We start from the raw sequence: 260,540 nt of genomic DNA, 5'->3' as shown, positions 1-260,540 counted from the left end.
TTGTAACAAGTATTATCTCCAGGAAACCTGGCAACAATGTACCTGCCATCGTAACCTTGCGGCTCAAACAGATATAATCCCTAAATTCCCCATGACTGCAGAATTCAACTAATGCCTCACAGTCAAGGAAGCTATGTCATCTTCACAGAATGGCTTGCATACAACAGCCACTAAAAATCCATGAATCAAACAGGTGTGCTGGATGTGTATGCAATAAATGCCATCTCCCATTGTCAAGGCATCTTATTATAATTATATACAATGAGATAAAGTATATCCCTTTTAACTTCCACTTTATTTTGACCCAAGTTCCAACACAGTTACAATACAAGAGTTATCATACAACTGCTTACTTTGCAAACTTATCTGTCTCCTAATTACCAGGTGCTAAATGGATATCTCTGGAAGGTGTGGGACTACTGTGCAATCTTGAAAATTGAAGCACTAAGCTAGTTCAGTAAGGAAAAATATCTAGTTTGCAAAAAAATATTTAGTTTGAAACACTTTTTGCATTGGAAAAAATTTTAAAATTCCCCTAACCTATCACTAATTTTTCAAGAGCAGATAAAAAATACCCGAATTCCACGGTTAAGTTTGAGGCTCATGTAAGGAGTGCACCTTGACAAATACAGACATTACTAAATATTCCGAATCCAATGGCAACAGTACCTTTGGAGCCAAAATTGAAAACATTAAGTAATTTGTAGTTTTCCCAGGTATAAAAACCAGAGTCTTTTATATAGAAGTATTCCCAGCACAAGTTGGAATTGGTCATTGGAACTTGTAACAAGGTGGTCAACTAAAGCTGAAGGTAGGAAGGAGAGTGGGGTAAACCCATCTCACCAGCTAGCAAATTTTCTTGGCCTCAAGACCTTCATGAAGTGATAATAGGCTCTCAAATGCATATCCAAAGTATATACAAATTAAATCCCTTTTAAAATTTATTTGTTCCTAAAGAAATATAAACTATCATCTTTTATGTATGACTCAATCCTAAGGAGGGAGGTTGTCTCTAAACTAAGAAACATGTAAAATCTCCACCTGTGACTAGCTCATTCTTAGTCAAGAGCATGAACAGGTTTGTATAGCGTTTTTACGTTCCACAGAATCAGTGGTTATTCAGCAACAGGCTCTATCTACTGAATGGAAATAGGAATTCAGATTATAACACTACCACTCCAACCACCCTTTTGTTAAAAAGAAGACGGAAGGGAGAGTCACATCATAACAGCGAAAGCTATAAGATGGGTGCTCAATACTAATGTAACCTACCTGGATCTGTGCCCAATCCAACATAAACTCCGCCCAAGCTTCTACCTTACAGAGGGAGGAAGAAAATAGGACCACCAACTGTACCATTCATCCCAACTTACATCCTGGAAGTAGTAGGCTACTTGGGGAAAATACTTTTCTGCCTAAAAGGAGCACAAGTGTCTGCACAACCTGTTGAGCAATCGCTAAGCATCCCAAGGTCTCCAAGAACTTGGATGTCACTTCTCTCATGTGGAAAGAGGTAAAGGTGGTCTGAAGTTTTCAGACACCTGCCTAAATTACCTTTGCAGCTGGAAAGTTACCATACAACTGTTGATCTGACCTGGGGCGTCATAAGCTTGTTTCCATACTCTTAAAAATATTTATTTTTTGACCAGGGGAGTCATAAGCCTGTTTGCATACTCTTGAAAATACTTATTTCTGACAGAAATAATAGAAATACCAAGTCGTTCAGGGTATGGGGCCCTTCAGGGAATGTCCGAGGAAGCAATCTCAAGAGCTCAGCTGCTTAAGAAACTCATAGGGTAAAAAACCGCATGGTACAGAGGTGGACCATGTACGATCAATGTGTACAACCCCAAAAAAAGTTCATTATAACGCGTCCTGACATCGGAGATGGGCATCAGACGCAACTTCTTGTTGGTGAGAAACGGAGATAAAGACCTCTACTCTGGTGTCAGGACGCGTTATAATGTACTTTTCTTGGGGTTGTACACATTGATCGTACATGGTCCACCCCTGTACCATGCGGTTTTTTACCCTACCTACTAGCCTAGGTACCTACCTAAGTCGGAGTACCTATTCTGGGTTTTAGGTAGGTAGTCAAAAGTATTGCGACAACTAGATGGGCATAGGTACTAGGTAGGTATTCCCAGTTGGGTATGTAGCCTAGGTAGTAATAAGCTATACCTAAGCTCCTGGAAGATAGGTAGCCTAATACCCAAATACCTAGCTACTATGCTAATATAGCTACCCTTACTAGGGTAAGTCCCAGTTAGCCCAAGTCTGTGATCCACCGGTAACCGGTCCCTTATTTATTTTCTAACGTTGCTGACGCTTTAAGTTATGGATTCATTAAAAAACATTGCGAACAATTTCCCATACTCACCATCACCCATTCTGCCGTCCTCAAGTAGAATAGAGTCGAAACTTTAATTAGACACTAAAATAACAACACCTCTTCGATCAAGCGTCAACAGCGATGTTGTTTGCTACGGCTAGGAGTGAGGGACCACTGATATATAATAATTTTAGAGTGGCTAACTAGTTATATAGTGTATAATCTTAGGCGGCCATATTGAAACCCACAGTCCGGAGCACCCAACGACAGACTTCAAACCTTCAAACTAACTGTAACTGCTGGAATTAAGTTAGCCGGCATTGACATCATTATTATTGTCTTGTTCATTTGTTTAGTTTTAGGTACAACCCTCCACAGGGACGATTCCCTCTCTGGTGGCACTTTGTACCATAAATAAGTTGCTTCTTATATTATTATTATTATTATTTCTTTTAGTGTTTTCTCATCAGTATCAGAGCTCCTGCAGAATAGGAGGGTCCTATTAAAGATATATAAAATATTACTTTTAGATATCTATTTCGAAATTTGACCTTTCCAAATGCTAGAGAGGTGGGAATTTAAGAGATAACTGTGGCTCCAAAATACATTTCTGTACCTTGAATGTTCCCAAAACAAGAAAACTTAAGATAGTTCGTGTAAGCAAGCATAATAATAAAAGGTAGCTGTATCGGTTAAGATTGAAATTTTCATCTATTTCATTTCTCCAAATTTAAATATTAATTCATCAATGCAAATGCGATTGATAACATCATGAAACTACGCTCAATTTTCTAAACTATTATTGATGGTGTTTACTCGCATTTTTGCTTACTCCAGGAGTAAGCCCACAAATTACTTTGTTGATGTTGTGGGGTGGGGGTCGGGTTTTGTTTGGAAAGTTCTATGGAAGGGCATAAAAGGGTCTGAAAAGTTGTTTTCGCTTTGAGTTTAAGATACAGGAATTTTAGGACAATATTTATGATTCATTCATCAGAATGAAAGTGTAAAAAATAAATAACGTGTATGTTAAAAGTACAGAAAAATTATTTCTAATGTAAAATATAGATATTTGATTTAATTTTCGTGGGCCAAAGATAGATCTCTATGACCTAGAAATTAGCACGTTAAAATTTACGTTAGGTTAAGGATATCTAATGTTTACAACTTCAGCATGATGGGAAAATCTTGCACTCATTTCGAGTAAGCTGGAGGTCGGATCACGTCTTGTTCTTCTTCATTCAAAAATGTCAAATGAGTAAAAGTATAAATGGTATCTAAACGTTTTTAAGTACCCCGACAGCAAGAAGCATACAATACTGGTGCACACTATGAATACGTAAGATCTTCCTCTTCAAACACTGACTTCAGCTGATCCGTAAATATTACAGGCCTCGGATTTTACTGCCATATATCTATTGAGATCACTTGGTTACCTTGTTAGGTATTTAATATAGTATACATCATGAGTTGTCTCGGTTTTTTTTCCATCTGTCCACCCGCCTGTGGTGTTTGCGTATGGTAACACTGCATCCCGGGCATTAGATAATTACGTTCAGCTTACATTCAACTATAATAATAGCATCCTGTTTCGAATATTAATGGTGTAATTCGCGTACAGTAAATTATTAAAACACTTTTCAGTTGCAAATGTACACCCAGATATCCTTTTATTTACCTAAACCTTACACATATCGTAACTATCTAAAGCCCGGGACGCAGTGTTACCATGTGCAAACACCACAGGCGGGTAGACAGATGAAAAGAAAAAAAAAAGTATAGTCATATTATTTACGATAAAACCTTCACGATTTAGACAGGGGAGAAGGTAGAGAATAGCTAATAGTTCTTTGTACGAAATTAATAGCCAACGAAGTAAAGAGTCATTTGTGAACTAGTGGAAGTGAAAACTGTATTTTCATCTAAATGAGCAGGAAATCATGACTAGAATGTCCCACGTATTTATTGTGTCTCTAAGTGAGCTCACAGACGACCAAGAGTAGCGCACCTCTTCCTTGCTTTTGAGGCACCCAAAGTATTTGGAAGAGAGAGAGAGAGGGAGTATCCAAGCTAGTTTAGAATCTGGAATATATATAGTAGATTCACATCAACCGTACATTTGATGTCTAGGCCAGGCCCTTACGACGCTCCTGATTGGCTGTTGATAAGCCAATCACAGGGCTGGAAACTCTCAGTCTCAGAGAGTTCACAACTTCACATAGGCGCGATGTATTTTCCACCTCTCCCGAGCAGGGTGATCAGACGTCCCGTATTTGACGGGATTGTCCCGTATTTATGACATTTGTCCCGTATCGACCCTCCCCGGGACGCCTTTGTCCAGTCCTGTATTTTCAATATGTAGAAGAAGAAAAATACAAAAATATGACAAATGAAAAAAACTTAACAACAATGAGGAAAATCATTTTAAAAGGATTATTGAAAGGTTTTCATCATATGTATTTTATTGTCTGCAATTTACTCAATATATTATGGCAAGTCCCTTTTGTTATTAATATCCTTCAAAGCTGCAAAACATGCTTGATTGCAATATTCTAATGCTTTGACACATGTAATGAACAGCTGTTTGTAATAATATCTACAACGGATGCACTTCAAAACAAAAGAGAAGTCAATAAAGAAGGCTGAGAAGGACTTTGCCTGCGTCACTGCATGCATAACTTCGTTTAAGTTGTGTCTATATTGTTCAACTACCTCTTCAGTTTAAGTGTCCCGTATTTCAATTTTCAAAATCTGGTCACCCTGCAGTCCCGAGGGATACGCCTTTCAAAAGCATCCCTCAGAAGAGGTGGAACATACAAGCTACCTATATGAACACTCGAGAGACAGAGTTTCCAGCCCTGTCATGGCTATCAACCACCAATCAAGAGCGTCGTAAGGGACTGGCCTAGACATCAAATGCACGGCTGATGTGAATCTACTATAGTAACCTTGGGATTGGGCAATATCTAGTGTGACCATTTATTTGAGATGAGAAAGGGCGACACCCTAAATAAATGACCTAGTATATATATATATATATATATATATATATATATATATATATATATATAGGGTATATTGCCGTTTCTAGAAAACTTCAATTTAAGGAGGAACAGGATAGCCAGAAGACGTGGTAATATTCCAGACATTATTATTTTCTTTAAAACAAAGGCACAGCCGAGCTTTCATGAATACATTACTTTTCCCATCATCAGGGTCACTTATCTATAAAATGATACAAAAAAGAGAAACGGTAACAAAACTATACTGATTGACTATATAAAAAAAACATCACAACACTAAAATACACAACACAAAGTAAAAAAGGAACATAAAAACTAGGTTAACTGCAAATCATAAATGAGCAATGACAAATTAAAAGAGATTACGTAAAACGCAGAAATATACTGAGCAAAAAAAAAAAAAAAAAACTTGAATATTCAGAGTAAAAAAAAAAATAATGATACTGTAGTACAAAATACTGGAGAACCGACTGTTCCTGTCATAGTTAAATGACAACTGGGCGAGTTAGAAAACTGCGAATGAAATGGGGAGAAGTGGTCTGGGTAAAAGAGAGAGAGAGAGAGGAGGAGGAGGAAAAAAAAAAAGAAGCAAATTATGCAATGAACAAGGGAACAGAGGTGGTTTGGTTATTGAGTGTTAGAGATTGTTGTGTAGTATGGAGGGACACTAAAAAGGGAAGTGAATGGCTGTTTTTTGTTTGTCCGAGTATTTCAAAATCGATGTACTGTATGTGATGGTGACAGGATATTGGTGATAGGATATGGTATGAAGTCTAATTGCACCATTTAGTTTTTTGCTTAAAGGTAAGCCTGTACGATGCTGACACCCCTATGAGAGTCGATGTGCATCCTAAGTAGGCGTTTGGAACATTACACATAAGTCCCAAAATTATATTTTGGGCAATTTAACTTATAAACAGTGCAGGTACGCATCAACTCCAGAAGGGTGTCATTAAAGTGAAACAGTCTTCCAATTGTAAGAGGGTTATTAAAAATAAATCTGAACTCAACATAAGGGTATAGATGGCTCAAGAGTGACACTAATTTAAGTTTGAGTGGGCCAGAATTATTAGTGAATGGTAGTGAAACATACATTATCTTTTTGGAAACGGTGCAGACTACAGTTTTTGGCTTACAAATATTGTGTAAAAATTCTTTAAGGATTTTATTGAACATGTTCAGGGGATAGCAATTATTCTTAAAATAAGTCTCTAAAACCTATCTTCCAGGTGAAAGTTATTTCAGTTGGTGCAAAGGGAAACGCTCGACGAATGAGAGTTTTACATGAATTAACCTTGAAAGCAACAAGGGGACACTGACTAAAAAAAAAAGCTTAACCAAAGTCCGGTAAAAGTTTTCCTCCTGTAAATGCCAGTCATAAAATATCCTTCAGAGCGAGAGACCAAAATATCTAAAAAGGAAATGTGGCTATTACATTCTTTTTCCATGGTAAAAGTAATATTGGAATGAAAAGTTTACAAAAACAACTGGGCATCATGACGTTCCCCGGTGAAAAGTAAAAATGTATTATCTCCATATCGTCTATAAAATCTGGGTTTAAAATTATATGGGCACTGATTAAAGAACTGTTCTTCTAAATGACACACAGAAATATTAGCGCTGCTTGATCTTTTCAACCCGAGTCCTGACATATGACACTTTTTCTTTATATATATAATATATATATATATATATATATATATATATATATATATATATATATATATAGTATATATATATGATATATATATATATATATATAATATATATATATATCATATATATATATAAGTATAATATAATATATTAATAATATATATATAATATATATATATATATATATATATATATATATATATTATATATATATATATATATATTATATATATATATATATATATACTAATTTGAAAATGAAAGAGTATGATGCAGTCAACATTTACTCAGAGCAAGTGTTACTTTCAATATAGTAAAATATATGCTTTGACAGTATAAAAAAAAAAACTTTTAAAGTATAAAAATGTACATAAACCACTATGCTGCTGCAAAAGCCTTAGATGTGTCGAGAAAACATATCTTTATTTAGATTTTATCTTTGAATAATTAGCATTTTATTAAGATTTGCATATACCATGGGGAACACATGACGGGCAAATTCCATAAAAGGAGACATTAGCAAATGGCACGAAGGTTGATTTTTGGGGGACAGATTCGAAATGGGGGCGAGTGGCATATGTCAGGTCACCCTAGCATTATCAGATCTTTATCCACGTATAGATTTGTCATCCGTTGGACAGTCATGTTAAGTGTGTTATGAAACTTGTTTGACCATCCAACTGTAGATACAGATTATTGATTTTGACTTAATAGATTTTTGGCTTTATGCCAAGTACTCTGGCAACTATGGACATTCAGCGCTGAAACAGAAATTGACAGTATAAGGTTTGAAAGGTCTTACAGTGGGAAAACCTCACAGTTGCACTATGATCCAATTGTTATGAGGGTGTACAGTAAGATGGAAGAGAGAATATAAACGGAGTTACAAAAAAGGAATGAAAGTAGTTGCAGCTAGGGACCAAGGGATGCTGCAAAGGACCTTAAGTAATGTGTATTCTATTTTTTTTTTCTTTTATCTGTCAAGATGTATGCGGCATACGGATTCAAGTTTCTGTTTGAGTCAGCTGTGATGCATCAACTTCTTTCATATCATTAAATGTATTAGTTAGCCTTTATAATAAAATCATTGTAGACTTCTTTAAAAAAAACTGCTTTCCAGCGTCAGATGTTGGCAGTGAACTACCTTAAAGAATAATTGTGACCATTTTCATGAAAAAACCAAGAGGTCAGCTTTTAATCGGTTTGTTATAGGGTTGCAAAGCATCCACACACCCCGCAAGGTCGATCTTGTGGGCTCAGCCTAACAATTGCTAGATTCTAGGCATTTTCGTGCTTTCCTTTCAGGAAATGAAAAGGAGCAAACAATTTACATCGATATTTATCATATCTTAGTTTTATTTACTTCATTGGACGGCCTTTTCTTTTAACTTCAGAACTAACAGAAGCACTCGCTTACTTCAACAGCTATTGGTTATATCAGTTTTTTTTTTTAATCCTATTATGTTTGATCTCATGTTTTCCTCTTAATTTGCCTTGATTTTAATCCCTTCACAGCAAGCTGCTCATTTGCTGGAGTCTAGAAGTACTTCAAGTTTAAAAACATTTGCTTTTTCTTCTTTCAGCTCAATATCTTATCCTGTGGAGAGGAGACAATGTGAATAGTAAACAAAATTGAGGAACACAAAAATTAGATGAAATACACATTTATTTGAATACATTCCATTACAAAACAAAACCACATCAAGATAGTAGAAAGGCATCAGCATTGTACAAAGATTATTTCCAATGTACTACTTGGTCTAAAAGTAACAAAAAGAAAACTTTCAAGTATTGATTGTAATAATTACATTAACAAATAAATTCTTATGATTATATACATTACATAGTCATGTGCCATTTGGTAGATGGAAAGTGGGAATGAGTATACTGTATATTAACATTCGACAGTTGGAAAAAACCCAGCCGCCCATTCTATTATCAGGCATGCCACATCAAGTCAAATTATGCTCTAGTTGCAAAGAAACATCTCCATACATAGTGTGAGAAAATGTACCTGACCAGCCTAAAAAATACATCACAGAGGCAACAGTAATAGACAGCAAACTGTGTATCTTGCATACTGGAGTAGCATTAGTTATTTGTGTATTGTTTGTTTGTATGGTGTTTTTACATTGCATGGAACCAAGTGGTTATTCAGCAACGGGACCAACTGCTTTACGTGACTTCCGAACCACGTCGATTGTGAATTTTATCACCAGAAATACACATCTCTCACTCCTTAACGGAATGGCCAAGAATTGAACCCGCGACCACCGAGGTGAGAAGCAAACGACCACCGAGGTGAGAAGCAAACCCCAAACCAACCACGCCACTGAGGCGCTAGTTAGTTATTTGTGTAGTACCCTGCATACAGGAGCAGAATCAGTTACTTGTGTACACTGTATATAGGAGCAGAAAAGTTATTCGTGTACCTGCACATAGGGGCGGAATCAATTATTCGTGTACACTGCATGTAGGTGCAGATTCAGTTATTCTTGTACCCTGCACATAGGGGCGGAATCATTTGTTCGTGTACACTGAATACAGGTGCAGAATCAGTTTTTGTTGAAGTACTAAACATGGCACATAATTCTCATATCAGAAACCTACATAGACACCTTTAGTGACTATATTTCATACCTGCTAATGTAAACAAGTATAGTGGTTAGGAGATATATATATATATATATATATATATATATATATATATATATATATCTATTTATATATATATATATATATAGAATATATATAGATATAATATATATATATATATATATATAATATATATAAGATATATATATATATATATATATATATATATATATATATATATATATGATATATATATATATATATATATAATATATATATATATATATATATATTATAAAATGGTGTATTCCAAGTCCTAAATGCACATACAGTGGTGTGAAAACATTCCACAATAAACAGTGCAGAGGGTTAGAAAAGAAAACTAATGCCTTCATGCAGATACTAAAGGAATGCCACAACCATAGGCTTTCAGTTCATCAGTTCATACTGTCAATATCTATCATAGTAAATACAAAGCAATTAATGTTATGTTTATGACTAATAATTAAGGAAAGGTTACAGATTAACTGTTTTCATGAATGCTTACAATGCATATAGTATTCAAGTAATGAAATTCTGACTTGGATCACATTTTGAGATATTATATAAAGGAGGAAGTAAGGCCCAGCCTGACTTCTATACTGAATCCAAACATGAATAAAGATATGGAACAAAAGACGCATCCAGAACTTACCATAATCATATGCATAAAACAAAGGTCCAGGATAGATGGATAGATGTAAGGTACTATTTGTTGCTCCAAACACAGACAATGAAGCTGGATATCTATTACAATATTTAAACCTGTGCAAAATGTTCCCAAAATTTAAAACTTATGGATTTCAAGATACATATATTTTTCTTGATAATTAACGTTATTTCATTGATTTCAACCAACGGTTTATACATAAATAAATATATATTTAGTTCCTTAATCATTCTTTAGTTTTGTAGTTCTTAATTTGCTTATAAAGTAATATACAACAAATCCAAAAAAAGCACGATACATGTGTAGTATGTTAAGAAATAAAAGTTTTATATTCTACACTAACGTGACTAATCCATAGTGAATAATGTTTCTAGAACTACATACCAATTTCCTAACTAATACTGTCTCAGAAAAAGGCTTCCTTTGTCTAGTTTATTAAGGCAAGTTCCCACAATCACAACCTAACATAACTCAAAAGCCAATCAACTTCTCATTTCCTTGAACTCGGCTTTTCATCACTTCACGTCTAGATCTTGTAGAGAATGTCTGTCTTTTCCATGTAGGGGATGTTACTGTCATTGCCCATGCACTCTACATGTTGTTTTACCTGAAAGAGAAAAATTTTTTCTTTTTACTCTATAATGCAAGCCATTCCGAGATGTTTGGTTAAATATAGCATAATTCCATACATATACCGTACCTTAATAAAATCTATACAATATACATATATATATATATATATATATGTATAAATAATATATATGTATATAGGTGTGTATGTGCGTTGTGTATGTGTATCTATAATATTATGTGGGTAATATAATAATATATTATATATATATATATATATAGATAATATTATATCATTATATATAATGTGTATGTGTGTGTGCGTGTATGTGTATGTATGTGTGCTGTGTGTATATGTATATAATATTGTATATATGTATGTAGATAATAGTTGATTTATAATATGTAATGTATATATTATAATGTATATAGATATGTATGTATATTAATATATATGTATGTATATATATATGTAGTATATATGTAATTATATATATATATAATATATATCTATATATATATATAATATTATACATATATATAATGTGTATATATATCATGTAGTAGAATTTTTTTTAAATTTTATACAAATATATGTATATATATATTTATTATATATTACTTAATGTTATATATGATATATATAATGTATATATCTATATGATATATATGATAATATACTATATATTATATTATGTATAATATATATATATGTATAGATTGTAGAGTATAATATGTATATGTATATTATATATAAATGTATAATGATATATGTATATTAATATATATTATATATAATTTTATTGTATATATATATGTATTATATATTATATACTATATATATATATAATATAATATATATATATAATATATGTATATATATTAGTAGTATGTAATATATATGTATATAATATTATGCTTTATATACATGTATATATATATAATAGTAGTATATACTATATGGTTGTATATATGTATATATGTATCCCATGTATAATCTATATATGTATATATACATATGTTATATATATATGTATATATATAGTATAATATATGTATATATATATATAATATATATATATAAATATATATATATATATAAATGTATATACATATATGTATATAATATATGATATATATATATATGTATATATATATATATATAGTATATATATATATAATATATATATATAATATATATATGTATATATATATTCATGTATAATATCTATGTATATATATATATGTATATATATATGTATATATATATCTGTATATATATATATATTTAGCGGTATATATAATGTATATTAGATATGTATATATATATCGTATATATATTGTTATATATGGAATATATATGTATATATAGACTGTAGTATATATATATGTATATATATATATGTATATATATATATATATGATATATATTTATGTATATATATGAATATATAATGTATAATATATGTTATTATGTTATATATATATTATATATATATAATATATATCTATATATGTTATATATATTTTATTATGTATATTATATTATGTATATATATATGTATATATATGTATATATATATATAATAATATAATATATATAGGTAATAATATATGTAGAATATATATGTTAATATATAGGTATAATATATATGTCTATATATAATTTATGTTTATATATAATATATATAGTATTAGATAATAGATATATATTATAATATATGTATAGTATATATATATATGTATATAATATTATATATATGTATATATATGTGATATATATATATTATATGTATATTGATAGTATATGATATGTATTACTATATGTATACATATATAATTTATATATATAGATATATTATATATATATGTCTTATAGTATTGTATATATATGATTGTAGATATGATAATCTATATATGTATATATACATGTATATATCTATATATGTCTATATATGTATTAGATAATGTATATCTCTACTGTATATCTAATATATATGTATATATATCTCATAGATATATATGATATCTATATATATCTATATATATCTATTTTATATATATATGTGTATATATATATATATATCTTATATAGCTCTCTATATATATCTATATATATATATCTATATATATTTATAGAATATATGTATTCTAATATTATATACTATATCTCTAATATATCATCTATATATTGCTCTATATATATCATATCTATATTAATATATATATAGATATATCTATGTATTTATTATATTATAATATCTATATCTATATATATATATATATATATATATATATCCTATTGTATAGTGTATAATCTTAGGTATATATCTCTGGATATATTATATATGTATATTATATATAATATGTATATATATTATATATATATAATATAGAAATATATATGTAGTATATATAGATATATGTATAAATATGTCTATATATATATGATATATACATTATATATATATAATGTATATATATATATATATATATGTCTCATATATATGTATATACATATATGTATATATATATATGTTATATATATGTATATATGTTACATATAATATGTAATAATATATAATGTATAATTATATATGTATTATAATATATTAATGATCTATATATATATATGTTATATATAGAGTATATATTATGTAAATATTATATCTATATTATCTATGTTCTTATACTTCACCTATATATATATATATATATATATTATATATATATATGATATATTCTATATGTAATTATATATTTTATGTATAATATATGTCTATATATGTATATATATATATATATATAATATAATTATATATTGTATATTAATTATATGATATATATATGTATATATAATATGTATATATATATATATGTATATATAATATATGTATATATATATATAATATGTATATACATATATATATATCTATAGATATATGTATATATATATATATATATAATTTATTATATATGTATATATAACAATATATATATAATTACATATATATGTATATATATCTATATATATTATATATATATATAATGTATAATATATATATATATATGTATATATAATATATAATGTTATAATACTATATGTGTATATATAGGTATAATATCTATGTATGTATATATATGTATAAATATTGTCTATATAGTTATATATAGATAAATATAATATTATATATATATATTATATAATATATATATATAATATATAATATAATATTATAATATATATATATATATATATTATATATATATAGCTATGTGTGTATATATATGTATATATAATAATATATTACATATATATATATATATATATATAATATTACTATATACAATATATAATATTATAAATAATATAATTATTATATATATAAATATAAGAATATATATATATATATATATATAATATATAATATTATATTATAATAATAAATATACAATATATATATTATATATATATAATATAAATATATATATAATATTACAAATATATAAAATATTATTATATATTATATACTATATAGATATATATATAATTATATATATATTTATATACATTATATATATATAATATATATATATATATTACTATATATATAAATATATATATATATATATATATATATATATATATATATATAAAATATATATATATAGAATTATTATCTATATATATATATTAATCATAAAGATATGATCTATATATTATATATAGTACTATATATATAATATATCTCATATAGATATTATATATATAGATATATACGATCTAATATATTATATATATATTATATAATTATATACAATATATATAATATATATAATCATCGATAATTAATACTTATTTAACTACATAAATATACTATATAAAAATAATATATAATAATAATAACTATATATAATACTAGATATATATATATATCATCTATATATTATATATATATATATTATCTCTATATATATCTATATATATATATATATATATATAAATATATATATATATATATATATATATATCTATATATATATATATATATCTATATATATATATATATATATATATATATATATATATATATATAAGATATAATCTATATATAATATAATATATATCTATATATACTATATATATAAATAAAATAAATATATATATTATATCTATATATATATATATATATATATATATATATATATATATATATATATATAGAGATATATATAATATATATATAAAATATATTATATCTATCTCAATATATAGTATATCATATATATATATATCTCTATATATATTATAATATATATATATATATATATATATATATATATATATATATTATATATATATATAATATAAATATATATATATATATATATATATATATATATATATATATATATATATAGGTGTAGCCAGCAATCTGTTCTTAAGAGCCTTACAAATTTGTTACCCAGATTTCCTAGAAAAATAATTTGAACTAATTCGTAAGCAATTTTCGTCTTTAAAGTATCCTGACATGCAACTGAGAAAGCAATTCACAAAGCAAACAATTTTCTACAGACCCCCCTCAAAACAAGACCAAAGACACCCAACAATAAAATAAAAATTCCTTACTTGGACAGCATTAAGACAGTGACTCAGACTCTCGGAAAATCTAACCCTTTTGCATTTACTTACCCTAACACCTTAGCCAAATCCCTGATTAACGTCCAACAAAAGACATTCCCCAAGGAAACAGAGGTTTATGATATCCCATGCCAGGACTGTGACCAATCTTACATTGGATTCACAGTTAAATCACTTCCCCAGAAATTAATAAAACACAAACGGTCAGTTAGGTACGGACAACAGAACTCGGCTATTTTCAACCATATAAATGAACATAACCATAGAATAAACTGGAATTTGTCACGTATAATTTATAGCAGCAACTGCTGGTACAAGAGTCAAATGATGAAATCGGCCTTAATAAAGGAGAGGCAGGTAATGAACATCTCAAAAGGAGCATGGATTTCAGATGTGATCGACAAGGTTTTCATTCAACCAATGCTTAAGACGACTAAAGGAAGATTATCAGCGGGGGTGACCTAAATTGGCTTACCTGTGGATGGATCTCTTGGTATAAATACCACCTTTTCTGTAAACTTTTCTCATTCATATACCTGAAGAGAGAGACAGCAGTCTCTGAAATATAGTACTTTTCTCTCTATATTTTGGTTTTTTTATGGGCTCCTTTTATTATATATATATATATATATATATATATATATATATATATATATATATATATATATTACATTACATTACATACATACATATATGAATTTTCTGAAAGTAGTATTAGTTCACTGTTTGAAAACTTAGTCTGAAACTTGAACAGTATCCATTTCAAAAATCAAAAGAATAGATTAGTACCTAAAAACTTGATAATATAATGATAATATAACTTATTGTACTTTATTCAGTTATATATAGCAAGTTATCATTAATCTCATTATAAAAGACATGAATAATTGTATAGCGCAATGACTATGTGCCATTGCATTCAGTAAAGTTTTTCCACAAAATAATTAAGCGGACTGTGTTTTGCTGACATTACTATTAGTTGCTAAATAAAGCATGGTTTGAAGACCCAATTTGTAAATTAAAAAAGCTTGGTTCAAAATGCAGCTTACTTTACATACACGTACAAACAAATTTCAAAGGAAGCATAATATGATTCGTCAATCGGAAGTATTTTCGGCTTTTCATCTGATCAAAACATTTTGCAGCGTCAACTATACGTATTCACTTCTTCAGCCACAATTACAACCTTCTTGATTTTTTGCTTCTTCAATGCGTGATCGATGAAGAAGATTTATGAAAGTCCCCTAACCACTGAGAATGAGAATGAGCTACTAGTTTTTAAAAAGTAAAAGACTGACGCAACGAAGCAAATGAGCACATTGTTTACTAACATCAGCAAACAGCCAATACGATTTAAGTTATACTACTTCCTGCTGTCCTTGCAAGTGTTTTGCCGAGGGGTGGTCATTGAAACATTAAATGGTTGTTAACTACAAGAAATAGTAATTAATTATTAGATAAGCCTATAAGGCTGGTTGAATGTATGACAGCATTTAGCCAGAATGTGTGCACATACTTACGCGAGCACATCGTATTTTGTACAATTTGTACGAACAACCACGGTATTACCTAGACCATGCAATCAACATACCTCCTCAACTCAGGGAAAACTGTTATTTTGTAGAATAGCGGCAGTTTTCAGCTATAAAATTCTAAAATAGCGGCGGTTTTTAGCTATAAATTTACTGTACACTCTCTCTAGGTAGAAAAAATTATGGTGAACTATACCCACTTCCTATTCATGCCATAAACCCATTCATTAACATTAACTCCGGTATTGAATTTAAAACTTACCTCGTTGTAGCAGGCACGAACAACCAAGAACAAGTACACCTCCACAGCAAGGGCCATTCCGGTAACCAAGAGGAATATGAAAGCTATAACGGCAACGCCTTCATGGATAAGGAGAACGAATCCCAGCAAAATGAAGAGGCAGGACAAGACAATCTCGATTCCATGAATCACAATGAAGGGAAGGATCAGTGTTGGCTTGTTCTGAAAAGGTGAGGAGGTTACTTCAGTACATGTTGGCATTAAAGGAGGGTGAAAAGATTATTGTATTGAGGTACACATATATGAATCTAGGAGAGAGAGAGAGAGAGAGAGAGAGAGAGAGAGAGAGAGAGAGAGAGAGAGAGAGAGAGAGAGAGAGAGAGAGAGAGAGAATGCCCTCTCGTGTTTATCCATTCTACAGCAGCTTCAATACTGTGCAGTTTCTTGACTACTTTGTATTTGGAAAAATAAATAACTGGCGATGAAATGACAAAAATACGAGATGAATCTGCCACTGGTTTCTTTCAACTTTTAAAGTTCTGAAAAAAAAGCATTAATTCGTGTCAGTCATGACACATTTTGATTTCATTGATGCTACAAAGCAAAATAGGAGCAAAAATAACTTGATGTGGATCTTGGCCATCAATCGTCTGGGAGAGCTTTTGTATCTGTATTCCATGCACTCTCAATTTTACTATATCGGTTATATCATGTTATAGTCAAAGTTACCTTGGTTTCCTTCAACTGAAAATAAAGTCATGGTCTATTTGACTTTATAAAATATCTGTGAAGCTGATGTAAATGCCAAGAGGATTTTTACTTTGTCTACTGAAAATAGCAATCAGCATTTTGAAAGAGTAAGTTCACAGCAATTAGATAGCAAGTTCAAAAAGCAAAATGCTGACCAGGCAACTGTACAATCCTACTGACTGCTTTATCCCAATGCTTGTAAAAAGTACAAGAAACTGGCCACAGCAGAGTGAGCATGAATAACTCATAACACATTTTAAGCATATAACATAGTAGTAATAACTGATGTGGATTATGTTAATTACAATGATGTAAAAAGATAGCTGTGGGGTCAAAAACAACTTAAACTGCCAATGATTTACGACCACATCCATCGGCCAATACAGAGGTGTGGCACAAGATTAGTGATTGATTATGTACAGAATGAATGCAGAGGAAAAGCTGTGTGTTTGTCCGAGATGCAGGTGACGTTTGTAGGAAAACAATGCTCAAAGAAATAGACCACCTGTATTACACAAAGAACACTAATAAACTGAAAGGCAATTCTAGGGAATAACTCCGCACATACTGCAAGGAACATTCCTGCGAGTACGACAGCCACTAGGGATTGTTGGGGGGTCAAATGTATTTAGCCATGTTTAGTACTAGCCCATGGGGGTTAATTACGGTCGACCCCTCAAAAATCATGGTAAATACCCAAATACGATAGGAAACTGTGATTAAAATAGAAATACCCAAGGCAGAGTTATTGCCCAGATCTACCGACTGAAATTGATAAACAACGGGTTGAAGGCCATAAGAAACCAGACTATGCACATGAAGTATAACATAGGTTAAAATGTCACCAGAATTAACCAATGATCTTATCCTATCTCTGTGTATTGATCGATATGTGTGGTCATAAAATGGTAGCAATATTATGCTTGTTTTGGCCCAAAAGCTCCTTATTCAGCAATCTGTTTACAGGACACCTGTGTTTGCCTTTACAACTCCTTCACGCATACCTCAGATGAAAAGGCGAGTGGAGGGCCTATGTAATCCCATAAAAAAACTCTCGATTGGACAGCTGTAAGATTTAGGAGAGAGAGAGAGAGAGAGAGAGAGAGAGAGAGAGAGAGAGAGAGAGAGAGAGAGAGAGAGAGAGAGAGAGAGAGAGAGAGAGAGAGCAGGGCAGAATAGGAAGGAGATTAAAGTACTACCTGGAAATGAAAAGCCCCTATAATCTTATAATTACAGCCTCAGAGCTTGTCTCAAAGACATTCAAAGGTCTGTCACACACGTATCAGTCGTTTTTGTAAAATTGGCAACAGGGCAGATCTTTAAACGCCACAACCAGCACAATAAAGCTGGAGTTCTGTTTGCCTACTTTAAAATGGACTTCCACACTGGTTTAAAAAAATCAGGAACATAGGAAGTACAAATTCTCCCTATATAGAATCTAATATTTTTCCTCAAAACTCTCAGGCATCCCTGAAAATATTTTTTTTATAAAGGCTAGTTTCTCAAAATTTTAAGTTTCTTTTGGATTTCTGATTTCTCATAACTCTTTGGTATTCTAAAGACTTGATGTAACAAAATGGGTATGAATACTTTTATATGCTTCTGTCTACTTCCCATTCAAAGAAAACAGCTGTTAGTTATCATAGAAAATGCATATTAATTCCAGCAATGTTAAAACTCTAACATTAACTTCACTTCAGCATGGCAGATACATGCATTCAAAATCAAGGGTACATGCAGATTAGCTTGTCTGCAATGAAATCTGCTGTGTGTTTCGTGTTTTCACCTCTGCACCTGATTTATTTAATACTTTAATTCCTTGTAAACGCTCATGAGTTTAGGTGCATGTACGTCAAGCTTGAAACTGCTCAAGTAACTTGATTGTTGTTGTTTAAGGAAAAGAATATTTCCCCAGTTAACCGGCTACATTTGCAGTCATCATTGGGAAATTTCTGTTTGTGTATTCTGCATACAGATGCCTGCCGGAATTTCCTTTGGACCATTTATATTTTATTCTTTTACAGACTTGTACAAACTGATCAACATTGTGAAACCTGATTAAAAATATTTAAAATATTTCTTACATACGTTTTCACGTTTCCACAATTTCATCAAGTGAGAGAATCTACAGGAAAGAAAAAGGAAACAGAAGGTGGTGGTGGTGGAAGGAAGCCATTCTCAACAGATAAATCGTGTAAACAAATCAATAATCATTATCATCAACACGACAAAATACAAGGGTCACGAGAGTAATACAGTAAATTAATTGTTCTGAAAACTGAGCAATTCAGTTTACAAAGTACGTATGGTATATGCGGTACAACCAGTGCTTCCAGTCACTCACCTTGTTAACGCCTACTAAAAGGAGAGCACTGATGATGACAAACAGTCCACTGCACACACCGCTGACAGCAATTATAGAAACAGCTGCAAAAAACACAAGTGCTTAAAACTCAAAACGCTACTTAAAATGATGTGTTTGCATCAAAGCGAAGGGCTATAACATCTCAATCACAGTAAAATCCAGAGGTCTAAGACAAATTACTAACTAAATCACTGGATTAAATTATCAAGAGGGTTGTACACGTAATGAAAGGATGAATATTGAATTAACTATAGAATTTATTCCAAACACGATAAATACGACAGGTAGTCCAATGCCCAGATCCGTGTATTTTATGTAATCGACCATAATCTGTGACATCACAGAAATGCATCGGAGTGACAGTTTAATGTTGTAAACATGGGTATAATTGCCCTTGTTACACTTTGAAATGCAATATAAAAAATATCAAGCTATAGCAGTGGTGACTATGATTTTGGACATATGCAATTTTGTAGTTCATGTGAATGTCCATGCTGAAGAAATCGAATAGGCGCAATGTTGCGCCAGATTTTTTTTTTTTTTTTTTTAACTTAATGACTGACTGTACCATCTGCTATCAATCATGAGGGATTTGGTTGTCAAGTTAGAAGCGATAAAGGCTGCTTTAATGCATCCTACTACTCTGTGTATGAAATAAGAACTTAATATAACAAATGATATTTATTAAATAATCAACCAATTCCAAGTATGATTGCATATTTTGAGAAGGCAATTTCAACAGCCATTTATACTAGGTTACAGTCCTGTGGCAAAAGTTTGCTACACCAGCCATTTTTTGCACTTTTGCTACTTTATATCAATTTCAACAAAGGCATCCATAACAAGAACTAAAGTATATACACTAAAGCTAAAAATCCTTAGGATGTTGTGTGTGTGTGTGTGTGTGTGTGTGTGTGTGTGCAGTGGCTTTCAGATCAAGCTAAGGCAAAGACGTCCAAATCACACAGCTAAAACAGAACATCTATTTTCAGTAACTTTTTATCATCCAAATCCACCTTATCCAATTTTTTTTTATTCAGACGCTGTTCATCTTTGATTTTTTATATTCTAGCCCTAGCAGGTCTATTTTTATTGGTCATCCAAACCAGGCCGCTCCAATTTTTGTTTTCCAGACCTCCCCCCCTCCCCCTTGCTCTGATTTCCGGATCTGCACTTAATGCTAAAACATGTGCTACAGTACATGTTAAGTTCAAACCTTACATCTCCATCTACTGAGCAGAACTACAATGCTTGCAGCCCATGAATCCCTTGATGTCTACACTAACTCAGTCTCTTATCTGACCTTCAGCATGTGTGAGTGGAGATTTTCCTTAACTCGGGACACTTCGGAAATTAAACGAGCTTTTGTGTTCCCCTATCACTCGCAATGCACCCAAGTATGCTACAATAAACCATTTTGAAGTCAATATCACAACAACGATATCACTAAGACGCGAACGAGCGGTTACTTTTTAACAGAAATTTTGGTGGTTTACGAAAGCGGGCAAAAACAGAAAAAAATTATATTAATAATAATTTCACCTACTGTGTAAATTATGGTAATTCATCATTGGAGTCTTTGATAATTTCTCAATATATGAGAGGGATATTGCCTACGGAACCACACATTTCCACGGCAATGCCTTTGGTGTAAGGTAGAATGACGTCACACGGCTTTAGTGTCAAGTCAGTGGCCTCAAATGCGCCGACGTGTCCCAAACTTGTCGCTAGAGCAGGACTACCTTGTCAAATCTTGATCGTGAGGCCAAATGCCAAGCACTGAGACCTATGAGGTCATTCAGCGTGGAAATGGAAATTGACAGTAAATGTTTGATAGGCGCAGTTGCACTATTAATCTACTGCTAGGAGAGGGTGGAAAGTAAGATGGAGGAAAAGAAAAGGGTTGCATTAGGGGCCGAAGGGACGCAGCAAAGAACCTTATGCAATGCTTACAGAGCACCACATGAGTAATGAGTTTGGAATGTTGAAACATACCTGCAGTTGCGCAAACATCGACATCAATAGGCTGTTGAATCTCATTTGCAGCTTCCTTGCAAACTTTAGCAAAGTCATCATAGGAAATCTGCACAAATCGAAGCCATGACAGCAATGAGAAAATCGAACTTATCTGCAAAAAGAAGATCAAAGGAGATTCATTAAAATAGAAACACACACATGCACGCAGAACACTGAATTTTAATGTCTTAGATAATTGAAGGTAACATTTAAAAATGAACTGGATACAGTAGAACCTACTGTGTTTCATATTTAATCACATTTGTATGCATGACAGATGTAAAGCTGAATACTTTCTTTCTCAACCTTTGCAAAAAGTAAAAAATATATGAATAAAAAAATAAATACGATATTTGTAGCTGCTACTGTAACTTTTAAGCCTTAAACTGCATTTAATATCTGTAAGTGACAGGATATTCCGGCTTAATACAGGGCCATTTGGTCCCCAATAACTTTTTGTTTTAACATCGGTAAAATACAACTGATACACAAGCTAAAAATTGTCAACTCAACGTATGGTGAAGCACATTAATCTTCAGTTCAAGGTCATTCCAAGTAAAGATAAAGGAGTTGGGGTAAGCAATAATTTCGTCCTTTAAAACAAGGGAGAAGACGCCATTTTACAAAATTTTACGCTAAAGGACTCGTCCACTCTAATCCACAACCTTGATAACTTGAGAAAAGATCACAATAAAATACAACTCTTACCAGACCCAGCCATCCGATGACCAGCGTGCCAACCCTCACGCTGATCCCACAACAGCAGGTTTTTGGTTCCCAGACCTTCATCGTCTTGACCAGAAACATCTCTACCTGAAAAATAGAGTAAGGTGTGAACTCAAGCGTGCGACATCCGTCAGCTTTCTTATTAAAATGGTAACGATAGTGCTTGAGACTAACAGGAAGGAAGGACCTACAGATATGATACTCATTTCTAATCCATACTGGTGAAAACATCGTTGATTCAAAAAGAAGAAAAAAAAGTCAACCTGCGATTTTCTTTAATCATAAAAAAAAAAAATCAAGAAATAAATGGCAGGTCTATAGGTTCGTCAAAAAGATAATTTCCTCAGAAACGAATCATAGAAAGGTAGTTCACGACCATAGATGCCTCATTACAAAAATAACGCAGAAACATGAATAGCTTTGTCTGAAGCAAATTCATGAACTATGTCGTCGGGGTAAGGCCACACTGGACGCGGGAAGCGTCGGGGTGCAGGCACGTCTCGGGCGGGAGAGAAGCGTCAAAACTACAAATGGCCACACCAGAAACGCCACCCCCCCTCCTTCCCTCCCACGCGTCACTCTCAGCAGTTAAAGATATACTTCTTGGCAAAGTAACGTTTGAATAGGAAATTGCCTTTAATAGAAATCGTAAGTGTCAAACTTGACGATAGACTACGTATGACCCAACGGTCTTTTGGTTCTTTGCTTGGCAGTGAATTTTGTGATAAAAGGTTAAAATCCATATATATGTATATATATATATATATATATATATATATATATATATATATATATATATATATATATATATATTTTTACTTTCATTATAGTTATTACTTTAGGGGAAGTGAAAAAAAAATGTGGATTTTAACTTTTTATTATTGCAAAACTAACAGCATATAGGGTTACTTCCTTAAACATACTTAGAAAAACAAAGGAGCGATAATTAATTGCAAATTATATAAGACGTATAATTAATAACTCAGTGAATTACGTTGAACTAAAACAATTTACCGGTATTTAAAACAAAAGTGGTTTAATGGTAAACTTTACATAAAAGAAAGTAACACAAGAAAAAATAAGTGTTGTTTCATTGTTAACATTAATAAAGTACAAAGTACCACGAATATTTCATAAATAAGTGATACTGCTGCACTGAGGAATCGTATAGTCATCAAGTCTATGCAGCTGGACAAGGATTATTTGAGTGGCTGAGTGCATAATAGTTGGCACCTTTAAGTTTTTGGGGGTCGAATGCATGACACCGATAGCACATCTGAGGGGTACTCGTTCTACTCTTCTTCCATTTCTTAAAAAAAAAGTAATATTATGGAATGGATCACAGGGATTCCACAAAGCTCTCTTCCGAAACACCTCCCCAATTAAATGATTCTTATGTAGCCACTACCGCTGAACAGGTAACACTTCGGCAACTGATTGCCAGTTCATCTGCACGTTAGTGACCATGTCAAGTCGGAGGGTCTATTTATATATTGTGGTCCTTTTCTTATATTCACTTTAAATTCAGTGATGAACTCATCCCCTGGGAAAGTACTTAAGACCATATAAGAACTCGGTCTATTTGTTTGACTTTAATGAGACCAACAATGAACGCATTCTTAAAGTACACAAATGAGAGGTGCTGAAATAACTGCTAAGTTAAGCATGCATTACAGATATGGAATAATTAACTCTATATTTTACTGAATAGATAATAAATGTAGTCGCTTAAAACTTAAAAGTTTCTATGCTAATATCAGTTACTTAACAATGATAATATGCTTTAAACAATTTCTTGGTTACAAATGAAAGTTCCTTAATACGGGAACTAACTTCACAACATAGTTATCAATATAATCAATAAAGGGAAGTAACCATTCAAGTTACATTTCCCTCCCTAATCATATAGGAAATGGGGTTGTTTCGGTTGAAGGCGCCGGAACCGCCGCGGTATTTTAAAACATGTTACATCGCTTGGCGGCAACTGCAGAGGGTCGAGCCGTCCCGCTAATCTTATGTGGCCACCCGCATAAGATACCAATGATTCAAACTGCCGCGGGAACCTCTTCCCTGACAAAATCGAGAGAGTAGATAGAGAGAGAGACGAGAGGAGAGAGAGAGATGAGAGAGAGGGAGAGAAGAGAGGAGGAGGAAGGAGAGAGAGAGAGAGAGAGAGAGAGAATCCTTAAGATGAGTTTGGTGGAGATAGCAAGTATCCTGTCACGACTTCCGAAGCAGATTACATATATGTGTACATGTGTATATGGTATGTATGCACAAGAACTATGGACTTATTCTTGAACGCGAGTAGCTTATCTAAAAACTGACAGACTGGGGTCAACTGGCGTGTGTTCGTGGAAAAGGTGTAGTGCGTTAGTATATGAATCCCTTGGACATATCGTTGTGGCACGCAGCAGGGACCTGTCTCAAACTGCTCTGTAACAACATACACACGTCTCTTTCCAACTGTATTTCATTTGTTCCTTGACAATGTTAGTAAAGACAAAAGCGCTTCGATTTCTGCCTATAATTTTCCTGTGGTATTCGCTTATTAAATGAAGTCACACCATGCATCTACTGTGATTTTTTAAACTGTGTGTGTGTGTGTGTGTGTGTGTTTTAACTATCAGAAATACTTTGAAAAACAAAAATGAAAATTAATACTTTTTTCATGCTTTAACCATGATTCTCAGTCTAAAAATAGCGGTAATATTGATAACCAACAGTCTCACGAGGATTTACGATCAATAAACTACCTCCAGTATCTTTTTCTTGTCGCACAGATGTTAAGAGCGCAGAAACGTTGGGTCCATCACTAAAATCACAAATTTTTCATAACCACGAAAACCATTAACCAACACAATTTTGCTGATGTTAAATTGGTATAGCCTGTTATTAGGACTAAAATTAAAATGTACAAAACTAGTATGTTTGTTTGTACGGTGTTTTCACGTTGCATGGAACAAGTGGTTATTCAACAACGGGACTAACGGCTTTACGTGACTTCCGAACCACGTCGAGAGTGAACCAAAACTGTGCACTGAATCAACATGTAATAATCGATTTGAGAGTTCAGCTAATCTCATACAAAAAGTAATCGCTGCAATATAAATGTACCGTATAAAATTTATGTACACTGCATTGAACAAAAGCGAAAGTATCAACATCATACGACACTACTATAAAATTACAATAAACGCCATGTGCAACCATGGACCGGAAAATCGAACATTGTTCATAACCACAATGTAATCCGACAGTCTTGCGACTTCTTCTAGAAAGCCATTATCCCGGATTTTCCGTCATATCAACACCAGATCAGGTCATCACAGTCACAACACCACCGCGTTCTATGTCCTGAAATGACTCCAAGAGCAGAAGTAAAATAATATGGTTGATCGAAGATGACGTCTGACGGGTGATTTCCCGCCGAGATTTCTGTCCACACCGGCAACTTTTGCCAAAGGGGGGTGTTAAGTTCAGCAACGCCGCAGAAGTTGGCAAATAGTTAAAGTTCAAGCAAAACGCCGCAGAAGTTGTCAATAAGTAGTCAGAAACCGCCGCAGAAGTTGCAATTAGTAGTTCGAAACGCCGCAAGGAAGAAGTTGAGAAGTAGTTCAGCAACGCCGCAGAAGGTTTGCGAATAAAGTAGTTTCAGAAACGCCGCAGGAAGTTTGGGGCAGTAGTAAGTTCAGCAAACGCCGCAGGAAGTTGCGTAGTAATCAGCAAGGGCCGCAGAAGTTGCAGTAGTGTCAGCAACGTTCGTAGAAGTTGGCAATAGTAGCAGGCAACGCCGCAGAAGTTGCAGTAAGTTAGTCAGAAACGCCGCAGAAGTTGCAATAGTAGTCAGCAACGCCGCAGAAGTTGCAGTAGTAGTCAGCAACGCCGCAGAAGTTGCAATAGTAGTCAGCAACGCCGCAGAAGTTGCAGTAGTAGTCAGCAACGCCGCAGAAGTTGCAGTAGTAATCAGCAACGCCGCGGAAGTTGCAAGTAGTAGTCAGCAAACGCCGAGAAGTTGCAATAGTATCAGCAAACGCCGCAGAAGTTGCGTAGTAGTCAGCAAACGCCGCAGAAGTTGCAGTAGTAATTCAGCAACCGCCGCAGAGTGCAAGTTAGTATCAGCAACGTCGTAGAAGTTGCAATAGTAGTCAGCAACGCCGCAGAAGTTGCAGTAGTAGTTCAGCAACGCCGGCAGAAGTTGCCCTAGTAGTCCAGCAACCGCCGCAGAGTGCAAGTTAGTAGTCAGCAAACGCCGCAGAAGTTTGCAGTAGTAATCACAACGCCGCAGAAAGTGAGGAGTAGTCCAAAGCAACGTCGAGAAGTTGCAATATGTCAGCACGCCGCAGAATTGCAGTAGTAGTCAGCAACCCGCCGCAGGAAGTGCAAGTAAGTAGTCAGAACGCCGCAAGAAGTTGCAAGTTAGTTAAATCAGCAACGCCGCAGAAGTTGCAAATAGTAGTCAGCAACGTCGTAGAGTTGCATAATTAGTAGCAACCGCCGCAGAAGTTGCAAGTAAAGTAGGTAAGAAACGCAAGCAGAGTTGCAAAATAGTAGTTCAGCACGCCGCCAGAAGTTGCAGTAGAGCACAACGCCGCAGAAGTTGCAATAGTATCAGCAACGCCGCAGAAGTTGCAAAAAAGTAGTAAGTCGCAACGCCGCAGAAAGTTTGCATATTAGTCAGCACGCCGCGAAGTTGCAATGTGAAGTTTGAAATATAGTTCAGAAACGACGCAGAAAGGCAAGTAGTAGTCAGCAACGCCGCAGAAGTTTGCAAATAGTAGTTCAGCACCGCGCAGAAGTTGCAAGTAGTAGTCAGCAACGCCGCAGACAGTTGCAGTAGTAAGGCAGAAACGCCGCAAGCAGAGTGCATAGTAAGTCAGACGCAAAGCCAGAAGTTGCAATAGTAGTCAGCAACGGCCGCAGAAGTTGCAGTCGTAGTCCGCAACGCCGCAGGAAGTTGCAGTAGTAGTCAAGCAACGCCGCAGACGTTGCAGTAGTGAATCAGGCAACGCCGCAGGGAAGTTGCAGTAGTAGTCAGCCAAACGTCGTAGAAGTTGCAATAGTTAGTCAGCAACGCCGCAGAAGTTGCAGTAGTAGTAAGGCAAAAAGACGCAGAAGTTGCAGTTAGTCGTCAGCACCGCCCGCAGAAAGTTTTGCAGTAGTTAGTCAGCAAACGCGCAAGAAGTTTGCAAGTAGTTAAATCAGCAACGCCGCAGGAAGTATGCAGTAGTAGGTCAGCAAACGTCGTAGGGGAAGTTGCAATAAGTAGTCAGGCAAACGCCGCAGGAGTTGCAGTTTTAGTAGTCAGCAACGCCGAGAAGTTGCAGTAGTAGTCAGCAACGCCGCAGAAGTTGCAGTAGTAGTCAGCAACGCCGCGGGAAGTTTGACCGTCAGGGAGTTGCCGTAGTTAGTCCAGGCAACGGTCGAGAAGTTGCAATAGTAGTCAGCAACGCCGCAGAAGTTGCCAGTAGTATCAGAAATACGCCGCAGAAGTGGCAATAGTAGTCAGGCAACGCCGCAGGAAGTTGCACTAGTAGTCAGCAACGCCGGCAGAAGTTGCAATAGGTAGTCAGCAAAACGCCGCAGAGTTTGCAGTAGAGTCAGCAACGCCGCAGGAAGTTGGCAGTAGTAGGTCAGGCAAATACGCCGGCAGAAGTTGCAATAGAGAAGTTGCAATAGTAGCAGAAACGGCCGGCAGGAAGGTGCAGTTATTAGTCAGCAAACGCCGCAGAAGTTGTTGCAAATAGTAGTCAGCAACGCCGCAGAAAGTTGGCAGTAGTAGCAGCAAACGCCGCAGAAGTTGCAGTAGTAGTCAGCAACGCCGCAGAAGTTGCAGTAGTAGTCAGCAACGCCGCAGAAGTTGCAGTAGTAGTCAGCAACGCCGCAGAAGTTGCAGTAGTAGTCAGCAACGCCGCAGAAGTTGCAATAGTAGTTCAGGAAAAACGCCGCAGAAGTTGCAGTTAAGTAGTCAGCAAAACGCCGCAGGAAAGGTGCCAGTAGTAATTCAAGCAAAACGCCGCAGAAGTGGCAGTATAGTCAGGCCCGTCTAGAAGTGCAAATTAGTAGTACAGAACGCGCAGGTAAGTATGGCAGTTAGTAGTCACGAAAGAAACGCCGCAGAAGGGGTTGCAATTAGTGTTCAGGCAACGCCGCAGGGGAAGTTGCAGTAGTAGTTCAGCAACGCCGCAGGAGTTCAATCGTAGTACAGCAACGCCGCAGAAGTTGCAGTAGTAGTCAGCAACGCCGCAGAAGTTGCAGTAGTAGTCAGCAACGCCGCAGAAGTTGCAATAGTAGAAGTTGCATGTAGTCAGGGAAACCGGCCGCCAGGAAGGGTGGCAGTAAGTAGTAGGTCAGAAAACGCCGGGCAAGAAGTTGCCAATAAGTAGTCAGCAACGCCGCAGAAGTTGGCCAGTATAAGGTCGCAACCGCCCGCAGAAGGTTCGCAAGTAGTATCAGCAAACGCCGCAGAAAGTTGCAAATAGTAGTCAGAAAACCGCCGCAGAAGTTCGTAGTAGTCAGCAACGCCGCAGAAGTTGCAATAGTATCAGCCCCGCAGAAGTTGCGTAGTAGTCAGAAACAACCGCAGAAGTTGCATAGTAGCACAACGCCGCAGAGTTCATAGTAGTCAGCAACGCCGCAGAAGTTGCAGTAGTAGTCAGCAACGCCGCAGAAGTTGCAGTAGTAGTCAGCAACGCCGCAGCAGTGTGCATAGTAAAGTCGAACAGAAGTTAAAGCAAGTAGTAAGTCAGCAACCGCAGAAGTTGCATAGTAGTTGCAGTAGTAGTCAGCAGCGCAAGTTCAGTATGTCAGCAAGCCGCAGAATTTGCGTAGAATAAAACGCCGCAGAAGTTGCAGTAGTAGTCAGCAACGCCGCAGAAGTTGCAGTAGTAGTGCCAGCAAACGTCCGCAGCAAGTTGCGGTAGTAGTCAGCAACGCGCGAAAGTTGCAGTAGTAGTCATTCAAACGTCGCACAGTAGAAGTTGCAGTAGTAGTCAGCAACGCCGCAGAAGTTGCAGTAGTAGTCAGCAACGTCGCAGAAGTTGCGGTAGTAGTCAGCAACGCCGCAGAAGTTGCAGTAGTAGTCAGCAACGTCGCAGAAGTTGCGGTAGTAGTCAGCAACGCCGCAGAAGTTGCAGTAGTAGTCAGCAACGCCGCAGAAGTTGCAGTAGTAGTGCAACGTCAGAAGTCAGTAGAAGTCAAGCAACGTCGCAGAAGTTGCAGTAGTAGTCAGCAACGTCGCAGAAGTTGCAGTAGTAGTCAGCAACGCCGCAGAAGTTGCAGTAGTAGTCAGCAACGTCGCAGAAGTTGCGGTAGTAGTCAGCACAACAGTTTCAATGACAGTCCATAACCGGTCAAGAATGCTCGATCAACCCCGTAAGAAAAGCTCTTGCAAGGAGAAAAATATTTTCGTGATTTTCCAAAAAAATTTATCGCAGTTCTTTTTTAATTCGCGAGCATCGACAGCACTTATCAGTTATCAACACTTTCTGCATGGAACATTGAAGTGAACCTTACTGATTCATTTTAGTCAAACTAACCCAACCAATTGAAGGAGGATAGATAACTAGAGAATATACAATTTAGGCCGAGGGCCAAGCACTGGGACCTATGAGGTCATTCAGCGCAGAAAGGAAAAATAGAGAGGTTTGAAAGGTGAAACAGGAGGAAAACCTCGCGGTTGCACTATGAAACAATTGTTATTAGAGGATAGAAGACAATATGAATAGAATTACAGTAAGAAGAATGAAAGGAGTTGCAACTAGGGGCCGAAGGGAGTCTGCAAAGAACCTTAGGTAATGCCTACAGCGGACAGCGTGAGGGGCACTGAAGGGAGAATAAAGTTGATCTTATCCACAAGACGACGGACGAATACAGTTTTGAAATTTTCCTTCTCTGATATTACTTATCCATGACTAATCTCATAATGAGAAATATCGTTCTCACTTCGTTTACCCTATCTCGGAAAATACCGCAGTGATCATGGCTACATTGCAAACGGCTCTAATTAGCAGGGTCTGGATACACCATCGCGTTGCTAACGCTGTCTAACGCAAAGTATATGAATTTTTGGCCAGACAACACGAGCGCTCCTTTCGAAGCGTTGCCGAGTATCAAACTAGCATATATGTAGAATCGACTGGTCCTTCCTACCATATATATGTTTAGTTATTATGCATGCTGTCCAAATAGGCTTATGCCTCATTTTTCCCGCTTCCGTCTCGTCATTCCAATCTGGGAATATTGTCATCCCTATTTCAGTCCACCACGTATCTTTTATTTCTCGGTTGCTATAATCCTTCATTTTGACATTATATTAATACCTGTAGCCTGTCTGCTGTCAACTTCACAAATAAATTCGTTCGTGTCGAACATCTCTCGCACTGTCTGTCGTGGAACTGGCGTAGAGTGGTATCTGGAGTCTGGACCACGGTTCTGTTGTAGAGGAGCCCAAGATCTACATACAAAACCTCTCTTTAAAGACCCCCATACAATGAACGATTGTCGTTATCGACCCCCACACACACTATTCAGACAGTATGAACGATCTCCGCACCTATTTCAGTCTGAACAAGATTTTGTCTAGAGAAGATATGGCATCATCTCTAGAAGAGACGCGCGCGACAGCGTTATAACCGCAAACAAATCCATACATTGAACGATCTGTGTATTAAGTCGCAAGCCAACAACCTGGTCGTGACAGATTCCCGCTGAGATCGTTCAGACACGAAGCTCCGCCCAATTTTGCATACAGAAAAGTCCATACACAATGTATTTGCGAACGATACAGACAACCGTTCAGTGTATGGGGCCCTTGAGTATTCTTTAGACCTTGCTTTAGCCTATCTGGTGCAGTCTCGTGTAGTCAGGCAAGGCGTTACTAGCGGTGCGCTAATCGACGTTAGAAATTCTTGACGGCCATGTAACGCTCTTTTAGTCTAAATTAGTGGTTTTCCATGACAAAGCACGGGAAGATACCCCACTCTATAAAAGACAGCATCAGCAACGCGACGTTTTTAGCGTTCGGGTATCCAGACCTTTAAGTCAACGAATTTTAAGTGAAATTAAATGCTACCTCAAGTATATGACCTTGTACTGCTTCATTTTTTCTTTCAATTCTGATACCAATACACACACACACATTATATATATATATATATATATATATATGAGATAACGAATAGATAGATAAAGCGAGGTCTTCAAGCAAAGCAAAGGCAAGAATATTTCTTTTGCTGTGTTGCCTTGAGCTGATCACCAGCACATTAATTTCAAAATAATCCAAGCACTTTTACTTAATTAAAAATTGGGTTGATAACCTTTTTTTAATTTTCCTTATCACTATGAACAGACTGGTCACTGCAAAAATTATTAATTATTCTTATAATTCATTCTTTTAACCTCATGAGTCTAGTGGTGGCCCTGCCGGAGTGGAGTAAAATAGGCTAACATCCATCTATTAGGATATGAGGCATCTCTGAAAGCTGAGCCGGGACGATGCTCTACAACAATTTCCTTGATTACTGACAAAGACTTGAGCCTGGGCGTTTTCAAAAGATGCGTTGGCAGTGTTGACTTCACTTGGAACTGAAACTGAAGCTTCTGGGAAGAAACCTGAGCCGTGTTCTCTTCGCGCGTCTGAAACACTGCTCTCCCTCTGATACTTCCTTTTCTTCTTTACTCCAGAAATAAAATACTTCGCTTTTTCTTATTACTCGTGGGAGAACTGTAAATATTGTAAGGACCAGACAGTAAGGCAAGCAGCTGGATACTGATAATTTATTATGTTGTTGTTTAAGATTAAGCTGGCTTTATGCCAGCATGGGCTCTTGCTCAAGAGCAGCCCGTAGGTCATATGGATATTTTGCAGGTGGAAAGGTGAGTTTAAGGATGAGGTGAGCCTTTACTTTTGATCTTAATGGAATATGCAAGTGAAATTCTATAATTTATTACAGACGAACTGGGTTGACATAGACGGGTGCGGACGGAAACGTAGTGTCCGTCACGCACGCACAAACAAACAAAAAGGGACAGGTCCCCGGCTGCAAATGTTTCTTCACAGACGAAAATACATGAATAATATTACATGGACGGAACGGATTCCCGACATTATATAGGTCAAAAGAAAGGGCGTAAAGTGCTCTACAGAATGGGTAAACGAACAACGCAGCTTGATGATGAGATGCAATAAAAATATAGAAAAAGCGTTGTCCTTACAATATTTTTAAAACAAGGAAGCCGCCTTCAAATATGACTGATGCTCTCACTCAAACAGCCCATTTTGTAAACACGTATAAAACACTGAGAATTATCATTCGGCCGTGCGCCCGCACTGAGATGTCGCAACCGATGGCAATACGTATACACGCACATTGTTTCACTCCACTTAGATTTCATGCAGTCTTTCACAGGAATGATTCCCTCTCTGGAGAGCTATTGTACGTTTTCAAAATAAGTTGTTTCTCATATTTTATAACTGTCTCTTAGAACTTTCTCGTCAGTATCGTAGCTCCTGCGGAATAGTAGAGTCCAGTTCTTTTTTAAATTCTTTTTTTAAATTCGCTTTCTTCTTATGATCTTCCCTTCAGGCTGTGAGATAACACTCGTCCTACAGCAAATTAACGCGCATTAGTTCTAAAGGAAGAACGGCAGTAGTGGAACAAGCGACTCGGAGGTTAACGGGTATAAAACCCCACTTTGCAAGATGGCGACACTTACTTGCCATAAACAAACCATTTTCCACTTTGCTTCTGATGAAAGCCCAACTAAAAATAGTATTCAGTATGATCTTCTCGTGAGAAAGTGACGAAGAGCACAGGCTTTTCATGAGTAGTACACAATAAATTACCAGTTCCAATACACACACTGTCATGAGGCAACTATCAAAATTTAGACCTACAGCCAGCTTCGAAACGATTTTAGGATCTCTCTCTCTCTCTACCAAAACTATGTCTGACTGAATTCCAGTAAAACTATACTAAACATACAGATTCAGTATTCAAAATGAGAGATCAAAGACCAAACCGTAAAGTCGGACCAATTTACCAACGGAAGGGTCCCTTGTTCACGTAAATTATACTCTTATATCTCTCTCCATAAGTCCAATCGCTTGCTGCTCGCCAAACGGTCCCTTTGGTACAATTTCCGCAAAAATCCACATAAGGTATAACTGAACCTCATGTAACAAACATACAAACCATAAAGTGACGTTAAAGAGATGTAACCCGAGTAATAAACAATCTCCTTGTCAGAGGCAATTCAAGAACATAAATAAAAACAGGATAAAAGGCTACTTGTCTCAAAAGGAACTTCCAACAGAACAGAACGACAAGAATAAAGTAAAATTAAAATAAATAAATAAATATAAAAAAAGAGCAGAAGTATATGCTTGTAACTGGTATTACTGTGACCTACGAGGACACTTATAAAAAATCCTGGCAGGAACAGGAGCCTATAATAATAATAAAAAAAAAAGCTGGGGAAATAACGATTGCTGGTCCTCCCAAAACGAGTACCACTCTCTCGCTGCCGGAGTTCTATGTTGTATGGTGTTATTTTTACGTCGCATAGAACCAGTAATTATTCAGCAACGGGACCAACGGCTTTACGTGACTTCCGAACCACGCCAAGAGTGAACTTTTGTCACCAGAAATACGCCTCTCACACCTCAATGGAATGTCCGAGAATTGAACTCGCGGCCACCGAGGTGGCATGTCAAGACCATACCGATCCGATCACGCCACTTGATACCGATCACGCAACTGAGCCGCTCAAATGTCAAGCGGTGGGACATATGAGATCTTTCAGCGCTGAAACGGAAGCTGAGAGGTGTAACAGGACGAACACTTCGCAGCTCCACTTGTATAAATTGTTAGTATATATAGGGTGGAAGGTAAAATGGAAGAAAGATGAACGGAGGTCCAGTAACAGCAATGATAGGGGTTTCAGCTGCGGGCCAATGAGACGCTGCAAAGAACCCTAAGCCAGCGGTTCTTAACTTGGGGGGGGGGGTGTCGTTTGTGGTTTTTCGGGGGGTCAATCGCAAGGGTTCAGAATATAATTAATCTTCATACATTTGGATCAGCCAGTTGGACTTTTACCAGTTTTACCAGTTTGTTATTTGTAAAGTTTGTTTGTTTGTATGGTGTTTTTACGTTGCATGGAACCAGTGGTTATTCAGCAACGGGACCAAAGGCTTTACGTGACTTCCGAACCACGTCGAGAGGTTGGTTGGTTTTATAAAGTTTAGGTGTAACACCAAGCACTGGGGCAGCAAAGGCCATTCAGAACTTCTACCACCAGAAATACTCATCTCTCACCCCTCCTTGGAATGCCCGAGTATCAAACTCGCTGCCATCGAGGTGGCAGGCCAAGCCTATACCGATCACGCCACTGAAGTGTAAGGTCTTCAAATGGTTGTGTGGAATTTGCAATATTCTGGCGTTTGCAGAGGCTGTGTGGAATTGTTCGAGGCTTTCGCTCTTGGAATTTTCAATAAACTAAGGACTTCTTCCTATCACTTTGTGTTATCTTCACTTTTCACAAGGTGCACCAACATTTATTAATCAAAATCTATTAAAACCTTTAGTCTCGGGGGGTGGGGGGTCATAGGATGGAAAACGTTAAGAGCCAGTGCTCTAAGTACTAATGAATACAATGCACCGCATAAGGTGACTAACACCCTTCAGTAACGGTCACAGTGGACCACACGAAAAGCACTCGTGCCACTTACCCCTACAGAGCTGAGAGGTTATGGAAGATGAGCAGACAATGAGATCTGCCATAACTGATTTCGACAAGAAAAGAAGAAACCGAAGTAGGAAGCCATTTTGCCTCAGGAATGAAAGATCCTGAGAGGCATCGGTCAGCCAAACAAACACGCGAGTTCTATTGATTAATGACAGAACAGTAAACCTGAAGCTTATGGCATTTAAGCTGTTCTCTGATGCCTTGTAAACAATACCGACTTTCCTGGCAACGCTGGATGCTGCGTTTTTAGGTAAAGTATACAAGGGAACGTATGAGTCACGTATTATTCAGATCGTGATCTAATGTCAAATAACATACGTGGAAGTGCGAGTCGTTCTCGGTAATCATTACTTTTCGATATCGATCAAGAGAAATGCTGAAATTAAGTGATTCGCACTTGAATCTTCAGGTAAACAGGTTCGTTAATTTTGTGCGGCATTTATTGCACATATTCAACACACAATCATAACAACATGAGAGAGAGACAGCCAGGATAAAATTAGCTACAAAAAAAACCCTGCAAAACAAATATTTCGCGAATGAATTATCTAAGAATAAGAACCTAACCAATATATATATTATATAATATAATTAATATATATATATATATATATATATATATATATATATATATATATATATATATATATATATATATATAATTATATATAATATATATATAATATATATATACATATATCTATATATATATATATATATATAATATATATATAATATATATATATATATATATATATATATGCAAGATGAAGGGAGACAAAGTAGTGTACCGCAAAGAAACAATCAGAAAGCTGTCGAGAACCGGCTATGGCAAACCCATAATTTGAAGACGTCGGCTATATTACATGATCACTACTTGACGTCACGTTAGACAGCTAAATGAACGAAGTAGGGGGAGGCAGAGTGAGATTACAGGGGTCCCAATGACATTTGCTAGGTCAGCACGAAGGGACAAATATATGAGAGAAAACGTGGGAGCCCTTGATACGTTTTGGATTTTACTCATGATCAAATATAAAACGGCGTTTAATGAGGAAATATATATGTCATTACCGCGAACGAGTAAATAAACATTACCTTGACGTGGTGGTGGTGGTGGTGGTGGGGGGGGGGGGGGGGGGGTGGGGGGGGGGGGGTCTTGGACACCTGGAATTTGTTCCGGGGTTTGAGTCCAAGAGCCTATATATCTCGCATTTCTATACATGTTTGGATTAATTTTGGTGGAATTTTCCCCTTTTGCTAAAATTTATTGGACCTGATAAGTATGAAAAGATATCATAGTTGGGGCATATCCGAGGCTAAATTGTGGGAACTGTGGTAGGACCCATAACTATACCTGATAATGAGAGAGAGAGAGAGAGAGAGAGAGAGAGAGAGAGAGAGAGAGAGAGAGAGAGACTCATAAAAGCCTCAATATAGGACCATCTTTATTCCGTACATGACAGCGACGTGTTCGACCGGATGATATCAAGACGTGGGTCTTGAGATGAAAGCGCGTTGGCTGCAGAATCCTGACGACAATATGACCAGAATATATTCAGTCCACACGATCCTGTAGGAGTGTTAGCTCCCAGAGCGCACTTTGCGTGATAAACTAATAAGGTTAGGCCTACATATACCTTTTACTTTTACCGGTCTACTCCTATACTCGTTCCTTAGCCGCGTACTTAACTTTTTAAATCTTTAATTCTGTAAAGGCTGGAATAGAACAGAACATAGAATTTAGGCCAAAGGCCAAAGCACTGGAACCTATGAGGTCTTTCAGCCCTGAAACTGAGTGAAAAAAGGCTTGAAAGTTGCAACTACAGGAGGAAACCCTCGCAGTTGCAATATGAATTCATTGTTAGGAGAGGGTAGAAAGTTAAGATGTTAAAGAGAATATGAACGGAGGTAAAGTAACAGGAATGAAACGGGGTCGCAACTAGGGGCCGAAGGGACGCTGCAATGACCCTAAGTACTGCCTACAGTGCAACACATGAGGAGAACCACACCTCAACTGGGTTAACGACTGGACTTTTGGCAGTTTTATACGGTTTTGTAATAATTCTATATAGGACCAATGGTGTAGTTCGAGTCGAAAACTGTTTTAGTAGAGCGAAAAACCAGCACCTACTACATTCCCTAGACCTTGGAGGAAACCATGCCTTACCATATGACTTTTCAGGAAATGTGGTAAACGGGTTTCAAGGAGGCAAACTGTAAAATGAGGAAAACATTGACAGGATCTGACTTAAAACATTTCAATTCGTGGTAAGGCTCCAGATGACTTGAATTTTGTATGTTCAGTAACGAAAACTTGTACCGTCAATGTGAAAGTGGCCAAAGGAATACTATCAAATATTCAAGATGCAAGATAGAAACACACGGATTTCATTTTTATACATCTGAACTATAAATGAACTCTATATATATCTACCGGATTTCGATTTTACTATGAGAAACTTTGATACTGTAGGTACGAGTCTTCTAACTATAATAATCCACAGGCTCAAGAGGGTGAGGGTCTTAAAATTAGAAATGAAAGAACATCCATTTTCACTATAACCACGTACTCTGATACACAATCATCTAAGGTCATTTCCACTATGATTTTGCATGATCACGCAAGACTGACACAACTCACATTCGGTACAAGAGGTGAATTTTACTCAGGCATATTCGTGTTTTAGCCAAGTCAAGATTAAGAGGCATGTGCGGTGCCCTGAGAGGAGGTTGGATTTAGTTGCGGGGGTGGGGGGGGGAGGGGGGGGGGGGGGGGGGGAGGGCACTTTCACTGTCACTGGCTCGGATTTGAAACGAAGTCTGCATGCTACTTAGTTCACCCCCTTTATAATGCATTAAATTAAACTAATATATTATATATATTATATATATTTATTATATTAGATAGAGAGAGGAGAGAGAGAGATAGAGAGAGAAGAGAGAGAAGAGGAGGAGAGAGAGAGGAGAGGTAGAGAGAGAGAGAGAGAGAGAGAGAGAGAGGCAGGCTTTAAACGCCACCCGAATTTATATGTAGACGATGAATTCACTCTGTTCTAACCAACAATACTCAATTAACTCTCCCAGCAGCTCTCCTACAAAAGCGTTTTCCACTGAACTCTTAATGAGCAGATTTAGGGAGTGCGGAGCCCTGCGCCGGTGACCTTAGGGGGTTTCTCGTTTATGGGCAAGAAAAGCGGCCATTACTTTCAATATAGTTGCTAATTCATCATTATTTAATTGATATACTTTAATGAATGTTTGACTATTTTTGTTATTTTTATTATTTTATTTGCTGGGGTGGGGCGCCATAGGCCATGGCCTACTCGCCAACCCTAGGCCCACCCCCCTCCTCCCGCCAAATTCTGCCACTGGTTTAAGGCATTACAGTAAAGGCTGACGGAAATGGATGTACACTTGTTTGCGTAGCCGCTTCCCCACCATCATATGACTCTCCATCACATCGCTCTGACTCATGTAAACAAGTTTCATCAGCACTGTAGTTGACGGTTCAGCTACGTCAAACTTCACAAAGCGAGAAGCCATACGTGTTAGTATTTTCAAACACGTCCACCCGCACTCCCCGCCCCCCTCCTCCTCCTCCTCTCCTCTCTCTCTCTCTCTCTCTCTCTCTCTCTCTCTCATCTCTCTCTCTCTCTCTCTCACACACAAGTAGACACACTTACTGTTAAAAGATTCATAAAAGAAAAAACACCCATTAGCCCAGATAACTATTAACTTTTGTAGCAATCGATGATTAACATCTGTTACGGCAGACCTCTCATTTGTTGCTGCGCTAGTATAAATTCAAAGACAAGTTTATTTTTAATTCTTAAAAAAAAAATGAGCGCTTAATTGTATCTACATAATGGCTAACATAAGCGAAATGTGACCCGTCTCACTTGCACATCCGACAGGATGTGGCCGAGAAAATGTTTACCATAATACCACACCCACTCCCATAATCTTACTAGTAATGGCTTCCAAGGGAATAAATATTACTACATGTGCAGACGACGGCTACAGAGATCATGTTGGTAAGGCCTTACCTGCAAGAAAATTTTTACCATGGCCCGGCTGGTGACTAGGAAAATTTGTTCACTCAGCCGGTTGGTGACTCAGCAGATTTGCCAGCGCCGTTGGCTTTAAAATCAATCTCTTGCAAGGCACACGGAATCACTGGTGGAGTGACGCAAGAATTCATAATCCGATGAAGAATTAAATAACTATAAGATCGCACGAGGTAGACGACCAATCGATATACTAAGACGACAACTTGCACGGATCAAGTTAAGGAAAAGAACGTATTGGCAGACCTGAAACTCCAGTTATTGGTGAAAGGCCTGCCTCTAAAAGCAATGTTATTCATTTTGCTGACGGAAGCACCCGACGTCATGCTGTGACCAGGATACATGAATATAAAGGAAAGTGTTATGTTGAAAAAGTTTGGAAACTGAAATAGAATAATTGTTTTTTGTCAAGTTTATTGTGAAGAGAATAATGAGGCTGACGCACAGACGTACAGCCGACAGAGACTGGAAAAGTGTTAACCTTATAATTCCAGAAGCCTGTCACATTGGGGACTCCCCACATCATTTTAAAGTCAATTCAAGTAAGCTGGGGTACGTACGACAAACATGACGGGTATCGATCGCGTTTGCTAGCTTCTTTTTTCTACTAAAACAAAAACAACTACAATAAGAATTTAAACACAAAGATTCTATGAATTTACGAAAATGCCTTAATATCTTCCTCTCGTGTTAATTTTAAAAGTCAAGCTGTTAGCAAATCATACTGTATGGCCTTTATGGCTATTTAATTGTGTATAACAAAATTTGTTTAAACTTTATATTAAGGGACAGTCATTGAGTAACAAACTTGTAGGTGGAGCAAAATAATAATAACCTGTGATCACACATACATAATTAATGCAGGAATTTACGAATATAAATACCTAAAAGTTCCCGCTTAAAAACGGCGAGTCCTTACAACACCAAACTATAGGCCTATTTACTTGTGTGCAGCAAAGGTAGTTAGTCTAAATGTTATAAACCATATTAAAAATTGCCACGTCTAACCCGGGGTCTGCCTCTTACCACACTTACAAAAACTGGCAGAATGAGTCTATTGTGGTGAAAGACCCTGAACTTGACCCTCATAAACAAAAGCCACCTCCCCTTCTTTGAAGACTGAGAACGTCGGCTTCAGTTTCAACAAATCGATGAGCGATTGGTTCTCTTTTGCCGTCTGTTGCCGTCCCTTCGCAAATCAACTTCCGATGCAGCTAATCTGTTGTTAAATCCATTTCCACCTGCTCGGCACATAACCAAAAAACACACAAATTGATATCGGTATGTTCATGCAAGTTTCTTTACTATGCAAATTACGTCGTAGCCTTTCGTCACTTGAGAGGAGTACCTAGACTACACTGAACCATTATGAAAGGAAACCGAAACACGATTATAAAGTGTTCGTGTCATGACATATTGGAATGAATTCGAGGACGGCAGTATCGTTTCTCGTGCGGGACGTAAACTACTATATGGAATGCTCTGCCTTAAGGATGTGCCACTTAAATCAAACTAACTCGATCTGCTTTCATTCTTTTACGTCGTGCATCCTGCACAAATTTACAAATGCAGAGAAAAGGTCGGGTGTGAAATAAATAATTTACTTACTTTCTGGAATTGATACCGTCTACAATACTGCAGTAGCGTTTGTTAAAGATTTCTGGGTTTGCTGGGGAGCGGGGGTAACACTTTCACTGACCAGGAAACTATTCGGACTGTGCGAGTGTCGAGTCTCGAGTGTGCGCGCGGCTGCCTGTGCCAGTCGGCTTACCGTTTCCGCCAAGATGGGGGAACCCAGGGTACGACAGTTACCTCAATGTTAATGTTTACTCTGCAAAATATTATGTAGGCCTACAAGAATCTTATTCTTTTACCAAACCAACATAAAAATTTTCAATCCAATGTTACGTGCACAATCTTACTCTCAAGCAAACCTGAAAAACACGAACTTGGTAATTGCGCACAAGCGATGAATCGCATGTCTGGCAATGAAGCCGCTCTGGGTTAATGACGTCACAACATCTCTCCACACATTCCTCACTCAATGCTTGCACCATAACATTGATTTTATTCGAAATTAAACTACGTAAGTCTTGTACTTTGTGAAATAGTTCATAATTTTCTATTATGCATGAGACGGATTCAAGGTATGGATTCATTAACATTCATTACGAACAATTTCCCATAATCGCCATTACCTGTTCTGCCGTCCACAAGTGGACTAGTGTCAAATTTTCAACTAATACAACACGTCTACTCAAGCGTCAACACTCCAGCTGTTTGCTTCGAGTGACCACTGATAGTTAATAATTTTAGAGTGGCTAACTATTAATTGGTGTATAATCTTGTGCGGCCATATTGAGACCCATAGTCCGGAGCACTCAGCTACAAACTTACTGCTGCAATAATTCAGCCAGCATTTTAATCATAATATATATATATATATATATATATATATATATATATATATATATATATATATGTGTGTGTGTGTGTGTGTGTGTGTGTGTGTGTGTGTGTGTTAAAGATATATAAGATATTACTTTTTAGTATTAATGTCGATGTTGCACCATTCCAAGTACTAGAAAGGCGAGAATCTAAGAGGTAACTGTGGCTCCAAAATACATTTCTGTACCTTGAATGTTGCCAAAACAAGAAAACTTAAAATAGTTCGTGTAAGCAAGCATAATAATAAAAGGTAGCTTTATCGGTTAAGATTGAAAATTTCGTCTATTTCATTTCTCCAAATTCATATGTTATATTTTCATCAATGCGAATGCGAAAGATAACATCATAAAACTATGCTCAATTTTCTTAACTCTTATTGATGGTGTTTACTCGAATTTTCGCTTACTCTGGGAGTTAGCCCACAAATTACTTGTTGTTGTTGTTGTTGTTGTGGGGGCCGGGTTTTGTTTGGATCGTTCTATGGAACGGCCTAAATGGTGTTCCGCTTTGAGTTTAAGATAAAGGAATTTTACGACAGAATATTTATGGTTCATTCATCAGAATAAAAATGTAAAAATAAATAATGTGTATTTATTTTGTTTTTCGTTCGTGAAACAAAGATCTCTATGACCTAGAAATTAGCACGTTTTAACTTACGTTAGGTTAGGAATATAATGTTTGTAATTAAGCATGATTCATCTTCCACGCGTCCCGAGTAAAAGCTGAAGGTCGGATCACGTCTTGTTTTTCTTCGTTCAAAATTGTCAAATAAGTAAAAGTATAATTGGTATCTAAAAGTTATTAAATACCCCAACAGCAAGAAGCATACTACTGGTGCACACCATGAATACGTATAAGTAAGCTGGTCAGAATAAGTATTCGCGTGGGATATTCTGACATTTGTTGAACGAGATCAATTTTTCTAGTGTCTCCATGATAATGACTATACTGGATGAATTCACCAGCACCTCAGTAATAAGATCTTCCTCTTCAAACACTGACGTCAGATGATCCGTAAATATTACAGGCTCTCGGATTTTACTGCCTTATATCTATTGAGATCGCTTGGTTACCTTGTTAGGTGTTTAATATAGTAGTTGTGTCACGCATAATATACTATACTCTGTTTTTTTCCATCTGTCCATCCGCCTGTGGTGGTCACGCATGGTAACACTGCATCCCGGGCTTTAAATTGTTACGCTATGTGTAAGTTTTAGGAAAATAAAAGGATATTTGGGTGTACATTTGCAACTGAAAAGTGATTTGATAATTTAATGTATGCGAATTACACCATTAATATTCTAAACAGGATATTATTTAAAGCACGGGACGCAGTGTTACCATGCGCGACCACCACAGGCGGATGGACAGATGGAAAAAAACAGAGTATAGTCATATTATTTATGACAAAATCTTCGTGATTTAGGCAAGGGAGAAGGTAGCATATTTTCCAAGAGGGGGCAAATTATACATACATACACACACATATATAATATGCAGTGGAACTGCGATGCCAATAATTTAAGTGAAGCAAGATGCGATAAAAAAAAAAAATACAGTTACATTGACTTTTTTTTTCAATAGTTCCATATACTGTTCAGCAGAATTCAAATATTTCTGGAAAGAACAACGCAGTTATATACTGTATACAAGTATTATACAATATACTACATTTAATTTACTTAAACTGAAAGACTAGATTGTAAAATGGAAGGAAAACAAAGTGATGTAGTTAAATGTAAAAATATATATATATATATATATATATATATATATATATATATATAGTATATATTACATATATATATATATATATATATATATATATATAATATATATATATATATATATATATTTTATTTATATAGATATATATATATATTATATATATATATATATATATATATTACATTTAACTACATCACTTTGTTTTCCTTCCATTTTACAATCTAGTCTTTCAGTTTAAGTAAATTAAATGTAGTATATTGTATAATTATATACAGTATATAACTGCGTTGTTCTTTCCAGAACCACTTTTTTTTTTTTTTTATCTCTTTGGGTTCATCAGGAAGAGGTGCCATAATAGATGTTTGTGACGCCAGTTTAATAGACACACACAGGTGCGCTGCGCATGGTCGTTTGTGAGCTCGCTTAGAAGGACAATATATGCATGGGACAATTTCGTCAAATGATATCATGCTAGGTTTAGACTTAAATGCAGTTTTCACATTATACTAATGCACAAATGACTCTTTACTCCGTTGGCCACTAATTTCGTACAAAGAACCTACACACCAGTAGGCTCATGAAATATATATATATATATATATATATATATATATATATATATATATATATTTCATGAGCCTACTGGTGTGTAGGTTCTTTGTACGAAATTAGTGGCCAACGGAGTAATGAGTCATTTGTGCATTAGTAGAAGTGAAAACTGCATTTAAGTCTAAACCTAGCATGATATCATTTGACGAAATTGTCCCATGCATATATTGTCCTTCTAAGCGAGCTCACAAACGACCATGCGCAGCGCACCTGTGTGTGTCTATTAAAACTGGCGTCACATCATCTATTATGGCACCTCTTCCTGATGAACCCAAAGAGATAAAAAAAAAAAAAGTGTGTAGCCAATGCATTTTAGAATCTAATTAGTGTAATGATGGAAATCATTCATTTAGCATTTATGACAGTACTCATGGAAATTGGTGGACTGGAAAAGCGAATTGGTTTTCATCTTATCAAGATGTTAAGTTAGCCACTCGAAGTTGAGATTGTCTATGATCGAGTGTACGTACCTAAGTACGTAACTGTAACCAAGTGCACAGTTGTATAAGCTCAAATTGCTCCGTTCGAGACGAGTAAGGCAACGCTGAGGGGAAACGAATGCATCTCCCCTTATATTCATTTCAAATTATGTATTTCTCCCTTGTAAAAGGTATGTACTTGTCGTAGTTTAAATTGCATATGTTGCCATAACACTTGGTAGTGTTCCTTTATACTTTTACTTTGATATAACTGCCAATTACCAAGAATTGTATTGGTACTGTTGACCTGATCTCGGTCATTTGTGGGTTCGGGATATGAAGGAAAAACAGGAGAGAGATAAGTTTACGTGCATGCAATGGAGGCCATGCAAAAATAATAATCGATGAAACGTTTAATACAGGTGTATTCTTCTTAGCTACGCAGGTGGCCTTTAACTAATTATTACGATAACTATGCTAGTGCACAACTGGACGGCAGGTTAGACTGTTATTGACACTCATGGCGATACACGTCTTTGTGTGGCTGGCGGCCGACGGGAATGCAGGGCAACGGGCACTCGTCTCGACCTGGCCTTTACTGTATGGCACCCGCTAACGAACTGATCTGACCGGTAGTGCGGCCTGTTTCAAATGCCCCCTACACACAGCATCATTATCCAAGAAGCTGATTGGTTATCCTGGCTCCTAAGACACAAGGGCCAATCAAGAAGGGATATAGAGGTGAGTGGCTCTCTGAACTGCTCAAGCCACGCCAACTTGTAACGTCTTTGGCGGTTGACTTGTTTTGTTACACATACACACCGTATCACTTATAACGGTTTCACGGGACTTCTGAATATCACGGAAAAGGCATATTCAAAACTGTATTGAATCAGCTCTCTGTTACGCAAGTTGCACCATGTTGAGTTTGCATGTTGTCGCAATTGTACCATCAACTGTAGGCTAATATGTGAATTAGTCTTTCATATGTTTATAAAAATGTCAGTTCTAGAGTAAATTCCACCTATGTTATGCATATAAGGTCAGGCTAACTGCGATGTGTAACAGATAAGTTAGGCATGAGTAGCATAGCCTAAAGGCCTAACGACTGCATGCTCTTTGGCACAAGATTGCCGTCCTAAATGAACTGTTTGTATTACAGGGAACCAGTATAGGGGTCCAGTGTAAGAACCAGTATAGGGGTCTGATGTAAGAATCGGTGTTGGTTCTTACTGTTATTGAAGGATTACAGCCAGGAATAAGCTGCTTTTACAATGTATCCACCTACTGTTAAGAAGAAATATTAAAAACCCAGCGGGAGCCAGCCTTTTCCTCAACCCTTATTACAACAATGAAGATTCGACCGTCTTTGACGTCAAGCACCTGTTCCACTTAAGGATAATTCAAGAATTATAATAGCCTAGGCCTATGAGGTACCTTTATATTAGTCCGAGTAAATTGTCCTAAAATGTATGGTAGCCCCTGAATGTTTAAGTTAGGACAATTGACACATCAGTACTGCATACATAATATTATGCAGTATAGGAGATACATGAGTAATAACAAGAACATTATCATTAAATATTCATACATTACATTAGAATCTAGTAACCTTGTGGTTGGGGTAATGCAATATCGGATATTTATCGACGTATACGTTTGACATCTGCTGGGCAGTGATGTTATGTAACTGTTGTTTAACCATCCACCTGTACCTAAATAGAGATCATTGTTGTACTCAAAATTATTTTAGGCGGTCTTTTTTTCCAAATTTCTAGAGAATGAAGAGTAATAGTTCTTATCGCTGTGTGCGAGGATGAGCCTTTAAGGATTGTTTTGAGTCAGATGTGATGCATCAATTTCCTTCATATTGTTAAATTTATTACAGTTCAGATTCAGAATAAATTAATTGTAAAATACCATTCTTATTAAATCTTCACCCTCCTGTTTGTAGAGTTTTCCTCTTAAGCCCCTTCCAGACGAGGGGCAAAGACGACGGGCACTCTGATTTGCCCGTAATTCTTTCACTTTTCTACAGTGTTACCAGGTCAAACATTCCAAGGGAGGCAGTGGTCACAGGCAAGCGAACCTATGACTTGGACCACACTCGTGATCGCCATCCACTCACAAAATTGGTAACAGTGTCTGCCGCCATGCATTTGCCCTTCGTGTGGAAGGGGCTTTAGAGGTTATGCTGTCTGTCTGTCGTCAGTCCCACAAAGTCTGTGGTCGCGGAAATTCGCGACAAGTTGAATCACTGTGCACTTCCCCAGCTCTCACTGCAGCAGGTAGCCCATTAGTGTTGTTAGATAATATAATAATTAAGTTGGCTTTTAACTGCATCTACACGGCCAACGAAGGTCGATCGTTTGGGCTCAGCCTAACAATTGCAAGATTCTTCCCATTTTCGTGCTCTCCTTTAACGAAATGAAAAGGAGCAAATAATCTTCATCAATATTTATCATATCTGTGAGTTTTACTTATTTGATGTGACGGTCTTGTCTTTCAACTCCAGTACTAATAGAAAAGGGAATAGTATCAGGCATGGAACTATAAACATGGAAAGGACATGCGCGAAATCGCCGTGTGCAGTTCCATGCCGCCATTGCAAAGGGTGGAGAGAGAGTGCTGCAAACACGAGCATGCGCACTGGTCCGGTCTATTTTTAGCAACAGGGGCCAGTTACCGATCGCTGCTATAAAAGTTAGAAAAATAATAATGTCAAGTTAAGTGGCTTTGTTGGAACAATCGTATTCCGATTGTTCCTTCATGTTGACTGTCTACCTGTTAATCGTTAACCTGTTCTGTGTGTGTGTGTGTCCTGTGAATTGACGTCTGTCGGACGGTGCCTGACTTGAGTCAGTCAGCAGCACAACTTCGAGGAGTTAGTTTGGAGCAGCTGCAGGTATCGCTTACCTAGCAAGTGTAAATTCAATCACAAGCAAAAGGAAGACCGACTAAAGCAAATGTTGTCTTTGTCAGGGAGACAAGAAAAATGAAGATCTAATCTTGAACATGATTGGCACGTAATGATTTCAGCCCATGTGCCATTGTCCCAGGAGATTGAGCAGTGTCGAATTCGTCATGATAATGAAGCATGCATTTGTTGTGAAAATGTGACGCCTGCATCAGATCTAAGACAAGTAATGACCCTGAATCTCAACAGGAGACTACATGAGTGCGCTCACACAATTAATGATAGTAAATTATTAGCAGAAGTTCAGAACTAGGTGCAGGTGATGCAGTTGCACAAGAGCTGATATACCATCTTGCGTGTCTCACTGTTCATTATACAACAGGAAGAGTCCCATCTTAAGAATCTTGAGAAAGAACAGAAGTCTCAGTGAAGAACCAGATGTATATCCACTGGTTCTATCAGAGCTGGTTAACCATATCATTGAAACCAGCTTGAGTTCGGATGGTCCTGCCATATTTCCTCTTATAAACATATCTCAATGACTTCCTTAACCACAAAAATATAGGTAAAGACACCTAGATCACCTTTCTGTCAACAGTAAAGAAAAAGGTATGTGACATTTAGTGTCGGCGACATGCCATGTCGCGGCCATTTTGTTTTTGGCCTGTCATTTTTCCCCTCAAGAGTGCTAGAATTGCATCCGGCTGATTGCTGTTGAGGACATGTCAGCGCACTAAATCAACACTAAAACCTCCATACCACAGAACCCGGTTCGACCCCACATCCTCTGAGCAATGTTAGTCTAGAGTTTAGACTAACATTGCTCAGTTGAAAAATTATAATGCTATTATCTACCTTAAAACAAATTTGCGAAGAGAGAGAGAGAGAGAGAGAGGAGTGGGGAGTGAATGAAAAGATAGACAGGAAAAGTTTTTGTTTGTTTGTATGATGTTTTTATGTTGCATGGAACCAGTGGTTATTCAGCAACGGGACCAACGGCTTTACGTGACTTCCGAATCACGCCAAGAGTGAACTTCTATCACCAGATTTACATATGTCTGACCCCTCATTGGAATGCTAGAAAATCGAACTCGAGGCCACCGAGGTGGCAGGTAAAGACCATACCAACCACGCCACTGAGGCGCTCAGACGGGGAAGTGAGGATTAAAGAATGAGGAAGGGTGGGTGACAGGAAGAAAAAGTACCTACAACAAGAGAGCTTATCCGAATGAAGCTATAAATCTTGACTGGCTCAAGTTTGGTTATGTCCTAAAATTCAAGAGTAAAGTGCCTTTAATATCTGTGATTGGACATGGATTTTTTAAAAATAAAAAATTAGGGTAGAGTGCGAGAAACTGTTTCAAAGTACCATAGAAATCAATGGATTGGTTTTGAAAGATATTGGCAAAAAAACGATGCCTTAGACTTCCTGACATATAATAGTAGTGTCTTTCTGCAAATACGCGAAGTTAACCTCACCTTCATTGGAATCAGAACTTGCATAAGTATCGGTAAAACTGAAGACTACTATAGTAGATTCACATCAACCGTGCATTTGACGTCTAGGCCAGTTCCCTTACGACGCTCCTGATTGGCTGTTGATAAGCCAATCACAGGGCTGGTAACTCTCTTTCGAGAGTTCACATAGGCAGGATATATGTTCCATCTCGTAAGGGACTGGCTTAGACATCAAATGCACGGTTGATGTGAATCTACTATAGCTACCGCGCCCTCCTGGTTCGGTGACTACAGAGTTTCCGTACTAAATGGGCGCCGTTTTTAGTACCATAACCTTCAAGTGGAAGAGGTCAACATGTTGGTCTAATGTGTTGGTAGGATAGTCTGATCGGGTCTGAGTTTTGTGGGCGGATCTTACTCGTTTATGTCCGTGTATGAACACTCAGCAGTCTTAAACCGTCATACATGTTCAAATCTCAGGGAGGCAACATCTATGGCATCATCTTTGGTGACATACTGGGTGTGTGTGTGTGTGTAGATAAATGGATAACTATATATGCTGTATGTATAGGGATAATGTATATATACAGCATAAATAATATATATACACATAGGTGTGTAGATATATGTCTGATGCTTGGAGGGTGGATGATCAACATACCAATTTGCAGCCCTCTAGCCTCAGTTGTTTTTTAGATCAGAGGGCGGACGGACACAGGGCTGCCAGATTGGGCTACAAATCACAAATTGGGCTACTTTTTACACCATTGGGCGACCAGATTTCACAGTCTGCTACTCGCGACTTTTTGGGCTACTTTTGATTTGTCTTGGGCTATTTGATTTGATTTGGGATACTTCCATTCATTTTGTATAATAATAATAATAATAATAATAATAATAATAATAATAATAATAATAATAATAATAATCTACTGCTGACACTACCCCCATTTTCTGAATTACCTCTAGAATTAGCTGATGATCACTCTACGATAGCAGATATTGAGAGTCAGTGGCGAAATTTGTTGAACCTAGACTGGAGTAGTAATTTCAATGGGAATGTCCCAACATCAGGAACTGAGTTTTGGACAAAGGCAATTGGTGGTGTAACCAACGCAGGAGGTGAATGACTTTTAAAGGATATATCAGAATTTGCATTAAAAGTCTACAACCTTCCTAGTAAGTGATGCTCTAGTTGAAAGGGTTTTCTCTAGAGTTTGCAAGAGGTAAAACCAAGTTGAGAAATCGAATGGCTTAGAGCTTTTAACCTCAATATTGAGAATAAAGACCAGTCTGGAATTGCATGGCAAATGCTGTTCAACATTTGAACCCTAAAGACCCATGCTGAAATATGACCCTTCAATCTATAAAAATGAGAACGATGATGATAATGTGGAAAGCCTACTAAATAACTTGGTATTCTAGTTAAATTTGGAAGAGAGTAGTATGGGCTTTAATTTTTTTTTTTTTTTTACAAGGAAGAAGTTTACTTTTATTGCGAAAAAGAAGTGTCCTAATTTTTCAAGAAATAGTTATTGATTTTGAAAGGATGAAATGTACTTTTAGTTTTGAAAAGAAACAATTTAAGTTTGTTTAAAAAGGAAATAAGATATTTTTGGAAAAAAAAATGTCTTCAGTTTTGAAAAGAGAAGTTGACTTCAGTTTTGAAACAGAAACGTGTACCACATAGCCAGGATTAACCACTAAAATGTAAGTAATAACTTTATTATGCTATAAATGTGTGCGCATACAATACACATAATATAGATATGATAAATAGTAAAATTTTGTATTACTAATTGCTACAAATATATATAAATATTAATATGATATAAAGTATATAATAATATTATATATATGTATATTATATATATATATATATATATATATATATATATTACTACTTTCAAAACGCAAATATCCCCTCTTAAACTATATATGAAATGTTATGCATAGAGTTTTGCAATATTTTTTTCAGATTCCTTAGCTAGGATGTCTTAAAATGTGTGTTCAGATTTCGCATAACATAATGTAAAAGTATGTAACGTAGAATGTAAAGAAAGAGAGAGATTATCTTTGTCTGTTCGAAGCTAGAGTTGTTTCAGTATCTTTTCATCGCCTCTAGATTACAGGAACTCGAGTCTCCGTGTTGTTTTTAAAAAACATGTCAATCATCTTGCTCGCTCGAGTCGTGTCTTTGTTGAGCAGAATGGTTTCATACGCGTACATCTTTGCCGAAACCACGTGTAGATTTCACGATTTTTTCTGTAAAGTTGTGTCATGTTAGAAGCTTCTAGAAGCATTGCATCATCTTTCTCATTGCCCAAAACGTTTTGTGCCATCTCCACTGTCCAGTCTCCAAGAGCAAAAGATATCAATATAGACTTGGGATTCCTGGCGTGTAGATCTCGCTCTCTCTCTCGCTCGGCACTTTTGATTTCAAAGTAACGTAACGATTTAATACTTACTGAATGGTCACTTGTAACTCGTAAATTTCAGATTTGATATTTCTTAGAGTTATTTAGTGCTTTTTGTGGAATCTGAACAAACATTTTGTGTGTAACGGCGCCTGTTTTTGTGAAACTGTGAAACAAGCTGCAGCAAGGTAAAGTGGATTATATTTTATTATGATGGTTTAGAGAACTAATAACTAATAGTTACAATGGTTTGGTGAAATTTACATATTTATACATTGCAAATTTTTGTGCTTTGTGTTTGTTTCATTTGAAGTGCATTTATCCGTTTTCTTATTGAAGTGTTTATTTTTGGTGCATTCATCCATTTTCTAATTGAAGTGTGTGCTTTTACTTTATGTTCTGTGTGATTAATGCTTTTTGCAATTTTGGTATTTTCCACATTTTTCTGTGTTTTCATTTGCATTCACAATTTACTTAACTTGGTTATTTTCATTACTTAATCGTTGCACATTTAATTGAATTTAACACTTGTGAATTAATTTGCATTTACTTAGAATTCTTTTCAAGTTTTATTGTTGTTTAGCACTTGTGAATTAATTTCAAATTTTAATTTTGCCCAACACTTTTGAATTTTGATTGACTTAATTTTCTTGAATTTTGTGATAAATTAATTTTGATTTAATTTTACTTAATTAATTCAAGAATTAATTAAACTTTACTTTGTTTTCAAGTAACAGTAATTTTCCCTGATATTGTGAATTTCACCAATAAATTTTGAGTTTAATAATAAATTTTTGTATTAAAATTTTTATAAGTGTTTTTATTACACCAGTATATTAGTGATTATCTTAAGTGATTTATTTAGGTAGAAACATAGAGTGGTAATTGATCTGTTTTCCTTCAATTTACTTGAAGTGACTTAGAACCAGGGAAGTACTTAGACTTTTGAAATCAGGGAAATACTTAGACTTTTAAAGTTGTTGATGGAGTGATGCCCTTTAATTAATTTAATTACTTACAAGATTACCTCACACCTGTTTTGATGAACTTAGTCTGATTTTCTGCAATACTGATAAGTTGTTTAAGGGATAACTGTTGCCTTTAGAGTATTCAGTCGTTTAGTACCTGTGATGAGGGTTCAGGTGTCTGCCTGTCGTGGGGTAACAATTAATGAATGGTAAGTGTAGTAACCAGATACTTGGCACTTCGTCACAATATATATGATAATTTGGGCTACTTTTATCTGAAATTCGCGACTTTTTAAGAGTTACTTTTAGCCAATAGCATCTGGCAACCCTGGACGGACAGACAAACCCATCCCAATGGTTTTGTTTATGTAACCTTGTAACCGCCTGTTAGCAAGCAGTCCGTCCTGTGATCGCCGGGCGGGTTCTCCTCGGTTACATGGCGCAACGAGGAAAGTCCGTTAAGAAAAGTATTGTAACCCTCGTTGCGCCATGTAACCGAGATGTATATGATACTTTTCTTAACTGTCTTTCCTCGTTGCACCATTTAACCGAGGAGAACATATATATATTATATATATATATATATATATATATATATATATCATATATATATACATTATATATATATATATATATATATATATATATATATATATATATATATATATATATATATATAAAGGTAAAGGTTTAAGCCATGAAGGAAAGTGAAACACTACAGCTACTCCAGTGTTTCACTTTCCTTCGTGGCTTATACCTTTATTTATGCATTTATCACATCCCAATCTTTCGTGATTAAGTTATACTACATACATACATACATATATATATATATATATATATATATATATATATATATATATATATATATATGATACTTATCGTAACTGCTTAACAGGTGGTTGCAAAATTCATCGTGACTATTTCTGCAAAAAAAGAAAATCAGCCCCCAGATCTTTAAAACTACTGAGGTTAGAGGGCTGCAAATTGGTGCGTTGATCATCCACCCTCCAAGCATCAGACATACCAAGTTGCAGCCCTCTAGCTTCAGTAGTTTTTTTAAGGCTAAATTTAGCCATAATCGTGCGTCTGGCATGGCAACGAGACAGCATCATACCCAAGGTATATAAACCTTTATTATAAGCTGTACAGAAAACCTGATTGCGCCGAAGAAACTGGCGCATTTGTTACTTGTTTGTTATATGTTTTATGTCCTTAACTAATCTCTCTCTCTCTCTCTCTCTCTCTCTTTTACTAGGAAAGTCAGTGCAGGAAAGTATCATATTGCCAATGTCCTTGGCATTGCAACCTACATTTGGCCAAGAGAAACAGCCTGTGAAATCTGATCTACAGCTTTTATCCAGTTCGACAACAGCAAGTGCAATTGAATAACTGGGTAAGCCCCATAGTTTGGGGGCGGGTTTAGTGCCATCAGTGGACCTCATGCGGTGCAATGTAGGCATTACTTAAGGTTCTTCGCAGCGTGCCTTCTGCCCCTAGCTGCAACTACTTTCATTTCTTTTACTGTATCACCGTTCATATTCTCTTTCTTCCATCTTACTGTCCACCCTCTCCTAACAATTGATTCATAGTGCCACTGCGAGGTTTCCTCCTGTTGCACCTTTCACTGTCAATTTTCATTTCCGCGCTAAATGACCACATAGGTCCCAGTGCTTGGCCGTTGGCCTAAATTTTATATTCAACTCAACTCAATAACTGGGTAAGGGTCTCTTACACAGCAGCAGTTGGGAAGACACTGCTCATTCTTTTTAAAATATATGGTGACAACGCTTCGGGGGCGTCATTTAGGGGGATTGGGTGCTCCTTGTCCCCCTCAGGACACTGATCCCCGTCACCCAGACTTGGTTTGGCCTCCTAGCCTTTGAAATAATAATCATATCAATAGTAATATTCACTTCACTGAAGTCAATACAGATCTTATTTAGCTATAAATTGTTCCAAAAGATGCACAAACTTCCAGAAATTTCTCCGGGGGCGGGGATGGGTGGCCCTGTAACGAGCCCTCTACCCCCAGCTGATAGGCATCCCAGCATACCTTAAATTCTAATCCTTTGGCGGCGGCCCCCCCCCCCCCCCTCACAGAAAAATCTGAAATGACGCCACTGCAATGCTTTCGGGATAAATTATGAGCAGACAAATAATTCCGTAGAAATAAGTAAATAATTGTCTACACACACGCACACATATAATATATGTATTCATAATTTATATATTTTCGTATATGTTAACTGAAGGGGAATTTTTAGTTGATAGTAATTTCAGTCGGCTCCCGGGCGCGAACCTAGGACTCCAGAAATCAGGGCGTACAGTGAAGCTTCTTTTAACCACACAGCTACCACGATTTCTGGGTTCCTATGTTCGCTACATCGTAAAAGCTAGCCCATAATGGTCTTTGTGACATACACACCATCCTTTCTCTTATTTTTAGTTATGCACTGTATTTAGCATCATAAATAAGAAATAAATACACAATAAATAAACATGCTTTATTATAATGAATAAGGCATAAATACACAATAAATGAATTCTGATTGCTTGAATGTATTTTTATCATATAATATACCAAATATATGCACAGCACTTCGCATAATAAATAAGAAATAAATAAATAATACATAATACCTAAATATGATTTGGTATAATAAATAAGAAATAACTACACAATAAATAAGTGATTATTTGTTGGTATTAATATCGCATAATATACCAAAGATATACACAATATTTGATATAGTAGATAATACACCATAAATACCACAATAAATGTAAATACACATAGGGCATATGGGAATGGCGCGGCATGTGCGAGTTTGCTTGAGTTACCCATAACGTGCGCCCGTTCTCGCTCATCAGGTGAATGGTGTTATGCGGCCGGGGAGCTCCCGACCCCAAGAAGTCACATGGCCTCACATCTGTGAATGCCATAATTTGAAGATACATCGAGACAGCAGCTCAACGAAGGATTGCTTTTCCGAAGACAGTGCGAAGAGGATGGAAAACACTTTGCATTCGGGTTCATCTGCTGTGAATGATCTGTGGTTTGGGTTCCTCGGGCAGTGTTTCCTCATGCTCGTTGAAGGGCCAGAATGACTCGCAAATCTGTCGAAGTATTCATATGCAGCTGATGCTGGGAGATGTTTTGTACTAGGTGTGCATTCGTCTGAAATCTGGTAAGGCAAAAGGCGCTCAAAAGTGATTACTTATTTGTGCAGAAAACCAAATTTTCGTCGACGAATGTTGAGCTTATCTTGTAGTACCCATTTGCTGTGTGTACACCGGGCAAGGAGATTTTTATCATGCCTTTATTCTTCTTCTTTTGAAAGCGCCATCTTTTGTTAATTTCAAGTTAATTGATTCAAATATGTCTGTCATTTGGGCTCCAAGAGGAAAAAAATATTTATTTTACTTTGTTTGGTTTTATTTCATAGAGGGTATATATACCTTGAGTTGCGGTCCCTATACCAATACTACGTAGTTCGGTGGTCTTCCACCAGGGCGGCGTTGCAAAGCCTTGCGACCATATTTAAAGGTCTGCCAACCCACAAATTGAACAGGGGTTAGCGCGAATGTGATTGCTTTTTTTATTGTTAATGTTTAATGAGTAAGTGTTTAGCACATTTTTATAGTTTAGTGAGTAAATGTTTATTGAATGTTTATGAGTAAATGGTTAGTGAATGTTTAGTTAGTCTTTAGGGTTTTAATGAATGTTTTGTGAATGTTAATGTGTAAGTAATACTGTTTTGTGAATGTTTAGTGTGTAGGTAATCAATGAATGTTTAGTGAGTGGTTAGTGAATGTTAGAGTAAGGTATTCAGTGAATGTTTAATGGGTGTTTAGAGTTTAGTGAAAATGTTTTGTGAATGTTAATGTTTAACAAATGTTTAGTGCGTAAGCATTTAGTGAGTGTTTAGTAAGCTATTCAGTGAATGTTTAGTAAATGTCTTATGATTGTTAGTGTAGTGAATGTTTAGTGTGTAAGTGTTTATTTCATGTTTAGTGAGTGATGAGTGGATGTTCATTCACTGTTTATTGAGTGTTTAGGGGTTTAATGAGCATTTAGCATTTAGTGAGTATTTAGTGTTTAGGGTTTAGTGTATAGTGAATGCTTTGCGAATGTTTAGTGTATCGTGAGTACTTAATGGATATTTAGTCTATAGTCAGTGCTTAGTGAATGCTTAGTGACTGTTTAGTGTTTAATGAATGTTTAGGATTAAGTGAGTGTTTAGTAAATGTTTACTGAATGTTTAAGGCATAGTGAGTATATAGTGAGTGCTTAGTGTTTTATGAGTGTTTAGTGTATTGTAAGTGCTTAGTGATTGTTGACTATCCAGTGAATGTTTAGTGGTATTGAGTGTGAGTGTATGTTAAGTGTAAGTGTTTAGTGAGTGTATAGTAACTGTGTGTATAGTGAGTGTGAGTGCATTGTGAATGTTAGTGTTTAGTGATTTTACATTACTGTTTAGTTAGTGCTTAGTGACTGTATGCTAAGAAAGTTCTGTAATTTACAGGAACCATTTATGCTAGATACTGCTTAGATCCAACAGCAGATGCTTAGGCCTTGACCACAATGCTTGGAGTGCTTAGGCCAACCTGTTTTTGTAAGGCAATTTTTCCCTTTGAAATTGGGTCCAATAATAATAATAATAATAATAATACCAACAACAATAATATACTAGCATACCAGTAGTAAAAATAATAGTAGTAATAAAAATAATAAAGTAATAAAGTATAGTACCATGAGCTGGACCGGAACCTTTCAATATGGCCGCTCGAGGTCACACATTAGGCAGGAGGATCGCCACTCCAGTGATATACACTATATTTTATGTACATCCCTCCACAGGGATGATTCCCTCTCTGGCAGGCCCTTGTACATTTTCTAAATAAGTTGCATGCACTTGTTTCTTAAATTTTATTATAATTATCGTAGTATCGAACCTTCTGCAGAATAGGAGTCTGTAGTTCAGTCTCGTTTCTATATCAGGTACCAAAGCTAACCATGCTTTCTTCTTCCTATTCATAGGCTCATCATTTGACCTGCTCAGTGCTCTTTCATGTTTCTGCAGATAATTTTTTTATGCACAACTTGTGGCAGGAAAGGTCTGCACCAAACACGGAGTGTTCGTCTTGTAAATCGCAGGTTCGGGTGTATATGTCTTACCCCACCCCCCTTTTTATTAAACTACACAAATCAGAAACCCTTACCTGTCGTCAATGGTGCCCTCTGTCTGCAACCATGTCGTTAGGCTATTAAGATCTCGTAAGTATAAAAATATACTATTTATTACCCAAAGCAGTTGAATATAAAATAGAACAAAATGATTAACAAGTCATAATGACAGAAAACCCAAATCTGCCCATAAAGAAACCAGTAAGTTAACATTCTACCCTCCTGACTAAGAATTTACTCCCAGACCCAAAATGTCAATAAGTTCATTTAACATAGTCAGGTTAGAGAATCCCGTCTCTAAATTAGCCATGGAATAGGACCCATCTGTAATAAAGATAATAATGGATAACAGATTCACTTCACACATCACTCTTTTCAAAGTATTCATGTAAAGAGAGTATTTCACACTTCTCTCTCTTTTCAAAGGTAATGGTTTTCTAAGTATTACAAAATATGCGTCATACCTTTTACGATGGGGCTTTCTCTCCCGACACTCGGCATGTACCACCTGACCTCTTTGTGTTCACCGAAATGAATGTGGCTTTCGCAAGTGCCTTGGACTATTAGGCCTGTAACATCCGTACAAACGAATGTACATGCTTGACGACAGGGCGAGTGATCTCTCGGTTAGAACGCTTGCGTACTCAAATTCCTTCGCTCAAGTAAGCTGCCCTTACAGCTCAGCTTGTCTACAAGCAAGACACGATATGTGATTTCACTTAACATTACACACTTGTAAGATATGTCATCCTGTAAAAGTACAGTTGCCGCCAAGAACTTCTTTGCTCGCTCAAATTCTGAGATTCAATACTTTTCATGTGCACCCTGGCGTTTGGCACAGGTACATTACATACAGCACATTTGTAAAATGTTCATCAGTGCCATTGAACGACTTCAAACGTTTTGCGACGTGGTCATTTCGAATGTCTGCAGCATCCCTGATGCGTTGTCTCACATTCAATGCGCTGACGGTGGCATCCTCTGTTGCTCTTTGGCAAATAATGCACTTGTCCACTGCGAATTTGTTGGCTCAGCCCAGTAGCAATTTCACCCCACTGGTTCCCGCCTCCATCGTTATTGCAATCATGAAGTTCCCTGAAACAGACAGTAAGAAATTGTAAAGAGTATGAATGATGAGTCCTAGATCTTAGATTCATGGAGCATGTATGTAGGTTCTATGCTAATAGTCATAACCCCAGTACCACATTCGACACAGCATTAAGGCAGCTTCCCCTACATCTAGCATGCATGCAACCAATAGCCTCATTCTATGTTTTAATCTGTTTAATGACGTTATAATCTTAAATAAAAAATACTTATGTTGACAGAGTGTGAGACAAGTTGGTGTTGTGGTGGTGAAGGAAAACCCAGAAAGGATCAGAAGGTGCTTCTGCTCCTTCCTGGGTTTTCCTTCACCACCACAACACCAAAAATTACTTACATGCACCATGCACTGATAACTAAATGCTCATTTTCTCTATTGTTGAAAGTGATAAAAGATGGGGAGAGATTGTGACTCTTGTCATTTTCTTTGGAGGGCTACATTCTTCTGTTTTCTTAATGACAGGAAGTTGCATGCTGCCCTCTATTGTGGTGAGGCCTACATTAAATGAGGAAAGGAGACATTGTCAACAGCTCACATAATCAGCATAAAGCTTTGAGCTAAAAAATGTGTACATACTGACCAACACTCTCCACCTACATACTGTGTATAGCAACAAATATGGATTATCAATTTTGACGTTTTATGATCTGATGTTATACAACATAATGAAACATGGAAGGGTTAAAGATGCATGTTTATAGGCTTGGATACATCTAACCTAAATTATTCATGCAGTATTCCTCTCAAAATATGACAATAGCCAACTGTAGGCCAGATTTCCTTGGACGTGATGAGATTTTCACTTTACACCAGATTTCGTGACCTTTTGACCTCTGGTGACCTCAGCTGCACGTTAATTTGCATAATTTACATACAGAATTATAGACGACTTAAATACAAACATTTTGAGGTATAGTTTGTTGTTCTGTGATTTATACATACAGAGATATAGCTATTTAAGTTTCCACTACCCCTTAATATTCGTCCAGACGAGCGAGAAATGGGCGTGGCTTATTACGTCATTTTCTCGGTTACTGCCGGGGTAGGAAAATTCTACCCAGACTTCAAAGATATGAAGAGAAATTTAGGGGACATCTCATGCACACGGGGACCCCCTCAGCCAATGGGTTTCTAGCCATGCACGTCCGCACGTAGGGGCAAGGAGATTGCAGCCCCCCCGCCCCACCACCGCCCAAAATCCTGGAAAAACCAGGGCTGAGATCTACTGTCAGATGAACGGCTCTCCGGGTTATGTCAGGTCAGCGTATGTCATGATAAAATCGGGTTGAACAAAACAACAGATTTCATGGAATGGTTGAAAAGTCTGGTTCTGGCCACATGAAGTTACAGATCCTTTTCATATGAACAGTGACTCTCTTGAAAAAAAATTTATTATATTAAACGACATCACTTTGTTTTCCTTCCATTCTACAGTATATTAATTCATTTTAAGAAAATATATGGTGCCCTTATATTGTATAATACTGTTTGTATGCAGTATATAACTGAATGCTATACTTTCAAGAAATGTTTAATTTCAATCGACCAGTGTAAAGGAACTGTTGAAAACAAAGGTCACTGTACCTTTCTTTATTTTTTCTTTATAGCATCTTCCTTCACTTAAATTAAGGCATCGCAATCCCACTGCACACACGCACACACACACACATGAAACAGGTTCTTTTCGGAACGAGTTTCTCAGTATCTGAAAATTACACCAACTGTAAAACACGGAGTCTTGAAACAAGCTACCAAGATTTTTTGTTTCCCACGAAATTCTGTCCGTTTGTCTGGCTATAATTCTTTCTGTGTGGATCTTTAAATGAATATTTGTTATTAAAAGTAAATATCTTCAATCTTTTCGATATGTTTGGACACAACTGACAAAACCTCCGTTCACGAACGCTTGTGCTACGCAAGGTCTGGGTCCGTGCCTACACCGTCAATACGTCCGAAGGAACGATGCCTCGCGGGCCCGGTTCTCTTGCCGAAAAGCCCTCCCAGGCGGCCCTAATGACGTTCCAGGAGCTGTGACGCAATGACCTAGACAGACCTGGGTAAAAGGGAAAGTGAATGAGGTCTCACAGCCCTCTGCTTATTCTCGCTCAGAGGGTCCGGATCGCGGACATACTAGTGAGATCGTCTTGCGAACGGATATTCTTCGCTCCACTGTGTTTACCACAAGCTGTTCAAGTTTGTTAGTGAAAGATATTGAAGTAAACCAGTGCCTGAGGAGTTTCTGAAGTTTTGAAAGAGGAAAGTTTCATTACAGGTGAGTTACTGAAGCATCGTAGCCTCAGCTTAAAAGTAAACGCTCAGATATTTTTGTACAGAGACGAGTTATCTATTATGAAAGTGCCATTGCGCGTGGATAGATACACGACTAATGAAGGCATCAGCAGGTAACTTTTTATTCGGGTTCAAGGAAAGTGAGCACAATTATGCAAGGGATCATTTCCACCACGAGTCCGTAAGGTTCTTCCACCTTTCGTATTTTCATTTATTTTCTTTGGAACTACCTATTGGATCATTGGGGTCTACATCACCTGATCTATCGCCATCTGAGTTTCACCGGTAAAAGAACCTCGCGTAGAAACGACGTGGAGAAGCAAAGTTTAGAAATTCTGTTTGTCAAATACGCCCATTCAAGTCTACGAAATATTAGCTAAGAAAAATAGTCAGTGCTGACAGAAAGACAACTGATAACTTATATCTATTCATTTATGCTCTCTTAACCGTATATCAATTTAATTACATTTTGTTCACCTAATGTATTTTTTATATTTATGCCCGTAAGATTTCACTTTCTACTTTATCAGGGGTTGTGTTATCTCTCTCTCTCTCTCTCTTGATTTTTTTTAAATTTACTGGCATTTCCAAGAAAAAATTACTTCCATGCGTCATCACACCATTTATCTGGGGCCATACATTATCAATAAATGAAGCAACGTACGAACATCATCTTATCTTAAAAGACGTAAAATTCATTCCACATTTCGATTCACGGAAGAAACTCGTTCCGGTGCAGGGAATAGTTTCTCGGAAGCCGTTCCTTGCTTACTGAGCAATTTCGGTTCGACTTCGCAGCAGACTACGGAACATTCCTTGAGAAATGTATAAATAGAATCTTACCGAGTAAAAATTTGACTTAGAAAATATTTGAAGAAGTTAATCTGAACATCTGCGCATCGCAGACACTCTCATGTTGCAGCTGTGATGATGATTAGCTTGTGCTAAAAACTTAGCCAATCAAAACATTTGGTTACAAAACGTACGAAGATCCTCGGCAAGGATTCGTTTCAGCGCCAGGGTGGGGTCAGAGCATTTCCGACCCTTAGGGCTCGATTTCTGAAATTTCCTGCAGCAGACACGCCGCATAATGCTTTCTATAATGTAAATAGGTAAACGTACGTATGTGCATCGCGCTTATAGCCAAAGAGTGTGCCACTCGGCAGAGTCACACTACGTAAGTAGGTGAAAGGCAGAGACACACAGGAATTTGGCATTATGGCAGATTTATTCCGACGTTTCGCAATAAATTATTGCATCCTTAAGTAATTCTACAATAGATCTAAATAGAATAATCTTTAAAAACTTATAAAAAATTATAAAATTAAAAATAATAGTTATCTATTAGTCAAATTAACAGGAATCCATAATTAAAACGTACAAGAAGTTATGTTAAAACACAAGTTACATAAAAAAACGGAATAGAATTGAACATTAATCTAAACTTAAGCAAGGATTATTGACAAGGTTTTCTTTGAGAGAAAATAAATAAATAAATAAATAAATTACTATAAAGGAAGAGAGAAGCTAACCTGCCAGAGCGAGCAAAGTCTAGCGTAAAACTGAAAGCAGAAACGAAGAGAAAACAATGATAGGGTTTAAGAAGAACAACAAAGTCAAGATAAAAAAAAAGTTGAAGAGCTGAGGACTGGTTATTTAAAACAGGAACAAGATGTTTTATTTTCAGCGTCTCTAAAATAAATAGGTCTTTAGAGTTGTTGACCTGTCCAATTGTAGAGAAATCTTTGTATTCAATGCAAATCATTCTTTACAATGTCAAACTAGCATCGAATACAAAGATTTCTCTATAATTGGACAGGTCAACCACTCTAAACACCTATTTAATTTAGAGACGCTGAAAATAAAACAACTTGTTCCTGTTTTAAATAACCAGTCCTCAGCTCTTCAACTTTTTTTTTTTATCTTGACTTTGTTGTTGTTCTCAAGCCTGTTATTGTTTGCTTTTTCGTTTTTGCTTTCAGTTTTACTCTAGACAGGTTACTCCTCTCTTCCTTCAGTTATTTATTTATCTATTTATTTGTTATCTCTCAAATAAAACTTTGTCAATAAACCCTGCTTAAGTGTAGTGTTAATATTCAATTTTATTCACTTTTTAAAATTTTTTTTTTAACGTAACTAGTGTTTTAAAGTAACTTATTGTGTGTTTTCAGTATGGTTTCCTGTTAAGTTGACTTATAGGTCACTGTTATTTTTAATTTTATCATTTTTTAAAAGTATTTAAAAATTTATTTATTTATATATATTGTAGAATTCTTCGAGGATGTAATAATGTATTTCGAAACGTCGGAGTAAATCTGTCATAATGTCAAAGTCCTGTGTGTTCATGCCTGCCTTCATTAGTAAATATATATAATATATATATAAATATATATATATATATATATGTATATATATATATATATATATTTATATATATATATATATATATATATGAATATATATATATATATATATATATATATATATATACACACACACATATATATATATATATATATATATATATATTATATATATATATATATATATATATATATATATGCTTATAAGAATACATAAATACCTACAAGCAATGCCAATTATTGGGAAAATCTGACGTAAAACCGAATAAATGAATCATCCTAGTTCAGTGGTTTTCAACCTGTAGCCACGGGCAGTACCTACTGAGGGGACCACACCACATCTTCAAAATAGTATTAAAAAAAAAAGTATAGCACGCTTAGCCGACGCATTTGATCAGCGTAACTAACTTGATCTGAAGCTTGAAGGTAAAGACACAACGGTGATTCACTTTGTTGATGCATTGCGTGCTTTTGTCGCAGGAATGGACTGGGGAAGTTAACTCAGGTTATTTTGCTCTGTTTGAGGCGTTTTCTGAAGTTGCTGAAGGAAAAGAAGAAGAAATAGAGTCTTTCCTCCTAAATGAAATGATCAGTCGCCTTCAAAAGTTGTGCCAGGAATTTTCCAGGTTCTTTCCTAAACTGGACTGAATATAGAGTTTAGGCCAAAAGCCAGGCACTAGGATCTAAGAGGCCATTCAGCGCTGAAACAGAAATTGACAGTAAACTATCTGAAAGGTGTAACAGGAGGAAAACCTCGCAGTTGCACTATGGATCAATTATTAGGAGAGGGTGGAAAGTAACATGAAGAAAGGGAAACAATGCACCGCATGAGGTATACTGATGGCACTAACTCCCTACGGGGATCCTGATCTGGAAGTAGTAGATCTGTCACTTGTGAGAAACCCATTTCATGGAGAACCAGATGTTATTCTGACTCTGAACAAGATGGATTTCTGGAAATGAAATTGGATTCAGGTCTGAAGGAATGCTTTGAAGAACATTCTAAACAGGAATTCTGGTCACAAGCAACTAAAAACCCTTCTTCCTTTCGCTTCAACTTACTCGCGTGAGTCAGGCTTTTCTAACTTATTACATTACAGATAAAAACAAAAAAAAAGAAATTGCTTGGAGGTGGAGCATGGTAGGAGATGTGCGTTGTCTACAACTGTCCCACAATTGATACTCTTGTAGTTAATAAAAAAAAAGACAAGCACAAGAATCACATTAGCTGCAAAACTGATGTAGTATTTGACATGGCACAGCAGAATGTTATTGTTTGTATTGATATTACGGCTGTAAAAGTGTAATTCGATTTTGATTATAATGCACAAGATCTATTTACTGTAAATACATTCCAGTGCTTCATTTCATAAGTGAAAAGTGTCATATGAGTTTTGATTACAAAGTGCATTATTTATTTACCGTAAATGCTGTACAGCGCTCTTTCATAGATGAAAATGTAAATGCTTATTAATAATTCCACTATCACCATTACACAGTTCTGATGGGCAGTGGACCACGAGTAATTAGGGTTGCCATAAAATGTGGCATGGGTACCAAAAGTTGAAAACCACTGTCATCTTGTCCATGTAATAAAAAAAGTGACCTCCTCCATGCAATAAAAAAAAAAACTTTTGTGTAACTGACTTACCTTATAGTAAATCTGTCGAGTCATAAAATCCTAGAAAAATGTTAGAAGCGGTTATGATGTCATTATTTTCATAATGATAGTTACTCCGTTAACCAAAATAATGAAGGGATAATAATGATATAGCTTGCAATTCTACAAATCATTGTAGGTTGTTGAAATCATTATTGAAAGGTTTATTTTATTTCATTTATCTATTTATTTTTTACTTTTTCGTGATTCTGTTGTTTGTAGGAACGAAATGGCTTGCCAAGTGTGGGAACCGAAGGCGTTCCTGTGTGGCTGCGGTCACCGCACGGCTTCTCTGTTCATCGGATGGATGGGTACCGTGAGTAGATACCCTAATTTGGTGTGCGGCGTGTTTACGTATATATATATATATATATATATATATATATATATATATATATAACTATACACACATGTATAAATATATATGTAAATATATATATACACATATATATATATATATAAATTTACATATATATATATGTATATATATATATATACATATGATATATGTGTGTATGTTATGCGTATATAAATATATACGCATTATGTATATGTATATATATATATATATACATACATAATGCGTATATATTTATATACGCATAACATACACACATATATCATATGTAGATAATATTACATCATATATAATGTGTGTATAAATATATTTACAATATATATTTATTACATGTGTGTTTATTAGTTTTATATAATATATATTAGAATATATAGATATAATATATCTATATATATATATATATTTGACATATATACACGTATAATGTGTGTACATCATAAATTTCATAATAGTATATGTAGATGAGTAAATTAATGAAGATCAAGTGGAAATTGCAATATTAGATCTTTTCGTTATGAAATTTACCAATATCATTAAAAAGCAAAATTGCTTTCCCAAACATTCACGAAACACTTGATCAATGAAGAAAAATATTTCCTAATCTTTAGATTTGAATTGAATATCGTTTTCATTTGACATCAACAGGTCTTCTCAACATTGCACGTAGCCCACGTGCTGGTATATACCCAAATGTTCTACGCTGACTTCGATAGATATTGCAAGGAGCAACGTGCTGTCGATACGGAAGCCTGTGCAACCGGGTGTGAGTTCATTGATTGTTACATTCTGTTTGCTTGCTCATGCAAGGAGGCGGTGACGTAAAAGAGTTCCGTATTTATATTTCAAGGCTTAAGCTTATGTATCCTCGGTGGGTTTCCTGCAGTAGAGGTTTTGACATCAATTGGTATAAATTAGTCTACTCTAAGCAATCATTTTTTTTCTGGCTTGATTTCATTCTCTGCGTCTCCTAATCTTCACTAGGACATAACCATTTATTTAGGAGTTCATTGTCAGTTTCCATGACAATCTGACTGGAGGCTGAAGTGATGCGGCTCCATTGTGAAGAAAAAGCAACGGTCATTTGAAACCTTATTGAAAAAACATGGCGATTTTCTCTGTCCATTTCCTGGTCATTTTAATCATCAGAATGTTGTTTTGTAGATTTCCGTAAAGATTTCTATGGCGTTATGCGTGTTTCTGGCGTCCCCCTCCCCTCGTCTGAAAATTCGGGGTCCGTCGGAAAACCAAAACTCATACATTCTAAATTGTGAGTCCTGCCTCAACACTGCCAAGGTTTCACGATCATCTTGTAATATCCTGATTATGTAACATGAATCATTTTTAAAGCTTGGCAGTTCCTCAACAAAGACTCACTTGGTAATATCTTATCATAATGAAAAAAATAAATTGAAGTCTGGATATTCTTTGAAATTTGCCGAGACTAAAACTATAAACTTCCAAGTTTCTTCTTCTTTTTCCAGTGATATCTGGCATCGTCATCACGGGCGTCGTATCTGTCCTGACGGCCATCGGAAGCGTCATGTTGATCTTCGGCGTCAAAAGGGTGAGAGCAAGGCCTATACATTTGTATAGGCCTTGGGTGAGAGATAAAGACTGCGGTTTCCTTCTACACTTCTGTACTGAGGTTGCCAATAACTCATGTTATGTTAACTACCGTTTCCAAAGTGTCTGTTAATGTTTTCTTCTTTTATTTTTCAGAAAGAACCCGTTTTTGTCCTCGTGTACATCGTGATCAAGGTTTTCTCTTTAGTCTTGTACGGAACGTTCACAGTCTGCCTCATGCTTTATCTTTTCTTCACCGCATACGCCTATTGGAATTACCTCATTGGAGTGGTTGGCTTCTTTGGAATATTTCTGGAGGTGTATTCTTTCCTCTGCGTACGAGTTTATTACAGACAGGTAAAAACATCGCGAGTTTTAGTGGCAAGGCATTTAATCCCTGGCTGATCGCTAGTCTATGTGGTACTAGGTCTTATTTAAATAGAGCCGTTAACGTTCTCGTGGGCTTCAAAGCAGGCGAAATCTATCGATAACATTTGCTAATTCTGTGGTAATAGTGTTGCTACACTTTTTAATATTTCAACACTTACCAGACGTAAAAAAATAAACCATTGCGTCTAATAATGAACAACCTTTTGTTTCAGCTGAAATACCCCATCAGCTACCAGAGGACGGAAGATTACAGAAGAGACCCCCTGAAGGTCACCATTTTAAAGCCAGTCGACAAAATTCAGGTGGAAGTTTGAGGACATTTTGTGCCATCTATATAGTACTACCCAGTTCACTCATTTCTTTTAGCACTCCGACTTCTTTGAAATCCACGGGAACTCCCTCCAACGCCAACTGGTTCCCGCCATCATGGGACTGCATTATATTCAGTCCTGTGGTGTACTTCATTAATCTCCAGGAGGTCGTTTACCTATTGCCATTGATATTCAGTTCAACTGCTTCTTGCCCTGGTGCTCTAGAGTACTACTCCCTCGACATACTTTCATCGCCATTTGCAGTTACGGCTAGTATTTGGAATTCATCCAGCCACCGAAGTCTTTCGGTGTCATGTGATAGAAAGTTTTTCTCTCTCTCTCTCTCTCTCTCAAGCAAATCTTGTAATGTGGATGATGTTGCGCAATTCAGAGATACTAGTGTGACAAGTTATACTTTCTACAGCGTTAAAGCTCTGCAGTAGAAGAATCCATGATTTGTTCAAGTTTACTCTGGATGAGGTTCGATTTAAGCTGCGTTTCTTACGTCCGTATTAAATTTGAGCGTAGATAAAATTAACTACTTTTGTTAGTGAAATAAAAAAAATTACCCGACACCTACAGTGAGAATTGTTAAGTATATACTCGAAATCGATATTTATCCTTAAACCTTAAAAAAATAGAGAAAACAAATTTGTATACTTGTAATAATTGATCATTAGATAAACTAGTCAAATAAACAACTCAGCTTATTCGTTTTGCAACATGAAGACTGCAGCTCAGAGATGCCGAAGCCAAATTTATGCAAAGATTAGCTGGAACCAGTTCTACCAGTCAGCCCCATCATCAAAATAAACTTGACTGTTGATCTTAAAAACATTTGCCTTTTTTGTCGTCTCTCTTGCACTGCTTGATATATTATTATTGAATATCCGTATTCTCGGCTTCATTTCTCTGTACTACTACTGCTACTACTACTACTACTACTACTACTACTACTACTACTACTACTACTACTAACTACTACTTACTACTACTACGACTATTTTATTATTATTATTATTTTTTTTTTATTTTTTTTTTGCTCTATCACAGACCTCCAATTCGACTGGGTGGTATTTATAGTGTGGGGTTCCGGGTTACATCCTGCCTCCTTAGGAGTCCATCACTTTTCTTACTATGTGCGCCGTTTCTAGGATCACACTCTTCTGCATGAGTCCCGGAGCTACTTCAGCTTCTAGTTTTTCTAGATTCCTTTTCAGGGATCTTGGGATCGTGCCTAGTGCTCCTATGATTATGGGTACAATTTCCACTGGCATATCCCATATCCTTCTTATTTCTATTTTCAGATCTTGATACTTATCCATTTTTTCCCTCTCTCTTCAACTCTGGTGTCCCATGGTATTGCGACATCAATGAGTGATACTTTCTTCTTGACTTTGTCAATCAACGTCACGTCTGGTCTATTTGCACGTATCACCCTATCTGTTCTGATACCATAGTCCCAGAGGATCTTTGCCTGATCATTTTCTATCACTCCCTCAGGTTGGTGCTCGTACCACTTATTACTGCAAGGTAGCTGATGTTTCTTGCACAGGCTCCAGTGGAGGGCTTTTGCTACTGAATCATGCCTCTTTTTGTACTGGTTCTGTGCAAGTGCTGGGCATTCGCTCGCTATGTGGTTTATGGTTTCATTTTTCGTATTGCACTTTCTACAAAATTTAATGGGAGAGATGTTATTTCCGTCTATCGTTCTTTGAACATATGTGGTTCTTAGGGCCTGATCTTGTGCCGCTGTTATCATTCCTTGAGCTCTCCCCTCTGTAGCCATTTCCATGTGCCATCGCTGGCTAGTTCTTTAGTCTGTCTCATGTATTGTCCGTGCATTGGTTTGTTGTGCCATTCCTCTGTTCTGTTTGTCATTCTCCTGTCTCTGCATATTTCTGGGTCTACGTCTACTTTTATTAGTCTTTCTTCCCATGCACTCTTTAGCCACTCGTCTTCACTGGTTTTCAGATATTGCCCCAGTGCTCTGTTCTCGATGTTAACGCAGTCCTCTATACTTAGTAGCCCTCTCCCTCCTTCCTTTCGTGTTATGTAAAGTCTGTCCTTATTTGCTCTTGGGTGTAGTGCTTTGTGTATTGTCATATGTTTCCTGGTTTTCTGATCTATGCTACGGAGTTCTGCCTTCGTCCATTCCACTATTCCTGCGCTGTATCTGATTACTGGCACTGCCCATGTGTTTATGGCTTTTATCATATTTCTGGCGTTGAGTTTTGACTTGAGTATCGCCTTGAGTCTCTGCATATATTCTTTCCTGATCGTGTCCTTCATCTCTTAGTGTTTTATATCCCCTCCTTCCATTATTCACAGGTATTTGTATCCAGTCTCATCTATGTGTTTGATGTTGTTCCCATCTGGTAGCTTTATCCCTTCAGTTCTCGTTACCTTGCCTTTTTGTATGTTGACTAAAGCGCATTTTTCTATTCCAAACTCCATCCTGATGTCCCCAGATACAATCCTTACAGTCTGGATTAGGTTATCTATTTCCTTGATGCTCTTACCATACAGCTTGATGTCGTCCATGAACATCATATGGTTGATACTGTTGCCTCTTTTCTTGAGTTGGTACCCGGCATCCATCTTGTAGTACTTTTGTCATGGGAATCATGGCTACTATACGAAGAGTAGTGGGGACAGTGAGTCACCCTGGAAGATCCCTCTCCTGATATTAACCTCTGCTAGTCTTATTCCAGAGCTTGTAAGTATTGTATTCCAGTTGTGCATTGTATTTTTGAGGAAGCTGATGGCGTTTTCCTCTGCCCCATATATTTTCAGGCATTCTATTAGCCATGTGTGTGGTATCATGTCGAAGGCCTTCTTATAGTCTATCCATGCCATGCTTAGGTTGGTTTTCCTTCTCCTATTAATTATTATTATTATTATTATTATTATTATTATTTTTATTATTATTATTGCTGTCCGGATATCAAAAATATTTTGGGATGTTTATTATATCTTAAATATAATAATGAATTTTTATTGATCCCAACCTTTAGCTTGCCTGTTCTTGCAAGAATAGAATAGAATAGAATATGGGACCTATGAGGTCATTCAGCACTGCGTAGGAAATTGATGGTAAAAAGGTTTGAAAGGTGCAACAGAAGGGCACACTAGCAGTTGCACTATGAATGAAACGAATCAATTGTTGGGAGAGGGTGGAAAGTAAAATGGCAGACAGTAAGAGAATATGAACGGAGGTGCAGTAAAAGGAGTGAAAGGGGATGCAGCTAAGGGCCGAAGGGACGCTGCAAATAACGTTAAATAATGCCTATAGTGCACCACGTAAGATGCACTATAGGCCTACCTATTCTTTTTATTTCGAATGTAAAAAAATCTCAACCTTCAGAATTCCTGAAAAACGTCCTTTTTCGTATATATCTATTTTTGTTTCCTTTTGAAAAGGAATTTAAAAAACCAGTGAAGTCCCACAAACATTGAGCACCACAGTGGGACAATACATACAATAAATGATTTAGAGTATGTAAATATTTATTCTGTATGTTGGAAATGTTATCATATATGAGGATTTATTGTATGGGTTCATGGTAACTACATACGTTGACCACTGGAAGCCTTGAGTCACGGTCTAGGGCTAGGACGTCCCTTGAGTATGAGTGGGGAACATATGAAAAATTCGTCACTTTCAGTAAGGTTTCTTCTTCCTCTGCTCGAATTCAAGTTTGTGTTGAAAAGTATGCGTGTTCTGTGTGAGAAACTACACACTGCATCCGTATCACGTCTAAACAAAGCATTTTCTTTGTCTACGGCAAATCTTTCAACACAAACGACAACGTCATACAAGACATTCTTCAATTATGGGAAAGAAACGAGCAAGAATGACGCACCGTCAAGGCAGTTCCAGGCGTTTGATCTTCGGGCGAGCTGCACTGACTCCCGAGAAATCCTTCGCTATGTTCACGATATCGTGGATACGTTGACGTCCAGCGAAGAGTAGCGAGCCTTCCCAGTGACGTCATAAAGGACTAGCTTACCCGTCATCAAGTTAACACTGTCAGGTAAAGGGAAAGGATGCTAACTCCAGATAAATTGTTAATGATTGTGAAATTTTTATTCTTTTGATATCTGAAGATGATTGAAATTGTCAGTTTCCAGCTTTCTCTGCATTTAAAAATAATTATCTATTTTCCAGTAGTTGGCCATTTTCCTCACATTGCCTATTTTACGCCAGAGAGAGAGAGAGAGAGAGAGAGAGAGAGAGAGAGAGAGAGAGAGAGAGAGAGAGAGAGAGAATGTATGAAGTTATGTACCAAGATCTGTATTTTATTTGGTTTTATTTTAATAGGAAAATGTACTATCCTTATTGGTTAGTCATTTTCATTATTTTGTCACTTACGGAAACAAACGTTTGACTTTTGCAGACGAGTTTCATAAGGAAGTTGTTTTATCAATCTAGCCACAAGGAGGACAAGCCAACCCAACTTGGTGCCAGTCCCAAGCCCGGGTAAATGGAGAGGTTTAAGGCCCCCATACACTGAACGATTGTCGTTATCGACCCACACACATACAGTATTCATATATACAGTATGAACGATCTCCGCACCGATTTCAGTCTGAACAAAGATTTTGTCTCGAGAAGACATGGCATCATCTCTAGATGAGACGCGCGCGATAGCGTTATATCGGCAGACAAACCAGTGTTGCCACACGTACGATAATTATCGTACAAGTACGATAAAAACGGCTTTGGTACGATGCACGATGGCATTTTCCATTATCGTACGGTTTGTGCGATAATTCCAAGGTGTTGATAAGTAATTAATTACAAATATAAATGGTCGGTGAACTCCTTCATGAAACAGGCTAATTTCTATAAAAAAAGAAAGAATTATTTCGGAGTCCGTACATGGCTTGCCGCCGCTTGTCTCCAATTGTAACGTGGTTCAAAGGCTATTGGAACAGTGGAGGCACTGAAGCTATTTTTCTCGGAGAAGTGGCTCGCTGAGAAACTATTAGCAACATAGTTGATTATCAACTCCCTTCATGATCCTTTCATGAAGTTATATTTCATGTTCCTTGACTGGGTTCTTCCAAAGTTTACTGAGTTCAACAAATTTTTCCCTACAGATAAAGCAGTAATAACAGTTCTCCATGATAAAGTGTCCATGCTATTCAGAGACCTCCTTCTCTCATTTATGGACAGGACCAAATGTACCTAGGAGTTAAAGTTATGTAGGGATTAAAAAACCCTCCATACAGGAAAAGAAAGCTCAACAGCAGTAGTTTTATCAGAGGTGTAGAAGTTTTCTTGTAGTGGCATGCACACAAATAAAGAAGAGGTATAATTTCAATGATGGTGTCCTGTCAAAGTTAAACTCTCTGTCCAAAAAATGCTCTCTCATCAGAATTCAGAGAAAGAATCCCCTCCTTATTCCCTCTTGCATCTGAGCTTCCTCTGACTGTACCCCCAGATGACAACTCACTACTTCAAAAGCTGGATGATCAATGGAAAATGTTTCCCATATTGCAACATGAACTTAAACATGTCGTTAATAAGTCACCTGATAAGTTCTGGGGAGAAGTGTCCCAAAAAGAGTCTTGTTTTTCAGACGTAGCCAATTTTGCTCTAACTGCTCTTTGCTTGCCGCACTCTAATGCTGAATGCGAACGAGTGTTTAGTAAAGTTAAACTCTTTAAAACTAAACAAAGAAACAATGAAAACAAGGACAGTTAATGGGGCTCTTCTCTCTGCTAGTTGCACGTTTATCATGTTCAGCTGGTGAGTCTCCACCTATAACAATATCATCTAGATATGGATAAGCAAAATCATAAAAAGCTAACAATTGGGAAATGAACTTCTGAAATATTGCAGGAGCAGAATGGATACCAAATGGTAAGCGTAAATATCTATATAGACCCAAATGTGTGTTAATTACAAAATATTTACGGTCTTCTGGAGCAACTTCCATTTGCAAATAAGCCTTCTTGAGATCAAGTCTGGTATAATACTTATATCCAGACACACTGGAAATTAATTATGACATATTAGGTAATGGGAATTTAGATTCATGAAGAATTTCATTTATTCTACGAAAATCCCCACAAACCCTAAGGGATCCATTCTGCTTCTTGACAGTAACAATTGGTGATGCATAATCTGAGAATTCTACTCTTTCTATAATCTTATTTTTTTCAAGCTCTTGCAGCGCACTCTCAGTCTCACTGCGTAACGTCAGTGGCACCGTGCGGACCTTCTGAAAAACAGGAACATGACCAACTTTAGGATACAATCGGGCTTGACAGTTCTTAATTGGTTTCAAACTATCTGCATTATATTAAATTCCTACCTATCAAGTTATTTGGGAGTCTGACCCAACAATTATGAATTAACGTCTGAATGAAAGAAAAGCGGAAATGAAACAGATGTGGCTTATCTAGACTTTGCAAAAGTTTTTGACAAGTTAGACCATAATGTATTAGCGAAGAAAATTAGAAAACATAATATAGTGGATAAAGTAGGAAGATGGTTAAAAGAATTTTTACACAACAGAAAACAGATAGTTATTGCAAACGATGAGAAATCGGATGAAGCTAAGGTAATTTCCGGTGTGCCACAAGGTACGGCGTTAGCTGCATTACTGTTGTTATTATGATTGCAGACATAGACAGTAATGTTAAGGACTCGGTAGTGAGTAGTTTCGCCGATGACACAAGACTAAGTAGAGACATTACTTATGATGAAGATAGGAACGCGCTACAAAGAGACCTTAACAAAGTATATGATTCGGCAGAGGTAAATAGGATGGTATTTAACTGAAAAATTTTAATCAATAACTATGGCGACAGAGAAGGAAAGCTATATGCACATATGGGGACCTAATAATGAGACCATCACAAATAAGGAAGCAGTTAAAGACCTTGGTGTGATGATGAATAGGAACATGTTATGCAACGATCAAATAGCAATTCTATTGGCAAAATGTAAAGCAAAAATGGGAATATTGTTACGGCACTTCAAAACAAGTTTTATAAAGCTGAACACATGATTATGCTTTATAAAACATATGTTCGTAGTCCACTTGAATATTGCAATATGATATGGTACCCACACTATCAAAAGGATATTGCACAAATAGAGAGTGTACAAAGGTCCTTTACAGCTAGAATAGAAGAAGTTAAGGACCTTGACTACTGGGAAAGACTACAATCCTTAAAATTATATAGTCTAGAGAGGAGAAGAGAACGCTACATGATAATTCAGGCATGGAAACAGATAGAAGGAATAGCTGAAAACATCATGGAGCTAAAAATATCAGAAAGAGCAAGCAGAGGTAGATTAATAGTGCCCAAAACTATACCAGGAAAAATAAGGAAAGCACACAGGACATTAATCCACTACGCACCAGCATCGATAATGCAGCGTCTATTCAATGCGTTGCCAGCTCATCTGAGGAATATAACAGGAGTGAGCGTAGATGTGTTTAAGAATAAGCTCGACAAATATCTAAACTGCATCCAGACCATCCAAGATTTGGAAGATGCAAAATATACCGGAAGATGTACTAGCAACTCTCTGGTAGACATTAGAGGTGCCTCATACTGAGGGACCTGGGGCAACCCGAACAAGATGTAAGTCTGTAAGGTCTCTTTCAACTTATATCGAATGCAAAGCCTTAAACCTAAATGAAGGAACAAATGAAGAATTCCAGACCTTAGGGGCAAGATGAGAGAGAGAGAGAGAGAGAGAGAGAGAGAGAGAGAGAGAGAGAGAGAGAGAGAATTCATGAATTCATTTGACAAAATGGTAAACAAAGGAAAATTCCCGAATTTATTGCCATAGATGAGGTAAAAAAAAACTGGACGAGAGAGAGAGAGAGAGAGAGAGAGAGAGAGAGAGAGAGAGAGAGAGAGAGAGAGAGAGCAGACAAAAAAAGAAACGGACTGTATTTGTGTGTGCATACTTGTAGCAAACGTTCAATTGAACTAAATAATTAATTGAAGAATCATTTGAGTAGGGGAACTTTTGGTAACAATTATAAATTGCTTGTGAAAATGATTTCTGAAAAATTAACCATCACAAACACAAGTCGCTAATGAAACTCTGTGTGTGTGTGTGTTTGGTGATCTCTTCATTCTGTATATCCCATTACCTTCTGTTCTTGAATTTCAAGTCAATGGACCCTGTGGTGGTGGGCTTATTCTATATGAATGAGGTTTCATCTTTAGAATAATAATAATACTACTTTGAGATTACAAGCGGTCCCCTAGAAAGGCTAAAAAGGTTAAAATAGAACGGACGATAAACTAGCTCACGAAATCAGGAAACAGAAAACTTCTTAATGGTATCAGACATCCGGTGTCTACATATCCTAAGAAACAAGTGGTCAGCGTTACGCACGAGTTCTATGTCAGTGAATTATTATTACCCAATAATTCAAGTTACTCATTGGCATAATGATTATTGACGGACGTGCGAATTGTTAGGGGCAGTTGGGACGGGCAACCAGAGGTCCTATTCTTGCTCAGGGACGGAAAAATAAGAAAAAGGCAGAAAGGAAAGGGGGTTCTATAAACCGTATTCATATGGAACAAGCCCACCAAAGGGGCCACTGACTTGAAATTGAAGCTTCCAAAGAATATTATGGTGTTCATTAGAAAGTAGTAACAGAAGGTAACAGATAAACAGTCAGAAGAGACTAGTAATCGGAAAAAAAATAAATGGACAAATAATTAAATAAATAAACAGATACTGGTAAAATGTAATGAGATTATAAAATACACACTGTTAACAGTCATTTCACGTTGGTCTATTCTTACTCAGCTGTGGCATCAGAATTTTCCTTTAAAGAGAAAAAGGCCAAGTTCCTGAATACGCTATTTCGAAAGAAGAAGAAGAAAAACACTACCTGGTGACGGTTTGTGATCGGGAAAAAACATCATCATTAACAACCGAAGCCATTTTCTCTCTCTCTCTCTCTCTCTCTTAGTACTGTTGTAACATCACGTACATTACGCCCACACACACGTGCGCACGCGCGGTAAGCTTGCTTAATGGCTGTCATAATTTCCATGAGTGGGTTTCAATAGTGGGTTTGAGTGCGCATTCCTGCTGCAATATACTTTTGATTCATTGGTGTCCTTGGCGTTCCTCGTGCGTAGACAGCATTCCTAAAAGGTGACCTGACTTTGGGGCATTATATCATATATATATATATATATATATATATATATATATATATATATATATATATATATATATATATATATATATATATATATATAGATAGATAGATAGATAGATAGATAGATAGATAGATAGATAGATAGACAGAATGAATAATATTAATATAAACCTCAATTAAAGCATTATACACTAAGCATGGTTATACAAACATTAGATTCTCTATTTTTCTGTTTTTCTACGCAAAAATACGGTCTCTCTCTCTCTCTCTCTCTCTCTCTCTCTCTCTCTCTCTCTCTTCTCAAAAATATTGAATGCAAAGCCTTGACCTAAATGGGAGAACAAATGAAGAATTCCAGACCTTCGGGGAAAGAAAGAAAGAAAGGGAGAGAGAGAGAGAGAGATTTCAGCAATTTATAAAACCAAGAGACAAGACATAATTAAAGTTCAGAATCTTTCTTGCTATATTTCGATAAACCAAAATATCTGTCGTGGAATATAGAAAATCAACGAAAAATCGAGAGTGAGAGAGAGGAGAGTATATGAACTGGATACTTCAGACATGGATTTCAGTTTGAAGAAAATGTTATTAGGACGTTGTTGTCCAGATGTTGGAAATCCGGAAGAATAGCTGGCGAGATTTCTCTCCTGACTGATAATGATGGAACTGAAGAGCCTAAGGAAAAGGAACTGAACGAGAGAATTGCGGCCTTGCAAGAAGCCATCCAGTGCCAGAGAGAGCAGCGCGTGCACTTGGACAGGACAATAATTCTTCAGCTACAAGAGAGGCTCGACTACCGAGAAGAGACGCAGAAGGCGGGCGGAAGGGAAGAATGCGTTGGTGAAATGCAGATGATTCAGGAGATGTTGCAACAGCAAGCCTTGCAAGAGAGGGCTCACTGGCTCGAAGCTGGAACGATAAAGAGAAGAGGGAGAAACGGCAGCTGAAAGACAAGATGGTCAAGATGGCCGAAGAAAAGCAGCATGTGAAGAAGAACGTGAAGGAAATTGGTGAGAGGAACGATGCCCTTTGTGAGAGGATAAGGGAACTGTGTGGGCAGTGGTCAGACGCAAAGTGCCTGCTTGAGGGGCTGGAGAAACTGCTACGACAGAAGGAGAAAGACGTGCAGCTATAGATGGCAGAAGCGGCGCGGATAGCGAGGCTCAGCCAGGAACAAAAAGACTGAAGCGAAAAGTGGGAATCCGACAGGAAAGACTTGGAGGTGAGGTTGGAGCGCCTGCAGAAGGCTTTGGAGGACCTGTTGGAAGGAAAAGCGTGGACTCCAGTGTAAAGTTGAAACAGCGAAACTCAAGAGGAAGGAGCTGGCATGCCTTCTAGAGGAAGGAAATGGTGGCCTGGAGTCTCTGAAGAAGAAGGCCGGTGTCCAGGGCGAATGGAACGACCAGATGGATGATGAGGTTGGATGGCTGCGAGGAACGAAGGAGAAAATGGTGTGTGATTTGAAGAGGCTCCAGGAGAAATGAAGAAGAATGGAGGAGAGAAAGTGAAAAGTGCAGAAGTTTGTGTGGATGTTGAAGAAATGGCGTGATGAAGACTGCACTGGCCTCATTCAGACGGATAAGATGATGATATTTTGAGGAAGATGTTTATTTTGTAATAAGTTTGTTTTGTTAATCGTTGAAGGAAATTGAAGTAGAACGGAAATAAATATGTGAAGATGTTTTCTTAGAGTTTGATTGATTCGTGGATGGAAAAGAAAAGGGGGGGAATATAGAAACAGTGAAGAAAATAAGAGGATTTGTGTAGGTGCCGGGAGAAGAAAGAGGATTAGGAGAAGCCCCAAGAAAATTGAGAGGATTCAGTAGGATTAGTGGAGGTGCAAGGAGAAGAAAGAGAGGATTGAGTAGGATTGGTGGAGTGCAAGGAAAAGAACTTGAAGATTCAGAGAATCCCCAGGAGAATTGAAAGGATGCAGTGGCATATTCTGGTTCTAAGGTACAAAATAGGTAGTACACTGTGCAGGGAGTGGCGGGCAAGGCCCGCCGCGGTTCCCGGGACGGGCGGGCAGGCGTCCGCCGCGGGTCCCGGGACGGGCGGGCAGGCGTCCGCCGCGGGTCCCGGGACGGGTGCGGGAGGGCAGGCGTACGCCGAGGGTCCCGGGACGGGCGGGCAGGCGTCCGCCGAGGGTCCCGGGACGGGCGGGCAGGCGTCACAGGCAGTTTGGGTCCCGGGGACCGCTCAGGGCATGTTCCCGGGACGGGCTCGGCTGCCGCTTGCCCGCCCGTCGCGGGACGGGTGGGCAGGCAAGTCCGCCGCGGGTCCCGGGACGGGCGGGCAGGCGTCCGCCGAGCGTCCGGGACGCGCGCCGGCAGGGCGTCCGCGCGGGTTCCGGGACTGGGCTGGGCAGGCGTCAGCCCGAGCGGTCCGGGACCGGGCCGGGAGGGCGTCCGACGAGCGGTCCCGGGACGGTGCTGGGCGGGCAGGCGTGTCTCCGACGAAGGCGTCCCGGGGACCAGGCCGGGCAGGCGTCCGCGACGCGGGGCAGGCGTCCGCCGGGGCGGGTCCCGGGACGGGGCGGGCAGGGTCAGCCGAGCGTCCCGGGACGGGCGGGCAGGCTCCGGCCGAGGCGTCCCGGGACGGGCGTGGCCAGGGATCGTCGCCCGAGGCTCCGGTCGGGACAGGCCGGGCAGCTCCCGCCGAGCCGTCCCGGGAGGCAGGCGGTGCCAGGCTTCCGCCCGGGAGGCTCCCGGGACGGGGTGGGGCAAGGCGTCTGCCGCGGGTCCCCCGGACGGGCGGGCCAGCGTCCGCTGCTGGTCCCGGGACGGGCGGGCGGGAGGCGTCCGCCGAGCGTCCCGAACGGGCGGGCAGGCGTCCGCCCAGCGTCCCGGGACGGGCGGGGGAAGGCCTCCGCCCAGCGTCCCGGGACGGGCGGGCAGGCCTCCCAGCGTCCCGGGCGGGCGGCAGGCTCCGCCCAGCGTCCCCGGGCGACGGGTGGGCAGGCGTCTGCCGAGGGTCCCGGGCGGGCGGGCAGGCGTCCGCCGAGGGTCCCGGGGACAGGCGGCAGGCGTCCGCCGAGGGTCCCGTGGGACGGGCCGGGGCAAGTGTCCGCCGAGGCTCCCGGGACGGGCGGGCAGGCGTCCGCCGAGGGTCCCAGGACGGGCGGGCAGGCGTCCGCAGAGGGTCCCGGGATGGGCGGGCAGGCGTCCGCCGCGGATGCCTGCCCGCCCGTCCCGGGACCCGTGGCGGACGAGTGCCCGCCCGTCCCGGGACCGTGGCGGACGCCGGCCCGCCATTCCGGGACGGGCGGGCAGGCGTCCGCCGAGCGTCCCGGGACGGGCGGGCAGGCGATGCCGAGCGTCCCAGGATGGACGGGCAGGAATCCGCCGAGCGTCCCGGGACGGGCGGGCAGACGTCCGCCGAGATGTCCCAGGACGGGCGGGCAGGCGTCCACCGCGTGTCCCGGGACGGGCGGGCAGGCGTCCACCGAGTGTCCCAGGACAGGCGGGCAAGCGTCTGCCGAGCGTCCCGGGACGGGCGGGAAGGCGTCCGCCGAGCGTACCAGGACAGGCGGGAAGGCTTCCGCCGAGCGTCCCTATACAGGCAGGCAGGCATCCGCAAAGCGTCCCTGGACGGGCGGGCAGGCCAGCCCGCCAGCCCGTCCCGGGACCCTCGGCGGACGCCTGCCCACCCGTCCAGGGCCTGCGGCTTGCTGGCCTGCCCGCCTATCTAGGGACCTGCGGCGGGCTGGTCTGCCCGCCCGTCCAGGGACCTGCTTGCCTGCCCGCCTGTCAAGGGACTCGCACGCGGACGCCTGCCCGCCCGTTCTGGGACACTCGGCGGACGCCTGCCCGCCCATCCCGGGACCCTCTGCGGACGCCTGCCCGCCCGTCGCGGGACCCTCGCGGACGCCTTGCCCGCCCGTCCCGGGACCCTCGGCGGACGCCTGCCCGCCCGTCCGGGACTCTGGAGGACGCCTGCCCGCCCCTCCCGTCCAGGGACCCGTTGCGGACGCCATGCCGCCCATCCGGGACCCGCGGGCGGGCAGGCATCCGCCGAGCGTCCCGGGACAGGCGGGCAGGCGATGCCGAGCGTCCCGGGACGGGCGGGCAGGCATCCGCCGAGCGTCCCAGGACGGGCGGGCAGGCGTCCACCGCGGGTCCCGGTACGGGACGCTCGGCTGACGCCTGCCCGCCCGTCCCGGGAAGGGTGGGCAGGCGTCCGCCGAGCGTCCCGGACGGGCGGGCAGGCGTCCTCCGAGCGTCCCGGGACTGGGTCGGGCAGGCGTCCGCCGAGACGAGCTCCGGGACGGGTGGGCAGGCGTCCGCCGCGGGTCCCGGGACGGGCGGGCAGGCGTCCGCTGCTGGTCCCGGGACGGGCGGGCAGGCCTCCGCCCAGCGTCCCGGGACGGGCGGGCAGGCCATCCGCCCAGCGTCCCGGGAGGGCGGGCGGGAAGGCGTCTGCCGAGGGTCCCGGGCGGGCGGGCAGGCCGTCCGCCGAGGGTCCCGGGACAGGCGGGCAGGCGTCCGCCGAGGGTCCCGGGACGGGCGGGCAGGGCAGGTGTTCGCCGAGGCTCCCGGGACGGGCGGGCAGGCGTCCGCCGAGGGTCCCGGACGGGCGGGCAGGCGTCCGCAGAGGGTCCCGGGACGGGCGGGCATGGCGTCCGCAGAGGGTCCCGGGATGGCCTGCCCGCCCGTCCCGGGACCCGTGGCGGATGCCTGCCCGCCCGTCCCGGGACCCGTGGCGGACGCCGGCCCGCCCATTCCGGGACGGGCGGGCAGGCGTCCGCCGAGCGTCCCGGGACGGGCGGGCAGGCGATGCCGAGCGTCCCAGGACGGGGGGGGCGGCAGGCATACGCCGATCGTCCCGGGACGGGCGGGCAGCGTCCGCCGAGCGTCCCAGGACGGGCGGGCAGGCGTCCACCGCGTGTCCCAGGACGGGCGGGCAGGCGTCCACCGAGCGTCCCGGGATGGGCGGGCAGGCGTCCGCGAGAGTCCCGGACGGGCGGGCAGGCGTCCGTTGAGCGTCCCTGGACGGGCGGGCAGGCATCCGCCGAGCTTCCCGGGACGGGCTGGCAGGCGTCTGCCGAGCGTCCCGGGACGGGCGGGCAGGCGTCCGCCGCGGGTCCCGGGACGGGCGGGCAGGCGTCCGCCAAGTATCCCAGGACGGGCGGGCAGGCGTCCGCCGAGCGTCCCGGGACGGGCGGGAAGGCGTCCGCCGAGCGTACCGGGACAGGCGGGAAGGCTTCCGCCGAGCGTCCCTGGACAGGCAGGCAGGCATCCGCCAAGCGTCCCTGGACGGGCGGGCAGGCCAGCCCGCCAGCCTGTCCCAGGACCCTCGGCGGATCGCCTGCCCGCCCGTCCAGGGGCCTGCGGCTTGCTGGCCTGCCCGCCTATCTAGGGACCTGCGGCGGGCTGGTCTGCCCGCCCGTCCAGGGACCTGCGGCGGGCTTGCCTGCCCGCCTGTCAAGGGACTCGCGGCGGACGCCCTGCCCGCCCGTTTGGGGACACTCGGCGGACGCTGCCCGCCCACGGGAACCCTCTCGCGGACGGGCCTGGCCCGGGCCCGTCCCTACCCTCCGCGGACGCTGCCAGCCCGTCCCGGACGCTGGGCAGAGGCCTGGCCGCCCGTCCCGGGACGCTCGCGCGGACGCCTGCACGCCCGTCCCGGGACGCCTCGGCGGACGCCTAGCCCGCCCTGTCCGGGACGCTCGGCGGATGCCTGTCGCCCGTCCCGGGACCCGCGGCGGACGCCTGCCCGCCGTCCCGCGGACGCTCGCGCGGACGCCTGCCCGCCCCGTCCCGGGACCCGTGGCCGGGGGACCCGCCTGCCCGCCCAGGTCCCGGGACGCTCGGCGGCACCCGCCATCCCGCCCGTCCCGGGGTACCCGCGCGCGGACGCTGGCGGATGCCCTTGGTCGGCCCATACCGGGACCCGCCCGGCCCGGGACAACCCTGCCCGCCCATACCATGGACGCTCGGGCGGACCGCCTGCCCGGCCCGGCCCGGGGACCCGCGGCGGACGCCTGCCCGCCAGTCACGGGCCGGGCGGGCAGGTGTCCGCCGAGGCTCCCGGGAAACGGGGCGGGCGGCGTTTCCGCCGAGCGTTCCCGGAACGGGCGGGCAGGCGTCCGGCAGAGGGTCCCGGGTGGGCGGGCAGGCGTCCGCCGAGGGCGTCCCGGGACGGGCGGGCAGGCGTCCGCCGCGAGTGGGCCGGATGGGCGGGCCAGGCGTCCCGCCGGGGTGCCTGCCCGCCCGTCCCGGGGACCCGGTGGCGGACGCCTGCCCGCCGTCCCGGGGAACCCGTTGGCGGACGCCTGCCCGCCTGCCCGGGACCCGTGGCGGACCGCCTGGCCTGCCCATTCCGGCAGCGATTTTGGCCGAGCGTTCCCGGGACGGGCGGGCAGGCAATTCCACCAGCTCCAGGAGGGCGGGGCGGCGCCAACGGGTCCCGGGACCTCGGCTGACGCCTGCCCGCCCGTCCCGGGACCTCCCTCGGCGGGAACGGCCTGCCCGCCCGTACCCGCCCGGGACGCTCAAGCGGCACGGCCGCGCCCGCCCGGTCCCGGGCACCCTCGGCGGACAGCCTGCCCGCCCGTCCCGGGACGCTGGGCGGAAGCCTGCCTTGCCCGTCCTCCCGGGACGCTGGGCGTCCGTGCTGTCCCGGGACGGGCGGCAGGCGTCCGCCTAGCGTCCCGGGACGGGCGGGCAGGCGTCCGCCCAGCGTCCCGGGACGGGCGGGCAGGCCTCCGCCCAGCGTCCCGGGACGGGCGGGCAGGCCTCCGCCCAGCGTCGGGACGGGCGGGGGGGCAGGCGTCTGCCGAGGGTCCCGGGCGGGTGGGCAGGCGTCCCGCCGAGGGTCCCGGGACAGGCGGGCAGGCGTCCGCCGAGGGTCCCGGGACGGGCGGGCAGGTGTCCGCCGAGGCTCCCGGGACGGGCGGGCAGGCGGTCGTCCGCAGAGAGTCCCGGGAGGGAGGGCTGGGCAGGATGCGTCCGCCGCGGATGCCTGCCCGCCCGTCCCGGGACCCGTGGCGGACGCTGCCCGCCCGTCCAGGGACCCGTGGCGGACGCCGGCCCGCCCATTCCGGGACGGACTAAGGGCGGGCAGGCGTCCGCCGAGCGTCCCGGGACGGGCGGGAACAGGCCGAATGCCGAGCGTCCCAGGACGGGCAGGCAGGCATCCGCCGGAGCGTCCCGGGACGGGGGCAGGGACGGAATGGTCGCCGGGCCTGGGCGTCCCAGGACGGGCGGGCAGGCGTCCACCGCGTGTCCCAGGACGGGCGGGCAGGCGTCCACCGAGCGTCCCGGGACGGTGGGCGGGCAGGCGTCCGCCGAGCGTCCCGGGACGGGCGGGCAGGCGTCCGTTGAGCGTCCCTGGACGGGCGGGCAGGCGTCCGCCTAGCTTCCCTGGACGGGCAGGCAGGCATCTGCCGAGCGTCCCGGGACGGGCGGGCAGGCGTCCGCCCCGCGGGTCCCGGGACAGGCGGGCAGGCGTCCGCCAAGTATCCCAGGACAGGCGGGCAGGCGTCCGCCGAGCGTCCCGGGACGGGCGGGAAGGCGTCCGCCGAGCGTACCGGGACAGGCGGGAAGGCTTCTGCCGAGCGTCCCTGGACAAGCAGGCAGGCATCCGCCAAGCGTCCCTGGACGGGCGGGCAGGCCAGCCCGCCAGCCCGTCCCGGGGACCCTCGGCGGACGCCTGCCCGCCCGTCCAGGGGCCTGCGGCTTGCTGGCCTGCCCGCCTATCTAGGGACCTGCGGCGGGCTGGTCTGCCCGCCCGTCCAGGGACCTGCGGCGGGCTTGCCTGCCGCCTGTCAAGGGACTCGCGGCGGACGCCTGCCCGCCCGTTCGGACCACTCGGCGGACGCCTGCCCGCCCATCCCGGGACCCTCTGCGGACGCCTGCCCGCCCGTCCCCGCGGGACCCTGGACGGACGCCTGCCCGCCCGTCCCGGGACCCTCGGACGCCCCCTGCCCGGCCCTCCCGGACCCTCGGAGGACGCCTGCCCACCCATCCCCGGACCCTCGGCGGAGGCCTGCCCGCCCGTCCCGGGACCCTCGGCGGACGCCTGCCCGCCCGTCCCGGGACGCTGGGCGGAGGCCTGCCCGCCCGTCCCGGGACGCTGGGCAGAGGCCTGCCCGCCCGTCCCGGACGCTGGGCAGAGGCCTGCCCGCCCGTCCCGGGACGCTGGGCGGACGCCTGCCCGCCCGTCCCGGGACCCTCGGGCGGACGCCTGCCCGCCCGCCCGGGACGGGCTGGGCGGAGCCTGCCCGCCCGTCCCGGACGGCTGGGCAGAGCCTGCCCGCCCGTCCCGGGACGTGGGGCAGAGGCCTCCCGCGGCCCGTCCCGGGACGCTGGGCGGACCCTGCCGCCCGTCCCGCCCGGACGCCTCGGCGGACGCCTGCCCGCCCGTCCCGGGACGCTCGGCGGAGCCTGTCCCGTCCGTCCCGGGACCCGCGGCGGACGCCTGCCCGCCGTCCCGGGACGCTCGGCGGACGCCTGCCCGCCCGTCCCGGGAACCCGCGGCGGACAGCCTGCCCGCCAGTCCCGGGACGCTCGGCGGACGCCTGCCCGCCCGTCCCGGGACCCGCGGCGGACGCCTGCCCGCCCGTCCCAGGACGCTCGACGGACGCCTGCCCGGCACGTCCAAGGACCCAGCGGCGGAACGCCTGCCCGCCCGTCCCGGGACCGCTCGGGGCTGACGGCCTGCCCGCTCCCGTCCCGGGACCCTCGGCGGACTGCCTTCCCGCCCGTCCCCGGGACGCTCTGGCCGGGACGCCTGCCCGGCCCGGGTTTCCCGGGATCGGCGGACCGCCAGCCCGCCCGTCCCGGGGACCCACGGTCGGACGCCAGCCCACCCGTCCGGCCCGGGACCCACGGCAGGGACGCCTGCCCAGCCCGTCCCGGGACCCTTCCGGAGGACGCCCTGCCCCGGCCCAGTCACCGGGACCCTCGGCGGAACGCCTGGCCCACCCCGTCCGCCCGGGACCTCTGGGCGGACGCCTGCCCAAGCCACCCGTCCAGGACCCTCGGCGTACGCCTGCCCGCCCGTCCAGGGACCTGCGGCTTGCTGGCCTGCCCGCCTATCTAGGGACCTGCGGCGGGCTGGTCTGCCCGCCCGTCCAGGGACCTGCGGCGGGCTGGCCTGCCCGCCTGTCAAGGGACCTGCGGCGGACGCCTGCCTGCCCGTCCCGGGACGGGCACACAGTCGTCCGCCGAGCGTCCCGTGACGGTCGGGTAGACGTCTGCCGCGGGTCCCTGGACTTGCGGGTAGGCGTCCGCCGCGGGTCCCGGGAGAGGTGGGTGATGTCCGCTACAGGTTCCTTTTGGGCGAGCGATTACCGCAACCGGTCTTGGGACGGGCAGGCGATGTACGCTACAGGTCCCAGGATAGATGGGGGATGTCTGCCTCTTGCCACGGGTCCCAGGACGGGCGGGCAATATCTGCCACAGGTTTTCGGATGGGTGGACCAAGCCCACCTCTGATCCCGGGATGGGTGAGTGATGTCTGCCATGGCTCCCAGGACAGATGGGTGATGTCCGCAGCGTGTCCCTGGACGGGCGGGTAGGGGCTTTGCGTGTTCCGGGACAGGCGGGCGATGTCTGCCTTGTTTCCCGGGACAGGCAGGCCAGGGGCCTGCCATGCATCCCGGGACAGGCTGGCGATGTCTGCTACGTGACCGGCGAGCAATGTTTGCCATGTGTACCGGGATTGTTTGGCAGGGCTAGCCACGGGTCCCGGGATGGACGGGGGATGTTTGCCTTGGGTCCCGGGTCGTGCGGGCATGGCCTGCCACAGGTCCCGGGACGGGCGGATGATATACGCCACGGGTTCCGTGATGGGCGGGCGATTACTGCAACGGTTGATGTCTACCTCTTGTCCGGGGAAGGGCAGGCCGGAGCCCATCTTGGGTCCCAGGTGTAGCGGGCGATGTCCGCCACATGTCCCGCGACTGGCGATCCCCAACCTACTCTTCCTGGGACGGACATTCAAGGTGTGCCACGGGTCCCGGGACAGGCGGGCGATATCTGCCACGGGTTTTCAGACAGGTGGACCCGGCCCACGTCTGGTCCTGGGATGGGTGAGCGATGTCCGCCATGGCTCCCAGGACGGGTGGGCGATGTCCACCACGGGCCCCAGGACTGGTGGGGGAGGCCTGCCACGGGTCCCGGGATGGGCGGGCGAGGTCCGTCACGTGTCTCGGGAATGGTGGGCGAGGGCCGCCACGGGTCCCGCCAGGACAGGAGGGCGACGTCTGCCATGCGTCCTGGGACAGGCGGGCGAGGCCCGCTACGCATCCCGGGAAAAGTTGGCGAGGCTTACCACAGGTGCTGGGATGTTCGGGCAAGGCCCGATACGGCTTCTGGGATGGTTGGGTGAGGTCTGCTACTGGTGCCTTATGGGCGGGTGAGGCCTGGCACAGGTGCCTTGACGGGCGGGCGTGGCCTGTCACAGGTGCTGGGACGAGCGGGTGAGGCTTGCCATGGGTCTGAATGGCCGGGCGAGCCCTGCCATGGGTTCCAGGACAGGAGGGCGAGGCCTGTGATAGGTCCCCGGACGGGCGGGTGAGGCCCGCCACTGGTGCCTGGGTTGCCTGGTGAGGCCTGCCATGGGTGCCGGGACTGGCGGGCGAGACCCGCCATGGGTGCTAGGACAGGTGGGTGAGGCCCGCCACAGTTGCCAGGACAGTTGTGGTGCGAGGCCCGTCGCAGGTTCTGGGATGAATGGGCAAAGTTATTCACAGGTCCCAGGACGAGTGGGTGAGGCGACCAGGTCAGGCCAACAGGTGTTGGGCCCCCAGCCGGGAGGCGACCAGGTCAGAACGCCATGGGTGGGACCTTGGTGGGGGAGGAGACTGGGTGGGGCCTCCACTGGGAAGCGAACAGGTTGGGCCGCCTGGGATGGGGCCCCCGCCGGTGAGGCGACCAGGTCGAGCCGCCAGTGGATGGGCCCTTGGCGGGGAGGAGTCTTGGTCTGGCCGTCAGGGGTGGGGCCTCCAGTGGGGAAGCAAATCAGTTGGGCTGCCAGGAGTGGGCCCCCCAGTGGGGAGGCGACTGGTTATTGCCGCCAGGGTTGAGGACCCTTGTGGGGAGGACACCGGTTTGGTCCCCTGGGGTGGGGCCACTGGTGGGGCGGAGAAAACGGGTCGGGTGCCGGCGTATAGGCCCCGGACAGGAGGAAAAAAAAAAAATAGTAGTTTTTCAGACCTAGCCAAATTTGCTCTAACTGCTCTTTGCTTGCCGCACTCTAATGCTGAATGCGAACGAGTGTTCAGTAAAATTAACCTCTTTAAAACTAAACAAGAAACAGACTGATAACAAGGACAGTTAATGGGGCTTTACTCTCTGCTAGTTGCATCAAAGGTTCAGGAGGGTCATGTGTTCATTTTACTCCTGCAAATGATATGTTTTCCAGAATAAATAATCATGCTCAGATATTCCAGAACGTCAGAGAACATGAATTTGATTAGGAAGAAGATTCTTAAAGATATAGTACTTTACAATTATTATTGTTATTAATTCCTTTATCATGGGATAGGTATCAGTACCAGTCATGTTTAATTATATATATTTATTTTAAATTACTACTCAGTGATGCTATTTTGATTTTCGATGTTTTGGGGTGCTTAAAGATATGCACATATCTTCGTGTTAATTCGTTATCAGTTTAGTTTACATTATGGAAAGAAGTGACGTTCTAAGCTGTATACTTTTTTTACTTTTTTTTACCAGTGTTAATACAATATAATAATAATTTGTCCATAACAATTGTTGATAACATTAACTAATTATTCATAATTCCAGTTTTTTCGTTTTTGTAGAGAGAAATGTTTCATTTGTATTTTTTTCTTAATTATATATGTAAATTGCAAGATATTAATGACTACAAAGAAATCATACATAAATTCATTATTTTGTCAAATTTTAAAAATGTGTTAAATGTCAGAAACAGTGTGAGATGATAATTACGATAAAATCTACAATTTTGTACGATATTTTTTACTGAAAACCCATAATTTTGAGGAGCCAGTACGATCATTCCAATCCGAGAGTGTGGCAGCACTGAGACAAACCCATACATTGAACGATCTGTGTATGACAGACATAAGTCGCAAGCTAGCAACCTAGTCGTGACAGATTCCCGCTGAGATCGTTCAGACACGACGCTCCGCTCACTTTTGAATTCAGACAAGCCCATACACAGTGTTTTTGCGAACGATACAGACAGTCGTTCAGACAATCGTTCAGTGTATGGGGGCCTTTAGTGAAGGAAGGGTATCCAACTGTTAAAACCCAGTGCCAGAACCATGTTTAGTCTAATCCGGACTCGGAGAGAATGCCAGGGCGTAGTACCCCGATTAAACGACGTGCAGGGGCCTCGCCTGACCCCTTTTATAAATAGGCAAGGGATACCCAGTGTGGACGAGTGCTGCTAAAGAAGTGGTCCAAATGATTAGAATTGGGACACTGATGTCGATAGTATGACAGGAAAGAGTAGAGAGGTGGCAGAGATGATGAATATGAGGAGAGTTGATATCTTGTGTGTGCAAGAAACAAAGTGGAAAGGGAATAAGGCAAAGGAAATAGGAGAAGGATGTGAGCTCATGTAGTACAGTGGGGCAGAAGAGAATGGTAGAAGTGGAGTAGGCATCATTGTAAACAATGAACTGAAGGAAAAAGTGGTAGAAGTTAAGAGAAGTAGTAGTCGGATAATGAAGATTAAATTAATGTTATCAGAAGAAGTCCTTAATGTGATAAGTGCTTATGCCCCACAAGTTGGATATGATGATGAAGAGAAGTCAATGTTCTGGCAGGAGTTGAGGGATTTCAAGAATCCATGGAGGACTAGGAATGGGGGAGAGGAACGAAGAAGGCGAAAGCATTATAGACTTTGCAGTGGCATTTGGTATGGCGCTAATTAATACATTCTTCCTGAAGAAAGTTTATGTGACATAGAAGTGGAGGAAGAGAGCGTCACATTGATTTTCTGCTCTGTAGGATTGTAAAGTGATATATGGAGAGAATGTTAGACAACAACATACGCTGGTGGTTACGGACTTTTCAATCCGAAAAGGGACAAAGGGAAAGAGGAAAAGTAACCCTAAGATCAAATGGTGGGACGATTATGTGACGATTGTAAATGATATGTATAGAGAAGCAACAACACATGCAGGTAAGAAGCTCAGTGGGAACAACAGAGAAATTTGAGGTGAAAGTTGGACTCCACCAAGGTTCTGCCATGAGTCCCTATACTTTTGATATGGTAATGGATGTGATAATGGCTGGAGTGAAAGATCAGGTGCCTTGGAGTGTACTCTTGCAGATGACATAGTGTTATAGTTCAACAGATCTAAACTGATAGATTGTTTTCGTCTTTGGGTAAAAACCCTGTTGCCACATTTACCAGTATCCAGTTTTAAATACCGTTTTTAGCATGTTTTGCTGGACTTAAGCGTTCACATTTTTGTGATTATAATTTTATTTGTAAATAAAATGAGAAATCGCATTTGTAAACGTGACAAATGTTTCAAAAACGTTGCCACTTTTCCTGTTACCTTTGACAGGAGATATGCAGGTGGGCCAAGCCTATATTAAACCGTGAAGTTTAAAGGAATTATCTCTTAAACTACCCTTTGTATAAGCCCCACCGGCCGGTCTAGTCGAGAACTCTAGCACCAAAAAGAATGACTTCTTGCTTTAACAATAGTCAGTAGGAAAATTAATTTATTCCTACAGAAAGCCCGCTGTGAAACGGGCAAATGCAGTTAAGCATTCCGAAAACTTGCAAACAGGCGATGCTGCAAAGGATAGCTGTTATTAAAGTAAGACCATCTGACGACGAAGATTCTTCGTAATGTACATTTTGTATAGAATCATATTATTACAATTTTTGCGATAATTATTGTAAATAATTTTTTTCTCCCAATGATGATTTTATGTGCAACAACCTTATAAAAAGTAAAAATTGTTACACGCATTAGACCGTGAGTGAAAAAGGAAATGAAATTCAAGTAAATCATAACTTGATGAATTAGAATGAGGGGGAAACCTAAAATGAAGAGCAATGAAATCCAAAATATTACAAACTTGTTTAGGAAATGGATAGTATGGCAGACGGAAAATTCAAATAATAAAAAAGAATAAATAGAAGTAATCTACTGGCAAGATTATAAGAAAATGTCATAAGACACATACTGAATGGCAATTGCCGATTTTTATTACTTTTAATGAAAAACATCATCATATAACATATGTAATATGATAAGCAAAATATAAGGGTATAAGTCATAACAAATATAAAAATAAATAGTCTCAAAAGTAATAACCAAATAGAATAGGGATCGAGTTTACGGATTAGGATTTATACGGTCAGTTTCATTAGGTTCTGTCCCAAATATTGCCTCGTTGGGAGATGGCTGAGGACTTAAGAAGGGGACGATTTAAAGGTTAAGAGAGAACTGGCATCAGGGTTTTTCTCAAGGAAGTAAACAATCTTTCAGTTTAGATCTGTCGGATTCTTGGAGGAATAATGATTAGGAGACGCCCCGCATGGGCCAGACCGTTCAGTCAAGTGAAGCCAGTTTACCGCGTTGCAGCCACGCCCAGGAATGCCAAAAGAGACCAAATCATAAGGATTATTAACACCTCAGTGGCGTGGTTGGTTTGGTGTTTGCTTCTCACCTCGGTGGTCGCGGGTTCGATTCTCGGCCATTCCACTGAGGAGTGAGAGATGTGTATTTCTGGTGATAGAAATTCACTCTCGACGTGGTTCGGAAGTCACGTAAAGCCGTTGGTCCCGTTGCTGAATAACCACTGGTTCCATGCAACGTAAAAACACCATACAAACAAACCATAAGGATTAATAGAAACGCTTCAGTCATTTTTCACATCTCTTATTTTCATAATGCGTCTTTTCATGGCATAAATGGAGGCGAAAAGTAATAAACATTTTATCATTCTTTTAAAGAACATAGTTAATTATTTCATCTCATGATACCTTACTTTATTACTCAGAGATGCGATACAAACTTTTTCATGATCTTATATACATACAGCCTATTACTGGCCCAAATTGAAAGCTATTCTCTTTATGTCTGCTAATTCCTAAGTCTTTAATGTTTGTTATCGCCTACTATTAGGAATTATTGACCGCTAAAATGAGTTAGCTTAGTATATATCTGGCGACTCTTTCTTGCGACCTGCGATTGTAGTTTAGCAGTAATCTGCTTACCAGCATAATTATATCTATCTAGCTTGCAAATATTTTTCAGTTATTACTTTAATAAATGAGTGCAAGTGGATTGTCCAGTGGTTGTGTATCATACATGTGATAATCGAACTCTGGAAATATTGTTTTGCCTCTGTAAACTGCCAATACTGAACCAACTAAGAAGTTAACTCTCCCCGTTGCTTTCTTGCAGGACAACATTTCCTTCATATTTTTTTTACATGCATTGCATATTTCAATAACATCATTTGATGGATACACCAATTTTCCTTTGGTTTTTAAATTGATGCGGTGTGAATAAAATTAGCGTCTGTTAATGTTAATGTTAATGTTAATGCATCAGTGCAGACCTCACATTGTCAAGAGTTTTTTTTAACTTCAAAAACTAACAAAGGCTGCAATATAAGCTTCTATTTTATTTGAACATTGTGACAAGTGTAATGGTTTGGAATATAATCATAATCATTTCCTTGTCATCTGAATATGCTTCTTGAACTACTAAAATTCGATGTCTTGAAACAAAAGCATTTACATTTCTTACTGCAACCTGCTCTTTTGTTTGTTTGTTGTTTTTACGTTGCATGGAACCAGTGGTTATTCAGCAACGGGACCAACGGCTTTACATGACTTCCGAACCACGTCGAGAGTGAACTTCTATCACCAGAAATACACATCTCTCACTCCTCAGTGGAATGGCCGAGAATCGAACCCGCGACCATCGAGGTGGGAAGCAAACACCATACCAACCACGCCACTGAGGCGCTCACCCTGCTCTTTCATGTTGCTTGAAGCAGTTAATATGGGCACCGACTCTGATGGCAAGCAGTTGCCACGAATGATATCCATTAAGTCATTATGTACAAGTAGCCTCTCGTAAGTAGCAGAGAATTGCCTCGCTGTTGGATTATCATTATGGCTTCCCATACTTCTTACTTGACCAAAGAATAGTTCAATATGATCCTGACTAAATTTGTAGGTCATCAAAAATGGTAAAGGTTCACCATCTGATGCAATACAGGTTTTGTACAGAATCTGAAGACTTCGTATGCAATAGAGAAAGCCAATGAAACCAGTTTTTCGATTTTATTTTAAGATGTCTTTACCATCCTGAAGTCTCAAAGATCTGATATATGTTTCTGCTTTTATTAGAAAATCTTTAATATCACTTGCATTATTCTTCTGAATTGGGCTTTTAAATCCTTTGGCATTTAGATTTCGAGAATTTGATATGTCAAATAAGGTGTTGAATACTAATATAATGAATTCAATTGTAGCTTCACTTCCCTCAAATCCACTTATTTTTTCATCAAGGCATTATAGTTTCAGTAAACGTATTAACTGCCTGGGGATAAAATGGAGTACGAAATTATGTGTAGCGTAAGCAGAAGAGTACGCACACGAGAAAACTAAAAGAGCGAATTAAAATAACAGCGTATCAAAAATAAAAAGTGTGACACCTTAGTTATCGCAAGGTCGCGTACCTACGGTCGACCCAGGATTCAGTTGCCAGTCCCAATATGGCGGCCAGCGACCTGAGTGGCTTCACTTATCCCGCAGCAAGGCGTCTCCTACCATTATTCCTCCAAGGTCGGACTATAGTAACCACCAGTAAGGACAAGATATTGGAGTTGTGGAAAGTGCGTTGGAGGACACAGGCCTAAAGACAAAGAGAGCAAAAACTGAATATAAGTGGATGAATCGACATGACTCCATAGGATTTCGTTCAAAATTCACTAACTGACAACCTAGCATGCTCCATATTTATGTATTATTTCAATACAATAAGGCCATAATATGTTTCATAAGAGTGAAATCTGTCATATATTTCAAAACTGTAAGAAAATGTCACGTGTAGCCAAATTTCAGAGAAACTCTTACGAAGCATTTTCAAAACCTTCGTTCACTCATCGCTGAAGCATTTGACCAAAGCAAAGTCGTCATCAAACATCAGTTCAAATGTTAAATATAAAAACGGGGGAAAAAATTATGACATTAATAATGCTTCCAAAGCAAGCATAAAATTTGAAATAGTCCTATTTGATTGCTTTTACGCCTTAACGCTGAAAAAAATGTAAATATGTATATACAAAAGTAGAATGCTCCCACCGATATTTACGTGTGAAGGGAGCATGTGTGACGTTACTGACGTATCATCATTAGTCACAGTGTCGGTGCAACAACAACCACCTGGTATAACATAGGTAGGTCTACAGTGAGTAGCGACCATGAAATTATCTTGAAAAATTTTACTTTTATATGTGTTAGAGGAAATTTGGATTTCCTTTGTTATATTTCTTACATATTTCAAAAATGATGGCATACTAGCAAATATTCGCCTGTGCAATTATTCTTTTGTCAAAGCCAAGATATTATTCCTAGGCCTAGGTGTTAGATTTCTTTTATTTACACTTTAACATTCACATCTCTCTATTAAAAATTTCAGGATAGAAAGCAAATGAGGTTATCTACACATTCTTGCACTTAAGTTACCTTATGAAAGAATTGATTATACAACAAAAGCGAACAGAAGGACATTTAAGAAAATAATATTTTAAACCAGTTGAAAAACAAGTGTTACACACTCCTTGATATTAATACTTATGATATTTCGATTAATAGCCGTCTTCTACATATAACCAAAATCATCATGATCTTTTATTCCTCAAAGAACAGGTAATCTCTACAAATGAAAACATCAGTAGCAGATTACATCTCAGAAGGCTTAGATTATTTTTTTAGACCTATAAATCATTTTGCAACATGCAGACAGCCTAACACAGCCTGAAACTTCAACATTCAAAGAAAACTGGTTATAATTCATATTCCTATTGTATTCCTCAAAGAACAGGTGATCTCTACAAATATATTTATCAGTCACAGATTACGTCTCAGAAGGCTTAGATTATTTTTTTTAGGCCTATAAAACATTTTGCAACATACAGGCAGCTTAAACAGCCGAAAACTTCAACATTCAAAGAACACTTGTTTTTATTCATATTCCTACTTTGAAATTGTTGTTATGACTGTTGAACTTATTAAGCCTACTGTCATAATGCTACAGACATGGTTATGTTGGCCAGTCCGAGGAGCATGTTAAGTGTACTTTCATTGATGGCACCGCAAACCTTATAACACAGCACTTTGAACTGAGCAACGTAAAAAAAAAGAATAAATTCAAATCACACAGATTACGAATTATATCAATGCGTAAAAGGGATCATATATATTCAACCATAAGGATAATAGGGCTAGCTGTGAATTTGCAAACTTTTCGACATGTATGACATTACAAATAATAATAATAATAAAAAGTTTAGTACTACTTGGCAACGTCACGTTAAGTCTGAGAATCTGGACGATACAAAAAGAATCATGTCGCATGAGATTTCAGCACCACTGTACCTTGGAATCGTGCATCACTGATTGTGGAGGGATGGAGGAGGAAGTGAACCACAGAATAGAATCAGCTTGGTGCAATTGGAGGAAAACATCAGATGTGCTTTGTGACAAAAGATTTAATGTAATACTGAAGGGAAAAATGTACAAGAGCATTGTCAGACCTGCGTTGATGCACAGTTGTGAAACATAGCCCATGAAGAAAGCAAAAGAGAGAAGAACGGAAGTGGCAGAAATGAGAATGTTAACGTTGGATGTGCGGGGTGACAAGGAGAGACAGGATAAGGAATGACCTCACAAAAGGTAAAAGTTACAGAAATATCAAAGAAGCTGCAACAGAGACGATTGCAATGGTTTGGGCATGTTATGAGAGGAGAGGAGGATTCTGTATGTAAAAGAACCATGGACATGAAAGTACCCGGAACAAGGAGGAGAGGTAGACAAAAAAATAAGATGGAGAGACGCAGAAGATGGAGAGGACTAATAACAAACAGCGACCCCATATAGAGATGGGGAAAAGCTGAAGATAAAGAAGATTGAAGTTGTTTTATCGTATTGCCTTATTAAAAGACCCACATTTTAGGTCAGTGCTCCAGAATAAAATCAGGTCAGGTCTTTGGATTTATTCGTTCACAAGAGGGGCCCAAATTCCTCGCAGGGAGCTCTTAAAAAAAAATAAATAAATAAAAAAACAACTTCATTTAGACCTAACTACAAAAATTTCAGGATTTTATCGGACTCTGCCTCCGAATAAAGATTTATATTTTGCAGACAGCGTGTTAGAAAAGCATCCATACCTTTCTAAACTTTTAGCACTGTAAAATTTCAAGTATCCTTGAAGACAACTTCGTGAAGATAAGTCTATTTTCACTATTTCTTAAAATTGGTAAGTAAAAAAAGCTTGATTTTTCTCATAATATATTATATAAGCAATAAAAAATATAAGATTAGTTCTTGCATAGTGATGCGTACAAATGCCGACAACGGGTAAGAAATTCAATAACTTTTCGTCTAATTACAAAATCATAAATAAATCCGTTTTTATTTACACGAGATCTGGGCAGGTTCTGACAACGTCAATTCAGCGCCTAGACTTGGCTTGCAGATTAGGTCTGTGTTCATTTCTAACATTCGTCACATTTCTGTTTCTAGTCCTGTTTTCTACCGAAATTTCTTACTCAAATCAGAAAAGATCGGGTTTTCTGGTTATTTTATTTTCCACTATTGATATATGAATATATTTGTACACACGCAGACACAAACTTGTGTATGTATATATACACATATATAATATATATATATATATATATATATATATATATATATATATCATATATGCTTAAAAAATCACAGTAGATGCGCGTGATTTGATTAAATAAGCGAATACCACAGGAAAATGATAGGCAGAAAGCCAACCGCTTTTGTCGTTATTAAGACATTGTCAAGAAAAGACGAAAGCGCTTGGGATTTCTGCCTATCATTTTCTTGTGCGGTATTTGCTTAGACTATACTATAGATATAATAATTATATATATATATGAATACTATATAATAAGTGTATATGTATCAATTCAAGATACAAAAGTCCTTGTTTAATATCTAAATTCACTTTACCTCCCAAATGATATATCATATATGTACCGAATTTAGGGTTTAATTTTTAAGTTGATAACAATTTCGTCCCCCCATGGGATCGAACAACCACCGTCCAGGTGGACGGGGACGAAATCAGGACAGCCAGTGACGCTATCCAATCAGCCAACAGAGACGCTATAAGTTCATATCGATTCTGACCTTACAAATCACCCTCGATCTGGATGCTTTCGTAATTAGAATCGATATGAAACCCCGTCTACCATGTTGGCCAATTCGAGCGTTTGACAGAACGTAGCCTTTTGTTATGAATAATATCACATAGAAACGTGATCCTTTATATATCAATTCAAGCTACAAATGTCCTTTAATATCTAAATTCACTTTACCTCCCAAATGATATATTTTTCAGATATGTACCGAAGGGGAATTTTTATATGTATATATATATACATACATATATATATATATATATATATATATATATATATATATATATATGTGTGTGTGTGTGTGTGTGTGTGTGAACAAGAAAATAAACGTCTTTATGAATATGTAAACCCTTTTCCAACAAGTACTACTTAGGCAAAATCCAATACATTTTTGTCACTCGGAAATGCATCTTACAGCCTTTACTATACAAAACACAAGACAAGGAGATGGCACTACCACTTATGTAGGCATTAATTCTTAATACATTTGCAGCCGCTCATTAAAACCTGAAACGATCTTGAAACAGAATGAATAAAAACTGGTGGCCACATAAATTCTTGTGTATAAATAAAGACCGTTCTTTGAATTAAATTAGCTTACCAATACAGAGATTTTTTCTAGGATATCTCTGGTAATCAAATTTGACAATATCAGAATCGAAGAGGCCGTTAGCTTAAAACAACATTGATTTTTATAACGGATTTTGACCCGACTGGAATCTAGCAAAACTGTCAGTATGGAAAACCAAAGCTCAAAAACAAACACCTTTGAGGACGGAGTAAAACGCACACCATGCTTCGTTTCCTCACAGAAAAGTGCGTGGGTGGGCTTCGTTGCTGTGTTGGTTGCAGGTGCAGATTGGTGTCCTGGTTCGTGAGCTGGTTCACTGACCTTTAGACCTATTTGTTTAAATAACATCCTATTGACAATTTACTGCCACTAACAGTCAATGGAGAAAAATGGGCAGTCATTGTTCCATTGCTTCGTAGAGCTCTCATAACGCATTGTCTTGCAAATAAATTCAATTTTTTTCAAATAAACGCTATTAAACACGAGTTCTCTCTCAGCTTTTGCATTTTAAGTTCTTCTGTTGTCAATTATTTGCTTCTTCATTTTATTCTCCAATATTATTTGGCTTGTGATTATGGAAACCAATCTTTGACCGATTTGAAATACAAATTATATAATACATATATATATATTATATATATATTATATAGATATATATATATATATATATATATGTATAAATTACATCTAAAATCTTAAATTACCTGTCTTATGACGTCTCACAACTTATTGAAATATTGCTATCTATAACGTCATTAGGGACAACCTTGGGTTCAAGATGAGCATTCAGAATCAGTCTAATATGAAAGATTAACATAAATGAGTCCCGTCAATTTACATGAACTAAATATTAAGCTAATCTGCCTACTGGTCTGCCTGATAATCTCCTTAATGTAAAGCTTCTCCGCAACGATTTTACAAAAATACATTTTCCCGTTGGTAAAGCTCAGATCTTCGTGTTTCTCCAATTCTTGAACCGTTACAGCTGCTATTGGTAAGTCAACTCGCCATGCGCCAGGCCTGGGCGTGTCTGCTCCTTGAAGCAGCCAATCAGCAGATAAGAGGGTCGTTCACTCATGCCGTAGGAAATTCCATCCTCGTCATGAAACTCTGTGTAGGCCTGGATTTTGGATCGCTTTGTCTGGAAAGAAGGAAGGCAACAAAGCTGATTACTCTAAGGAATATGGCATGGTGGTATATGCCTATTGTCTAAATTTAGGTTTTGATCTGTAAGAAGTACTAGTTATGGAGGTATATTCACAAATTAAACTGTAATTACGAAGTCAATGCTTGTTTGCTTATGAAGATTGAAGATACTCACCATCAGTCTATTTCAGAAAGTAATATGTGGCGGAGTAATTACCGATGGTTTTTCGATAAACGTTGACCAAATATTTTTGAAATCTTAAAAATCTTGAATAAAAATATCGAGTAGAAATTTCGTAATCTTAGAGATTATTCTTACCATTTCACTTGAATATTAACTGTCGTTCATTAAAAACTCAGTGAACCATGAAGTGTTTAACTATAGCTTTGCTTGGTTGCCGGTAATAAAGTCAAAGGAAAAAAAAAAAGTTACATCAATTTCAGCGTTTTACGAAAGCGCGGATCCCTATGTTATAAGCGCGTTGCGTTTTTCACGAAAGCGCGTATTTTTTTACATCAAAAGAGTGGCTGAAATTTGTCCACCCTGTGGTAGGGGTGTAAGAACACTACCACCGTAGCTGCAGCGTGTCGTAAAAGGCGGCTAAAAGGACAGCTGCTGCCTTGCAGTCTTACTTTTTAGTAAAAGCCTAGGCCAACTGCCAATAACTGTGGAAACTGTTGCCTTGCAGGTGGACTTTTTAGTCAAAGGCGAGGCCCACCGCCAATAACTGTGGTTGATGACAGCAAGGGCATGCGGTCGTAAAACCCCTTTGCCAAAGAATAAACCATGCCTGATGTAATGAAAGGCGCATCAGGCAACCGACCCCTTAGTGTGGGGATAACGGTGGGAAAGAAGAAAGTGTCTGAAAATTGTATTATAAGGGCGTTCGCCAGATTTTGCTGTCTCCCCCCCCCCCCCCCCCCCCCCGCTAATTAGTGTGCTACCAGCGCTTGAAAAATCTTTCAAGATCCTGAAAAATCGACTCAAAGTTCGAAATAAAATTGTGAAAATCTCCGAAATCTTGAAAATTTTGTATATAAAGTGCTGAAACAGACAATCTAGGGGGAAATGAAAGCAGGTTTCGGCCAGAAAGCTGCTTGGTGTTTTTGCCACAACTTTCGTGTCAGTTATTCGAGAGGTTTCGTTTGGAAGAAGACAGTGTCCTTACTATGTTGCACAACATGGAGCCAAAGGAATCAACAAGTACTGAAAGACAGATGAAGTCCATCATTAAACTTGCCCTGAACTTTCCTTCTTTAGTGTCTGAGCATCAGCTTGACGACTTACAGCAGGGGTTTTCAACCTTTTTCTCCCCATGTACCCTTGCCGGTATTTGTAATGTCAGTAATGTACCCCTTCACTGTATAAAGTAGAAAACAGAACCAACTCAGAAAAACATTCTTTTGTGTATATTTGCAAGTACTGTACAAAAGGGAAGTAAGTACATAACTCTCCTGACATAACCAATAATATTGTAAACATAATGAATTCCATGAAAAAATAAAGACAAGTTTTAATAATTGTTTACCTCTGGCTATGCAGCAAATGTTCAAGGTCATAGTACTGAGCTGCAAAACCAGTGTACATTATTGTTGCAACAGCTGCAACGGAGTTAATGAAATAGTTGAAATTGTTTTCATTATTTATTCTAGTTGGCCGAGGAGCAGTTTTTGCTAAAGCACATTGGGGGTCGTGTACCCCCTGACAGCCCTTTGGGGTACGTGTACCCCAGGTTGAAAACCCCTGACTTACAGGAGACAGTGCATCCCATGCTATCGCAGGAAGTACCTGAATTTTAGCATCATTTAAGGAATATATTAGATGACAATGGTCAGTCCAAGTTTAGTTTATTGTCAGACTTCATGTGTGGCCTCCTTGTATTGTCAGACTCTTCAGTCTGTGTTGAAAGAATATTTACCCAATTAAATCTGGTGAAGACGAACGCCTCTCTTTTGATAGCATGTTTTGTCGCGCTTTTCGAACATGGTTTCAATTCTGAGTCCGCGCTTTCGTAATAGTCCCATTAAATTTATGGTGGCCGGTAAAAAAAAATTACAGGGGAAATATTCACAATATTTCTTGGAGTCATTATCTGTATATTTGCAGTCTTTTGTGTATGTTTATACTAAAAACACGCCGCAAAGGTGGATACTTAACGGGTTAGAAAAAAAAAAAAAATCCCCAACGGGCTTTTACTAAACACGCCGCAAAGGTGGATGCGTATCGGGATCAAACCCTTAAGGGGTCACTCACTGTCTGGGAAAGATTAGGGTGACTTTTTTTCTGTGATTTTTTTCCCCGTGACATTTTTACCTCGATTCACTTGGTAAATGGTTAATAATGATTATTTAAGAACTACACCCAATGACTTCGTATCTAAGTTCTATAAAGAGCATTATCTTTAGTTTAGCAAGAAGTACGTACAGTTTTTTTTTTCATAAAATTGGATGAGGAAAAATTGAAGGCAACATAATTAAAACTTCAGAAGAAATTATGTTTTGTCCAGCTCATATATACCTAAGATACTATACAATTGCAAGGGTCTTATTCAAAATAGCATCTAATTCTCTGTAAAGTCGCATAAAATGTCCACTGTTAGGAAAACATAATTCAAACAAGTTGCAGGCTTGTTCACTCTGGTGATTTTGTGGAGTTCCGTCAAACCCACTGTCAGCTGACGCCTGCTATATAGTACTATTTTCTTTATTTGGTAAGTGAGAGAATCTAAACCGAACTCTTTTCTTTCGTAATCATATCACAGATAAAAAGATTATACAGGGGACTACTCAAAACATAAGGCAAGAACCTCACAAGTAAGCCTTACTTCCAAATAAGACGCTCGAATGACGAATAACAGGTACACCAAGATACACACGCCAATAGGTCCGATCACCAACAGCACGATGAAGTCGGCCACGTTGTCCGTTACTAGGGTCACCAGCTGGATAATGGTGGCCAGGATCAGACTCACAATGGCCATCACGTGCACAATCATGAAGGGTATCAGCAGGCACGGTCTACCCTAGAGAATATAAATGGAAGGTTTTGAGCATTGCGTTATGAAATAACTATGCTGACAAAAATAACGCATCTTTGTAACATTTCAATGCTTCCTATTCCACAAATTATCTTAGCAGCTTCCTTTGATTTCCATTCTGCGTTCGCACCTCATTTCCATGAAAGAAAGTTGGATCCCCCTGTCCATTCATACCTCCCCAGCTGCATTCACCACAACATAGTAGACTCACTTTTTTTCTTCCGCATAGAAGTTTTAGTAGATACAGAAAAACCACTCCTTACCTTTCTCACTCCATGAATGAGCATGCTTGATACTACGATCAGAATCACGTTTGTCGCCATACGGACGGATACGAAAACGGACTTCGTCATTTCTGCAGATGGGAAGGAAAGTGCTGGTGTAATGACGCGGTCTAGACCGTGTACAGACCTGATACATTTGATTTGAATTACAATGACGGTTGGTTACACAACTAACGCTGCTAACCTATAGCATCACTCATTATTGTGAACGTGAATGAATACTCACGATTTCTAGCTGCTATTTTTTGACACATTTCCTCGTCCATAACCATCTGGTCCCGTTCTCTACAGCCCTCATGATAGTCAGCAATGAAGATGTTTCTAGGAAGGCCTAGCACGGCTGAGCCTATGTCAACGAGGCAACAGAGCTGAAAAGATATACAGATCGAGTGCTATTTCCATCAATGTTTATGCCTCGCTTTGGTTTCTGTTTTTATAATAATAATAATAATAATAATAATAATAATAATAATAATAATAATAATGAAACCATCGAAATGATCCTTGAACGTGTCTACAGACAGAGACCCATCCACCGACCCAGAGAATATCCCCGAGCACGCCCTTCGCTCTCTGCTGAAAATATGCACCAAGAAGGCTCCCTTCATTCAGAGCCGTATATACGGCTCTGCCTTCATTAACCACCATGGCCATATGCACTTACAAATCGATGGTGTAGCGATGGGATCCCCCCTCGGGGTCTTGTTTGCGAACTTTTATATGGGCATAGTGGAGGAGCGTGTCTTTAGGAGCATTAGGAAGCCATATATATACGTAAGATATATAGATGACACCTTCATCCAAGCAGGAACGATGGAGGAGATCGAGGAAATACGTCAAGCCTTCCATACCCACAGCCGTTTACGATTTACTATCGAACATAGCCATGATGGCCGTCTTCCCTTTCTGGACGTCCTGGTTGAACAGAAGGAGGGTGCGTTCGCTACTAGGGTCTACACGAAGCCCACGAACCTGGGAATGTCTGAACGGCGAGAGTGAATGCCCTGAACGCTATAAGGACACCACCATCAGCGCCTACGTCAGGAGAGCTCTTTCCCATTGTTCAACATGGGCAGACACCCATAAGGAGATGGAACGTGCAGCCCAGGTCCTAGTAAACAACGGACACACCAACCGCAGCATCCAGAACGTCTTCAGGAAGAGCACAGAGAAATGGTACCTGCAGGAACCCCGCCCAGACCCCAAGCAGAAAATTAATTTTTTCTACAAGGGAACCTTCCATCGGCGATATAAAGAAGACGAGCGAGCCCTACGGGAAATAATCAAGAATCATGTTTCCCCGACCGACAACAACAAGCAGATAAACTTGATCATATTTTATAGAAGTAAAAAAACATGCAGTCTTATTATGAAGAATAACCCCGCACCGTCGCAGGATCCCTTGAAGAGGACGAACGTCATCTACAGATACACGTGCCCAATCCGAGGATGCCTCGGAAGTTACATCGGGATGACGTCAATGCGCCTCTCCAAGAGGATCTCCTGTCACGCGCAGGAAGGAACAATATTTAATCATGCAAGGACTGCACATAATAAAAGACTCCGTCGCAGCGACATCGTCGGTAACTTCGAGGTTATCGACCAAGAACCCAATCTACGTCGTTTGCGAATCTTAGAAGCGCTGCACATCGGGAGGGAGAAGCCCAGTTTGAACGTCACACAGGAGACCTTCCTCCTCCCCACGCCGTCAGGAGAGCAGCAGACAACGCCTTACAACGACCATCGCACCAGAGGGCTCCTGAGGATGATAGAAGCGTTAGCTCTCATCCTGAGGACGTCCCTAGTAACCCTGATGGTGATCGAAGCTCAAGCTCTCGCCCTGAGGACGATCTGGTAGCACGCCCTTCGAGGAGGCCTCCACCATCACCAACAAGGATGAGGCTCCGCCCACGAAGAGGACAGCCAACCAGCAACCGGCCCCTTGATGACATCACTCGTGACGTCACAGGTATTGCCCAATGAAAAGTGGGGCACACATCTTTTCAAACTACCCGAATGCAATAAATAGCGTGAATCCATCCGACACAAACAATTGCACTCAGCGATCCCGTCCCGAAGATGGCCACACGAGGTGGCCGAAACATGTAAACGCCTTTAGAAAACCAAAAAAAAAAAAGAAAAAACAAGGAATACTGGATAGACCCCCCCTGACGACTACGGCCTGTTCCCTACCTACGAAACACCTGTAAATCTATTGACGACTCCAGCCTGTCCCTGATAACCAGTTTGCCTTTGATAACACCAGCCAGAAATTCCGTTGACGACCTACAGCACGATGAATATTGGACAGCTGCTTTATAGTACAAGCGTGCCAGAAAAACAAATCATAAGGAGAATTGAAAGAATATTGTATAAAATCAATTCTGTGAATTATGCCATTATTTTAATAAAATAATAATAATAATAATAATAATAATAATAATATCAAACACATAGATGAGAAGGGATACAAATACCTGGGAATTGAATGGATAGAAAGAATATTATATTAAAATCAATTCTGTGAATTCTGCCATTATTATAATAAAATAATAATAAAAATAATAATAATAATAATATCAAACACATAGATGAGACGAGATACAAAATACCTGGGAATGAGGTGGAAGGAGGGGATATAAAACACCAAGAGATGAAGGACACGATCAGGAATGAATATATGCAGAGACTCAAGGCGATACTCAAGTCAAAACTCAACGATGGAAATATGATAAAAGCCAAACACATGGGCAGCGCCAGTAATCAGATACAGCGCAGGAATAGTGAAATGGACGAAGGCAGAACTCCGCAGCATAGACCAGAAAACTAGGATGCATATGACAATACACAAAGCACTACACTCAAGAGAAATACGGACAGACTATACATAACACGAAAGGAAGGAGGGAGAGGACTACTAAGTATTAGAGGACTGCGTCAACATCGAGAACAGAGCACTGGGGCAATATCTGAAAACCAGTGAAGACGAGTGGCTCAAGAGTGCATGGGAAGAAAGACTGATAAAATTAGACGAAGACCCAGAAATATACGGAGACAGGAGAATGACAAGCAGAACAGAGGAATGGCACAACAAACCAATGCATGGACAATATATGAGACAGACTAAAGAACTAACCAGCGATGACACATGGCAATGGCTACAGAGGGGAGAGCTCAAGAAGGAAACTGAAGGAATGATAACAGCGGCACAAGATCAGGCCCTAAGAACCAGATATGTTCAAAGAACGATAGATGGAAATAACATCTCTCCCATATGTAGGAAGTGCAATACGAAAAATGAAACCATAAACCACATAGCAAGCGAATGTCCGGCACTTGCACAGAACCAGTACTTTTAAAAGAGGCATGATTCAGTAGCAAAAGCCCTCCACTGGAGCCTGTGCAAGGAACACCAGCTACCTTTCAGTAATAACTGGTACGAGCACCAACCTGAAGGAGTGATAGAAAACGACCAGGCAAAGATCCTCTGGGACTATGGTATCAGAACAGACAGGGTGATACGTGCAAATAGACCAGACGTGACGATGATTGACAAAAGCAAGAAGAAAGTATCAGCGCCTCAGCGGCGTGGTTGGTATGGTATTAGCGTCCCACCTCGGTGATCGCGGGTTCGATTCTCAGCCATTCCATTGAGGAGTGAGAGATGTATGTGTATTTCTGGTGATAGAAGTTCACTCTCGACGTGGTTCGGAAGTCACGTAAAGCCGTTGGTCCCGTTGCTGAATAACCACTGGTTCCATGCAACGCAAAAGCACCATACAAACAAACAAACAAAAAAGAAAGTATCACTCATTGATGTCGCAATACCATGGGACACCAGAGTTGAAGAGAAAAAAAAGGAAAAAATGGATAAATATCAAGACCTGAAAATAGAAATAAGAAGGATATGGCATATGCCAGTGGAAATTGCACCCATAATCATAGGAACACTAGGCGCGATCCCAAGATCCTTGAAAAGGAAACTGGAAAAACTAGAGGTTGAAGTAGCTCCAGGACTCATGCAGAAGTGTGTAATCCTAGAAACGGCGTACATAGTAAGCAAAGTGATGGACTCCTGAGGAGGCAGGATGCAACCCGGAACCCCACACTATAAATACCACCCAGTCGAATTGGAGGACTGTGATAGAGCACAAAAAAAAAAAAAAAAAAATAATAATAATAATGCTTTTAGTTGCCAATTAAACAATTTGCAGTTCATAGGAGCACAAAATACGCTTTCAAAGGAACTCCCTGAAATCTTAAAATCGCAAATCAAGATGAAGAGAACAGGGAAAACTTACAAGCTTAATCTTTGTTAAAAGTGTGACGCAGTCAATTTTAGAGTTAGTGGTTAAAAACAACCAAGGAATTGCATGACTAAATATAAAAGGTTGTCTGGATACCAACCAATATGTCAATAGCAGCAGGCGCCTTAATACAGAGAAAATCTCAACTACTCATGTCAGTCAAGAATTACGAAATGATTTATCTAAAATTCTCATCAACACGACAGAGTAGATCACTTTAAGACATAGGAATATCGAATTTCGTTAAGTACAATTTTAGCTTTAATTTGATAAGCCCATTAAGAAAGAACCCAAACCTTGAAACATCCCTAATGTTTACCATATCATCGTCGGGAGAGAATAAATCCAAAGTTATTTGAGTATGAATCCAGAGCTAGCAAAAATAGCAACATCAGTCTAGCATTTTGTTTTTCATAGTTAATCTAGAAGTCCCAGCATGAATCTGAAACAGCCTAGTCTTAGAAATCATATTTGAATCTCAGTAATATAAACATACGAAGCCTAATATAACTCTTTAAAAGATTTATGAGGGACGCAGAACTCTTACCAAGACGAAAGAGGCGATTAGGATGCTTCCCTGCCTCACGCCGCAGCAACAGAACATTTGAGGTTCCCACATCTTCTGCTAAAGTTGAAAGAAGAACGTTTGTTGTTATCAGTCACTCGTCCGGCGGGAAGGTTCTAGGAGAGAAGTGCGGTTTTCTTGTAAACGCTGAGCTCATCAACTTTATGATTGTTGCAGGCTGGCTCATTCATAGGTTAAAAGTTATTACCTGTCGAAATTAAAGTTGGTGATAAGGTAGATAAAAAAACGTCCACATACAAAGAGGCGGTGAGCAATAAAAGGTAAGTAAAAGTAAGCCTTGTTTTCGGTTAGGACGACCAACAATGTACAACATGATCAAGTAAATAAAGATACGGGGGAACGAGTGAACCACCGTAAACTTTGATACAATCGAAAGGCTGGCAAGTGACGGTAATTGAAAATTCAAAGAATGAAAGATGGGAAAAACTTGCCTATTATATCACGAATAACTGTGATTTGATAGGCCTATGCATGATAAGTAACTCAGCCTGCCGGCAATCAAAAAAGACTTCTTGGCGGAAGAAGAATATGATTATTGAAAAAGTGGTAGGTGCTGCATTCAGTGGCTTAATGGAAAATACTGATTTGACTAAGACAAATGAAAGTTCGCATGAAATTAGTAGGCTGAGGTCAAAACATGACCATTTCCTTGAGGAGAAACGTTGGCATATTGTTAAGAATACACTTGAGATCCTATAGGGAATTGGCAAAATTTATGACAAGCAATAATGGTTAACGTCATATTCGCACGGAGAGACCTGGTTGCCAGAAAGTCTTCATTGGGTTAGTCAGAACAGCTAGTTACAGTGATTACAAATCAGTGGTAGGAGGGGTAAATTGTCAATTGTTCATTAGAAATATAATTATTATTATCTCATCAACGGAAAAGTCTCTGCCAATGTAAGGGGAGTCGAAGAGGAGATAAAAGCAAAGGAAATCAGTGAAGAGCTATAGTAGATTCACATCAACTGCGCATTTGATGTCTAGGCCAGTCCCTTACGACGCTCCTGATTGGCTGTTGATAAGCCAATGACAGGGCTGGAAACTCTCAGTCTCTCGATAGAGTTCACATAGGCAGGATGTATGTTCCACCTCTCCTGAGGGATATTTTTGAAAGACGTTTTCCTCAGAAGTGGAACACGTATCCTGCCTATGTAAACTCTCGAGAGAGACAGAGTTTCCAGCCCTGTGACTGGCTTATCAATAGCCAATCAGGAGCATCGTAAGAGACTAGCCTAGACATCGGATGCACGGTTGATGTGAATCTACTAGAGTGATAAGTAAGTTAACAAAGGTGACAAAAAAATCCATACCTTAGTTACATTAGCAGAATTATTTGTAGATTAAAATAGGACAATATACATGGGGGGGAACTTGAAAAAATGTGTGAAAGTTATATATCGTACCCGTGAAAACACAGGGGTTCGTTTTTCCAAAACTAGACCCTCTCTTCTATAAATGTCATTAGATATATAGGTATATAAGAGATGAAATACTTGAAAATGTTATTTTAGTTGTATTAAGAAGAAAAATTGTGTATGCGGTCTATGCCCTTCTACCCGATTAGATGTCATTCAAAGTACTGTCTTTGGTTAACAGAATTTTACTCAAAATCATTTACAAATTTGGTGGCCTATATCATATTTCTAGTATCACTTGTATTTGCTACTACTAAAGAATGATGTTAATGTTTGATAAAAAAAATTAGAAAAAAAAATTCCAAAAACACAAAAGTTTACTTATAACTTTGTAAGTACAGTTCCATGAAAAGGATAGCCACAGAAAATACTTTCAGAGATTTTTTTTTTGGGGGGGGGGCGGGGGGGTCGTCCGCCCCGAGATGACCCCACCCCCAAACCTCGCTACAGGCCTGGAACATTAAGCATGTACTCGCAACAGCTTTTTTTTTTTTTTTTTTGTGTGGGGGGGGGGCGGGGGTGGCCTGTGTAATGAAGTCCAAGAAGAAAAAGTCACAATTTTAGTTATAGTAGATTCACATCAACCGTGCATCTGATGTGCAGGCCAGTCCCTTACGATGCTCCCGACTGGCTTTGATTAACCAATCACAGGGCTGGAAACTCTGTCTCTCTCTCGAGAGTTCACACAGGCAGGATGTATGTCTTTCAAAAGTATCCCTCAGGAGAGGTGGAACATACATCCTGCCTAAGTGAACTTTCGAGAGAGACAGAGTCTCCAGCCCTGTGATTGGCTTATCAACAGCCAATCAGGAGCGTCGTGAGGGACTGGCCTAAACATCAAATGCACGGTTGATGTGAATCTACTATAGGAAAATAAGTCAGAGTAATTTACAGTCGTTTGTTTATGCTTTTACGGTAATCCCCACAGGGGCGTTCCTAGACATTTTGGAGCCCGGGGGGTACAGTCCCATTTGGAGCCCCTCTTAGTGGGGTGGGAGGCGAGAATAGCGAGCGAAAGCAGTGGGTGGGGGTTCGGGGGTTAGATTTTTAGAATATGAGCAATTGTAGGATTATTTTAAAGGCGCTTGGAAATACGAATTTCAGACATTTTATTTCTTTAAACTAGGCGTACATTGAATAATTGAAGATCCACTTAATCCAGTTGAAACGTGACGATAAATGGTAAAAATGAGGATAACAGTAATGTACTCTGATGGCGATATGACGTGGAGGAAGTTGAATGAATCAATATTGCTGGAAGGGACTCCATTATGGGAAGGCAGGTAGAACAGAGTGAATGGAGTGAATCATTTAAATGTGTATTATCTGGGCAAATGGGGCCATTATGGGGGCCCTCAGAGGATAATTAGGACCCCTATAAGCAGTAATCAATTGCCTTAGATCGGTCCTGCCCTTACCCCAATCAACGTTACCCACCCTCCTCCGATCCGTATGAGAAGGTCTATAATGGGCTCTACGATTCTGTGGGGACCCGCGGAGAGCCCTATTTCTTTTACATGACATTTTTGTTACATTTTTGCTCACAAAATTGGAAAAGTGGGCCCTTTAGTGGGCCCCAAACTTTCGGGTCCGAATATAAATGGTGACCATTTTGGGGTCACTATATTTATTAGCTTGTCCTGTCAAAGCAGCAATGGTTAAATTTCGCACTTTGGGATCTGGGGGGGAGATTTCAAACAGCACCCCCCCCCCCGCCCCTCTCCCCCTCAGGAACGCCACTGAATCCCCAACGGCCTTGTACTAAACCCTTGGGGTCACTACCTAGAGGAGGTTAATGTAACTTTTCTGTTAATTTGTTGTTGACTTTTTTTACCGGATTCGTTACTGTATTTTCCGGGTAATTTTTTACTTCCAATATGTTTCTTGAACCTATTTCTTATGCAAAATATGTATGGATACTTTTTTGTTTACTTTTCTTTAAAAAAAAATTGATCAGTGCACTTTTTCTTGAAAAAAATTATCAAATGATATTTGCGAGTTTTTTCAGCTTATGAAGGATAGGCAAATGTTTTTCGTCTGTTTTTCATATTCGTTTTTTCTTAGATTGTTATTCATCAAATCAAATACGTTCATTGCAGCAAATAAAATTTTATGTTAAAGCGATCTATATTTATTCTACACGGAGAGAGAGAGAGAAAAATGGGGGAGGTATAGTTGAATATCGATTTGCCTGAGAGTATAGTATACAAAAGTGACAATCAATCGAGCGTGATTCAGGGTCAGTACTTTTATGTTTTCGTGGGACTATCTACCTTCCCTTCCCTTCCTCGAGGCCAGAGTAAAACAGAACGGAGATACAGAGAAAATATATAAGAAGTAAATTAAGTTTGCATTAAATTTGTTGTAGGAAGATTGATTCTCATCACCGAGCATTATAACAGACAAACCCCCGAAGAAGCAGTAATTTTGTTTGTATTTTCTCCACCATCGTTGAGCAAGTACGAAGGAAAGCAAACTTGACCACAATACGTTTAAATATAGAACGCTATATATATTTATTGGTGTGTATGTGCGTGCGTCCGGTTTAACTTTCGAATATCAATACACAGCAGTCATGCATGACCTTATTTGTAATTGATTAGTTGGGGTCCTTGTGGGTGTAAGTATGCGCGCGTTTTACAAATATAGGTTAAAATATTAATTGGCATAATTAATTTCGTGTGATTAAGTGTGGTAGGTCAGTTCCTGTGGCCTTTTAATCTGTGGGCAGAACTAAATGGTGATATCGTTCGTTTGTTTGGCTCGGACTTCGACACTGGACTAGAAGACCGCACAATACAGCAAAAAGGTATCACTGGTTCTGTGAAAACTCCTAAATACCAGGGTTACTCAAATGATCACAAAAGTATTACGAATACAGTTGTTGCTGAAATAAAAGTTGATATGCAGATGTAAAGAGTCAGACAGCAACACACCGAAATGAAGGGCAGAGGAAATAGGGCAAACCATTGATTTACAATAACGAATTTCCTGTCCTCGGTTTGCTTGGTATTTTTCTCTCCGAAAACACTGATGCACTTGCATAAATGTATGCATAGGATTATAATGAACTTTTCTAATGATTCATATCCATTGGAGTCACAAATCCTCTTCTCCCTCGGTTCACAACATTGCTTGTTTGAGAATGGATCGAAGGAAGTTTCTGTTTGTACACCTGGAAGACGATAGCCACCAGAAAAAATCCCTCAAATCCGTTGTAGGTTCGTTTGCCCGATTATCTGCTTCCTTTTCTGTCAACCATTGAAAAAAACTGATACCTCCGCAAACAGTTGCGACAACTTCGCGAAAACTTAGGTACGATCAACAAACAATCCAGAAAGAAACTGAGTATTTTCTGTGAAAGTAAAAACGTGCTTCGACCGTCTGGCAGCGAAACTTTACCTGCCAAGGGGATTGGCTGGCAGGTATATGACGTCATCCGTGACGGAATGGTATGGGTGCTGAGGAATGCAGAGGCGGAGAAGTCTCTCCTGTCCGTTAATGAGATGGCGCCAACAAGATTGCTTGTCCCCTGAAGGAGATCATTACCGTGCTGTGATTTGAAACAACAAGTGCTTTATACATATTTAAGCACAGGAATAAAATGCACATTTCACTAATCATTGCCAACATTGAATTTAATTGGCTGTAAGCAATCGCATATTTATTAAGAAGCAAATATGGAGCCGTGCGTGCATGCAGCATACAGACGCTTATTTAGAAGTGGACATCGTAGAGAAAATGCTTTTCTGCGGAGGTAGTGAAGATCTGGGCGAAGCGCGTTTGTTACGCAAAAGTTTGTTTGGTTTGAGAAGTCAAGCAACTTTGGGTCTGGTCAGTTTTAGGACAGGAGATTAATGAGAAGCCACTGACTGTTGGCAAATAGGCTCAAGGGACATGCATGTTTCTGAAACGCCGGAGTGAGTTATAGTACATTCTAGTGTGCCTCCCAAAACCCAATCCCCAATGCACAGCTTTAAAGAGGAAATAGACGAGTGGTTAAGTGGTTAAAAAAAAAAAAGTAGACAAATATCCTCGACAGGAAACATGGTTTATTAAAATATCATTATTAATATATATATATATATATATACTATATATATATATATATATATGTGTGTGTGTGTGTGTGTGTGTGTGTGTGTGTGTGTGTGTGTAAGGTGCTGGTTCAAGAGTCACCATTAAAAAACAAACCACACTGCCGCATACATCATGTAACTGGTGAGTCACGTATACAAGAGAGGTTCCAGTAGGGGGTAGTGCCGTCAGTGGACCTCATGTTGTGCACTGTAGGCATTACTTAATGGTTCTTTGCAGCGTGCCTTCGACCCCTAGCTACAACCACTTTCGTTCCTTTTGCCGTACCTCCTTTCATATTCTCTTCCCTCCCATTTTACTTTCCAGCCTCGCCTAACAACTAGTTCATAGTGCAACTGCTTTGAGATTTTCCTCCTGTTACACCTTTCAAACCTTTTACTGTCATTTTCCATTTCAACTCTGAATGACCTCACAGGTTCCAGCGCTTGGCCTTTGGCCTAAAATCTATATTCAGTTCAACTGAACAAAAGAGAGCCACTTCGGCTCCGTGATACAGAACTTCCACATGAAGCACATTTAGTCACCAACTGGCCGTACACCATTCTCTCCACATGACCAGATCACTTCAAAAAGACTGATATGTCGTTTCACTTGAAATGGAATGGAATATAGATTTTAGTCCAAACGCCAAGCACTGGGACCTATGGGTCATTCACCGCTGAAGGGGGCACCAGAGTCACACAGGTTTGAAAGGTGTCACAGGAGGGAAACCTCGCATTGCACACTGGGTCAATTGTTAGGAGAGGGTGGAAAGTAAGACGGCAGAAAGAGAAATTGAACAGAGGTACAGTAAAAGGAACGAAAGGGGATGCAGCTAGGGACCGAAGGGACGCTGCGAAGAACCTTAAGTAATCCCCAGGATTAACAGAGTACAGGGTTAGAAACCGTCCCATCGTTACTGCGCATATATGTGACGTCATTGGTAGGTGGCCATAAAAGAAAACAAATAATTTAAGGGTCACTATGGGAATTGTTTGCCCACACCCATTTTATCTCTTTCACGACCTTGTGTGAGAGAGGTCCCCGTTAATCGCCAGATCGTTTCCTAGGTCTTCACTCTGGTGGGGGTCAAATATGGACTGATGACTTTTTTTTTTTTTTTTTTTTTTTTTTTTATCTACTTAAACCTCAGTCATATCAGCCACGTGACGTCATGCGCGAGATTGAGGATCCTATTTTGGTCAGAAGTGGTCTAACCCTGTACTCTATTAATCCTGGTAATCTCTACAGTGCACTGCGTGAGTTGCACTAAACAAACCCCCACCCCCCCGACACGGAGTCGTTTCATTGCAGCCATTTTAGTCGCTCTTTCAGCCCACCATTCCCGTTTTTTACCGCTGCGCAAACGACTGAAATAGACAGTTAGACAAGAAGTAAAGTAAGCGAAAGAAAATAGCTTGTTTAGTCGAAGAAAGGAACGGAAAGGAATTTTTATATATCTGTTCATTGATTTGTCTATTTAATTTTTTACAGTCTATTTGGTATTGATGCAGAAAACCTGTTCGTTGATTTTAAGCTATGGTAGGCGTGAGAAGCATTTTTCATATAAAAAGTCCATAGTGGCTTTATTTGTTTATGAATGTATTTTTTTTGTCTCGTCAAATGATATGAGCTGTTAGGAAAATGGCGAATCTCTGGTTTGTCTACATTTAAGAGGCTGCTTCGTCATTTCTAAAGTTCTGCGAAGTGTGATCGTCCTCAGTGATTGTAGAAAAGGTAGTCTGTGACAAATATCAAATGATCTGTAGAAGGTTTCATTTCGTAGACGTAATAGAGAATACATAACCTATGAAATGTAACCTTTAAGATATAAGATTTTAATTCAGTTTATGAAAGAATCAGCTGAATTCAGCTTTGATTTTATAGAATATATCCGAAAGTATATAGAGTACGTTGTATAGAATATGGGCTATGATCTATATCATATTAAACAAAATCTGAAGAATGTTGCCTGTTGATTTGATAGCTCAGTAAAATATAACTCGCATCGTAACTTGGCTGTTTAGATGTAATCCCCTTCTCTCTCTCTCTCTCTCTCTCTCTCTCTCTCTCTCTCTCTCTCTCTCTCTCTCCTTCTTTCTTTTTGAGAGTGGCAACTCCACCAACTGCCGACAACTGTTTTTGTTTTGAAATCATTGTTATTTCCATTCTGTCGCAACCATCGAACCTCATTATGGAAAACCTGAATTAACATATTTCTCATATTACTCTGTTACAAAAGTCAGACCATAAAACAATGAAACTTGAATTTATCCTAAACTTTCATAAAATAACAAATAGATTGAAAAAAGATTCCCAATTCCGAATATCAAATACCAAGCAATGGAATTGTCGATAGCAAATTATTCCGGTAATACGAAATCACAATTATTCGTTCAACAATAAACTTTAAGCCTAATGAACCAAACAAAAACTTCTCTCAGTTTTCTTCTGAAGATTGAAAAAGAAACCCACAAAATTACTGTGTACAACGGGTTTACTTAAAAGTATTTACATTTTATTTTACTCAACACTCGAGTACTTTCAGGTCCTATCTGTGGCCCTTTTTCAAGAGATGAGTAGGTTGTCAGCCTGGGTCAGAAGACTGCTGGGCCTTGACTCAGGCTGACAACCTATGCATCTCTTGAAATAGGGCCTGAAAGTACTCGAGTGTTGAGTAAAATAAAATGTAAATACTTATAAGTAAACGCGTTATACAGCACAGTATTTTGTGGGTTTCTTTTTCAATCTTTAAGCCTAATGTTAGGATTATTTTTTTTATCGTAAATATATGAAAAGCATTCGAGATCTTTACATGCTTGTAATGAGTAAGCCACAGCCACGGTCATAGAACAGGTCAGCCAGCGCGCAGCTTTGGGCGTGATTCACCAATAATACTGTGACGTCACACTCCTTGGTCTCACACACTTTGTTATCCAAAACAATGCTTTGGTTTGCTATCCATAAGGTAAACAACAGGAACTGCTGAGTACCCGTATATCATTTTATTCATCATTCATTCTATCAGTGATCATGCCTATACTCTCTTTTTTTTCCATCTGTCCATCAGCCTGTGGTGTTTGTGTATGGTAACACTGCGTTCCGGGCTTTAAATCACATCCTATTTCGAATATTACCGGTGTAATTCGCATACAGTAAATTATCAAAACACTTTTCAGTTGCAAATGTACACCAAGATATCCTTTTATTTACCTAAAAGTTACATATAGCGTAACTATTTAATGCCCGGGACGCAGTGTTACCATGCGCGACCACCACAGGCGGATGGACAGATGGAAAAAAACAAGAGTATAGTAACTGCGCGGTATTCCCCGTGGGGGTGTTAGTTCGTCAGTGGACCTAATGTGGTGCACTGTAGGCATTACTTAAGGTTCTTCGCAGCATACCTTCGGCCCCTAGCTGCAACCCTTTCCGTTCCCTTTACTGTACCTACGTTCGTATTAACTTTGTTCCATCTTACTTTCCACCCTCTCCTAACAATTATTTCATAGTGCAAGTGTAAGGTTTTCCTCGTGTTATACCTTTCAAACCTTTTACTATCAGTTTCCATTTCCGCGCTGAATGACCTCATAGGTCCCAGTGCTTGGCCGGTATTTGGCTGTTCTATTACACGTGAAAAAAACGAAAACCTCGAATATAGAATACCGTCGTTTTCCCAAAGCAAAGCTAGACATAGACCAGTGGATACATCTCCGTATTGACTCTTAAAAATAGGAAGTGTTTCAAAAACCTCCAAGGCAGAAAGTGAAGTCTTTGTGTTCTCGGATGTTCCCCCAGTTAATCATATTAGCTTGAAACCATTTTATTGACTGGGCGATTTTCCCTGAACACTGGAGAGTGTATATCAGATGCTTAGTAAAACCGGCTACTAGAGGAATTGGGGGATGTCTCGTCAAAAACTTTTATGTGAAATATCCTCAGTTAGGAAACAAGAACAAATGATACTTGGATAGACTGTGTTTTAGGAGAGGGGGGTTGTTGGAGTTGCATTCACCCTATTCATTTTTTTGTTCTTTTTCGCAGTTAGTACTAATGCGGGAGGTCTGTAATGCAGCGCGCAAGAAAGCTCCCATGGAGGCAACATTTTTTTTTTTAAAGCTTTGCTTTGAATTTAGACAAATCTTGTACTGAAATTCCTGACGATTTATTGCCTTTTTTTTATTTTCATTGATTTATTATTTAAGATATCAGTATATTCTCGAATGAGATTACCTAAAACATTTGAGCAACCGTCCGCGAGGAACTAAGAAAAGAAATGAAAGTTATAACTTGGTCAAATATTTTCAAAAGGCAGAATGTTTTATATACATTCTTTTGACAATTGAAATATCACCTTTCCAAAAATATTCTTTTCTTTAAAGAAATAAGTTCTAATGTACAGTAGTTAGTGGTTCTTCCTTGACCATGATACAGATTATCTTCATTCAGAGTTCCAGAAAAAAAATAATTAATAAATAGTTTTTTTTTTCATTAAGATCGATATAGGTCTAACACACCATCAAAAATGTCTCCTACAGATTATATATATATATATATATATATATATATATATATATATTATATATATATATATATATGTGTGTGGTGTGTGTGTGTGTGTGTGTGTGTGTGTGTGTATTATATATATATATATATATATATATATATATATATATATATATAATATATATATATATATATATATATAATCTGCAGGAGAGATTTTTGGCGGTGTGTTAGACCTACTCTTAATGGTTCTCACCACCACGGACCCTCTGTGGACCCACCCTTTTTACCACCAACCTCCCTCAGATGACGTAGGTGTACAGAAGAGGTTTAAAATTAGGTACGCTGTCTGGCTGACCTGGACCGTGGCCACAGCATTTTAGGGAAATACGTCATTGAATCACGCCGTCTCAAGTGGAGTCGATACTGGAACGCCGAACGCAAATAAATTGTCAGCGTCTAAATATTAATTGTTGCAGATTGCCATTGTCCCGATGACAGCAGAAGAAAGTTGCTTATTTTGATAATGACGTCACAGATTCGTCATTAATCGTTCATGTGCGAACGGTAGCGTGTTGCCAGATGTAAAACAAGGCTTTGACGTCCAACACATTTCTGAGTCCCGTAGTTGTGTTATACGTGCTCGCGGAGTCTGGCTAACTGTGCGTCCGTTCGTGTCTTCACGTGTAAAATGAAAAGTAAGTTATGAAGACTTGTGTATCAATCCCGATCTGTAGTCTTGGGAGAAAAATATTATTTTATTAGGACATATTGGGGATTTGGCTTTTGACAGCCCAGACTTTCGCCATACCGAATGATGGTCTTACGTACTATTTCGAGATAAAAATTCTAATTCGAAAGACAAAAAGAGAAAAATGGTTTTCTATGCCATGCTACGAAGTGTCGAGTTAAGAATGTTAGCATTATAAATGATGTGTGGTTAGCAACATAGACTAATTAGGTTAGGGAAAACGGAAGGAAAAGCTTGTGGGAAGGGAAACAATGAAAAAAAATCCAAATGCGCTGCAGTCTTCCACCTGCAAAGGGTGGATCGACCTAACTCGTGTCACATTCGCCTATATTTTCCGTGTTTCCTTCCGCGGGCTACTGGGCCTCGTAGGACTCAAGGTCCAGAAAATAGCTCTTATTTGGACCTTGGTAGGGACATAGGTTTGATCGGCTTATAGGCCTACGCCTTAAGAAAGGTTCAAGTTCAACCAGCTAATCGTTAGGATGAGAACTAGGCTCCATTTGGTGCATTAATCACATTGACAATCACAAAAGCTGAGAAAAATGACCATTATGCAAACGAACAATGAACCTACGAAGCAAAAAGTTGTTTAGACGGTTTACGTTTTAATAAAAACATGGTGAGACTTTTCGGCCTAGCCAATTTATAGTCAGTGCACCGAAGGAGAGCTACAGAGATCAATAAGATCACGTTGAGGTTGGTGAAGAACTGCTAACAGTGTTGCCAACGTCAAAGGGACCTTTTGCACAATGCATCAGAATGGATACTTATTTCTTGAATCAGAAATGCATAAAAGTTTGCTCAGTGGGGAATTTCATGACGAACTGACGCATTGCAGTAGTCCTAGAAATGTGCAAAAAAAAAAAAAAAAAAAAAAAAAAAATAAAAAATGAAATTGTGAATAAGAATGACGGAACTATTGAACTTATGGGTTTTACTGAAATGAGTCGAGTGGAATTTTATTTTAGTGAAACCTTAACACTGTGTGTGTGGTTTCTTTTTTTTTATTTTGTTTTATTTATCCATTCATTTTTGCTACATCATGTAAAAATAACTGTAAGTCACTTGAGAGGTCATTATACGCAGCACACTGGGCTGTGATCGAGATGACCTACACAACCCTTGAATGATACATAAACTGGAACAAAACCTGAAATCTTTAGACCGATCTCGGAGAACAATATTCCATGAACTAAAATTGGAATGAGAAGCGGACGAATTTTGAAAATATTCTGCAATCAAAACCTGACAGAAAGCAAACACACAAACAACATTCTTATAACAAGAAAGTCGTAGAAGTAATGCGTGTGACGAGTCATATCCTGCATCGTCACAAATTACTTCCAATTATTTTCACGAGTTGGTCCTTCATCGATTAGGCTTGCATTTCTCAGACTGGACGAACTTCATAGTCATGGCAACCAAACAAAAACATAGCCCTGAAATTGGCAGGACCTTTCAAATAATCGAAAATGACTCACTATCCCAAAGAGAATCAAGGACCACGAAGATGGCAATATCGATGGATGGAACATTAGACAACGACAGCTATAAATATTTTCGTGGTCAATGCAAAATGTCGCCAGCGGCTCGGTGGGAGTTGTGGCGCCTCCCTCGCATGTCTGTGGTGCGTGCTGGGAAGACGGGGTCCGGGGAGGGTGAGAGAGAGGGGGGAGCATTTGACTAAGGTCAAGAATGAAGACTGTTGGTCTGGCACTGCCATATTGATTAAAAATCATTTGGCACAGAACTAAGGGATTCTGTCATGTGTAGATTTTAACAAATAAAACGGGGGTATAGCTTTAAATGTGACATTTAGGCTATGAAGCCAAGCACTGGGGCACCTTAGACCATTAAATTTTGTCGCTCGAGACAGTGAACAGTGGGAGTTGGCTTGGTTGGAAAGGAAGATAAAGAAATCCAAATAATAAATTCGGTAAAGTACCTACAGGGCCCGCAAGGTGGAAAACCTCATAGTACCACTAATCCGAGTAGGGAGATAGTGCAATGTAGGCATTACTTAAGGTTCTATGCAGCGTCTCTTCGGCCCCTAGCTGCAACTGCTTTCATTCCTTAAACTGTAGCGCCGTTCATATTCTTTCTTCAATCTTACTGTCCACCATCTCTCTCCTAACAATTGTTTAATAGTGCAGCTGCTGCGAGGTTTTCCTCCTGTTACGCCTTTGGAGCCTTCAACTGTCAATTTCCATTTCAGCGCTCAATGGCCTTAGTTGCTCCAGTGCTCGGCATAATGCCAAAAATCTATATAAATCAAATCAAACCAAATCATTGTATACCACTAAGAAGTAAAGTTGGAGATGCTTGGCAGCAAGATTGAAGAAAGGGAGCCGAAATGGAGCTATAGGCCCAAAGGGACGCTGCAGACACCCTTTAGTAATGCTTTCAGTGCATTACGAAGGGCGTTGACACCAATAAACAACCCGGCCCCCAACCGCCCCCCATTGGGTTATTTTCCTTCCGTGTTGATAATTGAGCTTCAGAATGTAATTGAGCGAGCACCATCTTACTCACCTTTGACTTTCTATACTTCCTTGACCGTTCTCTCTCTCTCTCTCTCTCTCTCTCTCTCTCTCTCTCTCTCTCTCTCTCTCTCTCTCTCTCTTACGTAAGTAAGTCTGCATGTCCGTTAAACATAGCATACCTGGAATTGTCGCAAGGTGTGGATTATTGTGCTAATACTTGATAACCAGATTTTAAGTTCCCTTTGTTGCCCCTCGACCAAAAAAAAAATGCACGATTTCCGGAGATTCGTTCAACTCCTAACTTAGCTACATAAGCTAGAAATACAAAAATAGAATATAGGAGATGTTAAAATTTGAAAATTACAATTATACACTTTTTAACCGTAAATGATTTACCTGTGATGCTCTGAAACTTTACTGCATTTTGGAGCCCTGTCCATCCACCTGGAGCGGTTACTCCAGAATTATTTTTGAAGGTCTATAGGAAATTCGCGATAGAAGTTCACTCTCGACGTGGTTCGTATAGGTCACGTAAAGCCGTTGGTCCCGTTGCTGAATAACCACTGGTTCCATGCAACGTAAAAACCCCATACAAGCAAACAATATAGGAAATTCGTTGACGATTCCGTGAATATCCAGAGAATTTTCCACACCTTGATCTTGATCCTGTGTCCCGTTAATCGGGAGAGACCCAAATGAGAAAGAGATGGGGAATATCTGATTTTAATTTTACCGGTATTTAATGGTTTTGCTAAATCGTTGAATTTAAAATCTTCCCCATTACGAAAGAGAGAGAGACTAAAGGCCGTATTTGTATATATGTCTGCATAATCTGTTTTGACGAGTCAAGTAAGATGGTCAACACAACTGCACTGGTAACATTGGAGTGATGTTGACCTGTTTACAATATTCACGGTAGAGTTCTTGATTAAAAGTTTGGCAAACTTTGTACACAAATAGAGAGAATGCGAGAAAGATATAATAAAGAATAAGGACATATACATGTGTATATATGCTGCCCTATGGTAGGGGTGTAAGAGTACTGCTATTTGGAAGGGTTCTTTAATGTATTAAGTTTAACTGGAATAATTTGTTTCCAGAACCATGTGTCTTCCCCCCTCCCCCGTCATTGTTCCGCAACCACCGCCTTTTCAATTCTTGAAACCAGCCATCAGCTCCCTTTGTCTATTGCAAGATTATTATCAACTTACGGCCGAGGCTCTTCATTTATTATTCATAGTCATTTTGAATATTATTTTGAAAGCTATGTAAATATCCAATAATAAGGTTTATTTAAATGTATAATTATCCATTGTCCTACTGGTTTGCATACCAGTCAACACTTATTCCAGTGTGTAATTGATCCATGTAAATCTCCTTACTAACTCCAGATGTCTTATGGTGTGTTGACAGTTTGATCTAATTCCATCACTTACTTCGCTAGACTGGCTTGCATTCCAGCCCTCAGTTACTCCATTGCTCATTGTGTAAATAAAAAAATCTAAAGTACCTCAATTACATCTAGCTTTTCAATGACGACCTAGTATATTGTTTAAATATAATACGCTGTGCAAGCACTATCTGTTACTACATTTCATTAGGGATTTGGCTGTATTTAAGTGTCCATCAGTCCACACAGTCATTTAACCAATTCTTTTAAAATCATTTTTTATCCAAATCTGTAAGCATATATATATTATACACACACACATACTATATATATATATATATATATATATATATATATATATATATATATATATTATAATAACAACGGGAGCGTCGCCCCCACTATTTTCATATTTGGTATGCGTTTAGCCAAGAGCGGAAGACGAACTGGTAACACTTTGCCCCTCCTCGCTCTCTCTCTCTCTCTCTCTCTCTCTCTCTCTCTCTCTCTCTCCCAACCTACACTCAATTATTTAAGGTCACCAAATCAGAGTCGGAGCTACAAAAATATACGTTTATTCAAAGTAAAGTACTACTTGAATAATTCAGGTTCTTACAGGATAATTAATGGAATGATAATTCATAGTTCAAGTCTCACAGACAACCCCCCGGTATTTTATAGTCTTAATCAGTAATTAGTCACACCAATTATCTCTTCTCCAAAACACAGTCCCCTCACTAGGACACTTAGTCCTCTCACTAGGACACTTAGCCCCCTCACTAGATCCACCTGTTTAAAAGACAGGAGAACACACTCGTAAGCACACACAATTGTAAAGACAAAGTCAAAAGATTAAATGAAATAGAACATCTTTACAAAATATCAAAGTAAGAGACAAGCCATAACTTTGGCTAAAGCATATTGACACTTACCCATTACAGCTTGGAATATCACTTAAACAAAAATACATTATAGAGCCATCCAGGCTCTTTCTCCCCAAGGCAGCCGTCTCCTCCGTTCTGCCTAAAACTTGCTGTTATGAATGGACATAGCTCGTACACGTACACACGAATTCACACTCTTCAGTAACTGGTCGCAGCCAGTTTTCAAAGGCACCTTGAACAATAGCCTCTCGAACTCACATACCTACAGAACGAACGTTGACCTGCTAAGTAAGCATCTTAATGTCACACCATCCCAGAAAAGAGATATCAGCTTTCTTAAGCTGTCGCTCGGACTCTGTCTCCATGGCAAGTTAAATATGATGAGTCTCCACATCCCTCCTTTTAACATATATATTAAGTAAAGGATTAAGTAAAGGACGTCGAGTCGAAAGAACTTGCAGAAACACCGTTGTTTATTTTTCCTTCGTGGCTTATACCTTTATTTATGGATTTATCACGTTCCAAACTTTCGTGATTCAGTTATAGTATATAGGCATGTGCGTATGTGTATGTGTACGAAAATGTAAAAATATACTTGAGTTGGAGAGGAGAGGTTTTCAGTGATTCCGAATCTTCCAGGAAGTCGTATTTATAGTGAAATGGCATCTTTGACGTAGATATTTGCATAATTCACAGAAATATCGTTTATCGAAGTTGCTTTTCCTAATTTGCTGGGTCCCTACTTTGCTTCTGATATTGGTTAATTGTTTGAGATTCAGGAACAAGGACTTCTGAATTTTGAATTTTTATAGGCGTGCTAAAGGCTAAAATGTCACATAATCATCTTTCCTGGCATTTTATGAGCTTTTCACCAAGAGGCCGATGTCGGTGGCAAAGTGTGAAATCAATCCTGTTGGCGTGCCACCTCGGTAGCCGCGAGTTCGATTCTCGGCCATTCCATTGAGGAGTGAGAGATGTGCATTTCTGGTGATAGAAGTTCACTCTTGATGTGGTTCGAAAGTCGCGTAAAGCCGTTGGTCCTGTTGCTGAATAACCACTGGTTCTATGTAGCGTAAAAATAACACACAAACAAACAATCCTGCTTTTGCTTTTGAGAACTTTCGTTAATGTCACAAGCCGGACCAATATTGGTTCTTTCCCGCGCAGATTATTGACCAGAAACTCCAAATTTGTGTAACCACCTATGAATCTTTCTTCGGTCTTGAAGACTTGACGCCTCTGACCCCACGATCGAGAAACCGAAGGAGATTGTTCTCAGAAGTCCTTCCTAATAATGCAGTTGATGATCGCCAAGAGTTATATCATCTTGGTTAAATATAGAATTTAGGCCAAAGACCAAGCACTGGGACCTATATGGTCATTCAGCGCTGAAACGGAAATTGACAGTAAAAAGTTTGAGAGGTATAAACAGGAGGAAAACTTCGCAGTTGCACTGTGAATCAATTGTTAGGAGAGGGTGGAAATTAAGATGGAAGAAAGCGAACATGAAAGGTGGTACAGTAAAAGGAACGGAAGGGGTTGCAGCTAGGGGCCGAAGGCACGCTGCAAAGACCCAGTAGTGCACCTCGTGAGGTGCACTGGCAGCACTAGCCCCCTACAGGGATCTCATCTTGGTGACCAAAGAACAACTCCTTAGGAGAAATTATTCTGGAAAACTAGTGCCATCAAAAGGGTAAAAGTAAGTCTGTGGGATCATCGCTAATTCCTGAGCATTAATGAGTGCCTCATTCTTGGACAAGCCACCTTTCTGACAGCAATGCCATATTCAGATTCAAGGCCTTCAACATTTTGGATGAAATTTGGCACCTTAGGTACCCATACATAGCGTGGATTTTAAATGTGATGTCATGCTGAGTCGAGTTTCCTTGGCAAACTACATATAATAAAACTAATGTTGTGACGTGATAGAAGCTAAAATTTGATTGATTTACGCGTAAGGAAAATCTGGAATGAAAATCATTCGCATGCTGAAAGCACTGAAGCACATAGAAAACAAAAAGAAGTGAATGAAGCGCATATATCTTTCTTATAAAGGAAATGCTAAAGTATAGCAGATAGAACTCTTGTAACACGAGGGACTTCATAAGAGATGTCGTTGATATAGTGTACTGAAAATTCCACATGAAGAGGTAATGTTGAGAATCCGATGATTTTTTGCATTTTCTAATACCATAGGGTATAACAGTAAAAAAACTGCCGGATGACACACTGTCACCTTTAGGGAAAATTATCTATGCACTAAAAAGTTTGAGGTATTTATGAGACAAAAAAAATCTGTACAAGTTTTACTTCTGAGTGACATTTTTATCTATCTCCTCTTTCGAACAAGTAAATAGTTTTATTAATTGTTATTTGGAAAAATACATTGCCATAATTGAGAAGAAAATTACTAATATTAAAAAAAAAGACGTGAAAAATCAAAGATGTATAAATAGTTATCGTTATTACAACGCGCAAACTGTGATAGATCGTTACTGCATTTAGCTAGCCATCATTTCAAATGTTTCTTAGAATAGCCTTTTCTTAATTTTTTTCTTATTCATTTTTACTTCTATCTTTCATCAGTTCAGCGAATCGGTTCAAACACTCAACTGAACTTTTACATTGACAAAACAATGCACTACATCCTAGAGATGCCTTCACACAACTGCAATTTGCACTTCCACATGTATTCCCTTCGATAGCACAAGAACATTTAATAAGCTGCAGAAAATATTCTGGAGCACATGATACTCCTTTGGATGTGGTAACTGCCACTAGAAAAGTATGATTAGGGTCAAATTCCCAACCATAGTCAGTCGCGTCCATAAAGGGTGGATTGGCTTTATCAGCACATTTCCATCGGGCAGCCTGTAGGTGACACCGGTAAACATGGTATCTAGATGCGGCTGCTGTTGGAGGCAGTGTCTTTAACTTGGGAGCTCCTATAATTTTATTGGCAGAATGTTTTTTTCTGTCATACCGCATACCTAATGTCAAACATAGTGTCAGAGGCTTTTGACGGTATGCCGTAGCAGCGTGATCTAACAATTCCTTTGTTGGGCCAAGTTATTACCCACATTATTAAGATGGCTTTTGTAGCAGTCTTTATCTGGTATATTCTCTTTGCATTCATTTACAATGGTGGAAGCAATAGTTTTTACAGCTGTTTGAACATCATCATTCTCTTCTTCTTTTGACGGTTTTATGGGATGACTTGCAGATGATCTATGAATAATAATACTAGCTAACTGTAAGCAGGCAACACTATGTACTCATTTTCTAAAATATCCATAATGGTGTTCATAAACTGACGACACGTAAGCTTTCCACCATGGGCAATATAAACTTGATGAAGATTAACTGAATTTCATATCTGGGAATAGTCTTTTTTCATTTCAGTTATGCAAGCATGTAGTGGGAGTATTATCCATGCCAGTCATATATGAAGAAGAGCTCTCTGTTTTACAGTACTTTGGTTTAACAAACGTTTGGTAGCATTTTCGGTGGTATCGTCCATTTGCAGCATGAAGATCTGCTGTTGCTCCACTTGGTCAAGTTCTGCTTCAGAGCCCCACTGATCATTACGCAATTTACAAACTTTTAATATAGCTTCTTTAAAAGATTTCTGTATGTATGAGCGGCATACTGATGGCTTGTCACACTTTTCAGGATGGCGTGGATCAGGTGTAATTGGACAGTCATTTCCACAAAATATACAGTTCTTTAAGTATGATTATTGCCATGTAGCTTTTCTTTTATTTCTCTTAGGGGAAGTTGGGGTAATGGGTGATTGCTTCTCATGTTTCTTTAAGTATCGGGTGATATACAGATAAGAGATATAAGTTGATATACAGTCTTTGTGAGATTACACTGTTGTACCTGGATCCAAGCTGTGATACAATTCATCACCTCTTTCTTTTTACTTGCTTTGATCATTCTATTTGTTGATGTTTCCTTAATATGAGTTGAAGTGCCTTTACAAAAGGGATGATCTTTAAAAATACAATCGTTCACCATAGAAAAGAATTGTATTTTTCTCTGAAAGTTGTTGCTCATGAAAAATTGAATGGCGATAATTCACTAGCTGATATACTAAAGTTAAAAAAGAGAAAGGTGTACAAATGTAGCCTATATCAGCGATATATTTAACAGTATGCTGATATTTAAACTAAAGGACAAACAACTGATAATTCATAAAAGCCTGATAAATCAACCTTTATCTAAAGTTCTTAAAAGTAATCCTTATACTGCAAGTGTCTTCATAAATTTCACCTTATCTTAAAATCTGAAAAATGAAATTATAGTCTGTAGTTCTATGAATTACTGAATTCAAAATTATAATTTCTAACGCATATCAGACATTCCGAGTGTTATGAGCTATCTGGAAAACACATTTCATAAGAAAAAAATTACATGATATTAGAGCCAATCTAAAAATTGTGCCAAAAACGATTATTTTATTATCGGTCGTTTAAAAAATTTCCCCAATGGTGACAAGGTGTCACCCGGCATTTACTAACTCCAGAGCCTAATGATATCGAAACCCACCAATACCCTTTCAAGTGAAATTTCGCCCTCTTTTCAGTTGACTAATACACCACCCGTCGCAAACTACTGGAGGGATTGACAAAGATTCAAATAGGTCTAGAATTAAACCCCGTAGGGGTTTAATTCTAGACCTCATGCGGTGACTTACAGGCAGTACTTGAGGTCCTTTACAGCGTGCCTTCAACTCCTATAAATTATAGCTGCCACATCTCTCGTTCTTTTTAGTGTACCCCCTTACATAAGGTGCGTTTTCAAACCTTTTTACTGTCAATTTCCGCATAGGTCCCAATGCTTGGCCTTTGGACTAAATTCTATATTCAGTGCAGTCCAAAAGGTGCGTGCATATGAGCATACGATGTATTCAAGGAAAAGGAAAAACTAAATCCTTTCAAGTCGACGTGTATTCATAGATTTCTGTGTAGAGCCACTGCCATCTTGAATTGACTCAATTCAAGATGGCAGTGGTAGAGCTCTCTCTGTTCGTTAGTTCACCGATCAGGCAGTGAACGAATAATCCCTTTCTTTTTCAGCCTGGTACCCAAGGGGATGCTGCTGCTGCTTCAGCCTGAGGGTTGGGACGCTTATTCTCGGATCTCTTTCGCTGGTAAGTGTTGTTGTTATTATTATTATTGTTGTTATTATTAGTTGGGAAAAACTCTCTATCGTGAGAGTATACATAATATTCTAAGAGGTCCACAATAATAAAAATGTTGCGAGTTCGTGTATAATTTAAAAAACCCTTTACAAAGCTTTCGAACCCTTCCCTGGGTTCATCTTAAGAAAATTTTTTTTTTTTTTTTTTTTGACTGAAGATGAACCCAGGGTAGGGTTCGAAAGCTTTGTAAAGGGTTTTTAAATTATACACGAACTCGCAACATTTTTATTATTGCGGACCTCTTAGAGCATTATTATTATTATTATTCTTATTATTATTATTATTATTAATTTTATTTATTATTTTATTATTATTATTATTATTATTATTATATTAAATACTGGCTCTGCGCAAGTGCCGGACATTCGCTTGCTATGTGGTTTATGGTCTCGTTTTTCATATTGCACTTCCATGCATATGGTGAGATGTTATTTCCATCTTTTCGTTCTTTGAACATATCTGGTGTTTAGGGTCTGATCTTGTGCCGCTTCAGTTCTCCCCTCTGTAGCCATTTCCATGTTCCATCGCTGGCCAGTTCTTTAGTCTGCCTCATTATTATTATTATTATTATTATTATTATTATTATTATTATTATTATTATTATTATTATTATTATTATTATTATTGTACGCTGGAAACAGACCTTCTTTCAAACAAGTTTTATTGAAAATAATGGCAGAATTCACAGAATTGATTTTGTACAATATTCTTTCAATTCTCCTTATGATTTTTTCTTTCTGGCACGCTGGTATTATAAAGCAGCTGTCCAATGTTCATCGTGCTGTAGGTCGTCAACGGAAATTTCGGGCGGGCTGGTGTTATCAAAAGCAAAACTGGTTATCAGGGACAGGCTGGGGTCGTCAACAGGTATCAGGTGGGTTTCGTAGATCGGGAACAGGCCGTAGTCGTCAGGGGTCTATCCGGTATTTCTTGTTATTTCTTCTTTTCGGGTGGTTTTTTCAAGGCGTCTACATGTTTCGGCCACCTCGTTTGGCCATCTTCGGGACGGGATCGCTGAGTGCAATGGTCTGTGTCAGATGTATTCACGCTATTTATTGCATTCGGTTGGCTTGAAGAAACGGGTACCTCACTTTTCATTGGGCAATACCTGTGACGTCACGAGCGATGTCATCAGGGGGCCCGTTGCTGTTGCTGTCCTCTTCGTGGGCGGAGCCTCATCCTTATTGGTGATGGTGGAGGTCCCCTCGAAGGGCGTGCTACCAGGGTCGTCCTCAGGGCGAGAGCTTGAGCTGCGATCACCCTCAGGGTTACTAGGGACGTCCTCAGGAGGAGAAGCTAATGCTTCTATCATCCTCAGGATCCCTCTGGTGCGATGGTCGTTGTGGGGCGGTGTCTGCTGCTCTCCTGACGGCGGTGGGGAGGAGGAAGGTCTCCTGTGTGATGTTAAACTGGGCTTCTCCCTCCCGATGTGCAGCGCTTCTAAGATTCGCAAAACGACGTAGATCGGGTGCCTGGTCGATAACCTCGAAGTTACCGACGATGTCGCTGCGTCGGATTCTTTTATTATGGGCAGTCCTTGCATGATTAAATACCGCTCCTTCCTGCGCGTGACAGGAGATCCTCTTGGAGAGGCGCATTGACGTCATCCCGATGTAAGTTCCGAGGCATCCTCGGATTGGGCACGTGTATCTGTAAATGACGTTCGTCCTCTTCAAGGGATCCTGCAACGGTGCGGGGTTATTTTTCATAATAAGACTGCATGTTTTTTACTTGTATAAAATATGATCAAGTTGATCTGCTTGTTGGTGTCGGTCGGAGAAACGTGATTCCTGATTATTTCCCGTAGGGCGCTCGCTCGTCTTCTTATTTTACCGCCGATGGAAGGTGCCCTTGTAGAAAAAATTAATTTTCTGCTGGGGGTCTGGGCGGGGTTCCTGTAGGTACCATTCTTCCATGCTCTTCCTGAAGACGTTCTGGATGCTTCGGTTGGTGTGGTCCGTTGTTTACTAGGACCTGGGCTGCACGTTCCATCTCCTTATGGGTGTCTGCCCATGTTGAACAATGGTAATGTGAAAACTCATAAACATGGAAACCCTTTAAGACCTATCATTAGCCAAATACCAGCACCCACATACCACCTTGCTAAAACAACTAAATACTATTCTCACCCCCCTACATCCCCAGCACACATAGTTTGAAGTCGTCTGCGGAGTTTCTGCAAACCTTAAGATCCGCGCCCCCTGGAGGCAGTATTGCATCGATGGATGTAGAGTCGCTGTTTACTAACGTTCCTGTAGATGAAACCATCGAAATGATCCTTGAACGTGTCTACAGAGACCCATCCACCGACCCGCTGAATATCCCCGAACACGCCCTTCGCTCTCTGCTGGAAATAAAATGCACCAAGAAGGCTCCCTTCATTAACCACCATGGCCATATGTACTTACAAATCGATGGTGTAGCGATGGGATCCCCCCTCGGGGTCCTGTTTGCGAACTTTTCTACATGGCATGGTGGAGGAGCGTGTCTTTAGGAGCATTAGGAAGCCATCTATATACGTAAGATATATAGATGACACTTTCATCCAAGCAGGAACGAGGGAGGAGATCGAGGAAATACGTCAAGCCTTCCACACCAACAGCCGTTTACGATTTACCATCGATATAGCCGTGATGGCCGTCTTCCCTTCCTGGACGTCCTGGTTGAACAGAAGGAGGGTGCGTTCGCTACAACGGGTTTACACGAAGCCCACGAACCTGGGAATGTGTCTGAACGGCGAGAGTGAATGCCCTGAACGCTATAAGGACACCACCATCAGCGCCTACGTCAGGAGAGCTCTTTACCCATTGTTCAACATGGGCAGACACCCATAAGGAGATGGAACGTGCAGCCCAGGTCCTAGTAAACAACGGACACACCACCGAAAGCATCCAGAACGTCTTCAGGAAGAGCATGGAAGAATGGTACCTACAGGAACCCCGCCCAGACCCCCAGCAGAAAATTAATTTTTTCTACAAGGGCACCTTCCATCGGCGGTATAAAGAAGACGAGCGAGCCCTACGGGAAATAATCAGGAATCACGTTTCTCCGACCGACACCAACAAGCAGATCAACTTGATCATATTTTATACAAGTAAAAAAACATGCAGTCTTATTATGAAAAATAACCGCACCGTTGCAGGATCCCTTGAAGAGGACGAACGTCATTTACAGATACACGTGCCCATCCGAGGATGCCTCGGAACTTACATCGGGATGACGTCAATGCGCCTCTCCAAGAGGATCTCCTGTCACGCGCAGGAAGGAGCGGTATTTAATCATGCAAGGACTGCCCATAATAAAAGAATCCGACGCAGCGACATCGTCGGTAACTTCGAGGTTATCGACCAGGCACCCGATCTACGTCGTTTGCGAATCTTAGAAGCGCTGCACATCGGGAGGGAGAAGCCCAGTTTAACATCACACAGGAGACCTTCCTCCTCCCCACCGCCGTCAGGAGAGCAGCAGACCGCCCCACAACGACCATCGCACCAGAGGGATCCTGAGGATGATAGAAGCATTAGCTCTCATCCTGAGGACGTCCCTAGTAACCCTGAGGGTGATCGCAGCTCAAGCTCTCGCCCTGAGGACGACCTGGTAGCACGCCCTTCGAGGGGACCTCCACCATCACCAATAAGGATGAGGCTCCGCCCACGAAGAGGACAGCCAACCAGCAACGGGGCGGGGCCCCCTGATGACATCGCTCGTGACGTCACAGGTATTGCCCAATGAAAAGTGAGGTACCCGTTTCTTCAAGCCAACCGAATGCAATAAATAGCGTGAATACATCTGACACAGACCATTGCACTCAGCGATCCCGTCCCGAAGATGGCCAAACGAGGTGGCCGAAACATGTAGACGCCTTGAAAACAGAAAAGAAGAAATAACAAGAAATACCGGATAGACCCCTGACGACTACGGCCTGTTCCCGATCTACGAAACCCACCTGTATACCTGTTGACGACCCCAGCCTGTCCCTGATAACCAGTTTTGCTTTTGATAACACCAGCCCGCCCGAAATTTCCGTTGACGACCTACAGCACGATGAACATTGGACAGCTGCTTTATAATACCAGCGTGCCAGAAAGAAAAATCATAAGGAGAATTGAAAGAATATTGTACAAAATCAATTCTGTGAATTCTGCCATTATTTTCAATAAAATATTATTATTATTATTATTATTATTATTATTATTTCCTTGACCTTCACTAACACTAAGTAGAGGTTGCTATTCCCAATGAAGATAGTTACGAGGTGTCCCTTCAACCTCTAATCGCTAGATAATCTCCAGAGCTTCAGTGTACCATTTCATCTTAACCATTGTCGATAATACTTATAGTGGTGATATATTTTTCTTGAGATTCAGGCATGAAAACTAGTAATCTAAAGTCATTTTCTGTGAATACGATAGCCACATAAAATTAAATTTTGATGTCACGATTCCCTGTAGAGCGACACTAATTTCCAATTTGAAATAGAAATATGTTGTCTACTTTAAATGAAAAGAATTGGTCGTCTACTTTATATTTCAATTTAAAATAATGTGTCGTCTACTTAATATTTTAAATCGAAATAATTGGTTTCGACTTAATAATTTAAATCAGAAGAAGTTGTCGTCTACTCAATATTTCAATATTAATTCACAGTCCACATTTTCTCTCTAGAACATCTTCATAATGTCAAAGGAAAGTAATGGAAGATAAGAAAGGAATAAAAGAAGGAAAGATGAAAAGTAAGACAACGAGAGTGGGAAGAAGTAAACAAATGAACCGATGAAACATTTGAAAATCTTATAATAACAAAAGTGAACTGATGTTCTCGAGTTGCTGCTTCAATCTGACGTAATATTGAGTGCAACGTTTTCCGATAGTACGACCCAATTTGGCTGAAAAGCTAAACCAGTTTTGTATCAAGGTGAAGCATACCTTTCGAGTTCCTTCTCTAGATTCAACGCTCCAAAATGAGCGACTTTTGTGGCAATCCTGATCTCTGGTAAGTGCTCATTAATCTCATGTGTCACCCCGCAGTTTGGGTCCGTCTTGGTCCTCTTGTCGAGCCTGAGGTTTGTGGCAAGGTCCTACGAAGACTTCAGAGCCGCCTGCATCCACGTGTCTCAGGAGCGCCAAGTGAACCTCGATCCCGACTCCTGCGCCATCCTCGGTAAGTCGTTCCCCGGACTTTGTCTCAGGACTCAAGGTTCTTTGCAGCGTCCCTTCGGCCCCGAGCTGCAACCCCCTTTGCTCCTTTTACTCGACCTCCTTTCATATTCTCTGTCTTCCCGCTTGCTATCCGCCCTACCCTAACAATTATGCTCAGCTGCGAGGTTTTCCTCTTGTTGCGCCTTTCAAACCTGCCAACTCGCAATTTCCTTTCCAGCGCCGAATGATTTCATAGGTCCCAGTGCTTGGCCTTTGGCCTAAACTCTATATTCCATAACTTGGCCCACTTACAACGTCCGTCATCTTCTTTAGTTTTAACTTTATAGTTTGCACAATACGTTGGGCCATTCATTTTACCAACTTTATGACGACCTATACTCGGTTTTTTTTCCATCTGTCCACTCGCCTGTGGTGGTTGTGTATGGTAACACTGCGTCCCGGGCTTTAGATAGTTACATTCAACAATAATAACAATATCCTATTTCAAAAGTAGTGAACGGTGTAATTAAGCATACAGTAAATTATTAAAACCACTTTTTCAGTTGCAAATGTACACCCAGATTTCCTTTTATTTATTTACCTAAAACTTACACAGCGAAACTATCTAAAGCCCGGGACGCAGTATTACCATACGCAAACACCACAGGCGGGTGGACAGATGGAAAAAACAGAGTATAGTTTATATAAGCTCCTTTCAGCTATTTATCGCCGGCTTTATCTACGGTAGTTCATTTTACCAGCACATAAGGCGTTTTTGTGCCCAGTTTGTTCATTTCACCAATGTGCAAAGTGTCATATCAAATCAATTCACGTTCCTTAGGCAGGTAAAGGCTACCAAAACTGAATCTCTCTCTCTTTCAAAGAAATTGCTCCTTATACCATCAACGACCAGTAGCCTAGTTCTTTCATGTTGAGCCTAATGACAGTGGTTCCCAAACTGGGGGAAATTTCCCCCTGGGGAGGGAAATTTGAAGCTACCGGTGGTGGGGGGGGGGGGGGGGGGAATAATTACACTACCTACAAACTAAAAAAATCTCAGATGGATTTTCTCATGTCCTTTTATTTGTTACTAACCGCTCTCTATGGCTATGCGGTTAGTTGTTACTAACTGCTCTCTATGGCTACGCGTTAGTTGTTACTAACCGCTCTCTATGGCTACGCGGTTAGTTGTTACTAACCGCTCTCTATCCACTTTACTCTGTAACTATATGTTTATCAGTATATTTGTACACTTGAAAAATAAATTAGTAAATAGTCACAGTGTGTTTTAACTACTCTTTCCCAAATACACATGAAGGGGGAAATCTGGATAGTTGAACTGGGTGCAGGGGGAAATGACAGAAAAAAGTTTGGGAACCACTGCACATCTACAGAAGTCCAACATCTAGAGCTCGCCAATGAACAGAGCTTCTAACACTGCATTCCGTGCTTAGTACAGCTCCCCTTGTTAATGGTCACGCCATCCTTTCTTACCAACGTTTCGCTCTCTCTCTCTATTCCAGTAAGAATTACGATTGCGTTCGATGGCATCATGGCTGCAGTCAGCACACTCTTCAGCATTCTGTTGGTGGCAGGCGTTAACGCGGTAGGCTATACCTGAGTATTATTATTATTATTATTATTATTATTATTATTATTATTATTATTATTATTATTATTATTATTAAATTATTATGTAAGGTCCTATGTGAAAAAAAAAACAACAGACTCAAGACTAAAGAAATCTATTCATACAATTATTGCTAGTCTAAGGAGGGACAAGGGGTATACTTTCTTAAATTGATCATTCATATATATATATATATATATATATATATATATATATATATATAGATATATATATATATAGATATAGATAGATAGATAGATAGATAGATAGATAGATAGATATTATTATTATATGCTGCTACTTTAATAACGAATATATCTTCTCCTTGACTGTATAAAATGTTATATACAAGAGTTTTGCAACATTCTCAGATTCCTTATTTACCTTAGAGTTATAGGATGTCGTAAAATATATGTTCAGATTTCGCATAACATAATTTAAAAGTATATAACGTAGAATGTAAAGAAAGAGAGAGATTAACTTTGTCCGTTCGAAGCTAGAATTGTTTCCTTAATATGTCATCGGCTTGAGATTAAGAGATCTCGAGATCTCCATTGTGGTTGGATACATGTCAATCTTAATCAAACTTACATACATGTCTTTGTTGAGCTAATACGTTCATGACTGGTTTCATACGCGTACTTCTTTGTCGATAACCACATGCAGATTTCACAATTTTTCTGTAGTTACGTCATATTAGAAGCTTCTAGAAGGATTGCATTATCTTTCGTGTGTCCAAAATGTTTTGAGCCCGTCAGTTTCTTGAGTTGCCCATACAAGGAGAGAGCAAAAGCGTTCATTTTAGACTTTGAATTCCTGGTGTTAGATCCTCCTCTCTCCCTTCTCCTCTCTCTCTCTCTCTCTCTATCTCTCTCTCTCTTCTCTCTCTCTCTCTCTCTTCTCTCACACCACTTTTGAGTTCATATTAACGTAACGTAATTGGTCACTCGTAACTTTCAGATTTGATATTTCTTAGAGTTGTTTAGTATTATTTAGTGCTTTTTGTGGAATCTGAACAAACATTGCACAAGTGTGTAACTGCGCCTTTTTGTTTTTGAAATATTGTGAATTGTGTGGTGAAATTGTGAAACAAGCTGCAGCAGGAAGAAAATTGGTACCAAGGTAAAGTGTTGTATTTTTATTAGTTGCAACTAATAGTTACAGTGGTTTGAAGAACGATTTCAATTTTTACACATTGCAAATTTTTGTTTTGTGATTGCTTCATTTGAAGTGATTTTTTAGCATTATCCATTTTCTTATTGAAGTGTTTATTTTTTGTACATTATCCATTTTCTTATTGAAGTGAGTGTTCTTATTTTATATTCTGTGTGATTGGTGCTTTTTTACAATTTTGGTATTTTACACCTTTTTCTGTGTTGTCATTTGCATTCACAATTTAATTAACTTAGTTGTTTTCATTAATTAAACGTTGCACATTTCATTTCATTTAATACTTGTGAATTAATCTACATTTACTTAGAATTCTTTTCAAGTTTCATTGTTGTTTAGCACTTGTGAATTAATTTCCAAATTTTAATTATTGTTTAACACTTTTGAATTGTGATTGAATTAATTAATTTTTCTTGAATGTATTATATATTAATTTGATTTAATTTTACTTGATTAATTCAAGAATTAATTAAACTTTACTTTGTTTTCAAGTGACAGCAATTTTCCTTGATATTGTGAATTTCACTTATAATTTTGAATTTGATAATAAATTTTTGTATTTTAAAATTTTATGTGTTTTCTTTTTCACCAGTATAATTATGATTGGTTTAGGTAGAAACATAGAGTGGTAATTGAGCTGTTTTCCTTCAATTTACTTGAAGTGATTTAGAACCAGGGAAGTCCTTAGACTTCTGAAATCAAGGAAATACTGAGACTTTTAAAGTTGTTGATGAAGTGATGCCCTTTTAATTAATTTAATTACATAAGATTACCTCACACCTGTTTTGATGAACTTAGTCTGATTTCTCCAATACTGGTAAGTTGTTTAAGGGATCACTGTTGCCTTTAGTACCCGTGGTGAAGGTTCAGGTGTCTGGCTGTTGTGAGGTAACAATTAATGAATGGTAAGTGTAGTAGTAACCAGATACTTGCCACTTCGTCACAATATATATAGATATATAATGAACTAGATCAATTTAAGAAAGTATGCCCCTTCCTTGTTTGGATGATCAGTCCGAACGAAGGCCCTAATTTTTTTCTTTTTCCTTTATGCAGAGGAAGGAGCGATGGATGCTTCCCTACCTCGCTCTTCAAGTCAAGGGCTATTGTCTGACGGTCCTGGTGTTCGTGCTGCTCCTGATCATCGCCATCTACACGGGATCAGCCATTGGGGCTCTGGTGACCATTCTCGTGTGCGTGCCGGTGATGCTCATCCTTTCCTACTTCATCATGGTCGTCTACGCTTGCTACAGAGAGGTGAGTCACGGTCACACTGTTGCCAATTGGTATGTGTTTACCCGCCAAACTCGGGACAAGACTTACACAAACCCGAGGAAATAAGTGAATTTAGCGTATCTATTGGTAATATATATTTATATATATATATATATTATATATATTACATGAAATATTAGAATAACTGTATCATTATTGCATTACTATGACAGCTTGCATTCATGGAAACAGCTACTAAAGGCATCGGCCTATGTGGAAAACTCCGCTAAATTGGCAACGATGGTCACGGTGTGGGAGACTCAGAAAGAGAAATCCATTGTAGTCATTGCCTAACGTTCTTTGCAGCAGCGTGCCTTCTACCCCTATAGCTGCAACCCTTTTCATTCCTTTCACTGTACCTCTGTTCATATTCTCTTTATTCCATCATGCTTTCCACCCTCCCCTAACAACTGGTTCATAGTGCAACTGCTTTGAGGTTTTCCTCCCGTTACACCTTTCAAACCTTCTGACTGTCAATTTCCGTTTCAGCGCTGATTGACCTCATGGGTCCCAGCGGTTGGGCATTGGCCTGGATTATAAGTTCTCTTATATTCAAACAGCTGGTTTTTAAGTTTACTCTTGATTATTCTCAAATTTATTCCAGAAATAGATCTAGAAAGTATACCTACCTTTAGTGTACCAGTTCATCTTTGCAATTTCACCTACAATGACTTGCTTCCTAAAAGTGCATGACGAGTAACTTCTATTACATTAAACTGCGGTTTTATATTGTGAATAACATTAAACTACATATACTCTAGTACCACTTTTAGTAAAGTAGATGAAAGTATGTTTTGTTTTCGTAGCATTTGCGGACTTGATCATCAAAAATTTCACCGGCAAGAATAGCAGCACCAATCAGCCAATATCACATTCGTATTGGCCCGCAAACCAACACCATGGCAGGAGAAGAGTCTACACTCTACAGTGAACGTAACTCTCGCCACCAACCTTTGGAAATGAATCATCCCTCTCCCATTAACTGGATATTCTTTTCTCGACTTTTCAGATCGAAAGGCAAAACAGCAACTTCAATGAGCTGTGCGAATCCCAATGCGTAGAGGACTAATTAGACCTCTACCCCAGCACCAAGTTTCAAATGTGAATGGGTTAATCGAAGTCGTCTTCAGTTAAGAAAGACGCCGCAAACTACCACAACTGGAATCACGAAAGGCTTGTGATATCTGAGTATTTGTGTGCTTGTGACGACAGCTGTAGTGGGATTTACAAATTGAGCATGGAGTGACAGTGTTAGTTAGTATAATTGTTTGAAAAATATCTTGTATATATATATATATATATATATATATATATATATACCTATATATATATATACATATATATATATATATATATATATATATATATATATATATATATATATATATATATATACATTATGAGAGAGAGAGAGAGAGAGAGAGAGAGAGAGAGAGAGAGAATGGCTACAAGCTTGCCCAGCATTTCCACTTTGCTATTCGACAGCCAGCGTTTTGGAATTATATATATGTATAGATATATATATATATATATATATATAATATATATTTAGGATATATAATTATATATATCTATATATATATATGTATATATATATATATATATAGTATATATATATATATGTGTGTGTGTGTGTGTGTGTGTGTGTATGTGTGCGCGCGAGCGTGCTTTGATTGCAAGTGTCAGCGTACACTGGTATATTAAATCCTTTGTTTATAAGATAGACAAAAATGTCTGTGTGTATGTGTATGCTTTGATTGCAAGTGTCAGCGTACACTGGCATAGATTAGTGTATATTAAATGCCTCTGTATATGAGATAGACAATAACGTATGAATATTAAGTAACATGTTTCTTAATCTAAAAGAGATCATTTGCCCTTTGAAGTTTTGGAAGAGTGAAGAAAAAGCAAATAAATCAAGTTGTATATTGACTCCATTTAAATGGGAAATGATCTTGGGACAACATCTCATTTATAAGACTTTTCAGCAATACTTATCACGAAGAAAAGCGTTCATATTTCATAGTAACACTACCTGTTTTAAGAACACTTGAAGTTAGAAGTGAAAGCAGTCATATATATATATATATATATATCTATATATATATATATATATAATATATATATATTATTATATAAGCTATAACTGAATCTTGAAAATCTGGTATGTGACGAATATTATATAAATAAAGGTAGAAGCCATGCACGAAGGAAAGTGAAATGATTGAGTGCCGAGATATTATTCGACTCGACGTCCTTTACTTAGTAGACAGTATGCTAAGTAAAGGACGGTGAGTCAAGAGGTCTCGCAGCACTTCATCGTTCACATATACACATATTTGTAATGATGCCACCCCTTTTTTAAAGCCTTTCAAAACAGACTTGAGGTCCAGTTTCCAAGTAACGACTAGAAAATCCTCGTTTTCTATTTCGCACTTTTAGCGCAAACTCAAGGGTCTAGATCCAATGACCACATCTTATAATGCCAACATTTTATTTCAAAGTCTGATTCATACAACACCATTTGATATAAGTAGAGATCGTGACGAAGACTACAGAGCAGCTGTTGTGACATGCGCGTCGTTTTTAAACTTAAATCTGGAATTTTCCCGTATTCGTATTCTATTTCTGGTGCCGGAACTAGATCCTGAGAACACATTTTTTCACAGGTTTTTCTTACCGACTTCAGATATACAATATATCTTTAGAGTAATATATATATATATATATATATATATATATGTATATATAATCCTTCGTACTCATTTTTACCAGAGAGATTATGTTATTTTCTTTTGTCTTATTAGTAAATTTTTGCAGGTTACATACACGCAAGTTTACCTTTAAATATATTTGTCTAATTACTTTTATACACTAAATGTACTTATCCATTTAAACTTAAACTGATTTGAACCGTTGAGTGATTGGTTTGTATCAAACTGACGTTACAAGATGAGCAACGATGCCCAGTCCTGTACTGCTTCGCGCATGCAGCTTTTTTTTTTATTGCATTGCGCAGGCGCAGTTTTCACTGTTGGTTTTTTGCTATGTTACTTGTTAGGGAATGATTCTTCGTTTCGTGAATGGGGTAATTGCTGAGAATATTTTTTTATTCTGAATGCTAAAATGGCGACATTACAAGTTAATATGTTGTAAATAGGTTAGATTTCAGTAACATCTGCGGTCAAAAAGAGTGACAGTCTAGGCCTAGGGTCTCCATTGTGGTCATTATCGATCCCTGTGCGTCGATGGGGCTATTTCAAAAGGGTCAGTAAATGCCTAGGGGTCAAAAAGGCGTCGATAAAAACGAGGCCAAACGTGGATTTTTTGGTGTCAAATCTAACATTTATATAAAAATTAAAAAATCAACGTGATACAATAAGTTTAAATCATAACTTCCGATTGCATGGCTGGTAAGCGGAGTGCGATTAAAAGTTATATTTCGGGAATTGTGTCTAATACCACTTAATTGATTTACGAATTTCTTTCTCATTATAAATATAAGGATTCACATAAATCTGTCCAGAACCAGAACAGAAATAGCAATTGATGAAGGACTAACAAATCGTTCAGTGAAACGAAACGAGAAAGTAATGAAGGGAAATAGCTAGGCAATTCATATCTTTGAATAAAAGAAATAAGAATAGTGCTAATATTTATTTGTTTAGTTAAGTATTCATTTATTTTACATGCCTCAAGGGCCGAAGATTCCATGTTGCCTCTCTCTCTCTCTGGAGTACTTCAGTGGTAGCACGGCACGCCTACCTCGCGTCACGACTGGATGACCCAAGTTCTAATAGCCTGGAGTCTTTTCTGTCAAGCAATTAATCTGTGAATTGTATGCCTAGCCGTTAGTCGAATGTTGTGGTTCTGTGCTCGGGTAGAGAGAGAGGGAGAGAGACATCAAACAGTGGACGTGATATTGCTTATAGCAACGTTAAAATGTTTGCCAATAGATGGCGTATGGATTAGTTATCTGGTGCCTTATTCAAATTATTCTCTCTCTCTACTAGCTTTGCCATATCTAACCCGGGCAAAAGCTACAAGCATGGGATAAATGAATAATACATTTTTTGTTAATCGTATTGAAGTGCAATTACTTTTTATTCATTTCACAATGTCTAATTTGATAGTTAAAGTCTTTGTGTGCAAAGCACTATGAAGAATTGATGAAGCTTTTCTACATTTATGTCGCACACTGGATTTAAGACGTCTTCATGCCTTTTCAAAATAAATGACGGAAAAATAGTGTTGTTTCACTTGCCACCATTTACTGTCTTTTCCTGGTTGTCTCCCAAAAGTCCTCCTTGTTCTTCTGTAGGTTTCCGCCGTTATCTTGACCTTCCTCCAATAATCCTCGTACTGCTTACAATAAACCATATAAGCTACTCACTTGATTGTCAGTGATTCGTCTATTTGTGTTCCCTTTAGGCTCTTGGGGGCACGTAAAAAAAAAAAAAATTATAAAAAGCATAAATGTTAAGAAACCCTCTACTGTGGGAGATACATATATTTTCCTTCCAAACGATTAATATGAATTCATTACGAGAAATAAGCAATCTTAAAGGTAACCCTTATAGTCCAGTAGTGTATCTTGTAATGCTATAGACACAAAATTATACACGGAAATATTTTATTGATCTGAAACTTCCCATCATCAGGTTCAAGAATATCTTTTCTACAGATGGTTACTGGAAAACTTAACCTCAGTAGTTACAACAAAAATGAACGAATTGTATATTCATCGAAGATATCAGCAAGCACCAACTATATAACTCAAAATTTGCAAACGTCATAACAGCCTTGAAACTCCTAACGGTCCCCAAGTTTAATCTTTGCGTTCATTGAGTCCAGTTCTAGACCGTGGTTCAGTGAAGACCACCGGTGGTCTTGGGTATACTCGACGCTCTGACGGCCAGCTGGAGAGAAACGTAGAAGACAAGTGATTCTTATTCTATCTAGCAAAAGGTGAGTTTGCCTGTTTGGGAAGAATGCTTACCACAACTGGTTTGATTTCCAAGTCCTGGGCAGCAAGGTATATGCTGAAGATGGCCGCCCACTGCTATATCAGAACGGTTTCAACTTAGTGGGACTAACATCTAGGGAATATTTACGGGCGCCTGGAGTCTACACTGAAGCCTTCGTAATATGACTATATTCTGTTTTTTTCCATCTGTCCACCCGCCTGTGGTGTATGCGTATGGTAACACTGCGTCCCAGGCTTTAGATAGTTACGCTGTGTAAGTTTTAGATAAATAAAAGGATATCTGGGTGTACATTTGCAACTGAAAAGTGTTTTAATAATTTACTGTATACGAATTACACCGTTGATATTCGAAATAGGATAATATCATAATTGTTGAATGTAAGCTGACTGTAACTATTTAAAGCTCGGGACGCAGTGTTACCATACAAACACCACAGGCCGGTGGACAGATGAAAAAAAAACAGAGTATAGCTCCTTCCTTCCCCCTTAATTGCTTTTTTTTAAATTTTCTTCGGCCCTGAACTATACAGGGGAATTAGTTAGCCTATTCTATTGGCCTTTGAATTAAATACAAGGCGTGATCCGACCTCCAGCTTACTCGATGCGCATTCGAAAATCTGCTGTAAAATGGAGCGTTATTTCACCAACGAATATTAGAATAAATACACTATATTTTATAAGAAATAATTGTCCTGTACTGTTTAACGTTTACATTATTTATGTTTTACATTTTCATTCTAATAAATAAATCATAAAAATCCTACTTTAAAATTCTTGTATCTTTAGCTCAATGCAAAACTCCTTTTTCAGACCTTTTCAGGCTTTTCCATAGGGCATTCCTATCCCCCAAAAAGAACAACAACAATTTTGTAAATTCCTTTCTGCAATGGACAATTCAGTCTTGCTTGCTTGGTAAATCTATAATGGCTCACAGATCCTATAAGTCAAATTAAGCTTTATTTTTAAAATACATGGAAATACTTTAACATCACACGATTTTATTTGGAAAAAAATCGAGTCTTAATTGCTTAAAAAACGACAAAAAATAGGTTTAAGAATTAAAATCTAAATTTAAAGAGGTCTGGATTTAAATAAACCCAATATATTAATATTTATATATACAGTTGTGTACTTCATAATTTTATATACCCTACTTAAAAGTCATATGTATGTATCCCCCAAGTTTTAATGCATCTCGGTTGAAAAAAATGATTGGTAAGCATTGTAAAGTGTTTCTCACATAATACAAATTATAAGCTGAAATTATCAGCGTAAATTACATAATGTTGCGACTAATGTTGTAATGTGGTCATAGAAAGTTTCACCGTAAATGACGTCTTGTTCTCGTCGTTGAATTCAAACTTCGCATCGTCTGGCGTCCGCTGGCGCTGATCTATCTGTCCTGCTTCCAAACAGCCTCGTGAAAGACAGAAGTGGAGATATCTTAGAACTTCCTTTTCACGTTAGTTTGTCGCTTCTTCTATCCAGGCAATGTAGTCCGAGAGCGCTGTATAAACAGCGGGAGTGTTAGGCCTACCGCAGCCAACGCTCCACGAAGCCAGTCCAAAAGCCTTATTGCCAGTAACCAAGGGACCGCCATCGTCTCCCAAGCAACCATCTCCCTGTTCTGACCCAGCGCAGATGGTTTCTTTTCCTGGAGAATAGTAGTGGTCTTTAAGGGCATCCAGGCAGTCTGCCTCGTTCCACCTGGGAACAGTTACTTTATGAAGGACGTTAACTGGGTCTCCGTCCTCTGTGTTCGATCCCCAACCAACCAGCGTAAATTCCTGTGGCAAAGGATCAGTCTTCTCAGCTAGTGTGACTGGCTGAACGTAATCGTCAAACTGCAGAGCCTTCACTAGCTTAAGTAATGCAATGTCGTTGTTCATAGTGTTTGCGTTGTAATGCGGATGCTTCGTTATGCTTGCAACTTTCCCGTATTGCTCGAAACCCTCGTCTCTGCTTCTATCATGTTCACCTGCTACGACCTGATGGGATACAAGATAGAACTGAAGCTTTTCACGGTGGCCAACTTTACTTTTTCATTTCTAAAAGGAAAGTCAAAACTTCTTGTTTTCGGAACATGTATCCAGTGATTATCTTTTCACATCAACAGACATTTCAGTCTGTTTTACAGGCCTACAAAGAGTCCGAGTGTCAAAAGTAATTTACAAAAGTTATAATCCTAATAGCAAAAACTAGCCATTCATAGCATTATAACTAACTATCCATTTCAATAGCAAGGATTTGAAATATCTGACAGGCTTCATAATTATGTATTCTTTTGAACCGTATGAATGTTAGTTAAACCAGGCATGTCAATGAAGAGATTCAAGACCTGTGTATTTCATAGGGAATAGTTTCTCCTAAAAAGTCTTAAAACCAGAAATGTTTTACGGGTAAAGATTCGACACAAATATCGTCTATATTTTTCCAGGATCCTCAGGTGATACTACTATTGATAAAAAAAAAAAACAATTCTCGTTGAATAGAGTAAATCTAATCCTCTTGCAAGGTCTACCATTTGGTATGATCATGGGAAAGATATCTCATGAACGCGGGCAAGAGGCTCTTGTTCAAATGCTGTTTGACTAAGGATATCTCTGATCTGTTTCTAACGTTTCTGAGTAAATCTGAAGCAAGGAGTTATTAATGCCAGGTATGAGATCTGTAAAATTTCAGAAATTTTTAATTCTATCATGAGTGCAGGTGTTGAAAGATGACAGCGAACTTTCTGTTCCCTTGTATCTTTTAACTGCTGCAAGCCAAGAAACTTTGAATCAAGTAAAGTTTTAATCAGGTGATATTGCTTTCAGCCATCTGTGACATTTCATATCCAAAAACATTTCTTCACTGGGAACTAGGCAAGCAATTCAGGTGAATATGAGGCGATTTATCGATAAAGGCGAACACTTACTTGAATGTCACTGGCTTCAAAGGTATGGACGCAGTGAGCAGCAGTGATGGCCCAGTGATTCTTGTAAACGGCGCCTCCGCAGAAGTGTATCCTCGTGCCAAATCTGACGTCAATTAGACTAATCACGTAAGGAAATTCTCCTGGGAGGGCCTCCACACCTCCGATAATGCTTGCATTTTGATACATCATGGCGGGCCCTGTTAAAAGAGGGACGAAGAAACAAAAAAAAATACGTCTTTCATCTCAGGTACTCTACGCTGAAATGACTGACTTTTGATATTCGTTTATCAGTAAGAAATTGTCAGAGGTATTCTTGCAGTAAGAGACTTACATTTTAGGATATCATACATTTTAAAGTGTATAAAGAATATTTTTGAATTTATGCTTGGGGCTCAATTTCAAATGGAAAAATTATTCTTATGTATTAGAACACAAGAATAATACCGTAGACCTTATAGAATTCTCTTGCTTCGAATTCTGTCATTTTTATCAAGGTGTAGCTAGTACAGTAAATTCAAAATGAGCTGCCAGAATTCTATAAAACCTGTCTGGCCACCTTTCCCCACATTTATTTATCAAATAGGGACCCAGAGCACTTAACTACCTTAGAGTCCTTACTCATTAAAAGGTTGGTTCCTTCATTGAACAGTAACACTACGGCTTCACCTTTGTATCTGGCATAGCTGTCGTCCTTGTTTGGAACGCCAAAGTTTACCATTACTTCTCTGTCTCTTACGGTCTTACCCTGGATGGTTGGTGTTTTTAGTTCTCTCTCTCTTGGTTCTTTTGCCTTGTTTTAAAATCTTTAACTTTTAACTTTCAAGTTACTTTAATGATGCAATATTTTTAGTATTTATTGTGAATTCCTTTTATAATGTAATTGTTTTTATTTCCACAGACTGATGATGCACCGTGTTTTTTGTGAGCGAAACGTCTCTTAAATAAACTATGATGTCTACTAAGATGTATCACGAAACCCTCTGAAATACTGTGATATTGCTGACTGGAGATTCTATTTATCAGATAGTCAATGGATTATATGATGCAGCTCCTAAGTTTTTGGAATTCTCGTCCTCCTCCTGGTTTTCCTGCCCATCATAACCTCTTATTTTACTGTCCTATAGCTGGAAGAGGCCATCAAGTTGCTCCTCCCGGCGTCCTTAAAAAATTCGGAGGCGTCCACGAATGGTCTTCGTGAGCTGATAGCTCGACCTACGATAACGTATTGTATAAAGACGGCTGACATAATCTTCGTTCCACTTACGTCACACAGGCACACAAATAAAGCCGGGCCTTATCATTGACAGAAATAATAAGGATTACCTTGTCAGGTGAAGGAATTGTCTAAATAAATAACAGGAGGTACGAAAGTGCCGGGCTTATCTAGACCATTACATGTTTGATTACACAAGATGGATCTTGATTCATATAAAGAAATTGTTTTTTTATATGGAAATTTATTGCCTTTTTCCCCATAAGACTGTTTGTACGATAATTGATCAATTGCTGTAAAACTGTTACCAATATCCAGAGGAAAGAAATGAGGAGTATTTAAATGAGAGAAGAAAACGCGTGAATATGAAATACAGAAGCTATAAGAAATCATTCTAATTTGGGTTTAACTAAGGCATAGCTAAAATGATGATCGGAATATATGCATATATATATATATATAATATATATATATATATATATATATATATATATATATATCTATATATATATATATATATATATAGTATATATATATACTTTAAACAATTATTATTTATCATTTTTTTCCCTCAATGAGACTACTAGTAACTGTTACTCTGCCGAACATTAAATTTAACATGATTGTTTGTACCCGCTTCTTTGATGTTTTGTGCACCCATTTCATGGGGGTTCTCGGGCATTCCACTGAGGGGTGAGAGATGTGTATTTCTGGTGGTAGAAGTTCACTCTCGACGTGGTTCGGAAGTCACGTAAAGCCGTTGGTCCCGTTGCTGAATAACCACCGGTTCCATGCAACGTAAAAACACCAAACAAACATTCCCTAGGGGTACCTCGGCGACCCCATGACCTGTCTATGACCCGCATAATGAGCATTCCGGCCCCCGATTTGGGAACTCTGCCTTAACCTATAATAAGCCATTGAGGCATAGCTTTTTTTTTTCTTGACAAACAGAAAAGACGTAAAAGTATAAGTTTCATGATAAAAGGAGAGCAAATGAGAGCAGTTTTTATATCATAACTTGCTGATGATTAGTCTCGTCACATCAGTTGCGGTTCATTTTACGTAAACGACGAGTTATGCATATAGCAGTTAGTCGACCGTGGTGGCGGCAGCCTATATATATATATATATATATATATATATATATATATATATATATATATATAATATATATATATAGTCTATTAGCTCAATAATAGCTCTGAAGCTTCTATCAAACTACTCGTGAATATTTTAATATCTCTGTATATATATATATATATATATATATATATATATATATAATATATCATATATACATAATATATATATATATATCCATAATATATCTAGAACATATAAAACTAGTCACAGGCAGTTCAACAAAAACTTCAGAGATTTAAACGAGCATACCCGTTGAGACACTTACCCACAAGGCCGAGCAGAACCAAGACGACGAGTAAAATCATCGTTGCTTTCCCTTCTGTTGACAGATGATAACTGAGTACTGGCTGTGGGTGAGGGCTGCCTTAAAAGTTCATTTAGGATTAAGATGGCTTAGGTTTTTCCTTTGAGAAAGAAGAGCTGGTGGCTGGTTATTACTTTATTCCACTATACGAGGTTGTATTGTAGTCTCCTCCGTTTCTTCAGTGTCGTCTGAATCTACTCATTTAAGATGAAACTTTGGCATGAATTTGGCGAACGAAGATAACATTCAGTTTGAATCGCAGGGAAATAAATGTCTGAGGACTGATACGTTTTTCAATAAAATAGAGGTAACAGTATTATTTGTATCATTCTGGTGTATTTTCACTTCTGTACAGTGGCAAATTCCATATGAGTGTTTCTTTAAACGTTTGTATAGGGGCAAATTCCATATGAAAGTCTGTTTAAACGAAACAGAACAATGAATAAGTAAAATTCCTAAGAAGTAACAAATAGATTTGAGCGTGAAATATCACTGAAAGTGAAAATAATTACTCAACCAGTAAAAGTCAACAATTAGTTTAGCCTTGCAATGAAGACAAATCTTCCTGCTACTTAACGTCAGATAGATTGATTGCAAGAGTCTTTCCTTAACATTTCTTGAATATCATATTAAATTTTTTAAGGAAGTAAAAAAATGATGGTACAAGCCCTGCGCGTGCGCCCACGCACACTTGCCTACATATCTTCAAACAAATTCCACGATTAGGACTTCGACCTGCCCGATCTCGCAAGATTAGAGAAAGTTGAAAGTAATGTGGGATTATCTATCTCTTTATATCTAGTGTCTCTGTAACAAAACAGCGGGATCCCAAATAATTCTCAGTTATCCCTACAAACAAACAAGGCAATAAATGCACCACATTAGCATTACGAAATATCACAACATAAATTCGAATAATCTCTTTTATTATTCTGATGATAAGTATTGATTCGCTGTAAGCTATTTCAAATAGCTGGAAATTATTCCATATACCTTGATGAAGGCCACTGTGAAGAAATTCCTCTAGAATAGTTACTTTTGATGTCAGTTTTAGATATCAACTTTTAAGTAGATTTTAAGGCATTTTTGTCCCATTTATAAGGCCACTTGCACTAAAGCAAGTACATTAAACTAATACAATATGCACTTATAAAATTGCACAACAGATGGCTCTGCATCTGTTAAGCAGGTATAAACTTAACAATAGATGGCTGTTTCCGGATGTCTTCTTGTCTAGCAGTCCTTCCTTTACTTCTGCTTCCTTGACGTGGAAAAGGAAACAAATTATCCTCGTAACATCCTAACGAAATCTAAGGGTGTTAATAGTAATTATCGTTGTTACCGCTCATACTCAGAGTCTCAGAGTCGGTCTTTGTTTTAATACGTCATTAGTGATCACATTGGTATGGAGCTAATGTGTTTAGCTACCTGCTCTCCATCACCAGTCGACATTCCGATCAGAACTTGCTGGTAGTTGAACCGTAGTTCATCGCCATGAGACGACGACCCTTTCAAGAGTGTGTTAGTCTTGAGATTTTGGTGTTCAGTGACTTGTTTGCTGTGATGATATTCACATCTCCAAGTGTCTTGATAAATATTACCTTCACCTCCCATTCAACTAAGACAGTTATGTTAGAAGAACCGAGGACTTTTGATGGAGTTTTAGGGTGTTTGTTTTTTCATATTTTTTGATAGTGTTAACCTTTGGGATTGTTAGAGACACAGTGGCATTGTTAGATACCTATTGGCTTTCAGTTTTTTAGTAACTGGTTTGATTGTTCATATATTGGTTTCTTGTTTTTGATTGAGAGTATTCACTTTCAGAGAAATGTAAGCTTTCTATAACTTGTTTGGACAGTTAGATTCCTCCACTACTTTCTTCTACATCTGGAATCTTAACAGTCTTTACCGCCACCAGAGCCCTGGAACGCCGCGCTCAGATTCCATGCATTTAATTCTTGCGTTGTAATGAAATCAGTTGACATAATTAAAATAATAGTTGTGAATATTCTCATTCATCTTAACTAATGTTCCATTTTATTATCAATGGCCAATTATTTTCGGTATTTAGTTTTTGGAAGTTGTCATTTTACGGTTGAATTCCTATAAAGTAATTAATAGCCATGCACGCTCGCTGCGTGCACTCACATGAAGGGCGGCATGCGCGCTTTAGATATATCCTTTTAGTTCATAGTATCTAGATTTACGGGAGTCTTGTTGAGTTTGGTAAGTATATAGATATATATATATATATATATTCTATATATATAAGCCATCTGCTTAGAATTTTGATGTGGCTGAACACGTTAAAGTTGCCTGTCCAGAGGTTCATCTTTGCTGCATCTGGTGAAGTTGGCTGAATGATGAACCGGTTAAAAATGTGTAATTTTCAAAGCTTTAGATTGTGATTCTTGTACAATTAGTTATTCACCTGGAGGGTGTAAATCTTTTACCAAATGGTCACGCAGGCTATGAAAAATTATTTTACTGAGGCTGATGTATATTTAGTTGTGAAAACATTTTGACAATGATGAAGGCGACTGTGGTACTCTGGTTTTACCCTTTCTCAATGTGGCTTTGAGATAGTACGAGAATACTTACTAGATTTTATTTACGACCCACTGATGATGATGAAGCCTTCTGAGTACCTGGAGACTACATGCATGGTAGAAAGTTCAAGTACCTGGAAACTACTTGCATGGTAGAAAGTTACAAGTACCTGGAGACTACTTGCATGGTAGAAAGTTACAGGTACCTGGAGACTACATGCATAGTAGAAAGTTCAAGTACCTGGAGACTACTTTCATGGTAGAAAGTTACAAGTACCTGGAGACTACTTTCATGGTAGAAAGTTACAAGTACCTGGAGACTGCTTGCATGGTAGAAAGTTACAAGTACCTGGAGACTACTTTCATGGTAGAAAGTTACAAGTACCTGGAGACTACTTTCATGGTAGAAAGTTACAAGTACCTGGAGACTACTTGCATGTAGAAAGTTACAGTACCCTGGAGACTACTTGCATGGTAGAAAGTTACAAGTACCTGGAGACTACTTGCATCGTAGAAAGTTCAAGTTACTGGAGACTGACTTTGAAATGGTAGAAAGTTACAAGTACCTGGAGACTACTTGCATGGTAGAAAGTTCAAGTACCTGGAGACTGCTTGAATGGTAGAAAGTTACAAGTACCTGGAGACTACTTGCATGGTAGAAAGTTACAAGTACCTGGAGACTACTTGCATGGTAGAAATACAAGTACCTGGAGACTACTTTGCATGGTTAAAAGTTACAACTACCTGGAAGACTAACTTTTGCATGGTTAAGCAAACGTTACAAGTACCTGGAGACTACTTGCATGGATAGAAAGTTTACAATAACCTGGGACTATCCTGGTAAAAGTTACAAGTACCTGAGAACTTACTTGATGGTAAAAGTTACAAGTACCCTAGGAGACTACTTGCATGTAGAAAGTTTAACAAGTACCATGGAGACTACTTGTACATGGTAGAAAGTTACAAGTACCTGGAGACTACTTTGCATGGTAGAAAGTTTGACAAAGTACCTGGAGACTACTTGCATGGTAGCAAAGTTACAAGTACCTGGATGGACGACTTGCCTTGAATAGTTAAAAGTTACAAGTACCTGGTAGACTAACTTTGCATGGGTAGAAAAGGTTTACAAGTAACCTGGGGATACTGCTTGCAATGGGTAGAAAAGTTACAAGTACCTGGAGGACTAACTTGCCATGGTAAGAAAGTTACAAGTACCTGGAGAACTACTTTCAATTGTAGAAAGTTACAAGTACCTGGAGAACTACTTGCATGGTTAGAAAGTTACAAGTACCTGGAGACTGCTTGAATGGTAGAAGTTAACAAGTTACCTGGAAGACTACTTCCATGGTAAGGAAGTTACAATACCTGGAGACTTGCTTTGAATGGGTAGGAAAAGTTACGAAGTACCTGGAGACTGCTTGCAATGGTTAGAAAGTTTTACAAGTACCTGGAGGGACTACTTGCATGGTAGAAAGTTACAAGTCCCTGGAGGACCTACTTTGGCATGTGGTAGGAAAGTTCAAGTACCTGGAGACTGCTTGAAATGGTAGACAAAGTTTACAAGTACCCTGGAGACTACTTGCATGGTAGAAAGTTTACAAGTAGCCTGGAGACTGCTTGAACTGGTAGAAAGTTACCAAGTTACCTGGAAGAATACTGGCATGGTAGACAGTTCAAGCTGGAGGACTACTTTGCAAATGGTTTAGCAGTTCAAGTACCTGGAGAACTGCTTTGAATGGTTAGAAAAGTTACAAGTCCCTGGAGGACTACTTGCAAATGTTTCGAAGTTCAAGTACCTGGAGACTCGCTTGAATGGTAGAAAGTTCAATTACTTTGGAAAAAAAAAAAAGAACTGCTTGAATGCGGAAAAAAGTTCAAAATACTGGAAAAAGCACTGCTTAAAAGAATGGTTAGAAAGTTTCAAGTATCCTGGAGACGTGCTGAATGTAAGGAAAAGTTCAAGTACCTGGAGACTGCTTTTTGAATGTAGAAAGTTCAATACAACCCTGGAGACTGCTTGAATGGTAGAAGTTCAAGTACCTGTAGACTGCTTGAATGGTAGAAAAGTTCAAGTACCTGGAGACTGCTTGAATGGTAGAAAGTTACAAGTCCCCAGGAAAAGACCCTGGAAGACTGCTTAATGGTAGAAAGTTCAAGTACCCTGAGACTGCTGAAGGGTAGAGGTAGTTTTAACAGTTCCCTGGATACTGCTTGAATGGTTAGAAAGTTCAAGTACCTGGGGGGGAGACTGCTTGAATGGTAAAAGTTCAAGTCCCTGGAGACTGCTTGAATGGTAAAGAAAGTTCCCAGTACTGTTAGACCTGCCCTTGAATGGTAGAAAGTTCAGTCCCTGGAAGACGCTTGAATGGTAAAAGTTTCAAGTACCTGGAGACTGCTTGAAATGGTAAAAGTTACAAGGTACCGGAGACTGCTTAGAATGGTAGAAAGTTAACCAGTCTTGGAAGACTGCTTTAATGGGTAGAACCCGTTCAAGGTAAACCATGGAGACTGCCTGGAATTGGTAAAGTTCAAGTACCTGGACTGCTTGAATGGTAGAAAGTTTCAAGTACCTGGGCTGCTTGAATGGTAGAAAGTTTACAAGTCCCTGGAGACTGCCCTTTGAATTGTTTAAGGAAATTTACAAGTCCCTGAGACTGCTTGATGGTAGAAAGTTAACCCAAGCTGGAGAACTTGCTATTGAATTGGTAAAAGTTTACAGTCCCTGGGAGACTGCTTGAATGGTAGAAAGTTACAAGTCCCTGGAGACTTGCTTGAAATTGGTAGAAATTTCAACTTCTTGGAGGAGGAAAGAAGGTGAAAAATAATGGAAGAAAGAGAGACTGCTTGAATGGTAAAGGAAAGTCCCCAAGACCTTGGTGGGGAAAGACTGCTTGAATGGTAGAAAGTTCAAGTCCCTTGAATGAAATCCCACTGCTTGAATGGTAGAAAGTTTAACCCAGTCTGGAGGACTGCTTGAATGGTGAGAAAGTTACAAGTCCCTGGAGACTGCTGATTAATGGTAAGAAAGTTTAACCCCAGTCCCTTGTAAAAAGCTGCTTGAAATGGTAAGAAAGTCCAGGTCCCCTGGGAGACTGTTGAATGGTAAGAAAGTTCCAAGTACTGAACCTGCTTGAATGGTAAATTTAAAGTTTTCAAGTACCGGTGAGATCTGGCTTAATGGTAAAAGTTTTAACAAGTCCCTGGAGACTGCTTGAAATTGGTAGGAAAGTAAACAGTCCCTGGAGACTGCTTTAATAGAACTTGGTAGTTTCGTCCTGGAGACTGCTTGAATGGTAGAAAGTTCAAGTACCTTGAGCTGATGAAAATGTTTAAGGAGTTTCAAGTACCTGAGACTGCTTGAATCTGGTATAAAGTTACAAGTCCCTGGATACTGCTTGAATGGGTAGAAAGTTCAAGTCCTGGAGACTGCTTGAATGGTAGGAAAGTTCAAGTACCTGGAGCGCTTGAATGGTAGAAAGTTACAAAGTTACCCTGGAGAACTGCCCTTGAATGGTAGGAAAAGTATACAAGTCCCCTTGGAGAACTGGCTTGAATGTAAAAGTTCAAGTACCTGGTCGACTGCCTTGAATGGTAGAAAAGTTACAAGTCCCTGGAGACTGCTTGAATCTTAGAAAGTTACAGTCCCTGGATACTGCTTTGAAAATGTTAGGAAAGTTCAAGTACCCTGGAGACTGCTTGAAATGGTCGAAAGTTACAAAGTTCCCTGGAGAACTGCTTGAATCCTAGGAAAGTTACAAGTCCCTGGAGACTGTTTGAATGGTAAGAAAGTTCCAAGTTACCCTGGAGACTGCTTCAATGGTAGAAAGTTACAAGTCCCTGGTAGACTGCTTGAATGGTTTAGAAAGTTTACAGGTCCCTGGAGACTGCTTTAAATGGTAAAAGTTTCAAGTTACCTGGAGACCTTTGCTTGAACGGTAAAAGGTTTTTTACAAGTCTTCCCTGGAGGACTGCTTGAATGGTAGAAATGTTACAAGTCCCTGGAGACTGCTTGAATGGTAGAAACGTTGCAAGTACCCTGGAGACTTGCTTGAATGGTAGAAAGGTTACAAGTCCCTGGCAGAAACTGCTTGAATTGGAGAAAGGTTCCAAGTCCCTGAGGAACTGCCTTAGAATTGGTAAAATTTACAAGGTCCCTGGAGACGCTTGAATGGTTAGAAAGTTCAAGTCCCTGGAACTGCTTGAATGGTAAGAAAGTTACAAGTCCCGGGAGGACTGCCTTGAATGGTAGAAAGTTTACAAGTCCCTGGGAGGACTCTTTTGGAATGGTAGAAAAGTTCAAGTCCCTGGAGAACCCTGCTTGAATGGGTAGAAATTTTAACCCGTTCCTGGAGGACCTGCTGAATTGGTAGAAATTTAAACACCCGTCCCTGAGAAATTTGGGCTTGATGCGGTAAAGAAAGTCCCAAGGTCCCGGGAAAGACTGCTTGAATGGTAGAAAGTTCAAGTACCAGGAGACGCTTGAATGGTAGAAGTTCAAGTCCCTGGGACTGCTTGAATGGTAAAGTCAAAGTCTGGAGACTGCTTGAATGGTAGAAAGTTCACTGTACCGGTAGCCGCTTGAATGGTAGAAAGTTTCAAGTCACCTGTAGACTTGCTTGAATGGTATAAAGTTCAAGTCCCTGAGACTTGCTTGAATGGTATAAAGTTCAAGTACCTGGAGACTGCTTGAATGGTAGAAAGTTACAAGTCCCTGGAGGGACTGCTTGAATGTAGAAAAATCAAGGTACCTGGAAGCTGGCTTAATGGTAGATAAGTTACAAGTCCCCTGGAGACTGTCGTTGAATGGTAGTAAAGTTACAAGTACCTGGAACTGCTTAATGGTAGAACTAGGTTCAATCCCCTGGAAGACTTTGCTTGAATGGTTAGAAAGTTCCAAGTCCCTGGAGGACTGCTTGAATGGTAGAAAATTTCAGTACCTTGGAGAACTGCTTGAATGGTAGAAAGTGTTACAAAGTTTCCCCGGAGACTGCTTGAATGGTAGAAAAAATAAAGTACCCTGGAGACTGCTTTGAAATGGTAGAAAGTTACAAGTCCCTGGAGGAACTGCTTGAATGGTATGAAAGTTACAAACGTCACCTTGGAGCTGCTTGAATGGTAGATAGTTCAAGTAGCCGTGAGAAACTGCTTGAACTGTAGAAATTTCAAAGTCCCTGGAGACTGCTTGAATGGTAGAAAGTTCAAGTCCCTGGAGACTGCTTGAATGGTAGAAAAGTTCAAGTCCCTGGAGACTGCTTGAATGGTAGTAAAGTTACAACGTACCCTGGAGACTGCTTGAAAAATGGTAGAAAGTTACAAGTCTCCCTGGAGACTGCTTGAAATGGTAGGAAATTCAAGTAACGCGGACTGCTTGAATGGTTAGAAAAGTTCAAGTCCCTGGAGACTGCTTGAATTGGTTGAAAGTTCAAGTTACCTGGAGACTGCTTTGATTGTTAGACAGTTTCCAAGTACCTTGGATGACTGCTTGAATGGTAGAAAGTTTACAACGTCCCCTGGAGACCTGCTTGAACTGGGGTAAAAAATCAAGTACCTGGAAGACTGCTTGAATGGTAAGAAAGTTACAAGTCCCTGGAGACTGATGCTTGAATGGATAAGAAAGTTACAAGTTCCCTGGATCACTGCTTGAATGGTAGAAAGTTCAAGTACCGTGAGACTGCTTGACTGGTAGAAAGTTACAAGTCCCTGGAGACTGCTTGAATGGTAGAAAGTTACAAGTCCCTGGAGACTGCTTGAATGGTAGAAAGTTACAAGTCCCTGGAGACTGCTTGAATGGTAGAAAGTTACAAGTCCCTGGAGACTGCTTGAATGGTAGAAAGTTACAAGTCCCTGGAGACTGCTTGAATGGTAGAAAGTTCAAGTACCTGGAGACTGCTTGAATGGTAGAAAGTTCAAGTCCCTGGAGACTGCTTGAATGGTAGAAAGTTCAAGTACCTGGAGACTGCTTGAATGGTAGAAAGTTCGAGTACCTGGGACTGTTTGAATGGTAGAACTCAAGTATCTGGCGACTGCTTGAATGGAGCAAGTTACAGTCCCTGTAGACTCTTGAATGGTAGAAAGTTCAAGTACCTGGAGACTGCTTGATGGTAGAATTCAAGTACCTGGAGACTGCTTGAATGGTAGAAAGTTCAAGTACCTGGAGACTGCTTGAATGGTAGAAAGTTACAAGTCCCTGGAGACTGCTTGAATGGTAGAAAGTTCAAGTACCTGGAGACTGCTTGAATGGTAAAATTTCCACGGTCCACTGTGGAGCTGCTTGAATGGTAGAAAGGTTACAATTCCCTGGAACTGCTTGAAATGGTTAGAGAAGTTCAAAGTACCTTGGAGAATGCTTGAATGGTAGAAATTCAGGTCCTGGAGACCTGCTTGAATGGTAGCAAAGTTCAAGTCCCTGGTGACTGCCTTAAATGGTAGAAAGTTACAAGTCCCTGTAGCCTGCTTATGGTAGAAAGTTCAAGGTACCTTGATAAAACTGGCTTGAATGGTCGAAAGTTTACAAAAGTCCTGGAGACTGCCCCCTTGAATGGTAGAAAGTTAGCAAGTCCCTGTATAAACTGCTTGACTTCGTTAGAAAGTTCAAGGTACCTGGAAAGACTTTGCTTGAATGTAGAAAGGTTACAAGTCCCTGGAGACTAACCCTTGAATGGTAGGAAATTTTCAAGTCCCTGGAACTGCTTGAGATGTAGAAGTTCAAGTCCCTTGGAACTGGCTTGAATGGTGGAAAGGTTACAAGTACCCCTGGAGACTGGGGGCTTTGGGAAATTGGTATAAAGTTCAAGGGATACTCTTGGAGACGCTTGAATGGTAAAGAAAGTTACAAGTCCCTGGAACTTGCTTGAATGGTAAAGTTACAAGTCCCTGGAGACTTGCTTGAATGGGTGAGAAAGGTTCAAGTAAACCTGGCTTACTGCTTGAATGGTAGAAAGTTAACAAGTCCCTGGAGACTGGCTTTGAATGGATAGAAAGTTACAAGTCCCTGGAGACTGCTTTTGAATGGTTTAGTAAGTTCAAGGTACTGGAAAGACCTTGCTTGAATGGTAGAAAGTTACATCCCCTGAGACTGCCTTGAATTGTAGGAAAGGTACAAGTCCTGGAGACGGTTTTGAATGGTAGAAAGTTTCTAAGTACCTGGTAGTAATGCTTGATGGTAGAAAGTTACCAGTCCTTGGAGAACTGCTTGAAGTGGTAAAAGTTACAAGTCCCTGGAGAACTGCTTGAATGGTAGAAAGTTCAAAGTACCTTGAGACTGCTTTAATGGTAGAAAGTTACCCAAGGGTCCCCTGGAAGACTGCTTGAATGGTAAGAAAGTTACAAGTCCCTGGGAGACTGCCTTGAATGGTAGAAGTTACAATCCCTGGAGGGACCTGCTTGAATTGTAGAAAGTTACAAGTCCCTGGAGAGTTCTGCTTGAAATGGTTAGAAAGTTCAAGTCCCCTGGAAGAACTGCTTGATGTTGAAAGTTTACAAGGTCCCTGGAGATGCTTGAAATGTTGAGAGAAGTTCAAGTCCCTGGAGACCTGGCTTGAATTGGTAGAAAGTTCAAGTACTGGAGAGACTGCCCCTTGAATGGTAGAAAGGTTACAAGTCCTGGAACCTGCTTGAATGGTAGAAAGTTCAAGTCCCTGGTAGACTGCTTGTGAAATGGTTTTAGAAAGTTCAAGTACCTGGAGACGCCCTTAATGGTAAAGTTTCAAGTCCCTGGAGACTGCTTGAATGTAGAACGGTTCAAACGTTTCCCTGGAAGACTGGCCCTTGAATGTTAGGGAAAGTTCAGTTCCCTGGAGACTCTTTGAATGGTAGAAATGTTTTTACAAGTCCCATGGAGACTGCTTGAATGGGTCGAAAGTCAAAGTCCCTTGGAGCCTGCTTGAATGGTAGAAAGTTCCCCAAGTACGGCTGGAAGACTGCTTGAATGGTAGAAGGTTACAAGTCCCTGGAAAGACTTGCTTAATGGTAGAAAAGTTAAGTCCCTGGGAGACTGCTTGAATTGTTAGAAAGTTCAAGGTACCTGGAGACTGCTTGAAATGGGTATAAAGTTCTAAGTCCACTGGAGACTGCCTTGAATGTGAGAAATTTCAGTACTGAGCTGCTTTGAATGGTAGAAAGGATTCAAAAGTACCTTGGAGCTGCTTGAATGGAAAAAGTTCAAGGACCCTGGAGGAACTGCTTGAATTGTTGAAAGTTCAAAGGTCCCTGGAGGACTTAACTTGAAATGGGTAGAAAGTTCAAGTACCTGGAGACTGCCTTGAATGGTAGAAAGTTCCAAGTTAGGCCTGGAGACTGCTTGAATGGTAAAAGTTCAAGTACCTTTGGAGAACTGGCTTGAATGGTAAAGTTACAAGTCCCTGGGAGACTGCTTGAATGGGTAGAAAGTTACAAGGCCCTGAAGACTGCCCTTGAATTGAGAAAGGTTCAAGGTACCTGGAGACTGCTTGAATGGTAGAAAAGTTACAAGTCCCTTGAGACTGGCCTTGAATGGTTAGAACCGTTCCAAGTCCCTGGTTGACTTGGCTTGAATGGGTAAAATTAAAGTTCAAGTACCCTGGAGAACTGCTTGAATGGTAGAAAGTTCAAAAGGTTACTGGAAGACTTGCCCCTTGAATGGTAGGAAAAGTTACAAAGTCCCTGGACCTTTGTTTGAATGGTAGAAAGTTTACAAGCCCTGGAGACTGCCTGAATGTAGAAATGTTCAAGTCCCTGGAGACTTCTTGAATGGTAGAAAGTTCAAAGTACCTGGAGCTGCTTGAATGGTAGAAGTTCAAAGTAACCTGCGAGACTGCCTTGAATTGGGTAGAAAGTTACAAGTCCTGGAGACTGCTTGAATGGTAGAAAGTTCATAGTTCCCTGGAGACTGCCTTGTAATGTGAAAGTTCAAGTACCTGGCAACTGCTTGAATGGTTAGGAAAAGTTAACAAAGTCCCCCTTGGAGACGATGCTTGAATGAGTAGAAAGTTACAAGTCCCTGGAGGACTGCTTGAATTGCGTTAGAAAGTTCAAGTCCTCTGCGAGGACGCCTTGAACGGTTAGAAAGTTCAAGTACCTGAGACTGCTTGAATGTAGGAAAAGTTACCAAGTCCCTGGAGGACTGCTTTGAATGGTAGAAAGTTACAAGTCCCTGGAGACTGCTTGAATGTAGAAAGTTCAAGTCCCTGGAGACTATTGAATCGGATAGAAAGTTCAAGTCCCTGCGAGACTACTTGAATGGTAGAAAGTTTTCAAGTCCCAGGAGACTGCTTGAATGTAGAAAGTTCAAGTCCCTGGAGGGACTGCTTGAATTGGTTAGAGAATTACAAGTTCCTGGATACTACTTGAATGGGTAGAAAGTTCAAGTCCCTGGAGACGCGTGAATTGGTAGAAAGTTCAAGTCCTGGAGACTGTTGAATGCGTTAGAAAGTTACAAGTCCCTGGAAGACTGCTTGTAATGGTAGAAATTTACAAGTCCCGGAGACTTGCTTGAATGGTAGAAAGTTTTCAAGTACCTGGAGACTGCTTGGAATGGTAAAAGTTCAAGTACCTGGAGACTGCTTGAATGGTAGAAAAGCTTCAAGTTACCTGGAGACTGCTGAATGGTAGAAAGTTCAAGTACCTGGAGACTTCTTTGAATGGTAGAAAGTTACAAAGTCCCTGGAGAACTACTTGAATGGTAGAAAGTTCAAAGTACCTGGGAGACTGCTTGAATTGGTAGAAAAGTTACAAAGTCCCCTGGAGACTGCTTGAATGGTAGAAAGTTACAAGTCCCTGGAGACTGCTTGAATGGTAGAAAGTTCAAGTACCTGGAGACTGCTTGAATGGTAGAAAGTTCAAGTCCCTGGAGACTGCTTGAATGGTAGAAAGTTTAAAGTCCCTGGAGACTCTTAGAATGGGGCTAGAAAGTACGAGTCCCTGGAGACTGCTTGAATGGTTAGAAAGTTACAAGTCCCCTGGAGACTGCTTGAATGGTAGAAGTTTACTATCCCTGGAGACTGCTTGAATGGTAGAAAAGTTTACAAGTCCCTGAAGACTGCTTGAATGGTAGAAAGTTACAAGTCCCTGGAGACTGCTGAATGGTAGAAAGTCAAGTACTGGAGACTCTTGAAATGGTAGAAAGTTACAAGTCCCTGGAGACTGCTTGAATGGTAGAAAGTTCAAGTACCTGGAGACTGCTTGAATGGTAGAAAGTTACAAGTCCCTGGAGACTGCTTGAATGGTAGAAAGTTACAAGTCCCTGGAGACTGCTTGAATGGTAGAAAGTTCAAGTACCTGGAGACTGCTTGATGGTAGAAAGTTCAAGTACCTGGAGACTACTTGCCATGGTTAGAGTTACAAGTCCCTGGAGACTAACTTGCATGGTTAGAAAGTTACAAGTACAGTTGTGAGACTACTTGCATGGTAGAAGTTACAAGTACCTGGAGACTACTTGCATGGTAGAAGTTACAAGTACCTGGAGACTACTTGCATTGGTAGAAAGTTTACAAGTAGCCTGGAGACTTACTTGCATGTGGTAGAAATTACAATCCCTGGAGACTGCTTGAATGGTAGAAGTTACAGTCCCTGGAGACTGCTTGAATGTAGAAAGTTTAAGTCCCTGAGACTGCTTTGAATGTAGGAAAGTTACAAGTCCCTGGAGACTGCTTGAATGGTAGAAAGTTACAAGTCCCTGGAGACTGCTTGAATGGTAGAAAGTTCAAGTACCTGGAGACTGCTTGAATGGTAGAAAGTTACAAGTCCCTGGAGACTGCTTGAATGGTAGAGTTCAAGTACCGGGACTGGCTTGAATTGTAGAAAGTTACAAGGCCCTGGAGAACTGCTGAAATGGTAGAAAGTGACAGTCCCTGGACACTGCTTGAATGGTAGAAAAGTTCAAGTACCGGAGACTGCTTGAATGGGTAGAAAGTTTCAAGTACCTGGGACCTGCTGAATGGTAGAAAGTTCAAGTACCTGTAGACTGCTTGAATGTAGAAGTTCAAGTACCTGGAGACTGCTTGAATGGTAGAAAGTTACAAGTCCCTGGAGACTGCTTGAATGGTAGAAAGTTCAAGTACCTGGAGACTGCTTGAATGGTAGAAAGTTACAAGTCCCTGGAGACTGCTTGAATGGTAGAAAGTTACAAGTCCCTGGAGACTGCTTGAATGGTAAGAAAGTTCAGTACCTGGAGAACTGTTGAATGTAGCAAGTTACAAGTCCCTGGAGACTGCTTGATGGTAGAAATTTACAAAGTCCCTGGAGACTTGCTTGAGGTAGACAAGTTCAAGTACCTGGAGACTGCTTGAATGGTAGAAATGTTACACGTCCCTGGAGACTGCTTGAAATGTTAGAAGTTACAAGTCCCTGTAACTGCCCTTGAATGGTAGAAAGTTCAAGTACCTGGAGACTGCTTGAATGGTAGAAAGTTCAAGTACCTGGAGACTGCTTGAATGGTAGAAAGTTCAAGTACCTGGAGACTGCTTGAATGGTAGAAAGTTCAAGTACCTGGAAAGACCCTGGCTTGTTTAATGGTAGAAAGTTACAAGTCCCTGGAGAGGCTGCTTGAATGGTAGAAAGTTAAACAAGTCCCTGGAGACTGCTTTGGAATGGTTAAGGTAGGAGTTCAAATACTGGAAAGAACCGCGTTTGAATGGTAGAAAGTTAACCCAAAGTCAATGGAAGACCTACTTAAAGAATGGTTAATGAAAGTGGTCAAATTGTCCCTGGAGACGCTTGAATGGTAGAAAGTTCAAGTACCGGAGACTGCTTGAATGGTTAGAAACGTTACAAAGTACCTGGAGGACTGCTTCGAATGGTAGAAAGGTTACACGTCCCTGGAAAGACTTGCTTGAATGGTGAAAGTTTCAAATTACCTGGAGACTGCTTGAATGCGTAGGATAGAAAGTTACAAGTCCCTGGAGACCCTATTGAATGGTAGGAAAGTTCAAGTCCCTGGAGACGTTGGAATGGTAGGAAAGTTCAAGTCCCTGGAGGAACTGGCTTGAATCCTTTAGGAAAGTTACAAGTCCTGGAGGACGCTTGGAATGGTAGAAAGTTTCAAGTACCTGGAGGGAAACTGCTTGAATGGTATGAAAGGTTACAAGTCCCTTGGAGGAGGCTTGAATGGCTTTGAAATTTACACGGTCCTGGAGGAAATGCTTGCATGGTTTAGAAAGTTCCCAAGGTACGGCGACTGCTTGAATGGTAGAAAGGTTACAAGTCCCGGAAAGACTTCTGAATGGTAGAAGAAAGCTACAAGTCCCTGTGAGACTGCTTGAATGGTAGAAAGTTCAAGTACCTGGAGGACTGCTTGAATGGTTAGAAAGTTACAAGTCCTGGAGACCCTGCTTTGGAATGGGTAGAAAGTTACAAGTCCCTGGAGATGTTTGAATGGTAGAAAGGTTCCAAGTACCTGGGAGGGAACTGCTTGAATGGTTAGAAAAGTTACAAGTCCCTGGAGGACTGCTTGAATGTGTATGAAAGTTACAAGTCCCTTGGAGGAACTGCTGAATGGTAAGAAAGTCCAAAGTATCTTGGAGACTGTTGAATGGTAGAAAGTTACAGTCCCGGAGACTGCTTGAATGGTAAGAAAGTTAACAAGTTCCTGGAGACCGCCCTTGAATGGGTAGAAATTACAAGTCCTGGGAGACTGCTTGAATGGGTTAAGAAAGTTACAAGTCCTGAGAATGCTTGAAATGACCTAGGAAGTTCAAGTCCCTGGCGACTGCTTGAATGGTTAGAAAGTTACAAGTCCCTGGAGACCTGTTGAATGGTAGGAAAGGTTCAAGTCCCTGGAAGATGCTTGAATGGGTTAGAAAGTTCAAGTTAACCTGGGAGACTGCTTGAAATTGGTAGAAAGTTACAAAGTCCTGGAGAAGACTGCTTGAACTGGTAGAAAAGTTCAAGGTCCCTGGAGACTGCTTGGAAATGGTAGAAAGCTCAAGTTACCTGGAGGGAACTGCTTGAATGGGGTAGAAAGTTCAAAGTCCCTGGCGGACTTGCTGGAATGGTAGAAAAGGTTCAAATGTCCCTGGAGACTGCCTTGAATGGTAGGGAAAGTTCAAGTACCTGGAGACTGGCTTGAATGGTAGGAACATTACAATCCCTGGAGACTGCGTTGAATGGTTAAGAAAGTTTCAAGTCCACTGGAGAATCTTGAATGGTTAGAAAGTTCAAGGTTACCTGGAAAGAATTTGCTGAATGGTACCAAGGTTACAAGTCCCTGGAGACTGCTTGAATGGTAGGAAAGTTCAAGTCCTTGGAGACGCTTGAATCTAGAAAGTTTCAAGGTACCTGGAAAGATTGCTTGAAATGTTAAAAGTCCCAAGTCCCATGGAAGACTGCTTGAATTGGTAGAAAGTTCAAGTACATGGAGACGCCTTGAATGGTAGGGAAAGTTCAAGTACACTCGGAGATGCTTGAATGGTAGAAAGTTCAGAACCTGGAGGACTGCTTGATGGTAGAAAGGACAAAGTCCCTTGGAGCCTCTTGAATGGTAGAAAGGTTCAAGTACCTGTGGAGACTGCTTGAATGGTTAAGAAAGTTCAAGTACCTTGGAGGACTGCATTGAATGGCTAGAAAAGTTACCAAATGGTTACCCTAGGAGGACTGCTTGAATGGTAGAAAGTTTTTACAAGTCCCGGAGACTGCCTTGAATGAGAAAGGTTACCAAAGTCATTGGAGAACTGCTGAATGGTAGAAAGTTCCAAGTAACCTGGAGGAACCCCTGCTTGAATGGTAGAAAGTTACAAGTCCCTTGAGATTGCCTTGATATGGTAGGAAAGTTTCAAGTCCCTGGTGGGACTTGGCTGAATGGAGGGAATTAGAAAAGTTCCCAAGTTACCTGGAGACTGATTGAATGGTTAGAAAGTCTCAAGTTACCTGGAAGACTACCTGAATGGTAGAAAGGTTTACAAGTCCCTGGAGACTTGTTTCAATGGTAGAAAGTTACAAGTACCATGCGGAGACCCTGCTTGAATGGTACCTAGAAAGTTACAAGTCCCTGGAGACTTGCCTTGGAAGGAAGAAGGTTCAAGTACTGGAGATTGCTTGAATGGTTAGAAAAGTTTACAGTCCCTGGAAGGACTACCTGAATGGTAGACATCAATTACCTTGGAGACGCTTGAATGGTAAGAAAGTTAACAAAAGTACTGGGAGACTTACTTGCAATGGTAGAAAGTTACAGGTACCTGGAGGACTACCTTGCCAATGGTTAGAAAGTTCAAAACGTTACCTGGAGAAACTGCTTGAATGCCGAGAAAGTTCAAGGTACCTGAGAGACTGCGAATGGTTGAAAAGTTCAAGGTACCCTGGAGACTCCTTGGAATGGTTAAGAAGTCAAGTACCCTGGGAGGGACTGCTGAATGGCTCGAAGTTTACAAGGTACCTGGAGAGTGCTTGAAAGGTAGAAAGTTCAAGTTACCTGGAGACTGCTTGAATTCTTAGGCACAAAAGTTCAAGGCACCTGGAGAAATCTGCTTGAAAAACTGGTAGAAACTGGCAAGTACCTTGGAGACCTGCTGAATGGTTAGAAAGTTCCAAGTACCTGGAGACTGCTTGAATGGTAGGAAAGTTCAATTACCTGGAGACTGCTTGAATGGTAGAAAGGTTTTCAAAGTACCTGGAGACTACTTGAATTGGTCCAAAGTTCAAGTTACCTGGAAAGACTTGCCTTGAAGGTAGAAAGTTAAAGTCACTGGAGGACATACTTGAATGGTAGAAAGTTACAAGTAAACCTGGAGACTGCTGAATGGTAGGAAAGGTTCAAGTACCTTGGAACACTGAATGGTTTAGAAAGGTTACAAAGTAACCTTGGAGACTACTTGCAATGGTAAGGAAAGTTTCAAGTACCTGGAGACTACTTGGCAATGGTAGAAAAGTTACAAGTACCTTTGGCAAGAATACTTGCCATGGTAGGAAAGTTACAATACCTTGGGACATGGCTTGAATGGTAGAAAGTTACAAAAGTCCCTGGAGGACTGCTTTGATGTAGAAAGGTTACAAGTACTTGGAGGACTACTTGCATGGTAGAAAGTTACAAAAGTACCTGGAGACTACTTGGCATGGTAGAAAAGTTCAAGTACCTGGAGGACTACTTGCATGGTAGGAAAAGTTACAAAGTACTGGAGGGACTGCCTTGAATGGTAGAAATTACAAGTCCCTTGGAGAACTGCTTGCATGGTAGAAACAAAGTTTACAAGTACCTGGAGAACTACTTGCTGGTAGAAAGTTACAAAAGTACCTGGAGACTACTTGACAATGGTTAGAAAGTTACAAGTACCCTGGAGACTACTTGCATGGTAGAAAGTTACAAGTACCTGGAGATACTTGCATTGGAGAAAGTTACAAATAATTGGAGACTACTTGCATGGTTGGAAAAAAGTTACAAGTACCTGGAGACTACTTGCATGGTTAGAAAGTTCAGTACCTGGAGACTACTTGCATGTAGAAAGTTACAAAGTACCTGGAGGGACTACTTGCATGGTAGTAAAGTTAACAAAGTACCTGGAGACTACTTGCATGGCTAGAAAAGTTACAAGTACCTGGAGGGGAACTACTTGCATGGTAGGAAAGTTCAAGTACCTGGAGACTACTTGCATGGTAGAAAGTTCAAAAGTACCTGGAAGATACTTGCCAGGGTAGGAAAGTTACAAGTACCTTGGACAACTTGCAAGGTAGAAAGTTACAAGTACCTGGAGACTACTTGCATGGTAGAAAGTTCAAGTACCTGGAGACTACTTGCATGGTAGAAAGTTACAAGTACCTGGAGACTACTTGCATGGTAGAAAGTTACAAGTACCTGGAGACTACTTGCATGGTAGAAAGTTACAAGTACCTGGAGACTACTTGCGTGGTAGAAAGTTACAAGTACCTGGAGACTACTTGCGTGGTAGAAAGTTACAAGTACCTGGAGACTACTTGCGTGGTAGAAAGTTACAAGTACCTGGAGACTACTTGCATGGTAGAAAGTTACAAGTACCTGGAGACTACTTGCATGGTAGAAAGTTACAAGTACCTGGAGACTACTTGCATGGTAGAAAGTTACAAGTACCTGGAGACTACTTGCATGGTAGAAAGTTACAAGTACCTGGAGACTACTTGCATTGTAGAAAGTTACAAGTATACCTGGAGACTACTTGCATGGTAGAAAGTTACAAGTACCTGGAGACTACTTGCATGGTAGAAAGTTACAAGTACCTGGAGACTACTTGCATGGTAGAAAGTTACAAGTACCTGGAGACTACTTGCATGGTAGAAAGTTACAAGTACCTGGAGACTACTTGCATGGTAGAAAGTTACAAGTACCTGGAGACTACTTGCATGGTAGAAAGTTACAAGTACCTGGAGACTGCTTGAATGGTAGAAAGTTACAAGTCCCTGGAGACTGCTTGCATGGTAGAAAGTTACAAGTACCTGGAGACTACTTGCATGGTAGAAAGTTACAAATACTGGAGACTACTTGCATGGTTGAAAGTTACAAGTACCTGGAGACTACTTGCATGGTAGAAAGTTCAAGTACCTGGAGACTACTTGCATGGTAGAAAGTTACAAGTACCTGGAGACTACTTGTATGGTAGAAAGTTGTGTACAGACTTTAAATAACATTCAAGTATCAAGAGGAGCGCCACCCTAGTTGCAGTTATGACTGTTTTGTTATGCTTGCTGCAAAGGCATAGGTTGAAGTTAAAGCTTTTGGCAGATGACATCCAATTTGAGCTCTGAAAACATCTTAAGATGCCAATAAATTACCCATATTCTTTAACATTTAAATATTAAATGAAACTTAACATTTAAATATTTAATAAATACTTGCCATTTAAATACTTGACATTTAAATAATTAAGGAGAACTAAATCAAAACTAAATTTATGATATTAGGGAAGGAAAAATAACTAAAAGCCTCGGTGATTAAAGTGAATATTCTCATTTTATTTCTGATTAAATCAGTGTTTAAGGTACACTGCTGTTTGCTATTGTAATTTGCCTTTTAGTGCTTAAATCAGTAGGACCAGATAAGAAGCCTACTGTAAGTCGCGGGGAGTAAGCTAGAGACCTACTAGACTTGTGGTAAACAGAGGAAAGAAAACGGGGCGGGGTGGGGGGAACTAAGTAGGAACTACAAATGTTAAATTAAATGAGAACTTGAAAGACAAAAAATGGTCTAGAAACTAGAAAAAAATTTTATTGAAAAAAAATTGAGGAGCAACAGTTCTACTATTAGTTTTTGTCAACTTTATGGAAAAGCAACACAAACACATGGTATTAGCAAGCGAATGTGGCCCAAATAGAAACAAAGACAAAAACAATATATTAATATTCAGTGCCTGGTATAGTATTGACGATGTGGAAAATATGCAACACACAGAAGGAAAAAAAATTAAGCAGATAAGATAACTGGGTGTAACGATCACAGCGCCTCAGCGGCGTGATTGGTATGGTATTAGCGTCCCACTTCGGTGGTCGCGGGTTCGTTTTTCGGCCATTCCATTGAGGAGTGAGAGATGTGTATTTCTGGTGATAGAAGTTCACTCTCGACGTGGTTCGGAAGTCACGTAAAGCCGTTGGTCCCGTCGCTGAATAACCACCGCTTCCATGAAACGTAAAAGCACCATACAAAAAAGAAAAATGTAACGATCACTGACATGACAGACTGCTTCACAGAACAGATAAAAAGGATCCAAATTAATCGAAGCAGATGCCATATATGGCTAATGCAGTCATTGGTAAAAGCTGTAACAGGGTGAAGTAGGAAAACTCTATTGGAAAGGATTAGCAATGCCATCCTTATCTATGCTATGGAAGTCGTGAAACTCTACAAGAAAATCATTAACTACAAAAAGTAGACAAGTACATAGAACAATTCTGAAAGCACCAAGTTACACAGCAAGCTGTGTTTTAAGATCCGAAATAGGGGCTTCTTCCTGCCACTCGAGATATGAAGAATAAAAGATTTTATCTGAAACAAACTTGAGAGTGGTGGAAATAGGCTCCTGTAAGAGATAACCATGAATCAATACAAAAACAAGAAAACCCCTTGGATTATGTAAGTAAAAGAGTATACGAAAGAATTAAACAGTTTTAAGTAAAATTGAATCGCTTGAAGGCAAGCGGCTAAAGTAAATAAATAACTGGGACAGGGAAGGATGGCAGAGAGAAATGAAAGACAGAGCATTAATAATCTACAGAAAATATAAACACATAAAAATAGAAATCTGGTATGCTGACCAGTGGGCCTAGACTAGGCACATAAGAATGAAATGGATAGGAATAGGCTAAAAGGGGAAGATACAAAATGTTTGCGCTGAGAAAAAAAAAAAAACTTAGACCTAACTTACTCTTATTGCACATCATATAATGAGATTAGAAATATAGTTTTGTGCAGCATCCTTATCCGGAAAATAGAGGAATTAATAGCTAATATACTTTTATTACAGATCTGCTGAAGGAGGAAACTGAAAATAGGAACGAATTTAATTATAAAAGAATTATGGAATTAGAGAAAAAAACTACAAGAAGAATACAACGAGCAAGGGAGCCGTTTCAAAGCTAAATCCCTCCGACTACTACTACTACTATTTAAAATGAAGTTTGTCACTGCTGTTGCATTATTCCTTCTATTGGAAGGACTAATAGGTCTGGCAAGTTTAGATGAAACATGTGAAATTGGAGCTTCAAGAACGGAAAAGTAAGTACGCCACAGGCTATTCTTGAGTACGATGTTTCTGAAGTGTCATCCGGGTCTAGTGCAAAGGAAGACTGCCAACCAGGCGATGTCGGTACTCAGTAGGGCAACGCCTTCCATCATTAGCATTGTTAGGAGACGCTGAATTGTTAGCATTGTTAGGAGGAGAGGCTGAATTGACTTGGAATGGCCACAAGCAGTCACCAAGACCTAGCCAATGAAGACCTCCATGTACAGTATGCAGCAAAAATCGTGTGACTTTTTTATTTTTGTACTGGACAAGCGTTGTCTCAGTTGCCACTTAGTATTAAATCTCGTATTTTTATAAACGTGTATATATGAGGAAAAGTTGGTCACTTGTTAGATAGAATCTTATAATTGAAATATATTGGAACCTGAAAACCAAAAATATTTCACGCTACAATATTTCTGAACGAAAACTAAATACGTTACTGTAGCATGAAAACTTCAGATCACCGTGACTTCCAGAGTCGTGTGGAATCGTCAGTCTGGACACTGTGAAAGAGGACATCGCGATGGAGAGCAAGGGAAAAGTTGAGCAGAGCCATAGTCTAATGATAAAAATGGGTTGGCATTTGGGATATGAATTCGAAGTTATTACTTTTAGCTTTTGTGGCTTTGTGTATAAAGCAAATGTTAGTCGAGATCATGATTTCGATACTTGCAATAAATTATGGCTTAGGCTTAGGTTATAGCTAGTGCTACATAAGTTTAGTCTCCCGAGGGGTTTCTTCAGTTTGAAGAAAAGTAAATAATAAATAACTGAATAAATAAGCGAGGTGAAGAGTAATCTTCGCTATTAGAAACACAACTAATTTATATTATTTTACTTTTTACTTTAGGAATGGAAGACTATAATCAGGTCGGATATTATCAGCTACAACTGTCGAGTGCAGATTCTACAGAATGACAACTGCAACGTTATATAAACAATAATGGCTAAGGCCAATGCTATTGGCTTTATAAACATACTGGGCTATATTCCAGACCGCAACAAGTTGCATCAAATCTTTGTAACTTATGAAGGGTGTCTATAAGACCATAAAGCAGGATTTGTGAAATTCTTCCACAGTCTTGGTGTGGTATACTTCCCGTCATTATTTTCTTCATAGGCCTATAGGCTTAATGAGAATGATATAATCGAGAAGCGCGAAGTGCACTTGGCCTACGGGTAAGGCAAGCTAAGCCATTGGCGGGCCACTATGCACCCTTCACCAGTGGGTCTAATGAAATCTTAGGTAGATCTCAAGAAATGTAACTTAGTAAAGGCATTAATAAACCAAGCAGCAAATAATGAATATGATTGATGAAATAATAACGGTACTTAGTAAAGGCATTAATAAACCAAGTAGCAAAACAATGAATATGATTGATAATAAAAACGGTATAGGTTAAGTAAATGGTATACCAATATAATTATTTTTAAAAAATACGTATAATTCTTTGAAATACATAGGTCCCTGTGAAAAATAATATACAAATTCCAGCAAAACAAATAGAGTAAACACAACCTCGTCTTTTAAAACACGTCATACATATATAGCTACACATACATACATACATACAGAGAGAGAAAGAGAGAGAGAGAGAGAGGGTTAATTAATATTTAGTATGTGAGCCTAGGTTGTCTATTACCGAATTAAGCCGTCTAGGAATACTGTCAACCAGTCTACTGCAAATATTTTCTTTTCCCCACGCATTGACTCCCACACTGACAAGCAATGGCTTATGATGGCTTGTTTACTGTTCAGAACGGAGCCATCCCATTCCTTTGTCATAATGGCCCATAAATTTTCAATGGGATTGAGATCCGGAGATTTTGCAGGCCAGTCGATCCGAATAACTTCTGGATGCTGCTGTAACCACTTCTTACTGGCATGCTATTATGAACAGAGGAGTTGTCCATTGCCAAGAATATGGGCAACGGTTATCCGGAATCAGTAGCATCCTAACAGATGGAATCAGCACCTCGTCAAGAATGTCAACCATATGCCTGCCATTTAATCGCTCATGGATTGGCACTAAAGCACCTGAGTCCGCAAGACGACCATCCAACCCAAAGGCCAGCGGTTATCCTCCCACTTCGTCGATTTGGTTCTACATATTTATCCTCAAATCTGAAAAGAAACAATGACAGTGGGCTTACTTTTAAATATAAAAGAAACTGTTTTAACTGCAGTTCTTCCTCTCATCAATAGATCTTATGGATTAGAAAAAAAGAACTGGCGCTTTTATTAAGCCATACTTTCAGTAATATTGCTATAACACCGAACTTTTAACTTTTAAGACTTGAAGTGCATTGTTAAGAAAACACTATAAGGTTATTCTATAAAACATATTATATTATATATAAAACTAATATATTATATATATATATATATATATATATATATATAATATTATATTATATATATGTATATATATATATATATATATAGATATATATATATATATATATATATATATAATATATATATATATATATATATATATATATATACAGTTCTTTAATATGCATTTAACCAAAACTTATTTAAATATTAGAAACAGCTACGTCAGTTGATTTCTGCCAGACTTAGTTTTACAGTGAAATAATTAAAAGAAATCTTTGGTTGTAGGCCTAATAGTATATATTATGAATTCGGAAAAGAGGCATAAGGAAAGTTGTCATAGCATAGTAACCTTAAACGACTTTTAAGTCAGTGCAATGTGTATTCAAACATTCACGAGACTCGAAGGAAAGCTAGCACGAACTTCCTCTGCGACTGGTTTCCCGCCAAGCAACACTTCGAAGCGCAGGCGGTCGAAGCGGAGCGGGATTTATAGACCTTTAAACTGCTTCCTCAGTAATGACAATTCCCAACTCCCACCCTAGGTCATTTCCAGTCATTATTTCTCCCTGATTACATCGTAACTTCCATTAAAGATATTTGTCAGCAGGTTTAAAAAACCAGTGTAAGAGGAATTACTATTCATTAAAGCTTTAGCATGTATACAGACTAGGCCTATAATACAAAGTATATCACACCTAGGCTACCACGTAAAAATATAAGGCAAAATAAGTAAATGTTCATTACCTGGTTTTTCCTGGACGCCAGCAGTGCAGTCTTCCTGTTGGTCGTTTGCAAAAAGTCTTCTCGTCACAAAATATAACAGTTTCCCAAAACTGCTCGCTCTTGGACAGATATTCGAGCGCAAACCCGAGACGATGGTCCATATGCGTCTGTGTAAGTAGAGGCTTGAGCGCAGGTTTCCTACATAGAAGACCAGCTTCTCGAAACCGACGTCTTACAGTGTCAACTGATGTTTGTATATTTGTTTCTCGTTTCACTGAAAATGGTGACGAAAACGGGTGTTTGTTGGTTATAAAGTTAATTAACACTCCGTCTTCTTCTGCGGTTGTGCAGCGGGGTCTCCCAGATCTAGGGTGGCTTTTCAATCCTTCTCCGTCGTTGTATCGTTTTAGCCATCTATACACAGTTGTCTTGTTGATATTAAGACGATTAGCTATGTCTTTTTTTTGAAAAATCTGGCGAGATGCAGCTCAACTATAGCTCTCCTTGTTGGGGGTGACGTTTCCGGTCGCTGTCGGGTTGCTCCAACCATGTTTGGCAAATGACCACAGTTGACGTCATGTTAGGCCACGCCCACAACTACATCTCCGTTACGTTCATTACATTAAATAAATTACTATGATGGCTAACATGTAAAATTCGTTTAATATTTACGTCTTTTCATATTTACCATGATTAAAAACTAAGGTGTTAATGTTTTTTCTAATGACCTAGCTATATTTTGATAAAAAATATATAACATTATACTATAAAACCATGCTAAATGAACTGTATCTTTTTATGAGCGAAGTTCCAAAATGTTTCGCCGTTGCAATTCAGTGTCATTAGAAATGTGAAGAAGGTAAGAGTTGCCAGTTAGTCACTTTTTGAACGAAAATCACTGAAATCGGGTCACTCGAGTTTTGCTGCATACTGTACCATAGGGTAAACGACTGAGTGGCGTCATAGCGGCCACCTCCCCTGGAACGTAGCCACCTTCCGAAAAAGTACTTGAATCCTCTGCCATGACTGCCCCTGATTAGCTATCAGTCAAGAGGAATGGCCCATCCAAGCGCCTCAGTGGCGTGATCGATATGGCCTTGGCCTGCCACCACGGTGGCCACGAGTTGGATTCTCGGGCATTCCACTGAGGTGTGAGAGATGTGTATTTCTGGTGATAGAAGTTCACTCTCAACGTGGTTCAGAAGTCACGTAAAGCCGTTGGTCCCGTTGCTGAATAACCACTGGTTCCATGCAACGTAAAACCACCTTACAAACCAAACCGAAACCCATCCAGGCAACACTCCAAGACCTTTACTCTCCACTTAAAGAGTTTTCTCCTCAAGTACAAAATAAAGCTATAATTTCTGATCAAACAGAGGTTACTAATGAAGGTCTAGCCATGCGCAATGCTAACTTACCACAATGACGCTCTTGAAATTTTTACTTAAAACTCCTTAAATGTAGTAGTACACTTCAATAAAGACCTTAAATGTAGACGATTGATGCTATCATTATGTTTGTCGAGTTGCTTGAGTAAACAAACCTCCCATTTCCTGTGCTAAATCGCAAAACATTTGTATTAATAGATGCTGGTACAGTTTCCTTACAACAGTGGTAAATGACGATACTGTTAGAGATGTGGCCGGGAAGTTTTCGGGGGTGCCGGTGCGCTAGATACCTAGGTAGTACCTATTTTTGTATGATTAAAAGTGAAGATTTTGAATACTTAGAATGTGAATTTATGAATTTCCATAATGGATTTTATAAATTCCATTTGCCACAGCATTCCATGGCCATAAGAAATTAGAAGGTTCAGATTTGAATAGACCATGAAATTGTATAGGGAAGTTAGATTTAGACCCTTATAAATTAACCCTCTTGTGATTTGATAACACATAGCGTGTCAATAAATTTTTTCATCAAGTGCACAGATGACGCTTTTCAGGAAAAATTCACGAAAAAAAATGCATTAATTATAGAAAATGTAGTTGACACAATTGGGTCAAGAGACGATGAATCCTGAAGAAAACGCAAACCCGACGCTGATAGCTTACTTAGCTATGATACAAAACGTTAACATAAGTAGGTTGGAGAATCTGAAAATTGCATATATGTATAAGTATATATGAAACTTAATTTTATCATATAAATACCATACAGGCAGTCCCAGGCTTACGACGGGGTTTCCGTTCTTGAGAAGCATTGTAAGCCGAAAATTGTCGTAAGCTGGAAAATCATAAAAAATCCTAAGAAAACCTGACTTTAATGGTTTTGGCTGTATTAAAAACTATTAAACTGCATTTTAAAGGATTTAAAAAAAAAATTGAATATTAATTATTTTGCATTTTTGGAGCCATATTTCTTCCGTCAGACCAGTGTCGTAAGCGGTGTAACCCTGGAACATGCGCTGTAAACCTGGAAATAATTTCTGAGGAATATAATTGAAAAGTCGTAACTTTGGAACGTCGTAAGCCGAACCTGTTGTAAGCCGGGGACTGCCTGTATTAAGTAAAGGTCACAGTATGTAGGCCATTAATTTTAGGGTTTTTATTAACTATAGTTTGCTTGTGATTATTTAACTCTGTTTTTATTTCAGTAGGGAGCAATTAATTTTTATTACTTGAGCTCATTTGCCTTCTACATATTATTCAGTTGTTACTAAGAGCTTACAAGCATGCTAAATGAAACATGAGTAGTTAAGAGTATTCATTCAGGTTCATTCAAATGTACTGATAAAATAAGTAATTGTGGAGTGAAGTACTTGTGAGAAAAAAAATTGTCCTTAATATGCAGTGACAAGGAGACATAGAAGAGGTATATTTTTGGGAAATGGGATGTTAGTAAAAATGAAACATTTTTTACCCTTACTTGTATAGTACTGTTTTGAAAATATTTTGGAACAAAGTTAGGTCCCTGACTCCATTAGAATAACCAAGTCAGAAGAGTATGCATTGCTGTTCAGTATCATCATAGATTTTGTCAGAGATATTCTGTAGGGTTTTATAATTTCTGTGGAAGAATCATTACACATATTAGCTTTTGAAATTCCTATGGCTGGTATAAAAATAGCCTTTTGTGTATACTATTTAGTTTGTGATTCTGTAACAGTGTACAATATTTTCAAAGAAACAAGTAATTTGAAGACTTGTAGCAGGGAGTTGAGTTGAAAAGTAGTTTTGTATGCACAATAATTGGAGGGTGTATTTTGTTCAACAGATTTTTAGAATTCCATATTTTGCCTACTGTGACTATTTCCTTTAAACAGATTTTTAGAATTATTTCACTTACTGTGAATATTTATTTTGCAGGTATCTTTTGTATACAGTGAATCCAGGAGAAGGGTTTAATCTGCGAAGGGATGTTTATTTAAGAGTAGCAAATTTAGTACGCAAGTTGAATGAAGTTGACAACTGGGTTTTGGTAAGTTTAAATGTAATGTATACATAATTTTAATTTTGAGTATATCTCTGTGAAGAGAAAGTCATGTAACTTTGGTTTTCACTTCACACATCTGGGTTTGACTTCACACATCTGGGTGTCACTTTACACACATCTGGATATGATTAGTTTTATCATTGCTGTTTTGATATTTGGTGGCGTTTCACAGTATACTACAAATATTTAAAGTTAGTGCAGTAACTATCATTTGTTAAAACACGAACCCCAGTCTGCAGTAGCAGTTACATTTAGACCCATCCCAGAAGAAGCATGCATCAGAGTCCTAGTGAAAGTTGGTCATTCTCAACTTGTTTGATATATAATTAACTTATGCTGTCTCCTTCACTATTTCTTGCCATTATCTTCAACATTTTCATTTTGAGTCTGGAATAATCATGATTTATAATGGACTGAGTCTTGCAGTGTTCAGGATTATATGCCAGCTGTGACCTCTGATATTAGTCTTTTGCTCTGTAGAAAAATATGGTTGGAAGAGATTAAATAAGGTGCAGCCTGTGGTTTTGTCTGAGGTTGGAGGACAGAGGGGCTGGACTGTGATAGATCTGCTCACTTTTTCCAGGACAGATTGGTGAATTGTCCTTTGTTACTTCAGCCACGACCTGTGAGACAAGTGATTTTAATAAAGCTGTGGGGATCATTGCAAAACAGTAGAGACCCAGTCCTCGATTGTACTAGAACTCGAAATAATCTCATTTCAATGCAAAATTTTGAGTAAATATTACATAGGAGCTCAAACAAAAATCCAGAATCAGACTCTATGAATCAGGTGATTTTTGCAAACAAAAGTGGCTCGGTCAGTCGCTGCTAGTAGGTATTGTTCCCATGCCCATTTAGTGAGGAAAAAGGTAAGAACCACAATCAAACTGAAGACAACTATTGGAAATTATGAATTGAAGTGTCAATAGCTGTGTCAATAGTTAGCTACAGTCACAACTATCAACACCGTAAACAAAACGTTTGTAATAATTGTAAAAACTGTAGGTTATTCAAGTGAATCACTAGTGATACAACTTTTGATACTGTAAACAAAACTACTGTAATTACAGCAATTACCGTCGATAATTACCATAATTAGACGTTAGGATGAGTGGGCTCTCACTTTGTTACAGATATACGATCTCTATCCGTAATTCTAAAAACTGAAAAGGTCTATAAGCCTAAACATTAATATTTTCTGAAGAAAATTATATTTGAAAAAGTTAAACATATATTACAGTAATAAGCATTGTCATTCTATGTCATTTGCATTTGATGTTGTTTGCATTCTCAAAATCTTGCCTGATTGGGTACTATCAATAAATAGAAAATAATTGCCAACATTTCCTTCATTTATTGATAAAACTTGACATTCACTGTTGGTTGAAGTTTAGGCTTTCCCCTAAGTGTAACTGTCTAGTACTGTATTTTCTGTATGTAGGGACTCATTCATGCAGGTTATCAAGTATCCAAGGGCCAGTTGAATGTGGGTAATTGAACACTAGAAAATGACTTCACCGCAGCATTTTTTGGTTCAGTGAGTGCCATAGTTAAACCTTGATTTGAGTTGCTTTAAATCATCAGGTTCATTATTCTGTAAACTGCCATATATTAAACATGATTATTAGAGATGTTAAGTAATCATTGGCTGGGATGATTACATTAATCTGGTCATATTAATTGCAGCTTTTGTTGGACCAGGATGCATACTCAGAAGGGTGGAAAATGGGGCTTCTCTTAGGAAGTGTCAGAAGATTGCTGCTACCATAGATTTGCTGTTGTAAAACAATGTTTATGTTTACGAAAAAATTCTGTTGTTTAGAAAATACTTTTATCTTGAGGAGAGGAGCCACTCTCCACCCTTCTGAGTACATATCCAGGTCCAACAAAAGCTGCAATTAATATGGCCAGATTAAACGTAACCATCCCAGCCAATGATTACTTAACATCTCTAATAATCAACTCAACTGGCCCTTGGATACTTGATAACCTACATAAGCTTCAGGTACTATTGACCTTAAGAAGTAGTGTGAGTTATATAAAAAATTAAAACTTTTTCATCTTTAGGTACTTCCACCTTGGGGAAATTTTTATCATTGGAAAAATACCAGGCACAACAAATACTTCCCTTGGAGCAGTTTTTTTGACTTGAGTAGCCTCAACCGTTGGATTCCTGCCATGGAATTAGAGGAGTATCTGAAAGGCAAGTGACCTCTTAGTTAACTGAATCTGTGAACTACAATATTAACATATAGTAATTGTTCATATGCAGAACAAACCTTCAGTCTTAACAATAGGTGCCAGCTGGAAACTGGTTAAAAACAATCAAAAGGTTGTAATGCAAGGAATCTGTGGCATCTTGCAACTCGGGCATAGCCGAGGCGAAGCATGGTCACCGACTATGCATGAACCCTGTGACGCATTCACTTTTTCTTTAACCACCTTGGAGAGTGGATGTTTGCTTTTGTACTCCTTCCCAAGCCAGATTTTATACATAGCCTGTGATTCCTTTGTGCTTTTTTAGGTTTTTGAGTGTTAGTGGGTGCTTGAGTGTTACCATGGATCCCCCCAAGAAGTTGTGGCCCCATCAACACATGTGTCTGGTCCTTCCATGATTCCCATGTTCAGTTTTTAGCTTCCTCCTTCAGTGACTCCCATACCACTTGCAGTAGTTGTTGTGCTAATTTCTGTAATATTACCAACCTATGACCGGAATGTCATTCCTGCTCTTACTCAGTGGAAGAATTTCTACAAGAAGAGGGAGCATTGTAGGATATCTACTCGTCCTCGTCCTTCTTGAGAAGGATTCATGCTTCCTTGAGAGGACCATTCTGCTCCCCTCCTTACAGATTTCTTCCCTCTGCTTCATCTTGTTGACACTCTCTCCTTCCTTTTCTTCCATCTATTCATCTTTGGAAGCATCAGGAGTTGTTCAGGGTGATACTGTGTTAAATGCTGCCCCCTCTCTTTTGGGAGGAAATCTCCCTCCCTGGAGAGAAGAGGCAGCACCATCTTGTTCCTTTATTTCAGTTACTGATTCGCACAAGAAGGTGGCCGTGTGGGCTTCCCTAGTTCTGTGGGGCCTCCCCTCCTTGGAAGACCTGTTGTCCCATTTCATGTCTGCTCACCTTGCATCTTGATTCCCCCAGCAGTCCCCCTTCCTCCTGACTTCCATTACTTTGGGTTTCGTGTGCTGCTGCCTAGAGGAACGCCATCGATAACTATGCCTCATTCTAGGCCACCCTTTATCTTGCCATCAGTGAGGCCATCGACTCGGGCTGCCAGTCCACATGCTGTGACATCATTCTCAGCAGCCTCTCTGTCTGTGATGTCAGCTTTGGTGATGTTATTCCTCCCTCCTGTTGCTGTGATATCACATCCAGCATCGCCCATGACAGCTTCCCAGACAGTTGCAACCCACTGGAAGCTTTCTTTCAGGCTATGGTTGACAGACTGGACTGTTTTTTGGAAGAGGCATAAAGGAGTGTCTAGCAAGAAGTTTTGCAGATAAACATATCTTCCTATGCTTCTCCTTTATCTCCCTCACTCTCAAGTTAGACGTTGGAGGATTCAGGACTTCGTCGCTTCACCTTCTGGGATTGAGGGAGATGTATCATTGTCTTCCCGACAAGGACAAGTCTCTCCTCTTCACAAATGTGAACATGTGCCAGCAAGTGATGATCTTCCCTCTGCTCAGGCATCTTGCCATTTCTTTGTAACCTCAGCCAGTTAGTTCTTCATAAGGATGACAAGGCTCCAATTAAGAAGTCGAAGGTGGTCTCCTCTCAGGTTGCTGATCCAGGGCCTTCTAGACATTTTCCTCTTCCAGAGACTTCAGTTTCACCTGTTCATCATCCCCACAGATGATGAACATGAAGTTCTTGGTGGTCTCTCATCTTGGTAGTGCTTCCTCATCCCTGCTTGATGGAAGAGATCACCTTTCTCCTGTGACCAAGAAGCCTTGGCATTTATCTTCTCGTTCCCTCGGGAGGTCCTACATTTGTTGTTCACCTTCCAGAATCGGGGGTCATGACCCTTCTAGACAAAGAGGCGATCTTCTTCTCCCAGACCTTCAGACGTGCGTCATTCAACATCATTATTGAAGGTGAATTCAAGATCTTTTTTTCCATTGTTCGATGACGTATGTCTCCAGTGGCCACAGGTCAGGATGAGAATTGTTCTCGTATGCCTTCTTTGCGTTGTCGATCTCTGATGCTGGATCCAGAGGAGGGGGAGAGTCAGGAGTTTCTTCTTTTTCGGAGGTTATTGATCTCATTTGTGAGTTCGATAATCTTTCAGGTAAGATTCAGACTCTTGTATGACCCCTACGGGCATAAAGGCCTTGTTTGGCCCGAGGAGGGATGCAAAAACTTAGTTTGAGCTGCCATATTCTGCCTTTGAGCTATCATATTCTGCCATGTTCTTGGCATGCTCAATCGATTTTACATCGTATTAATTCTTTGGTCTGAGGACAAGAGAATTCTGTGTTTGGATAGGTCATGCAAGCTTCTTCCTCCTCTCGTTTGGCATAAAAAGTACTATACAACCAACATTGTTCAATTAATGTCTCGACAATTTAATTCAGATGTGATCCGTCTGAAGCCTGGCTTGTCTCTAGATCAGGTTAGGGCTGAGGTCCCTTTGTTGACTTTTCAAGAGGCTTTTACTTTGAAGTCTACTGCTGCTTCTGCCTTTCAAATTGTATCGTGGCTGGACTTATGGTCGTCGGCGGTGGCCACGATAATGTCATATCATTCTGAAAAAGGTTCTGTCAGGTTACCTTCCTTCGTCAGGTTGCTTCAGTCTGGCATGAAGGCCATCTCTTACCTGGGATATCTCGATGCCAGTTTGTGGGCTAACCTGCTCCTGATTGGAAAGTATGCAGCACTATCTCAGAATGGAGACCACTTAGTCCCAGCTTCTCTTTCCAAGGACACGGAAGATGCAATAGACAGACAGCATGCTGACACCAACAGTCGGCTAGTCCAGCAGACAGTCGCAATGTCAGAGGCTCATTCTCATCATCGTCCCCCAAGGCAGAGTAGGCAGTCACCCCCAAGGAAGTCTTTGAAACTGCCGACATCGGTTAAGACCTCTCGGCTACCATCTCCTTTGAAGAGGAAGCCACAACAGCGTCCCTTTTAGCCTCCCTCTTCCAAGCCAGGAAGGGCCAGGTCAGGTTGTCAATAGAGAGGGTGCCACTCTCTGCCCATTGCCATGGGTAGGAAGGATGCCTGGCAGGCCATTGGGCCAAATGGCAATTCCACGGAGCAGAGAAGTGGGTAGTGGATGTCCTTTGGGTGGGGTATATACTACCTTTCAACCCCTCTCCCTCTCTCAGATCATCCTCTTCACAACCTGACATATGCTTGAGGTTCACCAAAGCATCTAGCTCTTTAGGAGGAAGTGTTGAAGATGTTGGTCAAGGGAGCAGTGGAAAAAGTGCATTATCCTTCCATGGGGTTCTACAGTCGAATCTTCCAGGTTCCAAAGGCTAGGGGTGATTGGCAACCAGTGATAGATATGACCACACTGAACCAATTTATCAAGAAGATAAGGTTCAGAATGGAGACAACCCGGACAGTTTTGTCAGCCGTGAGGTAGAACGACTTCATGCTGTCAATAGACTTGAAGGATGCTTACTTCCAGATTCCAATTCACCCTTTGTCCAGGAAATTCCTTTCCTTCAGCCTTGGGGAGCAGGTGTTCCAGTTCAAGGTCTTCGCTTCGGCCTTACTACAGCTCCTCAATTGTTCACAAGGGTATTTACTCTAGTGTTGATGTGGGCCCATGCTCAAGGGATTTGCCTGTTGAGGTACCTCAGTGATCAGCTGATCTTGGCAAGTTCCAGGAAGAAACTGGTTCGGGACAGGGACCGTATTCTTCGGTGTTGTCAGACCCCAGGTATTGTGGTGTACCTGGAAAAGTCTGATCTATTTCCCAGCCAGAGGATTCTTTACTTGGGGATGATGATAAATACAGCATCATCAAGGGTTTATCTGTCGGACCAGAGGTTGCAGAAATTCAGGACTGTCGCACTCTCCTTCCTTTTTGCTATTCCTGGGTTAGAAGAAAGACTGAATGCATCATAGGGTTTGCTCCACCTAGTCTAAGGCTAAGTTGCCAGATGCTACAGATTCCTTGCATTACGATCTTTTGATTGTAATGCTGGTTTCCAACTGGCACTAGAAGATTTATCCTGTTGTTAAGACCTCAGGTTTGTTAGCCATGGAAAATACAAATTTATTAAAAATTTGTCATGTTAATGTATATGCCCCCTTTGCCATTCTGTACTGGTGCTGAAAATTACTCACCAATGCCGAAAATCCAGTTACCAGCGGTGCTAGACAAGCGCTGTAAAACCGGATCACCGTTAACTGATGCTGCTGCTGGCAAGTGGGGTCTGCCTGTATATGGGAATTGCAGGAATGCCCAAGTTTCTTTGCACACACACTGCCAGGCTGTCCCATGAGATCATAAAGGCTGGTTATTTTTTTCTTTTAGGATTGATGACAAAATTGAAAATTTAGACATTGATTTTCATGGAGATTAGTCTTAATTTTGTGAGATTTCCACGCCAGGACCTTGTATTAATTTTAGTCATATGAAGCAGTAAGTATAGGAGTTGGTATTCAACTTTTTGTTTTCAATTGAGAGGGGTAAAAATGAAAAGATTGGAGAATGGAACTTATAGATTAAAATTGATGTGTGTGATGTCCCTTCTTCTTAGATACATTATTCTTAGATAAAATATTTTAGTAATATAGCAGTTAAGTTTTCCTCCTTAAACCAAATTTCTTAATGTTTATTTTATAACTATTGTAGGTCACATGCATTTTTGTAGTTACTCATTATATGTATAGAAATTCATATTTTGCAGCTCAAGGTGGAACAGTGGATACAACATTCATCTTACAACATTATGCTGAAGGCTGGTCTGGAAATTGGGAGGAAAAGTATGATGAAAGGCCTTGTAATGAACAAGTTCCATTCATGTAAGTTCTTAAGTAGTATATCTGACACAGTTTTGTTCATTTCTGGCTGAATTTAAGTACAGTGGTACCTCGACATACGAAAGGCTCAACTTACGAAAAACTCGAGATACGAAAGCAAATACGAAAAATTTTACAGCTCTACATACGAAAAGTTTTCAAGATACGAAAGGTTGTTGCTGTAAAGTCCCGAAATTCGCCCGGACCACCAAGAACAATTTTAAAACTCCCGCGCCACCAACTGAGTAAACTCGCCACCATCCTCCCTCTCTCCCATTGGTTTCTGATGCTAGTCACCCCATAAGGTCCTGCTCTCCTATTGGTCAGCATCTACCCCTTGTGCTTTAAGTATTCTATTGGTAAAAGGATGCTGTAAATTGAAAAACTTATTCATACAATACATTTAATAAAAAAAAACATTAGGTAAAGATAGAATAAAGAATAGAAATGAATGGTTATTGTGCTGTTTGGTAGTTTCAGTAGTTGAAGAGAGATAATGAAAATTTATGGCTTACTGTGTAAAGTGATTGCTTGGCGATCGTTCAATACTCGTAAGTGCTGGATGTAAACAGAAGTTTGGAAGCTTTTTTTGTTTGTTTATTATAGTTAATGGTTACTTAATAATTATTTGAAATGAGTACATGCAATACATTTAATAAAAAAATTGTGAATTACATATCATAAAATATAAAATAAATCAGACTGCCAACAAATACATATTTTTTAGAATTCTTCTTCTGTTTTATTATTACGTTACGTATACGTATGTTTCATTATAGCTGTCAGTAACTCGGTATCTCCATTAGGTAAAGATAGAATAAAGAATAGAAATGAATGGTTATTATACTGTTTGGTTGTTTCATTAGTTGAAGAGAGATACTAATGAAAATTTATGGCTTACTGTGTGCTAGGAAAAATGATTACTTGGCGTTCGTTTGATACTCGTAAGACGGGTAAGAGCTGAATGTAAACAATAGATTGGAAGGTTTTTTTTTGTTTGTTTGTTTGTGTATTATAGTTAATGATTAATTAATAATTATTTGAAATGAGTACATACTGATTATTTATACATTTTATTGGCATGTTCTAAGCTTTTAGCTTCTTAGGTTTAGATGTCAGAATCATAGACTAGGCTACAGTAGCAACCGCTAACATAGGCTAGGCTTATTGCTAAGGGACATATGCTAAAGTCCTAATATATGCAGTAAAAATGGGGTTGAACATTACATGCAGTTGAATATTACTCAAGTATGTACAGTACTTTGCCTTTTTGGAGTCATATTTCTTCCGTCGGATCGGCGTTGTAACCCTAGAACATGTGTTTTAGGCCTGGAAATATAATTTACTGGGGTGTTTTTGGAGGGCTTGGAACGGATTAGCCATTTTACATGTAAAATGTGGTCCAAGATACGAAAACTTCATGATACGAAGGCCGCCTCGGAACGGATTAATTTCGTATCTCGAGGTACTACTGTATAACTTTTAGTTTTAATTGTAAGTACAGTAAGTAATATATATAGTTTGTTGTGGTATTTTGCTTTTTATCAGAGGATTTTACTTCTAAAATGTCACTGGGTAATTACCTTCCTTTCCCATGGCTTTTGGCTTCATGGTTCTATTTTGTGTACAGTATACGTAGAATTGAGTAGAGTACAATCTTTATTAAAAACGTAATAAAAAAAGTTTGGTAAATTTTTTTGTTGCAAACCCATTACTTCAGAGTAGCCTAACCCTATAAGTTGCATTTCTTCTGTATTGTTGAGGATGACCTCACCACCAGGTATGGATTATGGACTTTGGTTCACTGATCATCCTAGTAGTAACCTTGGAATTTTTAGTTATATTTTTGCTTTTTTTTTTCCAAATGTTGAGTCCCTTTGAATTAATTGTACTCTTGATGCTTCAAGCTAGCATTTTTCCTGTTAGATATTTTCTTCATGCTACAACATGAGAATGTGTATCCCTGGCAAACAGTGTAAAAGATTAATGGCATATTTGCTAGTGCAAAGATTGTATTTCCTGGTATCAGCTTTAGTACATTGGTCCCTCCGTATTTGTGGGAGATGCATGCCAGACACACACACACACACAATAGCTAGAACCCACAAATAGTTAGAACCCCTATAAAGGTGCTTAAAACGGCCTATTTTGTCAGAACTTGAGAAAAACCCTCTAAACATTTTTATACGTACCTGGTTTTTTGAATAGTTTTATCAGAAAAAGTGCATTTTATGATGAAATTGATACAAGAAAAAGGAATTTTTCTATATTTCTCATATAAAAATACCACGAATAGGCAAATTTCCTGCGAATAATTGGGGGGGATATGTTCCAGAGAGAACTTCACGAATCTGGATAATGCAAATACGGGGGCCCCACTGTTATACTCTGTATGCTAGGAGTTTTATCTTGGCTACAACTAAAATGTGTAATAGTTTGTCTATTACAGTTGTGGAAACTTCTGATCTCCAAATCTCCTCTCTGCTGACATCTCATTCAGGTGTATCAGTGTTTATTCCCTCTTGTATGCATTAAACTTTCCTATACGCCTTGATGTGGGACCATCACGACGTGGTGAGAGGGCTCTTGAACCCCAGGAATTTGTTCCCAGGTTTTAGTCCAGTCTCATATATTAGTTTATATATATTTATTTGGATGACTAATTTTGTGGAATTTTCCACTATTTGTAAAATTTATTGGACCTGACAAATAGGAAATGATACAATAACTGGGACTGGGTTTATATCCAAAGCTAAATAGTGGGACCTGTGGTAGGATCATCAACCACCTGATAATGTTTGGACCTGAGAGATATTAGATTAATAGCTCAAGGGCAGAACTATTCTTCAGGGCTGGACCACAGATTCCAGGGGGATCTGGTTCTGGAGCTAGGACTCTTGGCATTTTTTCCAGTTTGTCCATAACATGATGAGGGTGGGGATGATTGTATTCTTGTAATACTTTTCAGTCCTAGCAAGCAGGTCTGGCTTACACTTGCACCACTTAAATCATGTTGTTCCATCCCCTGTGGGGTAGGGGAGGGATGTGGACATTTGGGAGTCTGTTCTCACTTGTGCCATTGGTGGAAGAATAACCTTCATGAAAGTTATCTCAATATTTTTGGGTTTAATATTTTTTTATTCAATTATTTATGACTAGTGACTGTAAAGATGCTAGTACCCCTGTGCCCTTTGATGATGATTTGCACGGATGACCACCTATGACAAGGCCTTGACACAAATGACAAATCTTGGCATGAACTTGATTATGAATATGGAATTCTACAGTGATGGTACTACCTCTCAGGGTGGTCATCACAAATTGAAAACTTGCCAGTGTGGGAACAGTGAATAATTTGAAAGTATTACATGTAAAGCAATGCCTTTGGAATGTGACTACGAAACACTCACACTTTTGTTTGCTAGTTATGGTAAAATTATAGTTAAGAATGAACTTTGATGAAAATGAAGGAAAATGGGAAGCATTGGTAACTTTTTAAAAACGTGAAGCTTCACTCAAAGCCTGCAGCAATATTATTACTATAATAATGTCAAAATTTGTAAATAGACTGTCAAAGGAGTACTGTCTGACAAGACCTCTAAAAACATGGATGTTTATAGACCATCTCAATGGGTACAAGTGGCTCAGCCAAATTTGGAGGACAATGAAACTTTTGAAAGAACTCCCAAACATCCAATGTGGTTGGTAGTATCTGTTAGATAGGGAAATTTTAATTATTACAAATTTAGTGGAGAGTACATACAAAAAAAGGTTGGGTATATTGATATGGGTAACATCTCGAGGTTTGGTAAAGGCAGTGTCCTTGCACATGACAAATCAAAGACCCAGTCATTAATGCTGACGCTGAAGAAGTTCGAGAAAGATGACACTTATTATAAAAGAAGTTCGACCACACATGAATTTCAGTTTTGAGAAAGGAGTAGTATTTGATAGACTTTTGTGAATTGATGGAAAGTGAAATATTAGAAATTAGTCCAACTTCTGTATGGAAGGCAAGAAAAATTCCACAGCCAAATAAGGTTCATTTTAACTTTGAGGAGTCTGATGTATCATCTTATGTCAATTTTGGAAATGAAAGGTCAAAGTCAAATCATTTTTATCAAAACATCTGCAGTGCTATAACTGTTTTCAATTTGGTCATCCATCCAGATTCTGTAAAAACGATAAAATTTGTAATAGTTGCTGAGCCCCTGAATATGGTCCTTGTTCAAAACAACCAAAGTGTATTAATTGTGAACAGGATCATGCCCCATCCAATAAAAAGTGCAGCCAATATAAATATGAAGAGGCAGCTGTATGTAAAGCTAACGCTGAACATAAAAGAATTAGTTATGCTAAAAAATTAACTTGGTCAGACAAGACCTATGCTATGGCTCTGAATTCCGTAGCCCCTATAAAAACTCAGGCCAGTAATGTAACACCTTTACCTGCTGTAAAAGCAAAAACTCCTGAGAATAAGACCCAGTCATCTGATCTAGGTGCTTGGCCTCCTAGGGGTTGAAGCACCTATCTATAAGGAAGATGTGACTACTTGCACAGTAGAATAATCTCCAATTGATGAAACCTTCCCTCTGTCTCTCCCATCTCTGCAACAAGAAACCTTTAACAAAGGAATGGAACAAGAACAAACTAAAGGTCCAAAAGAGTAAGAATGCCTTCTTCCTCTCCTCAGTCTGCTCAAAGTATGGAGGTTTCCAAATCCCATAAAAAATGTAACGAGAGTGAAGCCAACAGTGAGGGTGCTTCTGCCTCAGAAACAACCGAGGAATAAACTTCCTTGGGTAAAAAAATAGTAGTTGAAGTCCAGTCTATTCCATATCAAAAAGCTAATAAAAAACATAGTGGAGCTAATCATAAGCTATGTATATATCAAGACAATCTAAAGAATCTCTTGTTTAGAAAAAAAAAATAATCTCTTATAAAATCTCATAAGGAAAATAAATAAAAAAAATATTGTAGATTACAGTAGAATTTCCCTTGGCAGATACTAGCAGCAAAGATGCTATCTGGACTTTTTACAATGGAACTGTAAGGGACTAAGGACTTTTTCAGAAATCCTAAAAGAATTACTGCGTGAGCATAATCCAGGGGTTGTATGTCTCCAAGAAACTGAATTAGGGGCTGCAGTATACAATCCAGGTCTAAACTATTGAGATCTATAAGATGAGCCTCTCTGACAGGGGCCGTGCCCTTGGAGGTGTTGCAATAATTATCACTAAAACTTTGCAACATTTTGTTCCCCTGAACACACTTAAAGTAATTGCTATCTGGGCTACTTTTGACCGTGAAATTGCAATCTGCTCTCTTTACCTTTCCCAAGATTTAGGTCCACTCTTGGGGACATTCAAGGTTTAATAGACTTCCTCCTTTTTAACTAATTGGTGATTTTAATTCTCGGAATCCACTTTGGTAATTTTTTGAAAGAGGGTAGAATCACTGATGACATTGTTAATAATAATGGTGTTGCATTTTTTAATGATGGTACTACAACATACATTAATAATAATGACCTTACACTTTTTAATGATGGTACTATAATATAATAGCTATTCAGGTGATTCATCTGCTATAGACTTAAGAATGTGCTCTTCTTCTCTCTATCTGGATTTTAACTAGTCTGTAAATGAATTTCTATGTGACAGTGATCACTTTCCCATTCATGTGAAGTTTATGAGAAATGTCCCCTCGAATTACACTAATAAATGGGAGGAAAAGTAATCGGATAAGGTAAAATTTCAAGGTGTTAACCTATCCCGTGAATTTGAGTCTTGAGTCCCATGTAAAAGCTTATGAGTACTTTACCTCTGAAATATTGAGTAGTGCTGATAACTCAATACCCAAGACCAAAGGGAAACCACATAGACCGGCTGTTCCATGGTAGGATAAAACCTTTGGTAATTTGAGGAAAATTACCAGGATATGTTACAGGGATTAGAAATCCAGTCATTCTACAACAGCAGAATCTATGTACCAACGAGTAATTGCAAAACAGAAGATGTCAATAAAGTAGAGAAGAAATCTTGTGTTTTTTTTATATAAATGGCTTAAATTCCAAGACCCTACAAGGTTAATTAGGAAAAAGATAAGAAAGCGAAGTGGCAAATACGTTCCATCGCCAACGCCTTATCTGAAAATCAATGGAGACCTTGTCATGGAGCCAGATCAAGTTGCTGAGGAACTGGTTGAGCATTACTCTGAAATATAGAGTTCTAGGAGCTTATTCAAGTGTGTTCCAGAATATCAAGTATTTAAGCATTTCCCTTAATTTAAATTCTGGAATTTGTGAATGTTACAATGCCAAGTTGACTTTAAGGGATGCTTTTATCATCTGAATCCACATCCCCCAAGAATGATAACATTCTTTATAGCATGATTAAAAGTCTTCCAGATTCAGTTAAATCTTACCTCCTTAAAATTTTCAACAAAATATGGGAAACTGGTAACCATTCTTTCCCCTTCTTGGAAGATGGCAGTTGTACATTTTTTCCCGTAAGTGCACAGATGATGTGCCGGGAGTGTCAAATGTAAGTTATTTTCGGGAAAAATTTGACATAAGTAGGTTGGAAAATCTGAAAATTGCACTCTGTAAGAAATTAGCATTTTTTAATCAATTATAGCTCAATAGCAAACACACTTATAGCAAAATTATTGCGTTCACGTGAAAGATCAGACATTTCTACATAATTTAGGTCAAAAGGTCCCCAAACCTAATAAATATTTTTCATGATTATTTCCAAAAAATATCTACAATTTATCTTTAAAATGGCACGTTCATCACGTCGTTTTTATGATTTCTAAGCCTCGTAAAGATGTTCTGATTGCTTTAGGAAATAATTTAATCATTTGCTGACATAATAAAACTAACCAGAAGTGTATATCAGTTATAGTTTGGATGTACCAAATTTTACCAAAAAACTTCTTGCGCATGCTGTTTTCGACCTGGGGGAAAAGTCATGTACCTTACTCCCTCATATTTTCAGCCTGTGTGCAAGAGGATTTAGAAACCATTGAAAGATCCACATCTTCCTACGACCACCTTGACGTGGTTAGGGGGCTCTCGAACATTTGGAACTTTACTAGGTTCAAACCTAAGAGTCCCATATAACATATTTTTTGGATTAATATTTGTGTATTTTTCCACTTTTGTCATAATTTACCAAAACTAATATATAAGAAAATCTAACATAGCTTGGAATGAAGTTAATCCAAAGCTAAATAATGAGAACTGTGGTAGATCCATTATGTAGCAGACAATGTTCGGACCTGATTTTTGAAGGTGGAACTAATCTGTGGAGTTGGACCACAGATTCCAGAGGGGTCTTGTTCTAGGAATGGGACTTGCAGCATTGTCTGGTTTGCTCATAATATTGTTAGAATGGGGATGACTATATTATAATACCTTCAGTCTCGGCAAGCAGGTTTTGCTTACACTTGGGCCTTACTAATCATGTTATGTCATTCGCTTTTGGGGTAGAGTTGGGACGCAGACATTTGGGAGTCGGTTCCCACTTGTGCCATCAGCGGAAGATTGAACTTCATAAAAAGCCAATGATATCTTTTCAAGGGTTACAGATTTTTATTCTCTCTCTCTCTCTCTCTCTCTCTCTCTCTCTCTCTATCTCTCTTCTCTCTCTCTTCTCTCTCTCTTCTCTCTTCTCTCTCTCCAATCTTTATGGAAAGTAGACCTAAAGATTTAAGTACCCTTGGGGCCCCAAGAAGACTATTGACATGTCACTCTGGAATCTCCTTGGTACTGCTTCAAACAATGATAATGCTACAAAGGGACACCCTGTTCGAATTAAAACATAAATCCAGATCTCCCATTAGGGTGCATAGAAATTCAAAAATAAAAAATAAAAAACCAATTGGTAGACTCGAGTATCATAACTATGGAATCATAATATAATAAACAATAATTCTGAATTAGAGACAAGTAATCCTCCCACCAATACAGAATAACATAGTAATTCTATTAGAGAAGCAACATACATAAAACGAGGACTGAAAAGAAACAAAAATTACCAACAGAATCCCACACTGGTGCATTATGGTGTCCTCTTTGGACCAGATAAGTATTCAAGATTTCTAGTCCTCAAAACTGAAAACACAATTCCAACAGTCATACTAGAAAACAAATTCCTCAACATAATCCAACACAAGACATTGAAAGTAGACACATCAAAGATAATGAATAGTAAATCAAAGTAACAAACAAAAAGCAGTCCACTGCCTTTGTAGATATATGAAATAAATATATGATGATTACAAGCCACGATGTGGGGGCATTTCATGTTACACAAATGGAGCAGGATACTAATGGGAACAGATTTGAAAGGATTATTAAGTAAAGCTGTGATTCTCCTTAACCTAATATATTAACATCAATTTTAAAGTACGCAACTTACCGTATATACTCGAGTAACGTGCGATCTCGCATATCATGCGACCCCCAAATTTTCACCAATAAACAGTGGTTTTGTCATGTATCTCATGTATCATGCGAGTTCCTTTTCCGAGAGCGTCAGTTCATAAGGTTGGTGGTTTAGCATGCTAATGGCCGAGTCATTCAGATGTGTGCTGCTGCTAGTCAAGTTACGGTAATTTTCTTACTAATCTCGAGAATTGAATATAAAATCTCAAGATTAAAAAAGAATCCTAAGATAATAAAATAATTGTAAAAATAACACACCTTGGAGTCCTAAATCATTCTCTCTCTCTCTCTCTCTCACACAGGAATAAATACTGTAATTTGAGTCTTTCACCAACGGGTATCAGTAAATGTGTAGACATTGTGTGCGTGTTTAAAAAATAAAAAAAATGTGCAGTACACACACATTCCGATGTTTCGGTTTTTGGAATTTTTCAGATTTCGGAAATGCGAGGTCAGATGCATAATCAAACAAACATCACTACTGCAGCAAAAACATTTTTTCCCTTTATGTTTTTCATTATTGTTATTTATTAATTACAGTTTATTTAAATAAATATTAATATAATACTGTTAAATGAATGTGAGATAACTAAGATCACTTATAACAAAATAGTGGGACAATTAATACCATATGTTCACTAATAGCTATTATTTTCAAAACAAACATTCCGTAAAACGCAAAAAATATATGTACATGACAATCAAAATATAATAATGTTTTGCAGTTCAACTTGTGAATTTTAACAATAAGTATGACTATATAATATATTTCACCATATCGATTTTGAAGTTGAAGAGTCGTAAAATTTTGAGGATGGTCCGGGAAAAGGATTTGTACTTCGTGATTACGTATCGCTACAACACCATTTGGTATTTTCATACCACTATATTGACGACGCATCGCTACGACACACTGGTATTTTTCATACCACTATACATTAAAGTTAAAATGATCATATTATATTATTGTTTTCACGAAGAAATAATTATATAAAGAAAATTATTGAGTAATTTTTGCCGTCAGCAGTCGGAAAATCACGAACATGGTAACGTTCAAAACTAGAGCCATCCACGGCATATGTCTATAAATAGAACAGAAGCAGAGGGCAGTCATTGGATAACAGATCACCATGGCTACCAACCAACCAATCAGGTGTTAGTTATACTACTCAGTGAATTTCTTAGAATGATCGTTTACACACGCGAAGCTAACGGTGATGTGTGTGTTTTGCATACAATACGTAGTTTTAGTTTTTATTAGTGTAAGTATTTTACTGATTACATGAAGAATAGAATGATTCCTTCTCATTACTTTGAATGCAAAATGGTTTGAAGATTCTTCCGCAAAAAGAAAAGAAAAAAAATTCTTTAGAAGATGATACCTATTTACTAACGCGGTTGACATAGCTTCAAAAAAAATTCAGCTCTTTAATCTCTGGAAAAATGTTAATCTTTCTGTCCGCTGGTCACACTCTTTATATCCCCGGCGACTAACAACAACAAAATTTGATTGTTTGTTTTATCTTCCAAGATGTAGGTATTTATTACCTGTAGGTACAGCACATTTTTTAACAGTATGCCCACACACACACACACCGTTGCGCTTGTCCTAATACCTATTGGTTTCAGAGACCCAAGTTAACACTTACAGTATAGTTGAGAGGGGAGAGAGAGAGTTCATCCTAGATGGCCTTGGTTCATCTCTCTATCTCTCGAGGAATGTCAAGATTTGTTCCCTGCTCTTTGTAAATTTAGTCCATGCGACTGACAGCAACAAAATTCACATTTTTCTTTCTTCCAGATATGAATTACCCGTACTGCACATTTTTAACAAGCATGAACACACTGCATTATACTCTCTCTCTCTCTCTCTCTCTCCTATAATACGCCAAACAATAGTATTTACAAAATGAGCCGAGCTCTCTGGCTGGGCTGTTTTGGTCCTCCCACGTGTTTGATCGCATATCTGCCAAATTTATAACAACAACAGAAGTAAAACCATTTCTCCCATTACAGATATCAAATATTATCTTTTCCGTTACGCAGAATTCTAAATAAATTACGTAGGTTCACGATTGATAAAGGTTTTTTTATGCAATAACAAGAAACGGAGTCAGATTTTCTATCACCATGGCATCTCATCTTGGTGCTGTTGCGAATATTTCAACCAGTTCCGCGTGCGTTTAAATCCATACTGACTGTACAGTCTGGAGGCAGTTCTCCCTTCTACACATATCTTGATTTCTTAATATTGTAGGTATAGAATAAATTGGTGAGCAAGGAAATATGAAATAAAGCATAACAGAGTAAGTTTGACGAGCGAGAAAATAAACAATCGTATACAAACAGATTCTTTCTCTCTCTCTGAGACAAAATAATAGAAAGGAAACAATGACTGAATATTGCTTGAATGCAAAGTTTTGACTTTGACGCCGACTACAAGTTATTCCTGGTCATCTCACAGCCATGGATAGACATCAACTTCACAGCCGAGAAAGGGCAATCATATACAAAAATAATTAGGTATGGAAAATGCGAAATGCGGGCCTATGTTGTCCCATAAAAAAAGCTCTCGCTTGGACAGCTGAGAGAGAGAGAGAGAGAGAGAGAGAGAGAGAGAGACCTTACAGACCTTACATCTTGTTCGGGTTGCCCCAGGTCCCTCAGTGTGAGGCACCTCTAATGTCTACCAGAGAGTTGCTAGTACATCTTCCGGTATATTTTGCATCTTCCAATCTTGGATGGTCTGGGATGCAGTTTAGATATTTGTCGAGCTTATTCTTAAACACATCTACGCTCACTCCTGATATATTCCTCAGATGAGCTGGCAACGCATTGAATAGACGCTGCATTATCGATGCTGGTGCGTAGTGGATTAATGTCCTGTGTGCTTTCCTTATTTTTCCTGGTATAGTTTTGGGCACTATTAATCTACCTCTGCTTGCTCTTTCTGATATTTTTAGTTCCATGATATTTTCTGCTATTCCTTCTATCTGTTTCCATGCCTGAATTATCATGTAGCGTTCTCTTCTCCTTTCTAGACTATAATTTTAAGGATTGTAGTCTTTCCCAGTAGTCAAGGTCTTTAACTTCTTCTATTCTAGCTGTAAAGGACCTTTGTACACTCTCTATTTGTGCAATATCCTTTTGATAGTGTGGGTACCATATCATATTGCAATATTCAAGTGGACTACGAACATATGTTTTATAAAGCATAATCATGTGTTCAGCTTTTCTTGTTTTGAAGTGCCGTAACAACATTCCCATTTTTGCTTTACATTTTGCCAACAGAATTGCTATTTGATCATTGCATAACATGTTCCTATTCATCATCACACCAAGGTCTTTAACTGCTTCCTTATTTGTGATTGTCTCATTATTAGGTCCCCTATATGCATATAGCTTTCTTTCTCTGACTCCATAATTTATTGATTCAAATTTATCAGAGTTAAATACCATCCTATTTACCTCTGCCAATCATATACTTTGTTAAGGTCTCTTTGTAGAGCGTTCCTATCTTCATCACAAGTAATTTCTCTACTTATTCTTGTGTCATCTGCGAAACTACTCACTACCGAATCCTTAACATTACTGTCTATGTCTTCAATCATAATAACAAACAGTATTGCAGCTAACACCGTACCTTGCGGCACACCGGATATTATCTTAGCTTCATCCGATTTCTCGTCGTTTGCAATAACTATCTGTTTTCTGTTTGTGTAAAAATTCTTTTTAACCATCTTCCTACTTATCCACGATATTGTGTTTTCTAATTTTCTTCGATAATATTATGGTCTACTTTGTCAAAAGCTTTTGCAAAGTCTAAATAAACCACATCTGTTTCATTCCTCTTTTCATATTTTTGAATATGTTCTCACGGTGGACTAACAGTTGGGTTTGTGTACTTTTTCCGGGTACGAAACCATGTTGTCCTTTATTAAACAAATTATTTTTTATTAAATGTTTCATAATATTTTTCTTCATTACCCTTTCATACACTTTCATAATATGTGATGTTAGACTCACAGGCCTATAATTACTTGCCTCTAGTCTTGATCCACTTTGAAAGTAGGGGTAATATATGCTAATTTGTTGCTCATCATAAATCTTGCCTGTATCTACACTTTGTCTTAATAATATTGCAAGTGGCTTTGCGATAAAATGAACTACTTTCTTTAACAAAATAGCAGGCACTCCATCAGGCCCTGCAGCAGCTCCATTTTTAATTTCATTAATAGCCTGCACAATATCAGCTTCATTAATATCTATGTCAGCTAAATATTCACTATTTTCATCCCTTACTTCTATATCATTATCTTCATTATCTATTCTAGGGGTGAATTCTCTCTTATATTGTTCTGCCAATATGTTGCAAATTTCCTTTTTTTCATTCGTTAATCTCCCTTCAATTCTTAGAGGGCCTATTTCTATTCTTCTTTTATTCATCTTCTTCGCATATGAGTATAATAGTTTGGGATTTTGCTTGATATTTAATAGGGTTTTTTCTTCCAAGTCCCGTTTTTCATTTTCTTTTGATGTATAATCTTTTGTTCTGCATTTTTCTATCTTACTTTTTAGTTCTATAACTTTCCATGCATTTTTTCTTTTGCAAGACCTTTTTTCCACTTTCTGATTTTCTGGAACAAGATCCTTCAGTCTCTTGGTATGCATGACTGATGTTTTACTTTTCTTCTTCGGTATATATTTATCCACTATTTTCTCTAATATTTTATATAATATCTCCGTATTTACCTTTATGTCATCACTTACGAAAATGTTATCCCAATCTTTGTTTAATTCTTCATTTATTTCTGACCATTTTATATTTCTACTGTAGAAGTTGTATTTTCCATATCCTTCCCACTTTTTCATTTCTTGCTTATCTCTGTTTTCACTTGCTTTGGAATGGACTGTTAATTCTATGACATTATGGTCTGAAATACTCGCATTATAAACTATTATTTCTTTAACATAATTCATCTCGTTCACAAATACTAGGTCTAAAGTATTTTCCTTTCTTGTGGCAGGTGATTTATTTGTTGAATGTTGTATTCTAGTAGCATATCTAATAGCTTTTCGAATTGCCTCTTATCTTCTGCACTACTATTACTCTCTTTTTTATATGTATAAGTACATCCACAATCTCCTATTCGTTCTTTCCAGTCTACGAAAGGAAAGTTGAAGTCTCCAGATAGGAGAATAGTCCAGTCCTTGTGATTTCTACATATATCAGCCAATTTTTCTATTATTAAGTCAAACTCTTTAGTATTAGGAGGTCTATATATTACTATGTTCATTAATTTTTCAGATTCAAATTCTACCGCTATTAGTTCACATTCTGAGTTACTATATTTCTCATATATTTTTCCTTGTTTTTTGTCTTTCCCATATATTGAGGTTCCCCCTTGATTCCTATTTTTTCTATCTGATCTATAACTTTGGAACCCTTTTATTTGATCATCATTCCCAGTCTCTTGGGAATACCAGGTTTCACTTATATTCATTATATCAATCTTCTTTTCAATTTGGGTTAGTTCTTCTAAGTACTACTCTATTTTTCTTTTTGAGTTACTCGTAACTAAACCCTGCGCATTCATCACTATGATGGTTTGCGTGTTTTCTCCTTCATTTAATATTGGTAGTAATAAGGATTTTCCCATGTCTCTTTCCTGTTCTGGTATGTTGTTCTTTTTTTCATTTCCAGAAATTCTGACATTAAAAAATCCAACTTTTCCATAATATTTGTTCTTCCTTCATCATAATTATTTATTTTGTGTCTGAATCTGCAATTTTCTCCATATCTGCAATATCCTCTTGCATAATAAAAACAGTTATTATCTCTTGAGTAGAATCTTGGAGCTGATGCATTGAAATTTTTTGCTGACACCTCTGCATATCTCGTTGATGGCTTGCTTTTTTCTTTTACCTGATATTCTTCATTCCTCTCTTTATTTGTTTCTTTCTTATTTTGGATTTTATTGCTTGATTGAGAGAGAGAGAGAGAGAGAGAGAGAGAGAGAGAGAGAGAGAGAGCGAGAGCATGGCCGAATAGGGAGATTAAAGTACCTGGGAATGAAAACCCCATATAATCTTATTATTATAGCCTCGGGGTTTGTCTCAAGGACATTCAAAGGTCTGTCAAACACGGGCAGTTGTTGTTTAGCATAAGGGCATATCTTTAAAAGCCACGCCAGAGAGCTCGCCACGGTGACAAGACTATACGTGAAATGATCAAAGATCTGGAAGATGACGAATATGACTGCGTTCATGGCGAAGAATTCAAGGCAGTATTTGATGATACGGACACGGAGAGCGACTTGGGAGGATTTTAATTTATTAATTTTATGCATTTTTTTTTACTTTAATAAATTTTCACTTAACTGCGTATCCTAAAATAAAAATAATAGTTCAAGTAACAAATGTTTCTTTTACCGAGTAAAACAAAAATTAAAAATTCCTTCGGTATTGTGCCTTAACAACTGATTTGGAAATTATAGATGGTTAGTCTAGAACCGTTAAACATGCTGTATAAACCAAAATAATGCAAATGGCCCACGATCGCTCTTTTGTATTTTAAAATACAATAGTAATATGAGAATGCATACAATATTATTGGATATAGTGAAGTACAAGTAAAGCATAACTTTTTAAAAGATCTACTGTTTTCCTCCGATAGTAACTATCGCAATCTGCCGATTTGGGAAAGCATAGACGGTACGCTAATTTTATACCGCGTGTATGATGCGACCCCTTTAAAATTAGCTTCAAAATTAGGTTTCAAAAGTCGCATAATATGCGAGTATATACGGTATCTATTTTATCCTCCAATACCTAATAAGCCTAACTTGATATTACCCCAACCACCCAAGAACCTAAACTTGTTTCTCCTCTTATCAGCAGCTCCTCCTGCAGAGAACCTCTGGTTGTTCTTTCCTAGTTCCTGAATCGATATTTCCAGCTACTCTTGGATGCGTAGCCTGGAATCGTTGATCTCCCTCAACGCAGCTGTCTGCTTGCTCAAGTACTGAATTTCTTGAAGTTGATCCTCGATGACAGCCTGTTGTTGCTTGAGGTTCACCTCTGTTCCCAATTGTGCTCCAGTAAAGTCTTCCCCAACTCCGCAGCCACAAACTGTTGGCCATCGGCCTACCCAACATACTACCACTTTGCCATTGGGCTCGGAAAAAAATAAAACTCAACCAACTGGCAAAACTGTCTCTCAGCTTCCACCTTTGAGTACAGGTGAAAGGGAGCCTCAGCTCATACTCATTCCCATCTACTAAACCAATGAAAAAAGACAAAAATTAATATTAAGTAATCCTTCACCCACAAGCACAACATGAAATAAAAAACTATAATTTAAAAATTGCCTAACCTAATCAACCTAACAACAACAACAACAAAATAATATATATTATAGAAAGAATCTTACTAATTCACACAAACCAACTTTTTTTTTTGCTACCACAATGAAACTGAATTATGTAAAAGGTGCAGTCATTCTACCCAACAACAAATGAACAAGAACTTCTTTCAAAACAACTACGAACTATGAGACTCCTTAAATTGAGATATAATAATATTCATGATTTAGAAATATAGAGCGGACCCTCGGTTTTCGTATGCCATGGTTTTTGTACGATTCGATTTTCATAGACTTTTTCCGACTAAATTTTGTCTTGGGTTTTGTACGTTTCCTCTGATTTCGTACATTTGGAAACACTCCTTCCAGGGCCCACCATGTGACTAAGCCTGTACTGAGCACCCAAACAAAGCATAGAGTTTTCTCTTGTGACCCATTGTGCTTTAGTGTTCATTGTTTTTACTTATCTGTGATTTTTTATTAGTGCAATTGCTAAATAAGCCATCATGGGGCCAAAGAAAATTCTAAGTGCCAGCCCTTCTGTAAAAATGGCGAGGAACACTATAGAATTTAAGATAGAACTCTTAGCAAAGTGTAGGAGGGTGTTGCATGCCATTCACAGTAAGAAAATGCCTACAAGTGCTGCTGTTTGTGAATTTTAAGGCCAGCAGTGGCTGGTTTGAAAAATTCAGAAAGAGAACAGGCATATGTAATGTGCATACTTCAGTGATTAAGGATATGTTTGCAAAGTGGAGTGATGTAAAAGATTTTGTGGAGAATTATCATCCCAACAAAGATGTTAATCTGGGTCTCCAACATCTTTAATGACAATGCCGTGTTCCACTTCAGGCAAATTGAGATGTTGGAAACATATTTCTCTGGACAGTTTAATTGTGTGACATGGGTCTGTTACATGGGTCCAGTGACTCGCAAGCTGGTCCAAGTGCTAGTAAAAACCAAAGAGAGGAAGTAACCCCAGATAGTTCCAAGTAAAAAACAAAGAGAAGTAACCCCAGATAAGTCGTTGATACCTGAAATCCTTCTTGAGGGGGGGATTCCCCTTCCAAACAACCACCTCTCCTTCTCCTCTTCTCTCAGTCTTCCATGTGCTAAAAAGTGCCTTTGATAAAGGTAAGAGTGATGTTAAATGTTCATTATTCGTGTCATTATTCATTTATATTTATTTCTCATTGTTTTCTGTATGTAAAACTGTTTATCCCCTATAAAATATATTTTTTAAATATTTTGGAGTTCTGGAACACATTGATTGCATTTACATTATCCCTTTTGGTTTTCGTACGTTTTTGACTTATGGGAGGTTCTGGAACAGATTATGTGCAAAAACTGAGGTTCCACTGTACTCTGTTCCAAGTAGGAAAGACTAGAATAAAAATATCAACATTGCCAAAATAAAATTTACAGGCCAAGACCTCCCATTTAAAATAAAAGTTCTTGGGCAACATAGAGAAATTCATCCATTTATTCTTTAGCCACTACAATGTACACAGTGTTCAAGGTATAGACACAGATACAAAGAATGTCATAATAAGGCAATATGTGCAGTCTGCGCGTAAGATTACCATACCACTAATTGGGACTGTAACTACCCAAAATGTTTCAATTGTGGGCTAGCCCATCACGCTAAATGTAAAGAGTACTCCTTTTACCAATATAACTCAGAGCGTTGGTTGTTAATAAATAGAAAAGGAATGACAGTCAAGGAAGTGCACTTTACAACCACAAGATGAAGGATGTTTGGTGTTGTTAGTTATTGGTGCAGTTTCTTTGATCAAAGCATTTGATCTTTTAGCTTTAGAAATTATGATTTTCTAATTCTATTGGTCCTTTTCTGTAGTGATAAGGAATGTTGGTTTGAGGGGTTATCTGGTTTTCTGGGCTCGGCCGTGTCGCTCCATGAAATAGGTTCCTTCAGCACTAATTCTTAGAATTAGTGCTGAAGGAACCTATTTCACTGGGCGACACGGCTTCCTCGCCCAGAAATAGATTTTTCCTACGTCAAAATCCCTTAATTATTGTTAGAGGAATATTTGGGTCTTGTGGATAATTGGTGTGTGATAGTTATATTTTGGTTTAATGGTATGATTTTCATTAGTACGTATTATGTATTAGTTTGTATTGACCATTGGGAATTGTTAAGAGCTATTATTTGATTCTTTGCTGTCCAAATGTTGATTTTAGGATTGGGACTGAGGTTATTTGTGCATTTCTGCTTGTGATGATGTTAATATGTACAATGTCTTTTTTTAAAACCTTCTGATGTAGTTGGGGTTTCTTTGAATATATTGTAATTTTCAATATTCAATTTTTTTCCCTTGGGTGGGGGTTCGTTCCAGTATTCTTTCCTTTTTGTCAGTTCATTGATTATTATTATTTGATTCCTCTTGTGTTGGAAATTCTTTTTCATGGCTATCTAAATCTTCAATGTTAGTAGTGGTATGAGTGGATATGATATTATGCTTAATTTGGGTTTTAGTATTATTGGCAATATAATTAGTTTATGTTTATAGTATTGTATGTTATTATGCTGATTGATGATTTGATTTGCAATTACATTTGAGAGAGTGGATTTTGGATGAATTATTGACTCCTCTTGATTCCTCTTACTTCTGTAGGGTGGAAGTTGTATTATGTCTTCTGAGAATTGGCCATACTCAGTTGACCCACAGGTTCCTTTTAGATAGCCTGGTGGCTCAGTTTTTCAGGGTTTTCTGCGTAAGATTTAAAGAAAGAAAGAATGGCACAGAGTTTCACTAAAAAGTAGGTATTCCCACAAATACCAAACAATGGACAGGGTCCTATCAGGTGGTGCTGAAAAGGGCCAGTTGATTCCACAGGACTATACCTCTTACCTAAGGAGTGTCTCCCCTATACAAAAGACAAAGGTTTGTATTCTTGTAGGAACAAATTGCATTTTCCAAACATACAACCCCTATACAAAAAACAAAGGTTTGTACTCTTGTAGGAACAAATTACATGTTTTCGAGTATACAAACCTGAAGTTTTTATTTTTTTTATTTTACCAGTAATCTTTCCTGTGCTTTTTCCCTGTAAATGAAGGGAATGTGAGGGGTGCAGACATTTCAGTAGCTAGTTATTCCTAACCTATTTGCTATAACTTGTTAACATTCCCCAGTGATGGAACCAACATTTGAGTGGAAGATAGTCTGATATATGAAATTTCTGGTTTGTATACTTTGGAAAAATTGATTTTTCTGTAAGAAATTTCTACATTTTACTACCATCTGCTTTAAACTACTACATGGAAATCTGTTGGTTGTTTAAAAATTTAAGTACGTATGAAGTGTAATTTTTTAATTTATTTTTTTTTTTTATTACAGCCACAGTGATGAAAATGGTCAGTGGGATGGACATCTCTGGGGAACTCAAATTACCACCAAAAACTTCTCCTGCATTTCAATCCAGGGACATGCTTCAACACTTGTGCCACTTATAAGAAAAACTGATGTTAGGTACTGAGAATCTTATTTCAGATACTACGTATAGGATTGTAAAGATTCGGTACTTCTGCTTTTAATTTTGTTTTACTACAAGGTGTGGTGTTCATTGTCTCTGTTCTTTACCTCTTTTAGGAAGTATTGCATTTGATATAAGATAACTAGAAGAATGCACTTAACCCATCTTCAGCTCTTTTAAGTTTTGGTTTTCTTTACACCACATTTTGACAGGAACTTACTTTGTTTCTTTACATTCCTTTCACCCTTTCATTGCCTTTGTGCTAAAGTTATTAGTCAGATTGAGTTGAAGTTGTGGTTTTATGAATTAATGAAGCCTTAAAAAAAATTTACATACAAAACTATACTAATTGTAGTAGAATTACCTCCCTCCTGACAGCTTGGGTCCTTCACAGCTGGATCACCTAAAACACGGAGTGATTTAGTGAACTGCCAGTAACATCAAGAATGATCTTGTATACATTCATGTTCCACCCCACTGGGCCCATCTGTTCTTTTTTCTCCTTTCATTCTTCTATGTGTTCTTAGGTGAACTTGTGATATTGCTCCTTGCAAGAAATCTACATTCTATGGGAACCAAACTTTTAATAAAGGTGTTCTAGGACTGCTTTGTTTGTTATGAAATGGATTGTAGACAGTTGTGATTCATTAAAAAAATTGAAATATTTATGTCTGGTATAAGTAGCTTAACTTACTTGTACTCTTTATCTTTTTAATGTAATTCTTTTACTTTCACTGTTCTTTACAGATCTGTATTGGTAGGAAGAGCTGAAACAGTATTACATGACGAATTTGGTGGAAAGTGGTTCTGGTCTGCCCGTCGAAGCATGAGATTTGCTCATCATTTAGTAGCTGAGGCTAACAGATTCCGAAATGAATTTTTGGACTCTGGTGATGCAAGGGATCAAACGGATAACAGAAGACTGGAGAGATACTAAGGTAGTTGAAAAATGTATAAGATTTTTTGTACAGGCAGTCCCTGGCTTACGACGTTCCGAGGTTACAACGCTTTTCAATTATATTTATCAGAAATTATTAATGCAAAATAATCAATATTTGAAGGTTTTTTATGAAAAATGTAGTGAGAATGCAGTTTACATAGTTTTTATGCACCCAAAGCATTAAAAGTAAGGTTTTCTTAGGATTTTTGACGATGTTCCGCCTTACAGCGATTTTTGGCTTACAACGCGTTGCAAGAACTGAACCTGCATGTATTAAAAAGTTGCTGTTTTCTTTTTATTTGATTTTTTTGGGAGGTAAGATATTGTTAGTAATTTTCCTGTTAGGTATTAGACACTTGTTTTGTTAAGCATTTTGAATGGACTGATGGTTCTTTATATCTGAAAACTCATTATCAGTTGAGAGCCCTCTTTCAAAGGTGTTGAAGTTTACATTTCTTGATTTGTTGCCATTCAACGCTGTGTTCATTTAGTGCTTATCAAAGAACATTTTTGTTTGTAGCTCATTTCATGCAGTATATGTTACGTCAAACCACTGTATTCGCGTTTGGATATTCACGGATTTCTCTGAACCATATCTACCCATTATTCATGGAAAATTAACCTATTTGTGGGTTTTTCCAACAGTAAATATTCACTAATTAGTGTATTTTGATGTTATTTTCATGACTAAATATATTTTTATGATACAAAAATGATTTACTAATTTTCATTTAATAACATTGATTACTAATACTGTATTAGTAAGTTTAATAAGATTAAAAAATATCACATAAAAATAATTTCTCTCTCTCTCTCTCTCTCAATTTCTGTGTCTAAAAAATCTAGGTCAGCAACCGCTTCAGTTGCCTAGTAACAGTATCAATTTTGGTGGGCACCAATGGATAAATAAGAGTAATTTATGCACAAAATTTGCTTCTAACATTTATTTTCGTCTACAAGAATCATTGTCTAAGATGATATCTCCAAACAAGAGATTAGGAATAATATATCTCACACTACTGAAATAGTGTTTAACTCAAAGACGATTAACAGCAAAATTATTATTATGTATAGTATTATTATAAAGGATTAGTTTATCCAGACCTCTGAGCCTAATAAAGGCTCTTCTCGGGCTGGTTCATGGCAAAATTGACTGAAACAATTCTTTAGTTATTCACCCTCAAGTTCAAAATCCAAAGGAGGCTGTTTATTTTGATCTGTGTAATTCTACTATAACAAAATTTTTTGTCTTTAATCAGAGATGCCATAAATAAAAACCCATTTGAATTATCCTTTTAGTTTAGAAAATAAAAAAATATTACAAGTCTAGTGGATGATGAAAAATGCAGCACACTGATGACAATTGACTAGGGAGCAAACCAGAAAACACTGCAGGAAATGTTATTTTTTGGTTTAGACTTGGATTATTGAAACCTTTATAAAAATGCTATAAACTGCCTATTTTGTTAGTTAAAACTCAGGAAAAACCAACTAATTATGTTAATACCTGTTTTTAATATTTTTATCCAAAAAGTGAATTTTATGACAAAATTTATAAAAAATAAAAAAATAGGAATTTGTGGATATCTCTCATAGAAAAATATAGCAAATATACGAATTTCCTGTGAATAATGGGGTTGATATGTTCCGAAGAGAAATCCACAAATATGCAAGTCTGGGAATGCTGAGAACGCGAGTATGGGGGGTCCACTGTATATCTACCAATTTTGAAAGTTTTCAAATACCAAATGTATACCTTAAGTAACATCCTACTTCAAATAAACCTTAAATCACTATCCTACAGTGGAACTTCTGCATAGGAAAGTCCCTACTTACAAAAAATCCAGGTTACGAAAGCAAAGACGAAGATTTTTTTGCTTCTGTGTACGAAAATAATTCAGGTTGCGAAAGGATAAAGTCCGAGATTCGGCCGGGCCGCCAAGAACAATTATAAAACTTGCGTGCCGCCAACTGAGTAGACTCGCCACCATCCTCCCGCTCTCCCATTGGTTCCTGATGCTAGTCACTGCTGTAAGATCCTGCTCTCCTATTGGTCAGCATCTGTCCCATCATCACCTCTACGTAAAGGCGTCCTTCGACCATTTCGTCGCATCAGCGTTATCGTATGCACATGGAATTCGTTCGTTCACATAGATTTAGTTTGTTAACGTAAATTCGAGTTAGTGATTTCGCTTTCTTCATACTAAGTTACTTTATCGTGTTGTGTGTGAACTTAATTAACTTACGTTATTAGCCATGGGTCCCAAGAATGTTGCTGAAGTTCACAGAAAGAAGAGAATGCTTTCTATGGAAACGAAGATGGAGATAATTAAGAAGTATGAGGCTAGCATGCAGTTGAGTGTGATCATTAAGGAATACGGCCAAAATCCCTCTATGATAGGCACCAACCTTAAGCAGAAGGAAGCCATCAAAGCAGTTACACCTTCCAAGGGCCTGACTATTTTGTCCAACAGGAGGAGCCACGTGCATGATGAGACGAAGAGGCTGCTTCTTGTATGGATTAAAGACAAAGAAATCGCTGGCGATACGATAACTGAGACAGCAATCAGCCACAAGGCCAGCGCTATTTTTGGTGATCTGATTGCCCAGGCCGAAGATGATGGAGGAGAAGGGACATCGACGACAACCTCAGACTTCAGGGCTTCTATGGTGGTTTGATAAATTCCGTAAACGAACTGGCATCCATTCGGTGGTGCGGCATGGGGAGGCGGCCAGCTCGGACACGAAAGCGGCCAGCTTGGACACGAAAGCGGCCGAAGCCTTCATTAAGACGTTCGACGAGATGACGATCAAGGAAGGCTACAGTTCTCAGCAAGTCTTCAACTGTGACGAGACTGGCCTTTTTTGGAAAAAAATGCCTCGTCAGACGTACATCACGTAGGAAGAGAAGAAGCTACCTGGGCATAAGCCTATGAAAGACAGGCTTACGCTTGCACTTTGTTCTAACGCCAGTGGGGAATGTAAGGTGAAGTCCCTACTTGTCTATCATTCCGAGACTCCTCGAGCCTTCAAGGCCCACAAAGTGCTAAAGGAGAAGCTTCCAGTGATGTGGAGGGCTAATGCGAAAGCCTGGGTAACGAGACTTTTGTTCACCGAGTGGGTAAATCTGTGTTTCAGCCCAACAGTGAAGAAATTCTTGGAAGAGAAGCGCCTCCCTCTGAAATGTCTGCTGCTGTTGGACAATGCCCCTGCTCACCCTCCTGGCCTCGAGGAAGATATCCTAGCGGAGTATTCTTTTATCAAGGTTCTTTATCTTCCGCCTAACACCACCCCTCTCCTCCAGCCCATGGACCTGCAAGTGATATCGAACTTCAAGAAGCTGTATACAAAACTTCTTTTCAAGACATGTTTCGACATCACCCATACCACAAACCTCACCTTGCATGAATTTTGGAAGGAGCATTTCGATATCATGATATGCCTCCGACTCATCGATCAAGCTTGGCAGGAGGTTTCAAGGCGAACCTTTAATTCTTCGTGGAGGAAACTCTGGTCTGATGCCGTATCCGCCCGAGACTTCAAGGGATTCGACGTGGGCGAAGCTAATGCAGATTCAGAAACAGTTGACGATCCTGAAACTGTTTTGCAACCAGATCTTGACGAGATCGTTGCACTCAGCAAGTCCATGAGGCTGGTCGTCAACGAGGAAGACATCAATGACCTTCTCGAGTAGCACCATAACGTTGTTCAAGAAGAGTTCTCTAGCAGCAGCAGCAAGGAGGAGGAGGAAGACCCTATGACAACGGCAGAAATTATGGATGTTCTAGCTGCTTTTCATAAAGTGCAATCATCTGCAGAAAAGAGACACCCCAAAAAGGCTTACAGAGGTCGTATGCTTGCGCAGTACGATGACATTAGCCTGAGTAGTTTCAGGAACATTTTGAAAAGCAGCCAGAAGCAACCTTCCTTGGATAGTTATTTTTTAAAGAGGCCTTTAGTTGTAAGCAAACAGGAAGGTCCAAGTGATACAAAAAAACAGAAAATTGAAAGTGGTGAAGAAATTGAAATTTTGTAAAAAAAAAAAAAAAAAAAAAAAAAAACGTAAAGTAAAGAAGTGAAAAAACATGTAAAAATCAGAAGAAAATTTTTTTTTTTTATATAAGTTTTTTGTAAAGTATCGGCTCGGGCTAAGAGTCCAACGTATACCATGTCACTCCCAGCATCGTTTCTGCCCAAGTCACTCACCCTTCACATCCAGTTTCCTCCATGACATCATCCTAGATGGTTGCCAATCCATCGATGTTTTTGCAGGCTATGGTAGACTTTTTTTAGGAGAGGTACCGTGGTACCTCTAAGAGGAAATGTTATATATCACCATTTTCTTCACTGTCTCTGCCCTCCTCCCCGCTCCTCGCTCTCGAGCTAGACACTGGAGGATTGAGGACTTTGTTGCTTCACCTTCTTGGAGCATGAGAGATGTGTTGTCCCCTCCCCACACAGACGTGTTTCTTCTTCATGTACGTGGACTTGATTCTCTCTCTCGTGTTCATGCACCTGTGGAGGATGATTTTCCCCCTTCTCCTCAGAAGCCTCTTGCTGGTTCTAAGTCTCCTCAACTCATTTGAGTTCACCATAACAATGACAAGGCTCCTCTGATTAAGAAGTCGAAGGTGATGGTCCCTCAGGTTGGTAATCCAGTTGCTTCTCTCGAGACACTGGTTCCTCATGGGTGTCTTCACATTTGTTCCCTGCAGTGGAGACTGAAGGAGTTTTGGTCCCTGGCTCCACGTCCCTCTGTCGGCAGAGGTAAGAAACGACCTTCTGTGGTGGTTGGACGACTAGAACCTGACAATGGGTGTTCCTCCTCATTCAACCACTCTGAATCTGCTCCTGTTCTTGGACACCGCCTTCAAAAGTTGGGGCAATCATCCCGAAGAGCTGGTCTCAGGGGCTTGGAGGGCACAGGACAAACAAACCCACATCAATGTGTTAAGAGTTGAAGGAAGCTTTCCTGGGTCTTCAGGAGTTTTGAGAAACAGTGGTGGGGCACTCTGTCATTCTGATGTCTGATGACACCACTATGGTAGCGTATGTGAACAACAAGGGGGCTTGGTGTCTCACTAATTTCACTCGTTGACAGTTGAGTTACACTTGTGGGCGACTGACAGCTCGGTGGAGCTCATGGCCAGGTATATTCCAGGCAAGAGGAATGTGGTGGCCGACAAGCTAAGTCGTCAAGAGTCATTCAAAGTGCAGGGTGGTTTCTGCACCAGAACATAGCGGACAGGCTATTTCTCTTGTGGGGAAGACCCAACAGGTCTATTGTTCAGTGGTCCCAGGTCAGTTCACTCTGGCGGAGGAGGCTCCTCAGCATCCTTGGGATGATCTAGAGGTGTTCGCCTTATCTCGTTCTGCCTGATCAGTCATGTCCTGAACAGAGCAATGGGTTCCAAGAATCTCAGGATGACCCTGGTAGCTCCTATGTGGCCCCAAGCAGAGTGGTTCCCAGACCTATTGTCTCTTCTGTGAGCAGTTCCAAGAGAAATTTCCCCTTGGCACTACCTTCTCTCTCAACCTCATGTAGATAGGTACCAACAGTCGTTAGTCCCTATCTCTTCATGGCTGGAGACTGTCCAGTATCTCTTTAGAGCAAGAGGCTTATCTCACAGAGCAGCGACTCAGATGTCCGGCCACCTCAGGAGAACTTTGACTGGTATAGTCTGACTGTAGACTGCTTGGTTAGAATTGCTCTAGTGCTCCTTGTGATAAGACATTGCTTGGTAGCCTTCATACATGTAACTTGAGCAAACTTAAGTTCTGGACAAACAATCTGACTAACAAAATGTAAAGTTATGGCTTTATCTTTTTAATCTTTAAATGGTTTTTTACCATAAAATAATTAAGGTAGTGCCTAAAGTGAAAGTTGAGTGAAAGTTTTTTTAATAAAATCTATTTTTAAAACCAGAAGTTGGGTAGTTTTTGTGCCTGTATGGTACTATAATATTTTTTTGTTTGGTCCATTGAGTAAATTAATACCTGAAGAAGTTTATGCACTTTAATGTAATTACAGTTCAATTCTTGAAACAAAAAATCATAAATAGTATGGAGGAGTTATGGAGTTCTATTTGACAACGTCTGTGTGTGTGAGTGAGAGAGAGAGAGAGAGAGAGAGAGAGAGAGAGAGAGAGAGAGAGAGAGAGAGAGAGAGAGGGTGTAATTGCTGTATGGATAGTTAATGACTGAATTGGTTTTTGGTGGGTTCTGGGCTGTCTGCTGGTGCTGTTGATTGTTAGAGTTCTGTGTTTTTGGTGTTTTTGAGTCGGTCTTTGGTGAGAGCTGGTGTTGATAAGTAGTTGAGACAGCAGTTTATTGGAGGAATTGAAAGTCAGCTAAGTTGTGTTTTGTTTGTTGTTTAGTAGTTGTTTTGTCAGTTGATATTGTTGCTTAAGAGTTGTTGTGCTGTGAGGTCTTTGTTGAGTTGTATGTTAGTTCCTGTTATTATATGTGAGTTGTTGTAGTTGAGGGTTGTTGTTGGTGTTGTTAGTGGGTGTGTATGTTGCCTTTTTTGTGTTGTTGTTTTTTTTTTGTTGGTAATTGTTTGTGCATTGGTCTTTTGTTGTGTTGTTGAGTTTTTGTTGTTATGTGTGAAGTTTTGGTTGTGTTCCTTGGTTGTTTGCTATGTTGTTAGGTTGTGGTTGTGTTTCTTGTTTGTTGTTGAGTTGTGGGTTGTGGTCTTTGGGTGTTGTTGTTGGTTTGTGGTTGTGTTCCTGTTTTGTTGTTGTATTCCTTTTTTGTTGTTGTGTTATTTTGGTTGTGGGTTGTGGTCTGGGTTGTGGTTGGTATCTCTGCGACCTCGACGGCAGACAGCACAGCAAAGCCCGGAGTATCTGGAGTGTTGGTAAGTACATGTGTTTTTGTTTTTTGTTTTGTTTTGTATAGTGTTGGTAGGTACGTGTGTTTTGCTTTTTTGTTTTGTTTTTGTATAGGTGTAGGTCAATTGTCCTGCTGTATTTGTTGTGTTAAGAAGAAAGTGTGACTGAGGGTGGGTTTGGCAGGTGGATCGTTTAGGTTAATGTGGGGAAGGTTTTGCCCTTGTTTTTTTTCTAGCTTGTGATCCTGCCACAATAGGATAATGGAAAACTACTGTATAATGATGAATATTCTATTATCAATGTGGTTTTGTAAATAATTCCAAAAGGTTTTTAAAGAATGCTGATATATGGATTTTTGCAAAGTAAAACTTTATTACTTTTCAGCCCAAACGGGGTGCTGCCCAAGGAGGTCCATACTTGTCTGTGCATTTACGCAGAAGAGACTTTATTTATGCAAGAGGGGATGAGGTGCCTTCCTTGACAAAGGCAGCTAAACAGTTGGTGAAGATATTAAAGTCTTATGATCTCAACAAAGTGTTTATTGCTACTGATGCTTCACTTGATGGTGGGACTTCGTAAAGTTTTAAGTGTTTCGGATAGTGATACATAGCTTTGTTGAAAATATATTATTAGATTTCCTGTACTATTTCTGTCACTTGATTTGCAATTGCATTTTAAAGTTGTGACATTTTCATTCCATCAAGCTTTCTGCTAACTTACACATTTCTCATGGTGCTGTATTTACAGTATTAATTGCATGTAGTAACAAGGGTCCTTTTTTATCAGAAATTGAGGAACTTAAGCTCAAGTTGAACGAATATGAAGTTTACTACTATTCTCCAAGCCCTGAGTTTTTGAATCTCTGGGGAGATGGTGGAGTTGCAATTGTAGATCAAATTATCTGCTCATATGCAAGGTAAGATGTATTGCTTTCTGTATTTTTACTTTGAAATGTGCTTATTGTACATTAAAGTAAGGTGGTATTTAGGTAAGTACATGTTTACTTTTGAATTATTATTTTAGAATTTTGTACCTTGATATATCTGATAATTTTGGTAATAAGATACTCATGACTAATGTGTGTGTATTCTAAGAAAGCAAAATTTAGTATTCCATTCGTATAAGCCTTTCTCTGTATGCCGTGAGTACCCTCTTCACAACCCCACCACCTTGGATGTGTTATGAGGCTTCATCTTGATGGCATTCTCAACTTGGAGAATGACTAGCTGTGAAATAGCTAGTTATAAAAATTTTTAAAATTTTGTATTGTAGATTCCTCTTTATTTTCCTTTACATATTAGCTGATATTGCAGTCATGGAGGACTTCTTTTACACTCTTTAAGTGTAGTACTGGATCCACCATTTTGACGTATTTCCTAATTTCTGGGCTCAGCTCGTGTCGGCCTATGAAAGGATCCTTAATATCATTCTTTCTAGGCAAAATTAATCTAAATCTTACCAGAGAAAAACAAAATTAAGAAAATGTCAGTAAAACTGACTCGCTCACTCTATAAAAGAAGTGTCGGTATGAGAATAGGGGCGAGTGGGATCACTACCACGAGTCATTCACCATTTAGACCTTCCAATCCAAAATCCCCACTAGAGAGAGCTGATACTAACGGGTGATGCGGCCGCTACTACTACTACTAAGGACGCCACGGACAGCAGCGCCCCTAGCGGTCATCCTTAATATTTAGCAGTACGCGTTGGACGCATTTTTTCACGTGTGCTAATCTCTTGGATTTATCTCCTCTTCTTTACCATGGAACGTGCTGCCATCGCATCGGCTAAGTTAAGTGCCTCATAAGTAGTATTTTACTGTATTTTAGTCTTCCAGGGACCAGTATTTTCCTTCTAATAGGTCATATACGGTTTCCCGGTCGGCTCGTGGCGGCGCCATGCTGCCTCATGTCTAGAATTCCCGGTCTTCCATACTGGGACTTCTTGTACTTATGGGCTTACTATATCACGTTCATCGTCTTTTTAGCTAGGTTAGCCCGTTTACCATTCTCTTAGTTTGGTATTTAGGGCTATTCTGTATTCTGGCCAAGCATCCCGGCTCTTGCTCTTCATCGGCTATCGCTGGCTCCGAGTAGTCTTCTGTTCCTCGGAACAGTTTGCCTCCTCCTGGGCTTCTTTTTCTTTTACTAAAAGTGTCTTTTCCACCTGTTATGATGTATTTTAGTTCTTTTTAGGGTGTTAGGCTAGCCTAGGTGCATGTCCCATGTATTGGTACAGCCTGGTTCACGTGGCCCTCCCACGGTTGTGTTGCTATCGCGGCTTAGGCCACTGGCGGTCACGTGTTCCATCGCACCTACCCTTCCCCTTCCCTCCCTACAGGTATAGGGAGGGGTCTGGGGGACCCCTTGGTTGCTATGACAACCTCAGTAGCCTTCCTCCCTCCTTCTCTGAGGAGGCCAGGGGTTCTCCCCAGCTGGGGTTTAGGGCGACCACTTGTTTCGGGTACCGGGTCTCCGAGCGGGTAGTTGTTGAGACGGGGAGGAGTAGGCCACCCCCCCCCCCTCTCTCTCTCCCGCCGCGTTACGCCGGGGACCCCCCTCCCAGTTGTTCAGTCCCACCCTTCCCCACTATAACGAACGGAGCCTTCCGCCGCAGCCGGGGCACCTTTGGTTATAGTTCGTCTGGCTCCGCTAGCGGGCGGGGTGGTCACTTCTCGTGGTCTATTGCTTGCCTACTATATCCTTCCCTTTTTTCCCCCGCTACCGGAGGAAAGCTTGCTTCTTACCCGGGCACTCTTCTAGTAGACGGGGGAGGAAAGTTCGATGATTATTTTGTTATTTTTAAGGATATACCCTAATTTTTACGATGAATTTTAGTATTATAGACTGTGTGTATACCATCTCCGTCGTTCTCCGTCGTGGTTTAATACCTCCACCCCACCACACCTGGTTGGATTTTTTCTCTTGTCTCCGGCGTAGCCGGGGACAAACGCCAACCTTCTTGTTACCACACGTATTATGGCGGGGCTCTGGTTTAATCTAACTTTACCGCTCCGGCATGCAGCGGAGCAATTGTTAGGCTGTAAGTGTTCTCCTGATGCTTATGTATCTTTCCACTTACAGGCTACCAACTGTCAGGTCCTAGGGTGCAATGCGACCTTGTACGACCCATGCGCCCACGATGAGTGCAGGACTCACGCCCCATGTGCCACGAATCACAACGCCATGATCGTCTGGCACCCGGAAGCCTGCTCCATCTGTTACGACCTTGTCAGTCAGCTGGTGGGGGGGTAAGTCGATTGTAGACTTCTTTATCGTATTACTAAACAACACTTAGTTATAAGCTTGTTAACCCCGTCCCCGGCACTAGAAGCTTCATTTCGCCTTCTCTTTCAGGCTGCCGGTGTGAGGGAAGTCGCCCTAGCAACCCTGAAGGCTTGGGTGGGCGGCTTCGGCAAGAACGCCGCCAAGGACCAGCCATACATCCTGGACAAGAAGCTGGCCATTCAGATCTTCCCCGCGGCAAGTCAACAGGATATGTTGACCCCCATCTCTGCAGCCCCTCTCATCGCTTCTATCCAGCAAGAGGTGCAGCAGTCGTTAGGGGCCGTGGCCACGCAGGAGACGGTCCAGATGTCGCAACCCTGGACCTTAATATTGAGCCTATGGCGGTAGGTGCAGAGGATTTGTTAGTTGAGGTAGGTGTGTCGGGTGTCCAAGGTCTTTCCTTGGGCGCTCCTGGATCTTCTCCTGTCCCTTCTTCTACTGCCTCTTTCCAAGGATTTTCGGGATCTGAGATCCCTGCCCGCTCTCCCGCTCTCTCTGTACCCCCAAAGGTGAAGGGACAGAGAGAACCGAAGACCATCGTTAAAAGTCGTCGTCGTCTTCTTCAGCTAAGAAGTCTTCGACTTCCTATGCTGACGCGGTGAAGGCTAAGCCGAGCTCCTCACACTCCAAGAGCTCTAGAAGCAAGGCTTCTAAGGAGAAGGCTCGCGCTCCTGCTGAGCCAATGCCTTCTCCGGCCTCCACCGCATCCACTCCGGCAACGCCGGTTGGAGTAGCGGGACCGAGCACCTTTGATCCACTGCCTTCTCAGCAGTGGTGATGCAACAGGTAGGAGAGATGGTCGGCTCACAGGTCTCCGCCCTCGGAACCAAGTTCGAACAGATTTCGCGCAACTGTCGAACACTTTGAGTCAGTCGGGCAAGTCCATCCAAGATCTCTCTAACAGAGTTAGAGAGAATGAGGACCGAGTAGCTGGGCTTGCTCAGGTTCCTTACCCAGTCTCCCCAGTAGCAAGTGCTGGTATTCCCCAGCTACCTCCTTATGAGTTCGCTACCAGCCTTCTCCATGGATAACCCATGGAGAGTAGCCGCTTACGCTCCATTCAAGGACGGTATGATCTCTGTCCCGGAGTGTGGAACTCGAAGGATTGAGGACTTCGAGTTTTATCCTCCGGGATTGACGCAGCCTTTCATTGGGTATGCTAGGCTGACCGCAGCGGCACTCACTAGGGAAGACAAGATCACCAGAGAGCATGTGCTTTATAGTAGAGAGCACGCTCAGCGGGAATGGGTTCACTGCCTTGAGGACTGGGAGTGTACCAACACCAAGCTCCAGTGGCTTTCAAGAGTCCTTTTACTATTTTTGCGACGGAGGAGGAGGCTTCTCTTCCGTTCGCTACCAAAATAGTGGAAGCGACTCTTCAGGCAGTCCTCAAGGATTGAGCCCATGCCACAACTGAGGGAAGCGGGGTCTACTTCTCCGCTCTTCCCAGCTTTCGGGGAATTGTGGGAGAACTTGCCTTCCACTTTCACGCTTGGTAAACTCAAACCGGACTGTGCAATGGACCAGTTTGGTGAAAAGCTTCCAAGGCTGCCTGATACCTTGATTCAGGCAGAGTTCGACGCTCGAACTAGGTTTGGGAGATCCCTCAATTCTCTAATCATTACTGAGATGGCTGCTTTATCGTATGGCACAGAACCTTTATTTAAGATTCTGGCCAAGTCTCAGCTTCAAACGGTTCAGACGGATGCTTTCGACTTCTTCCTAGCTAGGAGGAACTGTCGAAAGCACGTTCTGCAGGAATGCACTATTAGGCACGAACCTAATAGGCTCCTGGCTTCCAGCATGTGGGGGGCGGACCTCTTCCCAGAGTCCGCGGTGAATGAGGTACACCATGAGGCTGCTAGGCTCAACCAGAGCCTCAGAGCTAGATGGGGTATCTCCTCCTTAAGAAGGAGGAAACAAGAATCCGCCCCCGCTGCTGGTAAGAAACCAAAGAAGGCTGGTAGAAGATTCCAGCCTTACCAGAAACGTCAGCAGCAGCAGCAATTCGTTCAGGCCGTCCCAGTTACCCAACAGGGACAGCCTGCAACTTCAAAACAGACCCAACCCATCCTCCTTGTGCTCCTCAGTCGCCAACCCTCGACCTCTTACGCACTCTCGCCGGCCTTCAACCCTGTTTATGAAAGTCAGGCTTACCCTCCCTTTTCGGGGCAGGCGAGAGGTAGCGCAGAGCGCGAGGCCACTTTCGCCAGCGTGGCTCAGGTAGAGCGACAAGGGGTAGGCAGTTCAGAGAAGGGCGTGGAGGTCAACCCGCCCAACAACAATGAGGCTCCCCAGGTAGGAGGGAGGTTGTTCCTCTTCCGTCACAGGTTGGGGTTCAGCAATTGGGCACAGAGCATAGTGTCCAAGGGATTGGGTTGGAGTTGGATCAAAGATCCCCCTCCAATCAGATCATTTTATCAGGAACCGTCAAAGGAATTGACAGATTATGCGAGCGAACTCCTTCAGAAAGGAGCTATTGCGAGAGTCAAGCATTTAAAATTTCAAGGTCGCTTATTCAGCGTGCTAAAGAAAGGCTCAACAAAAAGAAGGGTAATCTTAGACTTGTCAAGGCTAAACTCTTTTCATCCGTTGCGACAAGTTCAAAATGCTTACCATTTCGCAAGTAAGGACCTTACTTCCTCGTGGAGCCGTCACATGCTCCATCGATCTTACAGACGCATACTATCATATCCCTATAGCCAGGCACTTCTGCCCATTCCTAGGGTTCAAACTAGGAAATCAGAAATTCTCATTCAAAGTGATGCCCTTCGGTCTGAATGTAGCCCCCAGGGTATTCACAAAAATAGCAGAAGTGGTGGTTCAACAATTGAGAACTCAGGGGATAATGGTAGCAGCATACCTCGACGATTGGTTGATCTGGGCACCAACAGTCGAGGAATGTCTCAAAGCCACGGAAAAGGTAGTTCAATTTCTGGAACATCTGGGGTTCCAGATAAACAAAACGAAATCCAGACTTACTCCAGAGTCTCGTTTTCAGTGGCTAGGAATCCAATGGGATTTGTCTTCCCACAATCTGTCAATTCCAGTGGTCAAACGCAAAGAAATAGCCAAAGCTGTGAAACAATTTCTCAAATGCAAACAAACATCAAGGAGAAGCCAAGAAAGAATCCTAGGTTCTCTTCAGTTTGCCTCCTTGACAGACATCCTCCTAAAAGCAAGGCTGAAGGATATAAACCGAGTTTGGCGATCGAGAGCAAACGCCAAATCTCGAGACAAGTTGTCAGTAATTCCACAGATCCTTCGCAATCAACTCCGTCCATGGACAAAAGTGAAGAACCTGGCCAAACTGGTACCCCTCCAATATCCCCTTCCGGTATTAACCATTCACACGGATGCCTCCCTGTCCGGTTGGGGGGATATTCTCAATTCAAACAAGTTCAGGGGACTTGGTCAGCTCAGTTCCGCCAGCTCCACATAAACGTTTTGGAAGCAATGGCAGTATTTCTTACCCTGAAGAGACTTCTTCCCCCGAAAAAGTCTCATCTAAGACTAGTTTTGGACAGTGCAGTGGTAGTTCATTGCATCAACAGAGGAGGGTCCAAATCCAAACATGTGAACCATGTCATGATAGCCATCTTTGCCCTAGCAGACAAACACAAATGGCATCTGTCCGCCACTCACCTGGCGGGGGTAAGAAATGTGATAGCAGACGCTTTGTCCCGGTCGGTCCCTCTGGAATCAGAATGGTCCCTAGACGACAGGTCATTCCAGTGGATATGCCGGAGAGTCCCAGGTCTCCAAGTAGATCTCTTCGCTTCACAAGCAAACCACAAGCTCCCTTGCTATGTGGCCCCCAACCTGGACCCTCTGGCTTATGCCACGGACGCCCTGTCGCTAGATTGGAGTCAGTGGAGAAAAATTTATGTTTTTCCTCCAGTGAATCTTCTATTGAAAGTCTTGAGCAAGCTGAGGACTTTCAAGGGACTGGTAGCGCTGGTTGCACCAGACTGGCCCAAGAGCAACTGGTATCCTCTGCTTCTGGAATTGGGTCTCCGACCTCAACGGATTCCCAATCCCAGGCTGTCACAGGCAGTACAAATGAGGACTGTGTTTGCTTCCTCAGGAATTCTTCAGACCCTAACTTTATGGACTTCATGAAGTTTGCGGCTAACAAGGATGCTAACATTGATCCACAAAACATCCTCTTCCTAGAGTCAGATAAGAGAGAGTCAACTATTAGACAATATGACTCAGCTGTTAAAAAATTAGCATCCTTCCTGAAAGAATCAAACACTACAACCATGACAGTTAACTTAGCTATATCCTTTTTCAGATCCTTGTTTGAAAAAGGTTAGCAGCTAGCACTATTACTACGCATAAATCGGCTTTGAAGAAGATCTTTCAGTTGGGTTTCCAGATAGATCTGACTGAATCTTACTTTACGTCTATCCCTAAAGTCTGTGCTAGACTTAGACCTTCTCAAAGGCCTACTGCAGTCTCATGGTTCTTAAATGACGTCCTCAAACTAGCATCAGATACTGACAACTCGTCGTGCACATTCATAATGCTCCTCAGAAAGACGTTATTCTTATTAAGCCTAGCCTCAGGAGCTAGAATTTCAGAACTGTCGGCTCTATCCAGAGATGCGGGTCATGTAGAATTCCTCCCCTCAGGAGAAGTCCTGCTTGCTCCGGATCGTAGCTTTTTAGCTATGAGGATCCTCTTGCAAGGTAGGCTCCTTGGAAAGTCATCCCACTTCCGCAAGACCCTTCTTTCTGCCCAGTATCAACTTTAAGAGCCTTTCTATCTCGCACATCCTCAAGATCCTCAGGTTCTCTCTTCATGAGAGAAAAAGGTGGTACTTTATCAGTAAAAGGTATTAGACAACAGATCCTTTACTTCATTAAACAAGCCAATCCTGATTCATTCCCAAAAGCACATGACATCAGGGGAGTAGCCACCTCAATTAACTACTTTCAACATATGAACTTCGAGGATCTTAAAAAGTATACTGGATGGAAATCTCCGACAGTCTTTAAACGTCACTATCTAAAGTCCTTGGAATCTTTAAAATTTTCTGCAGTAGCAGCGGGAGACATTGTTTCTCCTGATACTGTATAGTAGTCATAGTATAGATCCAGATCTCCTTCCTACCTACCTCGTCTAACATGCCTCACCCTATCGCCATGCTACTCAGATACTCTAGCCTTAGCCGCTGAGATCATATTAGTGGTTTGTCCCTTATTTTTTTGCTAGGGACATCCACACTTTGTACTTATAAGGTACTTCAGTGTCCATACCCTTATTTTTATGCTAGGGTAGGACACAATGTGTTTGTATATTATGTAAATACTTTGCTTAAGTGAATCTGTTTTGTTAACTTACATTACATTATTGTATACTACTATGTTTATTATAAGTTAGTTTTAAGTACTTTTGTTGTTGGCTCTCTTTTTTATGCCATTGTTTAGCATAAGTTAGCTTTAAGTACTTAATTTGTATTCTGTATACCTGATTCACTTATTATTATATATCTCTTTTTACTACTGTTTTTCATTTGTCCCTTTTTCCCATCTTGCCTGTTTCTCTGGTACTCTTTCATAGGCCGACACGAGCTGAGCCCAGAAAAGGGATTTTGACGTAGGAAAAATCTATTTCTGGGTGATTGGCTCGAGTCGCCCTATGAAACCCACCCTGTCTTGCTTTTCCCCCCCTGCAGGGCAAGATGTTCATAGCTTAAGGATGACCGCTAGGGGCGCTGCTGTCCGTGGCGTCCTTAGTAGTAGTAGTAGCGGCCGCATCACCCGTTAGTATCAGCTCTCTCTAGTGGGGATTTTGGATTGGAAGGTCTAAATGGTGAATGACTCGTGGTGGTGATCCCACTCGCCCCTATTCTCATACCGACACTTCTTTTTTAGAGTGAGCGAGTCAGTTTTACTGACATTTTCTTAATTTTGTTTTTCTCTGGTAAGATTTAGATTAATTTTGCCTAGAAAGAATGATATTAAGGATCCTTTCATAGGGCGACACGAGCCAATCACCCAGAAATAGATTTTTCCTACGTCAAAATCCCTTTTTTGTTTGATCGAAACATCATTGCTCCCACAAAGTTTCCAAGATCAGCCTACTGCCAGTCAGACAAGAAAGTAGTCTCGACCACACACTTGCTCTTTGAACCTTTGCATATGAATCGACTAATAACCTCAGTTTTTGTGTTCTGCAGTATTGACAATAGCTCTGCATTATCCCTCGGGTAGTTTTTTTATGGTTTTCATGTACTTGTTATGTTCTTGGCTACTGATATGTATAGTGGTATACCTCGTTTGTCAAACGTTTATGTCGAACATTACGTTTTTCAAACTTAATTTTCGGGAAAATTTTGTATCGTTGAACAAATGCTCGTACTATGAACTGACCGATTATCTTGTTTATATTTGTATTCAATGGCCTACTGCGTCCTTAAGAAAAAAAACAAATTCAAGCGTCTTTCTATTTACAATATACGTACATATAGTTAATGATAACCATATTCAACAAAATAAATAAAAAATAAAGCATTTCAATATAAAATTTAGCATAAAAGATGTACAAAATTGTACGTCACCGCAGTGACACCACGCACACCTGACTTGACACCAAACAAGGGAGCAATGATATGTTGAGGAGAGAAGAAGAGTTAAAATATCACTGTATGTATGTAGAAGCAATAACAATTCACATGAAAAAAAAGGGAATTTAACAATTTAACTGATAAAATATGAAAATCAAATATGTACAGTACAGAAACAGTCTTTGAACCAGTGTTCAGTGCACTGAGTGAGATGGTATAGTTTAACCAGACTTAACAAAATAGTAAATGAAAGAACAAATCTATTCACAATAAAATTTAGCATGAATGATTAACAAAATCATTTGTCATTGCAGTGAGATAAAGGGAGGGAGTGTTTATATTTTTGAGTAATAATGAATGAATAATTTTAAGTTATGCATCGTGATATTGTTAAGAAGAGAAGAGACAGCAAAATTCTTACTATAATATGTACATAAAAGCAGTACCAATTCACAACAAAATACTTATTTCACAATAAATTTAACACAATGATAAAACATGAAAATCAAATACAATACAGAAAAAGTGTCTTGAGCCAGTGTTCGGTGTGCCAAGTGAGACGATAGAGAGGAGTGGAGAGGGAAGACGGTGGTCTGCTTCCCACTGACTTATCACCTGGGCTGGGTTTCTTTCACTTACACTCTGTTTGCCCAAATTACTTTTTGTCAGGGTAAAATATGTATCCACAGTGGGCCCCATATTCTTGGCCTCACGGATTTTTTAATTTCTCTCTGGACCATATCTACCCATTTTTCACCTATTTGCAGTATTTTTCTGTAAGAAATATCCAGAAATTCCTGTTTTTTTATCAATTTCATTATAAAACAATTTTGTGATAAAACTATTAAAAAAACAGGTTTAAACATTTATAGTGGGTTTTTCTTGAGTTTTACTTAACAAAATAGGCCATTTTCAGCTTTTTTATAGGGGTTCCAACTACATATTTGTGGATTCTAAATATTCGCAGGGGGGAGGGGTTCTGGTACGCATCCCCCACTGTAGTGACAATTGCTTTTTACGATTTTTTTACCATTGTAAAAGTAACTCTACTCCATAATAAACACACTGGTGCCACGTTTAGCTTCTGCATGCCTTCGATTGTTTGTTTAAAAGACTTGTGAAGAGTTAATCTCTCTCCTTTTCTTGCATTTTTTACTTATTACTTATTTGTTTACAAAACAATTATGTTTATTTTAAATTCTGCCATTTCCTAACAGTCAGTTGATGTATTGGGCATATGTAAATGTAAAAAAAGTCAACTATGCTGATTAGTCTCTCTCTCTCACAGACATAATTGAACACACACACTATCGATTCGTTTGATTATACTTGTAAAATGTGAATAATATTGATTTTTATCAACCTTTGCCTACTGTGACTGTTGCAATTTCCTCAAAGGGTTTCTGTCTCTCCATCCTCCAGCCGGCCATGCACCATTTTCACCAAGCAGTTCGTAAATTGTGCACGGAAACAGAATTTTTCTAAAATTGTACTTCATTTAACATACTGTTTTATTTAGACTATTAATTTAACTTTTGAACACATTAATGATAGCAGAACTTTTTGGGTTGTCTGGAACGATTATCCTAATTCCTTTTATTTCTTAAGGGGATATTTTTCATATTTTGGACAAATCTTATTTTGAACAGCCTCATGGAACGAATTAAGTTCAAAGTGTGAGGTACCACTATACTTATTAGTTTGTTTTACTTTTATTCCCTTTAATGTATATTCCAAGACTTAACCATTCAGAATCCATCTGGGGAAATTCCGTTGGAACTGGAACCTTATAGCCCTCTTTATCATTGTTGTAAGGCATCGACTTGCCCTGATACTGACAGGTATAGAGGTTTGTGTTGTCCCTACTATAACCTGTCAGTTGATCTAAAATACCTGTGACTGCCATTGCACCACATACTACCTCATCACTTTTACAACTGGGAAGATTCAGGTTTCATCAGCACATTGTTCACCTCTCACAAGATTTAATTGAGATATTAAGACAGGCTGTAAATGTGCTGAACCTTCTTGTGATACATTTTTTTTATGTTTTAGGCACTGCAGCCAAGCCTCATTAATCATATATTAGTTAATACAGGGAGACCTGAAAGGTTAATTTCATTTTTCCCCAAGTTTGCATCCAAGTTGTCACAGAAATATGTTGACCTCTCTTCAGAGCGCTCCTCTTGTCAAAGACTTGGAGTAGCTCTTCCCATTTGATTGGAATTGGCACTGAATATAATTTGTTCTTAAGGGTTTACAAACCATTTTATCATTATTTTTTGTTGCCCCTGTAACACTCCTAGGCATAAAGATGGCGTTGTTCTCTCTTTACCTACCAAAGGGAAGGTAAACAAAAAAAGAGGATATAGGCTGATGAAACAGGGACAACTCCTCTTTTCTCTTACTTTTTCTCAACTGTCAAGCAAGCTAGTGACTTTTATCAATGTATATGAATGTTAAGGAGGCATAGAAATAACCAATTTTAATATGAAAATTCGTGTCATTTTCTCTTTGATACTGGAGATACAAATTCCTTGCTTATTAGAAGTTTATATCTTTATATTTTATTTTCAGGTTTTTTATTGGATCCTATGAGTCTACCTTCTCTTTTCGAATTCAAGAAGAAAGAGAAATTTTAGGTTTTCCAGTTGAAACAACTTTCAACAGATTATGTGGGAAAAAGAAGAAATGTGAACAGCCAGCAAAATGGAAAATTGTATATTAAGGAACATAGGAGCATAAGTATTATCAAAAACAGTATTAAATTACTACGTTTTTGCAGTTTATGCAATTATATTTTTGTTTAAATAAGATTCATGATAAACTTATCAGAATAGCATATTTGTATTAAATACAAACTTTTGCCTTAGAACTTATGATATTGGGCCAGAGGGAAGGGTAGATAAGAATTTACTTAAATATGGGTACTTTAAAAGCAATATAAATATAAACTGAAGTCTTGTAATCTGAAAGTTATTGAAAGCTTTCAGTAATAGTTAGAATTATGGCTAGAGCAATGAAACTCAAATGGTAAAACTTTATTATTACACCCACTCTTAATTTATTAATCATCCCATTCAGCACTTTTCCCATTTACAACAATAGTAAAAGATATTATCCACATTCTTTTACATGAGTGCAGTGCATGTTGGGCAGCAATGAATGCCAGGATCAGGGACTTTTATCTCGCCCAGATTTCTCCCAAAGCTGTATGATTTGTCAATCAATTATGCTAGCATGTTGACATGAAAAAACATTTTTGTAAGTGAAGTAAGCAAGGACACTCACTGAAGCCAAAGACTTGAGGTTGTTTTCAGATGCACACTACTTGATATACCTTTTTTTTTTAATACGCGTTTTAACATAATTTGGATCAGAATACACAAAAACTACAAGAAACATGCAATTTAAAATTTTTTTAAAATCTAGATTCAACTCAAAACATGGAATTGTTGAAAATTACTATGTTATGAAACCTACAGGAGGTTAAGTTTACCCTATTATTAATTCAGTCACCCCTCTACTTAACGAACATTCAGAGATACGAACAGACAGGGTCACAAGTTATTAATTCAGTCACCACTCAACTTAACGAACATTCAGAAATACGAACAGACAGGGTCACAAGTTAAAATTGTGTTTGGAGCACTCTCCTTAGCCACCCAGAAGTTCAAATTTTGCTCTGCACTCCTATTCTGTCTAGTACAAATTCTTGCCGTACAAGGGGAAAATAATAAGCTGTTCTCTTACAATCCCGCGAATGCCTGTAAATAGTAATACTCATAATAGTCCTACTTATTTGCTTCAAAATTTAATTCATTCTTAAATGAATCCCTGTTTGTTTATAATTTTCCCCACTTGTACTGACCCTTCCCTTAAAACCTCTTCCACTGTTCCATCGACCAATCAAGACATACTGAATGGGGATTAGTTGCCTCACATATGTTCCCTCTGCATCTACTACGTGTTGGATGAGGATCCGTATTCGGTGATGTTGGGAAGTGAAAACAAGGAACAAGGAAATCCATCAGCACCCAGACAAGCGCCTTAGTGGCATGATCGGTATGGTCTTGGCCTACTACCTCGGTGGGCGCGAGTTCAATTCTCGGGCATTCCACTGAGGGGTTAGAGGTGTGTATTTCTGGTGATAGACGTTCACTCTCGACATGGTTCGGAAGTCACGTAAAGCTTTTGGTCCAGTTGCTGAATAACCATTGGTTGCATGCAATGTTAAAATACCATACATTTCCTTTGCTTCTTGAGAGATCCAGAAGATACATTTGCAGAAGGGTTGAGTGGATCATTATATCCTAGCACTCGTTCACAAATGCCAGAAATCCACACAAAAACACATAAAGTAAGTACAGGCAAACCAAATTGTTTTAGTGAGGAGAGAGAATAAAATGTCCTCACTCAAAGGTGGTAAAAGAGTAACTGGTGAGATCATGAGTTGCTGCTGGGGATATGGGTGGTCCCACTCATCTCATGACTAAGGACAGATGCCACTAGTCCCTTGCATTTACAATTTTATTAAATTTTTACTGGTTTCCAGCTGACCCTAGAAGATTTATCTTAATGTAAAGTCCTCATGTTTGTTTTTTTTTATGAAAAATACATATTTGATAAATTTGCCATTTTTGTCAATATTTTGATGGTGGCTTGGCTTTTTCTTATGAACTTCAAAAGTCAGACGCTGCTCTTGTGAAATTCTTTCAAAGTTCATAACTTTCAATGCATGGTAAAATACTCAATTTTGAATATTGGATAAATCTAAATTTTAGATTCTTTTTACCTTTCTAAAATCCAAAGTAATTCTTTATAATAGTGCACAAATTCATGACTCCTGAGTTAACTTGGCAGTGTCAACACAACATATTTCAAAGCAATATCTTGCTAAGTTTTATAAATTTTTCAACAAAAATTATGCACTAACTTCTGAACAAATAGATATGAACAGTGATCCGGAATGTACCTTGTTAGGTTGGGTAGTGACAGTAATATTTTGCCTGAAGTTTATCCTAAAATTTATTAAATTATAGGCCAAATTAACTATAAAACCAGAAGTAATAAGCCTAGCAATTCATTCATATTTTTAAACTAAATTTTCTTGTAATAAGTAATTTCTAAAGATATTAACATATATTTTAAGTACAGTACTATTATAAAAGTTAAATAAGTTAATAATTTATAATATAGTAGTAATCATATAGTAGTATAAATGTATGTAGTGTATGTACATGTATTATGAAAATATACTAGTCCTTTATGATAAATGCTCAGATAGCCTTAATATTTCTCTGATTCCAATTAGAAAATTAATAAAATCTATTAAATGCTATATAGTAAGGGTCAGTTGTAATGGCCTGTCCACACTAGCAGGTAGCTGTTTATATTTTCTAACTTCTGAAGCAGTGTTACCAGGCAATCTCATTGTTCTGGCTCCATACTCAGTCGATCAGTATAGTGGAACAGGTTATGGGAGCAGTGTTTGTCCGTTGAGCAGTGCCTGCTTGTGTGGACAGGGCCTAATATAGACAAAACTTCACTGAGTGAGTTTCATTTATCTACCCATAACCCTAACCATTTTTTATGTCTTCACTGACTAGAGACTTCCAGCTGTAATTTGAATAATTATTTATAATTAAAGTACCTATAATAATGACGTTTGAAAGGGCCGTACAATTTGTTACAGTAAGAAATAGTACAATCTTACAAGCAAGCATGATAAAAATGGGAAAAATACCATGTGTACAGGTGACTTTTTTTTTTTTTTTTTTAAACAATTATCTGTATTTTTTACTGAGCGTGTAGTTACCATTGATCTCTATCTTGCTACCTCTCTTCAGTGAGGTCTCGTTATGATTGATTGTGTAAAAAAAATATATATATTTTATAGTATAAAAATCTAGTTTTTTAATGAAAAATCATAAGGCATTTTCTAACGAACTGTTGATGTGAAGACTTTAACTGTAGGTCTCTCAGTATTTTCAGAATAAATTGCTTAATACAAGGCAGAATTATGTGCTTGTGGCAGCCTTTAAAGCTAATCTCATGGTGAAACAGTTAATGAAAAATCATATGGATATGGCATTTTATGCCCCCTCATTTTGGGACCACCTTGACGTGGTGAGGGGGCTCTCGAACCTCAGGAATCTCTTCCCAGGTTCGAACCCAAGAGTCCCATATGACATTATATATTTTCGAGTAAACTTATGTGGACTTTTCCATTTTTTGCCAAAATTTTTAAAAGCAAATAAATGAGAAAACATATCATGGCTTAACGTGGAGTTAAATCCGAAGCTAAATAGTGAGAACTGTGGTAGATCCATCACTACTTACCCGACAATGTTCGGACCTGTTTTTCAGGCGGAACTATTCTGTGGAGCTGGACCACGGATTCCAGGGGGGGCCTGGTTCTAGGAATAGAACTCTCGGCATTCTATCCAGTTTGCCCATAATGTGATTAGGATGGGGATAATTGTATTAACATAATACTCTTAGTCCTAGCAAGCGGGTTCTGCTTACACTTGGGCCATACTAATCATGTTATGCCATCCCCTTTTGGGGTAGGGTAGGGATGCGGACATTTGGGAGTCCTTTCTCACTTGTGCCTTTGGCAGAAGATTTAACTTCGCGAAGGGCCAATGATATCTTTTCAAGAATTTTTTATAATATATTATATATATATATATATATATATATATATAATATATGATAGATATTTTTTTTTTTTTTTTTTTTTTTTTTTTTTTTTTGTAAAAACTCAAAATTTATGAACTGTGAAATAAATGATTTGAGTACCCCTGGGCCCCATGATGGAAAAACTACGCACAGTTGATGACCATTGGCACGTCACTCCCGAATTTCCTAGGTACTGCCACAAGTAGTGAAAGTACTATAAAAGATACAAAGGAACACCCTGTTCCAAGTAAAGCAGCAGAGCCAGAAAACCAAATAGAGTGCATAAATAAAAAAGAAACAAACAAAAATAAATTGGTAAACTCCAATATCGTAACAATGGAACCATATATGATGAACAATAATTCTGAATTAGAGACAAATAATCCTCCCAGCAATACAGAAAAATATAAAAATCATAATAGACAAGCAACATACATAAAACAAGGACCAAAAAGAAACAAAAATTACCGACTTAATCCCACATTGGTACATTTTGATGACCTCTTTGGACCAGATAATTGGTCAAGATTTCTAGTCCTCAAAGCTGACAACAAAATCTCAGCAGCGATGCTAGAAAACAAATTACTTAACATATATCCAACACAAGACTATGGAATGCAGACACATCAAGGACAATGAATGGCTTATCCAAGTAACCAATAAAAAGCAGTCCACTGCCTTTTTAAGTATAACAGAAATAAATAATATAAAGGTAATAATTACAAGCCACGAAACATTGAATTATGTACAGGGTACAGTCATCCTACCCAATAGCGAGCAGGAGCTTCCTTCAAAACAACTATTGCTAGACTCCCTAAAATTGAGATATAACAATATCCACGATTTAGAAATATACTCTATTTCAAGTAGGAAAGATAAAAGTAAAAATAACAACATTGCCAAAATAAAATTTACAGGCCAAGACTTACCATTTAAAATAAAAATTCTTGGACAAAATAGAGAAGTTCGTCCTTTTGTTCCTAAACCATTACAATGTACACAGTGCTCAAGGTATGGACACACATACAAAAGATGCCGTAATAAAGCTATATGTGCAGTCTGTGCATCAGATGACCATACCACTAATTTTGGAACTGTAATCAATCAAAATGTATTAATTGTGGACTAGCCCATCACGCAAAATCTAAGGAGTGTTTCATTTTTTTACCATATAACACAGAACTTCAGTTGTTAATAAATAGGACAGGAATGTCAGTCATGGAAGCCAGACTTGAGCTAAAAGTAAGAGGCGTTAACAATCCATCCAAAACCCCACCTTTTCAAATGTGACTAAAAATCAAGACATCAAACAGCACAATGACAAACAAGATAGTATAAACAGGGAAACTGGATTTCATACCAATAATACTGAAACACAAAATAAAGTGATATTACAACAACCAATACCACCACTAACATAGATGATTCAGTTATCCATGGAAAAGAACTTCCAATAGAAGAAGAATTAAATAATGATGATAATCGAACTGGCAAAAAGAAAAGAATTCTAGAAAGAACCCCACCTAAGGGAAAAAAGGTAAATATTGAAAATTACAATCAATCCAGAGAGACTCCAACTACACCAGGAGAAACATTTTAAAAAAGATATTAAACTAACCTCATCACAAGTGGAAATACACAATTACCCTCAATCTCAATCAAACAGCCAACATCTGGACAGTAAAGATCACTCTTTACAAGTTCCATCAAATAATACTAATGAAAATCATACCATTAAACCAAACCAAAATATAACTATCACCCCCAACCATCCACAAGACCGAAATATCCCATTAACAACAACAAAACAAATAACCCCTCAAACCAACAGTCCTTATCACTACAGAAAAGGAACAATAGAATTACAAAACCAGAAATTTCTAAAGCTAGACCAAAAACTTCTGAACCAATAATTAACATTACCAAACATGCTTCATCTTTGTTTTGTTGTAATGAATGCTTTGTAAGTACATATAACCAATAACTACCAAGACAGAGGACACAGTACGAAATTGTATTGACAATTTTACCAAATTAAGGAGGTGCCCTTTAACACACCAACATGAGAACGAATTATGTTCTGAATCCTTAAAATACAAAAAGGAAATTATAAAATCAAAAATAGACTTATTAATATTCAACTATGAAAACAAACAACTGCAGAATCTAATAACCAACATACAAATACAACGATTAAAAAACCACAAATTAAATTCAAATGCATATAAACTACGAGATAAAGTAAAATCAGCAATCAATTTACAGAATTTAACACCAATTCCTCCCAATAATGGAATATAAAATCATTCAATGGAATATAAATGGTCTCTTAACCCGACTACGTCTGGGTGAATTACAAAGAATCATACGAGACCACAACCCAATGTGCATATGTCTACAACATATAGGAAGTAACCCTACAAATATCCAACACTATAAAATTGCCTGTTATTCACCAACTTGACGGTGGAAAATTAGGCACAGCCATATACGTTCATAATAGCATTACATATGAACCTGTTGACATACCATCTATGCCATATCAAATAACATCAATTAAACTGTATATGCCTGATAAAAGTAAAATTACTATTTGTAATTTTATATAACCAACCAAATTTCAATGCAAATTTCAGTGATTTTTCTGAACTTATTAGCAAAGTATACAGGAACCACTACTTATAGTAGGAGATTTTAATGCACATAATCCATTATGGGATATTAATAACCCCACTGACACATCCGGAATCAACATAGAGAATACTATAATGAAACACAATCTGTATTGTCTCAATGAAAGTGAAGTTCCAACATATTTTTCAAATACACACCTAACCTTTTCTTCAATGACATTTCATTATGTTCAAATGATGTAGCGGAGAAATTTGAATGGAACGTCCTAGACGATTCATACACAATGACCATTTCCCAATCATTCTGAACTACTTAAGTAATGTCAAAATATTGCCACCTACAAGATATAATATCCAAAAAGCTAACTGGGATAAATATTTCTATACACACGAAACATACCACCATTCCACATAATGAAGATCACAATACTACATGTGAATCCTTCTCAAACTTCATAATAAATGCTGCAGATAAAAGTATTCCAAAAACCAAAACACATTCCACAAAATCCCCTGTCCCATGGTGGAATCCAACATTAACAACATTGAATTAAGTAAAATATATATTGAGTCGCAATCTAAACAGACTCAAAACTCGCCTTAAATCACTCAACAAAATGCCTATAGATAAAACATATTAAACAAAATAGTTATAACAACATAACAATTAACCACATTAAACCACTATATAACAAATATACAGCCAAATTTAGAAAAACGGTAATAGCTGAAAAAATCGCATCATGGAAGGAATATGTCTCAAACATATCTTCAAACACATCCACAAGGGATGTCTGGCAAAAGATAAGGAAAATCAATGGAAAACATATAAGACCTCCAAGAAGTGCAATACATTTAAATGGAAAAATATACATGATACTTATGAAATATCAAACATAATTGGGAAACATTTTGGAAAACATCAGTGCTTACTCCAGCCTAGATACACATTTTCAAAGTATCAGAAAACAAAAAGAAAAATATAATACTCAATTTTGAAACTCTTGAAGACCTGGAATATAACTATATTTTTAACATGGATGAACTAGATAATGCCATCAACTCTTGTCATCCCTCTGCACCAGGATATGATAAAATATCATTTGAAACGATAGAAAAATTAGCTCCATATAGCTAAATCATATTTATTAAATTTTACAATAGTATCTGGCTAAAACGTGTCTTTCCTGATAAATGGAAACATGCCATAATTATTCCAATAAACAAACCAGGAAAGGATGCAAGTAATCCATCCAATTTATAGACCGATATCTCTAACAAGTTGCCTATGCAAAATCTTAGAAAAAATGGTTAATGCACGATTAACGTATGTAATAACCAAAGAATCCATTTTAACACCAACACAATCTGGTTCAATAGCTGGCAGATCAACCCTAGATCCCTTAACACATTTAGAAGATCATATCAAAAAAGGCTTTGAACAAAAGAAATTAACAGTAGCTATATTTTTTGATATAGAAAAAAGATACGATACAACATGGAAACATAACATCATGCAAAAACTCCACTCCAAGGGGACTAAGAGGCCACTTACCAATATTTATTAAGAACTTCTTAACAAACAGAACTTTTCAAGTAAGAGTAGAAAATTCCTACTCAGTAACCTATAAACTGGAAGAAGGAATCCCTCAAGGTAGTGTCTTGAGCTGTACATTGTTTGCTTTAGCAATCAATGACATTACTATAAATTACCAAGTGGTGTAAAAAAACAGTTTATATGTTGATGACTTTGTCATTTACTATACGATAGTAATCTGAGACATGCTCAGAGAGTTCTCAGTACTGCCATTTCAAATATATGTAGTTGGGCAAATTCAGTTGGATTTAAATTTTCAACTGATAAAACAAAAGCAATCGTCTTCTACAAAGACAAAAGGTGGATGAAGAACCAAACAATCAAACTGCATCTTTATAGCACTGAAATACAATTTTGTACAAAAATCAAGTATCTAGGAGTAATATTTGATCAACATTTAAATGGAAAGAGCACATCAAATACATTAAAGCCAAGGGCATCAAAGCCCTTGCCATATTAAAAAAGTTATCACCACTAATTGGGGAGCAAAGCGAGACATTTTATTAATGATATATAAGGCAACAGTCTTATCCATAATAGATTACTGCTGTCCAATATATTCATCCGCCTCAGAATCTGCATTAAAATCTCTCGATGCAGTGCACCATGAAGGCGTGCGATTGTGCACAGGATCTTTCGATCGTCCCCAACAAACTCACTTTTGGTGGAGGCAGGTATTTTGCCCTTAAAACATCACCGTAATTTAATAACAATACAAAGAGGTCTTTCAATGCAAGCGGGATCGTCTCCTGCAACTTACTGCTTCCAAAACTGTAATCAAGTAACAGCAGTTAATAGTACTAGCTCTTTCCCAAAAAGAGCTAGATACATAATGAACATACATAATATGAATCCAATTTTTCACCCACCAATGGAATTGCCACCACCATGGATTTTAAATAGAGTAAAGATATGTACCTCCCTGTCTTACCTACTCAAAAAACAAATGACAAGTACGGAAATGTACCGCCAACATGCTTTGGAGCACATTAGAAGAAAAGGCGACAAATTTATGATATATACAGACGGCTCCAAAAATAATGTTGGAGTAGGAGCATCTGCATATTCGAAAAATATGTTAAGTAAAAAAAGCCTACCTTCAATATCATCAATATTTACTGCTGAAGTCACAGCCATACAGATGGCTCTAGATATGATATCTGAGGCAAAGCAAGTGTCTCTGTAATTTTCAGTGACTCACGTAGCGCTATAGATGCAATAGGACAGTAATAATCAGGAAACCAAATAGTACAGGAAATTCAAAAGAAATAAAAATTCATCAACTCCTCCAATCAGGAATATCAATGGAAATATGTTGGATCCCAGCACACGTGGGAATAAAAGGAAATGAATATGCAGACTCTGCTGCCAAATTAGCCTGCACTATCCCTCCAACAATTTCATATGCCCCAGTGTCAGACTGGGTAAAATCAGTTAAAACATTAATTTACCAGGATTGGAAAGAAGAATGGGCCTCGGTGCCAACAACAAACAAACTTAAAAATATAAAAACTGAAGTCTATGCATGGAGGACATCCTCACAGGAGGAAAGAGCAAAAGAGGTGATCCTAGCAAGGCTACGTATAGGACACACAAGATTCTCACATGGTCACTTGATGTCAACACCACATGCTGACCCAGTGAAATGTAACAGATGTCAAACACCCATGACAGTACAGCATTTGCTTGTTGAGTGCCCAAATTGGACCCAGCAAAGATCTATTTATCTGCGGAGTTCAGAAATGAAAAATATTCTTGCGGAAAGCAGGGATTTTTCAATTAATAAAATCATAAATTTTTTAAATAAGACGGGTTTCTCAAATAAAGTCTAATTTTTTTTTTTTTTTTTTTTTTTTTTTTTTTTTTTTTTTTTTTTTTTTTTTTTTTTTTTTTTTTTTTTTTTTTTTTTTTTTTTTTTTTTTCTCAGGATTGATCCCTGAGAACCAGCCCGAGAAGAGTCTACTTGAGACTCAGAGGTCTGGAAAAACTAACACCTATTAATAATAATAATAATGGCATTTTATGATGAATTGTTGATGTGAGGACTATGACTCTAGGTCTCACAGTATTTTCAGAGTAAAATTCTGAATACAAGGCAGAATTGTGTACTTGTGGCAGCCTAAAAAGCTAATCTCCTGGTAGATCAGTCTCAGTGCCAGCTGAATCTTGCACGGTTACGAGCTTAGTCACTTACGAATGTCGTTACCTCAGATATGCTTTTTACAGAATTTTTATGACAACTCTGGAGCATTATGTATGAGTAGATTGTGTTAGGTCTTTTTATATTAGATTTAAGTTATGTGAAATCATCACATATACATCTCTGTTGAATTGTCCTGTTTAGACTTTCCACCTTTTTCTAAGCTGTTGCTGCAACAGCTGTCAATGACATTTTGTCTTTGATACTGACAATCCACTGAAAAATGGTGCTATGTATAAACTTTCAGATTCCTCTCCTCACTCTTATATATGGATTGTTCATAAATAATGATGAGTGTTGATGTTTATGTAAGTAAAAAAATGTAACATTAGTCAGTTCTCATAAGTGTTGATATTTTGTAGCAATGGTGATTAACTTATAAGTTGTGCAGAGTAAGAAATAAAATCCCCTATCATTAAGGTAAAAGCTTTTTTCTGGTTCTACTTAATTTTTATAAAAAAAAATACTTAGATGCTTTCATAATAATTCCTTCAGAGACTGTATGTCTTAATTCCAAAAGTTCTTTATATGAACAGGCCATTGGTTATATTAGCAGGTTGTTGTTAATGTACGTTTGAGCTTTGTATGTTTCAGTTTTTTCATGACATCTTATAAAGTACATGAAGACCACAATGTTTTTCTACCATTTGCTTCTAACAATACAGAGATGGTAGACATACTTAGATGTGCACCCTTTGAGTTACCTATACTCATCACCTGTTAATAGGATATATATAATTTATTATTGATACTAATTGGTTCCTAATTTTGAGTACAGATGTTTCAGCTGTTGTTTCATCTGGGAACTGAACCTAGTAAATTTCAGCATTAAAGCTATCTACAAATCCAACTGTTGGTAAGATGGAGAAAAGCACTGCAATAACAATAGCAGCTCCTTCATCACAGGAGCAAATGGATCGCTAAAATACATGCTCATAAGACTACTATTACTCAAGCTCTCTCTCAATCTTAATCATTGAGAAGGCAGGAAAGGAAATTTGCAACCAGTGGAATAATGAATCAATTAGAACACTGCCCCCCCCTCAATGCAAGTACAGAATTGGCTTCACTTGACCTTTGGGGTTGTTGGTTAAAAGTTTTGCCCAGTCAACTGATGGCTGTAGCAGACTTCCAAAACACCCTCTGCCTCCGAGACCTCACTGGTAACACCACTACTATTACTTTTTGTACATGAACTTCCCTGCCAGATATATACTTAGCTTAGGTCTCTGACGTCACGACAGAAAATTCAAAACTCGCGGCACACGCTACAGGTAGGTCAGGTGATCTACCTTACCCGCCGCTGGGAGGCGGGTGTAAGGACCAGTCCCCCTTTCTTGTCAGATTATTTTCTGTCGCCGGCTGGACAACACCTGTTGTTCAGTCCTTACGATAGTTAAAATTCGTTCTCGTTGCCGACGATTTGGATTTTGGTGAAGTACCCTTTGTTTGTTGGCTTGGCATACGCTTTTGGACTGTTTTTGGGATTTTTCTTTTGGATTTCTCTTACATATCTATAATCATGGATGATTCTGAAGTTAAGAAACCTAGTTTTTTTAGGGTTTGTTCAGAGAAGGAATGTAAAGTTAGGCTTCCTAAAGCTGCATTAGATCCTCACTCGTGGTTATTTGTACGTCTTGTAGAGGGAATGAATTCTCTTTTGATTTAACCCTTGCAAAGAGTGTGAGAATTTGGATGAGGATGGTTGGAAGGCTCTTTCTTCTTATGTGAGAAAGTTAGAGAAGGATAGGGTGCGCAAGGCTTCTTCAAAGAGTTCTAGTAGATCGAGGGTGAGTGAAGTTGACGCTGAGAATCCTGTAGTAGAAGTAGTTCCTTCTCCAGTTTCAGCCCCTGCGCCCAGCTTTGAACCCGAAGATTCGTTTTCGGAAGTTGCTTCTGGGAGAGCCTCGATCAGGAGTAAGGAGAGCCTCGCTCGCTCTCGACAAGGTAAGAGTGATGATAGTGCAAGTGATCAGTGCAGTGCCCCTAGTGCAGTGGAGGGTGCGTCTGACTGGCTCACTAACGCTTCCAGGCCTAGACCTCTTCCAGACTCCCAGACCCAGTGGAGGAGGAAAGTCGAAAGCCGCAGGAAGGTTAGGGAGAACCCCCACCGGTCAGGCGTCCCCTCGGCAGTTCCTGTTGCTCGTTCCCAGGCTGCCTTGGATCGAACCAAGAAGGAGTTATTGCGCCAGTGCTTCTCGTCATCTTCGTCGCCTTCTCCTCAGCGTAGATGGAGCGCCTCGGAGTCGTCTCGCCCTCTCAAGAGGCCCTGGAAGGATCCTTGCGCCCTTCCTTCCAGCCCCGAATCCTTCGCGGAAGAGCCAGAAATGGAACGCAAGAGAACCAAGATTCTGTCCGGTTACGCTTCTCCTGTTCGCTCTCGGACTTCGTCCCCTGTAGAGGAGTTTAAGGGATCTCCTGCGCGTATCCTGGCGGGTCTGCAGGCGCAGATTGCGGCTTTAGCGGAGTCTATTGCCGGGACTTCTCATCGTCGGAAGGACGCCTCACTTCCGGTGAAGAAGTCTAAGAACGTTCCTTCGGCTAAATCTCCTTTGGCTAGAAAAGCTTTTGAGCCTGTTAGTAGGAGGTCAGAAGTGCAGGCTGGAGCTCGGGATCTTTCTCCGAGTAGGCTCTCCTCTCTTCCCAGCGAGAGTTGTGAGCATGTAAGGCGTAAGGAGCCAGACAGGCTCTCTCCTCAGGATTTCCGCTCCTCTTCAGTTAGGCGTCAAGAGCTTGACAGACGTCAAGAGCCTCGTTTTCGTCAGGAGCGAAGGAAGAGTTCTTCGCCTGGTGGCCACTCTCCTTTTGACGGACGCTCGGAGCCTAGTAGGCGTCAAGAGCCTAGTAGGCGCCAAGAGCCTAGTAGGCGCCAAGAGCCTGGTAGGCGGCAACGGAAGTTTTCTCCTCCGTTAGATCACTCCCGATTGGATAGGCGCTCAGAGCCTTGTAAGCGCCGCGCTTCTGACAGGGATTCATCTGTGGATGTTTTCTCTCCCCGTGGCAGGCGTCAAGAGCCTGGCAGGGGTTTTGAGCTCAATAGGCATCAAGAGCCTGGCAGGCGTATTGAGGATGGCAGGCGCCAAGAGCCTAGCAGGCGCAGAGAGCCTGATAGGCGCTCTCCCTTATCCAGACGCTCTTCTGTGGAGTTAGAATCTGTTTCCGACAGACGGGCCTCCACTTGTAGGCGCTCTCCTAGTAGGCGCTCCCCAAGTAGGCGCTCTCCTAGCAGGCGCTCCCCAAGTAGGCTCTCTCCTGGGAGGCGCTCTCAAAGTAGGCGCTCTCCTAGTAGGCGCTCTCCAACTAGGCGCTCTCCTAGTAGGCTCTCTCCTGGGAGGCGCTCTCAAAGTAGGCGCTCTCCTGGTAGGCGCTCTCCTGGTAAGCGCTCCCCGTGTAAGCGCTCTCCCAGTGGTTTTTCTTCCAGTAGGCGCTCGCCTAGTAGGCGCTCTCCGAACAGGCGCTCTCCAAGGATTAGCTCTCCTCCGGGCAGTAGAGCTTCTAGACGTCATTCTTCGGAAGAATTGTGGTGATTCGGAGGAAGATTTGCCCAAGGATGCTTCGGTTTCTTCGTATAAGAGACTTACAGACCTCCTCTTGCAAGATTTTGGGGGGGGAGTCTCTTTCGGCCGTTGCTCCTCCGTCTCCTCCGTCCTTATTTTCAACGACCAATACGGCTAAGAAGTCTTCAGTCGTTAAGATGAAGCCTACAGTGTCTATGAAGAAGGCTCTGAAGAACTTTGACGACTGGTTGCTTTCAAAAGAAGAGAAAGGCAAGACAGTTTTTTCTTTTCCCCCGTCCAAGCTGACGGGTAAGATGGGGTTCTGGTACGAGTCAGGAGAGCCCTTGGGTCTAACTCTTCCCTCTTCTGCAGACTCGGACTTCTCTTCGTTGGTTGATTCCGCACGTCGCTCGGCGCTGAATTCTGCGAAGACGACGTGGGGTATGAGCGAGTTGGATCACCTTCTGAAGGGAATGTTCCGAGTCTTAGAAGTTTTTAACTTTCTTGACTGGACCCTTGGAGTGTTGGCTAAGAGGACTCAAGAGCAAGACACTCTTTCGCCTGAAGACCTCCACGCAGTTCTGTCTTGCATGGACAAGGCAGTGAGAGACGGTTCCGGGGAAATTGCTTCACTTTTGGTGCAGGAGTGGTAAAGAAGAGGGCCGTTTTCTGCTCTTTTCTTACCAAGGCGGTTTCTCACGCACAGAGAGCTTCCTTGCTGTATTCACAGCTTTCCCCGCAACTCTTCCCCAAGAAGACTATTAATGATATCTCCAGCTCGTTATCAGCAAAAGCGACGCAGGATATGCTAGCTCGCTCGGCTAGAATTCCGAAACCTTCGTTTCAGCAGAAGACGAAGAAGAGGCTCAAAGTAGGCAAGAACCCTTGAGGAGGACCTTCGTCTCGCTCTTCTTCCTCCAGAGGTTCGAGACCACCTAGAAGAGGAAGGACCTTCTCCCGGTCTATTAGGGCCAAGAAGTAGTTCGTGTGTCCTCCAGACAACTGTGGGTGCCAGACTTCTGAAACTTTGCAGATGTATGGGGCACGAAAGGGGCGGACAACTGGTCCCTCGCGATCATCAAGAGGGGATACCTCATTCCCTTTATCTCGAGACCACCCTTGACCACCACTCCAAGGGCACTGGTGGCCAAATACAAAGACCCACTAATGAATCAAGCCCTCGCTCTAGCGGTAGAGCTGATGTTAGAGAAAGAGGCAATAGAGATGGTTCAGGACCCTCTTTCAGCGGGGTTCTACAACCGTCTGTTCCTAGTTCCCAAGAACTCAGGAGGATGGAGACCGGTTCTGGACGTGAGCGCCCTGAATGTCTTTGTGAAGAAGAGGAAGTTCGCTATGGAGACGACGTCATCAGTCTTAGCAGCTCTTCGTCCCGGGGACTGGATGGTGTCGCTGGACCTTCAGGACGCTTACTTCCATGTACCGATCCATCCTTCTTCTCGCAAATTTCTCAGATTCATGTGGGGAGGGAACGTTTTTCAGTTCAGGGCCCTATGCTTCGGCCTTTCCACGGCCCCCCAAGTATTCACAGGACTGATGAAGAACGTTGCCCAGTGGCTTCATCTCGAGGGAGTGAGGATTTCCCTCTACTTGGACGATTGGCTTATCAGGGCCAAATCCAAGGAGAAATGTCTGGAGGACTTACGAGTGACGTTGGATCTAGCAGCTTCTCTGGGTTTGCTAGTGAATTTCGAGAAGTCACAGCTAATCCCCAGTCAAGAGCGTATCTATCTGGGGATTCTGATGGCTTCTCAGGTTTTTCGGGCGTATCCGTCCCCAGAGAGGATAACCCGAGGTTTGGAGAAGGTAGCAATCTTTCTAGAGAAAGATGTATGCACAGCGAGGGAGTGGATGAGTCTGTTGGGGACACTCTCCTCGCTGGAGCAATTCGTTTCTCTAGGAAGGTTGCACCTCAGACCCCTACAGTTCTTCCTGACGAGGAACTGGGATCGGAAATCTCAAGGTCTGGACTTTGCGTTCAAGATTTCGCAAGAGATAAAGGAGGATCTACGTTGGTGGCTAGACCCTCTATTGTTCAAGGAAGGCCTTTCCTTGCAGGTTCGGAACCCCAACCTAGTGTTGTATGCAGACGCTTCGGACAAAGGTTGGGGAGCTACTCTCGGGTCGAGAGAAGTGTCAGGCACCTGGATGGGGGATCAGGTGTCCTGGCACATCAACAAGAAGGAGCTAACAGCGATTTGGTTAGCTCTCAAGACCTTCGAACCCCTCGTAAAAGGGAAATATGTTCAGATCAACTCCGACAACACTACAGCCCTGGCTTACATTCGGAAACAGGGGGGGACTCACTCTTTCTCCCTGTACGAGACAGCGAGATCGCTCCTCTTGTGGTCAGAGGAAAGGAACATAAGGCTTCTCACCAGGTTCGTACAGGGAGAAAGAAATGTCAGAGCGGATCTGCTAAGCAGAAGGAATCAAGTCCTTCCCTCAGAGTGGACTCTGCACGCGGACGTATGCCAGGAGCTGTGGAGGACGTGGGGCAGGCCCCATCTCGATCTATTTGCGACCTCCAGGAATGCGCGGATAGATCTATACTGCTCCCCTATTGCAGACCCAAGAGCAGTGGCAATAGATGCATTCCTGATGGATTGGAGGAATCTGGATCTTTACGCGTTCCCGCCTTTCAAGATTATAGGGGAAACGTTAAGGAAATTCGCAGCGTCAGAGGGAGCAAGGATGACGTTGATAGCTCCGTTCTGGCCCACCCACGACTGGTTCACAGAGGTACTGGAATGGCTGGTGGATGTCCCAAGATCCCTACCTCTAAGAGTCGATCTGCTCAAACAGCCCCACTTCGACAGGTTTCACAAAAACCTCCCCGCTCTCAGTCTGACTGGATTCAGACTATCAAGAGTCTCGTCAGAGCTAAGGGCTTTTCGGCAAAGTCTGCAAGGGCTATTGCCAATGCACGTAGACCTTCCACATCTAGAGTCTACCAGTCGAAGTGGGATGTTTTTGTTTTTCGACGCTGGTGCAGGACTCATAAAGTTTCCTCCTCCAGTACCTCTGTGACTCAGATTGCAGATTTCCTTATCTTCCTGAGGGAAAAAAGCGGGTTGGTTGTCTCCACCATCAAGGGATACAGGAGCATGCTTTCCTCAGTTTTTCGTCATAGAGGATTAAACATATCTGAGGACAAGGACCTCCATGATTTAATCAGATCGTTTGAAACGGTTAAAAGAACCTCCTCCTTAGTGCCTAGCTGGAATCTAGATGTTGTGCTGCTCTTCCTGAGGTCCTCAAGGTTCGAACCTCCCCATGCTGCTTCGTTCAGAGACCTTTCGATGAAGACTCTTTTTCTCTGTGCGTTAGCGTCAGCGAAGAGGGTCAGCGAGCTGCAGGCTCTAGAAGGTGAGGTAGGTTTCCAACCAAAGGAGGCTCGCGGTTTTGCTCTTTTCTTCCGACTTTCCTAGCCAAGAATGAAAACCCTTCTTCGCCGTGGCCCAGGAGCTTTGAAATCAAAAGCTTATCCTCCTTAGTTGGGACAGAAGAGGAGAGATCTCTTTGCCCGGTGAGAAGCCTGAAATATTATCTTCAGAGGAAGAAAAGACTTGCTGCTAATGAGAGCAATCTCTGGTGCTCTGTAAGGGACCCCAGTAGGCCCTTATCTAAATATGCACTCTCATTCTTTATCAGGAATATTATTAGAGAAGCACACACTTCTTGCAATCAGCAACAGTTTAACCTTCTGAAAGTCAAGGCGCACGAAGTACGGGCCATCGCGACGTCTTTGGCTTTCAAGAAGAATTTGTCATTACAAAACCTTATGAAGGCCACTTTTTGGAGGTGTGAATCAGTCTTCTCTAATCACTACCTAAGGGACGTATCGATTACGTATGATAAGTGTTTTGGGCTAGGCCCTTATGTATCGGCGGATTCAGTGCTGGGGCAGGGAGCTGAAACACATCCTTTTTAATCCTTTTTCCCTGTTAGTTTTAAGTTTGAGTTTTTTGGTTGTACGAAGGAGGTTGCAGGAGGCAGCTCCTTCTTTCGTATACTAATGTTAGTATTTGGTTAGGTGATCGGTTGTGCTTGAGGCTCCTTGCAATTGGTAGTGATAGGCTCTGGCATGTAAGCGGGTTGATCCCCATTGACCAGATCCTGCTTGGATTCTGCCAAGTAAGTGGACTCAGTTCCCATTGGTAGACCCAAAGAGTTCTTCAGCCATAGGTCACGCCCTCGCTGAGACTCTTTAGGCAACGCAGACTAATAGACAGTAACTATCAAGTCTTCTGCCTAAATCAGGTAAGAACCAGAGGTTTATATTATGTATTCCTTTAACATGTGTTGTCCCCACTTTCTAAGTAAGTATGTGTCTCTTTCCCTCCACCAAGGGTGTCAATCAGCTAAGTATATATCTGGCAGGGAAGTTCATGTACAAAAATGATATTGTTAGTATACAATAAAGTTTTGTACATACTTACCTGGCAGATATATACTTAGCTTAGGTCTCTGACGTCACGACAGAAAATTCAAAACTCGCGGCACACGCTACAGGTAGGTCAGGTGATCTACCTTACCCGCCGCTGGGAGGCGGGTGTAAGAACCAGTCCCCCTTTCTTGTCAGGTTATTTTCTTCCACCTGTCTCCTGAGGGGAGGCTGGGCGGGCCATCAATCGTATATATCTGCCAGGTAAGTATGTACAAAACTTTATTGTATACTAACAATATCATACTGATGATACATATACAACACCCATAAAAGGAGGAGAGATTGAACAATTTTGGTAATTGAATGATTGAACTTTGCTTAGTGTTTCTAACTTTATGAATACATATATGGCCTGGAACCTCGTGTCATTAGGTACATCCTGGAGTCTACAGGATGTAATGAGAGTGGGAGCTTGTCTCCAAAAGAAGTTGGTAACTGACCCTTACATCCTTGAACACCCATGCTTTCTGAAGACAAGCCATAGGCAGTGAATAGTTATAAGTGGGGAATATCTTCACTTCCCTCCACTTTCCATTGTCAGGGTACTTTGCCATAAGTTAGCTACCTTTCTTAGGATTAGAGGGCTACTGCACTTTTTTCGAGGGAGTCTACTTTCTACGGAGGGGAGAGTAGACAATTTTGGAAGTCATACTTAGCATCTCTGTTATCTGAGTCTATGGTGTGGAGAAGACACTAGCTGTTGATTCCATTTACTAGTAGATTGCTGCCTTGAATTCAAACTTCCACTGCCCAAGTTGAAATTTGCTTCCCAGTTGCTATTGAAAGCGCACTGATTGTTTTCATAAAACTGGAGCCACAAGGTTCTTGATGGATGTAATTAGGCAAGAGGATATTGGAGAGATATTTCATTACTGCATCCTGCTTCTTTGCCTTCTAACTAGCCAGAAGATCAATTACTATATTTACTAATTTACTAATATAAATTGATTCGTGGCTGAACGACACCACCAACCTCCTAGCTTTTGTTGTGTGCTGTAACATTGTAACAGCTTGACTATTTGTCAGAATTTCATTCATGATTGCAAAAGCCACTCCTATCAGTAAGACATTGCCAGGAACTCTTGGAGAAAGTGCTCTGTTGTGTCAGTATTTGTTGAAGTGAGAGAAGCATGAAGCTGCTTGCAAGGAATCAAATAGAAACCCGAGTCTTTGGTTTGGCAGTAAAAATGAATTGTGGGTTGGTTGGTTGGTTTTATAAATTTTAGGTGTAACACCAAGCACTGGGGCAGCAAAGGCCATTCAGCGCTTACTGTATAACTATGATACTATAAGACGTGTTATATCATATAAAGCAGGTTTATTTCTTTGAGGTAATTTACTATGTTTTGAAGCGGGGCATTTTCTCCCAATAGTTCTTCAAGTGGTATGTTATATATGTTGTTGGATCTTCGTTTTCTTTCGAATTTATTACATTCAATTAGCAGATGACGGACTGTGCCCAGAGTACGACAATGGTCACAGTAAGGGGCCTGTCTTTCCTCGCCTTGCAACATCAAGTATTTGTGTGTTAAGTATGTGTGTCCTATTCTTAATCTTGTTAATATGACATCTTCCCTTCTTAGACATTGTTGTCTATTCCAAGGTTTTACAGATGGTTTAATATGCTTTAATTTATGATTCAATTCTAGCCATTCTTTTTCCCATTTTGATTGACAGTATTCATTTATTGTTGTTTTAATGTCATTGTAAGGTATTTGTATTTTTTTGATAGACTCCTTTTTTACTGCCTTTTTGGCTTCTTTATCCACCTCTTCATTACCCTTTATGCCCACATGGGAAGGGACCCAACAGTTTTATATTTATAGATTTCCGTTTTACTATTATATCTATCCACTCCCTTATTTCTTCAATTACGGGATGAGAAACTGTGTATTGTCTTAGCGCTTCTAAAGCACTGTAAGAATCTGTGTATATTACAAAGGTATCGTTTGCCTTCCCCACCATAAAGGTGTGTTTTATAGCCTCTAATATAGCATTTATCTCTGCAGTGAATATCGAGCATATTTTGGGAATTTTTTCCCTTATTTTTATATTTTTTGTTACTACAGCATAGCCTACACCCTCCTTCGACTTGGAACCATCTGTATAAACACTTATGTCCCGTTTACGTTTTTCCTGGTGTGACAGAAATTCACTCTTTAATTGTGCATCGGTTACCTTTTTATTAAATGTTTTTTCACAGATTTCTATTTTAGCATGTCTCCACGGAGGTATTTTCGGAGTGGTTATTTTTGATATGCTACTTGTTCTTAATTTTAGATGTTCTATATCAGGTTTTAATCTATTTTCCAATGGTTTAGAGGCTCTTGGTTTATTGTCATAATTATTTGTTATGTTCTTCATATATTTGGTGTTTGGATTATCATTAAGGTTATTTATTTTAGCTATATATTTTAATCCAATTTCTTCTCTTCGTACTTTCAGGGGATCTATTCCTGCTTCTACATATAGACTTTCCACGGGGGAAGTTCTGTAGGCTCCAGTGCATAGTCTAATACCCATGTTATGTATGACATCCAGTTTTGTTAATAGGGTTTTAGAAGCACTACCATATACTTACTAGATTCTTTTCCCTCAGTCATAAGTTCTATAGTTGCAATAATTTCCAAAATGGGGTTTCATGGAAGATCACATACCCAGCTGGCAGGGTCATCTGCAGATTCGACCCATAACTTTGCAGCTGATACTTCTTATGCTTCTCTGGTCTCTTGAATGTGAATATTTACCACCCCAGCTGAGGATCTCCAAGGAGGCCTAATCTTGCAGAACCTTGGTTACCTTAGTTTATGCACAATGAGCACCACTCAGTTCTTGGTAAGTCGAAGCTTGGCCTTTTGTTTGGTCTCAAGGACATCTTGAGTACAGTTTCTCTCTTTGAGTCACAGGAGTGAAGTAATTCTCTGCCAGACATTGGTGAATAATAATGAGGAAGAAAAGGTGAGAATTTCTTAGCCAGAGTTTATGTGCATCCCTGAGGAGAACTGGCCAGCTGGCTTGGGCAGTGTCATGGGCAAATAATATCCAGTCTGAAGAGGACTTGGTTCTCCCTCGTGAAATAATGGTCCCGACCACTAGCAAACAAATTCTCACGGAGATAGCAAACTGTTATAATCTGTAATATCTTTTCATTTTGAGGGCTACCGTTGGGTTTTCTTTAAGTGGTTTGTTAGGCCAGTCAATTGTAAGTCTCGGGTTGTTTAGGTCTGAGTCTTGGTCATGCTATTTTCTTCAAGGCTTATAAAGCAGATGGCACTGCTGCTAATTTTCCTATACAAAGAAGAGATTAACTGCTATTCATTGTCGCTGGCACTATCTTGGCTGTGGGTACAGATTTTACTGCTGACACAGTCTTGACTGAAATGGAAACCATAATATCTTGTGCAGTTTGATGACATGCTTACTAAAGGCTTTCAAGTCTTCAAGAAGTTCTTCATGAAGAGTGGTATAAATGCTGCAAGACTGTCATAATAATGTTGCTAGAAAACTGCAGTTAAAAAAAAAATAGTAATCCTTATGAACTTTTAATGGCTACAGCAAACTGAATGTACTGCGAAGGAGACACTGTGGCTCCTCAAAACCAACAGCCCAGGTAGTCAGGATGCCCAGCTCTGTCATTCATCAGTGCCACCTTGCTCAACCCTCATGGTTGTGCAAAGTAGCATAATGTTCTGGACAAGAACTCATTACATTGGCCATCAAAGTAGACAAGAGTAAGCTGATAGCTACCCCACCCCCCCAAAAAAGTAGTATTCATCATGTGAAAGGTGGTGGTTTGTACACTGTATGGAGACAATTTTTTCATGTTCCATATATTTCAATGTGAGTTGGCTCCTCCTTTTGATTGGTACTTGGCATGGTTGCTCAAGCTCAATGAGCCATTAAATGTAGAATAGTGTGTCAGAGAGCAGCCAATGAGAATACTTGCCTGATACTACTAAATTTCATTTACAACTAGAAGTAACTCGAGAAGTATAATGATAAAAACTCTTAAAGGATAAATTAAACTTTAACCAAATCTGCACTTTATTAAGAGGAAAGACAGCTTCTAAAAGTATGCAAGCTTTGAAAAGTTTGAAGACTTCTTGGCAAATGTTGTAAATTGATGAGAGAACATCTACAGCTTGAAGAAGAGTGAATGGATCTGGGAAGAGTTAAAGTAATTTTCATTTTATGCTACAAGGAATGGTGTAGGTTTTCTTATAAAAATAACTCGATTTTGTGTAGCCACAAGAAAAGAAAAATTCTACAGTACTTCACTCTTTCTAGTTCACTCCTGCACAACATATTTGCTCACTATAAGTACATAACAAAAAATTTTTAATTGTAATTTCTACATGAATGCACCATATTCCAACAAATTTAATGGTAAAATTTCTAGAATCTTTAGGTTGAAGCAAAACTGCTTCAACTGATAATTTGAATACTTACTAACTTAAACCTAATATATGATTAACAAAATACTATCTAAATTCAAAAACATCATATTACATCTAATCCTTAGTAAACAGCTACTCAGATACACAACAAAAGAACAATTCTTTTCCTTGACAGGTACCTCTCTGGGTAGGACCTCTGGTGGCATTAGTGGTAGTTAAAGAGTGGTGTTGAGATGTAGACATTGTGTAAATTGTTATGCTGTAGAAAATAATTTTTTTTATGTTACCAAACCCAATAATTTAAATCTGCCTGCACAACTATTGTGGTTAGAAGGCCTCATGTTTAGAGTATGGAAATTTAAACTTTTTCAAGTAAGTGGCCTTTGCTAGGAACTGGCTATGCTTTTGTCTGTCAGCTTGTGCACATATCAAAACCAAAAATTTTAAGATGTGCAACACACTCTTGGAAAGGTTTTCTTAGCTATGTACACTGTAGATTATTTTGTCAGCCTTAGAGCTAGCCTTGGAACTAAGTTTTATACATTGGTCTTGGTAGCTCTCTTTGGTTTTAGCAGATGAGAGCTCTTATCCTGTGAGCTTTGTTTGTGGACATGCCAAAAATTGCATCACTGCAGTCTCTACACCACGAGTGGAAACTTTCTGGTATTCACTGATGTTGAAGTTTTTCCTAGCTGCTCAAGAGCACAGATAATATGATAAGATTCAATTATCTCCTTGATTCTAGGGAGGTGTGCTGGGCATGCCTTGGGTTAGTATATGTGAGTATCCAGCAGGGATCACTGAAATCTTATCAAATCTTCGGTTATGAAACTCGAGAACTGAAGAACAGTATCAAGTTAAAAATCTTTACATAAAATTCCCAACATCATCATCTCTTGCAATCAAGATCCAAAGAAGGATCAAAGCACTTGGCAGCTAACATGCCAGTGTCATGCTAAGACGTCAAATTCACAAGTGATTCAATCTTTTTCATAAAAACTACCAGGAGGATCTGCGTTAAGACGAGCTGAACGTTTGCATTTTAGTAATACTCTTGTTCTTTTGGTGGCCAAAAGTAAAATATACTTTGCAATAAAACATGCACCAGAAAATTGTTGTCAATTTCAAACAAAATTCATACTTGGTGCCTAAAAGTAGGAAAATTGGTAATACTTTATAGCAACAGTAATTAATAAAACATCATCCTGAGACGTCCCACTACCAGATTTTAAGGTTAGGCATTTTTTTGTAATGGAATTCAATAGACAATTGTAAATCTCATAATACAGCTGAAATATTCCTTCAGATTAGGCAACGGCTGCTAGAACCAAAGTGCCAAAAGATTAGTCATGCATGCCAAAAGACAAAGGCACTTCTCTAAGAGAGCATGTAAAAATGACTGGAGCCTAAAACTTTCAGCAGTTATGAAAAGCAGAGTGCATTACCCACAGATTATGGCCTAACGTGAAAACTATAGTAACATTCACTTGGAGAGATGGGAAGTGAAAAAGGCAACTTACAACAACATTGTCACCTCATGTATGAAACAAGTTAAGTGTCCTGTTGTGGCCAGGAAAATAAACAGCCAAAGAATGGCCAGTGTAGAGCACCAATATTCTCAAAGGAAGATCCATGGGAACCATGACGATGAACCCTATACCACTGGCCACAAATAAAAAGTGGATGCGACAGGTGTTACTGTACACAGGCTAGTGAAGAGTAACTGTCAATAATCCCAGGACAGTAGTGATATTGAGCAGTAAACCAATATACATGAGGCAAGTGAAGCCTTGATGCTGGGGTCACACCATATTTACCATAATGTACAGCACACCATCTTTCTGTACATATAGTACCACATCACTTACTACAGGTAAAGAAGGAAAACGTGGAATTATGTCATCAACTATGAGCCCTGGAACACTACATACTGCTTTTTGCCAAAGATACAAGTGTGTATTGCTGGTTTACAGCATGTGTAACCTACTGCAGGGCAGTGCATTGGGTTCAGCAATGAATGGCAGTGCTGGGTACACTGCATGCCACTTACTAAGTACGCTACAATAAGCGTCAATGCTCAATGCTGTGCCTCATCTATTACAGGAGAAATACACGAGCGTGACAACTCGTACTGTCAAAGCAAGACTGATTGGTATAGTAGTGTGCATATTAACAAGAGAAAGGGTATTGTATATGCATACTGCCTGTTCACACTAGCGGGCATGCAAGTCAGGCACTTCCAGCCGTTTATATTTTCTCTTGCTTCTGAGGCAGTGTTACCAGACAATCGCATCGTTCTAGGTCCATACTCGGTCGGTCATTATAGTAGAACAGGTTATGGGAACAGTGCGTGTGTCCATTGGTCAGTGCCCGCCAGTGTGGACAGGGCCTTACAACTTACAAGAGAGACGGGTATCTGCAACCTGTGAAAAAGGGATTACCACATCACACCACATCACTTACAGGCTTGAAAAGTATGAACCAGTGTGTCTAGAAGCATGGTGTGCAATGCTACTTCACATACAGACAATACAAGTAGTACATAATGAGGTGGTGGACACTATGCAAATAAGAGAGGGAAAGTGTGATTGAAAATTTCCTTTCTGCCTGATGACAATGAAAAGCCCCTCACCACAGAACATGATGCCAATGAGCAAATAGAAGAACACTGATAACCCCTCCTCACAGGCTATGATCCCCACACTCGCAGATGAAATAAAAGTCAAGCTTGGATGAAGCAGCAAGAGAACGTTCTTTCAATCAAGCAGCCATGTATAGATAGAAAGCACAGAAATAGGAAAGCTTTCAAATGGCCCTAAACTAGATAAGTGGGAGTTGGTGTCTATAGAGATGTTGACATAGAGCACCTTAGTGTGATGCAATCACCACCACTCCCTGGGCCTCTTGTCTGTTTTTGCTCTGAAGGAAATTAATGGGGCTGAATTTGAAACTTCCAGAAAATCATTAATAGAGGAAAATTAGCATTGAGATCCATATATTTTAAGAAAAATACAAATTTATACAATAGCATGTAAAAAAAAAATTATAAAAAAATTTAAATGACAATTAAGCAGCATATTATAGCATATCCCTGAATATTTTTCTTAAATTATATGGGTCTAAATGCTAACTTCCCTATACTGATAACGATTTCATGGTTGATTCAGATCAGAGCCTATTAATTTCTTAGAGCGAAAACAGCCAGGTGGCCTAGCATGTGACCTGCGATGTCAAGGCTACCATCTTCTATTAGCAGGGGTGTCGGCACTTGATGCCACAACCCAAAATGGTATGAAATCAAGACAAAAGAAGAAACTCCAACACTCCATCAGAGGTGGAGGAATTACATTACCTGTTAAATCTTCCAAGAGGTAACAAGCTCTGCTCCATTAGTTTTAGAGAAGCAGCAAAGGTAAGCTTTTCCAAACCCCTCCAATTCACTCTTTAGTTGCCTCAACAACATTAGCCCTGCAATGGAAGACCTTGACAAGGCCTACTTCCGAGAATATATTAGAAAACCAAGGTGGCGCAAACATATCACATAAACTTTTCTAATATTTTAATTCTTATATAGCAAGTGATTAATCTCAGTATTATTCAACAGGATTTTAGGAATAAGACAATAACACTTTTACTATTATTGATGCAGCATATCAAGATCACATGAAGATATTAAGGTATGTACAGTTGTGCTCAAATCTCATGCAACATGATTCTTTTTGTATCGTCCAGATTCTTGGACTCAACGTGATGTTGTCAAATAGTGTTAAAACTTTTTGTTTTCATTTCTAATGTCGTACATGTCGAAAAGTGCGAATTCACAGCTAGCACTATTTTCTTTATGGTTATATAGATATGATCCCTTTTATGCATTGGTATAATTCATAATCTGTGTGATTTGAACTGGATTTTTTAAAAAATTGCTTATAGTTCAAAGTACAGCATGATAAGGTTGGCAGTGCCATCAATGACAGCGCATTCAACATGCTCCTCGGGCTGGTCAACATAACTATCTGCAGCATTATAACAGTAGACCTTTAAGCTTAACAGTCATCATAACATTCTCAAAATAGGCATATGAATTACAACAAGTTTGCTTTGAATGTTGAAGTTTTAGGCTGTGTTCAAGCTGCCTGGGTGTTGCAAAATGATTTATAAGCCTAAAAAATAATCTAAGCCTTCTTAGAAGTAATCTGTTATAATTAATTATTTTTAGAGATTACCTATTCTTTAAGGAATAAAAGATGATGATGATTTTGATTACATATATGGAAAAGATGGCTATTAATCGAATGATCATATGAATTAATATCAAGGTGTATGGAACACTCGTTTTTCAACGGGTTTAAAAAATTATTTTCTTAAAATTTGTCCTGCTCGTTTTTGGTGTATAATTTATTCTTTCATTAGGTAAATTGAAGTGGAAGACTGTGTCAATAATCTCATTTGCTTTCTGGCTAGAAATTGTTAATATAGAGATGTTAATGTTAAGTGTAAAGTAAAGAAATCCAACACACCTAGGCCTAGGAACAAAATCTTGGCTTTGACAAAAAAATAATTGCATAGGCAAATATTTTCTAGTGTGCCATCATTTTTTAATTATTTAAGAAATATAAAAATAATTTTGTCTGAAAATCCAAATATTCCTCTAACAAATATAAAATATTTGTTTTCAAAATAATTTAATTGTCGCTACTCATTGTAGACCTATGTTACACCAGGTGGTTGTTGTTGTTGCACCGACACACTAATGAATGCGTCACACACACTCCCCTCACATGTTGCTATCAGTGGGCGCATTCTACTTTTGAATGTACATATTTAATTTTTTTCAGCATTGAGGTATCAAAACATTCAAATAGGACTATTTCAAATTTTATGCTTGCTTTGGAAACATTATTGTTATAAATTTTTTTTTTCTTTTTTTTTTATTTAGCAATTGAACTAAGGTTTGATGACAACTTCGTTTTGGTCAAATGCATCAGCGATGACTGAACGAGTTTCGAAAATGTTTCATTAGGGTTTTTCTAAAATTTGGCTATGTGACATTTTCTTACAGTTTTGAAATATATGACAGATTTTGCTCTTATGAAACATTATGGCCTTATTGTATGCAATAATAGTGTTTTTGCATTAACATAAGAGATAAATATGGAGCATGCTAGGTTGCCAGTTGGTGAGTTTTGAACGAAATCCTATGCAGTCATGTAGCATGAGTTCTGAGCATCACTGTACATCAATTATTACTATTGGTGCAGCATATCAAGATCACACGAAGATATTACGGTAATGTGTATATAATACAATCGGAATGTTAACAATGATAATAGTATAGTATTTATGCTAGAAGAAAAGGCCAATGCCAAACTGATAATACAGGTAATATGTCCAAAAATAAAAACACTTGAAATTATTAAATCTATTCATAACCCCATTTTCAAATCTAAAGATACTGGTGGAAGGGCATAACCTGACATTCAAAACATTGAAATTGCGCACGAACATGAGGGAAATTTATCGAATGTCACAAATGCTTAAACTTTCTGAAACAGTAATAAAGGGCATTAACTACTATATGTAGCCTCAAACTTTATACCCAATACCAAAATGGATATAAATTTTCTGTAACAAATTGGGCATAAAATTGTGTTATGCACCAAAAAGTATGTAAATTTTATACCCTACACCAAAAGGGATATGATTTTATACCTCAAACCAGAAGGGGTATTATTAAAATTAAATATAAATGAAACTATCTACCAAATCATACAACACCTACTTGGAGTCTGTGATGAAGGTTCAAAGAACACGGTGTAATTTGGTGAATTAGTTCCATTTTTATTTAAATACCCCTTTTGGCGCAGAACATAGAACTTACATATCTCTTTAGGTGCACAACAGAACATTTATACTGTCCCTTTTGGTGCAGGACATAAAATTTATATATCTCTTTTGGTGCAGGACATAAAATCTATGTATCTCTTTTGGTGAAGAACATAATTTTTTTTTTTTTTTTGGTGCAGAACATAAAATTCATATCCCTTTAGGTGCGTTACATAAAATTTATATCCCTTCTGGTGTGTTACATGAAATTTATATTCCTTTTGGTGCATTACAGAAATTTTATATCCTTTTGTTGCATTACATAAAATAAATATCCCTTTTGGTGCATTACAGAAAATTTAAATCCTTGTTGGTGTGGAACATAATTAATATCCCTTTTGGTGTGGAACATATCTATATACCTTTTGGTGCCAGACAAAGTTTAAAGCTATGGTTAATGCACTTTTACAGTTTTAAAAAGTTTAAGTACGTATTTAACGTGAAGCTCGATCTTTCATTCAAATATGTGATTTCAATGTTTGAGATATTAATAGTGTTGCCATGTTATTAGTGTTCGTCTTAACAAAAACTTAACACTAGTAAAATGGGACTCAGAGCCAGCAAAGGAAAATACATACATGTACTAATATGTAATGAACATGAAAGAATTATGTACCAACCATTAACACCTATAAAAATTGGAAGAGAAATAGATGATACAAGAAAGAATTACTGAGAAATAAGAGCAAAAAAAATAAATTCAGGGAGGAAAAACAATAAGGTGTTGCTTGCTTGACTGGGAATGACAGGAGATGAATAGCTGTTCTTTTGGTGCGCCAAAGTAGCTGTTTACTCCAGGATTAGGCAGACATAAATTGATATGGTTGACTTTGACACATACCATACAAACTATAATAAACCTAACCACAAGGGAAATGACAAAATATGACTAAGTAGTAGTGCAAACAAGAAGTACTGTAGTACTTTATGCATACAGTTCTAAAATTTACAAGCCAAATTTGTAAATTTAGGACAGAGGATATTTAATTGAAGATAATATAACCATAGGAATAACAAGAAGGTATTTAATGTTAATGTAACCAAAAGAGAACACCATACTGTAGTATTTAGAAAAATAAAATCCAATATATATTAAGAATCAAATGTCACATCTCACAACCACACATGAACAATACAATGAATGGACCTTTTAAGTATTAAATATGTATTTCAGGTTCCTTTGAGTTTTTGTTTAATCTTTTTCTGCATTCCCAACTACAACATTATACCTATATATGGGTGATACGTGTCCACCATGATTTAAAAGTAGCATCATAAATAGTAATGTACACATGTTATACATTGTATTTGTTGTGCACTACTCCTGATTTTACTTTGCTTCTACTTGTTTTATTATTGTTGAAAGTTAGCAAGCAGTTATGGCTGAACGTAGCAGGGGAGGATTAACCTTCAGAAAACACTAAAACTACTAGCTAGTCCTAAGTGACGGTCTGCCTGGATTCATGATAACGTACATTCTTTTCACAGCTTTGCATTTTCATGTGTGTTACTAGTGCTATCGTGCACCTCATACTTAAGGTTCTGTGCAGCATCCCTTCAGCCCCTAGCTGCAACCCCTTCATTCCTTTTACTCTGACTCTATTCATTTTCTCTTCCTTCCACTTTATTTTCCAGTCTTGTCTCCTAACAATTGTTTCACCTTATTTTCCATTGTCTTGTCTCCTAACAATTGTTTCATAGTGTAACTGTGAGGTTTTCCTCCTATTACATCTTTAAACCATCCTTTACTCTCAATATCCCTTTCCACTCTTAAATGTTCTCATATGTCCTAGCACCTGGCCTATGGCCTACATTTTTCATACTCCAATTCCAATCCATTCCTTTATTTATTTCTTAGTCTTCCTCCCTGCTATAGATGCTTACATTACCTGAAAGTACTGTATTTGAGTCTAACCATTGTGTCATTCAAGTGAAAAGTTAAGTCTTCGATATTTACAGCTAAATACTGTAGACTTGCAAAGTAACCAAAGTACACCTACGTAAAAAGACACTACATATTCCTGTTAAATTCCAAGTTATCAAGAATGCTTGCTAAATTAATGATATAATAGATCTATATCTAAATAGTTCAGTTACACCACCAATTTGAACTTCCCAGATTTTTCATCAATAATTAAATGGAATATATTTAGAAGTTTTGGAGACAATTGCATAAACCCACAAAAGACTTGCATATGCCAGAAATGCAAAGACAACCAAAAGGTTTAGTAAGCCATAAATACATATAATACACATTACTCTATATAAAAAATATACATATCCATTATAATATATAAAAAATCTAAAGTCCCAAACTTACAAGCTTATAAAGTGGGAAAGAACACACCCTGCAGCTGAAAAAATGTAAACATGGTAAAGCTGATATGTCACCACTGCCTAAAATACAGTACAGTACTTTAATTTATATTATTGTGCAGGAAGTGGTAGAAAAAGCAGCTCCACAATATAAATCAATGTTTAAAGAAATGAACAGGCAGAAAAATTAAACAGAAAAGATGGAAAAACACTGAATCTCAAGCTTCTCCTTCCATTCCTCGAGCTCTTACACCCCTGGCACTCCAGAGACTCTGATAACAGCCAATCCTCCTCTGCCAAACACATCCTAATGATGAGGATGAATATCCTGATGCTTCACCCCCACTCATATAATAGTTTAATGATGGTAATGCTGTATAGTTAATAAACATTTTGTCTGTTGTGTGTGTGTCTTCATGTGGCACCAAGAATTTTGAGTGACAATTGTATATTAACTTTATATTTCCAAATTACATTCTATTCCTCACTAAACACCTCGACCTATCCTTACTTAATAACGCAAAGCTCTGAATTCAACAACAATATGAGTAATTTACTGCTATCTGGAAGGTACTGAAATATTTTGTTATACTGCAAGACAGGTAATACCAAACCCGGAAAATCAAGTTCTTAAATTATTAAAATGATGATGGACATTTAGTAAATATAACAGGAGCACTCGATAACTTATAATAAGTTCCCTTAAAATTATATACAGTATTGTACTTCATGCTTGTAGTCCTACCACAACAAAGTTTCTGATGCATAACATGTTACCTTTAACAGTGTACAATAATATGTAGTGACCTTTACTGAAGGTATAGTAACATCATTAAAGGAACATGAATATTGGTTACAGTATCCTTAATGATTATTGGTCAATAGGGCTGAAGTGCCTTTGTGTGATGAGGGGAAGAGCTGAAAGAATAGCTGACTAGAGTGACTACCTGTACACACTAGATTTAATCAGAGAGAGGGAAACTTTGGCATTGTTCAGTAACATTTCTTACATGAATAATTACTACTGGTAATATATATAAAGGGCATCACCAAAAGTCATGGTTGTCTTTACGACTGACAATTATGCATAAATTTTTCTCAAGTTTTTAAAAGCTCCATTTGATGCCACTTAATTTTACATTACGAAAATTAACTAACTAATTCAGCATCAAATACCACAGTTACATGATTGCATTAATCTTATAAACAACTGTATATAAAACATAATGAACCTAAATTAAAATATGAAAGCTAATGCACTAAGATTTCTACATTCCACAAATACAAAAAAGTATAATAACCATCAAAACGGTTTAATTCATGCATTCACACAACAATTTTTATTAAAACAAATAAAAGCGCAGACTACTCTTCAAAATCTACAAAACTTGTACAGACGTTAAAGAACTACCATGTTACAGTACTTTACAAATAAATATAATACGGAAGTTGAAATCTGTAATGACTGAATTACAGTATATACAAAATCCCCGGTGGTATAATCTCTAGTTCTCCAAATTTCATTATAAATTTAAACTAAATAGTTAAAATAATAACCTCAACATTTCTTATATAATGTAACAGTAACTTTCTCCAATAAAGATTACTGTACCTTAAACTAGTAGGTTGAGGCACTGCAGGTATTATATCATAAAGATGATAATTATCCACATAAATGAAAAATTTGAAGTACATTGCTATGAATATCATATATTTACAACAAAAGCATATTTTATAAATGACAAATGCTATAAAAAACAGAGGGGGTCCATCTTCTGTTTTTTTTTAATATATAACACCATTCATTAAACTTAATATTTTTATTTTATTTATAAGACACATCTAATTTTATTAATCATTTCTTTCATTATTCATTAATTCATTTACCATAATTCAATTTATTTAACCTTCATTACAGCACTGAATGGCCTTCTTGGCCCCAGCACCTGGGCTTTAGCCCTAAATATCATACACCCATCCATCCATCTTCTGGTTTAAATACTTTATACATTTATTCCTAACATACTGGCGTACTATTCTTTATCTGTTACAAATACTCATTGTCCAAAATTAAATTTTGTTGAATTCCACACTGAATGTTTATAAGTTGTAGTCAGGTGTATATCTTAAAAGTAAGTGAAAATCCAGCTCTTAGGTCACCCTTAAATAATGTTGCCCAAAATATATTTAGTACCCAAATGCTAAAACTAAGCTTCTCATACGAAAATACTACCTAAAGCCCTTCGACATTTCCAGACTATCATTGGCTTAACTACTTGGCATAGCATTGCAAATGATCTCAAATCAGTGTTTAATTATTAAAGAATCAGATAGAGCCAATCAATTAAATTCTCAACATGCCAAGGAAGTTGCAGAGAGTTGTATGCTTGCTTTCCTTTCAACTGATAAACAAAATAAACACCCACAATTATAAAAATTAGTTTTAAATAGAGGTAATTACAGTTATGTTTCAGTCCTGCAAAAATATATTTTTCATTATAGTTTTAAGCTAATAATCCATACTCTATTCACTTAAAAGTAAAAAATAATTATTGCCATTCTGAAGACCAATGAATTTTGAAAAGAGACTGTATAAATCAACTCTCAAGGAGATACAGCCTGCAATGTGCTTTTAGAGACATTACACAATACTACAGATTCAAGGTATAATTTGCTTTTGGGCCCAGTTACATTGCTCACTGCCTTTTTCTATGTTGTTCCCTTACTTTCTTCCCTGTTAGCTCTCCACCTACATTGTCACCTCTGTCCATTGTAAAATTTTTTTTTATATTCATTGAAGAAAAAATTCTTCTAGCAAGCCCTGTCAAGAGTCTGGAAACTGACATTTCATTTCTACATCCATGAATCAGATTAATTATTCCCTTTCCATAATTCTGAAAGGTCTTAAATTCATGTAAATGCCTAATCTTTGCCATAAAGCAAAATATTTAATTTTGTAAGTCCTATACAAGAATGTATATGTATTTATATGTCTTTTTATTGTTTAAATTATTTATTTAAAAAAATTATCTACTGCCGTAACACCATGTTCATATAAAACAATCAAGTCATTTATGCTTTACAAATAGGAATTTCTGAATTTTTAAAATTATAAGTTGTTTAAGTAATTTTGTGAATGTGGTCTCCCCTATCAAGACTACAGTATTTACTTTAATCTAGTTAGTATCTTTTCTTGTCTGTCAGCTAGAAAATATTAACCTGCCCATCTAAAGTGTTTACATGATCTGAAAAGAACAGTAATTCAAAGTGAGAAGTTACTGCATTTCAAAAATTTATTAAGAATTCAGATGAAACAGACCAATTCCTCCCCCCAAGGTAATCTTCAATTCACATACAGTTTTTGATGCAGCTGAAGAGAGATCAAAGACAAGTGTAGCCAACTAATCTTGTCATTCTGCTCAGAGTCAGTATAACTTAAATTTATATTTTAATCATGTTAGGAAATGCATGAAGGGCAAATAGTCCATTGTCAATTATTTTTTCATGTACTGTATGTATATACTACTTAGAATTTACAATTTATAACAAATGACAGGAATATGAATAAAGAATGGATAGTCTATGTGAAATAATAATGAAAGTAAATATACAACACATCTTCAAATTATTACCAATTCATTTGATCACAGAATCATTTTTATGGTACTAATCTCCTCATTTCCTAGCTTCACAATTTGTGGTTTTCTGACAGACATCATGCATTCCAGAACCATAATGGTCACATTATGAAGTTCAACTTAATTTTTTATTTTATTTTTACATAACACCGAAGCCAGTGATCTCAACTTATGGTTATTACGTATTTCAGTCCAAAATGCAATCATTAACTCTTTATACAGGTCTGAGTTTATTATTACTGATATCATCACTACCATTCTCATTGGTATTAGTATTACAGTACACAGTTTAACCAGACTACATACTAACTTAACTGTGTTCGCTCTCACACAGCTAATAAATGATTCATCTCAAATAGTTATACTTTCATGCTAGTTATAGAAGGAAATATTTCCAAAACATTTTACAAGACCCTAAACTACATTTGTTTTAACTATTCATTTTAAAATGGACTGCCTATTTGTGGAAGTTTTCTGCTGTAAACAATTTGTCTACAAAATTATGTATAATACAGAGGATCAAGATAACCTTTAAAAAGTTGAGGAACTTCCAAATATTCACAACGGGTATTATCTATGTATATATGGCATATGAAATATTTACGACATTTTTCCTCCACATTTTAGGCATGTTGACATGATGCATAGATCACACCAAAATAACAAATAAACAGCATTCTCAAACATGTCAAATTAGTAACTTGCCTTCAATACTGGTGTCACATTAAAATACAAAATAATTAATAGAAACTTTAAGGTCAGTAACAAAGTCTCAGACATTTTCATATGTCGACAGTGCAAAAAGAAGAATCAATTATTCAAACCTAGGATATGTATACGTATATATTTTTTTCCGAGCTATAAAACCTCAAAATCCCTTAATCACTTTATACTAGAGTCAAAAGAATTTATAAATGGTCAGAATTATCAAAGGAGGAGGAAAGTATGTAGTATGCATTTTTCTTGCATCTACTTATAAATGCAATCACCATGTTAACTATACGTAGTATACCTCTCATAACTATTTTTTTAAGTAACTAATTCATTACTGTATAGGAGTTTAAGTGTAGGTACTATATTCAGTAAAAATGGGCATATTAACTTTATAAAATAAGAAAAAAAAAGCACCACTGGTCTTTAGAATAAACCCAGTACTATAGTACATTAAAGCTATTTTCTGTACTTTAAACACAGAGACAAGACATGTTCATGACAGTGGAAAGTGATAACATTCATTCTTATTATATATGAATAAATGGCAACAGTTATAAAATCTGTCTGTTAACAAGAAGTACAATATAACAATAGCAAAATTCAATGGGTCAGAAGTCAAACTTGAATAATCACATGTGGAATGATGAATTATTTCAGTGCAGGTGATGTATTCCATCTGCAATCATGCTCATTCATGACACTGTGATTACAAAAGGTCGACTGTAGTTAAATCTCAGTCATCCATTGCTTCAAGATAAGCACTTGGAACACGACCACTCTGTGTTCCACGCTTGGCAATAACGAAGTCTGCCATACCTCCCTCATGCTCTTGGTACATAACGACCTGTTGAGAAAAACCAATTTCACTGCCCCATCTGTACTCAAAAGGAAAGAATGTATGAAACCTGGGCCATGTGGCCTAGCTCTGTGCCTAGGGAGGTTATCCAGTTAGTCAAATGTAGCATTTCAAGTAAAGTTTTATAGTCTCAATGAGCAAGGCTAGATGACTGCTGAGACCTGACAGATCACTGTAGTACAAGTACATTTATTACATGTTCCTCCTTTTCCTTCAGGAAAGTTTTTGTCAGTGAACATTATGTGGAAAACAAAACTGGAACTATAAGTTTGTAAATAAAACAGCATACATGAATGAAAACTTTCACATTTACTATAATTGCCATAATCAGTATACAGTCCCATCAAAACCTATGGTTATTCAAAGCTATTTTCAATAAAATGGAATTAATTTTAGTTACTGCAATATTTATCTTCATTTATCTCAAACTTCCAGTTCTGTGATGTCAAATAACTTGTAGTGCCAACAAGAAAGATACCACTGTATTAGGTTATGACTTACCAACTTATATACATTCTATTTTAAAATAAGAAAACAGAATAGTATTCTTTTTAAGGCCAAAGATTACTAAATATAAATTTTGTTAAAAAAATATCATTTTGTATTCTTGGCTAGCCTATCCTATGAAATTTCCACACATACATTCAGCAATTTAAGGTAAATGAAATACACTGTATGTATTGTTTGTACTGTTCAATTTCACTGCTTAACACGTTGACAACTCTGCAAATTGCCTCAGTGGGTAACCCGTATAAAATCAGTAACCAGCAATCTATTGAAGTAGGAATTTTTTTAGTATTTCCACGAGCTAAGCTGACTGCTCAGACAGTGTAAAAACTGTGACTCTATCTGGTGCATTTCAACTGACACAATGAAAGTTTTACTACAGGCATTGTGCACCTAATACTAGTCATACCCCTACATACGAAAGTCCCTACGTACAAAAAATCCAGGTTACGAAGGCAAAGAAAGATTTTTTCGCTTCTGTGTACAAAAATAAGTCAGGTTGCAAAAGGGTGTACTGCAAAAAAGGTGTACTCCAAAGTCTGAGATTCACCCGGGCTGCCAAGAACAATTTTAAAACTCGCGCGCTGCCAACTCAGTAGACTCGCCACCACCCTCCCGCTCTCCCATTCGTTCCTGATGCTAGTTACTGCCGTAAGATCCTGCTCTCCTACTGGTCAGCATCTATCCCATCATGCATCTACGTAAGGGAGTTCCTCGACCATTTCGTTTTGGCAGCATTATCATACACACATGGAATTAATTTGTTCATGTAGATTTCATTTGTTAACATAAATTCGTGTTAGTGATTTCACTTTCGTTGTACTGTAAGTTACTTTATCGAGTTGTGTGAGAACTTAATTACTTACGTTATTAGCCATGGGTCCCAAGAATGTTGCTGAAGTTCACAGAAAAAAAGAGGGTGCTTTCTATGGAAACAAAGATGGAGATAATCATTAAGTATTTGTTAATGTGTTTCGTAAAGTTTAGTGTTAATGTTTTCTGCCATTTTATAATGTGTTTCATAGAGTTAAGTGTTCATGTTTTCTTCCGTTTGTCCTCCTCTGTCGCCACTTTCGGACATCGCCTCACTTGAAAGGTAAGGTTCCACATTTTACTACATACGTTCGTACAGTATTTCTTGTACCCTGTACACTAATACACTTCATTTACAGGTACAGTAACGGTTAGGTTGGGTATTGAACGGTCCAAATTGTTGTATTTCATTGTTTATTGTTCAATTTAGCTTTATTATAAAATTTACTGTGGTGTTATTGTAGGGCTTGGAACAAATTAGGCAATTTACATGTAAAACGTAGTTCGAGATACAAAAAAATCAGGTTACGAAGGCCGCTTTGGAACGGATTAATTTCATAAC

At 39.4% G+C, this 260,540-nt stretch overlaps 8 protein-coding genes across 12 annotated transcripts in view; 3 read left to right on the top strand and 5 right to left on the bottom strand.

Annotated features, from left to right (window-relative positions):
- The window catches only part of LOC135212672 (THO complex subunit 7 homolog), a 16,089-nt gene extending 13,570 nt beyond the window's left edge, over positions 1-2,519 (bottom strand). The window contains 1 exon segment of the mRNA XM_064246326.1: positions 2,381-2,519. Within this exon segment, the coding sequence (XP_064102396.1) occupies positions 2,381-2,390 (10 nt within the window). The 5' untranslated portion in view covers positions 2,391-2,519.
- A 7,425-nt stretch (positions 2,520-9,944) lies between these two features.
- LOC135212671 (uncharacterized) lies at positions 9,945-41,737 on the bottom strand. The gene is made up of 6 exons (XM_064246325.1): positions 41,580-41,737; positions 23,137-23,241; positions 22,408-22,540; positions 20,392-20,474; positions 17,319-17,519; positions 9,945-10,919 (listed from the first exon to the last, which is right to left on the bottom strand). The coding sequence occupies exons 2-6, from the start codon at positions 23,233-23,235 to the stop codon at positions 10,839-10,841; spliced, it is 597 nt and encodes a 198-aa protein (XP_064102395.1). The 5' UTR covers positions 23,236-23,241; positions 41,580-41,737; the 3' UTR covers positions 9,945-10,838.
- Positions 41,738-61,009: 19,272 nt separating this feature from the next.
- On the top strand, positions 61,010-69,136 carry LOC135212670 (uncharacterized). Its single transcript, XM_064246324.1, has 6 exons — positions 61,010-61,503; positions 65,766-65,859; positions 66,547-66,664; positions 67,383-67,465; positions 67,621-67,821; positions 68,067-69,136. Exons 2-6 carry the CDS (start codon positions 65,773-65,775, stop codon positions 68,166-68,168), a joined length of 591 nt encoding a protein of 196 aa, XP_064102394.1. The 5' UTR covers positions 61,010-61,503; positions 65,766-65,772; the 3' UTR covers positions 68,169-69,136.
- Positions 69,137-98,969: 29,833 nt separating this feature from the next.
- On the bottom strand, positions 98,970-107,745 carry LOC135212667 (uncharacterized). The gene is made up of 5 exons (XM_064246317.1): positions 107,604-107,745; positions 102,976-103,117; positions 102,729-102,820; positions 102,253-102,450; positions 98,970-99,422 (listed from the first exon to the last, which is right to left on the bottom strand). The coding sequence occupies exons 1-5, from the start codon at positions 107,673-107,675 to the stop codon at positions 99,270-99,272; spliced, it is 657 nt and encodes a 218-aa protein (XP_064102387.1). The 5' UTR covers positions 107,676-107,745; the 3' UTR covers positions 98,970-99,269.
- A 16-nt stretch (positions 107,746-107,761) lies between these two features.
- On the top strand, positions 107,762-147,075 carry LOC135212669 (lysosomal-associated transmembrane protein 4B-like). Of its 3 annotated transcripts, none has more exons than XR_010313961.1 (6): positions 107,762-107,902; positions 128,233-128,306; positions 133,386-133,518; positions 135,020-135,102; positions 137,353-137,553; positions 138,581-138,884. XR_010313961.1 is itself a non-coding variant. In XM_064246323.1 (6 exons), the coding sequence occupies exons 1-6, from the start codon at positions 118,335-118,337 to the stop codon at positions 146,398-146,400; spliced, it is 525 nt and encodes a 174-aa protein (XP_064102393.1). In that variant the 5' UTR covers positions 118,088-118,334; the 3' UTR covers positions 146,401-147,075. The 3 variants fall into 3 exon arrangements, 2 of the variants coding, with proteins under 2 accessions (XP_064102393.1, XP_064102392.1); XM_064246323.1 differs by lacking the exons at positions 107,762-107,902; positions 138,581-138,884 and adding exons at positions 118,088-118,341; positions 146,374-147,075; XM_064246322.1 differs by lacking the exon at positions 107,762-107,902 and adding an exon at positions 118,099-118,341 and having other exon boundaries at positions 138,581-138,882.
- On the bottom strand, positions 141,214-148,194 carry LOC135212666 (trypsin-1-like). Its single transcript, XM_064246316.1, has 3 exons — positions 148,100-148,194; positions 145,476-145,672; positions 141,214-144,546 (listed from the first exon to the last, which is right to left on the bottom strand). Exons 1-3 carry the CDS (start codon positions 148,137-148,139, stop codon positions 144,022-144,024), a joined length of 762 nt encoding a protein of 253 aa, XP_064102386.1. The 5' UTR covers positions 148,140-148,194; the 3' UTR covers positions 141,214-144,021.
- A 1,324-nt stretch (positions 148,195-149,518) lies between these two features.
- On the top strand, positions 149,519-225,324 carry LOC135212665 (GDP-fucose protein O-fucosyltransferase 2-like). The gene is given in 11 exon segments (XM_064246315.1): positions 149,519-149,659; positions 169,080-169,330; positions 175,713-175,824; positions 177,907-178,042; positions 182,720-182,834; positions 202,006-202,137; positions 202,889-203,050; positions 203,052-203,079; positions 210,299-210,479; positions 210,701-210,830; positions 222,353-225,324. Coding segments are annotated over 10 exon segments (1,251 nt in total). The 5' UTR covers positions 149,519-149,659; positions 169,080-169,226; the 3' UTR covers positions 222,504-225,324.
- Positions 225,325-244,886: 19,562 nt separating this feature from the next.
- LOC135212664 (endophilin-B1-like) overlaps positions 244,887-260,540 on the bottom strand; it is a 349,729-nt gene continuing 334,075 nt past the window's right edge. For all 3 annotated transcript variants that reach the window (XM_064246310.1, XM_064246312.1, XM_064246313.1), the window contains one exon: positions 244,887-258,646. In XM_064246310.1, coding sequence (XP_064102380.1) covers positions 258,536-258,646 — 111 coding nt within the window. In that variant the 3' untranslated portion in view covers positions 244,887-258,535. The remainder of the gene's footprint in view (positions 258,647-260,540) is intronic.

Source organism: Macrobrachium nipponense, chromosome 41 (genome assembly GCF_015104395.2).
Source record: "Macrobrachium nipponense isolate FS-2020 chromosome 41, ASM1510439v2, whole genome shotgun sequence".
Classification (NCBI taxonomy): Eukaryota; Metazoa; Arthropoda; class Malacostraca; order Decapoda; family Palaemonidae; genus Macrobrachium; species Macrobrachium nipponense.
Note: the sequence above shows the minus strand (reverse complement) of the source record. Positions and strands in the feature narration are given on the sequence as shown.

Excerpts from the sequence above, each read along its gene's own strand:
- LOC135212667 (XM_064246317.1), bottom strand. The coding sequence starts at position 107,675 with ATGTGGGAACCTCAAATGTTCTGTTGCTGCGGCGTGAGGCAGGGAAGC. Across the intron at positions 102,821-102,975 it reads AAAAATAGCAGCTAGAAATC|AAATGACGAAGTCCGTTTTC; the intron begins GTGAGTATTCAT and ends TCCCATCTGCAG. Across the intron at positions 102,451-102,728 it reads TCATTCATGGAGTGAGAAAG|GGTAGACCGTGCCTGCTGAT; the intron begins GTAAGGAGTGGT and ends TATATTCTCTAG.
- LOC135212671 (XM_064246325.1), bottom strand. The coding sequence starts at position 23,235 with ATGTTTCTGGTCAAGACGATGAAGGTCTGGGAACCAAAAACCTGCTGT. Across the intron at positions 17,520-20,391 it reads TTTTAGTAGGCGTTAACAAG|AACAAGCCAACACTGATCCT; the intron begins GTGAGTGACTGG and ends TCACCTTTTCAG. Across the intron at positions 10,920-17,318 it reads TTCGTGCCTGCTACAACGAG|GTAAAACAACATGTAGAGTG; the intron begins GTAAGTTTTAAA and ends TTTCTCTTTCAG.
- LOC135212670 (XM_064246324.1), top strand. The coding sequence starts at position 65,773 with ATGGCTTGCCAAGTGTGGGAACCGAAGGCGTTCCTGTGTGGCTGCGGT. Across the intron at positions 67,466-67,620 it reads TGATCTTCGGCGTCAAAAGG|AAAGAACCCGTTTTTGTCCT; the intron begins GTGAGAGCAAGG and ends TTTATTTTTCAG. Across the intron at positions 67,822-68,066 it reads TACGAGTTTATTACAGACAG|CTGAAATACCCCATCAGCTA; the intron begins GTAAAAACATCG and ends CTTTTGTTTCAG.
- LOC135212669 (XM_064246322.1), top strand. Across the intron at positions 133,519-135,019 it reads CGACTCCTGCGCCATCCTCG|TAAGAATTACGATTGCGTTC; the intron begins GTAAGTCGTTCC and ends TCTCTATTCCAG. Across the intron at positions 137,554-138,580 it reads TCTACGCTTGCTACAGAGAG|ATCGAAAGGCAAAACAGCAA; the intron begins GTGAGTCACGGT and ends TCGACTTTTCAG.
- LOC135212666 (XM_064246316.1), bottom strand. The coding sequence starts at position 148,139 with ATGATTTTACTCGTCGTCTTGGTTCTGCTCGGCCTTGTGG. Across the intron at positions 145,673-148,099 it reads GGTTCTGCTCGGCCTTGTGG|GGCCCGCCATGATGTATCAA; the intron begins GTAAGTGTCTCA and ends CTCTTTTAACAG. Across the intron at positions 144,547-145,475 it reads TTGAAGCCAGTGACATTCAA|GTCGTAGCAGGTGAACATGA; the intron begins GTAAGTGTTCGC and ends GTATCCCATCAG.